Source organism: Balaenoptera musculus, chromosome 11 (assembly GCF_009873245.2).
Source record: "Balaenoptera musculus isolate JJ_BM4_2016_0621 chromosome 11, mBalMus1.pri.v3, whole genome shotgun sequence".
NCBI lineage: Eukaryota > Metazoa > Chordata > Mammalia > Artiodactyla > Balaenopteridae > Balaenoptera > Balaenoptera musculus.
In genome coordinates, this window is record NC_045795.1 from 22,857,611 (window position 1) to 23,135,406 (window position 277,796).

A 277,796-nucleotide genomic window follows, 5' to 3' on the forward strand; every position below is an offset into this window, starting at 1 on the left:
AGGTTCAATCCCTCGGCTCGGGGAAGTTCCGCAGGCCATGGGGTGTTGCCAAAACTTAATTAATTAATTTAAAAAAGAAAAAACAAACCTGGGGACTTCCCTGGTGGCGCAGTGGTCAAGAATCCGCCTGCCAATGCAGGGGATATGGGTTCCATCCCTGGTGGAGGAAGTAAGATCCCACATGCTGCAAGGCCACAGGGAAAAACAAAATTACATATTTAGGGGGGAAATCGGCAATAAATACACAAAAATAATGTTCTGATTCGGGGTGATTTTTTTCCCTCCAGTTCCAAGTTTTATGGAATGCACTGCCTTTGACTTATAACAGCTAATTAATCAGTCACATTGGCAACCATTTCACAGTACATACATATATCAAATCATTATATCCTACACCTTAAACTAATATAATGTTATATGTCAATTTTACCTGAAAAACTGGGGATAAAAATAAAATGTCCAATTCAAATAAGTTCAGCAGGAGCATTGTTTGTATAAGACAGAAACTGTTATGAGGAACCTGGGAGGGGCAGTTACCCTGCCTACTCTGGGCAAAGTGAGAGGACTGCTGGGTCACAGAGTTGCCTCAGAGGGTGAGGGAAGCTCTCCTCCCTGGTTTGGCGGTTCAAGTGGACCAGGTTCAGACCCCCACAGTGGGTTGCTGGGGGTGAGGGAGGTTGGTAAAGCTTGGGACAAGGACGTAGAGCCAAGAGAAAGATTAAAAAACAAAAACAAAGGACATCCCCTTTCCCTTTCCACCCGGCTTCTCTTTTGCTCACATCTGGATGGTTGAAAGCATACCCTGATAGGAGCCAGTAGGGACCAGAAGTCAGGACTTCTCCTACCTTCTGTTTCTCTAATCTCCCTAATCCTGCCTCCCATAAATCACCACACCCCCACCCTACCCTATCCCAACGGCCATACTCACTGGCAAGAATGGCCTTCGGCATTCCCTGGAACAGCAGCAGTAGGAGGTGAGCCCTCATCACTCCAATTCTTATTATCAAGCGCAAGGTCATTCAGGGGGACCCAGTACAACACAACCTGCAACTTGTAGCTAAAGCCAGGGGAGCAGAAGGAACAAAGATGTGGGCTAGTCCTCAGAAGAAAGCAAAGGGTTTAGCAGCCAATAGATCCTGTGATATATAGTTCCTGTGACTATCTTGATAGCTTCAGCTTTGTAGTAAATTTTGAAACCAGGAAGTATGAGCCTTCTGATTTTGTTCTTCATTTCAAGATTATTTTGGCTTTTCTGGTTCTCTTTCATTTCCATATGAATTTTAGAATTAGCTTGTCAATTTCTGCAAAGAAGTTAACTGGGATTTTATAGGGATTGCATTGAATCTGTAGCTCAGTGTGGAGAATATTGCCATCTCAACAATATTAAGTCAGGACTTCCCTAGTGGTCCAGTGGTTAAGACTCCGTGCTTCCACTGCAGGAGGCATGGGTTTGATCCCTGGTCGGGGAATTAAGATCCCGAACGCCACACCGCCAAAAAAAAAAATATTAAGTCTTCTGATCCTTGAAAGTGATAAGTCTCTCCATTTATTTAGATCTCCTTTATTTTCTTTCAGCAATATTTCTTTTCATTTCAGAGTATAAATTATACACTTAATTGTTATATTTATTCCTAAATATTTTATTCTTTTTGATGCTATCACTCATGGAACTGTGTTCTTACGTTTATTTTGAATTGCTCATTGCTACTGTACAGAAATACAACTGAGGGGACTTCCCTGGTGGTCCAGTGGTAAAGAATACGCCTTCCAATGCAGGTGACTTGGGTTTGATCCCTGGTTGGGGAACTAAGATCCAACATGCCCCGGGGCAACTAAGCCCGAGCACCACAACTACTGAGCCCGCATGCCGCAAACTACAGGGCCCACGCGCCACAACTAGAGAGAATCCCGCACGCTGTAAGGAAAGATCCTGCCTGCTGCAACTAAGACCTGTCACAGCCAAAAAAAAGAAAATAAAATGTCAAATAAACTTTTTTTAAAAATACAATTGATTCTTGTATATTAACCTTTGTATTTGTTTTCTGTTGCTCTGTAACAATATTATCACCAACTTGGCTGCTTAACACAACAGTATCTTATCTCACACAACTTATCTCACAGTTTCTGTGGGCCAGGAGTGGAGTATGATTTAGCTATGTCCACTCAATTTTGGACCATCCCATCCAAAATGGTGTCAGCAGGGCTGGGGTCTTATCTCAACACTTTACTGGGGAAAGACTGGTTTCCATCTTATGTGGATGATGGCAGAATTCAGTCTCTTGTGGTTTTGGGGCTCAAGGTTTCAGTTATTTGCTGGCTGTCTGCTGGAGGCTGCCCTTGGCTCCTAGAAGCTGGCCTCAGATCCTTGCCACATGAACCTCCCAACATGACCACTTGTTTCATTAAAGCCAACAAGGGAGGAAGTGTCTTTGCAAATTTGGGATCACAGTCCTATGTAACAAGGTGTAACAAGTGACATCACATCACACATGCTGTATTCTATTGATCAGAAGCAAGTCACAGGTCCTGTCCAAACTCAAGGAATATAACGCAAGAGTGCAAATGCCAGGATGTGGGGCTCATGGGGGCCATCTTAAAGTCTGTCCACCAGTCTGTCATCTGACCCCTTATAATTCATGTCCATCCCATATGCGTAATAAATTCACCCCTTCCATGAACACCAAAGCTCGCATCCCATTACAGTATCAGCTCAACATCCAGAACCTCTTCATATAAATAAATCAGGTCCAGGCATGGATAAAGTTCCATGAATATAGTTCTTTTCAATTTGTCAATCTGTTAAACTAAAAACAAATTATCTGCCTCACACACTCCAACATATGGTAGGACAGGCGTCGGATAACAGCTGTAAACATTCCCATTCAATATGGGGAGGGGGGATAATGGAGATACTATTGCATAGCAATTCTGGTATTCAGCTGGGCAAATGTTGGATGGGATGGTCCTGATTAAGTTTCGAGACCTGAGAATAATTCTCAGGGTTTTTGGCTCTGCCCTGTGGACGCTTGATTCCACCCTCTTAGTCATCCTTCCTTTTTCATGAAAGGCAGCACTTGTTTGTACCTGAGTCATTTTATCAGCTTGTTTCCTACCAATAGAATCTGGGGGGGTCTGACAGCAACCTTTCCTTCCCGTTCTGCATTCTCTTCATCCTTTTCAGTACGAACTGCCAGTGATTTTATTGACTAACCTTCTTATAAAACACTGTGGGCCTTCCATGGATTTCACTGGTGTTGACAATTAGACAAAGGCCACAAACACAGATCTTTTCAAGATCTTGGGCTCTTGCTGAGATGGCTGAGGGACAAGATATTTAAGCTTCCTAGAATTGCTATCGTTTAACTGAGAGGTTCTATGAGGCATACACTTAGTATTTTTAAAGGGCCTGTTGTGTGACTGAATTTTACTTGATGCTTAGGTCTTTCTGAGGTTTTAACTAAAATTGTAGAGTCATACCCTCAGCTTTTTCTCTATGCCATGCTTTCCTGATAGTGCTGAAAATTCATTTCTAATTTTAATGCTTTTTGTCATCTGGAGAGGCTGAGAATTTTCAAAATAATCAAACCCTGGTTCCTTTTTTCTTTAGCTCTTCTTCCCTCAATTTATCTTTCTCCTCTTACATGTTACTATAAACAGTAAGAAGAAAGCAAGCAGCACCTGCAACACGTTGCTCGGAAAGCTCCTTAGCTATATAACCAGGTTCATTGCTTACAAGTTCTGCTTCCCACATAACTGTAGGAGATAATTTAGCTAAGCTTTCCACTACTACTTAACAAAGACTTCCTCTTCTTCTAGTTTCCAATAAGATGTTCCTCATTTCCTTCTGAGCCCTCATTGGCAGATTAAAGCCCAGGTTTCTACTAAGTGTGTTCACAGAAATGTAGGCTTTCTCCAGCATGCTTCTTTCTTTCTTTCTTTTTAAATTTAATTTTATTTATTTATTTTTCATACAGCAGGTTCTTATTAGTTATCTATTTTATACACATCAGTGTATACATGTCAATCCCAATCTCCCAATTCGTCCCCCCAACCATCACCACCCCTACTTTCACCCCTTTGTGTTCATACTTTTGTTCTCTACATCTGTGTCTCTATTTCTGCCCTGCAAACCGGTTCATCTGTACCGTTTTTCTAGATTCCACATATATGCATTAATATACGGTATTTGTTTTTCTCTTTCTGACTTACTTTACTCTGTATGACAGTCTCTACATCCATCCACTTCTCTACAAATGCCCCAATTTTCTTCCTTTTTATGGCTGAGTAATATTCCATTGTATATATGTACCACACCTTCTTTATCCACGCGACTGTAGATGGGAATTTAGGTTGCTTCCATGACCTGGCTATTGTAAACAGTGCTGCAATGAACATTGGGGTGCATGTGTCTTTTTGAGTTATGGTTTTCTCTGAGTATATGCCCAGTAGTGGGATTGCTGGGTCATATGGTAGCTCTAGTTTTAGTTTTTTAAGGAACCTCCATACTGTTCCCCATAGTGGCTGTATCAATTTACATTCCCACCAACAGTGCAAGAGGGTTCCCTTTTCTCTACACCCTCACCAGCATTTGTTGTTTGTAGATTTTCTGATGATGCCCATTCTAACTGGTGTGAGGTGATACCTCATTGTAGCTTTGATTTGCATTTCTCTAATAATTAGTGATGTTCAGCATCTTTTCATCTGCCTCTTGGCCATCTGTATGTCTTTTTTTTTAATATTTATTCATTATTCTACCTGTGTGATTTGTATCATTGTATTTTTTTTTATTTTATTTATTTATTTATTTATTTTTAGCTGTGTTGGGTCTTAATTTCTGTGCGCGGCCTTTCTCTAGTTGTGACAAGCGGGGGCTACTCTTCATCGCGGTGCATGGACCTCTCACTATCATGGCCTCTCTTGTTGCGGAGCACAGGCTTCAGACACGCAGGCTCAGTAGTTGTGGCTCACGGGCCCAGTTGCTCCGCGGCATGTGGGATCCTCCCATACCAGGGCTCAAACCCGTGTCCCCTGCATTGGCAGGCAGATTCTCAACCACTGCGCCACCAGGGAAGCCCCCATCTGTATGTCTTCTCTGGAGAAAAGTCTATTTAGGTCTTCTGCCCATTTTTTGATTGCGTTGTTTGTTTTTTTACTATTGAGCTGCATGAGCTGTTTATATATTTTGGAGACTAATCCTTTGTCCGTTGATTCGTTTGCAAATATTTTCTCCCATTCTGAGGGTTGTCTTTTCGTCTTGTTTATGGTTTCCTTTGCTGTGCAAAAGCTTTGAAGTTTCATTAGGTCCCATTTGTTTATTTTTGTTTTTATTTCCATTACTCTAGGAGGTGAGTCAAAAAAGATCTTGCTGTGATTTATGTCAAAGAGTCTTCTTCCTATGTTTTCCTCTAAGACTTTTATAGTGTCCGGTCTTACATTTAGGTCTCTAATCCATTTTGAGTTTATTTTTGTGTATGGTGTTCGGGAGTGTTCTAATTTCATTCTTTTACATGTAGCTGTCCAGTTTTCCCAGCACCACTTATTGAAGAGACTGTCTTTTCTCCATTGTATATCCTTGCCGTCTTTGTCATAGATTGGTTGACCATAGGTGCGTGGGTTTACCTCTGGGCTTTCTATCTTGTTTCACTGATCTACGTTTCTGTTTTTGTGTCAGTACCATATTGTCTTGATTACTGTAGCTTTGTAGTATAGTCTGAAGTCAGGGAGGCTGATTCCTCCAGCTCCGTTTTTTCCCCTCAAGACTGCTTTGGCTATTCAGAGGCTTTTCTGTCTCCATACAAATTTTAAGATTTTTTGTTCTAGTTCTGTAAAAAATGCTATCGGTAATTTGATAGGGATTGCGTTGAATCTGTAGGTTCCTTTGGGTAGTATAGTCATTTTCACAATATTGATTGTTCCAATCCAAGAACATGATATATCTCTCCATCTGTTTCTGTCATTTTTTTTTTTTGAGAAAGAAATTTTTTTTTCACACACACACTGTATTTTATTTTTACAAGAGATAAATAGACTGACATCAAGCATTGTACATGGATGACCACAACAAAAGCAACAATGATTGCAATTACCAAACATGAAACACACTCATACTATGTCATAATATTGACATTCAGTCCAGTAATCCTCCACTGTAGCAGCTCCTTTACTTTGCAGTGAAAACTGATTTGTATATTCTTTGCCTCTGAGTCCTTGTGGGATTTTTTTTTTTTAATTCAAACAGAAAGTCACAAAAATTATACTCATCCTCATGAGTTCACTCAGTCCCATGTAATTAATTTTTTTTCATCTTGATCTTTTGTTAGCACTTTTATGAGTTCATCAGTTTTTCATTAGAGTTCTGAAAATGCTTATTTATTCAGTTCAGCAGTACAGTCAATTACCAGAAACCTGTACTTGTCAGAGTCTTTTCCATGAATTTCTTGAAGATGAAACCCTTTTATAGGAACATATTTGCAAAAGCATCAGAGTACACCCAGAACTGTCTGTAAATGACAAAAGAGTTAAAAATGACCATGGTTAAAGATTTGATGAAAGTTCATAATAATGCAGTTGACAAGAAAATTAGTTATTTCTGAGATATATATTTTAAAGTAATAACTAGGATTATGACTTATAACATTATACAAGAACATATAAGATTTTTAGAAATTTCATGTAATGTCTGAAACATTTATATTAACATATTTCCATACAAATAACCCAATGAAAGTTTAGTATTAGTTGTTTTGTTTGTTTTTTTATACTGCAAGCTCTTATTAGTCATCAATTTTATACACATCAGTGTATACATATCAATCCCAATCGCCCAATTCAGCACACAACCATCCCCACCCCACCACAGTTTTCCCCGCTTGCTGTCCATGTCTGTCCTCTACATCTGTGTCTCAACTTCTGCCCTGCAAACTGGCTCATCTGTACCATTTTTCTAGGTTCCACATACACGGGTTAATATACGATATTTGTTTTTCTCTTTCTGACTTACTTCACTCTGTATGACAGACTCTAGATCCATCCACGTCTCAAAAAATGACTCAATTTCGTTCCTTTTTATGGCTGAGTAATATTCCATTGTATATATATACCACGCCTTCTTTATCCATTCGTCTGTTGATGGGCATTTAGGTTGCTTCCATGACCTGGCTATTGTAAATAGTGCTGCAATGAACATTCGAGTGCATGTGTCTTTTTGAATTACGGTTTTCTCTGGGTATATGCCCAGTAGTGGGATTGCTGGATCATATGGTAATTCTATTTTTAGTTTTTTAACGAACCTCCATATTGTTCTCCATAGTGGCTGTATCAATTTACATTCCCACCAACAGTGCAAGAGGGTTCCCTTTTCTCCACACTCTCTCCAGCATTTGTTGTTTGTAGATTTTCTGATGATGCCCATTCTAACTGGTGTGAGGTGATACCTCATTGTAGTTTTGATTTGCATTTCTCTAATAATTAGTGATGTTGAGCATCTTTTCATGTGCTTCGTGGCCGTCTGTATGTCTTCTTTGGAGAAATGTCTATTTAGGTCTTCTGCCCATTTTTGGATTGGGGTGTTTGTTTCTTTACTATTGAGCTGAATGAGCTGTTTATATATTTTGGAGATTAATCCTTTGTCCGTTGATTCGTTTACAAATATTTTCTCCCATTCTGAGAGTTGTCTTTTCGCCTTGTTTATGGTTTCCTTTGCTGTGCAAAAGCTTTGAAGTTTCATTAGGTCCCAATTGTTTATTTTTGTTTTTATTTCCATTACTCTAGGAGGTGGATCAAAAAAGATCTTGCTGTGATTTATGTCAAAGAGTCTTCTTCCTATGTTTTCCTCTAAGACTTTTATAGTGTCCAGTCTTACATTTAGGTCTCTAATCCATTTTGAGTTTATTTTTGTGTATGGTGTTAGGGAGTATTCTAATTTCATTCTTTTACATGTAGCTGTCCAGTTTTCCCAGCACCACTTACTGAAAAGACTGTCTTTTCTCCATTGTATATCTTTGCCTCCTTTGTCATAGATTAGTTGACCATAGGTGCGTGGGTTAATCTCTGGGCTTTCTATCTTGTTCCATTGATCTATGTTTCTGTTTTTGTGCCAGTACCATATTGTCTTGATTACTGTAGCTTTGTAGTATAGTCTGAAGTCAGGGAGTCTGATTCCTCCAGCTCCGTTTTTTTCCCTCAAGACTGCTTTGGCTATTCGAGGTCTTTTGTGTCTCCAAACAAATTTTAAGATGATTTGTTCTAGCTCCGTAAAAAATGCCATTGGTAATTTGATAGGGATTGCATTGAATCTGTAGATTGCTTTGGGTAGTATACTCATTTTCACAATGTTGATTCGTCCAATCCAAGAACATGGTATATCTCTCCATCTGTTGGTATCATCTTTAATTTCTTTCATCAGTGTCTTATAGTTTTCTGCATACAGGTCTTTTGTCTCCCTAGGTAGGTTTATTCCTAGGTATTTTATTCTTTTTGTTGCAATGGTAAATGGGAGTGTTTCCATAATTTCTCTTTCAGATTTTTCATCATTAGTGTATAGGAATGCAAGAGATTTCTGTGCATTAATTTTGTATCCTGCAACTTTACCAAATTCATGGATTAGCTCTAGTAGTTTTCTGGTGGCATCTTTAAGATTATCCATGTATAGTACCATGTCATCTGCAAACAGTGACAGTTTTACTTCTTCTTTTCCAATGTGTATTCCTTTTATTTCTTTTTCTTCTCTGATTGCCGTAGCTAGGACTTCCAAAACTATGTTGAATAATAGTGGTGAGAGTGGACATCCTCATCTTGTTCCTGATCTTAGAGGAAATGCTTTCAGTTTTTCACCATTGAGAATGATGTTTGCTGTGGGTTTATCATGTATGGCCTTTATTACGTTGAGGTAGGTTCCCTGTATGCCCACTTTCTGGAGAGTTTTTATCATAAACGGGTGTTGTGTTGAATTTTGTCAAAAGCTTTTTCTGCATCTATTGAGATGGTCATATGGTTTTTATTCTTCAATTTGTTAATATGGTATATCACATTGATTGATTTGCATATATTGAAGAATCCTTGCATCCCTGAAATAAATCCCACTAGACCATGGTGTATGATCCTTTTAATGTGCTGTTGGATTCTGTTTGCTAGTATTTTTTTTAATTAATTAATTAACTTATTTATTTATTTTTGGCTGTGTTGGGTCTTTGTTGCCGCGCACGGGCTTTCTTTAGTTGCAGTGAGCGGGGGCTACTCTTCGTTGTGGTGCGCAGGCTTCTCATCATCGTGGCTTCTCTTGTTGTGGAGCACGGGCTCTAGGCATGCAGGCTTCAGTAGTTGTGGCACGTGGGCTCAGTAGTTGTGACTTGCAGGCTCTAGAGCTCAGGCTCAGTAGTTGTGGTGCATGGGCTTAGTTGCTCCACGGCGTGTGGGATCTTCCCAGGCCAGGGCTCGAACCCCTGTCCCTTGCATTGGCAGGCGGATTCTTAACCACTGTGCCACCAAGGAAGCCCTGTTTGCTAGTATTTTGTTGAGGATTTTTGCATCTATATTCATCAGTGATATTGGTCTGTAATTTTCTTTTTTTGTAGTATCTTTGTCTGGTTTTGGTATCAGGGTGATGGTGGCCTCATAGAATGAGTTTGGGAGTGTTCCTTGCTCTGAAATTTTTTGGAAGAGTTTGAGAAGGATGGGTGTTAGCTCTTCTCTAAATGTTTGATAGAATTCACCTGTGAAGCCATCTGGTCCTGGACTTTTGTTTGTTGGAAGATTTTTAATCACAGTTTCAATTTCATTACTTGTGATTGGTCTGTTCATATTTTCTGTTTCTTCCTGGTTCAGTCTTGGAAGTTTATACCTTTCTAAGAATTTGTCCATTTCTTCCAGGTTGTCCATTTTATTGGCATAGAGTTGCTTGTAGTAGTCTCTTAGGATGCTTTGTATTTCTGCGGTGTCTGTTGTAACTTCTCCTTTTTCATTTCTGATTTTATTGATTTGAGTCCTCTCCCTCTTTTTCTTGATCAGCCTGCTTTTAGTTTTATTGATCTTTGCTATCGTTTTCTTTGTTTCTATTTCATTCATTTCTGCTTTAATTTTCATGATTTCTTTCCTTCTACTAATTTTGGGTTGTCTTTGTTCTTCTTTCTCTAGTTCCTTTAGATGTAGGAACCTAAGATTGTTTATTTGAGATTTTTTTCTTGTTTCTTGAGGTAGGACTGTATTGCTATAAACTTCTCTCTTAGAACAGTTTTTCCTACAACCCATAGGTTTTGGATCATGTTTTCATTGTCATTTGTCTGTAGGTATTTTTTGATTTCCTCTTTGATTTCTCCAGTGATATCTTGATTATTTAGTAACATATTGTTTAGCCTCCATGTGTTTGTGTTTTTTCCTTTTTTTTCCCTGTAATTGATTTCTAATCTCATAGCGTTGTGGTCAGAAAAGATGCTTGATATATGATTTCAGTTTTCTTAAATTTACTGAGGCTTGATTTGTGACCCAAGATGTGATCTGTCCTGGAGAAGGTTCCATGTGCACTTGAGAAGAAAGTGTAATCTGCCGTTTTTGGATGGAATGTCCCATAAATACCAATTAAATCTATCTGATCTACTGTGTCATTTAAAGCTTGTGTTTCCTTATTAATTTTCTGTCTGGATGATCCGTCCATTGGTGTAAGTGAGGTGTTAAAATCCCCCACTATTATTGTGTTACTGTTGATTTCCTCTTTTAGAGCTGTTAGCAGTTGCCTTATGTATTGAGGTGCTCCTATGTTGGGTGCATATATATTTATAATTGTTACCTCTTCTTCTTGGGTTGATCCCTTGATCATTATGTAGTGTCCTTCCTTGTCTCTTGTAACATTCTTTATTTGAAAGTCTATTTTATCTGATATGAGTATTGCTACTCCAGCTTTCTTTTGATTTCCATTTGCATGGAATATCTTTTTCCATCCTCGCACTTTCAGTCTGTATGTGTCCCTAGGTCTGAAGTGGGTCTCTTTAGACAGCATATATATGGGTCTTATTTTTATATCCATTCAGCGAGCCTGTGTCTTTTGGTTGGAGCATTTAATCCGTTCACATTTAAGGTAAATATCGATATGTATGTTCCTATTAACCATTTTCTTAATTGTTTTGGGTTTGTTTTTGTAGGTCCTTTTCTTCTCTTGTGTTTCCCACTTAGAGAAGTTGCTTTAACATTTGTTGTGGAGCTGGTTTGGAGGTGCTGAATTCTCTTAGCTTTTGCTTGTTTGTAAAGCTTTTGATTTCTCCGTCAACTCTGAATGAGATCCTTGCCAGGTAGAGTAATCTTCCCTTTCATCACTTTAAATATATCGTGCCACTCCCTTCTGGCTTGTACAGTTTCTGCTGAGAAATCAGCTGTTAACCTTATGGGAGTTCCCTTGTAAGTTATTTGTTGTTTTTCCCTTGTTGCCTTCAATAATTTTTCTTTGTCTTTAATTTTGGTCAGTTTGATTACTATGTGTCTTGCCGTATTTCTCCTTGGGTTTATCCAGTCTGGGACTCTCTGCACTTCCTGGACTTGGATGGTTATTTCCTTTCCCAGGTTAGGGAAGTTTTCGACTATAATCTCTTCAAATATTTTCTTGGGTCCTTCTCTCTCTCTTCTCCTTCTGGGACCCCTATAATGCGAATGTTGTTGCATTTAATGTTGTCCCAGAGGTCTCTTAGACTGTCTTCATTTCTTTTCATTCTTTTTTCTTTATTCTGTTCTGCAGCAGTGAATTCCACCATTCTGTCTTCCAGGTCACTTATCCATTCTTCTGCCTCAGTTATTCTGTGATTGATTCCTTCTAGTGTATTTTTCATTTCAGTTATTGTATTGCTCATCTCTGTTTGTTTGTTCTTTAATTCTTCTAGGTCTTTGTGAAACATTTCTTGCATCTTCTCGATCTTTGCCTCCATTCTTTTTCTGAGGTCCTGTATCATCTTCACTATCATTATTGTGAATTCTTTTTCTGGAAGGTTGCCTATCTCCACTTCATTTAGATGTTTTTCTGGGGTTTATCTTGGTCCTTCATCTGGTACATAGTCCTCTGCCTTTTCATTTTGTCTTTCTGTGAATGTGGTTTTTGTTCCACAGGCTGCAGGATTGTAGTTCTTCTTCCTTCTGCTGTCTGCCCTCTGGTGGATGAGGCTATCTAAGAGGCTTGTGCAAGCTTCCTGATGGGAGGGACTGGTGGTGGGTAGAGCTGGGTGTTGCTCTGGCGGGCAGAGCTCAGTAAAACTTTAGTTCGCTTGTCTGCTGATGGGTGGAGCCGAGTTCCCTCCCTGTTGGTTGTTTGGCCTGACCCAGCACTGGCGCCTGCAGGCTTTTTGGTGGGGCTAATGGTGGACTCCGGGAGGGCTCACGCCAAGGAGCACTTCCCAGAACCTCTGCTGCCAGTGTCCTTGTTCCCACGGTGAGCACAGCTACCCTCCGCCTCTGCAGGAGACCCTCCAACACTTGCAGGTAGGTCTGCTTCAGTCTCCTATGGGGTCATTGCTCCTTCCCCCAGGTCCTGATGCACACATCACTTTGTGTGTGCCCTCCAAGAGTGGAGTCTGTTTCCCCCAGTCCTGTCGAAGTCCTGCAATCAAATCCCACTAGCCTTCAAAATCTGATTCTCTAGGAATTCCTCCTCCCGTTGCCAGATTCCCACCTTGGGAAGCCTGACATGGGGCTCAGAACCTTCACTCCAGTGGGTGGACTTCTTTGTTATAAGTGTTCTCCATTTTGTGAGTCATCCACCCAGCAGTTACGGGATTTGATTTTATTGTGATTGCCCCCCTCCTACCGTCTCATTGTGGCTTCTCCTTTATCTTTGGATGTGGGGTATCTTTTTTGATGAGTTCCAGTGTCTTCCTGTCAATGGTTGTTCAGCAGTTAGTTGTGATTCCAGTGCTCTCACAAGAGGGAGTCTTCCCTTCCTTCCTTCCTTCTTCCTTCCTTCCTTTTTCTTTTCTTCCCTTTCTTTCTCTTCCTTCCTTTTCTTTCTTTCCTTCCTTCCTTTTCTTTTTCTTTCTTCCTTTCCTTTCCTTTCCTTTCCCTTCCTGTGAAAGCACTCAGTCCTAACCACTGGACCACCAGGGACTTCCCTACACCATGCTTTTTTTTTTTTAATATTTATTCATATTTGGTTGCACCAGGTCTCAGTTGCAGCAGGCGGGCTCTTTAGTTACAACTCACAGGCTCCTTAGTTGAGGCATATGAACTCTTAGTTGCAGCATGCATGTGGGATCTAGTTCCCTGACCAGGGATCAAACCCGGGCCCCCTGCATTGGGAGCACAGAGTCTTAACCACTGCACCACCAGGGAAGTCCCCCACCATGCTTAAAATTCTCCTAGCCTCTACCAACTGCCTGGTTCCAAACCTGCTATTCCATTTGTAGGTCTTTGTTATAGCAATATCCCACTTTCAGGTACTAAAATACATATTACATTTCTACTAATGCCTAACAATATTACCATCAATTCAACAGCTAAAACCATAAACATTTATTATCTTGCAGGCTTTGTGGGGCAGGAATCTGGGCACAGATTAGTGGGTCCTCTGCTTAGGGCCTCACAAGCCTGCAATCAAGGTATTGGCCATCTCAAGACTTGACAAGAGAAGGATCTGCTTTCAAGCTCCCAAACTGTTGGCAGAATTCAATTCCATGTGGCTATAGGAAGAAGGGCTTCAGCTTGTTGCTGATTGCTGACCAGAGGCCACCCAAGCTCCAAGAAGCAGCCCTCAATTACTTTCCATGTTCCTCCCAACATGGCTGCCTGCTTCATCAAAGCCACTAGAGAAGAAAGCCTCTTTCTTAGACGTGACAATCCTATGTAATGTAATCACATAAGTGATATCCCATAACCCTGGCCATAGTCTATTGGTCAAGAGCCTCAAGTGTAAGTTATCACACGAATGAACACCAGGAGGCAGGGACTATAGGGGCTACCTTAGAATCTATCTGCCACAATCTTGTACTGTATTACCTGGCTGAATTAATTTATTCATTCCAGTAATCTGTGTGTTTGGGAGGGTACCTTAGGGTTTTCAAAATGCAGGATCACATTATTTTCAAATAAAGATAGCGTTATTTCTTCCTTTCCAATGTAGATGTCTTTTTTTTTTTTTTTCTAATTGCACTAGCTATAACCTCTAGTACAATGCTTATAGAAATGGTGGCAGCAGACATACCTTGTTCTCAATCTTGGGGGAAAGCATTCATTCTTTCACCATTAAGATGTCAGGTTTTTCATAAATGCTCTTTATCAGGTTAAATAAGTTCTCTCTGTGGCAAACTCTAAGATGACCCCTAATGATCCTCATTTTCTAATATTTATGCCCTTTTATTGTAACCCTCCCCTTGACTGTCTCTGGGACCTTTGACTTGTTTCTAACGGAGAGAATATGGCAAAAGTGATGGGATGTCATGCCTATGATCACATTGCTACAGAGTCTGTTTTGCTAGTAGACTTTCTTGAGACACTCTCCTGTGCTGGCTTTGAAGCAGCAGCCATGTTGAGAGTCCCATGTGACAAGGAGCTGAGGGCAACCTCCAGCCAACAACCAGCAAGAAGTCAAGTCCCTCAGTCTTATAACCACAGGGAACTGAATTCTACTGACGTCCTTAGTGAGTGTGGAAGTGGATCTTACAGTCAATCCTCCAGCTAAGAACACAACTGACACCTTAATACAGCCTTGCAGAGAACCCAGCTGAGGTATACTTGGAGTCCTGACCCACAGAAATTGTGAGATAATAAATGTGTGTTGATTTGGGGGCTAGGTTTGTGATCACTTATTATGTAGCACAGAAAACTATGTATGTTTAATCCATTCACATTTAATGTTATTTTTTATCTGAGTGGATTTGTTTACCATGTTTTTTTCTTTTTTTTATGTATCTCATGTCTTTTTGTTCCTCTGTTCCTTCTTTATTGTCTTTTATTAGGTAGATATTTTGCTATGAGCCATATAAATTATTTTGTTCATTTCTAAGTGTAATTCTGAATTATTTTATAGTGGTTTCTTTAGGAATTACAATCTCTACCTTAACATATCACAGTATACTTTGGATAAATACTAATTTAATTCCAGTAAGCAGAGAAACCTTGCTCTGATATAGTTTTGTTATGACTCCTCTCCTTCGTGTTATTGTCATATATATTACATAGCTATATTTGTAACATAGTGTCATAAATATTGATTTATATAATTTTCTTTTAGAGAAGTTGAGAAAAGAGAAAAAACATACTTGAGCCTTTCATTTTAAACTCTGTATTTAGCATTTCCAGTACTCTTCCTCTTGTGGATTCAAATTACCATTTTTGTCATTTCCTTACTCCAAAAGAGTTCCATTCCTTCCTCCATCCTTTGTCCAATTATTCACATGAATATATATTACATCTGAAGATGTTATAAGCCCAACGCAATAAATTTATTATTGCTTTATATAATTTAACTCAGATAAGAAAAGATAAAAATACATTTATAATGTTTTTCATAATTATGTTCATATTACCTTTCCTGGTGCTCTTTGTTTTTTTCATGCGGACTGGGGTTATTGTCTGGTGTCATTTCTTCTCAGCCTAAAGAACTTAACTATAGTATTTCTTGTAAAACAGATCTGCTAGCAATAAATCCTCTCAGTGTCTTTGGGAATGTCTTTGTCTTCAGTTTCAAATCATAGTTTTGCTAGATATAGGATTCTTTGTTAATAGGTTATTTGGTGGTTTCTGTGTTTTTGTTTAGCTTTATTTTGCTTTTCATTTTGAATGTATCAATGCTTTCTGGCCTCTATTGTTTCTGATGAGAAGTTAGCTGTTATTCTTATTGTGTGTGGGTGTGTGTTTAATATGTAATGAGCTTTTTCTCCTACTGCTTGCAAATTTTTCTCCTTTCTTTTGTTCACGATCTTTTGACCATAATGTGTCTTGGTGTGGATCATCTTACTTGGAGTTTGATACATCTCTTGAGTGTATAGATTCAAGTTTCTCATCAAATTTGGGAAGTTTCAAGCCTTTATTTCTTTATTTTTTCTGCTTTTTCTCTTTCCTCCTTTTCTGAGACTCCTATTATGCATATGTTGGTACTGATGTTGTCCCACAGTATCTGAGGCTCTGTTCATATTTTTTTATTCTTATTTCTTCCAGTTCTTCATACCAGATAAACTCTATTGAACTATCCTCAAATTCTTTCTTCTGCCTGCTCAATTCTGCTATTGAGTCCTTCTACTGAACAGGTTTTATTTTGTTTTTTGGGGTTTTTTTGCTTTGTATGTGTATTTTTTTTTAATTTTTTAGAAGATTTTATTGTTTTAGAAAAGTTTTAGATTTTCAACAAAATTGAGAGGAAGGTACAGAGATTTTTCCATACACCCTCTGCCCCCACACTTACACAGTCTCCCCCATTATCAACACCACTCACCAGAATGGTACATTTTTTACCAAGGATGAACCTACATTGACACATCATAATCATGAAGTCCATAGTTTTCCTTAGTGTTCACTCTTGGAGTTGTACATACTATGGTTTGAACAAATGTATGACATATATTCATTATTATTATAGCATACAAAGAATTTTCATTGCCCTAAAAATCCTCTGTGTTCTGCCTATTTATCTCCCTACCTCACCCCACCCCACCCCACCAGTTACCACTAGGTTTTCTTGTCTCTGTAGTTTTGCCTTTTCCATATGTCATATAGTTGGAATCAACCTTGCATCATTTATATTCCCACCTAGTTCTCCCCACAGTACATGCTGGATATTTTAAACAAAATTATAGATATATCATTTCATCTGTAATATTTTTAATGTATCCCTAAAATTAATTTTATAAATTTCATAATTACAGTATTTCTAAAAATAACAATTCTTAACATCATCAAACATTCAGTGCATGTTCACACTTCCCTAATTATATTTTTTTCTTAACAACTGAGGTGTTTAAACCAGGATCCAAAGAGATGTACTCATTGATTTCGGTTGCTATGTCTCCTAACTTACTGATTCCCTCTCTTCTTTTTGTTTTTTTCTCTTGAAATTTATTTGGTTAGAAATCAGCCTTCACTTCTAGCACAGCTTACCTACAGCTTCCTGTTTCCTGCCCTTTGAGGTCACAAAATTACTTCTTAGTTAAGATACTGACATTTTCTTCGAAACTCCTTTCTCTTAAGTTTATTTAGTACCTTCAACAACTCTTTCTCCTCATAGTGAGATTTCAAGTGTCTAGAAAAACACATCCCTACATAAGGGGGTCTATAACCCACTGTCCTAACCTCATTAACTCACTCTAGTGTTGTTCTATTATCTTTATGATGCAAGAAGCAGAACTGTCTGAGAATAACACTGCGAACTCATGCTGGGTAGCCTGAATAATAAGCTAATTAGAACCTGGGGTTCCTTCTTCTCCCAGCGAGTGGGGCTGCAAGAAATCACCATCCAGTTGGATCAGTGGTGTTTTTAACACTTGGCAAAGGAGTCTATAATTTGCCATGGGCCCCCAGGCCTCCAGTTATTGGGCAGTTGGCATTTCCGTACATCTGCAATATATTATCTATTACTGCATAACAAATTACCCCAAACAAGAGGATCTCACAGCATCTCACAGTTTCTGTGGGTCAGCAATCCAACCACAGCATAAGCTGGGTCATCTATTTCAGGGTGCCTACAAGGCTGCAATCAAGGTGTTGGCAAGAGCGGGGCTCATAAAAAGAAACGAAATTGAGTTATTTGTAGTGAGGTGGATGTACCTAGACAGAGTGAAGTAAGTCAGAAAGAGAAAAACAAATACTGTATGCTAACACATATATATGGAATCTTAAAAAAAAAAAAATGGTTCTGAAGAACCTAGGGGCAGGACAGGAATAAAGACGCAGACGTAGAGAATGGACTTGAGGACACGGGGAGGGGGAAGGGTAAGCTGGGACGAAGTGAGAGAGTGTCATGGACATATGTACACTACCAAATGTAAAACCGATAGGTAGTGGGAAGCAGCCGCATAGCACAGGGAGATCAGCTCGGTGCTTTGTGACCACCTAGAGGGGTGGGATAGGGAGGGTGGGAGGGAGATGCAAGAGGGAGGAGATATGGGGATATATGTATATGTATAGCTGACTCACTTTGCTATAAAGCAGAAACTAACACACCATTGTAAAGCAATTATACTCCAATAAAGATGTTAAAAAAATGCAGATGATGTCCAAATAAAACTTTCTTTTCACTTCAAAGTTTGACTCAGCTTATCTTGGGAATGTGAGGAGGGTGTTGAGGAAGAGTCTGTTAGAGGTTCATGGGAGAGGCAAGTGGAGGGGGCAGGGGGAAGAGGTGGTGGGGACAAAGGGAGAGACTGAGCAGACTGGACGGTATCCAACAGTGCTCTGAGACTAAGGAGGGAGCACCATGAGCGGTGTTAGGTGCCATAGAGAAGACTAAGGAAAGGCCTCTGAGGACCACTGGAAGACAGTGTAAATTAAGTGGCAAGAAGAAGTGGGACTGCAGAAGTCAAAGAAAGATGAGAATTTTTTTTTTGACAGGAAAGTAGGATTTATTGGTGGGCATGAGTAAGGAGGGGACAGCACCAAAGCTCTCAAGAGTGCAGGGCCCACCATTTGTCCAGGGGCCACAATTAGGGATGCATTTGACCACACAGCCATCCGGGATGAGCCACTTTTCTGCCACCATGTTTTCAAATTCATCCCCATTAAACAGTAAATCCCCACTTCTTGGAGATGTGGATCTTCTGGTGGCCAGGGAACTTGAACTTGGCCCTGCGGAGGGCCTCAATCACATGCTCCTTGTTCTGCAGCTTGGTGTGGATGGACATTATGATTTGGCCAATGTGGACCCTGGCCACTGTGCCCTGGGGCTTTCCAAAGACACCGCACATACCTGTCTGGAGCCTAGACTGGGGACAGCATGCCAGTCATGAATGTCCACTGGAAAGGGCTGTCTCCAAGGTCCCTTAGGGCAACCCATTCAGGCAACAGGCTGCATACACTACCGAGGAGGCTGCTGTTTGCAGCCATTGCACACTGGGCCCCCATGGGGAAAGATGAGAATTGAGGAAAGTAAAATAAATGCAGACCACTTCTCTCACTGCAGCAAAGGGAAGATTGTTGCTACATAGGTCAGCCGGGCCAATAAAAGCTTTGTTAAATTCTGATTTGAAAGCAAAAAAGAGGAAGCACTATAAAGACTGATAAAAGAAAAAAGACTATGAAAACAATAACTCTAAGGGAGTTACGAAAAAAATAAAAAATAAAGGAGTTATGATCAAGACTACAGTTAGTTTGGAACTGGCTATATCTCTGGAGAAACATTTTGGAATTAGCTGTCTCTTTTCCCAGCTATGACCTCAGATTCCTGAAGGGACTATGTCTGTCTTGTTCACTGGTATCCATGGGACCTAGCACAATGCCTAACACAGTCTCTCAATAAAAGTTTGCTACTGATGGACTCTTCCTTCAATATTTGAGGAGTACATGCTTAATAAGTGTCCTCAGTGGTCCATGGCCCACCTCTACTGCAAAGAGAGAGAGTAATTTCCATGAGCAGTTTGCAAAGATCTTGGCTTCTCTAGAAAGTGCTCAGTTTGACAAACGAGAAGGATCACTTTGCTCCTTTCACCAGCCAAAACAAAGACTGTAGAAAGCTGTTTTAAACTTTCTCTCCTTACATTTGAATGGGACCACATATGGAATCCCCCATATACCTAAGTGCACAAAGATGCAGTGTCTATTTCTCTACAAGTGGTCTGTTCTTCCTCACAAATCTCCCACCTATAAAGTTAGGACAGCCCATTGGACAAGATCATAAAGAGCCTTGTAAGCCATTCCAGAGAGATTTAGGTCTTACCCAATCAGTGAAGGATAAAAGTCATCATCAAAGATGACTGAGTAGGGGAATACTACAGAGTTCTGAGTCAGAAATATCACCGAGGAGGCAGTACAGAGGAAAGACTGGGAGTGAGGCAAGGGAGTGAGACCAAATGCTCAGATAAAAGTAGGGAGTCAGCTGCCACAGTATAGGAAGGGCCTGAAATAGGACAGTCAAAGTGGAAAAGGAAGGAGGGGACAGCTAAGATGTTTAGAAATGTCAGAAACTGGCAATTAATTAAATGGGAGGGATACAGGAGAGGAATTACAACATAATTAACAAAGCAGTGAAGCACTGGATATCAACAGCAAAGAAAATGCCCTTTAAAAACAAAAGGAAGAAAAAAAAATCTCATCCCAGTAGTTTCACATCGTAAGGGTCAGGATCTCCACCTGGAATCTTTCTGCAGTGCTCTATGGGAACAGGGAGAGGATTTTAGAGGCTATAACTTTTGGGTCACTTCCTAAGCAGTGGAATTCTTAGGATGGGAGGGAGGACATTCTAGTTCCTCAGGGATTCACTGAAGTGAATCAGGGCATGATCAGTGACAACACTGTGTTGCTCCCAGAGTGGACAAAGGTCTGAGTGTGAGAGATACAGAGCTCCTGAAGTCTCTCTGACAGATAAACCCATCAGCCTCTGGAACCTACCTAATCCTTCTCCAGTCCTAATCTCCTTAATCCTAAATCTGAGCTCAGTTCTGCCAGCACCTCTAGAGTAAATCATAAGGTCTGAGACCTCAGCAACAAGAGAAGCAGAGTTGGACTCACTGAGGCAGCCAAAAGAAAGAGGGAGAGATGGAGAAATGCAAAATAACAGAAGATCTGACTCTACCACCTGGGTAGTGCCTTTCATTCTCCTGTGTTTTCCAGTAAGTCATTAGCAGATCATCTGCCATCTTCTTTTTCTTCAAGAACCAATCAAAACTCAAATTTGCATTTGGGAAACAGAAACTTTCAGAAAACCCAGAGACATCTTTTCAGGACCATGGAGAGCAGAAGGTGGTCGCTCCTGAGGAAACGTTCCATCGCAACATGAAGATGAGGGAAAGAAAGAATAAAGGGTAGTGGAGTCATTAATGGAGAGCATTCAGGTGAGGTAGAAAGACTTGCAATATAAAATCCAAAAGGGCCTTATAGAGCACCTAGTCTGAACTCCTCATAGGAGGGATACTCTTGAGCCGGAAAAGGAAATTCTCCATACCTTCATTATAGCCAACAGTTCTCTTCAGCGATTTATCTTAAAAGGTATCTATAGGGAGTTGAGACTTTTTCAATTTCCTTGGAAGAAATGCATACAAAAAGAACCTTTGGTTGATGGTCCTAAAAAGAGCATTACAAACAAGAACCGAAATACTGATACCATAAAGGTAAAGAATCTCACCTAGGTAGGATGACACAAGAGCTGCCAACTCAAGGTTAGTCCTTGGGTCTCCTGACACCCGTGCAGTGTTTTCTTCTTTCTAGTTCTTGAGTGGTTAAGGATCTAGATTCTCCTCTGGCTCTGCCATACAGCAGCTGTGTGACCGCAGGCAAATTACTCATTCATTCCAAGCCTTGATCTCCTTCTTTGAGCTAAGGCTTCCTGTGTGTCAGACACTGTGAAGCAATGGGAAAACAAAGACAATTTCTGCTCTCAAGTAGCTCCTACTCCAGTGGAGGACAGATATAAAAAACATCAATAGTTCAAGAACACTATAAAAGTACAGAAGTTTACCAAAGAAAAATATTAACAACTTGGAGGTGGGAGCAAGATTAAGAGGAATCCAGGAAAACAAAGGCATCAAGCTGTGAAATAGGGCACTAGATTTAGGGAAGTACAAATAACAATAACTTAGTTCTGATGGATGATAATTTGGCAGTGGGGAGAGCTGGAGTAATAAAACCTTCCACATACTAATGTTGTGGAAGTCAAAGGAGACAAAGCACTAAAAGCACTATATAGATAAATATTAGCTATGTATTATGCCAACAGCTACCCCTATGAGAAAAAGATTCTTTAATTCAACAAACATTTATAGAATACCTACTACATACTCACTGTACTAGGAGAAGCCACTTCTCCTTTTGGTCCCCTCCCTAAAATAGAGCCAGCTTGAGAATCAAGAAAACCAAATTCTGCAATCTTTCCTGGAGGTAAAAGTGCCTCTTCTATTCATATCAAGCAAGGGGAGTGGAGGAGAGCTTGACAATCCCATGATTCCTCTACTGAAGTGTCACTTAGATAAGCACATCTTGCACTTGTGTGATTTGAAAAAAGGCTTTGCCTACAGACCAAAGAATACCAGGGATGACCTCTGGTATGATCCCCTTGGCACCAAGTAATCAAGCAAGGTGGTATCATGACACAGAGTCAGATGATCAAAAGTGGCAAATTTCCCAGGCTCAGCTGACAATGAGAGCATACGTAAAAGTGGTTAGAAAAATCATCTTTATGCCAGTTACTATTTTCAACTTCTCCTACTTAGTACTAATTCTCTTAGCTTCCCATAACCAAATATTTGCATATGAACAAGTAGCAGCCATGGTTCTACAATCTGACTAGTCCACTGACCAACTCAATGTCTACATCAAGGACATCTGGATATTGCAGTGTCATGTAAACTTCTCTCTGGTGAAGTGTCTACAGACACCAGTGAAATTTAAAATTTATACCCTATATTGGGTTGAATAGTGTCCCCCCAAAATTCATGTCCACTAGGAACCTCAGAATGCAATCTTATTTGGAAATAGGGTCCTTGTAAATGTAATCAAGTTAAAATGAGGGCATACTGGATTAAGATGGGCATTAATCCAATGACTGATGTTCTTTTTAGAAGAGGGAATTTTGGACACAGACACAGACACACAGACACACACACACACACACACACACACACACAGAGAACACCATGTGACAGTGGAGAGAGAGACTGCCAAGGAACACAAAGTATTGCCAGCCACCACAAGAAGCTAGGAGAGAGGCATGGAACAGATTCTCCCTCAGAGCCTCCAGAAGCAATCAACCTGACCAACACCTTGATTTCAGTCTTCCTCCAGACCTGTGAGAGAATAAATTTTGTTCTTTTAAGCCACCAGTTTGTGATACCTTGTTATAGCAACCCTAGGAAACTAATACATACCCCCCTCCCAGTACATGTTTTCCTTCTATGTGCCCTAGGATTTAGGATTTTTTTATCTTCTCAGACAGAAAAGGATAGATATCAACGCTAGTAACTGTATTAGCACATGGAAAGGGGTACTCGTGAGAGCAACAGAATGACTGAGCAATTCAAACCAAAAGAGCACCTTCACAGGTGATGTAAAGGGCAGGGAAATTTACTTCTGAAGGCTCTATAAATTGAGACCCTTTAATCTCTGCAGTAGTTTTTTAAATACCTACAAATTCTTTGATACTCTAGGGAGGGAGAGAAGGGCAGCAGTTAAGAAGAATTCCAGGAACTCAGTAACACATTAGCTGTGAGTGAGAGGGAAAAATCTCAGTTCATACATGTTGAGCTCCAGATGTGTGAGTTTCAGGAGAGACATATAAGCCAGAAACAAATTTTGAGAATCTTTAGCATACAGATTAGCAGATCTCAAATGAGCTTCTCTGGCCAAATGCACAAGAATTGTCTGGGGAAACCTATGAAAACACGGAGTGCCAGTTAATACTTAAATGAACTCTATAATTCAAAATTTACTACTATTAGTAAGAGATTGTGACGGGGGTCTAGATATAAGAAATAGTCAAATATCAATTATTTCTTACTTCTTTATCCAAGCAATGAAGCACCTGGTATGCTTATCAGAAACTGGGGGAAAATCTCCACTCATAACAGCCAAAAAAATGCTAAATGAATCTGTTTTTTAAAAATGAAGATTTTGGGACTTCCCTGGTGGCACAGTGGTCGAGAATCCACCTGCCAATGCAGGGGACACGGGTTGGAGCCCTGGTCTGGGAAGATCTCACATGCCATGGAGCAACTAAGCCCATACGCCACAACTACTGAGCCTGCACTCTAGAGCCCACGAGCCACAACTACTGAGCCCATGTGCCACAACTACTGAAACCCGCTCGCCTAGAGCCTGAGCTCCACAACAAGAGAAGCCACCACAGTGAGAAACTCGCGCACCACAATGAAGAGTAGCCCCCACTCGTAGGAACTAGAGAAAGCCCGTGCACAGCAACAAAGACCCAGCACAGCCAAAATTAAATAAATTTTTTTTAAAAAATGAAGATCTTACTGAAGAAATAAAACAAGACCTAAATAAATGGAAAACAAACCACATTCTTGGCTGGGAAGACACATAAAAAATACCAACAATACCCAAGTTAAATTATACATTTAATGTTTTTCCGTTTAGAATCACAATAGGTTTTTCTCTTTTTCTTTCATGGGAGAGAACAGTAAAAAATGATTTCAGAGTGTATAGGGAATACATGTCCAAAAACATCTAAGAAAAAGTATAAAAATAACAGGAAAGAGAGACTTGCCTGTCTAGATTTCAGAAAATACTATAAAATCAATGAAATAAAATCTATGGTGTTGGTGTAAGAAGAGATAAATAGAAGATTAGAATATAGAATCAAAAATCCAGAAACAGATCTCACTATGAAAGAATTTCAGATATGACAAGTGTGATAGTTTAATTCAATGAAAAGAGGATGATTATTTAATAAATGTAGCTAGTACAACTAGCCATCCATCTAAGCCATCTAATGCATGCTATTCAACAGTAACAACTAGCCTCATGTGGCCACTAAGCACCTAAAATGCGCCTAGTCTAGAATTGAGATTTGATATGAGTGTAAAATACACATTGGATTTCAAAGACTTAGTCTGAGAAAACATAAAATATCCCACTAATAATTGTTTAAAATGCATCACATGTAAAAATATTTTTGATATAATGGGTTAAGTTGGTGAAATAAAATATATTATTACAATTAATTTCACTTCTTTTTACTTTTTTTTAATGCAGCTTTGACTAGAAAACTTAAAATTACGTAAGTATCTTGCATTTTATTTCTACTGGACAGCACTGCTCTAGAGAAAAATAAAGATCTTCCCTTTACATCATATTTTTAAAAACAAAGATAAAGGGCTTCCCTAGTGGCGCAGTGGTTGAGAATCTGCCTGCCAATGCAGGGGACACGGGTTTGAGCCCTGGTCTGGGAAGATCCCACATGCCGTGGAGCGACTAGGCCCGTGAGCCACAACTACTGAGCCTGCGCGTCTGGAGCCTGTGCTCCGCAACAAGAGAGGCCGCGACAGTGAGAGGCCCGCGCACCGCGATGAAGAGTGGCCCCCACTCGCCGCAACTAGAGAAAGCCCTCGCACAGAAACGAAGACCCAACACAGACATTAATTAATTAATTAATTAACTAATTAATTTTTTAAAAAACACAAAAAAACAAAGATAAAGACTTAAATGCAAAAAATAAAAAACACTGTAAGAAAACCTAGGAAAGTAAATTAGAATCTGAGGGTCAGGCTAGATTTCTTAATGAGGACAGTATGTCAAGTGTGTGTATGTATGTATGTATAAATTGATAAGCAAAAGACAGACAACCCAACAGGAAAAACAGGCAAAAGACAGGATTGGAAATGCACAGAAAACAAATCCCAATAACAAACAAACAAACAATAACAACAAAAAGATATTCAAAATTACTAAGTAAGAAAAAGTGTAATTCAAATAACCAAGACATTTTTTACTGGCCAGAAAAAAAATAAAAACAGATAATAACTCTCTCTCCTGGGGATGCAGGAAAGGGGAAAGCTCATACACTGCTGCCAAGGTAAATGTAAAGAATAACAGCCTTCCTAAAAAGCAGTAAGGGGGGGCTTCCCTCGTGGCACAGTGGTTAAGAATCCGCCTGCCAACACAGGGGACATGGGTTCGAGCCCTGGTCCAGGAAGATCCCACATGCTGCGGAGTAACTAAGCCCGTGCACCACAGCTACTGAGCCTGCACTCTAGAGACCACGAGCCACAACTACTGAACCCAAGTGCCACAACTACTGTAGCCCGCACACCTAGAGCCCATGCTCTGCAACAAGAGAAGCCACCGCAGTGAGAAGCCCACACACCACAACGAAGAGAAGCCCCCGCTCATCGCAACTAAAGAAAGCTCACGTGTAGCAACAAAGACCCAACACAACCAAAAGAAAAGAAAAAAGAAAAAAATGCAGCAATGAAATATCCATAAAAATTAGTACTACAGTTGTTCCACAGATACCAAAATCCACTGATGCTCAAGTCCCTTCTAAAAAATGGCAGCCCTCTGTATCCACAGATGCAGAACCTACAGATACAGAACCCACGGATACAGAGAGCTGATTGTAAATAATACCCTTCAACCCCGGAACCGTCTTCACAGTAATGAATCCACTAGCACATAAGGACAAAAGTTCAGAGAATCTTTAGTCTAACACTATTTATGCAGCAGCAAAATAAAATAAAGAGGAAACTAAGGCAAAAGAAAGGAAACTAAGTAACAACAGGAAACTAAGTAAATGCCCATCTGCTAATAAAAGACTGGAAAATGTATGTCACCTGCAGAACAAGACCTGTTATGCAATCATTACAATTTTAATTTAAAAAAAAAGCAAAAATTTTTAAATATGAAAATGTCAACAGTGGCTCCACTGTAAGCAAACAGACTATCTCATAATATGCTGGTGTGGGCAGGAATCGGTACAACCTTACGGGAAGGAAACTAGAAGACAATTAGAATTTTAAATTTCCATGCCTTTTGACTCAGTAGTTCAGTTTCCAGAAATCTGTCCTACTAATACAGATGGTATGACAATTTAAAGACATACGTGCAGAGCAGAAGCAAGAAGAACTACAATTCTGAAGCTTGTGGAAGGAAAACCACATTCACAGAAAGATAGACAAAATGAAAAGGCAGAGGACTTTGTACCAGATGAAGGAACAAGATAAAACCCCAGAAAAACAACTAAATGAAGTGGAGATAGGCAACCTTCCAGAAAAAGAATTCAGAATAATGATAGTGAAGATTATCCAGGACCTCGGAAAAAGAATGGAGGCAAAGATCAAGAATATGCAAGAAATGTTTAACAAAGACCTAGAAGAAAGAACAAACAGAGATGAGCAATACAATAACTGAAATGAAAAATACACTAGAAGGAATCAATAGCAGAATAACTGAGGCAGAAGAACGGATAAGTGACCTGGAAGACAGAATGGTGGAATTCACGGCTGTGGAACAGAATAAAGAAAAAAGAATGAAAAGAAATGAAGACAGTCTAAGAGACCTCTGGGACAACATTAACTGCAACAACATTCACATTATAGGGGTCCCAGAAGGAGAAGAGAGAGAGAAAGGACCTGAGAAAATATTTGAAGAGATTATAGTCAAAAACTTCCTTAACATGGGAAAGGAAATAGCCACCCAAGTCCAGGAAGTGCAGAGAGTCCCAGGCAGGATAAACCCAAGGAGAAACACGCTGAGACACACAGTAATCAAATCGACAAAAATCAAAGACAAAGAAAAATTATTGAAGGCAACAAGGGAAAAACAACAAATAACTTACAAGGGAACTCCCATAAGGTTAACAGCTGATTTCTCAGCAGAAACTCTACAAGCCAGAAAGGAGTGGCATGATATATTTAAAGGGAGTGGCATGATATATTTAAAGTGATAAAAGGGAAGAACCTACAACCAAGATTACTCTACCTGGCAAGGATCTCATTCAGATTCAATGGAGAAATCAAAAGCTTTACAGACAAGCAAAAGCTAAGAGAATTCAGCACCACCAAACCAGCTCTACAACAAACGCTAAAGGAACTTCTCTAAGTGGGAAACACAAGAGAAGAAAAGGACCTACAAAAACAAACCCATAACAATTAAGAAAATGGTCATAGGAACATACATATTGATAATTACCTTAAACGTGAATGGATTAAATGTTCCAACCAAAAGACGCAGGCTCACTGAATGGATACAAAAACAAGACCCATCTATATGCTTGTCTACAAGAGACCCACTTCAGACCCAGGGACACATACAGACTGAAAGTGAGGGAATGGAAAAAGATATTCCATGCAAATGGAAATCAAAAGAAAGCTGGAGTAGCAATATTCATATCAGATAAAATAGACTTTAAAATAAAGAATGTTGCAAGAGACAAGGAAGGACACTACATAATGATCAAGGGATAAATCCAAAAAGAAAATATAACAATTTGATATATATATATATATATATGTACATATATATACATACACACACACACATATACATATATATGTGTATGTGTATATATATATATATATAAATATACATATATACATATATATATATATATATATATATATATATATATATATATATATGTACCCAACATAGAAGCACCTCAATACATAAGGCAACTGCTAACAGCTATAAAAGAGGAAATCAACAGTAACACAATAATAGTGAGGGACTTTAACACCTCATTTACACCAATGGACAGATCATCCAAACAGAAAATTATAAGGAATCACAAGCTTTAAATGACACAATAGACCAGATAGATTTAATTGGTATTTATGGGACATTCCATCCAAAAACGGCAGATTACACTTTCTTCTCAAGTGCACACGGAACCTTCTCCAGGACAGATCACATCTTGGTCACAAATCAAGCCTCAGTAAATTTAAGAAAACTGAAATCATATCAAGCATCTTTTCTGACCACAATGCTATGAGATTAGAAATCAATTACAGTGAAAAAAACATAAAAAACACAAGCACATGGAGGCTAAACAATATGTTACTAAATAACCAAGAGATCACTGAAGAAATCAAAGAGGAAATCAAAAAATACCGAGAGACAAATGACAACGAAAACATGATGATCCAAAACCTATGGGATGCAGCAAAAGCAGTTCTAAGAGGGAAGTTTATAGCAATACAATCCTACCTCAAGAAACAAGAAAAATCTCAAATAAACAATCTTAGGTTCCTACACCTGAAAGAACTAGAGAAAGAAGAACAAACAAAACCCAAAGTTAGCAGAAGGAAAGAAATCATAAAGATCAGAGCAGAAATAAATGAAATAGAAACATAGAAAACAACAGCAAAGATCAATAAAACTGGTTCTTTGAGAACATAAACAAAATTGATAAACCATTAGCCAGACTCATCAAGAAAAGGAGGGAGAGGACTCAAATCAATAAAATTAGACATGAAAAAGAAGAAGTTACAACAGACATGGCAGAAATACAAAGCATCCTAAGAGACTACTACAAGCAACTCTATGCCAATAAAATGGACAACCTGGAAGAAATGGACAAATTCTTAGAAACGTATAACCTTCCAAGACTGAACCAGGAAGAAATAGAAAATATGAACAGACCAATCAGAAGTAAGGAAATTGAAACTGTGATTAAAAATCTACCAACAAACAAAAGTCCAGGACCAGATGGTTTCATATGTGAATTCTATCAAACATTTAGAGAAGAGCTAACACCCATCCTTCTCAAACTCTTCCAAAAAATTGCAGAGGAAGGAAGACTCCCAAACTCATTCTATGAGGCCACCATCACCCTGATACCAAAACCAGACAAAGATACTACAAAAAAAGAAAATTACAGACCAATATCACTGATGAATATAGATGCAAAAATCCTCAACAAAATACTAGCAAACAGAATCCAACAGCACATTAAAAGGATCATACACCATGATCAAGTGGGATTTATCCCAGGGATGCAAGGATTCTTCAATATACGCAAATCAACCAATGTGATACACCATATTAACAAATTGAAGAATAAAAACCATATGATCATCTCAATAGATGCAGAAAAAGCTTCTGACAAAATTCAACACAACACCCATTTATGATAAAAACTCTCCAAAAAGTGGGCATACAGGGACCCTACCTCAATGTAATAAAGGCCATATACAATAAACCCATAGCAAACATCATTATCAATAGTGAAAAACTGAAGGCATTTCCTCTAAGATCAGGAACAAGATGAGGATGTCCACTCTCGCCACTATTATTCAACATATTTTGGAAGTCCTAGCCACAGCAATCAGAGAAGAAATAGAAATAAAAGGAATACAAATTGGAAAAGAAAAAGTAAAACTGTCACTGTTTGCAGATGACATGATACTATACATAGAGAATCCTAATGCCACCAGAAAACTACTAGAGCTAATCCATGAATTTGGTAAAGTTGCAGGATACAAAATTAATGCACAGAAATCTACTGTATTCCTATACACAAATGATCAAAATTCTGAAAGAGAAATTAAGGAAACACTCCCATTTACCATTGCAACAAAAAGAATAAAATACCTAGGAATAAACCTACCTAGGGAGACAAAAGACCTGTATGAAGAAAACTATAAGACACTGATGAAAGACATTAAAGATGATACAAACAGATGGAGAGATATACCATGTTCTTGGATTGGAAGAATCAATATCGTGAAAATGACTATACTACCCAAAGCAATCTACAGATTCAATGCAATCCCTATCAAATTACCAATGGCTTTTTTTTTTTTTTTAAATAGTTGTTTCATTTCCCCAACTCAATCGTTTGGGTTATTTTACGTTTTTTTTTTTTTTTTTTTAATTTTATTTACTTATTTATGGCTGTGTTGGATCTTCGTTTCTGTGCGAGGGCTTTCTCCAGTTGCGGCAAGCGGGGGCCACTCTTCATCGCGGTGCGTGGGCCTCTCACTATTGCAGCCTCTCTTGTTGCGGCGCACAGGCTCCAGACGCGCAGGCTCAGCAATTGTGGCTCACAGGCCCAGTTGCTCCGCGGCATGTGGGATCTTCCCAGACCAGGGCTCGAACCTGTGTCCCCTGCATTGGCAGGCAGATTCTCAACCACTGCGCCACCAGGGAAGCCCCCCAATGGCATTTTTTACAGAACTAAAATTAAAAAATCTTAAAATTTGTATGGAGACACAAAAGACCCCGAATAGCCAAAGCAGTCTTGAGGGAAAAAAACGGAGCTGGACGAATCAGACTCCCTGACTTCAGAGTATACTACAAAGCTACAGTAATCAAGACAATATGACAGGGCTTCCCTGGTGGTGCAGTGGTTAAGAATCCGCCTGCCGAAGCAAGGGACACGGGTTCGAGGTCTCGTCCGGGAAGATCCCACATACCGTGGAGCAACTAAGCCCGTGCGCCACAACTACTGAGCCTGTGCTCTAGAGCCCGTGAGCCACAACTACTGAAGCCCGCACACCTAGAGCCCGTGCTCCACAACAAGAGAAGCCACTGCAATGAGAATCCCATGCACCACAACGAAGAGTAGCCTCCGCTCGCCACAACTAGAGAAAGCCTGCGTGCAGCAATGAAGACCCAACGAAGCCAAAAATAATAAATAAATAAAAATAAAATGAAAAAGAAAAAGAAGACAATATGGTACTGGCACAAAAACAGAAATATAGATCAATGGAACAGGATAGAAAGCCCAGAGATAAACCCACACACCTGTAGTCAACTAATCTACGACAAAGGAGGCAAGGATATATAATGGAGAAAAGACAGTCTCTTCAATCAGTGGTGCTGGGAAAACTGGACAGCTACATGTAAAAGAATGAAATTAGAATACTCCCTAACACCATACACAAAAATAAACTCAAAATGGATTCGAGACCTAAATGTAAGACCGAACACTATAAAACTCTTAGAGGAAAACATAGGAAGAAGACTCTTTGACATAAATCACAGCAAGATCTTTTTGATCCACCTCCTAGAGTAATGGAAATAAAAACAAAAATAAACAAATGGGACCTAATGAAACTTAAAAGCTTTTGCAAAGCAAAGGAAAGCACAAACAAGACGAAAAGACAACCCTCAGAATGGGAGAAAATATTTGTAAACGAATCAACGGACAAAGTATTAATCTCCAAAATATATAAACAGCTCATGTAGCTCAATGTAAAAAAAGCCCAAACAACCCAATCAAAAAATGGGCATAAGACCTAAATAGACATTTCTCCAAAGAAGACATACAGATGGCCAAGAAGCACATGAAAAGCTGCTCAACATCACTAATTATTAGAGAAATGCAAGTCAAAACTACAGTGAGGTATCACCTCACACCAGTTAGAATGGGCATCTTCAGAAAATCTACAAACAACAAATGCTGGAGAGGGTGTGGAGAAAAGGGAATCCCCTTGCACTGTTGGTGGGAATGTAAATTGATACAGCCACTATGGAGAACAGTATGGAGGTTCCTTAAAAAACTAAAAATAGAACTACCATATGACCCAGCAATCCCACTACTGGGCATATACTCAGAGAAAACCATAACTCAAAAAGACACATGCACCCCAATGTTCATTGCAGCACTATTTACAATAGTCATGTCATGGAAGCAACCTAAATGCCCATCTACAGTTGCATGGATAAAGAAGATGTGGTACATATATACAACGGAATATTACTCAGCCATTAAAAGGAATGAAATTGGGTCATTTGTAGAGAAGTAGATGGATGTAGAGACTGTCATACAGAGTGAAGTAAGTCAGAAAGAGAAAAACAAATACCGTATATTAACGCATATATGTGGAACCTAGAAAAATGGTACAGATGAACCAGTTTGCAGGGCAGAAACAGAGACACAGATGTAGAGAACAAAGGTATGGACACCAAGGAGGGAGAGTGGCGGGGTGCGGGGTGGTGGTGGTGGGATGAACTGGGAGATTGGGATTGACATGTATACACTAATATGTATAAAATGGATAACTAATAAGAACCTGCTGTTTAAAAAAATAAAATAAATTTCAAAAATTCAAAAAAAAATAAAAGACACATTCCTTATTGAGAAGTTAAAAAAAAAAAAAGACATCGGGGCAAATATATCAAATCATTACATTGTACACCCTAAACTAACACAGTGTTATACGTCAGTTATATCACAATAAAACTGAGGGAAAAAGATATATGTACAAGAATGTTCACTACAGCCTTTATTTAATAAGACTTGGAAAAACCCTAAATGTCTTCTCTAAACAAAATGGCTGAATAAATTATACGTCTACACAATGAAAGCAGTGATATAGACTTGAAAAAGAACAAGGTAGTTCCAATGTTACTGATTGGGAAGATAAAAGACAGCCAGTATAAAGTATAAAAAGCACAGTGTGTAAAGCATAAAAAGCACAGGATAAAGTATAAAAAGACTGACGACTGTCTTTCTGCAGTTTAAATTTTTTATAATTTAAAAAAATGGTGGGGGAAAATTAGATGCTTTGCCTTTTTCTGAGGAAGCATTTCAGAAGTCTGGACAGTGAACCCTCTCCCTCCCCAACCCTACCATATCTCATATCTGACTCAACCAGTTTTCTACCTGCACTGCTAATACATCCTTTTCCTCTATATGACTCAGTGGTTCCAAGATATCTTCTGAATAAAAGATATATCAGATATATCTTTTACTGATATAAAAACAATATTAAAGTGTATATTTAATTTTTTTTAAATTATCATTCATATTACTATTATTCATTTTTGCATATTCCTATGTTGGAATCCCTTGTTGATATAAATCAACATCACAATTCAGTGTTATTCCACCTCTCCTGAACTGCAATCCCTTTTAATTTGAGACACACGAATACCTTCCTTGTTTAAAGAATTGTACTTGTATCTTAGTATATTCATAAATCTCAGCGACCAAGGTTTCACAGGTCATAACAAATTTGTGTTAAGATTTCAAATTTCCTTTATTATTATTTTGTGTGTTATCATATAGACAGATGGAAATAAGAGATCACAGCATTGTGTTCACCCACTTTCCCAGGCATTCTCTCTTGAAAAATATTGGGTACTTCATTACTGTTCTATGTCAGGGGTCAGCGAACTATGGTCTGCTACCTGTGTTTGTACAGCCCACAAGCTAAGAAATGTGTTTACATTTTTAAATGATTGGGGGTAAAATCAAAAGGAGAATAAAATTTCAAGGCAAGTGAAGAATTTATATGAAATTCAAATTTCAGCAACGCTCACTCATTTAGTATAGTCTAACGCTATTTTCATACTACAAAGACAGAACTGAGTATGGGCAACAAAGCCAAAAATATGTCCTATTTGGCTCCTTACAGGAAAGGTTTGCCAAACCCTGTTCTATGACATAGTACATGCCCTTCATAATTTTATAGTTTTACCTAGACATTCTCCCCCTTTCCTTCCATACTGAGCATAAAGTCATCTTAATAATCTATTAGTCTCCAGGCCAACACATTCTTTATATTCCTCAGAAATGCACTTCCTCCTGGAAATTTGCTTAATATTACCACCCCTGGCCACCTACAAACAGAAAGCCAGAATGAAGTGCTAGCCAACACCTTAAAAGTTACAAATCATAACCAGAACCAAACCTCACCACGCTCCCTATAAAGTAAGGATAAAGAGGCTGACCCCTCAGTTTGTGGCTTTCAAACTACCCTACCTTAGAACTGAGGCAGTCCGTGAACTAGAAAAAGTACTGCTGCTAAAATTCCCAATGGTCAAATAACAATGAGGGGAAAAGAAGTTAATAAATGTAATTTTATCAAGTTTAATCCTCTTCAAATCACTGCTACTGAAAAAAAGTGAACAAAAAGCAAAGAACAGTGAAGAAAAAGCAGACCAGCTGTATTTAGCATGCCTGACCCTAAATCTTTATACCTCCCACATGAGATATTTTCTCCAAATAAATAGTTCCTGGCTCCCAGGATGAGAGGTTAAATACTGCACAGTGTTTGTAAACAGCATCACAACTTACACAGGAACAAGTAGGGCCATTGGGCCATTTCACCTGGAAGGGTACACCAAAATGTGCTCATTTCTTTCGGTTAGCATTCTGTATGCCAAGTGTTGGCAGAGAGAAGGCGGGGCGAGCTGCGTTTCCTACCAGCAGTGTCCACTCTTAGCACTAACTCCTGCCCAGCCGCAGCACACCTTTCCCCAGCCCCAACTTCTCCCCAGTCCCATCACCCTTTTACCCAGCATCGACTCCTCCCCAGCTCCATCAACTCAACTCAGCACCTCCTCCCAGTCTCATCACACCTCTGTCCGCCGACTTTTCCCCAGCCTCATCATCTCGCTCTCGTCCTCCAAAGTCACAGGGCTGCGAAGCTTCCAGCAACAGGAGAGGAAAGTAAGGAGGCTATAACGCAGGAGTCCGGAGTCCCCGCACAACCACCATCTGCTCTTGAGGAGAAACTCAAGCCAAAGCCACAAAACTGGAAAAAGACGGAATTGGCTCGCACCCAGAATGGGTGCTCACGGCGCGCTCGCTGCGGTCGGGCACCGAGCGAGGAGCTGAGGACACAAAGGGGAGCAGCAGAGTCACAGTACCAGCTCTTTCGGGGCTTCCACTCCATCGGAGGAGGTAGATTATTTCCGTAAAGCTCGCCTAGCAAGGACAAGGTGACCAGCATCCGAAGTCCACGGCAGGGAAAACTGAGCTAATCCTTGAATGTTAAAAGGCTTAAACTCAATTTGTCGGAAGTGACGTGCCAGCTGAGACCCGCAGGTCCACCACGTAATTGGCCGCCGACTCGGCGAGCCACCTTCTCCCGGGACTGGCCTGGAGAGAGGAGCAGTGTAGCTCAAAGTTCGCAACCCGCCCTTGTCCCGCCCCCGGCGGCTCCCAGCCCCAACCGGGACCAGCCCGAGCCGGGCCAGAGCCCGGGCCCACACCCTGGGCGGGACGGTCCCGCCTGCCCCGGCGCCCGTAGACGCCCTGTGGGCAATGGGCTTCAGCGCTCCGCCACGCGCATGCGCGGCCCTCTTTCTCCAGAGTATTCCTCGGGGCACCTGGACGACCGCATTTCAGCCACCTGCCCCTCCGGGTCTCTTCTCGCCCTTAACTCCTGCTGCTGGTTTTCCCCTCCGGCCCCCCGCCTTCTCCTTGTTCCCCAGGCGCCGCTAGGCCTTCTCGCGGCCGCCCGCCGATACCCGGGCTTCCACTGACACGAACCTCTCAGCGCGGCTTCCGCTTCCGGCGAGTATTGTGTGTCGCGCTGCGGGGCGGGGGCGGGGGGAGGAGGAAGGAGGGAGGCAGCGCTCCGGCGGCTCTGCGCCCCGCACTCCCGGACCCGAAGCCGGGAAGGTAGGTGCTGTCCCGCCGCCGCGCCGGGGCCTTGGGGCCTGTCCCCGCTGACCGGCTCCGCACGCCGCGTCCTAGCGCCCCGCGACTGCGTCACCGGCCCCCCGCACGTAACCACAGCTGCCTCCGCCCGCCTCGGGCCCGGGCGGACGTTTTGCCGCCCCGGCGACGTCAGCGCGTCCGGCGTTGCTTGGCTACCCCGCCGTTCCCCCGTCCCGCTGCCGCTCGCCTCCCCGGGTGAAACTCTTACGCCGTCACTGCGGCTCTCGGCTGCGTCATAGCGGCGGGCATCCCACCTTCACGTCACACCTCCTCCTCACCTGGACACACATCCCTCCCTCCCTGCCAACAACGACGTTTCCTCTACCCCCACTCCAGTCCCCCTGCGCCAGATCTGGCGGGAGAAGATGGAGACGGGGGTGGGACCGAGTTGTGGACCACGCTCAGGAAAGGGTCGCAAGGTGGGACCCCCGACAGTGGTAGAAATAAAATGAGGACGGCTTTGAAGTTTGCCCTTCTACTGAGACACGAGGAATAGAAGGGAAAAAATGACCAACCCAGAGACACCGAAGGCCTCACTAGTGCTGTAGCTCCAAGTCCTCTCCCCATACCTCCCTAACCTTTCCCCATCTCTCTTTCACACTACTTCTTTGCTAGTCTAGATCCATCCTGCTCCCTAACTCTGCAAACAGTTCAACTCACCCCAGGTGAGGAAACCACCTAATTTCTAGAAGATTAGGGAAAGGGAAGGGTTACTCGTCAAAGTTGGATTCCCGTAGGTAGAGAAAAATCGTCTGACTGCACTTCTCTCCTGGTTGAGGGAGGAAATTCAGATCCAAATAGGTTATCAGTTCCTACTCCAAATTAAATACTTTTCACGTGTGCCGTCAACATATACAGGAATAATCATTGTTAACCCAACTCATTACATGGCCACTTCTCTCTCAATACACAGACTTACTAAATTTCCTTCTGTTGGGTCCCTTAGGGAGGGGGTTAAGGGGATAGAGAAGTCAGCTATTTCATGGATAAAAGTGGTGATGTATTAAGGATGGAATAGAGGACCAGCCTTCTGCTTTATAAATGTCTTAGATGCATTTCCAATTCTTTTGAGGCTTCATTAGAAGTTTTTGATTGCCTCTTTACTTTTCTCTCTCTTAATTCCCAACCACTCCAGAACCTATTAGTTGGAGGTACAGTACATCCAAGGAATTAGTTATCGATAACTATTTCAAAAGACTCCAGTCACTGCTGAATACTTAAAATAGACTCGTCAGCTCTCTCTTCAAAAAATTATTGCCCTGGGCTCAGTAATAGACTTTAGTTGCCCTGAATTTATCACTTTTCAGCAGTTCCAGATGTCCAAATGCACACAAATAGAAATGAGTTGTTGTATGAATCATTTCATTCCAAGAAAAGGGCACACTTCCTCTAGGCTAGCCTGATAAAAGGAAGAATAATTTCAAACTTTCTGAAAAGAAGAGGTTGTCACCCTTGCCTAACTCATTCTATTTATCACCCTTTGAAAGACTGAGAGAACAGTGGCAGAGAATCAAGCTTAGGCTCCAATGGGCTATTGTAGTAAAACTCTTCTGTAATATTAAACTTTAAAATATACTTAATTTAAGAAATCTTAATTAATGTTTTGACTTTTGTGGCACTCTTCGCTTTCCCATACTCTTTTCTCATCTATTAGAAGAAGATGTCACACTAGGAATACATTGGTCTGAAACTCTTGGTTCTAAGATACAAGTGGAATGAACCTGGATCAGGAGAAGTACTCAGCTAGAGTTGAAGGAAGCCTCTGTTTCTAGCAAGAGAAAGCAGTGGTAAAAGACAAGATTGAGGGTTGTGTGTCATTTTGCTGAAGAGAAAAAAAAAAATTGATGGCTGGGAGTCAAAAGTTTTGGAAATGGAGAAACAAAAGAGGTTGATGTAGTGGAAGAGAAGATGTAAAATACCATGATGGGGCTAAATCTGGACTTAGGATTTAACATGGGGGTAACTGTCAGGCCAGGGATGCAAAAAAAACTAAACCTCCAACTAACATTTTTTTTTTTCTCTTCTCCCATCCTAACCTCAAGTTAAATAATGGCAGAGACAAGCCTGTTAGAGGCCGGGGCCTCTGCAGCCTCCACAGCTGCAGCTCTGGAGAACTTACAGGTGGAGGCAAGTTGCTCTGTGTGCCTGGAGTATCTGAAGGAGCCTGTCATCATTGAGTGTGGGCACAACTTCTGCAAAGCTTGCATCACTCGCTGGTGGGAGGACCTAGAGAGGGACTTCCCTTGTCCTGTATGTCGAAAGACGTCCCGCTACCGCAGTCTCCGGCCTAATCGACAGCTGGGCAGCATGGTGGAAATTGCCAAGCAGCTCCAGGCCGTCAAGCGGAAGATCCGAGATGAGAGCCTCTGCCCCCCAGCACCATGAAGCCCTCAGCCTCTTCTGCTATGAGGACCAGGAGGCTGTGTGTTTGATATGTGCAATTTCCCACACCCACCGGGCCCACACCGTCGTGCCACTGGACGATGCCACACAGGAGTACAAGGTAGGGAACCAGACACATGATGCCAATGCAGGGCAAGAGGGAGGAGCACAGAGGATGGGAGACTCCCTGGGTAGAGGATTGTAAGTTCCTGAGGGCAAGACGGTATCTGATCCTCACTCTATAGTCCCTTCAGAGCTATGTACACCGGGGCACACAGTATGTCTGATCAATTATCCTCAGGCATGAAGAAAAGCAGTAAGGAGTACCCCCAAAACTTCTGTCTGACTTTTATAACACATTTGAGTATGTGTGGTCTTGGAATGTATCATATTTTTCATAAATGAATGAAACCATGTGGAGAAGATCAAACTTAAGAACTGAAAAATGACCTAGTTTCTTCATTCTGTCCCCCTGCTCAGCACACCCCTTGTTTACCCACTGGTATTGGGAACAGGTAACCTCACTTTAGAATGATCCCCACCAGGCTAAGCTGAACCAGTCTGTTTGCATCTTCCCCCAATAAAGGATAATACGGCTACTGGTTTAACTTACTACTGGGACACAGGGTAAATGTTTGAGTAATAGGAACTAGAGATTTTAATGTCTTAGCACTTTATCAGGTACTTTGCCTAATTAATAAATGTTAATAATGTTAATAAAATCTTGGAAATAAGACTTTATGGTAGTTTGAAGAATAAGTAATCAAGATTTTATTATATTTGCAAGTGGTTAGAATTGGATAGGAAAACAAGTTTAAAGAAAGATATCAGGGTACAGGAGGTCACTTTGACAGTAACAAGCAGTTCCTTGAGTTAGAAAATTAATAGGGCTGGGGAAGGACAGAGAGTTGGTGACAGTGGAACAGTGAGATTCAGTGAAAGGAAGGTTTCAGAGCAAGGAAGGTGATGGAGACAGGCTGGTGGCAGGAGGAGGGACCTGTAGGAAGCTGACACCTCAAATGACAGGCCAGGAAGGGAGTTGGATCAAGAGGCAGTGAGATGGATAGGAAGCAAACAAATGGTTTAAAACAAATAGGTTAGGGCTTGCCTGGTGGCGCAGTGGTTGAGAGTCTGCCTGCCAATGCAGGGGACGTGGGTTCGAGCCCTGGTCTGGGAAGATCCCACATGCCGCGGAGCAACTAGGCCCGTGAGCCACAACTACTGAGCCTGCGTGTCTGGAGCCTGTGCTCCGCAACAAGAGAGGCCGCGATAGTGAGAGGCCCGCGCACCGCGATGCAGAGTGGCCCCTGCTCGCCGCAACTAGAGAGAGCCCTTGCACAGAAACGAAGACCCAACACAGCCAAAAATAAAAATTAATTAATTAATTAAAAAAAAAAATAGGTTAGCCTCTGAACGTAGGATGTACTAGCCAACTCCAAATGCCATTCTCCCACTTCTCACCCCTCAGGAAAAACTGCAGAAGTGCCTGGAGCCCCTGGAGCGGAAGCTGCAGGAGATCACCCGCTGCAAGTCCTCTGAGGAGAAGAAGCCTGGGGAGCTCAAGGTAAAGGCAGGCAATCCCATTTGGGCTGCTCTGCAGGCAATTAACTGAACATTAACCACACGTTATTTAATCCACCAGTTCTGGTTTATTAGAAAAATGCTGTTCTCTCAAAAACAATGATATTTTATTAAGCTTGACTGTGATTAAACATTGTACTTAAATTGTCATGGATTAAGAATTGAGGAGAAGGATGTAAGAGGTGAAGGACAGAGCATCTTATATCTGGCGAGTTGAGGGAGTTCATGCCCCTTGGCCTCCTTTTCTTTGTAAAGCAGGGAAGGAGGCTCTCTGCTGAGAGATCCTTAGAGGGATTGAGGAAAGGAGAATGTGGAAGGTGCACTGGGGAGGAAGAATGAAGGAGCTGCCCAACAGCGCCCAGAAGAACCCCCCAGCGACATTAGGACCACATTCTCTTAATTCAAGTAAGCTCAAGTATGCTAGATGATAATGGTTCCTAGAATGTTCTTACCCTCCTCATCCTCTACCTATAGGATCCTGTCCATCCTAAGATGAAAACCACTTCCTATGTAGCCTTTCCTGACCCTTTAGAAATTAGCTTTCTTAATTTTCATACAGTTTCACATCTCTTCCATAGCATTGCCATATTTGTAGCATGGTATTTTGGTATCTGCCTTATTTCTTCTGTTGGACAGTGAAACATGTATTAATTATAGTGGTAATAATACCTAGTATTTATTGAATCCTGTGCATTAATTCATTAGGTGTCCATGACATTCCAAACTTAGAAGATTGTATTAGGTCTTAGGGTTCTGCCCAGTTTTAAGTTCTAAGAGTTCAGGCTATACTTGGCCCAAGTGGGACATAGAGGAGGTACAAGACAAGGAGAAGGGAGTCCAGGAAGTCATATTTGACAAGAGTGAACTTAGATACCCTGTAAGGTAAGTATTGTTATCCCCAGTTTACACACTAGGAAACAGAACTTGGATAAGTGTCTAGTCCAAGATCATATAGCCAGTATGTGCAAAAATCAGAGATACTAATTCTGCAGAAATCAGTTAATATTTACTAAGCTTCCAGTATAGGCCAAACCCTGTCTTTGACACTGGGGAACAATGATGAGCAAAAGCACAGTCCCTGCCCTCCTTGAGCTTACAGTCAAGTAGAGAAAATATAAATGACATGGCACAAAAAGCACAGTTGCAAATTCCTAAGAAGACAGCAGAGAAACTTGATGTCATTAAAGGCTTCCAAAAGAAATAATGAGTTTTTGGAGTTGAGATTTAGGGATCACCAGAAATTAAACACAGGTTTGAAATCCGTAGAAACACTAGTTTTTTTTTTTTCACAATGACATTTCAACAGGAAGCAAGTATTATTACCTTAGTCCTTTATACATTTTAACAAACAAACATTTGAATTTTTTTTTAAATTTGAACTAATTTTGATTGCAAAGGTGAACGTTAAAAAAAAAAGTTATTTGTCCTTTTGGAGGGCTCCTGAAGAACTTAAAATATGTGAAAATGAAGCTTATTCCCAGTCATTAGCTTTCCTCTTCCTGTTGATCACCTTCTTAAAGGTAAAGGATGGAGAGGGGAATAAAAATTTTAAAAACCTGCTAAATGCTTGAACAGAACTGTGGTGTGTTTTTTTTTTAAATGTAAATTATCATTTCAGTGGTCCTCGGAAACTCACCAACCACCAGCATTCCTTCAAGTGACCTTTTGAATTCTCTCCCTCATCCCCACCTCCAGACCCAATGCCCCCTTTTAGAAATAAATAATTTGTAATTAATCATGCTGAAATGAAAATTATGGATAAAATGATCTATCCACATAATTTTTAAAAGAGGCTATCATGCCCAAATATAGTATAATATAATATAACATAGAAGTAATTTATAATAAAATCTGGTATGTAAACATTTAGGCATGACTACCCTGAAAGACACTACAGTGTAGTTTTATCCTTGCACCTATATCAACAATGCAACAAATACAAATTCAGACTGACGGAATTGTGTAGTACTGTTGACTCAAATGCCACTAGCAGTTTAGCTGTTGGTGCCATAATTTTTCAAAATGATAAATAACTTACAGTAAAGTTCTAAGAAAAAACAAAATACAGTCTTAATGAGTTTTCAGCCATTCCTGAAAATTCAGGTATATTAAAACCATATAAGGATTACTCTGTGTTTGTATATAAAGTGGCATTCAAGTCCAAGGACTCCCATTTTTTAATATCCAGCAGAACATTAGAAAATGGTGCAGTTCATCTTACTGGGTTGTCTTCACACATTGGAGGAGTGTTAGCATCCTTCCCAGGAGCTCCCCGAATCATGGCAAACAGAAATGCTCCCTGTTTCCAAAACATCCCTAGAGGGAGGTAACACCCTGATTAAGAACCACTGCCCTACAAAATAGAAGGAAAAAAAGAGAAGGGATTATGAGATTATAAGAGAGCCCTTTGCTTTCTTTTTACCACAGTTATGAACCTAAATTCTACCCATACATCACCCCTAAACACACAGACACACAGGAAAAAAGGTTGTGTTTTACTTAATGGTAAATGTTGTGAGAATAGATTTTGTTCCAATATGCTCCTGAGGAGGCAGCAGTGAAATGGGAAGCAGCAAGCAGCTCTAGAACTGGAGCTAGTCAGCCTCTGCTGGAAACTAGCTTGAAATCCAGAAACATAAGGCTTGTAAGGCCCACCTGGCTTTGCAGCCCCACTCTCTATTCACCCTCAACCCTGCCTTCCAGGCCCTATCCACTTCCTCCTTCCAGAGTCCCAGTCTCTGCTTCTAACTTTGCTTTCCTCTTGGGCTGATTCCTCCCCATCAGACACGTGATGCTTAGGGAATCCTTTGGGGAGATCACTTCTTGTTGCAGTTGAGGTGCAAAAGGGAGGATATGTCTGCTGATAACTCTCAGAATGGGTTATGGCTGGAGTTTGAGTCATATGTTATCCAATTTCAGAAATGTTAGAGGTTTAACTGAAAGAAAGCATGTTTCAAATTTCAAGCAAATAATTTACTCACAAACTTCTATAACCTGTTCCTGGGGTGTGAACTGTCAGTCTGTGAAGTGACTTGAAGCTGTTTAACAGGTTCAGCCCTGAAATCTACATTTATATTTTGTAACAACCCATTTCTAAAATCTTGTTGATTCTGATATTTTTCCAGTTGCTTCTCTGATTTGTATCAAGTAAATGTCTTGCAATGTACAAATGATAACAATCTCTGACTTTCCAATATTTGTACTTTCCTTTTCTTGACAGATTGCATTAACTAGAACTTTAGAGTAGGCCACAGCAGAGGTATCTCTGATATCTGTAATAGTACATGTCATATTATTGGGTTCTTATGTCTTGAATATTTTTACTAAAATATAAAAGTGTAGCTTTTTTAGAAGCTAATTTAATAAAGAAGATAAATTTTTTTAACATTGGTTTATTTTCTTATCTCCCCAATGGTCTTCATCCCATCATCAGTAGGGGTGACAATGAGGATGGAGCCATTCTTTTCTTTTCTTTTTTTAAAATTTTTATTGGAGTATAGTGTAGACTATTTTGTTCATTTCTACTGTACAGCAAAGTGAATCAGCTATACGTATATATATATATTCCCCTCTTTTTTGGATTTCCTTCCCATTTAGGTCACTACAGAGCACTGAGTAGAATTCCCTGTGCTATACAGTAGGTTCTTATTAGTTAGGGATGGAGCCATTCTTTACAAAAGGAAATTCCAATGGAGAGAAACATGCGTGTCCTGTTAAGCTCTTTCCAATGACGCTGGAAGTCTGTGTGAATTCATACACATGGTGGGTGGGGAAAGGCACTTTATGCCCCACTGGCCCTGTTAAACATAATACCCACCCTCTGTTCTCAGAGACTAGTGGAGAGTCGTCGACAGCAGATCCTAAAGGAATTTGAAGAGCTTCATCGGCGGCTGGATGAAGAGCAGCAGGTGTTACTTTCACGACTAGAGGAGGAGGAACAGGACATTCTACAGCGCCTCCGAGAAAATGCTGCTCACCTTGGAGACAAGCGCCGGGACCTGGCCCACTTGGCTGCTGAGGTGGAGGGCAAGTGCTTACAGTCGGGCTTCGAGATGCTTAAGGTTCGACCTTTGCCCCTGCATAGCCCCTCAGGCCAAGCGCAGTCTAGCTTTGCACAGGCCATTCTGTTAGCCTGCAATGCTCACTCCTCCGCTCTGCCTCTCTAAATCCAATTCATTCTTCCAGACATGCTCAAAGGATCTTTCTCTACAGAAAGCCTTCTCTGATTTCTCCCATCCCCTTCTGATCATTTCTGTGTTCTTATGTCTTGTCAACAATTATGTGCTTAACTTGTACCAAAGAAAAAATTCACTCTTTTGAGAGGAGGGCAGTCTAGTCTGAATTAGTGAAAAAACTATGCATTAAAAATTGTGTAAATGCAGTAACCGTTACTTTTAAGTCCTGGAACTTGATTTACCTAGTGCACAGAAAGAATAGAATCATAGTTTGAAGGACACTTGAAATAATGTATAAGTAATATATTGCTTTTGATATGTAAATGGTGCCTCTTAAATGTTTGAAATAATCTGTTTTCTTAAGCAAATGAATGGTGTTAGCAAGGCTGTAGGAAACATATTTCTTACCTTAGAGATCACATTACCAGCATTTGAATCAGTGAGGCTTCGTTGTACATTTATCTGCATGTTATATATTGCTTGGTATTTACTCTCGTGTCCTTTCATGTATGTGTGTTCTGCCTTCCACATTAAACTGGGAAATCCTTGGGGGGCAGAGATTTGTCTTCTTTGTCTTCTGGACCCCAAGTATTCACAAATCAGGATTGGCACACAGTTACTAATATTTATTAACCAATACTAGGCAAGGGATACCAAACCACAACGGGAGAGTGTGATTCGTTCCTATGCCAGCAGTCTGGAACTATCTGTACTGATCCTCAAGGAGACAGGTGTGTGGTTGGTACTTGGGGGACAGAGTAAAGAGCAGACACAATCCCTGTCCCTGGCATTGAGTCCCAGTGTTCTTGAGGAACAAAGACAAGTACCCAAGAAACTATTTGGAAGTGATATCAATTACCAAGCTTCATGATGACTGAGAGTTGAAAGTGGGGGTTAGGTTGGGAGAGATGTACTCAGATCCCTCTGGAGCTCGTCCCCTTGCACTGTGACCCATAGTTTGCCTTATGCCTATTTAATAGATCTAGAACTTTTGGGAGGAGGGGAACCTTTTGCCTTTAGGACCCTTGACTACCAGGACCAATATTGCTTTCTTTTCTCCTTCCTCTAGGATGTCAAAAGTACCCTGGAAAAGTAAGTGATTCTTGTATCTCTTTGAGTGAGTTAGGTCTTGGCTTAAAGAGTAGGGCTACAATAAGGAGTTGGGGGAATAAGGATGGGAAAGTCATGCAGTGTCTGGGTAGAAAAAGGGAGAAGGTTTATTGCATCCATGAAGCCAGTTAGAGAGCAAATCACTGGGAGTACTAGTCCCTTACCTTTTCCCCTTTGAGCATCAGGACTTCCTAGATACAAAGATAATGAAATAGAACCAGATTCTACCTGGGCCTGTGCGTGGAATTGTGTCCAAACAAGATGGAAGGAGGAACTGGTTGGGGGCAGCGGGGGGAGGTGGTTATCTATTTGCATGAAATATAACAGTACCTCCAAAAAGTTCTAAGACTGATTATTAAGATAAGGGTTTGTCTAGGGGACCATATGGCTTTCCATAGATAGGCAAAAGAAAGCAATAAGCAAGTACTTGTCTTGAGGGAGGAGAAAGTGTGAGGATGGAGAATTTTAGTTTCTCCCTAGAGATGACAACATCTGAATACTCACTAAGCTGGAGCTTCCCCTGACCCTGCCCTTTCTTCCCCTATCTTCCCATCCCTCCTAGATGTGAGAAGGTGAAGACCATGGAGGTGACTTCAGTATCCATAGAGCTGGAAAAGAACTTCAGCAATTTCCCCCGACAGTACTTTGCACTAAGGAAAATCCTTAAACAGCTAATTGGTGAGTTGTTCCCAAAAGGAAACTAGCAGAGGGAATTGACAGAGAGAAGAGAGTCTTTAGGTCCTACTTTATCTGGACTTCAATTATCCCCTCTGTCACTTTTCATGTCCATATCCACACCCACTCCTTTACCTGGTTTTCAATCTCACTCTGAGTCACAGAACTCAAAGTGAGAAGCTTCAGGTGTCATCTACTCTTAGTCCCATACTTTTCTAAATAGGGACCCAGAGAGGTTAAATAATTTGCTGAAACTGGTCCCCTCTTGAGAGTGAAAGGGAGTCTTACTAATACTTACTTGGAAAATAGTCATAAGCCAGACTGTTCCAGGAAAACAGACACATGGTCACCCTATCGCTAGACTATAATGCTATCTTGCTCTGTACCCTTCTTAACATTTTTATTTTTTCTGACCGTTGGACTGTGCCTTGTGCTTCTCCACACAGTGAGATGGATGATGATGTCAGGGGGGATGGAGGGAGGACTAGTCAGGAGCCTAAACCACCAGCCCTTGCAGAGTCAAGAGATCATTACCTGTTTATTTTAGGGCCAGGATGAGAAGTGAAGCCATTGTTCCCTCCCCTCCTCTCCCTTAGGTGACACCGAGGATTGAGAAAGTTAAGCAAACCACGGGGTTCTGGGGGCTTTCAGGGAGCAGGCTCTGCAAAGGCAGGCTGGAAGAGTGAGGCAGGGGCGTTTAGCTATTCCCGTCCTCATCTAGCTCCCCACTCTGGCTTCTCCCGCCAGCGGATGTGACCCTGGACCCTGAGACTGCTCATCCTAACCTAGTCCTGTCGGAAGATCGTAAGAGCGTCAAGTTCGTGGAGACAAGACTCCGGGATCTCCCTGATACACCACAGCGTTTCACCTTCTACCCTTGTGTCCTGGCTACTGAGGGTTTCACCTCAGGTCGACACTACTGGGAGGTGGAGGTGGGCGACAAGACCCACTGGGCAGTGGGTGTGTGCCGGGACTCTGTGAGCCGAAAGGGCGAACTGACCCCACTCCCTGAGACTGGCTACTGGCGGGTGCGGCTGTGGAACGGGGACAAGTATGCAGCCACCACCACACCTTTTACCCCTTTGCACATCAAGGTGAAACCCAAGCGGGTAGGCATATTCCTAGACTATGAGGCCGGTACACTGTCATTTTACAACGTCACAGACCGCTCTCATATCTACACCTTCACTGATACTTTTACTGAGAAACTTTGGCCCCTCTTCTACCCAGGCATCCGGGCTGGTCGGAAGAATGCTGCACCACTTACCATCAGGCCCCCAACAGATTGGGAGTGACAGGTAGGGACATGGGAATAATCAGGGTGAGGCAGGGTCAAGAGCTACGGGCCTTCCTTCCTGTGACCTGCTGGAACGTCTTCGTGTCTGCCTGGTTCCAGTCCTGAACCATCTGGGAGAACACCTTGGTTTCTAGAATGGTTTATGGGGAGGAGTAGTTAGGACTGGGCTGGGACGAGAGCACTGCAGTGTCTCCCTCCTCACTGTTAGGGTGGAGAGCTGGTTCCCAGGGGGTAGTCTCCTCTGAAGTCCATCAGGTTTTCTATTGCACAAGGATGGGTTGGAAGGAAGGAGAGGCTTTTCCAGAAACAACGAGTCTGTCGGAGGGTCTGACTTGCTCAAACCAGAGGAGGAAACAGAAACCCCTGTACATCCTTTTAGGGGGTTTTTTGACCCAAAATAGTCTTGTTTTTTTAGGAAGATCACAGGGGTCTTTGTACCTCTAAATTGAAATAAAGATGAATGACAGTTGCTCTCGTGGGTGTAGAAGTTGAGGAGTTATTTTCAGGGCAGAGATTGGGCATCAAGAAGGTTAGAAAGAAGGTCAGGAAAGGGGGCTAAATGAACAGATTCCTAAAGACTAATGAAGGGGAGAAGGGTTTCTTTGGTTGCCATTATGAGTAGGATTGGCCAGAGGTACGAATGTGGGGAGGAGGGGGTTGGAAGAAAGAGAACCCAGGTCCCTGCCTTAGCCTTCAGCAGAGATGGCTCATCGCCCACCTCCTTGTAGTTGCTCATCTCCAAGAGCTGTTACCTTGCTCATCTGGAGAGGCAAGATGCAAGAGATCCTGCAAGACACATCTACCCTTTCACTGCTTTCCCAAGGGAACTTGGAAAGGAGAGAGTCAGGTATTAGAGGAAAGAGAAAAGTATTCCTATCCAAAGCCCTGGCCTTAAAGAATGCTACTAAGTAGCTACTCCCAAGTTGTCAGCCTTGTTACCTGGCTAAGGTGTCCAAGCCAGACAGGGAAAAAGAAAACGGAGTCTTCCTCACCCTGGGGACAGGGTAGAAGAGGGTGGTATGTATAGGGAAGGGCCAGATAGGCAACTTCCTTTGGCCTGTGTGCATCTGGCCTGGAACTAGTGTTCACAAGAGCCGGATTTTGTTTGTTGCCATCCTTCACCTTTTGCCATTTCTCATATCAGAGAATGTAAATCATTTTAATGTTAGGCCAAAATAAATAACCTGTAGGGTACATATGTTGTCAAAAAAGGTAAAGCAATGCATGCCAAACCAAACTAAAATGACTGGATTATCTGCTACTTGGGTAATCAGGGGTTCACAGAAGATTAGGACAAGAAACTGCAGTTCATTGAGGGCATTTCAGCTCCTCCTACCACCTCAACAGGACTTTGTCCAGACTCTCCTCTTACCTTTGTGCCTTGACTGTGGTTCTTTGTGGCAAGATGCTTTGGTTGGTAAAACATAATATGGAACAAAGGATCCACTGAAGTGATCTATGTGTCCTGTGTTAATTTGATGATAATCTCTGTTGATGTGTAAGAAACGGTTAAAAATGCATGTTCCTTGGAATTCCCTGGCGGTCCAGTGGTCAGGACTCCACGCTCTCACTGTCAGGGGCCCAGGTTTGTTCCCTGGTCAGGGAACTAATATCCCACAAGCTGCACGGCGTGGCTAAAAAAAAAAAGTTGTGTGTTCCTGGGGCTCACCTTCAGTGATTGATCGAGGTCTGGAGTGGGCCTGGGCATCTACCTTTTAAACACTCCTCATTTGAGCCTGAAGACCCTTGTGAAACTAATCTGAGAGGAAATTTCAGCCATTTCCTTCGAACTGGAGGCCTGGTTGGTTCCCTGTCCAGCCTGATGGGGGGCGGGGAGGAGGGGGTCTGGGAGAGGAGAGAACCCTCATTCTCCCCTGACTTAGTCTGCCCTCTCCCCATCTCAGGATTTATTCATCCTCTACTTAACCTCAGGAACGAGTGGTTATTAACTATGAAGCAGAAGTGAACACAGGATGTCAAACAGAGCAAAGGAGAGACAGAGGTCTAAGGGAGGGATGTGAGGAAAGCATGTGAAACACTACAGGGGATATTTTTTCGGGGGCTGGGGATGCTGTTGACAGGTTTCCTCCAGTACCTAAGACCAGGAGTTAGTGAGGATCACCTACTTACTGTGTGTCCAGCACTGCATTTTGGTAAGTGGAAACGATTGGGAGTAAGCTGTGCTTTCTGAGGGGCAGGAGCCCTCTTCCCTCCCTCCACTGCCCTCAAGATCCTTTCCAATTTCACTGGCACTGGCACTAGTGGTTTTTTTGAATGTATAAACTGCTCCTTCGGTCTGTAGGTCTTCCAGGCATCTGCCTTTGGCTTCAGGAGCATAGGGCAGGAAGTCTAGCTGGGTATATATTGCACATAACCATCTCCCCAACCTATCTGCATAAAGAGACCAGTCTTCTGTCATGAAGATGTTTAGCAGTTTAAGATTCTCTCCTGCTCCACTAACCTCTCCAGTCTCTACCTAATATAATCCTGGGCTTGAGGAAGACTAAAAGGAAGCCAAAACTCATAAAGGAACCCCTGGCTTGGATTGCAGGGGATGGTGTGGGTTTGCAAATAGATGGGTCTGTGAGGCCGCAGGGTGTCGCCAGAGTAAGGACGGCACGGGAGCGCGCACGCCCCCAGGAACTACAGTTCCCAGGAGGCCTTGCGCGGACGCCCGGGAGCGGGGCTACCCCGGGGTGGGGCCTGTGGACTGCGGCGTGTGGGGAGCTAACGCGGCTCGGATGGCCGGGCAGGTGAAGGACCGCGAGGCCTTCCAGAGGCTCAGCTTCCTGTACCAGGTGAGTCCGCGTTGCGGCGCACGCACGGGGAGGCGGCCCAGTGCGGAGGGACCCCAGTGACGGCTCCTTCCCTCAGGCTGCTCACTGCGTCCTCGCGCAGGACCCCGAGAACCAGGCACTGGCGAGGTTTTACTGCCACACGGAGAGGACCATAGCGAAGCGGCTCGTATTGCGGCGGTGAGAGGGGTGCGGAGCCCGGCGGCGGGCTGGACGGGGGAAAGAGGGGAGAGGGAGAGCGGGCGCCCAGACCACCACCTACCTCCGCCCCCAGGGACCCTTCGGTGAAGAGGACCCTCTGTCGTGGCTGCTCTTCCCTCCTCATCCCGGGCCTGACCTGCACCCAGCGCCAGAGACGTGAGTGCTCCCTCCTTCCGAGGTGGGAAGTTTGAGGAACACCTGTGGGCTGGGGGAGGGCACGGGCAATGATCCCTTCCTCGATGTAGATGGGTGCCAGGTGTGGGATTTGGAGGCGTCGGCTTTCTCCAGCTCTGAGTTAACAACTTAACTCCACTTGGACAAACTAGGTCGGGGCAGTAGAGAAGTGAAGTTGCCATGAGAAGCAACCTCGCCCGTGCATGATAATAGATGTTATTTGACATCTTGGAGGACATGATTCCCATGTTCATTCATTCATTCAACAGTTATTTTTCTGAGATGTGTCAAGTATTGCTTTAGAGTCATTATTCTCATTGAAATTATAGTCTGATGGGACAGACTAAGACAGAAACAATTAGAATAGCATAGAAAAATGCTTTAATTAGGGAAGTAGAATACTAAGTTACTTAAACCAGTGATGGTGAGGTTCATTATAAGGGAAGGGAGTGGGAGATGGAAATCCTAGGCATTTGTGAGGCTGCAGACAAGAGAGCTTGTGGTGTTGTCAAGGAACTGAGAGCCCAGGAGGCTGGCTTTGATGTGGGCAAGGGCAAGTCAGGAGGCCGGAGAGGGAAACAGGGCAGATCTTGAAGAGTCTTGTTAAGGAGTTTGGACTTTATCTTAAAGGGTACCAAGAGGGACTTCCCTGGTGGTCTAGTGGTTAAGACTCCGCACTCCCAATGCAGGGGGCCCAGGTTCAATCCCTAGTCAGGGAGCTAGATCCTGCATGCAGCAATGAAGATCCCGCAGGACCGACCCGCACGCGGCAACAAAGATCTCACGTGCTGCCACTAAGACCCGGCACAACCAAATAAATAAATAAAGGGTACCAAGAAAATGACAGACTTTATGCAGAGACCTGACACCATCAAATCAAAGTGGGGAGGGAGTAGAATCCCTACTGGAAAACGGTGGAGGCAAAACTGGGTGCAGGAGACCTTTTCTTCTCCTAAACCTGGGCACTCTCTTTTCCCCACATGCACCCCAGGCTGCAAGGCTCAGCGCTGGACTGTACAGACCTGCCTGACATGCCAGCGCAGCCAACGGTTCCTCAACGATCCCAGGCATCTGCTCTGGGGAGACCGACCTGAGGCCCAGCTGGGGAGCCAGGCAGGTGAGAGGTGGTTGAGGAAATGGGGGGTACCCCAGGGGGGTAGGGACAGTGGGTAACATAGAGCTGCAGAGGACACATGGGTGGGTTCTGGGTTGGTGTGAAAGGTGCCACAGTCTTAAAAAACTAATTCTGCTCATCTACTCAGATCCCAAACCACCACAACCCCTGCCAAACACAGCCCACCGCATTCCAGCCCACCTTCCTGAGGAGAAAATGCAGCCTCAGAGTTCCAATCGCCAGTGATGGATTCATCCTGTCTTCCAAATAAATGTTAATTCTCTTTAACTTTGCATGATTCTGTTCTGTATTTCAGCTCTTAACTCCATTTTCCTCTGGTTCTGTCTGTATTTCTCTGTCAGCAGCTAACCTCTTCTTTGTCCTTTTAGTCCTTTGTCGTTATCATCCTCATACTCCCACCATTCAGGGAGCTCCCAATTACCACTTGGCCCCATGAAGCAGCTCCCATTTCCAGGACCCTGCCTCCAGTGCCCCTCCACCCCTGCTTCCTCAGTGCAGTGCCACGATTGGAACTCAGGCTCCGGGCTTGTCTGCGAGGCCCTGATCCTTCTTAAGGCAGTCCATTTTTAGGTAGCCCTGACTGTTGACTAAAGGGCTGGACAGACAGACTGCTGATGCTGTTTTTAAAGGAGGGAAAAAAAGTTTGGGTGGGGTTGGTGGAGGGAAGGTTTAGATTCTCCAGGCCCACTTCCTTTTGGGTCTTTTCCCAATCTCTGTGTTTTCTTCTATAAAATTCTAATAAGAGAAGTTGTACAACCTGAACTAATAAAGTCAAAGGTACTAACAAACGGACACTGGCAGATATTACACAAGTAAGTTCTGTAGGTAAACCTTCAAGGTTTTCTTGAGAATCAGTAAACAACAAAAATTGTTTTATTTGATATCCCTGGACAATTTACTTGAAGTCAGAATTTCAGACTGACCTCTTTGCTAGGTGCCAGCTAATCAGTTTACCCCAAAAGTAGACAAACAAAATTCACTATTCCCAGAATGCAGTTTCCTCTCTTCTCTTTCTCTTGTAAATCCTGGTTGCACTTATTCATTGCTGCATAAAAATCACTGCATAATGTTGTAGCTTAAAACAACAATGATGTGTTATTTCCCCTGATTCTGTGGGCTAGACTGATTGAGGGCCTGTCTGGGTGGTTCTTCTGTTCCGTATGGCATTAGCTGGAGTCACTCAGCTGCATTTAGCTGGAGGCTGGTACCTGGTCTGGAAGACTCAAGAAGCTTCATTTGCATGTTTGCACCTCATTGCTTCTCCATGTGGCCTTGCTCTGTAACTGGCCTTGACATCCTCACAGCATGGCTGTCTCTGGGTGGTTGGACTTCCTTAGAAAGCTTCTGGCTTCCACAGAGAGTATTCCAAGAAGACAAGCTCCACGGTGCAAGTGCTTATCAAGCCTCTGTCCTCTTCGCGCTTGCTAATGTCACCTTGACCAGAGTAAGTCATGTGGCCAAGCCCACGTTCAGTGTGGAAGGGACTACACTGGGGCGTGGATACTGGGAGGTTCATTGGTTCCTTGAGGACCACCAGTGTAGCAGTCTACCACATCCTTGTTTTGCCTTTGTCCCTGACTCATTCTCTTCACTGATTCCTTCACATGCCAGTACGCTGTTTGCATGGAAAATACTTATCAGTGTGCAAGTAACTAAATGTTTCTGAGTTATTCTTTGACGTTTATTTCTGGAGATAGTATTCAACGGGTCAACTGTAGCAGCCAACACAAACATGTAGCCTGAAGATGCGCCCCATGCAGACCTCGACCCTTTGTGTCCTCAGCTCACCTTCCTTGGTTCCCTCCTTGAGTGTCATTTCTGAGCTGGTTGGTTCTTACGCACTAAATCTGATTCTTGGCCAAGTTGTTTTGACTGTGATTATGATTGCACATGACTGAACATGTCCACAGTGGGATAGCACTGGGGTTCCTCTAACTAGAGATCATAGCCCTCTTCCTCCTCCCAAAACTCTGTCCTTTTTCATGTTTACTTATTATGATACAATAGTTGTCAGTATGTGCAAAAATGGATTTCCTATAACAAAGAGGAAATCAAAGCCCTATTATTCAATAGTCAGTTTTCTTTAATGTTTCTAAACAATTCAGTAATTCAAAATCTGTGCTCTTTTAGGACCTGTTAGATAAAATTAAATAGAGGAGAGAGAAGAAACTTATGTCATCCCAACTGAATCAAAAAAACAAGGTCTGGGAATCCCCTGGCAGTCCAGTGGTTAGGACTCTGCACTTCCACTGCAGAGGGCTTGGGTTCCATCTCTGGTTGGGGAACTAAGATCTGGCAGTCCGCATGGTGTCGCCAAAAAAAAAAGAAGAAAAAAAGATTTGGGGAAGGTAAGGGATCTAGTCATTGTTGGTTCAAAACCTCAGGAGCTTCCTAGGTAAAATCTGAAACCAGCCCCTGTACATGGAGAGCAAGGAGAGATCAAAGAAAGAGGCGGACCACTCCAGATTGGTAGGTGGCAGGTTTAAAATAAGCAAGGAAACTTACATACGAGGCTTTGTCTTGGGCAGCAGCAAGACGAGTAGACCTCCACACTCACCCACCAGAATCTTAAAAAGTTTATATGGAGGCCTTAATAGGGTTCAGTCATGCCTTCAGTCCAGATGGTCTCAACAACACCTTGCTCTCTCAAAGTTGTGCCCTTGGAACAGCTCCCACTGTGGGAACAGTGGGCAAAACTCACACTCCAAGGACAGGGGAGTGGGTGAGGAGCCCCTGATTGCCCGGGTCCAGTTCGAGGGTCAACCAGCAGTCATGTCCTCATGATTACCTCCTTCAACAGTCATGCTGATATCTGGGAGAAACTTCCAGGCAGAGGGAACAGCTCGGGCAAGTGTCCTGAAGAGGGAGCCTGCGCAAGAGCCTGCGTATTCATAGTTCGCAAGAGGCCAGTGTGAGTGAACAGAGTGAGCCAGGTGGAGAGTAGTAAATGTGGCCAGGAGATAATGGGAGACCAAGGATCTCTAGGCCATCATAAGGAAATTGACTGGTTCATTGGGAGGCCATTGGAGGTTTTTAGCAAGAAATGACATGATCTGGCTTAACATTTTAAAAGGATCACTCTGATCTAACAGTAGACTAGGAGAGCAAGATTGGAAGAAAGGAAAACAGGGAGCTGTTGTGGTCACCCATGTGAGAGATGATAGTGGCTTGGACAAGGGTCTTCACAGAGGGAGAGCAGTGTTCAGATTTTAGATCTAGTTTGAAGGTAGAACCCATAGATTTCCTGATGGACTAGCAGAGGGATGTAAGAAAAAGGACAAACAATTCCACAAAACTAAAGTTTAAACGGTCTCGTGATATGTGCTATAATATATTCAGAACAAGATATTGGTCTGTACTTTGAAAATATTCTCTGTAAAGGATATTTTATGAATTCCTATTTGATCCAAATGTACAGAGTCCAATATATCTCCAGCCCTGATGTGTGTATTAGTTTCCTAGGGCTGCCATAACGAAGTGCCACAAAATGGGTGGGTTACAACAACAGAAGTTTATTCTCTCACAGTGCTGGAGGCTAGAAGTCAAGCCATCCACAGGACAACGCTTTCTCCAAAGGCTCTGTAGAAGGAGTCTTCCTTGCTTGTTCCTAACTTCTGATGTTTATCAGCAATCCTTGGTGATCCTTGTCTTGTAGATACGTCACTCCAGTCTCTGCCTCCAACATTGTATGGCATTCTCCCTGTTTGTCTCCAGACAAACAAGGACATCAGTCATTGGAGTAGGGCCCACCCTAATCCAATATGATGTCCTCTTAACTTGATTATATCTGCAAAGACCCTATTTCCAAATAAGGTCACATTCACATGTTCTAGGTGGACAAAAATTTGGTGGGGGACATTATTCATCTCAGTGCAGGGTGGAAGTTGGGTTTGGAATTCAATCTAATCATTCCCAGGGCTTCTGGAAAGTACACTGTATGTAGAATGGAGAGACATGCCATCACTTCTGTAACTCTCTATGAACTTTTCTCTCTGTAATGTTAATGCTATAAGGTTCTTAGCATATATCCTCTCATTATAAAGATAAAATACCTGATGCTGTCCATTGAGCCTTTTGAGGATCTGTTGTATAAATCAGGGGGAATATTTTCTGATTTCAAAGAAGAATGAGACAGAACAATAATTCACTGTGTTAATGAACTAAAAGAGAAAAAGAATCATATAATTTCAGTAAATGTAGAAAAAGCATTTGACAGAATCTAACATTTATTCCTAATAAGATCTCTCAGCAAATGAGGAATAGATGAAAAGTTCCTCAACCTTAAAAGGACATCTATGAAAAAGCTACAACTAGCATCACATTTAATGGTGAAAAAATGAATGCTTTCCCCCTGAAGTCAGGAAAAAGACAAGGTTGGCTACTGTCACCTCTTCTACTCATCATTGAACTAGTGGCTCTAGCCAGTGCAACAAGGCAAGAAAAAGAAACAAAAGGCATCCAGATTGGAAAGGAAGGAGTAAAATTGTTTTAGCTTGCAGAAGACATGATCATCTATGCAGGAAGTCTTAAGACATCACTTGAAAAGCTCGTACAGGGACTTCCCTGGTGATCCGGTGGTTAAGACTCTGCACTTCCACTGCAGGGGGTGTGGGTTTGATTCCTGGTCCACGTGGGTTTGATCCCTGAATGCTGTGCAATGCAGCCAAAAAATAAATAAATAAAAATAAAAAATAAAAAGCTCCTACACCTAATAAGTGAGTTTAGCAAGAGTGCAGGATATAAAAAAAAAAAATTGTATTTCTACATACTAGAAATTGTATTTCTATACACAATTAGAAATTAATATTAAAAACCAATACCATTTACAATAGCATCCAGATATTAAATACTTAGGGATAAATACGACAAAAATTATGAAAGGCCTATATACTGAAAACTACAAAATATTGTTCCAAGACCCAAATAAATGGAGAGATATAACGTGTTCATGAATTGGAAGACTCAATATTATTGAGATGTCAATTCTCCCAAAACATGTCTCCCTAGATTTAAAGCAATCTCAAGCCCTTTTTTTTTTTTTTTACTCTGAAAGTCATAATAGCCAAAACAACTCTGAAAAAGAATAACAAATTGGAGGAATTAAAGACTTGAGTTCAAGACTTTTAAAGCAATAGTAGACAATATAGTCTTGGTGTAAAGATAGACAAATAGATCAATGGAGCAGAATAAAGTCCAGAAATAGATCAATACATGTATGGATAACTTATTTTGGGCAAAGGCAAAAAGACAATTCGGTAAAGAAATGACATTTCTTTACAACAAATGATGCTGAAACAATTGCTTATCCATATGCATAAAAAGGTAACTTCAATCCACTGGTCTCCTCAGCCCTCCGCTCACCCATCTCCTAGTCACTGCCTTTCTCTATCTTGCTGCCCCTTTTCTGTCTCAGGAACCCCTTCACCCCCTACCCCTTCCCTGCCCCATCAACCTTGGACCCCAGGAAGGAGGGTCAGACAAGGTATCAGCTCCTCCCTACCCCCAGGAGGTATTTCTACAGAGTCTGAGGATGGAGCCTTGAGCGCAGGGTGGAGCAGGGAGGGCTGGAGTATTGAAACCCAAAGACCACAGATCTTCAAGGGTTAAACCTGTAGCTCAGCACCTTTCACCTTCCCTTCTAAGAGCTGCTTTCCTGGCCTGTCATATCCAAGACCATCATATTCCCTGTGCGAGTCATTATCCTCCCACCTATGGGACTTGCCTTTATCTTACTGTTACCTTGATGCTTGTTATAGGGAAGAGAAAGAGTCCAGGTAGGAAAGAGAGCCCCCATTTCCTTATGGCTTCCCCACCCTAAGTGGCGGAATTGCCCCATTTTCTGCCCCTGTTACCGCTGGGCTAGAAATGACTACACCTAGATATGCAGCAGGCTGTGGGAAGGAGACTGGCTCTCTGGTGGGCAAGGCCTTAGCCTAGTTGAGCAACCACTGCCTGGGGGGCCGAAATCTGCAGGGAGCCAGGCTCGCTGGGACTGGGTACTTGGGGTAGGAGTTTTCTGCATTAGAAGCTTGATTGTCAGGTGGGCTGACTGAGAAAGTTTAGGCTAGAAGCAGAGCAGGGAGGCTCCTGCCTGTTGAACCATAGTCCCTGCATCCCAGGACTTTCTGGGGTCAGACTGCTGCTTCAGCAGAGCGGGCCACTTCGTGATGTTTACAGGCCACAGAGATCTGTTTGAAGCCAGATTTCCCCTGCTATCCCCTTGAGGTCTCTGCTCAGTAGGTCTGGGGTGTACCTGAGAGGTACCCAGGATGCCTGGAAATCAGATTTCCATAATACAGTTCACCCTCCTATAAATTCCGTCCTTGGTTTTTATAAATTTTTTATATGAAGTTAAATGTTAGCATAACAGATATGTGAATAAGTGAGAAAATTTGGTGAACGTGTGTACATAGATGCCTCGCAAGCTTAAGCATTAAGTGAGGACGGCAGGTTAACTGTAGCCAGCACAGGTGAGGACAGAGGAACAGAGCTCAGGCCACCAGAACTGGGTGTCCTCCCTGTTTTAAAAGGTACCTGGGATTTTGCTTCTACTCTGGTATGTATGGTGACGCCAACAGATCAGGAGATGATTACCATTGAAAAGATAGTTTTACTCTGGTTCCCAAGAAGTGAGGAGGGGGCGTTGCACACCACACTGAGCAGGGCCACAGGCAGAACACTGAGGTCGAGGTCAGTTGCAGATAGAGAGCAAGCGGAACAGCAGGAATGCCTGTATTGTGGTTTTTGTGGGAAGGAACTGGTGAGGCAGGGCAACAACGGGCCGACTAGGTTTGGCATTGCTAGTTTGAATAATCTTAGCGAGCTCCAAGGTGTAGCCCTAGTTGTCTGATGCCTGGTGCTGGGGCGGTTAGGGCCTAGGGTTAATGTCTCACAAGCTTAAGAGGGAATAAAGCAGGCGGCTGAGAGGGTGCAGGTTCCAGATTGGTTAGTTTGCATGTCAAAGGGCGAGCTCCTGGGAGGGCTGATTGCTATCTCCAAGAGTAGGCTAACCCCAGGAGGGGCAGTCCCTCCCTAATCTGCAGGGCCCAACAGGTCAAAAACTTCCGAAACTAGAAAATATGGTTAACATACTCACACCCAGAAGTTACAGGTCAGAGGCCTAGGGTCTCTGCCGCAGGATAGGCTTCGGGAGAGCAGCTGACTAGTCCCAATGAAACAGGAGGGAAGGGGGCAGGGCACAATCTTTAAAAGAATGATAGAGCCCGAGGACGTGACATAAACTGATTAGAACCAAATAGGTCCAAGATGGCAGACAAGTTGACTTCCACTAGACCTTGAGCCGCAGTATATGCTCACTGTAACACATCAGCAAGCTAAATGACACACTCACAGGTGCCATGGCAGTTCCAACGCCGACCATCAAAGGCCAAAAAAGTGGGTGGTGGCCCGATTTCTGGAAATCCCCACAACAGCTGGAATACTCCTCCCACTCATTAGCCTATGAAATTACCCACTCCTATAAAAACTGACAACCCCATACCCTGGTGCCACTCTCACCTTCTGAGATGGGCCACACTCTGTCTGTGGAGTGTGTTTCTCTCTAAATAAATCCACTTCTTACCTATCACTTTATCTCCCACTGAATTCTTTCTGCCATGAGACATCAAAACCTGAGCTTCATTAAGTCCTGAAACCAGGTGTTAACCTGAGATCAGGCCTTTTACCTAATCTCAGATAAAAAACCGTGGGGGCTTCCCTGGTGGCGCAGTGGTTAAGAATCCACCTGCCAATGCAGGGGACGTGGGTTCGAGCCCTGGTCCGGGAAGATCCCACATGCCGTGGAGCAACTAAGCCTATGCACCACAACTACTGAGCCCTCATGTGGCAACTACTGAAGACCGCGCACCTGGAGCCCGTGCTCCGCAACAAGAGAAGCCACCACAACGAGAAGCCGGCGCACCGCAACGAAGAGCAGCCCCCGCTCGCCGCAACTAGAGAAAATCCATGCACAGCAACAAAGACCCAACACAGCCAAAAATTTAAAAAAACAAATAAACTTATTTTTAAAAAAGACTGTGGGTTTTGGTCAGGTTCAAGTCCCAATCTGGGTTTAGGCTGGGTTCGTGTCCCAGCACGTGGGTTCAAGTCCCAATCTGAGGTGCACGGTTTCACCAACACTTCCCTTTCCCGTATTGCTTCCTGGTCCTGCCCTAGTCTGGACTGAGATAGTTCTGGAAACTTCACTGGGGCCCAAGACTAGCAGCTCCTTAAGAGTGTTCACCCTGGCATCTCACAGGATGTTTTCTCCTCATAAGGGGTAAAGACTGGGACTTTTTTTCCCTGAAACTGAGTAAGTAGGTAGGAGGGTCAGAGAAGGAGCCTTAGGATGAGGGAGACAGGAGTCCAGAGGAGGATTCTGTCCTCAGAATCTGTAGGCTGTGACCAGATTATTTATTTACAAGTTTCTGTTTGAACACCTGTTTTCAGTTCTTTGGGGTATATACTTAGGAGTGGAATTGTGGGATCATATGGTAGTTCCGTTTTTTGGGGAACCACCAAACTCTCTTCCACAGCTGCTGCACCATTTTACATTCCCACTAGCAATATACAAGCATTCTAATTTCTCTCCATTCTTGCACTTGTTATTTTGTTTGTTTATTATAGCCATCCTAGTGGGCGGGCATGAAGTGCTATCTCCTTATGGTTTTGATTTGCATTTCCCTAAGACTAATGATGTTGAGCATCTTTTCCTATACTTGTTGACCATTTGTATATCTTTGGAAAAATATCTATTCAAGACCTTTGCCCCCCCCCCTTTTTTTTGTCACTCTGCACGGCTTGCAGGATCTGTCATAGCGCTGGTGGGTGTGTCATTTAGTCTGCTAATGTATTACAATGAGCGTATACTGAGGCTCAAGGTCTACTGGAAGTCAACTTGTCTGCCATCTTGGACCTAGTTGGTTCTAACCAGTTTTTGTCATGTTCTATGTCTATGTCATTCTTTTAAAGATTGTGCCCTGCCCCCTTCCCTCCTGTTTCATTTCCACTTGTTTCTCCCAAGGCCTCTCGCCTTCTGAGACGGCCCACACTCTGTCTGTGGAGTGTGTTTCTCTCTAAATAAATCCACTTCTTATCTATCACTTTGTCTCTCACTGAATTCTTTCTGCAATGAGACATCAAGAACCTGAGCTTCATTAAGTCCTGAGACCAGGTGTGTGATCTCAGTTAAAAGACCATGGGTTCAAGCCCCAATCTGAGTTGCACGGTTTCAGTTCCTCACAGTCCATCAGTGTTCTGGCCTCTTAAAACAATTGCTCATGTAATAAGCACTCAAGATTTTCTTGAAATTCTGCCTTGGTTTTTGTTTGTCATTTCTTGCATCATTGCTGTTTTCCTGATGTGTTTCAGCACTTATCTCATTACATCTAGATTATTAAGCATGTGACTGATCCTTGAATTTCTGTCTCAGCTGCTGCATTTGGGTTCTGCCCTTTCTCTCTGTCTTATTACACAAGGATTAGGAAGCATTCCCTGAACAAAAGAATTTTCCACCATCTCAGGGTTGAATATGAATTGCTATTAACATCTGAATTTATATTTAGAGAAGGTGGGTGTTGTACAACCAAGCCTCTTAAACTTGCAAGCTCTCCAAGGTCATCTAAACCACACTGTTGATCTTCCTCCAGTGTACAGTTACCCTGGGGAGCCAATGATGTCATAACATCCATTCCAGAGATGTGTTTTTGCTGAAGTGAATGATCCTGAAGTGTTTTGGGTTCTGATAAGTATATAGCCAAAGTGGATACTGACTCCAGGAATCCTGATCTTGTAACATTCTCCCATTAAAAATCACCGGGAGCTATCTATGATTTAGGCATTTAGAGGTTTTTTTCATCAATTTCTGTCCTCTTCGGGGCTTCACAGCGTTGTTGAGTCTTCCGCTTGGCAGAGCCTTGCCAAAGCAGGGCAGAGCTGCGGGCTGGGAGAGGCGGCTGGGACGGGCCCCAGGCGAGCAGGGACGGAGGCCTCGGGGTGCGCGGATCCGCCTGCGGCTGGCCGCGGTGCCAACTCCGCGACACCAGATCGGTGTCTCTGCACGAGTTCCTGGAGTTTTGTACCCGCACAGTCCAGCATCGCGGCTGGCGGATAGAGGACGTTAAATAACTGTTGGTTGATTTAAGGAATGAGTGACGCAGCGATGCGTCTGAGCTGCACAGCCGGCAAGCCGCAAACACTCCCGGGCCACTTCTGGGTCTGGCTCTCTTTTCCAGCTGCTGAGATTCTTCCTTTCCCTTTCACTTCCACTTCTCGACTTCGCTGGGAGGTCCTGCTCTGACTCCCACCTAAGAGCTTCCGCTGGTCTCCCCCTATTGTCACGCTTCTCAGACACCGCTCCATCCCCGCCACACACACAGAGATATGGGACTTGTCTTGCGAGGTTCACGGTTCTCCCAGCTCAGATGTGTTCCCCAAGCTTGGACATGCCTTTTGCTTCCCAGAGGTGTAAGGAAGAAGCAATTCGACTTTGTCCTTTGAGCTTCTTGTTGTGTCTGGGAAGCGTGGGACGCTGTGGGTTAGTGAGAAACCAGAGGAGACTCAAGGGACAGAGTTCACGGTCCTTATTGTCCCTTATTGGAAATTTGCAATATCTCAATAGGAGGATTTTTCCTCAATATGAGGGAAAAAGTCAAATTGGAGAAAGAGCCGAGAGGAAGAAGAGAAGATGATGGGCTCCGGTGCTAGAAAATAGTTCACGAGAAACCTAACGCAGTCTAAAACCCGGAAGAAAAGTGGCTTTGCAGAAGTTCCTCTGCAGTTGCATTGGTCACAGATTGTCAGTTTCCCTCGCCCAGAGTCCGCTCCTTTGGCGCCACCTTGTGGCAGCTCCACCCTGCCTGAATTGCGGCCCTTGTTCTCCGCTGATTGCGCGGCCCTTCCCTCACACAGGGCCCCTCAGCTACCCCAGCTCATTCCAAGTACACAAATAGCACTCAAACCTGATTTACGCAAGTGCCCCAACCCAGGAGATCCATGTCCCTTTCGCCTCGGGACCTCTGACAGCGCGGGCTTCTACTCTAGCAGAACCAGAGATCGCTGCCCTGGTCTGTTCTGCCTTCCCTTCTACCCTTTGTGGCTGCTTCATCTCAGGCATTTGCCCTTGGCTGGGATGCCAGTCTCAGTGCGTGGCCACTGGCCTAGCTGAGATCGTCATTATCTATCCCTGAGATTTCTGCCAAGTTTTCCTAACACATTTCTTTTCTTCCAGTCTTACTCTCCTCCAAAGACTCTGCCAGCCACCAGAGAGATATTTGTAGAGCAAGATGTCATTTGATCCTTTCCCTACTTAAAAATCTTCAGTGGCCCACACAATCATTTCGAGAAAACGTAGCCCTAAATTGCATATAGTCTTGAATACATATAAAGCAAAAGCTATCAATATGTAGTATACATCTGTAAAGCACTTTAATTGCAGAAAATGTATGCCAAAGTCACAATAAATAACATTGCACTACAAACTATAGGATGTCAATAATTTGCTTCCCTTTAATCATTCTACTTACAAATTACTACTGGCCGTAGGCTGACTAATGGCCCCTAATCACATCCTAATGCCTGAAAACTGTGAATATTGCCTTAGATGGCAAAAGGGACTTTGCAGATATGATGAAACTGAAGATCTTGAAAAAGGGGGGTTATCCTGAATTTGCAGGGTGGGCCCAGATGTAATCATAACAGTCCTTATCAGAGAAGGAAGGAGGAGTCAGAGTCAGAAGAGAAGGTGATGTGATGATGGAAGCAGAGATTGAAGTGATGTACTTTAACGGTGGAGGAAGGAGCTACAAACCAAGCAACATAGGCAGACTCTAGAAGCTGGAAAGTGTAAGAGAATGAGTTTTTCCTTAGAGCCTCCAGCAGGAACCAGCCCAGCTGACACCCTGACTTCAGTCCACTGAAACTAATTTTGGACTTCTGACCTCAAGACCTGTAAGAGAATAAATTTTTTTGCCCCTCAGGTGAGCCCCTAAGACTTGGAGGATCCAACACAACTTTTCCAATTCAAATATATGGTTCTGACCTGGCTAGAACAATGGTCTTTCAGGTTCATTCTTGAGTCATACTGGGGAAAATCAAGAAAACCATGAGTTACCTTGACACATCATAGCTACCAAAAATGTTTACCGAATTTATGGGGACTTCCCTGGCGGTCCAGTGGTTAAGACTCTTCGCTTCCACCACAGGGGTTGCGGGCTGGATCCCTGGTCAGGGAACTAAGATCCCACATGCCACACAGTGCGGCCAAAAAGAAAAAAAAAAAGAAAAAAAGTGTTTGCTGAATTTAAATGGATCTCTTAAATACATCACTGGTTTACATCAGCTTACAGAACCTTTGCTTGTCCACCAGGGGCCAGCCCACCCTCCTGCACTTGCCATTATTAATCAACGTGCAGAATTGTATCCTACCAAATCAGCAGCCCCACTTCTAGCACGTCTGCAGAAGAGAACCCAGGGAATGTATGTCCCAGAATCCCCATAGCTCAAGTTCAAGTTTTCCAGTGGGAGAGACTTGCATGAGATATGGGGCCCAGAAGAGGGAGATCTCGCTATCCATCAGGCACATGAGTGAGCAGGCACATGTGAAATTCTCAGCAGCTACTGTACCAGGTTTGACACCCACCTGCTTTGCCTTGCAGACTGAGACACAGGATGGGAGTTTTCTCACAGGTTCTAGAGAATTACAGCAATCTCCCAGAAAGCTTGTGAGAACCACCCATCAGTGCTTTGAGCTGAGATCTCCAGCATTTGCTTCCCTAACCTTCCAACTTCAGCTCCTCAGAATTTTGGTGGTGACTGGTATTATTTTCCTATATCTGCCATAGCAAATTACCACAAACTTAGTGGCTTAAAGCAACATGAATTTGTTATCTTACAGTTCTGGATGTCAAAGTCTGAAATAGGTTTCACGAGGCTAAAATCAAGATGTCGGAGAGGCTGTGTTCCTTCTGCAGCCTCTAGGAGAGAATCTGTTTCCTTGCCTTCTCCAGTCTCCAGAGGCTGCCTGCATTTCTCAGCTTGTGGCCCCTTCCTCCGTCTTCTGAGTCAACAATCAAATCACTGTGACCTCTGACTCTGTCGTCGAATCTCATTCTCTAACTCTAACTCTCCTGCCTTCCTTTTTTACTTGTAAAGAACCCTGTGTTACATTGGACCTGCCTGTATAATCCAGGATAATACTCCCATCTCAAGAAGCAAAAAGTCCCTTTTGTCATATCAGGTGACATTTTCACATGTTCCAGGGATTAAGACATGGGCTTCTTTAGGAGACCATTGTCACGCCTACCACATGACTTCACTGATGTTTGCTCCCCAGATTTTCAACTGTGGTGGAAACTGTTATTCCTGTGTTAATTTTTTTATTCCTGGAATACCAGAGTAGGGCTGTTTTTCTGAAAAAGCCTACACTGATACAAGAAGAGCTGAAAAATTGTGCTCCTATTATCCGGACGTCTCCAAATGGTGCTGATGTCTTAATATGCAATAGGTATAAATTAGGCAATGATCTTGCCGGGGCAATGGAAGGAGGAAAAAAAGGAATCATCAGAAAGCCCCTGTCCCTTGTCCATGGTGTCTGGTCCTCTTGGGCTCTGGGCTGCAATTTTCCTCTCACATTGACCCCAGCCAATTCCTGACTGAAAGGGCTTTTCACATGATTTGTGTTCAGTTCTTGGATTTGTCATCTTCTCTCTGTCCTCTCGTGTATCTTCATGTTTGTGTTTTTCTTCTCTTCCAACACTGTAGTCCTGCCTCGATTCTTATCATTGTACTCTTCCTGGCTTGCACACAAGTAAGCCAATTCTCCAAGAAGAAGAAATTCCAGACACCTCTTCATTATTTGTTAGTTACTGTTTTTAGTTGGCTGCAGAGTTTACGGGGCAAGCTCTCAAGTTTCTTAACTTTCTATTTTACAAAATTGACTATAGGGCTTCCCTGGTGGCAGAGTGGTTAAGAATCTGCCTGCCAGTGCAGGGGAGATGGGTTCAAGCCTTAGTCTGGGAAGATCCCACATGCCGCGGAGCAACTGAGCCCGAGCGCCACAACTACTGAGCCTGCGCTCTAGAGCCCATGCTCTGCAACAAGAAAAGCCTGTGCACTGTAATGAAGAGTAGCCCCTGGCTCGCCACAACTAGAGAAAGCCTGCGCGCAGCAACAAAGACCCAATGCAGCCAAAAGTAAATAAATAAAATTAATTAATTTTTAAAAATTGACTATAAAAATAATGCATTCACAGGAAATGAAACAATCAAATTTGTATAAATATATTTTTAAATCTCTGCCATCACTAAACCCACACCCACTTTATTGAGGTAATTAATATTATCAGTCTACTCCCTATATTTTCGATTTCTCCATTTTCATAAACACTTGTATTGAGGGACTTCCCTGGCGGTCCAGTGGTTAAGATTCTGTGCTTCCACTGCAGGGGTCACAGGTTCAATCCCTGGCCTGGGAACTAAGATCCCGCATGCCACATGGCGTGGCCAAAAAAACAAAAAACAGAAAGCAACAACAACAAAAAAAACTATATTGGGTGTTTTTCTCTCATAGCTTCTTTTTTTAAGCAAAGAAACACACTAATTTTACTTGACACAATCATTTTTAACAACTTGAGATATAAATCACATACCATACAATTCATGCAAAGTGTACAATTCGGTGGTTTTAATATATTCACAGAGTTGTGCCACCGTTAGCACAATCAATTCTAGAACACTTATCACCCACGAAAGAAACACCATACTCATTAGCTGTCACTCTCCATTTCCCCCAAGACCCCAGTCTTAGGCAATTACCAACGTATGTTTTATTTCTACAGATTTCCTATTCTGAATATTTCATATAAATTAAATCATACAACATGTGGCCTTTTGGGTCTGGCTTCTTTCACTTAGGATAATGTTTTCGAGGTTCATCCTTTTTGTAGCATTATTAGTACTTCCTTTCTTCCCTTTCTTCTTCCTCTTCTTCTTTTTCTCCTCTTCCTCCCCTCCCCCTTCTTCTTCCTCTTCTTCTCCTCTCCTCCTCCTTCTTCTTCTTCTTCGCTGAATAATATTCCATTGTATAGACATACTACAATTTGTTTATTCATTTATTATTTGACAAACGTTTGGATTGTTTCCATTTTTTGCTATTATAAATAATGTTGTTATAAACACTTGTGTACAATGTTTTTGTGTGGACATGTGTTTTTATTTCTCTTGAAGTGCTTACTTTAGTCTAAATGCTGTTACACTGTAGGTTCACTGTAGATGGGCTGTCTGGCAGAACAGAGGCTCAGGTGACTTATTGCCTCTGTGAGTCACTTCCTCTTCTGCCCAAACTGGCTCTTCTATTATAGTGACATCACAGTTAATGATGTATTGGAAGCGGGGTAGATTCGGAATTTGAGACTGTGATTAATGACTGTGTTTAAAATCACAATTTCATGACCATTAGGGTTTACCTTAAACTTTCCTCTCTGGTATCCCATTGTATCCAGTTTAGAGGGAACTACAGCTTCCTGTACACTAGGACATGTAGATCTGTCCACAGTGCTGAAAGTCTTAAATTGGCAGATTCCACCAACTCCATGAATGGCCTTCTTATTGTGGAAAATTGCTCTACGGTTGAATTTGTACATTTGTTATTTATAAGTTTAGAGCATCTGGGTTACTGAAAAATCCAGCAATAAGTTGGGAAGATAACATACAGAAAGATCCACAAAATATTATCTTATGCTCTATACTGAAATGTACAGAACAAAACAAAAATAGACCACATAATGAGTGAGAAGTTTATCTTTAAGTTTTTTATCAGGATATAAATAAGTTCAGTATTATTGTGGAGGAAAGAGAAAGAATTCAGATTTCAATTAACTTTGATTATCCCCTCCCAATTTATATCCTTTTTAACCTCACAAGACATTTCAATTTTTTCCATAGTTTATCTTCATTCAATGTTATGCACACACTTACCCTTATTTCTTGTTTATTTTTTATTTAAACTCACACCCTCCTCCTGAGACCTCTCCTTTTGCCTGAAGTACATTCTTCAGAGTTCCTTTAGTAATGGTCTGTTTGTGTCAAATTGTCTGCCTTTGGAAAATCCCATTGAAATTTTAGTTTTAATTATTGTGGTTTTTTAAATTAATTAATTAATTTTGGCCGCGTTGGGTCTTCGTTGCTGCTTGCAGGCTTTCTCTAGTTGCAGAGAGCAGGGGCTGCCCTTCGTTGAGGAGCACAGGCTCTAGGCACGCGGGCTTCAGTAGTTGTGGCTCGCGGGCTTAGTTGCTCTGTGGCATGTGGGATCTTCCTGGACCAGGGCTCAAACCCGTGTCCCCTGCATTGGCAGGCGGATTCTTAACCACTGCGCCACCAGGGAAGTCCCTGTATTTTCATTTATAAAATGTTGTACATAATTCTTTTCAAATTTTCTTGGATATTCTTTACAATTTCTTATTAACTGAAAATATTTAAAATTTTGTCTTTTATTCACAGTAAGAATATGCTATTTTATAACCTATTTTTATTACTCTAATTTCAAAGTTACAGAATTCTGTTGTTTGTTTTTTTTCTGTTTCTTCTTTCAAGGTATCTTGTTTCTTGTGAACATAATATTTTCTTTTTTTAGTGTTAAGTATTCATTTTGCTTATGAAATGATTTTTGGAATTTTCAAAGCATGGATGATAGTAGATTCCTCCAGACCTCTCTTGTGTTTGCTTTCACCAGATTCCTTGGAGTATGGCCTTCTTAATGTTGAATTCATGGCATGCTAATATTCAGAACATCCATGTAATGTGAACTTGGGTTGTCAATCCATAAGAGAGAACACCTGTGGTTTAAACTTAGGCTGTGGTATTATTCTGCTGCCTGCTTGGGAAATCAGTATAGGAAAAATTCAGACTCTTTATGCATCAGGAGAGGGGCCACCTGTACTCCTTGATGGGGATCTTCCTGTGACCCATTTGTTCCTGCTGGGGGTGACCATGACTCCCAATTCCATCCCTGTAAAACAGTAAAAAAAAAGAAAATCAGACATGAGAGCATCTAAAATTTTCCTGTGACCCCCTTTTTGGGAAGTAGAGGGATGTGCTCCAGGAAGAGGAGGGCATATACCAAAAAAGAGGAAGATGTGGGATCTGGGAAAACAGGGCATCAACCTATGAGAAGGGAAAGGGAGTCAACAGGAAGGCAGAGGGGAGCCTTAACCAAGAAAATTACCTAGGCAGCAACCATCATGGTTTTGAAGGGATTGAGAAGGGATTCACTTAACTGGGGGGAGTGTTGGGGGGATACATTTATAAAATTAAAACATCATGGAAAGTAAGAAAATGAAAACATCAGGCAATTATTAAATCCCTGACAAACACCAGTATGTATGGAAAGGACAATTAAGAGAGTTTTACATGTGGCTCAGGCATGAGTAGCATTCCCATAAGTAAATAATTGTAACTCTGACTCTCAGTCCAGTCAGCTGGACTACCTACCCTAAGAGGATGAAATTACATTTATTGGGGGGTGGGGGAGTTGAAAGTGTGGGAGGAAGGGATGTTGGCATGTCAAAGATAATTTCTATCAATAAAACTGAAAAATCAAACAAAGCACGAATGTATGCTATCAAGAGACATGGAGATAACAAACAAAACGTAAGCTAAAAGGCTTGAAAATAGTTGTTTTCCAGAAAAGGGGTAGAAGGGAATGGTTGGGAGAAAGTAGAGGAGAGATGGTATTTTGCTACTGGCAAGGCACTGTGTAACTTTTTCTGTTTTTTCTTTTTTGCCGAGCCACTTGTGGGGTCTCCCTGACCAGGGATGGAACCGGGCACTTGGCAGTGAAAGCATGGAGTCCTAACCACTGGACCACCAGGGAATTCCTGAGGCATTGTGTAACTTAATGAAGGGGGAAGTGGACAGGGCAGGCAGCCAGTCTCACTCAGAGAATAGGGTTCCAAGGAGTGGTGACGGGTCTGTGGGTTCCTGAAACCTCTTCTTCTGAGCCCGAGCACGAGCAGGACTGCCCTTGGGGCTGAGGCCACCAGCACCCAGGGCTAGCAAGGGCACTGAAGCTGCTGTAATATGGAGAGAGGCAAGAGGAGACTCCAACCTTTTGACCTGAGTGGGTCGGCATACTCTAGTCTCCCTGGTGTCTCCATTCCTGGAGTTAATATGACAAATTGCCTCTAAATTCATCCACTTGGATGGAACTCCTCCCCGCACTTCCTATACCCCTCACCACCACCATTTCCTAGAAGGGTTGTTCTGCACGTTGTTCATCGATTTGTTTTTGCCTGCTGGAGAAAGGATAGAAGGGAAGTCCACCCAGCACAACCAGAGGGAGGCAGCTCCGAGGACCCCTGCTTGAGGTGCACAGTGAGATTTTTCATCTCCAGAGGAGAAATCTCTTGTAGGGCCCCAGGAGAGTCAGTGCTGTGACGGGGGCGGGGGGGGGGCGGCGCGGGGCGGGTGGCCTCCGGCCGCGCATCCCGGCCACTCTTTCTGGTCTCCCGGCGTTTCAAAATAGTGAAATTGAAAGGACTGGGATTCTGCCGCTTCTGTCCAGGCCCCTTTCCCCTTTACCTGAGCGTGAGGGCATCACTTGGGGCGAGGCAGGGCGGGGGTTTCAGGGTGTGGGCGGAAGCTCGGAGCTGGGGATTGTCCCCAGAGACAGAAAATAAGTACCCTCGACCATTGTAGTCAATTTGGACTGCATAAGCTAAATTTAGATTCCTCAAAGCTTGGTTCGGAAAAAAAAAAAGGTTTAGTTCACCAGCAAGAGCCCCCTTTCCACCCTTTCTCCACCTCCTGGCTGGCTTTCAAATAGGGGTCTGGCTGGCCGGGGGGACCTGGAATGAGTCCTTTGAACGGAAGTCCAAAAAAGTCGTGAGGGCGAGTGAGATTACACGTGAAGAATGGGGAGACTTGGGGCCGCAGGTTTGGGCTCCTGGAAGGGATGGGAAGCCTCCCCCGACTCCACCGAGAGTGACTAGGCTACGGGCGTCACCAGCACAGAAACGCCGGCGCCCAGTTGGAGTCTTAGCGGTGAAGTTTTATTCCGTAACTGACCGCCCGAGGGTCAGCAGTTCTGTCCGCTGCGAGTTCTGGCTCCTTCGGGGGAGAACCGAGTCCGAGATACTTTATTTCTCCGGAAGAACAACGCTCGAGGCAGACCGCTCTGTGTCCAGGCAAGGAAGCCTTTGAAAATAGTTACACGAAGAAAAAAATCAAATTCATTTTTGCTTTGCCTTACTGAGTACAGCTTACCTCTTAACTGGTCCCAAGGGAGACGGTGCCCGGACTAAAATTGATCTTGTGGGTTTCCATCTAGCGCCTCCCCATAAAGCCGGGTCTCCCCTCTTCCTCTGGGAAAAAAGTGACCGCACCCCCTAACCCCCCTCCCCCGCCCCACGGGAATATCAGTGGCGTGGCCCGCACGCCCCGCACCGCCCATGAATGGAGAATCACACCGGGCGGAGATTGTAGTTTAAAAATCCCTGAACTGCGTTGCGGGACGCGGTGAGTGCAGAAGGGTACAGGCAACTGTTTGGCACCCGGGACGCAATTGTCTGACGCAGACTGCCCTGCAGCTCCTCATGGGGCCTATTCCAGAGCAGAAAGGACCGCCCTAGGAGGACAGGAGAGGGCAAAGGCGAGTTTGAGGTCGCCTGGACTTTGCTGTATAACAGGGCAGGGAGGTGAGAGGTGAGAAACAGTGACCCTGGCAAGGAAACCTAGACCACGGTGGGGTAAGGGAACGGGTGCGTTTGCAACTCAAGGCTTTGGCAGTCTAGACAAGCAACGCAAGGGAGTGAAGAAAAAAAAAAAAGCTGGAGAGGGGATTCGAGCCGTAGGCACCCCCAGTGAAGCCAGCCAGTTGTCAGTTGTGGGCTCTTCCGGAGGCGTCCCAGGCCCAGATGCCTCCGAGGCAAGTGACTAAGGGTCCTCCTAGGCATTGTATCTAGGCGCTCTAGAGAATCAGACCTTTATATTCTGGGGAGCACTGATCGCGCCCTCTGCTAGTGGTTGGGACTCCAGACCCTGCTTGCCCTCTCAGAGTCCAGGCTTGGAGCAGTGCCCCTGCAAAAACCCCTGGACATTCCGCAGAGGGGGACGTCCGGCCTCTAGATTTTCCCATAGACGAAAGAGTATTCTGTTCACGCAGAAACATACTCTCCTAATAAATAACTTTGAGGCTGGCGGGAATGACAGTCTGGGAGGGGGGGAATTTGCACAGCGATTTTTTTTTTTTTTGAGGTTGTGCTACTCTTTTCTTTGCTGCTGATTTTTTTTATATATACAAATTTATTTATTTTTGGCTGCATTGGGTCTTCATTGCTGTGCAGGCTTTCTCTAGTTGCGCGCGGGCTTTCTCTAGTTGCGGCGAGTGGGGGCTACTCTTCGATGCGGTGCGCGGGCTTCTCGTTGCGGTGGCTTCTCTGGTTGCTGAGCGCGGGCTCTAGGCGTGCGGGCTTCAGTAGTTGTGGCTTGCAGGCTCTAGAGCGCAGGCTCAGTAGTTGTGGCGCACGGGCTTAGTTGCTCCGCGGCATGTGGGATCTTCCCCGACCAGGGCTTGAACCCGTGTACCCTGCATTGGCAGGCGGATTCTTAACCACTGCAGGCACCAGGGAAGTCCCTGTTGCTGATTTTTAGTTTTGTTTGTTTACAGAGCTGTGGCAAAAACTAATTCAGTTGTCTTCCTCTCTTAACGTATTGCTGTTGACAACACACTGTGCCTTAGTATCATTAGTGAGGACCAGTAAGAGTAGTACCCACCACAGAGGGGGGCTATGAAGAGAAGATGAATTAATATTTATTTGGCTCTTACACTGTTAGCCTTACAAATGATTTTAAATATCATGAAACACAGTTGATTCTAAGTTTTGATTCTGTGGGGAGGGGGAGGGGGGCAATGAATAGATGGGGAATCAGTTGTGCAAACTGGGTAAGGTTCCTGTTTGGTAAATATGCTAGGAGACTGTAAAGTACATTTCTAGTTGATGTGATATGCTAAGCCAGCTGCAGTTCACATCGAACACTTTAGAGCCGTATTTGACACTCTAAAAAAAATTTTTTTAAGAAACTATACTTTTGTTCCATTAGCATTATGCCATGCATGTCCAAAGAAACTTGAACTATATGTACCATAAAGGACAATTTAGGTATCTTCTTTTTTATATTTTAATAAGAAATGGAATGATACTGTGTTACTCCAAAGAGTGCCCAGAAAATATTTTAGAAATAGAACTTCCAGTGGATGAAGGGGGTCAAAAAGTACAAACTTCCAGTTATAAAATAAATAAGTCATGGGGATGTGATGTACAGCATGTTGACTATAGTTGATAATACTGTATTACATATTTGAAAGTTGCTAAGAGAGTAGATCTTAAAAGTTCTCATCAATAGAAAGAAAATTTTATAACTACGTAAGGTCACAGATGTTACTAGACTAGTGGCGATCATTTTCCAATGTATACAAATATCAAATCATTATGTTGTATACCTGAAACTAATATAATGCCGTATGTTAATTATACACCCATTTTTGAAAAAGAAATAGAACTTCCATTTAAAATAGTCAGGTAGTTGGGGTTACACAGAAATGCTCCCACAAATAAGAATGCCTTTCAAAGGGGGCAAATCTGCTTTAAATCGTGTTGTTTGTATCTTTTCTTAATGCTATGTCAAAATGACTGCAGATGTTTTCATATATTTAATAATCATTGTCTGTAAAAATCATATGATCATTTCAATAGATGCAGAAAAATCATTTGACAAAATTCAACATCCATTTGAAGAAACCTCTCAACAAAGTGGGTATAGGGGGAATGTACCTCAACATCATAAGGGCCATATATGACAAGCCCACAGCTAACATCATACTCAACAGTGAAAAGCTAAAAGCTTTTTCTCTAAGATCAGGAAGGAAACAAGGATGCCCACTCTCACCACTTTTATTCAACACAGTATTGGAAATAATTGCCAGACCAATTAGACAAGAAAAGGAAATAAAAGGAATCCAGATCATAAAGGAAGAAGTAAAACTGTCACTATTAGCAGATGACACCATATTATATATGGAAAATCCTAAAGTCTCCACAAAAAACAAAACAAAACAAAACAAAACAAAAAACCTGTTAAAACTAATCAATAAATCAGTAAAGTTGTAGCATAAAAAAATCAATATACAATCTAATCTCACTTACAATTGCATCAAAAGAATAAAATACCTGGGAATAAATTTAACCAAGGAGGTGAAAGATCTTTACACTGAAAACTATAAAACATTAATGAAAGAAATTGAAGTCACAAATAAATGGAAAGATATTCCATGCTCATGAATTGGAAGAATTAATATTGTTAAAATGTCCATACTACCCAAATGCAATCTATAGATTCAATGGAATCCCAATTAAAATTCCAGTGGCATTTTTTACAGAACTAGAATAAACAATCCTAAAATTTGTGTGGAACCACAAAAGACCTCAAATAGCCAAAGCAATCTTGAGAAAGAAGAACAAAGCTGGAGGTATCACACTCCCTGATTTCAAACTATATTACAAAGCTATAGTAATAAAACATTGTGGTACTGGCATAAAAATAGACATGTAGATCAATGGAAGAGATAGAGAGCCCAGAAATAAACCCACACATATATGGTCAATTAATTTCTGACAAAGGAGCGAAGAATATACAATGTGGGAAGGACAGTCTCTTCAACAAATGGTGTTGGGAAAACTGGACAACCACATGCAAAAGACTGAAACTGGACCACTATCTTACACCATACACAAAAATTAACTAAAAAATGGATTAAAGACTTAAACATAAGGCCTGAAACCATAAAACTTCTAGAAAAAAAACATAGGTGGTAAACTCCTTGACATCAGTCTTGGAGATGGTATTTTGGATTTGACACCAAAAGCAAAGGCAACAAAAGCAAAAATAAATAAGTGGGACTATATCAAACTGAAAAGCTTCTGCTCAGCAAAGGAAACCATCAACAAAATGAAAAAGCCCAGAAATAAACCCTCATATATATGGCCAAATCACTTTTTTTTTTTTTTTTTTTTTTTTTTAATTAATTTATTTATTTATTTTAGCTGTGTTGGGTCTTCATTTCTGTGCGAGGGCTTTCTCCAGTTGTGGCAAGCGGGGGCCACTCTTCATCACGGTGCGCGGGCCTCCCACTATCACGGCCTCTCTTGTTGCAGAGCACAGGCTCCAGACGCGCAGGCTCAGCAGCTGTGGCTCACGGGCCCAGTTGCTCCGCGGCACGTGGGATCCTCCCAGACCAGGGCTCGAACCCGTGTCCCCTGCATTGGCAGGCAGACTCTCAACCACTGCGCCACCAGGGAAGCCCACCAAATCACTTTTGACAAGGGTGCCAAGACCAGCCAATGGGGAAAGGACAGTCCTTTCAATGAGTGGTGCTGGGAAAACTGGATAGCTTCATGAAAGAAAAAAAAAATGAAGTTGGACCCTTATCTAACATGATATACAAAAATAAACTCAAAATGGATCAAAGACCTAAACATAACAGCTAAAACTATAAAATTCTTAGAAGGAAACATAGGGGGGAGACTTTACAACATTGATTTGGCAATGATTTCTTGGATATGACATCAAAGGCAGAGGCAACAAAAGGAAAAACAGATAAATTGAGCTTCATAAAAATTAAAAACTTTTTGTGCATCAAAGGACACTATCAATGGAGCAAAAGTGCAACCCATAAAATAGGAGAAAATATTTGCGAATATCAAGTATCATACATATGATAAGGGATTAATAACCCGAACATGTAGAGGACTCCAAAAACTCAACAACATAAAAGCAGACAACCGTATTCAAAAATGGGCAAATGACTTGAATAGACATTTCTTCAAAGAAGATATACACGTGGCCAATAAGCACATAAAAAGATGATTAACATCACTAATGATTAGGGAAATGCAAGTCAAAACCACAATGAGATACCACTTCACACTCATTAGGATGGCTACTAAAAAAAAAAATAGAGGACTTCCCTGGTGGCGCAGTGGTTGAGAGTCTGCCTGCCAATGCAGGGGACACAGGTTCGAGCCCTGGTCTGGGACGATCCCACATGCCACGGAGCAACTGGGCCCGTGAGCCACAATTACTGAGCCTGCGCGTCTGGAGCCTGTGCTCCGCAACAAGAGAGGCCGCGATGGTGAGAGGCCCGCGCACCGCGATGAAGAGTGGTCCTCACTTGCTGCAACTGGAGAAAGCCCTCGCACAGAAACGAAGACTCAACACAGTCATAAATAAATAAATAAAAGAACGTGAATTTCTTTAAAAAAAATAAATAAATAAATAAAATAGAGGACTTCCCTGGTGGCGCAGTGGTTGAGAGTCTGCCTGCCAATGCAGGGGACACGGGTTCGATCCCTGGTCCGGGAAGATCCCACATGCCGCGGAGCAACTAAGCCCGTGCGCCACAGCTACTGAGCCTGCGCTCTAGAGCCCGCAAGCCACAACTACTGAGCCCACATGCCACAACTATTGAAGCCCGAGAGCTCTGCAACAAGAGAAGCCATCGCAGTGAGAAGCCTGCGCACCTCGAGGAAGAGTAGCCCCCGCTCTCGGCAACTAGAGAAAGACGGCGTACAGCAACGAAGACCCAACGCAACCAAAAATAAATAAATGAAATTTTTTTTAAAAAATAGAAAGAAAGAGGGGGGGAAGCGGGGGGCGGTGGTGGTGGTGGGATGAATTGGGAGATAAGGATTGACATATATACACTATGTATAAAATAGATAACTAAAAAGAATCTGCTGTATAAAAAAAATAAAATTTAAAATTTTTTTAAAAAAGAAAATAACAAGTATTGGCAAACCTGTAGAGAAAGCAGAACCCTTGCAAACTGCTGATGGGGATATAAAATGGCGCAGGATAATAGAGTACAATTTAATGAGGGGATTATTTTAATAGATGTGTGTGTGAAAAGGGTGTGAGCAGTTACCAGTTCTCTTAGAAAGAGCGAGGACTCCGAGCTTTCACGGAGGGGCCACGGGTTTGGTCCCTGGTCGGGGAAATAGGATAGCCGCGTGGCATGGCCGAAAAGATAAATAAATAAATAAATTTTTAAAATAATAAATAAATAAATGGGTATGTGTGGTTTTATAAAACACTGGCAGAGAGGCTATACCTTTTTGCATTCCCACCAGCAACAAATGAAACTTCCTGTTGTTCCATGTCCTCACCATCATTTGGTGTTATCAGCGTTTTGGATTTTAGCCATTCTAATAGATGTGTAGTGGTATTTCATTGTTGTTTCAATTTGCAATTACCTAATGATATATCATGTGGAACATATTTTCATATACTTATTTTCCATCTGTATATCTTCTTTGGTAAGGTGTAAAGTGTCTGTTCAGATTTTTTGCCCATATTTTATTGGGTTGTTTGTTTTCTTATGGTTGAGTTTTAAGAGTTCTTTGTATATTTTGAGCACCAGTATTTTATCAGATATGTGCTTTGCAAATGTTTTCTCCCAGTCTATGGCTTGGCTTTCATTCTTTTTAACAATGTCTTTCACACAGCGGAAGTTTTTCACAAGTTCAAGTGCTTAGCATACTCCAAGCAGGATAAATACTGTATGATATGGCTTATGTGTGGAATCGAAAAAATACAAGAGACTAGTGAATATAACATAAAAGAAGCAGACTCATAGATATAGAGAACACGCTAGTGGTTACCAGTGGCGGGGGGGCAACTTAGGGCTGGGGGATTGGGAAGTACAAACTATTGGGTGTAAGATAGGCTAAAGGATGTATTGTACAATGTGAGGAATATAGTAATAGTTGTAAATAGAAAGTAACCTTTAAAATTTTTATAAAGTAAAAAAAATTTAAGAAAATAAAAACTTTTTTTTTAATTAATTTATTTATTTTGGCTGCATTGGGTCTTCGTTGCTGTGCGCGGGGCTTTCTCTAGTTGCGGTGAGCGGGGGCTACTCTTCGTTGCGTTGCGCGGGCTTCTCATTGCAGTGGCTTCTCTTGTTGCGTGCAGAGCACAGGCTCTAGGCGTGCGGGCTTCAGTAGTTGTGGCATGCAGGCTCAGTAGTTGTGGCTCTAGAGCGCAGTCTCAGTAGTTGTGGCGCACGGGCTTAGTTGCTCCGCGGCATGTGGGATCTTCCCGGACTAGGGCTCAAACCCGTGTTCCCTGCATTGGCAGGCAGATTCTTAACCACTGCGCCACCAGGGAAGCCCAATAAAAACTTTTAAGTCTGTATAATGCTACTCTTTGTATAAGAAAGACTAAAAAATATTTATAACATGTGTGTTTATTCTTGTAAAAAGAAACTCTGTAAGAATAAAACAGAAACCAATAAAAATGGTTACTTGAAGGGAGAAGGAAGAAACTGATGGGGAGTATACGATAAACATACTTCTCTGAGTACTTTTTTTTTTAATTAATTAATTAATTTTTTGGTTGTGTTGGGTCTTCGCTGCTGCGCCCGCGGGCTTTCTCTAGTTGTGGCGAGCAGGGGGCTACTCTTCATTGCCATGTCTGGGCTTCTCATTGCAGTGGCCTCCCTTGCTGCAGAGCATGGGGTCTAGGTGTGCAAGCTTCAGTAGTTGTGGCTCATGGGCTCAGTAGTTGTGGCGCACGGGCTTAGTTGCTCCATGGCATGTGGGATCTTCCCCGACCAGGGATCGAACCCATGTCCCCTGAACTGTCTTTTTTTTTTTTTTAGTAATTAATTTATTTTATTTATTTTTGGCTGTGTTGGGTCTTTGTTGCTGTTCGCGGGCTTTCTCTAGCTGCGGCAAGCGGGGGCTACTCTTCGTTGCGGTGCGCGGGCTTCTCATTGCGGTGGCTTCTCTTGTTGTGGAGCACGGGCTCTAGGTGTGCGGGTTTCAGTAGTTGTGGCTCATGAGCTTAGCTGCTCCGCGGCATGTGGGATCTTCCTGGACCAGGGCTCGAACCCGTGTTCCCTGCGTTGGCAGGTGGATTCTTAACCACTGCGCCACCAGGGAAGTCCCATGAGTACATCTTTAAAATCTTATTTCTTCTTTTGAACTTTGAAAGTATTTTACATATTTTAAATGAACTTAATATAAAAAATCAGTCTAAAATTGAAAACTAAAACATATGAACCTATTTATTTGCATATTTTGAGGTAACCATTAAGAGAAAATAATTATTTCAGGTGACTTTTGAATAGAGTACTCTGTACATCCTTCATGGTAAATATTCTAAAGACTAAAAGAACAGCTAGTAAATATTAAATTTCACTTAGTAATTTTGTTAGTAGTATTAAATATTGCAATTTTGAAATTATTTTATGTATATTTAGGATAAAGCGAATAGATAAATACATCAAAGTTATTAAGATTTTCAATTATCCTGATAAAAGATATAAAATACAAAATTAAAGAAGTTGAGAGAAAACTACAATGTAAAATTTGAATTGGAAATATCAGTATGAATTCATGATTTCTCTAAACACTAAAAGTGTCTTAAAGCAGTGATACCTCTGTAGCAATGAGCTCTCCCAGAATCTAAACAGTGGTTTCCATATACCATTCTTCGTTAAAAGAACCAGTGCTCCTTGGAGAAATGGCCAATTCCATGTCTGAAGCTTGGGAAAGTAAAAACTGAGCCTGGGACATCATCATGCCAGAAGCAAGAAAGTGGTCTAGACAACTTTGGGGCATGTCAAAAGGACACAGGAGTCAGCTTAAAAGGGATCTTACTGGACACATTTGATACAGTTTGAGCACAAAAGGAATAATGACTGTAACTGATTATAAAATACTAAATGGATTAAAAACCCTGGATCTATAGTTTAAAAAAAAAGACTATAACTTTCTACCCTTGTAGATTAATATACCACCACCTTACTCTGAAAATTGGTAATTAAATGGAAATAATTAAGCATTTGTCGTGGCTTTTTAGAAGGAACCCTACTTTTCCAGTTGATGAGGGAAAGCTCCTCTCTAGATTAACATCCCCTTATAAATGGGGGAGTGGGAGAAGTCGAAAAGCACCATTTTGTAATTCCTGATGAAATAACTCATTCAGGCAAGGATCACTATGGATGCCAATTATTGGGTGAAAGCTTTTTTAGAATATTCAGTGTCAGGAATTCCCTGGTGGTCCAGTGGTTAGGACTCCATGCTCTCACTGCCAGGGGCCTGGGTTTGATCCTTGGTTGGGGAACTAAGATCCTGCAACGTATGTAGTGCAGCCAAAAAAAAAAAAAAAAAAAATCACAGTGTCAAAGAACCATGCAGATGACTTGCTAATTGCAAAGGGGAACACTTTACCTTCATAGGACAGATCGGACAGTATCCACCTTAACCAAGTGATTACACTTAGCATCATTAGCTGTGGCATGACCTCGTATTACATGCATTCCAATGTGAGGCAATGTGAAGAACGCAGCACTTTTGAAGAATTAGTCCCAAAATTGGGTAACTAGAATCTTATTTTTTTAATTAAAAAAATATGAGCTAGAGGAACAAGTTAAATGACAACATAGAAACAATAAGACAAATCCAGAATGTAAGACATTCTATAGAAGAGACTGGCCTAGTCTCTTCAAAGAGTCAATTCTATGAAGAAAAAGACTGGATTCTTCTGGATTAAAAAGAAAAGGGGAGGGACTTCCCTGGTGGTCCAGCAGCTAAGACTCCGCGCTCCCAATGCAGGGGACCCGGGTTCGATCCCTAGTCAGGGAACTAGATCCCACATGCCACAACTAAGATCCTGCATGCCACAACAAAGATCCCACACGCGGCAACTAAGACCCAGCACAGCCAAATAAATAAATAAATATTTTTTTTAAAAAAAGAAAAGGGCAAAGAGGAGGACATAATCACAACAAAAGGCAATCTGTGGAACTTGATTCCTGGTTTGTTTCTTTAATGCTGTAAAAGACATTTAAATTGGGAAAGCTTGAATATGCTATTAGATTATATTAGGAATTATTAACTCATTAGACATGATAATTCTATTGTGGTTGTGTAAGATATACACTGATGACTTAGGGATGAATGAGCATGATGTCTGCAACTTGCCTCCAACTGGTTCAGGAAAAAAAAAGGATAAGTAGACAAATAGATGGATAACAAGATAGAGACTAGTAAAGCAAACGTGGCAAAATTATAGGATTTGTTGAAACCTTGTATGAATGTTTGGGTGTTTACTGTCCTTTTTTTCAGTTTGTGTGTTAGACAATTTTCAAAACAAAACGTTGGAAAGAATTTCCATATTATTCTTTTTTTTTTTTTAACATAGTAACAGAAGACATTCCAGGCAGCAGCTCATTAAATTATTTCTTCTTTTTTCTCCCATGGAACCAAAAGATTCTCATTTATGATATTTCTGAAGGCACATTAAGAAACATGTTCAAACTTTGTTATCTCTTTATTCAAGTTTGGCTTTAATATTTTATTAAAAATTCTTGAATTTGTAAATATTAAAACACTGCAGTTTACTACGGACACAAGAGTGACAATGAACTAGCAATAAAATCAAAGTAGAAGCTAAACTACTTAGAAGCAATAGCAACTCCATAATTCAAAGATAATTTAGACAGGTAATTTTATAGAGTTTATTTAATAAGGCTCAAAGCAGCCGCTCAGCCTGCAGTGATGCTGCTCTACCGGCAGATGGCGCTGCAAAGCGTCTCAGGTGCAGCGGGAAGCCCGTTTACCAATGGCTGTCGCAATCTCTTAATTACTTGAACTGATGAGTTCATATTATAATTTGTTTTATTAATTATTTTTACTGCTTATTGCAGTTACTCTTATACTACTTACTAACTGGTACAGAAGTGTTTTAACAACTGGTTGAGCAGTACCAGTGCAAACCGGCTGAATGTCAGCGCTGTTTCCTCCTATTACGACAGAAGCCACCAGGCTCCTGCGGGAGGGTAATCCCTGCACCGGGACTGTCAGTGCCACCCCCGCCTGCTCTCCAGGGCTTGTTCCATCACTAATCCCCACTTTCCTGCATTTTCAGCCTTTCCTCCTCCACTTGACCCTTGTAAACAGCCCGTGAAAATGTTCAAAACTTTAAAAAACTGTTTTCCTCGATTTTATATACTCTGCTCTCTCCGTTTTTCTCTCATTGCAAACACAACCAAACTTCTTGAAACTTATATCCTTTTCTCCACTGCTTCCACTTCCTTCCTCCAAATTATTCCTCAATCCCCTGACATCTGGGAATTCTGACCTCACCTGTCCAGTGGAACTGCTGCCACCAAGATCAGCAAGGCTTTTTACTAAATCCAGTGGACACTCTTCATTCTTGTCATCAATCCTCAGCAGCATTCTACACTGCGCCTTTCCTTCCTCCTTCCCTTAGCTTTCAATGCACCACACTTCCTAGGTTTTATCCTGTCTGCTGGTTCCTCTTTCCCTGCCCTCCCTTTTATATTCTCCATGTCCTTCCTCAGCCCTCTTCTCTTCTCATGCTACACACTTTCTGTGGATGATCTCAGTTACCCTCCTCCCACCTATATGTTACTGACGCCCAAATCTCTGTGTGCAGCCGCACCTCTCTTCCCCCAAACCCCTTAATTCCGGTTTCCGTTCTGTCTCTGGGATCTCTGCAAAAGCCTCTGATCTCTCTCCCCTTTCCAAACCAGTCTCCACACTCCAATCAAAGTGACCTAAGGCACAAATCTCTCCTTCTTGGTCTCAGTGCTCCTCTGGATAAAGCCTTAATCTTTAGCATGGTTGACAAGGCCCAGTGAGAGCTGACCCAAGCCTACCTCTCCAGCTTCACCTTTCGCCACTTCTCCCTTGAACCCTCTGCCCCAGCCATGCTGAACGTGTTAGTCTTCCAAAATTGTTACGTGCTGTTCCTTGTCCTTTGCTGTCCCCTCAGGAATGCTCTTTCCCTCTCAATGCCTGGCTTACTCCTGCTCAGTTTTCAGGCCTCAGCTTGGACCTCTGTTCCTCTAGGAGGCTTCCTCTGACTCACCAAGACTGGCCCCTGCTGGGTGTTCCCATAGCAATTCTTTACCACAGACCACTGATTTTTTCTCAGTCTTATATAACTTGCTATACAATCACAGCTCCCAGCCCTGCCCCCACTCCTTTCTGACCAGCATCACAAGACCCTTCTATATGGAGCCACCACTATCCCACAGGACCCTGTTCCACCCTTCTGACAGCACTTATCACACTTTTTTGGTAATTATCTATTTAATTGTTTCCATAGTCCAATAAATTGTGAGCTCCACAAAGGACCATTTCTGTCACTTACCACTTAGCAGTGACTGGCAAATAGTAATTGCTTGACAAATGGACAAATGTTCGATTGGTGAATGAATCCTTGGGGTGATTATAGTTCTACCCACCTTACTTAGTTACAACTCAATAGGCTCATTTACAGCAATTCTTTTATAATTTACGTATGCTATGGAATTACTGTATTAGTGTCTGGCTGTTCTATTCTTGGAGGGTAAGGTCTATGCCTTACTCAATTTTTTTGTCCCAGAACTCAGCATGCCTGACACACATTGTTTTCAACCAATTTCGTTGATTGTATCAATGATAATGAGAAATAAAGAAACAGAGGCCCAGATAATTGAACTACTCTGGACCACACACAGCTACCTTGTCCCAGAACCAGGACTGGAACTCAGTCTAGAAAAATGGAAGCTCGGAAGAAGTTGTGCAGCATCTAAATAGAATTCCAGCATGAATGAGAAGCACTAGTTTCTCACCATCAAGAGACTGGCCAGAAGCTGTGGGAACTCCCACAGCCCGAGACCTCCATGGTCAAGTATCTCCATAGTGGATGCGACCCAGGAAGGGCGTGAGGACAGGGGTCCTGGGTATTTCATCATGGAGGGGAGACTGGACCCCTGGTTTCCTTTGTCCTTTTTAGTCAGTTTCAAGCTCAGCCTCAGACAGTGGTCTTTGGTTATTATTTACCCTTCTCCTCCCAAATCTATTTGTTGCTAAGATAGTTCTTCTCCCAGTGTTACTTTCCTACAGAGTGAGTATTGACAGGGGCCTGGGAAGAATCATTTACAGTCTGGCCCCTTGGGGATGTTAGAGTTGCCTCCTTCCAGGTCTTCAGCATGAAAATCCCCCTTCTCAGCTTCCCCTCCAGCACCAGGTCTCAACTTTCACCCCCACCCCCAGATCTCCCAAATGCCCCTGGTGAAACTCATGAGAGCAAAAGATAAAGACAGTGAAGAGAAGCAGCACAGAGGCAGGTGTACAAACAGAATCTGATTTTTCTTTTCTCCACTTTTTGAGATGATTCCAACGTCCCCAACCCACCTCTAGCAGCAAAGAAGTCCCCTGTGCTTCCCTGATCATCATGAACCTTCAGAGGATGCTGAGTCGGGGTCCTCTTTCTTCCATCAAAAGACCCAGCCCTGAGGGTAAAAAGCCCAAGATGGGAGACAGGTGGGTTTTTCTCTCCACTGAAACTTTTTCTCTTTTACGGCACATTTTGGGCAACCTTCAGGCATATTCACATGCTGGTAGTACTTAAACTTTGCATTGGAGTGCAAATTCCAGGATTTATGCCCTCACTGGGACCAGTGGAGGGGGGAACTGGAGGAAATGTGTGGCCCAAACACCTCAGCCTCTTTTGCTCCTGGGGTGACAGGGTCTCTGCTGGAATTACAGAAACTGGCCCAAGACCCAGAACCTAAATAGAATGCTTTAGAGTGAAGAGAGGAATCTGGCACGCCCTCTTCTCCTCACCCCTACACCTAACGGCTAACCTATCAAACAACACTTTTTGCTACCACCTGACCCAGACAACATTGTGGCAGCCAATAAACCAAAGCCCATTCTTCCTTTTCTCCAAGAATTAAATCTAGGAGTCCAGCTGCTTGCTTGACAAAGGAGAAGTACAGCAAGGCCTAAAGTGCCCTGACTCACAAGAGACCTGACCCCTGCTGAAATGTGCCTGACACTGTAAGCCAGCTAAGAACCTGCACTGGGTTTCCTTGGCTCCATCTCTAACCAGGGTAAGTGGGATTCAGGAAGCTGGCTCTATGCCCTCCCCTATGAATCTAGTACCCCCTAGTGTTACAGGCTTTTAACTAGTTAAACTTGACACTGCACTCAAAGGGCTCTTCTGCTCAAATCATAAATGTGCATGCTACTTTTTTGCCAGTAATTAAGACTACTCATACACGTTTAAGTAACATTTTCACAAGCATCGAGTCTTAACTAAATACCTCCATCAACAGGAAGTTCTAGAGTTATACTATATGAGCCCTAAGGATTTGGAGGACATTATACACCCATCTTAATCCAAAAAGCTAGATGCCTGATTAATGGGGTCTTGATCACGGCCAGGCAGTATATTTAGGTCAGGCCTGTTTGTGCAGCTTTATATGTTCAGTGCTTAGCATAAGTCCAGACACACAGTCAGACCTCAATAAATATTTGTTGAATTTGAATAAATCCTGTAAATATCTCACTTGGAGACATCAGCTGTGACATCTTCTCTTACTGCTTCTTCTCCCAGAAGCTCCTCGTATAACCCAGGTCTGACAGCAGGGGGGGCACAGGGGGCTGCTCCAATCCCAGAGGGACTGACACAAATTCCCAAAGGGGGCTGAATTTAGACCAGGCCTCAAAAGCCTGAAGTGACCTCCCCTCCCCATGTTGATGACGGGGTTCGTAAGGTGCAATTGGGAGAGTGAGCAGAGGAAGCGGGTTTCAGGCCTTAGAACCCACTGAATTAACTCCTAAGAGAACTCTTCCTTTGCAGAGAGAATGCACGAAAAAAGAAGGGAGAAAAGCAGCGGAGCCTCCCACAGCTGTCAGCCTGAGACAGCTGCTCTCACCTCAGTCCATCTGGGGAAGGGGCTACAAAGCAGACAATCTTTATTCACAATTGGGGTGGCAGACGGGAGAGACCCCCAGGTCAGTCCAAAAGCAAAGATATGGGCGGGGAGGTGGGGAGATGGAGCAGGGCAGGGACTCAGCACTCGTCCTCGCCCAGCAGGGCGTAAGGGTTTCGGGCGGCCAGGCTGGACCCTGGAGCTGAGGTTGGGGTGTCCTCATCCCCTTCCCCCTCCTCATCCGCATCCCGGTCCTCCTCTCCCTCCTCCTCACAGGAGCTGCTCAGCTCTTCCTCCTCCTCCTCCTCCTCGTCACCTGCTGGCCCCACCCTGCCCTGCAAAACCACCAGCTCCATGGTCTCTGGGTGGGACTCCCAGGTGCCTGGGGAACCAAAACAAGAAAAAGAATGGAGAGTTTTGAGCAAGAAACTAATGCCAGGCAAAGATGGGGAAGAGGCAAAGACTAAGAATAACAATAACTTTTATAGCTGCTGGCATTCATTTGTTCACGCATTCATTCAACCTCTCGTGTACTGGGCACAGAACAGAAGCTCTGCACACATTAACTCCAATCGTGACCACCACCTTGCCAGGAGGCAACTAACCACCCTGGTTCTGTAGAGCAGGAAGTCATCTCAGAGCTGCTAAGTAACACAGAGCTGGCCTATGGGTACAGAATCTGAATCCTCACACCTACAAAGCCCACACCTTTTTGCCTCCATCACCGCAGGGGCTAGGGAAGAACACTGGCTGACTGACCTTTCTGCTCGCTGTAGCCTGGGGGCTGGAAACACAGGCTGAGGCGGCCGTCCAGTGCCAGCCGCAGGAGGCTATTGGCCGCTCTGTACACATCATTTCGGGCCGCCTTGGCTGTCTTGTAACCACGTTTCTCTGCCCAGGCTGGAAGGAGAACAGAATGGGGAGGGAAGACCATCAACCAGGTCCAGTCACAATCATCCCACTCTCCTAACACAGTCCTTCCAGTTTCCCCCAGAATATTCCAGGCCCGAGATCTTGCTGGCCCTGAGACAGAAGCCTAGGGGTGACTGGCTAGCTGCCCCATCGATGGCAGGACCTCTGAGGAAGGAGAGGAAAGGAGATAGGGCAAGGGGAGGAAAGCCAGGCGTGTGGAGCCCACCTTCACAGATGTCCCAGGCACACCACGGGTGTTCTGCGGAGGGGTCCTCGGCCTCTGGGTGGCGCAGGTGGAGCAGGGCCTGCACAGGGACCCGGGAGGCCAGGTAGCCCACAGCGGTGTATGGCTCCTGGATTTGGGCGATGGGGTAGACCCCTGCCAGGACCTGAGGGGAAACAAGAGCACTCAGCACCTTCCTCCATCTCCTGCCTTCTCCCCGCCTCTGGCCCCTCTGCCCTCATACCTGCAACTGCCTGGGCAGAAGCGAGGGGAATATGAGGCCTGGACAGTCACAGAGCTTCACGGAGGGGGTCAGAAAGTAGGTCTGAAAGTATCGGGTGTGGCCCGGGGTTCTGGAGACACTCACGACCTTCCGCCCCACCAGCCCGTTGATCAGCGAGGACTTGCCCACATTGGGGAAACCTGAGGAGGACAAGGAAAATTAACACCTGACAGATCCTTACTCTGTGACAGGCAGGACGCCGTGCTATAGCTATAGATGAACGGAGAACTAAGGTGCAGAAAGAAAGAAAGGAAGTGGTATAACATCACAAGTTACGAATCAGGCTCTGGGCTGCCAGGGCTGAATCCTGGCCTCCCCATTTACCTAAGCTTTGTGACCTCGTGGCAATTTACTTAATTTTCTGAGTCTCTGTTTCCACATTTTACAGAGCAGATACCTCCAACCTCAGAGTGGTCAGGATGAAATGAGAAACAAATACAATCGCGTGGCACTGTGTCTGCAGAAGTCTAAGTGAGACATGCATCTCGTGATTATCAAACTTCTCCAAGGAGAAGACTGAGAGCCCAGGGGCTCACTGCCACTCTCTTCATGACCACCACCTTCCACCACACATCTCCGCTACAGCACTCTGGCCTCCCAGTGCCAGAATCTCCCTCCCAAAGGTTTCTTCCATCCCACCTCTGTGGTCTTACCCTGGACCTGTCACTTCACGCCTTGCAAATCTCACCTGCAAGCACCCCTCTCTCTGCCCTGACATCTCGTCTTTCCAGCTCACTTATTCTGGTTCCTCCATTCCAATAAGTCTCTGACACTGACTAGCTTGGGAACACTATTCAATACCCGACTCATGTCCTCACTTCCCTTCTTATGCAACTTAGATTCCGTGATCCAGCTCTACAGCCAGTCCCCCTCACAGACCTTCCACTCCCTGGTCCCGCCTCTCCCCTTCTTCTTAGTCACCTGGCAAAACTCCAACCCTGTAAAATGCAACTCTGGCCATTCAGCAGCTGACTGAGGCTGGGCAAAGATGCACCATGGTGCTGACTGCACTCTGTTTACAACCCACTCAAGTACAGTTGGCCCTTGGTATCCACAGAGGATAGGTTCCAGGAGCCCCTGTAGATACCAAAATCCCTGGAGGCTCAAGTCCCTTATATAAAATGGCGTAGGGCTTCCCTGGTGGCGCAGTGGTTAAGAATCTACCTGCCAACGCAGGGGACATGGGTTCAAGCCCTGGTCCAGGAAGATCCCACATGCCGCGGAGCAACTAAGCCCGTGCGCCACAACTACTGAGCCTGCGCTCTAGAGCCTGCGAGCCACAACTATTGAGCCTGTGCGCCACAACTACTGAAGCCCGCGCACCTAGAACCTGTGCCCCGCAACAAGAGAAGCCACCACAACGAGAAGCCCGCGCCCCGCAACAAAGAGTAGCCCCCGCTCACCTTGACTAGAGAAAGCCCACGCGCAGCAACGAAGACCCAACGCAGCCAAAAATAAATAAATAGATAAGTAAAAATTTAAAATATAAATAAATAAATAAATAAAATGGCATAGTACAGTCGGCCCTCCGTATCCACAGGTTCCTCGATTGTATCTCCTCTCAAAAGGGGGTGGGGGGATAAGACTCTCCTTTGACAACCCCCGCCAGCCTCATTCCTCTCTCCTCTTTAAAAGAGTTTTACTGTAAAGTGCCACAACTAGAGAGAGAAAACCCGCACGCCACAACTAGAGAGAAGCTCACGCACCACAATGAGAGATCCCGCATGCCGCACCTAAGACCCAACGCAATGAAAAATTAAAAAAAATTTTTTAAATAATAAATAATAAAATATTTTTAAAAATAGGGAATATTCTCCTTAAAGAGTTAAGACCCAGAAAGAAACTGACACTTCTAAGCTACTACTATAATTTAATGATCATTCTATGATGGACTAATTACTACAACTAAAAAAGTTAATATGTAAATCATATAACCGTGCCTGGTTCACAGCAAGCATCACATAGATGTTAATTTTTAACAATTATTATTATTACTATTATCACTATCTGTCAGGCTTTGTTAGGCTCTCTCTACACTATTCCCTCCATTCCTCTCATCCATTCTTTTTTTTTTTAATATAAATTTATTTATTTATTTATTTTTATTTTGGCTGCATTGGGTCTTCGTTGCTGTGTGCGGGCTCTCTCTAGTTGTGGCGAGCGGGGGCTACTCTTCGTTGCGGTGCGCGGGCTTTTCATTGCGGTGGCTTCTCTTGTTGCGGAGCACGGGCTCTAGGCGCCGCGGGCTTCAGTAGTTGTGGCACGTGGGCTCAGGAGTTGTGGCTTGCGGGCTCTAGAGCACAGGTTCAGTAGTTGTGGCGCACTGGCTTAGTTGCTCCGCGGCATGTGGGATCTTTCTGGATCAGAGCTCGAACCTGTGTCCCCTGCATTGGCAGGCGGATTCTCAACCACTGCGCCACCAGGGAAGTCCTCATCCATTCTTTATATTGAGCATCATTGTCCTCATTTTTCAAATCAAAGTCACTAAGACTGACAGTGGGTAAATAACTTGCTTGAGATCAATACGCTGAGAAGCAGAATTTAACTCAGGCGTGCCGTGATCCTTCCACGACAGCAGACAGCCTCCTCTGCCCTCAGAGACCCTGGAGCCTAATGGGACCTCACCACCTTCCCTCAATTCCAAATATTGAAACCCTGTGCCTCCTAGGAGGCCGCCATGCGTGGGCCGCCGCTTCCTTACCCACACAGCCGATGGTCACCACCCCATCCTTGTAGTGCTCCCGTGTGGGGCCTGCTGGCTCCATCGCTGAGTCAGTCTGCTGCTCCACCAGGACGGCTGGCCCATCCTCCTCTTCCTCCTCCTCCCCGGAGCCATTACCCCAGGTGGCTCCAGCCACATCCCGGGCAATCTTCTCCCGCCAGCTGCTCAGGTCCACTGCGCAGGGAAGGAAAGAAGAAGAAGGTTCTCCCCAGGGCCACTGTATACGATGGCGCAGACCATGCACTGCACAGCTGGTGTAAGTGGCGCCCTCTGGATTGGGTAGGGCCAAGCTGCGCAACAGCGACTCGCCCCAGCCTTCACTTGACTCCACCCCGGAATCAGGTGCATTTCTGAGTTTCTGAAAAGCACTGGCAACACTGAAGGCAGCAAAGCACTCAGGCTCCTGCCTCCCTGCTGCCTCTCTTGTCCCACCAAGTCAGGCTGCTCCCTCTCCCACCCCACCCCATGGCCTCTCACCTGAGTCCATAATAGAGGGACTGACTTTGGGAAAGGTGAGCAAAATGACTTGGGGCTTTGGGTCCCCCCACGGCCTCCCACAGCTCCCCTCTAAGGGGCACATACCTTTCCCCGCAGTGATAGCTTCACAGGCTCTCAGCAGCTGCTCCGGCCCCAGAGCCCGAGTCCATCCTCTCCCCCGCCTCCGACTCTTCTTCAAGACTGAGATCAGAGGGCACAAAAGCGTGAGCACACCCCATGGGGCCTATGTACCCCCTCTCTCCCACCACCCTCAGGCCCTAGATCAGGTCCCCCTTTGTCCCTTGCCACCCCACCTCTCCCACGCTGCCCTCCTCATTGCCCACTCACCACTGCTAGGGTCCTGTGGGGTGCGGGGATCCCGAGGAAAAGAGGTGAAAAGAACAATGTGGAGCTGGGGATAGTGTTGATGGAAATAATGCTTCCAGGCAACCACGAGAGCTGGCGGGGCCAGATCCACCTTGTTCAGGACCAGCACCAGGGCCAGCCCTAGCTCTCCAGTCACGTACTCATAAAGTGCTGGTGGGAAATTCACAACCTGGAACAGGGATGGTAAGAGGAGGGAGTGATGCGAGGTCAACCCAGAGTTCTCTGCCTCCAGCTCCCCACACAGCAGGCACAGCTTGGAGACAAGACCCTGGTGGAAGCAGATTCTGGGACAACAAGGATAAATCAGCCAAACTGAACTAGGAAGACAAAGCAGGCGTAAGTAACACCTATGTGTTTGTCTCTGGGGGGCTTCCTGTAAGGCCTGATTAGGAATGGAAATGAGCTAAAAAGAAGACAAGGAAACAGAGACCCCCAACACAACTGGGCTAAAGGCTGGGATCACTCACAGGGCTGGGAGTTGGGATAGAAATTAATATCTATTTTCACATGTATGCAACTGTCTACATGTGTACACAAACGTGTGTGTGCACGCACACGTGTGCATGTTTGTGTTGAGCACGTGTAGCCGCATAAGTAAGCATGTGAATGCACATGTATGTCTGTGAGTACGTAGGAGTGCGTGTGTACATGTTAAGGACCTCCAACCTAAAGGTCCGCACAGACTCCAGACCTCCCTTTCTCCCACTGGAGGACAACAGTGAAGTGGCACAGCCAGGTCACACAAGGGGCTGCCTAGCAGCAGAATCTAGAGCCTTAACCACTACCCTAGCATCCCAGGTGAGAACGAGTTCTGTAGTAACCGATATGGCAGGGAAGCCCCCTTCACAGAATCCCCTGGAGCTCCACACTGGGACTTTCTATTTAGCCCTAGTGGGCTAGGAAACAGGATGTGTATGCAGTTTTCCATCAAAGAAATAAAGGAGAGGAGAGGCAGTTGGCCAGGGGAGGAGTGACAGGCTCTGACGCTGGTGAATAAAGACTGAGTTCCTGACTGCAGACATCAGGATGGGGTAGAGGAGACTGGAAAAGAAGAGGTTACCTCTCTGACTCCCAACTCCTGCCTCTGCCCTTTACCCGGCAAGAATCTTCCCCCCTCCTGCCCCTTACCCACCCTCATCCCCAGGACTCACTGGATGTCGGATATCAGTAATTAGCAGAACAATGTCAGACATCTCTAATACTCGCCACAGCTGCCTCCACGTCTGAAAAGACAAGGTCAGTGGAAGAGAACCTGAGCCCAGAGTCGTTCTCCTGCATGACCCCAGACCAATTTGACCACGGGTGACTATGCCCCACTCCTGTCCCCACTCTAGTCTCACCTCCAGATTGTGCTCAAAGTAGCTGAGTTTCTCAGAGGTGTAAGCCCCATAAATCTTCCCAAGATACTCCTGGAAGCTCCGTTCCTCCTGGCTCATCAGTTGCTCTTTGGACATCTCATAGCTCCAAGGAGGACGTCGGGGAAAGTCCAGGACTGAGAAATCAAGAAAAAATCCAAATAAGTCTGAGGATAGTTTCAGGACTCAAGGGTGCATCCATCCCAGACCCCTTCTTCCTCCCGGTCAGCTCTTACTCTTCCAAACTCCTTTCCCCAGCCCACTGCCTGCCCCAAGCAACCAGGCGTTGAGCTCTCACTCACCGGAGCCGGGCTGATAGACCTCCCAGATGTCCAACACCAGCAGCTCAGCACTGATGGGCTGTAGCACTTGCTCCCGGGCTGCTCTCTTTCTCCTCTCCACCTCCTCGCGGCTGTCTCGTTCAAAATGCAGCCGGTATCTACAGGACAGGGACCACGCCATCCATCACAATCCTTGGCCACGAATTCCCCTCTTGGGCAGGCAACTTCGCAAAGCTTTCACTCCAGAGTTCAAGTTTCCCCTCTGAGTCGGCCCTCTCCCAAATCTCTTTCACGCAACAGCAGGCCTTCCCCTAAGTTTCGCCCTTCTGAAAGCCAAACTCTCTCCAGCCCCTCCAGAAGGGAAGATTGTGGACCGCTCCGGTGACCCAGCGGCCCGCGGAGAACCGTGGCAACCCAGCCCCACCAGTTTCAAGCCTCCCCCAGCCGCAGCAGGTTTCCCCCAACGCTCTGACTTCCGGGTAGGCGGGGAAGCCCGGGCCAGAGCCCCCTGTCCACTCTCACCGATTTGGGTCATAGCCTCGTGAGCCCAGCGCCTGGGAAGGCTGCTGGTTGAGCCTGCGGATGTGATGGGTCACAGACTCCCCGTCCGAGGTGTCGGTCTGCTCCTCCCGCCGCTCCCGGCTCCCGCTGCGGCTGTTGGAACTGGATCGCAGCCCATCTTGAAGCCCTGCGGGGAGGAGCCGGTGACGCCAGGGCTGGCCAGCTCTCCCGGGCCAGAAGACCCCAACCCGGTCGGCCTGGCTCCTCCCCACACCACCCCAGTCTTTTGAGGCCGGGCCCTCCCACCTACTCTGCTCAGGACCCTCCCGGATGTGCGTGGGGGGAGGCACTCCTCCTCCAGGGATCTACTGGGATGACGCCCCGTTGGAGCTGGAGGGATTCCCCTCCCCCAACTCTCCATCCTTCCCCACCCCTTCCAGATGTAGGGGGCTGGGGTGAGGGAATCCCCTCCGCGGTCGCCCACGCGCGTCGGCGCGCGGCCGCCACCCCCTCTCACGCCTCCCAGAGGTGAGGCGGGCACACCCCTCCTCCCAGATGTGCGGGAGTCCGAGCCCCGCCCCCTCCTCTGGCTCCCGCACTGACCTCGCTTCCGCTCCCGCTTGTCCTGCAACTGCTTCTTCTTCTGCTTCACGCTGAAAGGCTTCTTCCTCGGCATGGCCCGGACCAGTCACCTGGCCCGCCCTTCGCCGAGCTCCCGCCGCCTCAACTGACTCCCCCCGGGCCAGCCCCCGCCGCAAGGGCCCGGGACACTGGAGGGGGCGGGACTGGAAGGTGACGTCAGCGGGCGGGCCAGGCCGATGCTCCCAGGCGGCCCGGGTGGAAGGCAACCAGGGGGAAATACAGTCACTTCCCACTGGGAGCGAGGCGAGAGGATGATGCGGGGTGGGCTACCCGCACGTGAGAGCCAGTGGAGCTGAGAAGGCGCAGCGGCGGCGAGGAAGGAGGCGCGCGTGGGAGGGTCGGGCTAACTTCGTCACGGACGCTACCAAATCGCGTTTGGAGGAGGGGGGACGCGTGTCATCACTACCTTGCGAGCCGGGGAGAAGCTACCACTCACCTGGAGGGGGCGGTGGAGCGGAGGGCGGGTCCTACCACCTGTGGGATAAAGGGGCGTGGACGAGCAGAAGCTACCAATCCTCCGGCTGGACCTTAGAGGAAAGTCGCGACTGTGCGTCCCGGGAAGGAAGCCAAGTTGATGGGCTACACTGGGGACAGGGTGAGAGGTCTTGAGGGGCGAGTGGTGGTCTGGAGAGCCCTGGGCACCGCCCTGCTGGGACCCAAATTCCTCGTGGGAACGATGGTAAGCAGCAGGTTTACAGATCCTAAGTGCAAGCGCGCGGCCGAGGAGGGAAACCCAGGTGGAACAAGGATTTTTGGAGGGAGGTCATAGGGCACGAAGTTGTGCCTGCAGCTGTTACCATAGAAACCGGGGACCGGATGTGGCGATCTTAGGGTGCGACAGCCGTCTTTTCTCAGGCCTTCTGGCCAGAGCCTGTCGACTCTATGGCACACTATGAGGAGCCGGCTGTAGGGTTTTCTAAGCGAGGGGAGGAGCGAGCAACTTTTTCCAAAGCTTTTATAGAAACGCAGCAAAGGAAAGGTTTGAGATTGCTGCCATGCCTGGCAGAGACTGAGGGAGGCGGCTGATCTGAGAACAGCCACCCAAAGTTTCCCCGCAGCCTTCCGGAAGTGAAATGGCGGGAGCCTCAGCCTCACTGTCCACTGCCCCCCCGGAAGCGGAAACAGAATCTCAGCGTGCCCCTTCCTCACTGCCCTCCAAATCCAGCTGCAGCCATTGCCGCAACCACGATGCCGAAACGAAAGAAGCAGAATCAGCAGCAGCAGCAGCCGCAGCAGCAGCCCCCACTGCCAGAGCGGGAAGAGACTGGAGATGAGGAGGATGGGAGTCCCATCGGTGAGGAGCCCGGGAGTTGTGTGCACATGCCTGTCAGCCGGCCGAGGCGAGGGGTTGGGGGCTGAAAAGGTGCGGGGGAGGGGGCTCCAACGGAAGGAGGAAGGGCGCACGCGCTGGGGCTGGGGCTGGGGCTGGGGCTGGGGGAGGCCTGGCTGGGATGGAACACTAAATGAGTTCTCTTACTTGAACCCTCAACTTCAAACCAGCCACTAAACCTTTCTAAAGAAGGCAGGGGAGAAGATAAAGAGCTTGTGTGCGCAGCCGCAAAACGACAGGGGAGAGGGGCCCTAGAGAGGTTGTAGGTTGCGATGACTGGGATGACAATTTGTGACCAGACGTTCACGGGGAAGGTGGAAGTGCAGACTTCTGTAAACTACTCGGAGGTGGGGTGTGGGGGAGAGCTATCTGACTGGCCAGCAGTGAAAGAGAGGAGTTGGATTACCTCTGGAATCACTTGGGATCTTTTGGGTAGCAACAATGTAAGGGAAAGAGAAAGTTTGTAGGTATCCTTCCCTCATTATCCCCCTTGACTTGGCTGAGTCTCCACTTTGCAAATCCTGAAAACGCTTTGGAAATAGATGGGGTGAGAACTCATAACACTGCTGAGAACATACCTGGCTTTGCTGGTTAGATTAAGAAATGAATAATAGAAGAAAAACATATAAGAACAGGATCATCAGTTTTTTAGTTCATTCTGATGACCGTGTTTTCATGTCTGCTCTTAGGACCACCCAGCCTTCTGGGCCCTCCCCCCATGGCCAATGGAAAGCCTGGTGACCCCAAGTCAGGTGAGGAGGAAGGGGCCCTGATCCTTTGATTAGGTCCTGAGAAGGCAGCAAGGGAGGGACTAAAACCCAGAAAGGACTTAAAATTAAAAGATCAGGAATTTTGTACTTAAATGAATGGAGAGATGTGTATTGACAGCCTGGAAAAACTCAATGTTGTAAAAATGTCATTTCTTCCCAAACTGACCTATAGATTCAGTGCACTCCCAATTACAATCCCTACAGTGTTTTTGTAGAAATAAACATTCTACATTATTGTATGGAAATGCAGAGGATCAGGGTGAGAGACTGCAAAGATAATCTTGAAGTGGAAGGGCTTACTCTGAATATCAGGACTTATTGTAAACCTGTAGTAGTTGTAACAGTGTGGTATTGGCCCAACAATAGACATATAAATCAACAGAACAGCATAAAGAGTCCAATAACAGGCCCACACATATGTGGCCATTTCATTGTTGATGAAGATGGAACTGAAATAGTGGTCTTTTCAGTAAATGATGCTGAATTAATTGGATATTCATGGGTAAAGAAATAATTCTAGAAAACAAATGTATTTCATGGGCTTAAAGTAGATGAGAGCTTTTAAACAGACAAGAAACACACACACTAACCATAAAGGAAAGATAAACTGAACTATGTTAGAAAATATGAACTTCTGTTAATCAAATCACACCATTAAGAAGTTAATAGGAAGCCACAGAGTAGAAGATACTTGCAACAAATATAACCAATAAAGAGCTCATATCTTGAATATATAAAAACTCTCTGACAACCTGTTAGAAAAATGGGCAAAAGACCAGAACAGCCACCTGATAAAAACCGATCTCTAAATAGCCAAAAACATGAATAAGAACTCAACATCAGTAGTCATCAAATAAATGCAAGATAAAAACACATAAGTTTGAAACTGAGCCCTTTGTGTACTGTTGGTGGGATTGTAAAGTGGTGCAACCACTATGGAAAACATTATGGAGATTCCTCAAAAAATTAAAAATAGAACTACTGTATGATCCAGCAATTCCACTTCTGGGTATTTACCCAAAAGAATGGAAAGCAGGATCTTGAAGAGGGATTTGCACACCCATGTTCATAGCAGCACTGTCCACAGTAGACAAGAGATGGAGCCACCCAAATGTCTGTTGATGGATGAATGGATAAACAAAATGTGGTATAATCATATAATGAAATATGATCCAGCCCCCAAAAGGAAGAAAATCCTGTAACATGCTACAGCACGGATGAACCTTGAGACCATGCTAAATGAAATGAGCCAGTCACAAAAAAAACTGCTCTATGTTTCCACTGATCTGAGGTATCTAAAGTAGTTAAATTCATAGAAACAGAAATTAGAATGGTTGTTGCCAGGAGCTGGGTGGAGGAGGGGGAAAAGAGAGTTGTTGAGTAGCTATAAACTTTCAGTTTTGCAAGATGAAAAATTTCTGGAGATCTGTTTCCAACAAGATGAATTTACTTAACACTACAGAGATGTACACTTAGAGGTAGTTAAGATGGCAAATTTTTTGTTAAATGTTTTAACCACAATTTCAAAACAAAACACTGCTTTTCACACTCACCAGAATGGCAAAAATGAAAAAGATCTATATTACCAAGTGTTGTCAAGGAACAACAGGTTGTCTATGGAACAGCTGCTGGTGGGAGTGTGAGTTGGTACAACCACTTTGGAAAAAAAAAAGTTTGACTTCCTTAAACTTGAGTATACATACACTTGAGGACCCAGTAATACGTCTGCTACGTATACACTCAACAGAAATGAATCCATGTGTGTACCGAAGACATGTATAAAAATGTTCATAGCAGCATTTTTCGTTATAGCCCCACACTGGAATCCACCACAGTAGAATGGCTAAATAAGTTGTTGTATGTGCATGCAATGGGATACTACACTGCAATGAAAATGAAGGAACTCCTGCTACAGGCAACCTGGATGAATCTCATAAACATGATGTTGAGCGAAAGGATCCAGACACAAAAGAATGCAGACTGTATGATTTCATTTATGCAAAGTTCAAAAACAGGCTAAAACTAACCTATGATGCTAGAAGTCAGGATAGTTGTTACTTTTGGGGAGTAGGGTGGGATAGTGGGGGAGGAGGGGCACAAGGGGGCGGGGCTTCTGAAGTGCTAAAAAGGCTCTATCCTTTCTCTAGCCTGTGTTAGTGGAAACACAGGTGTGTTTACTTTGGTGATGATTGAGTTGTGCACTTAAAATTGTGTATTTTTTGGTATGTATATTGTACTTCAATAAAAAAGTTTTTAAAAAATCAGGGCTTCATTATCTGGATTAAGCTGGCCATTGATCACCTTTCCATGTTTCTCTCTCTCTTGCTCTCTCTCTCCCTCTCTCCCTCTCCCTCTCTCTCTCTCTCTTCAGCTCTTCACAGAGGTCCTCCGGGATCAAGGGGACCAATGATCCCACCACTGCTGAGTCTCCCACCTCCTCCCCGGGGCAGAGGCCCAATTCGGGGAGGCCTAGGCCCCAGGTCTGGCCCATATGGTCGTGGTTGGTGGGGGGTCAATGCTGAGCCTCCTTTTCCTGGACCAGGCCATGGGGGTCCCTCCAGGGGAGGCTTTCACAAAGAGCAGAGAAATCCTCGAAGGCTCAAAAGCTGGTCTCTTATCAAGAATACCTGCCCACCCAAGGATGGACCCCAGGTTATGGAAGGTGAGGTCCATTTTTTTATGCCTGCACACATTGAACACCCATCACTCCCAAAGTGACCTCATGTCCAGAATGCCCATGGCTCTTCTTCTTTGGGCTGTCCTTTGTCCTTTTGAAGTAGGAGTAGCCCTGAATGTTTTTTCTCCCAGGAGAAGGACTACCATTCCATCATATCTGGAAATGGTAGTGAGTAGGAAATCTGACTGCCTTCTCTATCTCTGCTTTTTGTTACATTTGTTTTCTTTCTTACTCACATTTTAAACTGCCCGGTTTTCGCTTGTTCACAGACAAATCTGACCGCCCCGTCTGCCGACACTTTGCCAAAAAGGGCCACTGTCGATATGAGGACCTCTGTGCCTTCTACCACCCTGGCGTAAATGGACCTCCTCTGTGAGACTGTGCCTTCCCATCCAGACTGGAAGGAGCCCTCTGACTTGGCTGCCATATACTTCCCTGTGGCCCTGTGATGGCTACCGAGAGGCCGTTCACCTGCCGCCCTCAGTCAGTGATGCCCAGCTCCATCGCCACCTCCCCCACTCGGGGTCCAGAGCTGTGTTCCGTGACTGGTGCACGGTGTGCACTCTTCCTTCTGATGCAGCCTCCAGAGACTCGTCTCCGGGACCCCATCTTTGCTCCATTCAACTGCCTCCTGGATCCTCTTCCCCCTCGCCAGCTGACTGCAGAACAGGAAACCTCTTTGGTGCTGTTTCTTGTGCATCTGTCCACCCAGCCCCGGGTAGCGCCCTGGATTCCTGAGAGCCCTGGAGCAGTTTCCTACCATTCCTTTCTCGCTGCTTGTTTTAAGTCCTTTTTATGTGACACCCCCTTCCCCCAGTGTTGTCAGCTGCTCTGTGACACTCACCAGCTTGTCTGACCCGGGGTCAAGTTGGGATGACTGGTGCAGAGTCACTCCTGAGAGGCCACGTTCCCTGCTTTTGGATTTTGTAGTTTCTGCGTCAGTAGCATGATCTCCACCGCTATGGTCTGTGATCACTGTGCTTTGTGAGACTGTGCATCCCCTCATAGCCTTTCTCAGTGTCCATGGCATTTTTGTGACTTCCCAACGCTAGAGTGAGTTTTTCTGCCAAAATGTGTGGGGCCGTTGGTGCCCTCTAGACTTTCCCCACCTCCCGACGTGGGAGAACTGTGAAACTTCCACAAGGCTGCCTGCCTGGTCCTCCCCATTCTCCCGGTATCGGTTTCTCTGGGTTTGACACAGGCCCGAGAGACGTCCTCTACCCTATCTCCTCTCCAGCCCGTTTTAGTTAGACTATGTCATTGTGAGGCCACCAGCCCTTTCGTTTGAATTCTGTGAATCTCCACCTGGTCTACCTGTGGGTGGAACTTGGACAGTACTGTCGCCCTCTTCCAACCTTCTTCCCCTGCATCCCTGGCACTGGTTGTTTTCTGTGAAAACGGCAGTGAACAGGTTCAGTTTTGAACTGGCCCTGGGGAAATGGGTCAGGAGTTGTGTGGGCAAGAGGAAGGGATGAGAGCCGTTGGAGAACTGAGAATGAATTTTTTTTTCTTTCTAACATGTTTTTATATTAGTAATAAATGCAGCGGAAACAAGCATTTTCTTTAATCCCTGTGTTCCAGTCATCTCCGGAGGTGCAGGTGAGGCTGTTCTTGTTGGAGTCAGTTTATTCTTCATTTAGTTCATACGCAGTGTTGCTAGAAGTTTCTTCCAGTCTGAGGAAACCGGTGGCGTCCCATTAACCTATGGGAATCAACCCGACCAGGTTGCATTTTGTTCAAGGGTAAAGTTTTGTTGAGAGAAAGGAAAGGCCGGGTATCCATGGAGTAATTTTTAAACATTTTACCTGCATTTATGGTTTGAGGTTTATGGAGTGGTAATGACAAAGCAGTCTTTCAACAAATATCTGTAGCGTGCGTGTGGGCCAGGCAATGTACTAGACGCTAGAGAAAATGGAGAGCCGAAATCAATGAATTTACAAGAGGAGACACGTTAGTGAAAAAGTCACCAGTATGCGTGAAGTACCTGTCGGAAGTGCTATGAAAAAGCGAGACGGGGACTTCCCTGGTGGCACAGTGGTTAAGAATCCGCCTGCCAATGCAGGGGACACGGGTTCGAGCTCTGGTCCGTGAAGATCCCATACGCTGCAGAGCAACTAAGCCTGTGCGCCACAAATACTGAGCCTGCACTCTAGAGCCCGCGAGCCACAACTACTGAGCCCGCGTGCCACAACTAGTGAGCCTGCGCGCCTAGAGCCTGTGCTCTGAAACGAGGAGCCACCACAGTGAGAAGCCCCAGCTCGCGGCAACTAGAGAAAGCCCGCGCGCAGCAACAAAGACCCAATGCAGCGAAAGATAAATAAATAAAAAATAAATACATTTATATTAAAAAAAAAAAAAGCGAGGCATGGTGGGGAAGCATGTAATAAACGGAGTCTGGGGAGATGGCAGGTGAGACAAGCTCTGAGCACAAGCAGGAGGTGAGGTGGGAGAGCAGAGTCCAGGCAAAGGTGTTGCTAAGAGGAGATGGGGAGAATGAGAGGCGAGGAGAAGGAGAAGGAGCTAGACCACTCGGTGGTGGTATAGACTTGGGTAGCAGAGTGGAAGAAACGTGAACATTTGGAAATAAAGAGACCAAAATGAAAGTATTTTAGGCTTCCCAGGGTCGGGTCATTCTGGCTCGCATAACCAAATGCTGTTTGAAAAGGTATTAGAAGAAAACAGGCAGAATGCCACTAATTTGCTTTTGGAATGGTTGCATCTGAGCTGCCTTTTAAGACATCCAATGAGAGATATAAAGTAAGTAGTTGGATATACAGATTTGGTACTCAGATTAAAACTAGAGACATAAATCTGAGTTACCTGCATATAGGTAGTGGTTGAAGCTATGAGCGTGGATACATTCATTCACTCTAAATATTAAGCACCTATTATGGCCCAGTTATGAGTTTTAAGTTCAGTTGTAACAAACCAAAATTAGTCTTAAAGCAAGATAGAAGTTTATTTCTCTCACAAGTCAAGAAGTAGTACAAGGCATGTGTGACAATCATGCCACCACAAGGTCCTCAGGCATTCAGAACCCCTGCTCCCCCCAGCTCTCAGCTCCATGATTCTTGGGGCCAGACCCTCCTATTCACAGTCTGCAGTGAAACTCTAGCTCACTTATCCATGCTCCAAGCCTCAGGACAGAGGAAGGGCAGAGGAAATTACCTCCAAGCTAACACACCCTCTTTAACTTACACATCACTGGCCATAACTTGGCCAATCCTTGGCCCCAGTAAGGCTTGAAAAGTACTCTTTATTCAGGCAGCCATGTACTAAGCAAACTCTTGGCCCTTCAGCAGGTAAAAACATTAGAGGAGGATGAACATCCTCTACCAGTGCCTCCCTGCTAGAATTTGGACATGAAATAGAGAATAAGACAGTAAAAGTGTCAGTGCCCTCCAACCAAAGACCACACAGGAACCACCTCTAGTTAAACAAAGTTGGGTTTATCACCTGCAGAGATCTCACTAAGAGACGGTTAGGAGTGACAGGATTAGGGTTTGTGTTAGGTGATTTGGGGGAAGATTCAAGGAAGTGGGGAATCTAGATTGAGTGCTCCCAGGAAGTGGGAGCAATTCTATGATTTCACATTTTAATAGTCATCCCTCGGTATCTATGGGGAATTGGTTCCAGGACCCCCTCATGTGCCAAAATCCAAGGATGCTCAAGTCCCTTGTATAAGATGGCATAATATCTGCGTATAACCTGCACACATCCCCTCCTATACTTTGTCATCTCTAGATGACTTATAATACTGAATACAATGTAAATGCCATGTAAATAGTTATAAATACAATGTAAATGCTATGTAAGTAGTAGCTGGTATGCAGCAAACTTAGATTTGCTTTTTGGAATTTCCTGGAATTTCTTTTTTCCCCTAATATTTTGATCCTAGGTTGGTTGAATCCGAATATGTGGAACCCACAGATAACGGAGTCTCCTCTGGGGGGGAGAAATGAAACATGGCTGAAGCTGTAATTGGCAAAAAAGCAGCCACTACTCATTTTAGCTGAGAGGGACCTGTTTAGAATTTATGGTTTGCATAGTAACCTTGTTTTTGTCTGCACTTACACAAGATTATAGACTCTGTCTTACTTCCTCACAGTCACAGATTGGCCTTGTCTGGCATGGGTGTTCTGAGGTTATGTTCAATGTGAGAGCACTATGGCCTAGATGTGAGGGCCAGCCCAGCTCTTAAAAACACCAAGGCCGGACTTCCCTGGTGGCGCAGCAGTTAAGAATCCACCTGCCAATGCAGGGGACACAGGTTCGATCCCTGATCCGGTAAGATCCCACATGCCGCGGAGCAACTAAGCCCGTGCGCCACAACTACTGAGCCCGTGCGCCTAGAGCCCACATGCTCTGCAACAAGAGAAGCCACTGCAATGAGACGCCCGCACACCGAAACGACGACCCAACACAGCCAAAAGTAAAAACAAACAAATAAATACATTTACTAAAAAAAAAGTCAGGAAGTTCCAATGAATCCAAGAGTCACACACACACAAAAAAGAAGTGACCCAAATATTGATTGTGGTGGTGATTTAACAGGTGTGTACATGTCAAAACTTATCAAAGTGTACACTTTGCAGTTTATTGGCTGTCTACTGTATATGCAGTTTATGGTAACTCAATTACACCTCAGAAAAGCTGTTACCAAAAAAAAAAAGGTGAACTGAAGCTCCACCGCACCGTGATTTCTGTTTGTTAGGCTAGAGTTCCTCCTCGTTTACACCTCTACACCTCGGGATTTTGTGACACATCTCAACACTTGACCGACAAGGCCTCTTCCTGAGTCGGTGGACTGCGCCTTTCTGCTCCTAACCAGACATAAGGGGCTGGTACAAGGTAGCATTCAGTTTCTTAAAAAAAGAAAAGACAAAAGATGACTTCACTCTTTCATACTAGTCGGAAATTATTATGTTCAGTCGTTAGTCACGCGGCGTCGCGGAGTCACTGGGTTGGGGTTCCCCAACCGTCATAAACTTGCTGTCGCGACCCGAGCGGGCGGACCCGCGCCGCAAGCGGTCCCGAGAGATGAAGGCGCGGCGCGCTTGTGGGCCGTCCGGGGGCGGGGTCGACAGCGCAGGCGTAGAGAGCCCGCCTGGTTCCGGGCCCCAAGCTGCCGGAACCGGAAATAGCACCCGGCGTCGCCAAGATTGCCGTAACTGCCACCGCGATGCCGAAGGGGCCCAAGCAGCAGCCGCCGGAGCCCGAGTGGATCGGGGACGGAGAGACCACGAGCCCCACAGGTGAGGCTGGTAGGCAGGGAGGGAAGGAGATAGGAAAGAGAAGAAGAGAGAGAAGTCTGTGCGTGTCTTAGGAGAGGGTCACGGGGCGCGAAATTGATCGGGCCGTGCGAGGGCTACTGCGCATGCGTTCAGTGGGGCCGGGAAGAGTTTGCCCTGGCAGGAGGGCTTTTGGGGTGCCGGCGAAAGAAGAGGTGCCGGGGTGTCACGCAGGAACTTCAGTAAGACTGGGAAAGAGACGAGGAAGAGCGTATGGTACCGAGGGAGAGATGGGGAAAACTGAGAAAGTCCTGTTTTCTTCTCTTTTGGACATCTTCCCCACCACACGGTATTCCACATCCAGCACTTACATATTGATACAAGCTGTGCCTCGACCTCCTCCCTCTCTCTCTGTCTCTCTCTGTCTCTCTCTCTCTTACTTTCTCTCTCTCTCTCTCTCTCTCTCTCTCTCGCGCGCGCACGCGCGCGCACACACACACACACACACACATACACATTCTCACACTCACACTCCTACCCGTGGAACCCATTATCCCACCTGCTTCTTAAGAGAGGATGACTCCTTGCGCTCTTTCGTAAGACATCTTTCTGACTCAACTGGAGCAAGAGCATAGATACTGGGTGTTGGAATGGAGGATTAAGGTTTACTTAAAAGCAGCGGATGTTTATTGAGTACCTGTTTTTAATTATGCAGTGTAAATGCTGTGCTTTGGGGAGGGGAGAAAAAAATACGAAGACATCCTACCAGGCTTGAAGGTACTTCAAGAGGGAGATAAAATGGACACAAATAATTATAGTAGGTATACAGTGACTAACTTTACAGGCATTTATTGGATGCCTACTTTGTATCTGGTGCTGTGCAGAAGAACTGGAGGTGTAGGAATGAAAGATAAGCCTTGCCTATCGAGAAGGGGCAAGTGTAGTGGAGGGGACAGAGCATTAATCAGGCAGAGGCTGACAGAGTGTGATGAATGTCTTGAGAATGCTATGGGACTAGCATAGAGAGGGGCAACATCTATCAGATAGGGCGGGAGTGTCAGCAAAGCCTCCCAGGAATATGTGATAGCCGAGTTCGTTCTTGAAGGATCAGTGTGAGTTAGCAAGGGGAAGAACATCCTAAGTAAGCAGAGGGTGCAGTTAGTGCAGAGGTAGAGATGTAGTTGAGCCTGGCTGGTTCCCAGTATTGTGTGACTAGTGTGATGGGGTTGGAAAGATGTGCGGGAGACAGATAATGAAAGGCTTTATACACTACTCCAAGGAACTTAGTCCTAAAAACATTAAGAAGGAGGACCCATTGAAGTGCATAAGGAATGGTTGGAGAGAGGGAGACCATTTAGGAGGCTCTGGTAATGATCCCGGTGAGAAGTGGTAAGAGAGTAAGCCAGGGCATTGACTAGAACTGGGAACCAGCTAAATCAAGGGAGAAGAATTAAGGCTGACACTCACTTGAATAATGCAGTGGTTAGTAGGCTATTCATTGAAAGCAGTAGTGGGCTGTGGAGTGGGGAGTGGGAAGAGGTAAGGTCAGCTTTTGAATGCTGAGTTGGAGATTTCTGGGGAATTTTAAGAGGAGATGGCAAGGAGAGAGTTTGTTCGGTGGCTGTGGAGAGAGCTCTAGACTACGAGTAAGGACACAGGTGAGTGTAGTTGTACGGGGCATCCCCTAGAGAGTGTATGCAGATTGAAACGAAAAGACGTAGAAGGTGGGAACCCAAAAGAACCTCAACAATTAAGGGAAGTAAGGTAGAGAAGGAGGCTGAGGAGATGAGACCGAGAAAGGTGAGCAGCCGGAGAAACTAGAGGCAGACCAGCAGCAGCAGCAGGACCCCTGACGCTAAGTAGCAACAGGAAAGGAGAATTAAAAGGATGAGGAGGTCGGTAGCATGGAATGTTGCCAAGTAATCAAGCAAAATAAGGACTACAAAGAAACCTTTTCGGGTTGAACAACTAAGGGGACAGTGACAACTTTGAGAAAAGTAGTATTCATTAGAAGATGACAGCTGAATCAGGTTGCAGTATGTTCAAAAAGGAACGGGAGATGAGCAGGTGGAGCTAGTGTGGACTGCACTTTTGAGACTCAGTGAAGACAAGGATAGAAACAGTAATTGGGGGAGGAGATTGTAAGGTTACGGAAAGTGCTTTACTTGGCTTTGAAATTAGGAGCCACTTCAGTGATGTACTTACTAAGGGGAGGAGCCGTTAGAGGGGGAGACGTGGAGGATATAGCATAGCTTTAGCCACACTTAGCCTTTTCCTGTTCCTTGCTGATAATACTTTCTCACGCTTGAACCTGTGCACAGGCTTCTCTCCCGACGGTCGGGAGGTGTGGTTGTGTTAGTCCTTGGAGATACATTAGTGTCTGAGTCACTTCTCAGTGTTGTCAGGGTGCGCTGATCATGTCATTCCTTCTCGTGTACTGCAGTGAGTCCTCCTTCTTAATGGCTTTAGGATTAGACTCCTTGGAATAGCTTATAAAACCTTTCATTACTTTCTCCTGCACATCTTTTCAGTTCCATCACGCTAGTCACCCAACATGGGGATCAGATTTTGAAATGTGTTCAGGATGGAGGTCACAGATTAAGCAAAGACAGGCACAAGCATGCCTGGGAGTTAACCAAGGAGCGAGGAGAAGCCAGTGTCCAGAACACGGGTATGGATAGGGGAACAGAGATAGACAAGATAGGATGCGCCCTTTTAGTCTGTGAGGCCCTAAGTTATAGGGATTGTCCTTTATTATCTCCAGTTTTTGACACTGTAGATGCTCAGTATCTGAATAAATGATTACTATGGACTAGGTGGAAATCTGGTCTGAGAATACTCAATGTGGTAGATAGCAGAAAGCCTTTGTTTTGGGGTTTTTTGGGGAAGAAAAACCTAAGTGATTGCAGGAGTGCTTTTGGATAGAATTGGGTAGCAGTGGGTGGATGGGATGGTTGGGAGACGAATGTGATAGTGGATAGGCCTGGGCGTGGAGAGAAATCACGAGGCTGCTGGCTGCCTCCCAGTCTGATGTGGGAGGGAGTTAGACCTAGTCCCCTGCCTTCAGGGAAATGGGGATGGACAGAAAGGAGAAGTCGGAATTTGTTCAGTCAGTAAACTTTTATCGACTTCCCACTTTGCTCCCTGGGAACACAAGTTAAGCAGTCTCTCAGGTTGCTCTCTAGGATGAAGGACCGATGCCCAATTAAGTACAACAAGCGTGATTTGTGCTAGAAATGCGAGTGGAGCAGGTGCGGCATAGACCCAGGTGTCTGTTGACTTACCAGATGGCTCTGTTTCCATGGCCTGCAGGTTCCAAAAATGACATATCCCTAACTGAATTCATATTTTTGTCCTACCTTTCTCCCCCATGGGTGGTAGGGGTGGGGAGAGGGGTCCTTCTCTTCCAGTATATCCTGCGTTAATCAATGGTACCAATAGCCCAGCTAATTTTGCCAGCTAAAAACATTGGAGTCATCTCTGAATACTCTTACTTCTCACCTCTGCCATCACTCTGTGAATTCTCCTTCTCTGCCTCCCACTGCTAGCCTAGACCAGCCACCATTGTCTGTCTTGTGGGACAGTGCCAATGTCTAGGGAGTGGTAGTAGAGCTAGAAAAACAGTAAATAGGGTGGGGACCACTGAGAGCTTGGCAGGAGACATCAGGGTGCTTTGGAATTTGCAAATCATCATTCACAATGTCTGCTTAACCTTCTAGACAAAGTGGTGAAGAAAGGGAAGAAGGACAGGAAGACCAAAAAGACGGTGAGGAGAGAGGACTGTGGGTGTTTCCGAGCAGAAGGTGGCCCTTTGAAGGCGGTGGGGGCCCAAGGGAGGGGACGAGGTCTTGTCAGGAGAGGGAGCAAGGTGGGATGGAGTGGAAGGTCTCTGGGCTCGTGTGTGGTGAAGGGCTTGGTTGGTTTCTGAGCCATGTTTACCTAGATCTTAACTCCCGTTATAGTTCTTCGAAGAGCTGGCAGTAGAAGACAGACAGGCTGGGGAAGAAAAGAAAGTGCTCAAGGAGAAGGAGCAGCAACAGCAGCAGCAGCAGCAGCAGCAGGTACAGGTGTCCGGGCCCCACCGCTACATGGAGGCCTCCATGGGTCCGCCAGCCCCTCTGCAGCCCGCACTGGGTCACTCAGCTGACGGGGAGCTCTCTCTGGAGCAGAGATACAGCAGCGGCCTGGGCTTCATTCTCTCACTGTTTGGCTTTCAGCAGCAAAAAAAGAAGCGAGACACTCGAAAAAGCCGTCGGAAAAAGGATGTGGATGATGACGGAGAGGAGAAGGAGCTCATGGAGCGTCTTAAGAAGCTCTCAGTGCCGGCCAGTGATGAGGAGGAGGAGGGTAAATGTCCCGAGGGGAAATGGGTACCTGGAACCCTTTAGTCATGAAGAGTCAGGAGCCTCATTCCTTGCTTTTGGAGCTGGATTAGATTAAGGAGCAGGACATTGTAATTCTCCTTTCCTGTCTCACCTTCTCCCCCTTGTCATTTCAGTACCTGCCCCAGTACCCCGAGGAGGGAAGAAAACCAAGGTAAGCCATCTGTGTGGTAGACAGAGACCCCAGGGGTGCAGCCTTGACCATCCCGCTGACTTCTCTGGCCCTTTCATTCTCCAGGGTGGTAATGTTTTTGCAGCCCTGATTCAGGATCAGAGTGAGGAAGAAGAGGAGGAGGAAGAAAAACATCCTCCTAAGCCAGCCAAGCCAGAGAAAAATCGGATCAATAAGGTGATAGTGGTGGCTCTGCCAGTCACTCCCACCCCGTGTAGCACCTCTGGCCACAGTGTGGTAATTTCCTGGCTTCTTTTCCTGCTTTTTAGCTAGCTCTTCTAGGCCAGTCTTGCTTACACTGTCAAAGTCAGCTTTTTAAAATATTCTTCATCACTCGGAAATTTACAGTGATCCTGTTGCTTTCAAACTCAAAATATAAAACAAAGGCCTTCAGGTCTTTGCCCTTCCACTTGGACCCCTCTGCAGGGTTACTTGGGACTTCTCCATGTATACCTTTCAGATTAGCCTGATCACATCTTGGCATCCAGCTTGACTGTGTGTTGAAACCTTTGTTCTTTATGCCTTCTCTTCCCTCTTCCTAGAACACCTTCACTAAGCCCACATCCATTACCTCTTCTCGAGATTTGTCCTCTTGAGGAAGCCCTCCATTGCTAGGGCCATCTCACCCACGTGGCTCACTTGCCTGACTCACAGTCCCTTAGCTTTGCTGATATTCTCTAGTCGCCTCTTCACTATCTTTATCCAGCCGGAGACTAGGGTTTTTCTGGGTCTCATTTTCTCCCTGGCAGACTCAGTATAGTTAACTGCTACTCCTAGACTCCCTAGAAACTCTTGTTAAGCTACAATATAGCAAATTAATTTGTGTGTGTCTGTGTGTGTCTTCTCCAGGCTGTATCTCAGGAACAACAGCCAGGGCTCAAGGGCAAAAAGGGAAAGGAGGAGAAATCAAAGGGGAAAGCCAAGGTGAGGGAGTATAGGCAGGAGGAGGGGCTGGGTCTCAGGAATTAGAGCATTTCATCAAACTTGCTGTCTTTTCCCTGGTAGCCTCAAAATAAATTTGCTGCTCTGGACAATGAAGAGGAGGAGGATGAAGAGGAAATAACAAAAGAAGAGGAACCACCCAAGCAAGGGAAGGAGAAGGCCAAGAAGGCAGAGCAGGTTTGTATTTTGGTGTTGGGGAAGGTGGGCTGAGGGACTAGGACTCTGTGGCCCTTGGGCAGGGGGCAGGATCTGGGAGTGCTCTTACTCTCCAGAGCAGGAGTTGGCAAACTTTTTTTTTTTGTCCCTGCCATACGGCTTGCGGGATCTTAGTTCCCCAACCAGGGATTGAACCCGGGCCCATGGCACTGAAACCGTGGAGTCCTAACCACTGGACCACCAGGCAAGTCCCAGGCAAACTTCTATAAAGGGACACATAATAAATATTTTCGGCTTTGCAGGCCATATGCAATCTCTGATGCATATTCTTCTTCTTTTCTATTTTTGGAAAAATTCCTTGAAAATGTAAAAACCATTCTTAGCTCAAGGGGCATCATTGGCAACTCCTGATCCAGAGAGGAAATGATGTGGGCCTTAGGCTCAGTCAGTCTGAGTTCTGGCTCTTGCCACTCACTGTGTGACCTTGAGTACATTTTTCCATCTCCTTGGGTCTCGGTTTTCTTATCTGTGTGATCTAGTGATCTCTGAGCTCCCTCGTACCGTTAGCACTTGCTAGTTCTGATTTTGCTGGATTTCTCAGTGACTGTATGCTAGGGCTTCCAGACCTTTTCCCTGCATGTTAATGTGTAGGCCACTGATACATGAGAAAAAGAACCTCATATAACTCTCAATTACACTGTATTGGCAGTTACATAGTTACAGTACATAGTTACAGGTACACATACATTATTACATTTCATACATAAATACTCATACCATTTCTGGTGGCAAAAATGGATACAGGGCTGCAAGGAGAGCAGGGCGGGTATGAGAATGGGAGCAGATCCACCAGTGTATTTCAGGACCCTGGTGGAGAGAGACAGAGCTGACTGTGGAACTGGGGGTACGTGATGTGAAGTCTGAGTTCTAGAAGGGGTCCCTTGTTTTTACCATCCCCTGGTTCTCACAGGGCTCAGAGGAAGGAGAGGAGGAGGAGGAAGAAGGGGAGTCCAAGGCTGATGATCCCTACGCTCACCTTAGCAAGAAGGAAAAGAAGAAACTGAAGAAACAGGTAAAACCTTGGGTTCTTGGTGGTCAAAGGTGGGAGAATCTGATTTTTTTTTTTTTTTTTTTTCCTTAACGCTTCAAGTGGGGACATGTGAATTAGGGGACAAGAAGGAGCGCTTTGGGTGCTATGTCAAGTAGAACAGTTGGAGTAAGGAAATAATTGCGCTCTGTGAGCCTTGTCTCGGTGTCTGGTGACGTGGGGCTGTATTGTGGTGATGGGAAAGTGGCAGGCAATAGCCTCAAATGTGATTTTTCCTTCCTTCTCAGATGGAGTATGAGCGCCAGGTGGCTTCATTAAAAGCAGCCAATGCTGCTGAAAATGACTTTTCCGTGTCACAAGCAGAGGTGTCTTCCCGCCAGGCCATGTTAGAAAATGCATCTGACATCAAGGTAAGATCTGAGGGGGCCCCTCTACCAGCTCACCCAGGGACCTGCCACTTCTCACCTTCCCCTGAGTGGCCACGGCAACCGAGGAAGTGGGTATGAATGGGAAGTCCATTGGGAAGAAAGCTTGGAGCCATTCTCTACACCTTGAGTTCTGCCAACTTGAGTGAGAAGATAGAAGAACCAGCATAAGGGTCCACCCTTGGAGGGAAGCAAGGCGGGACAGGCTGGCCGCGCTTAGGATTTGGAGACTGATTAGAGGCAGTGGTTGGGGAAGGGGCCGGTGTGGTGAGAAGAGGGGACTTCCCTGCAGAGAGAAAGCTGCAGCTGCTGTCTGGAAGGGAGAGTTCTCATGTGCGCGCTCCTTCCCTGACAACTGCAGCTGGAGAAGTTCAGCATCTCCGCCCACGGCAAGGAGCTGTTTGTCAACGCAGACCTGTACATTGTCGCCAGCCGCCGCTATGGGCTGGTGGGACCCAATGGGTGAGGAGAGGAGGGGCTGGAGCTATGAGAGGGGCGGGGCTGGAAGGAGAAGAGACTTCTCTGAGGCGGCCTGGTCCTAAAAGCTCTCATCCCCCAGCAAGGGCAAGACCACTCTCCTCAAGCACATCGCCAACCGAGCCCTGAGCATCCCTCCCAACATTGACGTGCTGCTCTGTGAGCAGGGTGAGGCCGCTGGTGGGAGAGGGGCTTGCTGGGGAGGTGAAACTGAGGGGCCTGAGGGGGGCCGCCACTGGGGTACAGGAGCCAACGAAGAATAGAAGAAACCGTGGTTGTAGAGTTGGAAGGGTTATGTGGGGAGACTGGGCACTGGGAAATGGTGCTAAAGAAGGGGGAGAAGAGATGAGAGACTGGAGAATATTTTATTTGGAACAAGTACAAAGAGCTGGGCAGGGTCAGGCAAACCAGAAACAGAGCTGCAGGGAAGAGGGAATAGGAGGCTTGGCCCTTGGGACACCCTGACTTCTCCCCTGCCCCCAGAGGTGGTAGCCGATGAGACGCCGGCCGTGCAGGCTGTTCTCCGAGCCGACACCAAGCGCTTGAAGCTGTTGGAAGAGGAGCGGCAGCTTCAGGGACAGCTGGAGCAGGGCGATGACGCGGCTGCCGAGAGGCTCGAGAAGGTAGAGGAGATGGCGCAGGGGACACGGGCTAAGACTGGGGGCTCCTGGGACCTCGCAGCATGTGTCCTCTTCTCCCTCCTCCCAGGTGTATGAGGAATTGCGGGCTACCGGGGCGGCAGCTGCAGAGGCCAAAGCCCGCCGGATCCTGGCCGGTCTGGGCTTTGACCCTGAGATGCAGAATCGACCCACACAGAAGTTCTCGGGGGGCTGGCGCATGCGCGTCTCCCTGGCCAGGTGGGAGCCCCCTCACCACCCTCCCCTCCAGCCTCCGTCCACCAGGGCTCTTTCCCTTCTTCCCGTTCTTCTGAGGCCATCTTCTCCCTCCCTTACTGTCTGCCTTGTCAGACTCGGGATCTTTTCTCCCTACCTGGGGGTGTATTCTGTCTCTGTGTCTCCTGCCTGGGAACTGTCTAAGGAGAGATTGGGAAGGAGTGTTCATGGTCTCAGGCTCCACTTACCAGAGGCTTCTCTGGGTTCTCTGAGCAAGGGTCGTCTTCCCCCTGACTCTGCATTCTGCTGCCCTGCCCTCTAGGGCGCTATTCATGGAGCCCACACTGCTGATGTTGGATGAGCCCACCAACCACCTGGACCTCAACGCTGTCATCTGGCTCAATAAGTGAGTAGCCCTTGATTACAGCCTTTGCATCGTTGGTTCGCATTCTGCCCTCATTTCCTCTAGCTGGTCTCCACTCTGCCCTTGACAGCTCGCACTCCAGCCCCCGCTCTTTCACTCCCTGCCCCCCATGCTCTGTCTGCTTCCCCTGACTCCACCCTAACCTGGCCATTGTGACATTTCCACACTTCTCTAAAACCCAGCTACCTCCAAGGTTGGCGGAAGACGCTGCTCATCGTCTCCCATGACCAGGGCTTCCTGGATGACGTCTGTACCGATATCATCCATCTTGATGCCCAGCGGCTCCATTACTACAGGGGCAATTACAGTAAGGAGGATCGTTTTGGGGCAAGGAAAGGGGTGGTTCCTGGAGAAAGGCCTGGGAGGGAGGGCCTGTAGGGTTGTGGTGATAGAATTCTGAGTCTTTCAGAATTCTAGACAACGACGCCTGCCCCCATCCTCCCCCGTCCTGCTGGGGAGAGGGACAACCATCGATGCCCATTCCCCTCTCTTGCCCCAGTGACCTTCAAGAAGATGTACCAGCAGAAGCAGAAGGAACTGCTGAAGCAGTATGAGAAGCAGGAGAAAAAGCTGAAGGAGTTAAAGGCGGGCGGCAAGTCGACCAAGCAGGCGGTGAGCACCTGGGTCTTCCTGGGATGGGGTCTTCTCAAGAGAAGGAGCAAGACTCGGGCCCTGCCTGCCTTTCGAGGCCTTCTGTGAAGGGTGCGGATGTCTCCCTTTCCCCTTCTTCCCCAGGAAAAGCAAACAAAGGAAGCCCTGACTCGAAAGCAGCAGAAGTGCCGGAGGAAGAACCAGGATGAGGAGTCACAGGAGGCCCCCGAGCTCCTGAAGCGCCCCAGGGAGTACACCGTGCGCTTCACGTTCCCTGACCCGCCGCCACTCAGCCCTCCGGTGCTGGGCCTGCACGGTGAGCGGCTGCGGCCCTGCCTTCCCTCCACACCAGGACATTCGGGGCACCCTCGGGGGACTCTGAAGAGAAAATAAAGTGCTTCTTTTCCTGGCCTCTCAGGTGTGACGTTTGGCTATGAGGGGCAGAAACCACTCTTTAAGAATCTGGATTTTGGCATTGACATGGACTCAAGGAGTGAGTTGGCAGGGGAGGCTCAGGAGCCCCAGGGAGAGTTTCTGGGGACCTCGCCTCTTTGACCTCTGTCTTCCTTCTGGCAGTCTGCATCGTGGGCCCTAACGGTGTGGGGAAGAGCACCCTGCTGCTGCTGCTGACAGGCAAGCTGACGCCGGTGAGTCCGGGAGCCAGGAAGGGGGGACGGCTGTGCCCCAGAGGCTGCAGTCGGGGGCCCCTCTGTGCCGTGGAGAGTTAAATACAGAACTTGTCATGGATGGTGTGTTTCCTTGAGAGGTGCTGTAGAGGAGGACAGTTTAGATCAGGCGGGGAGAAGAGCCAGGAGAAGTGGGGCCAGGCTAGGGGCACGCGCCTCCCCCTCTGCCCCCTGCCATGTGTTTAAGTTATGCAAGAAATACATGCCCGTTGTAGAGAGGTTAGAAATTGCACAAGCCAGGGAATTCCCTGGCGGTCCAGTGGTAAGGACTCGGAGCTTTCACTGCCATGGGCCCGGGTTCAATCTCTGGTCGGTGAACTAAGATCCCTCAAGCTGCGCGGCACCGCTGAAAAAAAAAAAGAAAAAGAAATTGCGTAAGCCAGAGAAAAATCTAGAGGTCACCTGTATTAATTTTGATGGATTGCTTTCCCCTTTTTTCCTTTACAAGCGTGCATATAATTTTTTTTTAACGAAAGTGGCCTATCGTGTGAATTGTTCTGTAACCAGCTTTTTCCAGATAATGTACATCAAGCGTTTTTCCGTGCCAGTAATCCTATGTGTGCATTCATTTCGTATGGATCTGCCATAGTTTATTTGATGTCAGTCGTTTAGATTATTTCTGATTTTTCACTAAAGGACAAAATTATAGTAAGTAGTCTTATTATACCTGTTCATGAATTTAGTTTTCCTTAGGATAAATTCCCTAGAATTGCTTTGGGGACTTTTGTGGCGTTATGTAGTGCTTAGGTGGGTTGTAGCCATCTGTCCGCCCTCCAAGAAAGTGTTGAGAGGGCCCATTGCCTCACACCCACAGAGAGTAGATCTTCAGAAAGGTGTTCTAGATCCTCCCACAAACTGTCTCTTAATCCCCATCTGAGGTGGAACCCTGACAACATCTTGCTGGAAGGCGGGGTTGGGGATGGGGGTCCTTTACTTGTGGTCAGTCTGCTCCTGGTTCTGAATCTCTGCTTTTTGTCTCCCCCTCCTTGATTCTCTTCTTGCTTCTGATTTCCTGGGCCTGCCTTGGTCACGTTCAGGAGCACGCCCATGTCCCCTTTCTCACACTGGCTTGTTCCCAGCCCGGTTCTGGTGTTTAGCTCCCCTTCAGAAAAGTTGGGGTGTGGAGCTGCAGCTCCTTTCCCCTTCCCCTTAGCTCCCCCCTTGCTTTTTCCTTGCAGACTCGTGGGGAAATGAGGAAGAACCACCGGCTGGTAAGTGGCTTTGGGAATCAGGGAGTAAGAGGCCGACAGAGGAAGTATGACTTTGACCGACCACCTCCCTCTCCTCTCGGGCAGAAAATTGGCTTCTTCAACCAGCAGTACGCAGAGCAGCTGCACATGGAGGAGACGCCCACCGAGTACTTGCAGCAGGGCTTCAACCTGCCCTACCAGGATGCCCGCAAGTGCCTGGGCCGCTTCGGCCTGGAGAGTCACGCCCACACCATACAGATCTGCAAACTCTCTGGTACCAGGGGCCAGGGCAGGTGTCCCCGTCCTTAGCCTTCATACCTGCAGACTGTCCCTAGAGGCAGGAGGAAAGAGGAACTGGGACTTGGGGGACCTCACGGCGTGCGCGCGCGCGCACGCGCGCACACACACACACACACACACACACACACACACACACATTCAGGGTTTACCTGGAGAAATGTCAGGTGGTGAAAGGTGCGGTGGATCTCCTTTCCCTTTGCTACAGGTGGGCAGAAAGCCCGAGTTGTGTTTGCAGAGCTGGCCTGTCGGGAGCCTGATGTCCTCATCTTGGTGAGTGAGCTGGACTTCAGGGCTGGGGTAAGGCTGACAGAAAGGAAAGGTAGGAGTCGTAACTCTCAGTCACGGGATGCCTCCTCCCCCATAGGACGAGCCCACCAATAACCTGGACATTGAGTCTATCGACGCTCTTGGGGAGGCCATCAACGAATACAAGGGTGGTGAGTCAGCTCAGGGCGCGCCCTCCTCCTCCCCGCCTTGGGGACGGGGCTGTGGTGTCTTTCGGCTGGGCGCCCTCCTCTCAGGTTCTGATTCCCCTCTTCCTCCTTCCTCCCTGCCCTCCGTTCTCGCCATCTTTCTTCAAAGCTGTGATCGTCGTCAGCCATGATGCCCGACTTATCACAGAAACCAACTGCCAGCTGTGGGTGGTGGAGGAGCGGAGCGTTAGCCAGATCGATGGTGACTTCGAAGACTACAAGCGGGAGGTGTTGGAGGCCCTGGGTGAAGTCGTGGTCAACCGGCCCCGAGAGTGAGCTTTCCTTCCTGGACATCCCCTCGTCTCCTCTCCACTCGGAAGCCTGCTCTGGTCTGCAGCTGGCGCAGCAGCTACTCGGGTACATGAAGGCGGAGCGTGGTCTTGATGTGACCAGGATACCGCTTTGATTGCTTCCTCTTCTCTGAAAGACTTGTCTGATTGCTCTCTTCAGATAACTGAGCTGGCCTTGTCCTTGAAATCCCTCTGTACAAGCAGAGGTGAGCTTTGTTATGGGGTTCCATCCAGCCAAGCTCGTGTGGCCAGTTGTCTGAGACTCTGTCCTCACTCAGAAGCCTGCGTCTGGTCCGCCTCAAAGCTTCAGGCCCAGCTGCTGCCCTGTTCTGTGAGTGGTGCTGCTTTTTTCTGGTGGATTTAATGCTGGCCTAACTGATACAAACAGCTGGTGCAGCTCAGAGCTGGAGGAGAGTTCTGAGGCCTGTGCTGTCACCCAGGATTTGGTGCCTGCAGTCTCTAGTCTGGTTGGGGACTTGGGGGCAGGAAAGGAATGCTGCTGAACTTGAATCACCCTTTACAAGGGGAAGAAATAAAGGAAAGGAGTTGCACCGCCCTGTCACTGTTTGGAGATTTCGTGGGAGCTGGAACTGTTCTTACTCTTGATTTGCTTTGTTCGGTTTACTAGCAGCGGTTAGTATCCTCTCTTCCCCACCAGTACACGTGGGTCTGACTTGCAGCCTTACTGCACTTTAGATGGTGCTCACTGTTTGAGGAGCCTCCCTCCCTTCCCACAGCCCTTCCGACAAGGACAAGGGAAAGTGAGTCATCCCTTCCAACTAGGACACTCGGGTTTCTCACTATCCAAGCTCCGCCCTGGTATCAGGGACCAGAGAGCTGATCCTCCCAGACGTTACTAAATCAGCCAACATGTACAGCACCTTGCGGTATGCAAAAAGGGAAGAGACAAGGTCTGCCTTCATGAATAGTCTAGATAGAGAAGACTTAGAAAATAAGACATGAGTGTATAGCGTGATACGATTAATTGCCAAATGTGTGGTGCTCTAGATTCTAAGTTGCCTTGAGCTCATAGAAGAGAAAGATTATCCAGAACTTGGTTATTTGGCGGGATGACTTGAGGGTGGACCTTGAAATAGTAAGGATTCTTCTTTAAAAATTTATTTATTAATTTATTGTTGGCTGCATTGGGTCTTTGTTGCTGCGCACAGGCTTTCACTAGTTGCGGCGAGTGGGGGCTACTCTTCGTTGTGATGCGCGGGCTTCTCATTGCGGTGGCTTCTCTTGTTGTGGAGCACAGGCTCTAGGTGCGTGGGCCTCAGTAGTTGTGGCACATGGGCTCAGTAGTTGTGGCTCGTGGGCTCTAGAGCACAGGCTCAGTAGTTGTAGTGCACGGGCTTAGGTGCTCCGCAGCACGTGGGATCTTCCCGGACCAGGGCTTGAACCGGTGTGCCCTGCATTGGCAGGTAGATTCTTAACAACTGCACCACTAGGGAAGTCCCAGGATTTTAGTAATGAGGAACAGGGAGCCATTTTTGGAATGTAGGAAAAGAGCAGGTCTAAGGCAGATCTAAAGAAGAAGAAACTTTTTGAGAGTTAATGAGAGAACATGGCTGGTGTGGCCACTTTTCTTATTAGAGTTATATTGGAGAGATGGGTTTGGAAAGTAAAACCCAAGTGGCAAGTGGTTGGTTGGTAGTGATTTCAGGTAGTGATGGGCGAGGTGGACTTTAGAGACTTACGGGACGGACCCCAGAATTTTCGTTATGGGGATGAGGTAATAAATCCTGAATTAGGATACGAGAGAGAGGGATAGAAGGCAAGGACAGATGGAAAGAGCCAGGTGTGGGAGTTGGAGAGAGGATGGTCAGATGTGTGCAGTTCCGGGGGAAATATGAAGAACCATTTAAGATTTACTAACTTGGGATGTCTAATTTTGGGAAGTTATTTTCTGGCCAAATAATACTGGACCTCAATTATGAGTCTTACGCTAAAAGTGAAGGTTTGGTGTGAAGACGATTGCAGAGGTGCCGTTGGGTACATCTCCAAGTTAGATATAAAGGAACACCCCTCATGGAATTTGAGGGAAAAGCATCAGGGTCTTGTGCCAAGTAAGATGTTACATGTGAAAGTATTCTCCACAATTCCACGAAGTTGGTCTGTCGTAGAACAGTGGGAGCAGGCTTCAAGTCCGCTACTAACGGGGTGACCTTGGACTTCGCCTCTTGGTGGTACCTGTTTCCTCATTTGTAACATGAAGGTGATAAAAAGCACCTACCTCACAAGGTTATTAAGGGATTAGATAAGTATTTGTGAAGTGCTTTAATTTTTTTTTTTTTTTTTACTTTTGTTACATGTATTTCATGTACACTCTACACTTTGCACTTAAATTTTTCAGTTCCCTAGTCTAGATGAGATGTTACACAAAATAGCTGGGAATGTTGTTTATAAAATGAACACCAACATTTTGCATTTTAAGTGTTTGACCGCTGATTTCACTACAAATACTTCAGATGCTCCAAAATAACTTCCATCCATGGGCACAAGTTTTATTTCTTTCCTCAATATATATACTATAATAATGCACTTTAAATATGGGCAAAAGAATGCCACTTCTTCAAAAAGAGCAGCATAGAAATGGAACTCGAAAGGAAAAAATTACACATTTACACAGTAGTACAGTATGTGGGTAACCCAAAGCCTGAAAAATGGAATTTAGTTAACAATTAAATATTTTTATTCACGACAATCTTTGTCACCTACAAATCATGCACTAAATGTGGTTCATAATGAGCACCGTAGAAGTGTTTAAAAAAATTAGTTACTCTTCTCCACACCTTCCTAATGAGGAAACAGACTCAGAGACGCTGACGTGCCCATGGTCACCCAGCCTGGAAAGGAGAGTTCCTGGGCTGGGGGCCCTAGTTTTCTGATGCCAGTGCCCTGGGCGTTCTCACTCATCTGTAGAATGTGGACAGGATGACCAAAGGATGAGTCCTTGAGGGGCATGAGAGCCAAGGCAGGACTGTGTTTTAGGAACATGTGAGAGACGTTTTAGGGAAGACTGTCAGCACTACAGTGGGAAAGATGAAAGTCGGGAAGGAGCCCTGTGGCCGTACACAACTCAGAGGAGGCCTGGGAATGTGAGAAGTTGCCCTTGTGCTGCCGGTGCTGGTGCAGCAGCTGAAACGCTTGAACGGGTGGCTGCTCTAGGGCAGTGGTTCTCAGCGTGTCCTAGACCAGCGGCAGCATCACCTGGAGTTTGTTAGAAGTGCAAAGGTAGGACTCAGTGGTGCCTTTGGAGCATGTCACAGGAAACATGGTGTTAGGAAAGAAAGGGTAGGGGTCACCTTCAGCTTGAGTGATTAGGGAAGACTTCTCAGAGGAAGTGACATTAATTAAAACCAAAGCCTAGGTGGAGAAGGAACCAACTAGATGGGTGAGAAAGAGCCTTTAGGAAGGCACCAGAATGTGCAGAGGCTCAGAAGCTGAAAGGAGCTTGACTTGGTCAGGAACATGGCTTGAGCTTAGAGCTTGAGCAGCGGCCAGGACACGTGGGGTCTTATAAACGTTGATAGGGAGTTAGGATATGGTTCTAGGAGTACTAGAAGGCAGTGTGTACGCAGGAGTGTGAATTGACCTGGTTTTCATTTTCACAAAATTGCTCTGGCTGCTGAGTGAAGAGTGGTGGGTGGGAGGGAGACAGGGAGAGGAGATGCCAGGAGAGGCGAGCAGGAGGAGATATCCTCCTTCCTCTAAGAAAGGAAAGTAGATAATGTAGACCCAGATATTTTCAGGTGAAGAGAAGGGGAAATGGTGCTCACATAGGATGGGTCTCACTTTCTCAGGAGATTTGGTGCCAGAGAAGGGAGAGGAGTTAGGAGTTGCCAGGCAGCAGTGAATGTTGAGTCAGTGCTAGTAATTTGTACTGGGCCAAGATGGTAGGATTTCGTGGTTTTTCAACATTATGTTTACTGCCTGGGAGCAGGAATGGGAGAAATAGAATGATGGTGATTCAGAATTGGAGATTGCACTGGTGTGCTTGGGGAAGGGTTGACAGAGAAGTCAGAAGTTAATAGGGGCTTCCCTGGTGGCGCAGTGGTTGAGAATCTGCCTGCTAATGCAGGGGACACGGGTTCGAGCCCTGGTCTGGGAGGATCCCACATGCCGTGGAGCAACTAGGCCCGTGAGCCACAACTACTGAGCCTGCGCGTCTGGAGCCTGTGCTCCGCAACAAGAGAGGCCGCGATAGTGAGAGGCCTGCGCACCGCGATGAAGAGTGGCCCCCGCTTGCTGCAACTAGAGAAAGCCCTCGCACAGAAACGAAGACCCAACACAGCCATAAATAAATAAATAGTAAGTAAGTTAATAGGTTATTTAGGGGTGGGGGTGGAAATGGAATAAGAGAGGAAGAACAGGGCTTCCCCTGGTGGCGCAGTGGTTGAGAATCTGCCTGCTGATGCAGGGGACACGGGTTCGAGCCCTGGTCTGGAAAGATCCCACATGCCGCGGAGCAACTAGGCCCGTGAGCCACAACTACTGAGCCTGCACGTCTGGAGCCTGTGCTCCGCAACAAGAGAGGCCGCGATAGTGAGTGGCCCACGCACCGAGATGAAGAGTGGCCCCCGCTTGCCACAACTAGAGAAAGACCTCGCACAGAAACGAAGACCCAACACAGCCAAAAAAAAAAAAAAAAAAAAAAAGAACAACAGACCAACTGAAGCAGTTGAGAGAGGTGTGCCTGCAAGGCTTGGTGAAGAAACAGAAATGGGTCAGTGGGTACAGTGAAATGGATGAGATGCTCCAACTGTCTCCCTGCCTTAAAAAAAAAAAAAAAGGAAAATCTAAGTAACAGGTAATTTGGATTTTCATGGAGAATTTGAAAGAAAATGGCTGAACTCATTTTTAAATTAAAATAGAAAAAAGCTCTCTGTAAAGGTTCTTGTGGCCTGTTGCAGGAGGTGGAGGGAAGAAGGTGAGAAGCAGGCAGTAGATGGAACCAGAAAGAAAGAAACACAAGTTAAAGAATTTTTTTTTTTAATTATTTTTGGCTGTGTTGGGTCTTCGTTGTTGCGCACGGGCTTTCTCTAGTTGCGGCGAGTGGGGGCTACTCTTCGTTGCAGTGCGCGGGCTTCTCATTGTGGTGGCTTCTCACTGCCGAGCCTGGGCTCTAGGCGCACAGGCTCAGTAGTTCTGGCTCACAGGCTTAGTTGCTCCGCGGCATGTGGGATCTTCCCAGACCAGGGCTCGAACCCGTGTCCCCTGCATTGGCAGGCGGATTCTTAACCACTGCGCCACCAGGAAGACCAAGTTAAAGAATTTTAAACTTTTTTTCCCTTGAGTTGTCTACTTCGTTGGTATTTCACCTCTTAGCTTGGCCCTTAGATTACATCTTTTCAGGACCTCTCCGAGTGTGAAGAGCAACAGTAGGCTGACTGAACACCCTCTTTCCAGAGAGAAGGGGCAAAAGGGAAGATAAAATTAGCACCACTGGCCTAAGTGTAGGTGGGGCCTGTGAGGTTTAGGAAGTTGCTCCCCTCTTGTGGCCAATCCTGGAAACAACAGCCAAGAAACGTGTTCTAGGGCCGTGTCTTTTCAGTGTTTTCCAGATCAGCAGTCAGCAACTGGGAACTTGTTAGATATGCAAAATCTCGGAATTCATCCCAGACCTGATGAATCAGAAAGTTTGCTGAACCCCCACCCCCAATCTCTTTTAAAAGCCCTTCAGATGATTCTGATGAATGCTGCAAGTTTGGAAACCACTATTCTCAACCTATACCCCAATATCCCTACCCTCCCTTTCCCTCTCCCCCCAAAATGTAATCTCCTAATTTCTAATTACAAGAATAGCAGAGGACTTCCCTGGTGGCGCAGTGGTTAAGAATCTGCCTGCCAATGCAGAAGACACGGGTTCAAGCCCTGGTCCAGGAAGATTCCACATACCGCAGAGCAACTAAGCCTGTGCACCACAACTACTGAGTCTGCGCTCTAGAGCCCGTGAGCCACAACTACTGAGCCTGCGCTCTAGAGCCGGTGCTCCACAACAAAAGAAGCCACCGCGATGTGAAGCCCGCGCACCACAACAAAGAGTAGCCCCTGCTCGCTGCAACTAGAGAAAAGCCCGCGCGCAGTGACAAAACCCAATGCAGCCAAAAATAATAAATAAGTAAATAAATAAATTAAAAAAAAAAAAAAAAAAAAAGAATAGCAGAGCTTCCTATTTAAAGTTAATCCTCTCCCTCCATATTCTGGACTCCAAAACCTCCTGTCTCCCCAGGAATCTTTTTTTTTTTTAAATATATCTTGATCCTACATCTTCTAGCAGCAGGCCTATTTCTCTGTACCCTGCAGAGCCCCTTTTCTGGGGGACAAGCAGGATCCACCTGTTTTTCCTTCCTTCCCCAGAAACTGCTCTTAGATTTTTCCTTTTTCAGCCACTCTTCCCTACTCCTCCCTTCTGCCCACCCTCACCTCACGTAAATCCCTTCCCTAAGCTACTCCACGGGGCTGGTAGGATCAGCTAGAATGGATGTGCCTGCACCTTCTGCAGCTCAGGTGATCTGTGAGCTCTGCCTTCCCCAGCTGCGGCATTTTATGTTCAAAGTACTCCTTCACCAGTATTTCACTTAACGCCAACAAAGGATTGAAAACCACATTCCACAAAGGTTTGTATTAATGAACTTTCAAGAACAGCTGATAATGGCTTTTTTCTTTTTAAACAGTCCAAGCACACCAGGGGTTAAATACTTCTCTTTCCACTGTTTATTATTAATGTACAAAATATACAAAACCAAAAGAAAAAAGAAAATACTTATCCTCAAATCCATTGTGGCTCTAACCCAAGACCCTGCACAAAACCCAACCAATCCAGTTTTCATAGAAAACAACTGATGCTGAGACAGGTGAAGGAGAGGGCTGGGAGAGGGCAGGTCATCTTATTGAATCCACCCAGGAAGGCACCTGGTGGGGATTCAGAGGTGGCTGACAGGGCAAGGGAGCTGGAGGCTTCACACCCACAAGGTTCCAGGTGGGGGCCAGGAGCGTGCTAACTCCCAGAGGCAGTGCGTGTAGTGTGACTGGCATGCCCAGCACGCCGGGCTTCAGTTGATGAAAAGCTGGTCTCACTGAAGTGTTTTAATTTCCAGAATGAGCTGCAGGCAAGGGTGGACCACCACCAATGGCCTCACCTATGCCAGCTAAAACTTTTCACCGGATGCCGATGTGAATTTGCCATCATTGAACCTAGCAGACCCATGATGCAAACTTGGGTGTTCACGGAAGATTGCAACGTCTTACTTGAGAAAGGACTCAATGTAAAGCCTGTGTCAGGGGAGGAGTGGGGATGATGTGTTCCAGAACTCAAATCCAGCCTGATTGAGTCCTCTCAGTGCAGTGGGATACACAATACCCCTTTTACCATCTCCCCACCCCATGAGGAAGCATGAACTTGGCTGGGATGATTTCATAAGTGCAGTTGATCCCGTGTCAGAGTTCTGTGTGCATGTGGAGGACCCACAAGAGGAGAGTAGAGGTGTTCTCCAGGATAACCAGCTTTAGGTTCTCAGGCATAAAGGGTAATACCGGAGAGGTGCTTGGCATAAAGGGCAAATCTCCTCAAAAAGTGAAGCCAACAGGGTCTCCTCTTCGGCAGTCCAGGGTACAGAATGTGTCCAGTCTCTCTCCTCCCCAGACTGGAGGAAAATATGTACATCAATGCGCACCAGTGATCAGAAAACCCCCAGGAACCCAGGCAGGTGGGCACTGAGGGGGCCGGCTCCTCATCAGCTGGGGAAAGGGGAAAATGGGCCTCACAGAAGCCATAAAAGGGCGGAAGGAGCAAGGCTGCAGTCCACAGGGGTGTGGGCGGGGCGGGCAGGTGGTCCCTAGGGCAGGGGGGGCCCATTGACACCCGGGTGGTAGAAGGCACAGTTGTTCTCATAGCGGCAGTTACCCTTCATCATGAAATGTCGACAAACAGGGCGATTTGACATGTCTGTGGGAATGATGGTGGAATAGTTAGATAGGAAATGGCCAAGAGGTCAATGCCACCCTCATCCCACCCGTCCAAGGCATCCTGAGAACTGTCTTTGAGAGAGACCTAGTCTTGGGGACCTGGGAGAAGGGCTAAAGGAAGGAACTGCCATGCATGCTGGGAACTGGGAACGAGGTGACCTCATGTTCTGCCTGGCAGACCCGGGGTAGTGACGTTCCCCAGAAAGTTGTGTGGGACACCAAGAGCCAAGTGGGGGACAGGGAGCATCCTCACCTCCTCCATGGCTGTGGCCTCCATCGTGCCCTCGGTGGCCCCCTCCGCCATGGCCAGGGCCATCATGGCCACGGTGCTCATGAGGGGGTGGCCCTCGATGGTCGTGGCCTCGGTGACCAGGGCCATCATGAGGCCGGTGGCCATGGGGCCCCCCATGTCCAGGGCCTTCATGGGGCCGATGTCCACCACCAGCACCCATTCCTCCGCCAGGGCCTTCATGAGGACGATGGCCACTGCCACCGCCCATGCTGCCGCCAGGGCCTTCGTGGGGGCGATGTCCCCCACCCATGCTACCACCAGGGCCTTCGTGGGGGCGATGCCCACCGCCCATGCCACTGCCAGGGCCTTCATGGGGACGATGTCCGCTGCCACTGCTCATGCCCCCACCAGGGCCTTCATGGGGACGATGCCCACCACCTCCAACCATGCCCCCACCAGGGCCCCCTCGTCCATTTGGAGGTCCTCCTCCAGAGCGCCCTCCTCTGGCCCCTCGGAATGGAGGAGGAGGAGGAGGTGGTTCATTTCCTCCTCGGCCACCACGGCCTCTATGGTATGGCCCAGGACCCGGTCCTGGGCCCCCACGCATCGGGCCACCCCGCATGGGGTCACCTGGGCCATCCCAGAAGGGATCTCCCCCCCGGGGAGGGGGTGGGGGACCCAGGAGACGTGGACCCACTGGCCCACCAGGGCCCCCAGGGCCTCCATGGGGACCTGTTGGGGGAAAAAAAAAGGGAGAGAGACAGTATCAGCTACCTGTTGCACCCAGGGACCGCCATCTCCCAACCCAAACCAACCCCCGGCTTTGGTCAATCCTGTACTGTTACCAGACCGAAATCAAGCAGACAAGCCCATTCCGACCTCTCACTCACCACCTACCTGGCATAGGTCCGCCAGGTCCAGGGGGGAAGTGCTGCATGCCCTTGGGGCCCCCGGGGCCTCCCGGTGGGAAACCATTGGCTATGGGACCAGGGCCTAAGAGTCCATGAGGCACTGTTAATGAAAAAGGAGTGAAGCAGTCAGCAAGATGATTCTAGAAGAGCGGCATGACGTCTTCCCGCTTAGGTGTGCCCAGCTGACCCCCTCAGACCAACGTGGCAGAGTACTGCTCTCTCTGTCCAGTCTTCCCCTCCCATGTCTTGCCGTCTAGTGGCAATACCCCTGCTCCCCCAATTCCACTGCAGGCCTCCTCGCCCAGGCCCTGGGGCCGGCCCTGAGGATTACCCAGCATCTGCTTGATCTTGTCTGAATAGTCTGGTTGCTTCAGCAGTTCCTCTGAGGGATGACTGTTAGGGCTACCCTGTGAGGCAAGGTCATTAAGGGACAAGGTCAACAGAGAATAAGGGTGACACCCGGCAGAGAAGGGAGAGCCCGAGGAGAAAGCAAGCGGGAAGGTGAGCAGAACGGGAGTAAGGAGAAATGGAGACAGTGGGGAAGAAAAGGGAGGCTCATACCATGATGGAGGTGAGGATCTCCTGCACATTGATGCCTCCTCCTCCAGGACCCTGGGGGCTCTTCCCGGCACCCATGCTTCCCATAAGATTGGCCAGAACAGGAGGTAACTTGGAACCGCCTGCCCCATCGGGTGAGCCACCGGTCCCCCCAGGCTCCAGGGTCTCAACATACGGGGTCTCATCCATGGAACATTCCTGAAAGGACAGGAGAGAACAATCAGGACCAACAAAGAGTAAAGAGACAGTCTCACATGAAAGATGCATTAATGTCAATCACAACCTCCATCACCACATAACTCACCTCATCTAGGGGGATGAGTTTTGGGGGGATAGGCTCATAGGGCTCAGGATCAGGCTCGTGAGGACTGTCAGGAATGCAGGCGGCGATAGAAAAAAAAAGAGTGACAGTCAAATTATTTATTCAAGCCCTTGATTTTCTTCCTAACCCCCACCCCACTTCTAATTACCCCAGGGCACGTTCCCCTCAAGGGCTCAATACCTCAGGAAGTGAACCCCATTCTGCTCACCTTTCCTTGTTGAGGAAGAGCTCCTGAAGGATCCCCTTCTCCCGCTCAGCCTGGATGTACCGCTCCTGGCTGTTGCTTCCAGGGGTGACGAGAGGCGAGGGCAGCACAAGGGGCCGGGGGCACACCCAGGGCACCTTCTCCTCCATGTTGTCGTGGCTCAGACGCCGGGCCGTCTCAAACGCGTGTCTGTCTGACAGTATCTCTCGCTTAGCTGCCTCGCCGAAGTCCTTGATCTTATTCACATTCACTATTGCCAAGGAGAAAAAAAGCAAGAGGGAAAGTAAGCCCAACCAAGTCCTTTTTAAACTCTCTATACCCCACCTACTATAAAGGAAACTGGATCTCTAACCTCGTTCAGTTTCATCCAGTTCAAAATAGAAATACTCTCTCAGTTTGCCCTCCTCAGGCCAGGTCACAGTTTTCCTCTTCCTGCCTTTCCGGGTCAGCTGGCTAGGATCTCCAGGACTCTCCACTGGCTTTGCATCCAGAGCTCCTGGCTCCAAAGAGGCTGTAAACAGAAGTAGTTTCAGACCAGATTCTTCCTTTCAGAAAACCCTGAAACCTGAACCAGTTTCTAGACTTACCAGTATCCATGAGCTCTGGGACTTCAACAGGGGGAACTGGGGTCCCTGGACGTTCTGTGTCCATAGCCTCAGAAGGAGGTGCTGGCTCTGGGGAAGAAGGTTTGGCTGTGCTCGGTTCTGTGCTCGTTTTCCCTTCAAATGGGCTTGGCTATTGTGAACGAAAAAGAAGTTTAATGAGCTGACAGGAAAGGCAAGGTCAAGGCAAGGCAATTAGTCCAGGGTCCTTGGCAGGATCTCCTAACAGTTCCTATAAAGGAAGACTCTGTCTCTAACAGTGCTCTGCCGCCACCAGTCTACGTCTGAGACACAGCTCCTCTTGTCCTCCCCAAGCATCCTAGCTGCTGGGCCCTTCCTTCACCTGTACCTTTTCTACCTGGTCACCGGCACCTACTGCACAGCACCCATACCTTGGCAGCTGTGGGTGACAGCACCTTCTTCTTCTTCTTAATTTTGATGCCTGGAACAGGGGCTGAATTGAGCGCATCCAGAAAGCCCAGGCCCTCCATAGCTACAAAAGAAAAGAGCATAAAATGGAATCATCAGACCTCCTTAATAATCCTATTCCTATAGACAAAATCTGGGCAGAAAATTGGCCAGTAGAGACCCTGCCTCAACTCTGGACACAATAAGCTCAAGGTGACCAGGAAGCATATGTTGGAGGATTCACACAAGAAATTCTTGTCATTATTCTATCTTTCTTTCAAAGGCAGGCAAGCATGGCTTTGGATAGGAATCAGAGCTCAGGTAATTGACAAAGCCAGCCCCCATGAACATGACGGCTGGGAGCGTACTATGAACAGCACACCTCCCTACTTCATCTCTAAAATCACTCCTAAGCAATCCTACGAAGGACTCCTATGAAGGGAGTTCCAGGGGCGTAAACATTAAAGGACACCAAGAAACCTGATGAAAATGGAGGAAAACACTTCATTTCCATGAAAAGAGTTTGCTCTCAATGCAAAGCACATCCCCCCAGTTTAGACTCACGCTGTGGCGGGATGATCTTCACTTTGATCTCTTTGGTGGCATTGGGTGTTGTGTTGAGTGGCTTGTATTTCTTCTCTGCAGGGGGCGCAGCATCTCCTGGGGCAGCTGCGGAACTGTTAGAAAGGGACCGGTCAACAACACCTGACTCGCCCACTCTTTTCCCCTCACGTCCACAGACCCAGCCCATTCAAAAACCAAGAACGTGGTCCATACCTCTGACGCTTGAGGGGGATGGGTTTAAGGTTGTACTTGTCAGAAACCACCACTGCACTGGCATTCTTCTTCACAGGCACCAAAGATGGGGTCTCCAGCTCTAGTCCTGGGGCAGAAGACATGGTGTTGGGGCTGGACTCACTCCACACTCTCCTGACTCTTCCTCCCTTAACGTTCATCAAGCCCTATAAACTCCCACAACGCTCCATCCACTAGTCTTCCCTCTCTCCAGATTTACCGTACCATTAAGTCCAACTCTTCCACCATAAGGCCCGGGCTGTGCACCTACCCACAGACCCTCCAGAGGCCAGACGGCAGCCTTACCGGTAGAGCGGAACTTGGCGTGACTGGGCGCCGTGGTTCGGAGGGACTTGGGCTTCTCCCTCTTCTTCTCTGGGGCCTCCTCAGCCCGAGTCTCAGCCTTCACCTCAGTCAACGGTCGCTCAGGAGGGGTGGTTCGATTCTTTCCCTCTTCTTTCCGTTTCTTCTTATCTTTCTCTGTTGTGGAAAAACAGAGCAGAAAAGGATTTTATTTAGATAAAGAAAAAGACTGTCAGTCAGAGGTAGAAAGCAGGTTAGAGGCACGGAAGGCCACATCCCAGTGGGAAAGAAAGAAATACAAGGGATAAAGGGCCAAGGAACTTACCAGCAGGCTGGGTACTGCTCTGGGAGCGGATGACAGCCATCCAGTCGCTGACAAGGACTGAGGCCAATTTCCGGAGCTCTGCAGGTGAGAGAAAGGGGAAATGCCTAAATAATGTAAGATACACTGAATCATGGAATTTTCCTCTATTCAGATAACTTTCAACCCTGATGCCATTGTAACACTGGGGGCGGGGGTGGCAAAAAGAAGGAACATTTATTAAAGTATGTTGTAAAAACTACACTAGTTGCTTTGCATACATCTCATGTAATTGTTATTACAACCTGAAAATTTTTAATCTCCCTTTATAGACACAGAAGCATGGAGATTAAAGTCACAAAACTAGAAGATGGCAGAATGAACCTAGTGCCTATGCTCTTCCCCTAACCACTTATTACAATAAAATAAGGAGAAAGGCAGAGGGGTTCAAGTATCCAAAGGGCTACCAGATTTTAAAAATTTCAAGGAGGCAGATTTAGATCCTCGTAAAAAAAGATCTTCTAGGGAAACTTTTTTCCTAGAATGTCACTAGTGATGACAGCTCTTAAAAAAAATCAAATAAGTGTTGCAAGAGTGAAAAAAGAACTTAAAAACAAACCGATTTAGGATGAAGGAAGCAGAGTTTATCTAGAGAAAAAAGATGGTCAGAGAATTTAAAGATAAAAAACAGAATTTATTTCTAAATATATGGAAAAATGCATTTGTAGCTCTTTCCTTCTGTACTTGGCAAATAATATCTCCTATCTACGGGACCTCTCTTCTTGCCAACATTTCCACTATGGGCTGATTTAATAATGAAATTGTTGTAGAATATTAAAACTTAACTTTTTAAAACAGTCACACAACTGCCAACTCCTATACCTAATGCAATATGAACCCCAATGCCCAGTGGGGGAATATCCTGAAACCTCTTTGGCGCAATCGATACTACGGTCCAGTAACACTTAACTACAGTCAATAAGGAATGTACAAATTTCAGTATCTAAAGGAAGCACAGAATAATAATTAAACCTATACTCAAAGACAGCAACACAATTAAGCCAGCTGGAACAAGGACCAATATACCTCAGTGAAGAAACAAAAGATAGGCAATGATTTAATGGGATCTTCTGTGTTACAGTTGATCCTACAAAGCTACTCTGAGATGTCAGAAAAATAGTGAAGTGCTCATTATATAAAAGGACCTAAAAACAGAATTAATACGACTAAAAGAACGGAAAGCTAGGGAATGTTTTTCACTTAAACAATACTGTGAGTTAAAACAAAATCGTGATCCTTTATCCTGGAAAATGTTCCCAGTGTTTTCTCCTCTAGCTAAACTTTCCAAAGGGACCTAGCATACCATTCCCCATAGACAAAGAGCGGGGATCAGCTCTGCTACAATACTGCTCACTTGCGGGAAACCAGTGTCTTGTGCTCCCTGGTTTATGCCTTGGGTATAAAATTTTTGGGTTAACTCTTGGATATAAACCCTTTTCTTCTCTAAAGAAAAGCCTGTGACTTTCTGGAGCCAGGCTTTGTCTTCAAGCCAGAACTGTATGGCCCTTGCCAGGAGCTCCAAAACCCTTTGTCTTAGCAAAGGAAAGAATCTGTTGCTATCAAAGCTATGATATACTCCAGCAGTCAGGATTCTGCCCATGCCCTACAGCAGGGTGTTTATTGGTAGAACAAGCATACCTGTTGTTAGGAAAATAGACATTGAGGGTCCCAGAATATGCTCTATTTATTGATATTTAGAGAAACAGAAGTAAATGATGACGAGACATTCTAGGATGACACTATTTCCCCCAAAGAATTTTAAGTGTATGCCTTTTACACCAAGAGAGCTTAAGAAATGAAGGTAACTGAGTGGAAGTAACGGAAGAAGGCCCAGGACACAGAAGAAGGGACTGGCCCCTACCTTCATCCTCACTTGACTTGCTCAGCTGCTTCACCAGTTTGGCTGTGTTGTTCTACGAGAGGAAGGGAGCAGCAGGATGGTAAGTGCCAGAAGGAAAAGCAGCCCACTCAGAGCTAACCACTCCCACAAACGCACAATCTCTTAACAGCCACTAACACTGAGATAGACCTTCTCTCTTACAAAGCCCTTGGAGACATTCTTACTCCTTAAAACAACCCAGTTAGGTAGGTTCAATCATTCCCATTTTACAAATGAAGAAACTGAGGCTCAGATATATAAAGTGCCCCACGTCACACACCTATTAAAGGACATAAATTTGAACCAAATCTTGATTCCAAACTCCTATTGTTTTCTACCATTCTACCTCACAGGCCCAAGACTGTAGCCACATCAGAGTCGATATGAGTTTTTCATCTGTTAGCCTAAACCAAAAAGGAAGAACCAGGATTATAAAGACTGAAGGTACCTGCTTGAGATGGTCAACAGTGAGTGGTAGGTGCTGCAGGGTCAGTAGAATTTGCTGCAAGAGGGGAATGTTGTTGGTTGTCTTTGAATATGTCAGCCAATTGTTAAGAAGCTTGTAACCACCAACGTCAATAAACCTGCAGGCAGGGAGGAGGCTCTGTGATGCCCTTCCTGGGTCTTGGGAGTATACCCCACCTTCCTAGTCCCCCATCAACAACCCAGGAACCCCGTGCCTCACCTCCCTCCGCCTTCGAAGTACCCAGCCACCCAGGTCCCCACTTACTTGACCAATATTTCTGGTGAACGGGTCTGCAGGAGAATGTTCAAGTAAGTGCACCGACTCACCATCTTTCGTGCTTCCTTCATCAGACTGTAAGAGATGAGTCAAGGTTAGAAATGTAGCAGCCCGAAAGCACCTCTTCTTTGAGCAGAAGTCTCTAATCTGCGGGAGTACCTCGAGATCCCTGATGACTTGGGACTTTGCTACTGGGTGGGGGGATCACACAGGCCCCTAGGAGGATGGGGTGGATAAGGATTGATGTGGAAACACCCAGAGGGATGGAACACAACGGAGGAGATGCACTGAAGTCTCCGATCTGAGGAGGTAAGTGTCACTGCTTCTCTAACCCACAGGACACATTTGATTCTGCTTCCAGGTGAAGAGCCCTAGCCTTCAACTACCATCTCTTCGGACTGGCTTAGTTACTCGCTTTCTCCTGGAAAACTTGAGGATCCCTGAAGGAAAATGACATTTGGGGCATGCAGAATGCAACCCAAAACAGAACTAAGAATCCTGTCACCTGACTCCCCTGCTTGCTTCCTTCCTTCCCTTGGGACTGTGGGTCTCCAAATATCCAGATGCCATAATGACCAGGGATCAAGGGGTCATCTTTTCCTATCACTAGTTCTAACATAATTGGATTTGAATCCTATTCCACTGACTCCCATTCCTCTTAGGGAACATTTTTTGCTATCTGCCTTAATTATAGTCATATTACAACACAAAATATTCTCCACTCACAACGAATTCAAAGGGTACAGACTCACCTGAAGATCTTCGAAATCCCATCCACACTCTTGACTTCCCCATCTCGGTTAAGGAAGCTATCCAGGCCCTTGAGAAGCTCTTTGGGGTCTATGGGACCCGAACCCATGGTTGAGGTTTTCTAAGATAAGAGGATAAAACAAACCCACAGAATAAATGGGTGGCAAGGACAGCCCCAGTTGCCCTCTAATAAATTCCATCTCTGTGTTTGACAAATTATTAGTGATTATTTAATCTACATTCAACTGCACTCACCATTATCTAGATAAGAAAAATCAACACAGACCATTGTCCCTACTGAGAAAACAGCCCTGGCAAGTGAAGCACTGTGTTAATACATGACTGAAGGGGACGACAATCAGACTGGAGGACTAAGGCAGCATCTCTCCTCTCGCTCCCAGTTACATCCTTCCTAGGACAGCTGAACTTCACCAGATTGTATCAGAGCTAAGATTCACATTCCCAAAACAAACACTCAACTCTCCAAGTCATTTTTGCTTATTAGGTCCCGTTTCTCCTTAGCTGCTAATGAATCTAGCTTAAAAAAAAAACACCAAACCTATAGCTTGATAAGAACTGGGCCAATCATGGATGTTGGGCTGTCTTCCAAGAGTCAACTCCTTTCTATCTTAGCCCATGAAGAGTCAACCGCTTGGGAGACTGGGATTGACATATATACACCAATATGTATAAAATGGATAACTAGTAAGAACCTGCTGTATTAAAAAAAAAAAAAAAAAGAGTCAACCGCCACAGGTAGCAGGATATGTTCTGCTTGCACCAGTAGACAATCGTCTAAAGTTGTACGTGAAAGAGAAGGAAACAAAACTTGAAAACAGAACCTCTCCCCTACGGGAGTTAGCGGTGGCTCCCAGAAATAGAGACAAATGGAGCAAAGAAAATCAAGCAGGTCCTCCTAAGCCTTGAAAAAATGTCACTCATTAACCAAACACTGCATGAGTTTTTATTGTTTCAAAGTTAAGGGCAAGATTGGTTTGTGGTTTCAAAAGCAAAGATGTGAATCTGACTCCTACTCCCCACCTAAATCATAACACCACCCAAGATCCCCAAGGAGGGTCTGAAATTAGAAACCATGGAGCCAAAAAGAATGGAACAAATAAAACAAGAAGCTGGCAAAATGCCATTAAATTTTAAGTAGCTGCTTTAGACTAGGTTAGAAAATGAGTTAATTAAAAGCTGAACACAGCTGTTACGGGACAGAGACATGTGAAACAATTTCTAGGCCAGAACTGAAGTTCGAGAGAGGTAATTTAGAATCAGTATGGTTCTGATTAGGATTTTTATCCACAATGCCTCTAAACATTGGCTTCTGAGAAGCAGAAAAGAAAGCCACCTTAGTAATATCGACATTTGGGAAATAAGACGAACACTGGGTAGGAAGGAGGCAAGAAGCAAGCCTCCTGAATCCCACATCTAGTACAGAGATGAAACACATGAGCCAGGCAGAAGGGTGGGAAAAATCAGTGTTTTACAAAGATGATTATATTTTCTGCAGAAAACAGGTTCCTTATAAGATCATGTTAATTAGTTCTATTTGTTCTCAAGCCAAAAGAGAAAAACAAGCATAACACTTTCAACCTTTTAATTCTCACAATTATAAAGTCAATAAATTTCTACATTTACAGGTCCTAACAACCTAGGCCAAGAAGAGGCAGAGGCACGGGGGGAACTTGGTTCCTGAGATCATAACCTGTGGGCTGAATACAAGGAGAGGAGGTAAGGTAAGAAATACTGAGAGGTGAGCAAGTCTGGGTTAACTGTGCTTTGCTGCTGCCCTGGAATCTCCACGAGGACACGTAGAACCTAAGGTCAGAGGAAAAAACATTCAAGTCCAATACGAGATAAATTAGAAGTCCACAGGCCAAATCCACTTAAGTGTGGTGATTCTTATACACAGAGACAGACATGGGGATAAAGGAATTTTCCCCATGTAGTAAGACACTATAAAGTGAAATATAGACACTATAAGGACAGAAATACAATACAGGGATACATAAAATAGATTCCCCATTTGCTGGAGACTGGAAAAGCAATGAGCGAATCCAAAGTAATAAAATATATCATCAGTAAAAAAAAATATATGCAATTTGACAAAAAGCTTTCAATTAAACTAACTTCACTTCCAACCAATGCCCCCTAAATACACCTGGCCCCTCAGATTCAAACCCAGTTGAATACACAGCACCTTGGAAAAGTCCCTTTTGCACACCCACCCACCAGTTAAGTCAACAGGCCTGCTCCCCCTACTTCCTTCAGAAACAAAAACTGTCACCTGAGCTCAAATGTTCCTTTGCTTAAGAGGGTAGCAGACAAGAGAGAATAACCATCTTTAGAGAGAAAAGAAACCAGTGAGTACACAGCTAAACTCTGTCCAGTGCCTTCTGCTGGGAATGGGACCCAGGGACAACTTTTTAATTCCCATTCACAACAAGCAAGAATAAAAGACATTAACAGTCAAGGAAAACTAGAAGACAAAGCAGAAGAAATGTTAAATATTCATTTTCCACTGCAGTTTTCCTATTATTTACATTCTGGAAATATAATTAACAAAACTATAAATTTTGTCTCACAAGCACCAATCACGTGGTTTTAAAATGTAAGGGGGTTTTCTCATGACGGCTTCCTCCAGGCAGATTAGTTTTCACTCATTTAAAATTAAGGACCCCAAGTGTTTTACAACCTATTTCCTTATTTTGAAGTCATTACGTTTAGAAAGAAGTTCCAAGGCACTCAAGTGGAAAGGAATGAAGAGCCTAAATTCTCGGCACAGCCCTACAGGAGAAAAGGCAAACGACTTTACCAGGGAAAGAGGGGCAGTGACCAATTGTCATTAACATATCTGGAGCCTGGAACGAAAGCTTAAGGAAGCTTTCTGAAACCAAAAATAATCCAGGGCATGATATGTTTTAATTTCCTTGAAGGCAGAACATACGGGGTGGCCGGTGGGGAAGCAACCCCTGGCATCATCTCCACCTTGTCCTAAAGCTGGGCTCTCCTTATGGAGGATGTTGCCGGCAGACACAAGGCCTTGGGGAATTTTCTTTCTTACCAGAGATAAAATTAAGTCCAGAAGTGACACCAACTCCTGCCTCCAAAATAAATAAGATGAAAAATATCTAGCTTGGCTAAAGTTACTCCATACCCATCACCAATGAAACAGAACTGAACTGGTTCAGGACAAAAATTCTAGGCGAGTTTAAAAACAATCACAACAATCTTCTAACAAAGGAGGAAGGTGTCCAAGTTTACCTTCACTTGGAGGTCTTAGCACTTCTGGAAATGAAGTGCTTTGTAGCTTACATTCCCCCCTTCCTTTCCAGGGTAATTGAGGCATTTCCTAGTCTGACTCCAGAGTGGACTGAATTATGTCTCTCAGGTGATTCACAAGGTCGCACCTCTCTTCAAGTAATAAGCCCCTCCCCCTCAAAATCATTCCAAAACCTGGTAGCACATGCCCTTCCCAAACGCTTATTTGCCTTTCAATAAGGGTGTAAAGTCACCCCCCACCCCTGCCCTCACAGGACAGGATCCCAGATAGAACTGTGGCCACAAACTACAAGGATCAGGTTCTCCGAAGTTCTCTGGATGGATGTGGTTTCCCTAGAAGACTTTTTTTCCCATCTCCCATGTTAATGCAGATCTTCTTTATTATAATCCCCTGCTCACTAGAGCTCAGGAACCCCAGTGGGTAGAATGTTCAGCTCCCAAGGAAGGTATGCTGCAGAGGCACATGGCAAACTGCTTAAAAGATAAAAAACTTGTGGTCAGTAGGACATGTGGAAGAGTCCCTCCCATCCAATCCAGAAGTAATAGTTTGAGAATCCATACCCAGTAGAAAATTAGCCCTAAAGTCTCACCAAGTCACCACAGAACAGTTGTACAAAATGGCTTTCCAATTCTGCCTAGAACCTTCACGCTTCAGGGCAGGACTTTAAAAAATGACAAGTATATGGAGAGTCTGATAAAGATTTGACTTTGAAAAAGTTGGAAGAAGAAAGGTAAGAAAGGGACAGGACACCCAATACCACCCTCAGGTAGGGCACGGCTTTCGAACATGCACCAACTGCTACACCGCTGCACAAGTTGAAAAACGCAGAGGACATTATTTCCCCATTGTTTTTAAGGAATTTCTTTCAGAAGGGAAGGAAAAAGAAATTCAAAAAGGGTGGCTCTTTGGAAAAAAGAAATGAAGGTTGTGAAATGTAATACCAGAAAGGTTTTGCTTACCAGAAACCGTAGCTTGAATCCCCCTGCCTTGAGTTTACAACTGCCGCCTCCTTTCCTAACGATTCACTTCTCATCCTAGTACCAATGTACAGGAGCTAAGCAACTGGAGAACGTGATACAGCACTGAACACAAAGAGCTTACCCCCAAACCCAGAGGCGGGAATAAGGGCGATTTAGAAGAAAGTCCTAAAGTACCCACTCTCCCCCAGATTCTCATCATACAAAGCCACCAAATGCAAGAGGCCCAAGGACTGATTCCTGAGCAGAAACGGCACATTTCAGTGTCATTAGGCCCCAGTTGTCTATTCCAGTTACTCATTCACAAGCCCTTGTGTCTTCCTCCAGTATCCCCCAACACACAGAGAAGACAAACACACGCTCACACACACTCCCCTCAAAAGCTTCCAGTCCTAGTATAGCTGTTTTGACTGGTTTCCACCCCTGGCAACTGAAGCGGGGAAAAATTCCAAGCAGTAGTGATGAAAGAGGGTGAAAATAAAAGCAACAGACTCGGGATCGTTAAATACAAAAACTAAAGCTGCCCAAGGAGACGGACAGCTTCAAGACCTAATTCCTATAAGCTTTTTTCCTTTTAAGATAATGGCTATAAAAGGTTATAAAGAAAATAAGGAAAATGGCTTTTCCTGTCTAGCAGCAGCGTGCACAAGAGTCCAGAAGGCATCTGCTCGGGGTGGAGTTTAAAGAGGGTGGAGAAAGGAGGAAGAAAGCTGATTACATCACCTTTCAATGCTGCTCCTCCCCCTTGACCAAGTTTCTAGGGCGGCCCTAAGCTCTGGATGGCAAAAGGGGGAGAAAAACAACAAAGCAGGGACGCCATCTTGTTACGGAGAAGAGGACTCAAACTTAAAAAGCTATCCCGGCTCTGCCGGTAGCTTTTTACATTAAAAAACCTTTTAGTAAAAAAAACCAAAAGACAAAAAGCAGCCCCCATCCTGAATAGTCTTTGACCTACTTTGAATAAGAGCAGTGTGAAAATAAAAGCAATTAAAATATTAAAAAGAACAATTTTCTGCGGGGAAGAACTGAATTTCCAATTGAGGTTCAACTTGCTACTGTCGACCACCCCCCATCCTCCCTATAAAGGGAAAGGGGGGAGGACTTGGACCCCTCTCAACAAATAGGGTTGAGGTGGGAGGACAGGAGAAAAATGGGTCAAGACACAACCTGCAACGCCGCTTGGAAGACAAAAGGACAAAGAAAGTCGCCATATTGAAGCAGGGAAGAAAAAAATTCCTTTTAACGACACAAATCTTTTAGAAAGCTAGCATTCAATTGCACTAAATGGCTTTTAAAATTATACTCCTGAATTCCACATTTCCCCAACCTTTCCACCCTCTACTTAACTGTATTCCCACCAAAAAGTATCAAATTAAAATGTTAATCACTTTTTTTTGCTTTTAAATAACCTACGCAATCTGCAACAATTACAAGACATTCTTTACCTCCCCAGTATCTTGTATGTATTGGCACTAAGATTATATTTTGCCCTGAATTAAGTGTCTTGCAATCTTTATTCCTAGATTGCCACCTATATTAACCACACAAATATACCCCAAACAAATTACATTAAAATTGAGAGTTAACAATCATTTAAAAAGTCATAGCCACCTATTTCTCTCTGCCCATCTCCTTACCCTGCAATCTTTATGTACAGATTGCTTATTAATCTGGCAAATTGAAAGGCGCCCTGCTTGTCTCACACACAAAGAAGTGGGACTTCTGGGCCACAAAATCCACCATCTTTTGTATGTGAGCTCATTAACCCTTTTGAAGACTGCTGCTAACGAGAGGAAGGTAACCATACCTCCTTATAAAAAGCAAACACTTATGGCTTTGGCAGTCTGGAAATTGGCTGGATTACCAAGGGTTAACCATCAAAATCTTAACTTGCGGGCCCTCCCTCCACCCTCTCCTAGCCTGCAGCAGAGCAGGGAAGAGGCAGGTGGTAGGGGAGAGAGAACACTGTTTAGACCCAAAGGCCCTTTTTAATGGAGATTAAGTGACCGGATCGGTCCTTCTCCAGTTCTCTATTTGTTCTACGGTCTCATTTCTTCCTCTCATTATTTTTGGTTTCACAAAGGGAAACGTTGATTTCTTGTTGCAAGGCTGGTTTTTGAAAATTCGACACTTACTATCCAATTTTTTTGCGACGTCAGCACCTCGGGCTCAGGGGGGAGGGGGTTAAAATTTTGGAGAAAAAAAATAAAACCACCAACCAGGACCCAAAACTCAATTATTTGCGGGGCCTCATTGGATCAAAAAGTCTCCTTAAAAAAAATAAAGGCCAACTCAGTATTCATTTCCCCCCCACCCAACTCCATGTAGGGAGGGGGGTCGTAGAAAAAAAGTTCTGAGTGGATTAAAAAAAGTAAACGCTGGATGAGTGAATTTGGGTGGGTTTGGGAAGGGAGGGTGGTTGATTATTTTTGAAGTTATGTGGTGACGGTCCTTCGGCCACAGATTTCAAGTCCCAGGCAGCGTGGGCTGGTGGGGTGGGCAAGATAGGTGGGAAGGGGCAGAAGACACAAGTGGTTGGGCTGGTGGCTGCTGTTTTCCCTTTCCCCCCTCTCTCAGGATCCTTTCAAGGGCTTAGATGTTGCTGCGGCTTGTTTCTTTTCTCCTCGTGGCCGGCCCGTCTTTCTCCGAGAAAATTCAAACCTGGGATAAAAGGAACACAAGGGAGAAAGATATAATCAGTATGGGTTGCTCTTAAACACCCAAAAGTACAATCTCTGTTGTCCCCAAACTCCTCCATGTCCCATCCCGAACACAGCCGCTTAAAGAGAGTCACGGCTCTCAACCGAGTCCTCGCCTAACCCATTTCCTAGGCCAACTGTCCCAGCAAAATTTTACCCTCCAACCGACAAAATGCCGAGACTTACCTCTAAACGAACCCCAGAATGGCGGCTGCCCGCTCGGGCTGAGTCTTTTATATCCGGACACCGCCCAACGCGCCCAAACGTGCTAGTGAAACGCCCTTGCGGCGAGAGACTGTGCGCGGGGCGTGAATTCATTGGTCAACCGGTAAGACAACTCGCCAGCTGATTGGCTATCCTGCCTTAACCTTCGCTCAGCCCCTTCCCCCGGGTACCCTCTTCCGCCTCCTTCCTGGCCCCCGAACGCGTGCGCTTGACCTAGCGGCCTAGCACCTCCCTTTCCTCTGCTTCCACCACTTCCGCCCTCGAGATCGTTTCTCACCAAAGGTTGGTAGAATCGGACCGGCGCATGCGCAGTGAGAGGATCTCGGTCAAAATCGACTTAAAAATTGCTTAAAATACAAACTGTAAGAATGGGATCTAAGAGTCGTAGTGGCTGGTTCAGCAAAAACGCAATTTTGAGGCCGAATTCGACAGTGACGCAGTTGAAATTGGCCTCTCCCTACTGCTCCCCTTTCACGCTTCCGTCCTGACGCAGATGCGCTGCCGCCTTCCGCACTGCGGGGTCGTCCTTGGCCCTACCCTAATCTATTTCCTGGAGCATGCGCAGTCGCTTTTCCTGCTTTGTGCGTATGTCAAGATGGCTGCCTCCATATTGAACGTGTTGCTGAGGCGCCTTCCTAGCATTTCGCCCTTCAGAGGTGCCTACGGAGTTCAGGTAACTCCTTGGGGCACATTTTGTACAACCCCAAATTTGGTTGTACCTTTTCAAGGTCGTCGCTCCACTGCTGGGAATCCAGGAGCGGAGGCCTTCCCAAGTGCTTCTGCCTTGGCTGTCGAGGCAACGCTTTGCTTCCACCACCCTCCTCCTTCCCTTCTCATTCCTCAATACAGCGCACGTTTTCTAATCTCGAGTCGAGGGTAAAGAGCAAGGGTTGGATGTCCTCCTCTTCCCAAGTTTCCATCTCGGCTGAATAATTAGGCGGTGGAATGGATTTCTTGGCCATACACAAACCAACTGTCAACTGTACAGGTGGTGTCTAAATCTTCGATGCCAGGGAGTGTTTTTGGGTTGAGGGACACTAACTTCTACCAGCCCTGCTATCTTCCAGTAAAGCGAGGATACATTCTCATGACCTGGGACCAGTTACTTGGCTCTTTATCTCACTAAATCAGTTTCCTATCAAAGCATACATGAGAGCTTAACTTTGGATTGAGTTTTCCCTCCAGCCTCACATACTCACCACCCTGGAGGTTATGGGCAGGGCAGATTCTTGGTGGGGCAGGGTGAGATGGGAAGGCTTGCCCAACTGCCAGTCCCTAAAGTGGGACTGAAAAGTGGTGACAGGGGTCACCACAGAGTTAACTACAGGCCTGGTAGCTTTAGAGGTAGTGTTAGGACTCAAGTTTGTTCTGCTATATGGAATGTTGACCTTCAACTTCTTAGAAGGCTGGGCAACTGAGTGATTGGATTGGATCGAGTTGGAGACTCGCATGTCCTTTGCATCCCCTTCCTGCCACACATCTTAATTCCAAGAAGATGGACATTCTCCCTTTTCCTCCAGTAGACTGAGTTCATCCCAGAAAACATGAATGCCTTATACATGCCAGGTTTTTGAGTTGTCTTTTCAAATAAATTTGCTTCCCAGTCACCTGTGCTAGTTTATCTTCTAATGTTACCTTTTCTTTCAAGATCCAGTTGGAGGTAGGGATAGTCGTTGTTGATGTAAACTTAATCTCCCACAAAATACTACCTCCCATATACAGCATATTCCTGCTGTATTTCATTTACACAGTGGGCGTGCCTTCCCCTTTCTCCCTGAAGTGTGGGCAGCAAACCAATCAGGTCTTGTCCTTGAACTCATTGTCTCATTTCGCTTCTGCTCCTCCTTTTATAGGTTCCCCTCCAGACTCTTTGCACCAAAGCCCCCCCTGAGGACGATTCTTTGCCCCCAGTTCCCGTTTCCCCTTATAAGGATGAACCCTGGAAATATCTGGACTCAGAAGGTACTTCTAAATGGGGAAGGGGAGGGTCAAGTGAGGTCTGAAATAACTGGACAGAGACCCGCCCATCACCACCACCCAGGAATAACTTGTATGGTCTTTCATTTCAGAATACCAGAACCGCTATGGTTCTCGCCCTGTCTGGGCTGACTACCGTCGCAACCACAAAGGTGGAATACCCCCACAGCGGACTCGAAAGACATGTATTGTGAGTTTCTGAGTGTGGCACGTGGATGTGGAGTGGGGCTGGAGGCCATAGTGATAGCGGCAGCAGCACTCTTTTTTTTTTTAATTTATTATTTGTTTTATTTATTTTTATTTTTGGCTGCGTTGGGTCTTCGTTGCTGCATGCGGGCTTTCCCTAGTTGCACGGAGCAGGGGCTACTCTTTGTTGCAGTGCATGGACTTCTCATTGCAGTGGCTTCTCTTGTTGTGGAGCACGGGCTCTAGAGCGCAGGCTCAGTAGTTGTGGTGCACGAGCTTAGTTCCTTGGCATCATGTGGGATCTTCCCAGACCAGGGCTCGAACCCGTGTCCCCCTGCATTGGCAGGCGGATTCTTAAGCACTGTGCCACCAGGGAAGTCCCCAGCAGCACTCTTTCTGACAGGGCTTTGAACAGCTTCACCTGCCAGTTTCTTCTCTCTACAGCGTGGAAATAAAGTTGCTGGGAATCCCTGCCCCATCTGCCGGGATCAGAAGTTGCACGTTGACTTTAGGGTAAGGAGAATCTTTTCTCCAGGATAAAGACTTGGAGACTTTTTTGCAATGCTAAAGAGATTACCTTAGGTGCCCCGCTCTTCATATCCTGGTGCCCCTAAAGTCCATTTTGTATTGACTGTCTGGTAATATAAAAACATTCTTCCTTCTAGCCTTTTGCGCTCTACTATGGGTTTTACCAAAAAGTTTCATCTCTTGTCTATGAAATTTACAGTCTAAATTGGCAAGAGAAATGCTTGTTTCTAATGTGAGGGCAATGCCCAAAGGTTCATTTATATCAATCACAGTTGTTAGCAAGTAGATTGGACTAGTTTTTTCCTGAGATTTTCTTTATTTCGTTGTCATGTTGATGTTTGGTGGCATGCTGAGACTTGGGGCTGGAGGGCAGATACATGAAGCAAGGTATAATCTAGTTATTTTTTCAAAAAACCTTCATTGTGAGAAGGACAGAACTTGTTCCTTAAAGGATTCAAAAACCTTATAAAGATGATAATGGAAAAGTGCCCTTCCGAGCTTGCAGTATTACAAGGTATTAGGGCAGAAGCTGAATGGCTGGTCATCAGGGAAGTCAGAGGGCATTCACGTGTCAATCAATCAGCAGATGGGGGTGTCTGACTGCTCTCAGGCTCCTTCTGATACAGGTTGTAGAGGAGTCCAGAAGATACTTCTCAGTTTCAGCTGTGCATAATTGGTTACCAAAAAAAGGCTGTAATCATTTGTATACAGTTTATAACAAATTACATGACTAAGGGAGAGAGAAAGATTACAGATTGAAGAGTGAAGATGATTCTGCCTGCCATTCCACTCCACAGATATACCTGCTTTTTCTTTGGGAGTCTTACCACCTGTGATTAATTACTGGCTGGGAGTCATTCTAATAATTAAATCTCTAAAATTGATTTTAGTAAACATATACATTACATATACCATGCTTTTATATAAGTTAATCATTTGTAAATGTACATTATAACACGTACTACATTTTCTGGGTGATTTCAGGGATTTTCCAACAGACTGTCCCTAATTTGTTGCATGAAGGGCTGACTTTAGAACCTAACCCCTGCAGAAGAGAATTCTATGTGAGTCTCAGTGACAAAACGCAGGATGTGTATGTGAAATGGTTGGAAGGCCAGGAAAGGGAAAAAGTTTGCAAGAATGTGTTCAGTAAAGGGATGGGGCTAAAACCAGGACCTGAAGGAAAGTAGCACCTGGAGAGATGTAGAAGGGTCAAGGTCATTTGTGTGGGTGTGCAGGGATTGTGCACTTTTAGTCTCTAATCGTCTTGCTACCTTCCCTTCCCTCTCTCTTGTTTCTCCACCACTTTTTCCTACAGAACGTGAAGCTCTTGGAACAGTTTGTCTGCGCCCACACGGGTATCATCTTCCATGCTCCATATACAGGTCAGCCCATCATCCCTGTCACCACTGGAATAGCTTTTCCTTACAGCACTTCTTATATTTATTAAGACAGACAACAGGTATTTATTTGGTGGTTCCTACTAATGGCCTAAAAAATGTGATGGAACCTTTTGGAAATCTTGGCCTAATGGGGATACTCACACGCTAAAACAGTTACATGTGGACAAAAGATACAGGCGAGTACCAGTATAAGCAAACTATCTAAATGGAACTGTTAAAAGGTAAATGGTGCTGATTGTTTCCTTTCTATAGGGTCTGTTCACTTTTACGGAAGGCTTTCTCATAAATTGACCTTACTTTTATTCCATTGACAATTCAGTTGGATTCCCCAAATTTGGTGTAAGCTCACTAATTCAAGATTACATCTGTTCCCTAACTACAGTCACAGGCCAAATCTGGCTCACTGTCATGTTCATTTATTTTCATATTGTCTACAACTCCTTCCAGGCTACAATGGCAGAGTTGAGGAGCTGAGACAGACTGTAACATATGCCTAAAACATATGCCACATTGCCTCCAGTATATGGCCCTGTACAGAGAACATTTTGCCAACCCCTGCTCCAAAGCAAGATAAATTTGCAAAGAATAATCGGAGTCCACCCTTTTGTGGCGTGGTAGCATGATCCGTGGAGTTTGGTTTGTCAAGGAGTTTGTTTTTGTTTTGGCTTAGTTTGGTTTTTTGTGGGTTTTTTTGGCCACACCGCACGGCTTGTGGGATCTTAGTTTCCCAACCAGGGATTGAACCCCGGGCTCGCGGCAGTGAGAGCACAGAGCCCCTAACCACTGGACCGCCAGGGAATTCCCAAGGAGTTTTAAGAACAATTCTATAGTCAAGCTGTAAAAGGCTGAAGGGACTATTTTGCTACTTTCTCAGATCGTCTTGCCCAGACCTGAAATCCATTCTTCCTTTATTGAATCTTTCTCTGTGGATTGTCCAACTCAGCCCTTTAACTAACCACACTTGCCCTTTGAATTGTGTTCTGCTCCCTGTCTTGAAACCTTTACCGTTAAGTGGCTTCTCTATAGTGGCTAGACCCTCCTAAGTCTTCATCCTGGTTCTCAGAGAGAGAGAGAGAAGGTTCTTCCCACTGGGCAGAAGGGGAAACCGAGCCTTGCGGAGGGGTCAGGGGAATGGGGTCATTAGGTAGAGCTAGGTCTTCCAAATCTAAGCCTCTATCACCATGTAGAAGCAGTTGTGTTCTTTATTTACTGTGACTTATAAAATGATCTCTGAGTTACCTTTTTTCACAGGGGTCTGTATGAAGCAACACAAGAAGTTGACCCAGGCCATCCAGAAAGCCAGGGATCATGGTAAGCATGAGAAGGGGCACAGGGCAGTTTTGTCAGGCATAAGGAAGGTGACTTAGGGCTGGAGGGTGGATATAAATGCTTCCACTTATCTGAGAAGGTAGCACCCATGTTCTTCCAAAGAATCTCTTCTTTCATCACTCCACTGTCCCTTGTTTCCTCTCCTGAGTCTCTTATCTTGTCATTGCCCTGTCCCCTTTTTCTTCCTCTTTCTCTGCCTTCTTATTTTATAAATGTTGTCCCAATGCCATGTCTAAATCATAGGAGGAGCTTTGTATAAATTTCTGACCCTGGGCTCCATGACACTTTTGCACAAATTAGGAAAAGGTACCCCTCTGTTAAGGGCAGATGCAGCTTCAGAGCCCTGGCACAGGCCTGCACAGCTTGCCAGGCAAGAGCCTGGGCAGCATGTCAGCCCACACTTGCCCCCTTGGCCAGTTGCTTCTGTGCAGCATACCACATGCATAAATGTACCCAGTGGCTCTGACTGGTCCCTCCCTCCCTTTATAGGTCGTTTTTCTTATTATCTGTCTTAATCTGAAGTACCTTTCCTCCCTTCCCTGGCATTCTCTTTTTTTTAATCCCCCAGGTCTCCTCAGTTACCACATTCCCCAGGTTGAACCCCGGGACCCTGACTTCAGTACCTCTCATGGAGCTGTGAGTGCCACTCCGCCAGCTCCCACTCTGGTTTCAGGTGACCCCTGGTACCCATGGTACAGCTGGAAACAGCCACCAGAGAGAGAGCTGTCCCGCCTTCGTCGGCTGTACCAGGGCCATCTCCGAGAAGAAAGTGGCCCTCCGCCTGAGTCAATGCCCAAGGCGCCCCTCACAGCCCCAGTTGAAGCCTCCTCCACTGAGCAGGCGGGCCCCCAAACTGCTCTGTAGGAGCTGTAGACTCGGAAGGGAGCCGGAGGGTCCCTTACACAGTATTTCACCCTGAAGAGCTGTCTACATTGTGGCCAGTGGCAGGCCCAGGGCCAGAGAAAGGAAATGATTGTTGGTGAAAGGGATAAATACATCCGAGGCTGAGGGAGGGCAGTACAGATGTGTATCAGAAGCCCCAGCCCCTATATGTTGTCAATAGATGGGCTATACATTCTGCTACTGTTTCAGACCTGTGCCAACTGGGTTTTTCCACAATAAAGCTGTATCCTGTCTCTGGGCTGCATTTCAGATGAATGCTATGGAGGATTGGGGGGCAGTGGGTGCTGCTGTGGGGAGAGGAGTGGTCAGGCTTGAGCCAGTCCGACCAGTGCACTCGGGACCAGAAGCCACCTGGGATGAGCAGTTGTGCCATTATGTGATGATCGCTTGTGCCCCCCTGTGCCCGATGCACAGTGTTCCCACCATACCCAGCTGTTCACTGAGGGGCTAAAGGGTTGGAGAATGAGACACTAGGCCTAAGAAAAATGCGTTGCTATGGCACCCACTGCCGTGGGAGGCGCGGATGGGATGAGTGGCGTTGCTAAGTGACAGCTGGTCTGGCAGAAAGAACGGGGTCTCCGGGCCGGCTGCCGGGATGCTGGCAGGTGGTGGGTGGGGGGCGGTGGTGGTGGAGTGGGGTGGGGCGACCCCCCTAGGGACCCGGGGGCGCGGCAGGGGAAGTAAAGATTGCGGTGGGCGGGGCGGTGGCGGAGGGGCGGAAGTGACGTCGCGTGGGGCGGGTCCGGCCGCGCACAATGGGCCATGGAGTTCCCGTTCGATGTGGACGCGCTGCTCCCGGAGCGGATCACGGTGCTAGACCAGCACCTACGGCCACCGGCCCGCCGACCCGGAACCACAACGCCGGCCCGGTGACATCTCAAACCTGCCCCCACGGCCCTTCTCTCCCGGTTCCTCTCGAAACCTGGTCCAGGCACCACGCCCCCTTCTCACTGACTAGTGTCTGCTCCTTTTGATGTCCTGGCTCGCCTTTTTGGTGACCTTTGATCCTAGAACTAGTGGGGTTGATTGGGGCTTGAATCTGTCACCTTTCATCCCTTGGCCCCATGGTGGTCCCAACCAAAGGATGTGGTTGACCTGCCCTTCCTGCTTCCCCACAATAACTTAAAGGGAGGAGGGAGTGTACCACACTGAAAGGAAGTGTGGCAAAAGTTTGGGTTCCAGAAGAGTGGGGCGGGAAATCAGGTTGGAAGATTCCAAGGTAAAGGCAGAGGGCCTGAAGTACTGAACTGGGGTTGCGGTTATCGCCCAGATTCCCAGGGAGTGAGTGCCCAGCACCCTCTAATTCAGTGAGTATCTGACTCTTGATCTCCTCTCTTTCTGTAGTGTTGATCTGCAGCAGCAAATTATGACCATTGTAGATGAACTGGGCAAGGCTTCTGCTAAGGTAATGGGGAGTCTACATGGAATAAAGGGAGGCCTCTCTGGGGACAGTTGGTAAGGGAGGCCTGGGTCCTGTGGAAGGGACTTGTAGAAAGTCTGTCTTCAAATTCCTGGCAGGCCCAGCATCTTCCTGCTCCCATCACCAGTGCATCAAGGATGCAGAGTAACCGCCATGTTATGTATATACTCAAAGATACTTCAGCTCGACTGTGAGTGCCAAATACCGTTCTACCCTATACTTAATTCCTCCCTCTCCCAGCCCCTCTCTCTATTTTGACTCTACCTCTTCCAGATAGCTGCTCATTATTGTTATTTTCCCCATCCTACAGGGCTGGAAAAGGAGCCATTGTTGGCTTCCTTAAAGTTGGATATAAGAAACTCTTTGTACTGGTGAGTGTCATTGGAAACTGAAAGTTCATATGCCTTGGCTCCTGAGAACAGAAGTGCTGGAGATTGGAAGGTGGCAATGATGTCTGGGTCCTAGAAGGTCTTTGTTGTTCTTTTACCTCTTAGGATGACCGTGAGGCTCACAATGAGGTAGAACCACTTTGCATCTTGGACTTTTACATCCATGAGTCACTTCAACGCCATGGCCATGGACGAGAACTCTTCCAGTATATGTTGCAGGTATTATTTATCTCTTCACCAGTTCATCCAAAATGGAGATCAAAGGCCCCTTGTCCTGAGTCCTTCCAGAGGCCCTGCCTCCCCACCCTCCCACCCCCCATGTTCCCATATCCTTCCCAGGTGACTGGGTTCCTGTTGGCCTGCTTTGCCCATGCCTGCTCCTACCCTGAGTCTCCTGTTCCCTGCAGAAGGAGCGAGTTGAACCACACCAACTGGCTATTGACCGACCCTCACAGAAGCTGCTGAAGTTCCTGAATAAACACTACAACCTGGAGACCACAGTCCCACAGGTTAGAGGTTTCAGAGAGTAGACCCCACTGAGCATTCCCACTGAATTTATTTATTTTTTGCAGGCAAACAAATGGCACCTTCCAAGCACTCCTTATTCCCCATTATATAGGACTTATTTTATACAGCTAAGTTCTGGGGGGCAGGGTACCATCTCTCATCCTGCAGCTGTTTCACTCTCATCTATTTTTTTTCTTCATCATGGGCTGTTGTGTACACCCAAAAGTCTGTTTATGCCCCAAACATAGTCAGCTCATTTCCATCTCCTTGTTTTCACATAGACCATTACCTAGTCTATCAAGATTTAGTAAGGGCTCAGAATAATATACATTCCCTGTCCTCAGGGAGATTTGGTCTATTTTGGGCAAGGTGGTTTGTTTATAAGTAGATGCAATATAATGGTGCTAATGTTGTCCATTCATTCAACATATATTTATTAGAGTAGCTGGCACTGTTCTGGGCTCTAGAAAGACTTTATTCAATGAAACAGATAAAAGTCTCTGTTCTCACGGAGCTTATATTCTACTTGGGGAGACAGACAAACATAATAAACAAGTATATACTATGATTGATGATAAGTGCTCTAGGAAAATGAGAGCAAGTAAGAAGGCTTGGGAGTGCCATGGTGAGGATGGGAGTGTGTGGGATTGCAGGTTTAAATGGGATAAGCAGGAAAGGCCTCACTGAGAAAGTGTCACTTGAGCAATAACTTAAAGAGGTGAGACTATGAGCTAAGTAATATCTGGAGGGGGAGCATCCCAGGCAAAGGGAACGGCTAGTGCAAAGGCCACAGGTGGGAGTGCGCCTGGAAAATTGGCTGGTGTGCCTAGAGCAGCATGAGTGAGGGGGGAGTCTGGTAGATGAGGTCAGAGCAGTAATGGGGGAGGAAAGACATTTAGGATTCTATAGGCTATTGCAAAGACTTTGGCCTTTACTCTAAGTGAGAAAAGGAGAGCCATCAGAGGGGTTTGAGCAGGGGGAGAATATGATGTGACTTACTTTAAACCAGAGCACTTTGCCTGTTAAGAATAGGTAGTAGAGGGGTGAGGGTACAAGCAAGTTAGGAAGCAACAATCCTGCTGAAAAATGGTGGTGGCTCAGTCTAAAATGGTAGCAGTAGAGATGGTAAGGAGTGGTCAGATTGCAGGTATTTTGAAGTTAAAGCAAATAATTTTTCTTGATAGATTGTTTGTGTAGAAAAAAGAGGGAGTTAAGGGTGATCCCAAAGTTGTTGGCCCGAGCACTTGGAAGGATGGCATTGCATTAACTGATGGAAGGTGGAGCAGCTTTGGGGGAACATAGTAGGAGTCCATCTTGAATATGTTAATTGGAGATGTCCGTGATGAGTCCAGGTTGGTTACTTCCCTGGAGTTCAGAGAAGAGGTTTGGGGTGGAGAGTTTTCACCACACGTAGGGTACTGAAAGCAGTGAGACAGGATGAAACCGCCATGGAGTGAGTATCTATAAAGAAGTGGTCCAAGGACTTGAGCCCTTGGGCACTCTTGGAAAGTCAGGAAGGAGAAACAAATGCAGCTGAGGAGTGACTAGTGAAGTAGATGCAAACTTAGAAGTAAAGTGACCTGCAAGGCCAGTGAAGAAAGTGTTTGCAAAAGGAAGGAATGGCTTACTGAGTCAAGTGCTACTGATCACTGAGGTAAGAAGAGGTCTGAGAAGTGACCATTGGATTTAGCTGCCTGAAGCCACTGGTGTTCCTGACAAGCGGTTTCAGCACACTGGTGGGTGGAAGCCTGGATGGAGTGGCTTTAGGAGACTGAGAAGCTCAGAATTGGAGGCAGCAAGAATAGGCCACTCTTTTAAATGCTGCTTTAATGTGAACAGAAATAGAGCAAGAGCTAGAGGGGGTTATGGATCAAGAGAGGGTTGATTCTTTTCAGTTGCATAAAAATGAACAGCATAAGAATGACTCAGTAGAGAGAAAATCTGATGATGTCAGAGAAAGTGGGAAGAATTGCTGAAGCAATGTCGTTGAGTGGGCTTGGGATTGGGTTGACAAGCGAGCCTTGGGTAGGAGCACGGACAGTTAATCCCTTGTAACATGATGAATTGGTGTGCTTACAGGGGGGGCATAAAGTGAGTTAGGCTTATCTTAATCTTGAAAGGTGTTCGTCAGGTGGACAGAAGTGGGCAGGCTAAGGTGCTTTTCATGTAGGAACCAGCACGAGCAAAGTCAGAGAGGTATTAATCTACCTTTCAGGGCACTGCAAGCAGCTTTGTTTGGCTGGAGTGCTGGGCATATGCTTGTTGGGGGAGGATGAGGGTGGGTGGGTTGGTAGACACTACAGCAGGGTGAAGGCAGGAGATAGACAGGGTCTCCTTAGAATGTGCTCCCAGAGTAGGACATCATTTTTCCATTAAGAGGCAGCAGAGAGCAACGGAAGGAACACAGTATCCAGCATCAAATGCATTACCCTGGTAACATGTAAGAGCAGGGCAGTATAGAGTGTAAATAATATTGGGTTGGCCAAAAAGTTCGTTCCAGGTTTTCTGTAACATCTGTCTGGGAAACCCGAACGAACTTTTTGGCCAACCCAATAACAACTGATGTTTCATGAGCTCTGTGTGGTATCTACATGCATCCTCTCTGTTGATCCTTGTACATGTCTTTGAGGTAGTTGCCATTATTGACCCCATTTTGGGTTTATACAGATTAGTGACTTGACCAAGTTTGCACAGCTAATAAATGGTAGAGCTTGAATTTGAACCTATAGCCCCCTCTAATGACTACACTGTATTCCTGGCTGAAATGCCTCAACTAGAATCAGGAGTCTGGGATTTGAGACTCAGTTCTGCCACTTGTAGCTACTAGACTTTGGGCAAGCCATGTCTCCAAGCACATATATTTCCAGTTTTCCTGGGTATATACCTAAGAGTAGAATTGCTGGGTCATATGATAATCCCGTGTTTAACTTTTTGAGGAACTAAGAAACGGTTTTTCCACAATGACTGCAACATTTTACATCTCCATCAGCAATGTGTGGTAGCTCTGGTATCTTGACATCCTCACCAAAATTTCTTTTTCTTTTTTCTTTTTATAATAGCCATAATAATCGTTGTGAAGTTGTATCTCTTTGTGTTTTGATTTGCATTTCCCTAATGACTAATGACGTTGAGCATCTTTTCAAGTGCTTATTGGCCATTTGTATATCTTCTTTGGAGAAATGTTTATTCAAGTCTTTGCCCTTTTTTAAAAAAATTAATTATTATTTTATTTTTGGCTGCACTGGGTCTTTGTTGCTGCATGTGGCTTTCTCTAGTTGCGGTGAGCGGGGGCTACTCTTCATTGCGGTGCACAGGCTTCTCATTGCGGTGGCTCCTCTTGTTGTGGAGCACAGGCTCTAGGCGCACGAGCTTCAGTAGTTGTGGCACACGGGCTCAGTAGTTGTGGCTTGCGGGCTCTGGAGCGCAGGCCCAGTAGTTGTGGCGCACGGGCTTAGTTGCTCCGTGGCATGTGGGATCTTCCTGGACCAGGACTCGAACCCATGTCTGCTGCATTGGCAGGTGGATTCTTAACCACTGTGCCACCAGGGAAGCCCTATGCCCATTTTTAAAATTATGTTTTTTGTCTGTTTGTTCTGGAAGAGTTCTTTATGTTCTGGATACAATACCCTTATTAGATATACGATTTGCAAATACTTCCTCCTATTCTTGGGTTTTCTTTTCATTTTCTTTTTTTTTTTTTTTAATTTATTTATTTTTATTTTTGGCTGTGTTGGGTCTTCGTTTCTGTGCGAGGGCTTTCTCTGGTTGTGGCGAGTGGGGGCCACTCTTCATCACGGTGTGCTGGCCTCTCGCTGTCGCGGCCTCTCTTGTTGCGAAGCACAGGCTCCAGACACGCAGGCTCAGTAGTTGTGGCTCATGGGCCCAGTTGCTCCGCAGCATGTGGGATCTTCCCAGACCAGGGCTCGAACCCATGTCCCCTGCATTGGCAGGCAGATTCTCAACCACTGCACCACCAGGGAAGCCCCTCATTTTCTTGATAGTGTCTTTTGACGCACAAAAGTTTTTACTTTTGATGAAGTGTAATTTATTTTTTCCTTTCGTTGCTTATGCTTTTGGTGTCATATTTAAGAAACCATGTCCAAAGTCATCAAGATTTTCCTCAATGTTTCCTTCCAAGAGTTTCATAGTGTTAGCTCTTACATTTAGTTTTGATCCATTTTTAGCTATTTTTTGGTCCAAATTAATTATCTTGCGTGTAGATACTCAGTTATCCAAACACCAGTTGTTGAAGAAGTTATACTTTCCCTATTGAATGGCCTTAGCACCCTTATTGAAAATCAGTTGACCATAGACATGGGTTTATTTCTGAACTCTATTCATTCCATTGGTCTATATGTCTATCCTGTGCCTCTACCACACTATTTTGATTACTGTAGCTTTGTAGTAAGTTTTGAAATCAGGAAGTGTGAATCCTCCCCAAATTTGTTATTCCTTTGTTAATCTTGAAGATTATTTTGGCTATTCGAGGTCCTCTGCAATTCAACTTTAGGATCAGCTTGTCAGGGTCTGAGATTTTGACTGAGTCTGTCAACAATGACAGGAAGGCTGGCTTTTGTTCCTCCCACTGTGGTTTTTCTAGCACAGGGTTCTGTACGCAAGTATGTGCTGAGTGGCTGAATGGACAAATATATTTCACTTGTTTCATCTTACAGGTGAACAACTTCGTGATCTTCGAAGGATTCTTTGCCCATCAGCATCGTAAGTTTTCTCACCTTGTGTGTGTTGGCCAAGCAGTTGCGGTGAGGGGAAGGAAGGAGGTGGATTCTTGGTCCCATTGGACCCCTCACTGAGGGGCACCACCGCTTCCTTCCTCACAGGGCCCCCTGCTACCTCTCTGAGGGCAACTCGACACTCTTGTGCTGCTGCGGTTGATCCTATGCCTGCTGGTAAAGCTGCACTGAATGGGTGGATCTGTAGTGCTGTGATGGCTAGTCACTCTGGAGGCCACTGGGAACTCAGTGCAATCTGTGGGCAGTTTGGGAGAATTCTAAAGCAACCCAAGTCCCCAGCAGACATTACCCATGTCCTCTGCCCTCATGGGAGCTCAGTGTATTTATACTTGGCAAGACTTTCAACTAAGCAAGCTCACTGGGAGCCTGTTTGACAGTTGACATTGATGGAGCCTCTTGCTGCTTCAGGCCCATCAAAATAGGCCAGAGTCATGTTCCTTCATAAACTCCTCAGGCTTCTGTCAGCCAGTGAGCGACAGGCAAGTGCAGTCAGCCCTTCCATTTCCAGTCATAGAATAGTGACATGAATGGTCCAAAGCTTAAATACTAGTTTTAGAAGATAACACTCAGAATTTATAACATTTCCAACCAAATAATGAAATTGATCTGGAGAAACCATACCTAGGAGGTACTGAAATGCTGCCCAGGTTCCGCATTCCATCCTCATCCACACACATGCTCCCTGCCGGGCTGAGCCCCACCCCTTTCTCCTTCTCAAGGCCGAGGGGCACAGCCTTCTGCTGGCCGAGCTGTGCGCACTTGCACAGGAGGGCCCTTTCCTGAAGGAGCTGGCTCTCTGGCTAGCTCTCTCACCTCCTCCGTGGCCAGGAAACAGAGCAACCACCACCCAGACAGCAATCTGTCACCAGTGATTAGCATCTACCAGTGTCAGGCACAGAGAGGCAGTTCATATCCATGACCGGCTCTGATTTCCAAGGCTTCCCCCATCTAGCTCCTGCTGACCAAAGCTGTGAGAGGGAGAGAGAGCCAACAAGGACGGTGAGGACCAGGTCCACACGGGAGGGGACCCTAAAGTTTAAGTGGATCCGCTGGGCAGTCTCTCGTTTGCCACGCATGATGGAGAAAGAACCTCTTGAGAGGGAAAGGAAGGGGCAAGTGGAGAAGTGAGGAGGCGGGAGGCAGGGCTGGGACAGTCCGTGAGCCTCCCATTTACTCTGTCTGGTAACTCCTTTCCAGGTGTCTGTGTTTTTTCCTCATCCTTTTTTTCCCCTTATAAAACGTAAATCTCTTTCTATCTTTGCTCCGGAAGGGGAGGTTCTGCCCCACCCCAGCCTCCCTGACCTCTCCAAAGCAATTCCTGATTAACCAAGGGCTTTGTCCATCTTGTCTAGAGGGACCTGGGGTCCTCGATGGCCCAGCTGGGACCATTCCACTGCCCCAGAACCCCAGGGGGGCCTGACAGCGCCCACTGACAGTAAGAGCTCGCCTCCCTTGGCTGCCCTTCTCTTGCGTCTCCCAGGCCCCACAGTCTCCCCCAGATCTTTCCCCCCAACTCTGCATTCAGCCTACTCCTTCTGGCTCTCCTCAAAATGCTCCAGCCTTCCCCCCGAATTCCCTTTCGGTGTGATGGCAGTGCCACAGAGCTGCTTCTGCGGTGGAGCTGAAGTCTCCTTTCCCCGGAGGAACTGTGGTGTCAGGGATCAGAGGTTTGGGGTTGTGGGGGTAGTGAAGGGGTGCACAGTATGCCTCCTAATGCTTACCTTGCCTGTGTCCTCTCCACTGCCAGCTCCAGCAAGGAAGCTGCCACCCAAGAGAGCAGAGGGAGACATAAAGCCATACTCCTCTAGTGACCGAGAATGTAAGACTGGGGTAGGGGGTCTGGGCCTGGGGGGGCCTTAACCCAGGGGAAAGATTTGTTTTCTCTAAAGGCTCTGATTTCTCTTTTTTCTACTCTAATCTTTGCTGTCATGACTCTCTTCCCTTTCCTTTTTCTTCTCTGTCTTGCTCTTTTTTCTCCCTCTCCCCAGTTCTGAAGGTAGCTGTGGAGCCTCCCTGGCCCTTGAACAGGACCCCTCGCCGTGCTACACCTCCAGCCCACCCACCCCCGCGCTCCAGCAGCCTGGGAAACTCACCAGAACGGGGTCCCCTCCGCCCCTTCGTGCCAGAGCAGGAGCTGCTGCGTTCCCTGCGCCTCTGCCCCCCGCACCCCACCGCCCGCCTTCTGCTTGCTACTGACCCAGGGGGCAGCCCAGCCCAGCGTCGCCGCACCAGGTAATAGGAGCTGGAGGGTTAGGGAATGTCACGACTGTCAGACAGGGTGTTAGAAATGGCAGAGGGCAGTGTAAATCCATCAGAGACATGAAGCAATAGGACAGGAGGACTGGAGAGTCCTGAAACCTTTCAAGAAGAATATATTGGAAAATATTTATGGGAGTGGTCTGGAAATAAATTACAGTGAAGGAGCAGAATAGGACTTTATGTAGAGTCTAGGGACTCTGGTTTAAGTGAGAGCTGGGAGGAAGCGCAGGAAGAACACAGATCTGTTGGGTGGGTGACTGAGCCTCTAAGATTGGGGAAATCATGGTTCAGCATTTGCTGGGAAGGGGCAGGATCTCTGACACAGTTTGGGGAGCCACCAGCCCTGGGTCAGTGCCTTGTGTGGCAGGAGCCCATCCCAGCAGGCAGAGAATGGGCCTCTCCTTTTTTTCTCTCCCCAGCTTTCTCTTCACCTCTGACTTCTCTTTCTGTTTTTCTCTCCCCCCCATTTCCCCTCTCCCCTCCTCCTGTCCATAACATCCTTCCACAGCTCCCTTCCCCGCTCTGATGAGAGTCGATACTGACAGACAGCTAAGCCCCTCCCCTCCCTGGGAGACCTGGCGAGGGCAGAGACCCCCTCCCTGAGAACCCCAGACCGGATCTTCCATTGTATCCCCCAACATCCAGGGGAACCTGACAGAGCCCATAGGATTCCCTCTTCCCCTTTCTTGGACAACTGGGTTGTCAGGGTCCCAGATGGCCTAATGCTTTGTAGCTTTTCTTACCATAGAAAGCACCCCTCTCTCCTAATCGGGCTCTGAACACTCTCCCACAGACAGCCCATTTGCTGCCAGACTTCTTGGTTGGGCGGTTCCTACTAATTATCCAGAGAAGCATAGTCTTGCTTGCAGTCAGATTCTAGAACACCATGGAAGGTCCAAGGGCCTCCTCTACCAGGGAAACCTTTGAAAGAGTCTTGTCCATGGAATGAATCCTATAGTCCCACTACACTGTCTCCTGGTAGCTCTAATACTGCTTCGTGCTACTGACCACAGCTACCCTATCAGCCTGCTGACGCCAGCCAGTGAGTGAGCTCTGCTTCAGAGCAGTCCAGTCAGGTAGGACAGGGACTTACCAGCTCCCCAGGGGATCCACTCAACATTGCCAAACTCTTAATTTCCACATGCTATGTGTATGTGTATCTGTCAGGGGACCCCCAAGCTGATGTCTGCTTTGAGGCTCTAGACTCGCCCCACTTCTACAGACACCACCACTTCCCCTGGGTCCAGGTTCTGTGAGGGAGTTTGTTTCTTGGCAGTAGATCCCAGCAACCACCCTAGGATCACTCTTAGCCAAGTTTCAGAAGCTAAGCCTGAGTCTCAAGGCTCTATTAGCTCCTGGAATACCCTCTCGCAGCCATCCCTCCCTGGTCGCTAGATACTGATAGATTCCTGTCTTGTGAGATTGTCTTGAGATGATGGGGGAACTCCTCCTCTGGCCTTCCTTTCTTCTTTCCTCCATAGCAAGAACCTTCTTCCCTGCTCCATACCCAGGGTATAGAACATCCTTCCCCCTCCCTACCCTCTGGATGTGTGCTAGTTCAGATACCCCTACTGTATTCCCCCAAACCCTTGGGAGCAGGATCTCCCTCTCTTCTGACTCACTCCTTTTTCTTCTCCCTCTCAATGTTGTCTGAATAAAGTGTGAATTCTTTTGTGTTTTTTAAATGGACATTTTCAATGATAAAAACTACAAAAGAAAAAAAAAAAACACCAAACAAACCTTAAGGTCTCAGCCTCATTTGTGCATCACCCCTTATTTTCCTGGGATCTCAGGACCTCTGTCCCTCTCTCTCCCTCACCTCTGAGATCTGCAGATCTTCCAGCAAGGAGTCTTAGAGCTCCCCTTGCAGGATCTGGTGTCTGCCTGTCCCCATCTTCATTGTGGGATCTTCTGCGGATTGTCTCCTCTCATGTAGTCACTGGATCCCTCTGTGTAGCCTTCTATATCTACTCCTCCATTCTCTCCAGAAACCTCTAGCTCTCCCTAGTCACTTCTACCCTTTACCCCAGGCCAGCCCTTGCTGAGATGTTAAGATTTACTAACATCTCTGGGATCCACTAATTGCCTCCTGATAACAGTCCCCTAATTGTTTCCTGAATTCCTCTTCCCGCTGATTTCCTGGCCTCTCCCTCACTAAACCCTTGGATCTCTTTCTCAAGACAGTCCTTTTCCTAAATTCAGCCTTACCACTCCCTATATCCCTCTGGCTGAGGTATCCTAAAATTAAGGTAATCATGTTTTCCAAACCAAACATCAGGGCACCTGGTCCGACAAAAAAAATTTTTTTTGCATATATGTGAATCTGGTTGTGTGTGTGTGTTTGTTTTTGGCCGAACCACACGGCTTGTGGGATCTTAGTTCCCCAACCAGGCCCCAACCAGGGATCGAACCTGTGCCCCCTGCAGTGGAAGCATGGAGTCCTAACCACTGGACCGCCAGGGAATTCCCCTGAATTTGTTTTTATGACATGATTTGGAGCACATTTGGCCTTACTTTTAACACATTACCTCAACTAGGAGTAATAAAGCAGCAAGTCAGGACTGCTTCAGAAAATCTTGGGGTATAAAATGAGCTCCCTTCTCTTTTCTGGGGCACAACTTAGATTAAAATCCCATAGGAATGATAACTACCCCTCTCTCTGTTCCTATGCTGTTCCTTTTATTATTCTCCTCTGATTCCTTCATACCCACTCATCTTTCATCCTGTAGCCTTTTCCCCATCATCTCACATTTCTTCTACAGCAGGACTCCCCCAGGGCTGGTAGCCCAAAGCTGCAGCTATAGCCGCCATGGGCGGTTGAATTCCTCATCCCCCAATACAGGTAAGTTATTCATCTCCTTATCCTCAAATCAAGTAGGCCATATTCACTACCTACTCCAGCCTTCCCATGCACATGCCTGGTATTTCCACAGGCAACCAAGAACTGAAGCAGGGGGAGCAGGAAACAGAGAATAGGTGAGGTCTGACCCCTCCCCTACCAGCCTCGCACCACCTCTGACTCCTTTCCTAACATCACTCTCAGCTACTTCCTCCTCCTAAATCTCACTCTCTGAACTGGACACCAGCTCCTCCCGCAAAGCCTTCCACCTAACACCCTACAAGCCTCTTTCCTCATAGGTTCGACTCGAGTGCTTCCCTTTGGCAGTCTCTGAGGGGTTTCAGGTTTGGACATAGCACTGATTGTTCCAGCCTCATACCCCATCATACGTCCTCTACACAAGAGCCAGTCAGCCCTTTAAGAAGCTGTGATCTTAATTCTCCCTTTAGTACCCGTGTAACCCACTCTCCATCTCCCTCCCACCTACTAGGTCTGCCAGTGAGGAGCAGGTCTTGTCACAGCATGGGTCTGGGGAGGAACCCATGCACACAGTTCCTCCACAGGCCCAGGCTCCACCAGCCCAGTCCTGGACAATGGGCGGGGACATGTTCAACGCCAGGTTCATTCGAAACTTGCAGGAACGTCGCAGCACCAGGCCTTGGTGACCGCAGCCCCCTGTCACACTTTCAAAGTCAGTATTATTTCTCTCTCACACAGGACCTAGCCAAAGCCCGCCCTCACAATGGATGTATTCATTCATTCATTCATTCGACAGGCTTTCTTATCAGTGCCAAGTCATTTGTATCTTATTTTTAAGCACAGCAATAAAGTATTTATTTTTATCACGAGAGTTACTAAAAACCGCGATTGTCATTATTTCAATCCCACCCGTCACTCTTCGCGCGCCCCGTTCAGCCCCATCATCGCCCACTTTTGCGCAAGCGCCACAGGTGAGAGCAGTGCTCGAGGCCGCTAATTTACTGCGCAAGCGCTCTAAGGCAGCCTCCGATCCGGCGAGCGCAGGCGCACTTACTGCAGACCCAGCGCCTCACCGCCTCCCTGGAACTCGCCACAGTGCGCAAGCGCGCAACATCTCCGTTTCCCTCCCCTCAGCCCTTCACCCCCCCCTTCCTTTCCCCTTCAAGAAGCCGGCTCCGGGGCACGCTCACCCCTGTGAGGAGGCCAGACACGGGAGGCGCTCTCTCCATTCCCGGAAGATCATGTACCAGCCCAGCCGGGGGGCGGCCCGGCGCCTCGGCCCCTGCCTCCGTGCCTACCAGGCTCGTCCCCAGGTGAGAGCAGAGGGGAAGCGGGAGGGAAGGAGAGGGGGCGGGGAGAGACCCTCCCCAGAGTCGGCGTGTGGGGCGGAGCGCGCGCCCCGTTTCGCGCAGGCGCAGTGACGTCCCACCGCTCCTTCCCACCTGTGCGGGGCGGCGCGTTTAGGGGTTAGGGGTCGTGGGGATCGGAGGGCGGCGCCGCCTGCCCTGTAGAGCACGGGACGTCGGTCTCCCGGGCCTGCGGGGGCAGGGGGGCTGGAAGCTGGGGCGGTGGGGCGCGTCCGCATTTCGCCCGCGTTTCCGCGGTTACCTGTGCCTGGAGGTGATTTGAAGGGCAGGGGGCGGAGAAGTTCGCGGCGCCTCCCGGGAGCCGACCAGACAGACCTGCGGGCCGCGCTCTGCAGCCCGCGCATCTTGCACCCCGGATAGCGGTCCCGGCGGGAAGGCCGGCCCGGGTGGACCCTGTTCGGGCCCCTGTGCCCGGGCGGGCAAGATGGCCACGCCCCCGGCGGAGACGGCGCCTCCGGGACACCGTTGGGGACAGAGGTACCCGCGCGGCCCGCCCGCTCTCCCGTTAATGAGTCCCCTCGGGGGGGTTCGTTGGAAACGGAGGGACTCGGGTCAGGCCTGGCTTTGGGTGACCTCTCCCTCATCGCAGTTTCGACATCAGTAAACCAGGGGCATGAGGTCCAGCCTTTAACAGTCTCCTGGGCCTTTTCGTGTCATTAGAGGAGCCCGAGTGATGAGCTTACTGCTTAACAGGTCGCCAAGTTTTATTTACAATTATTATCTCATATAGTCCTCATAACAACTCAGTGTGGTTTCATCGTCCTCGTTTATAGGAGGACATTTATGGGAAACTCAGGCTGAGGGAATGAGAGTGCCTAAGGTTACATGATAGAATTGGAACTCAAAAGTCTCCTAGTTTTAGTTGGATGTTCTTTTCTCTATATAACCTCTGCTTCACACACTCGTGGAGTTGTGTTAGAGGCCACAGTACAAGACCTGTAACTTATTCATTCATTTGTTCATTCTTCAAATATGCACTCTTATGATTCTTGCTGTAAGAGAGGCAGACCTGCCCCCAAACAGGTTTGGAATCTTAAACAAATCTAAAAGTATTTGTTAATGTTTGGGGGAGGTATTTGTACTTTTGTCACAGGAAAGTGTTTCCTTCTGTTTTAAGTAGAGATGGAGATGAATTTTCCCTCTAGTAGTTCCATCTCTCCTGTCAGAAGGACCAGGTGGGACTGGAAGCGTGTTAATGGGCAGTTTGGATGGCAGGGCATTAGGCAGCTGGATTCTTATCTTTTTCCCTTTTGTTCTTCCTCCTTAGGACCAGCTTTCTCCACGGGCCCTACCATTCCCACCTCTTTGGCCTCACTCCATGACAACCACTTCTCCATCTCTGCCTCTTTTCTGGTCTCCCCCACCCCCAAGCCCTGCCACCCGGCTGCTTCCCCGAGCTCCCCCACTACCTCTCCCTCAGGTCCAAGCCCTCACCTCACCATGGGTGGTTCTCCCCCCAGGAAAGGGGGAGGAGGGACCAGGACCTGAGTTACACAGCGGCTGCCTGGATGGGCTTAGGAGCCTATTTGAGGGACCTCCCTGCCCCTGTCCTGGGGCTTTGATACCTTTCCAAGCCTCTGGGACTGCCCACTCTTCCCCTGCCACTCCATCAGGAGATCCGAGTATGGAGGAGCACCTGGCTGTCATGTATGAGAGACTGAGACAAGAGGTAAGTCAGTTCAGAAGTGGCCTTTGTCCGAAATGGGAAGGGATGTAGGTAATTCTTAAAAATAGGGAGTCAGTCAACTGGATTCTTTCTGGGAACCATGAGACGGGCATAGCAATATGTTATAAACATTTCCCAAGGAAAAGATGCCCCTCAGTTTGGATTAGAGAAGTTAAACATGGGATGAGATGACCTTTCACTCATGAATAAGGAGACACTAAATATAGAAAACTGAGAAATAGGATCATCTTTTCTTTCCTCCTGGTCTGATGCCTTCTTCCACCTAGCTTCCCAGTCTCTTCCTTCACTCCCACGACTACACTCTCTACTCATCGGATGTGGAATTCATCAATGAGATCCTGAACATGCGTACCAAGTGAGAATCCACGAATGGGTAGGGCCTTGGGGAGGAAAAGGACCCAATGCTATTTTCACTTATTAGAGAATGTCCTAGGCTGCTTCTCACTGCTGCTCCCCATCCCATTGTCAGATACCAGTTTGGTTTTCTCATTCTGCCATTATGAGATTTCTTTCCCATTCCTTCCTCCCAGAGGCCGGACATGGTACATCCTGTCACTGACCCTCTGCCGCTTCCTGGCCTGGAATTATTTTGCACAGCTTCGGCTGGAGGTTCTACAGCTGACCCGCCACCCTGAGAATTGGACCCTGCAAGCCCGCTGGCGGCTTGTGGGGCTGCCCATCCACCTACTCTTTCTGCGTTTCTATAAGCGTGACAAGGAAGAGCTTTACCGGTAAGAGAAGTGAGAAAAGAAACACTACAATTTCCTAATCTTACCCTTTTGGGAATCTATGGTCTAGTCTTCTAGACAATCCTGGATCTACCCTGACTTGACCGCAGGCTCCTTGAGGGCAGGATCTTTTTTTTTGTCTACTTTAATCTAACAAAAAATAGGGACTCTGAATATATTAGGAAGCTTCTGAACTCAGTTTCTTCATGTACATTACCTGGCACATAGTAGGTACTCAAATACTTATTGAACAGGTGAAAATTCCTGTCTCATAAGTGGTGCCTCACAACCTTAGGTAAAGTACCTGGTAAATTTCTGGCACAGAGTAGAATCCCAAGAAATTCTTAGGCTCAGCCCAAACCAGTGGTTCCCAAACTTTGCTGCACAGTGGAATCATCCAGGAATCTTTTTAAAATATCGGTGCCAGACATTCTGATTTAATTGGGCCAGGGAACAACCTCAGGATTTTTAAAAGATCCCCAGGTGATATAATATGTAGTAAAGTTTAGGAACTACTAAACAAATGCTTGAATTAAACTTTGGGACCAGTCCCCTTCTCCCTCAGTGAGCCTCTCTCCCTTCACCAGGACCTATGATGCCTATTCCACCTTCTACCTGAATTCCGAAGGCCTCATTTGTCGCCATCGCCTAGACAAAGTGAGTCCTAGGGCTGGGTAGGGGTGGGGTGACGGGGTAGAACATCCCACCAGCTGGCATTAACCTTTCTCCCTGCAGCTGATGCCTTCACACTCACCCCCAACGCCCGTGAAGAAGCTGCTAGTGGGAGCCCTGGTGACTCTGGGGCTGTCGGAGCCAGAACCCAACTTACACCTGTGTTCCAAGGGCTGATCAGGAACTGGGGCAGAGGCAGCACGGAAGACTTGCTACGCACAAGAGGAGGAGGTGGAGGTGGCCAAAGACCTCAGGAGCCAGCTTCCTCCCCTCTTCTCTCTTCTTCTTTACTTTCCATCTCCTGCTGTGTAAAGCTGCTGTGTAATTTAACTTGTAAATAATAAAATCTAAGTGAATATATGAGATCGAATTTCCATGTCACTTTCTCTGAATCTCTAAAGTTCCCCATAGCTTTACTCTAAAAATATTTTTATTAATAGATATTAAATAATGTACAGAAGGAAAAGGAGCTGGTGTTAACGTTCTGTTTGTTCTGTTATGTTCTCTGCTCTTTACCCTAGCTCTTCTCGTGTCTTGCCTACTTTTTTGGGCATTTTCTTAGCATGGGGATCTTCTAGCTCCTTGGCCTTGTAATAGTGCGGAGCCACCTCCAGAAGCCAGCTGCTCTCAATCTCCAATACCTGGAAGGGAAGAGAACAAAATCAGCAGGGTTCCCTTCCGTCCAACCTAGTTTCTGCTGTGTGTGTGTGATTTAAATTTTATTTATTTATTTATTTATTTATGGCTGTGTTGGGTCTTCGTTTCTGTGTGAGGGCTTTCTCTAGTTGCGGCAAGTGGGGGCCACTCTTCATCGCGGTGCGCAGGCCTCTCACTATCGTGGCCTCTCCCGTTGTGGAGCACAGGCTCCAGACGCGCAGGCTCAGCAATTGTGGCTCACGGGCTTAGTCGCTCTGTGGCATGTGGGATCTTCCCAGACCAGGGCTGGAACCCGTGTCCCCTGCATTGGCAGGCAGATTCTCAACCACTGCGCCACTAGGGAAGCCCTGTGTGTGTGATTTAAAAGAAGGTTCTCTTTCCCCTTTGACTGCAGGGCTAGGGGAAAGGGTACCTGGCTCTAATACTCTGGATCCCAGGGGCAGACACACATCTCTACATGCTATTCAAGAGCACAAGTAAGCTAACCCTAAACAAAAGCCTGAACGTAAAGACTGAAATACACTCAGGATGGAGCTCATATCTGCTTTGTTCATTATCACCCCAGCACCTGAAACACTGAGACAATGGGCATTCAAATACTTAGTGAATGAATAAACAGTTCTCAGATCTTAGTAGATGGTGAGACAGCTGTTAGAAAGGATGCATTTCTATCTTATCCTACCTTAAACCAAGGTGCTTTCCTGTTTCTCTGCCAGTCCCAGCAACTTGAACCTGGGTTTTTAGCTTGCCAGGATACCATCTCCCACACAATCCACCTGCCTGGGCAGGGCAAGGTCCCCTCACCTGTCTCATGAACTCTTTGGTGGTCAAGACAAGTTCGTGGTAGAGCAGCCAGCGTGGCTGTTCCTCAAAGAGGGAAGAGTTGGGATGAATGAACACCGTCTGCTGCTGTTTCACTGTGCGGTAGCCACTGCGAGTCAACCGTGCTGTGTGGTAGAAGTAACCAGCAGTGATGGCCTACGGAGCAGGCGGGAAAGGAAGTCAGTGGGAAAGGCAGGCGTCCAGGGACCCTCAGCACTCACTGCCTTTTTAGTTCAGGCTTTGGGAGAACTAGAAAGGTAAGGGCCTTTCAGGGGTCCGGGAAGAAAGCACAGGGAGAGCACACCTTCCACAGGGGAAGGGGCACGTTCTCAGGCTGCTGGCCCCAGGGAGAAGCTTGCTCCTCGGGAGATACTGGGTGGACAGCAGCAGACTAAAGAAACGCTGACCTTTCGGACACGGATATAGTCCCCCTGGCAGGAACTGAGACCGACTTCCACGCGTTCCAGGAGCCCCTCCAGCTGTTCCCGCACATCCCGGGCTCGGCGCATCGATCTGAACTGTACAAAGTTCTCATAGCACCACTGGGAAGAGTAACCACTCTCAGCCCACTGTGAAAAGGGTTGAAAAAGAGGGGGGAAGAGGGGGTGTTAAGTATACAGCAGGACCAGAGTCCCCCACGTCCCCCTCACTCCCACTCACCCAAGCCCAGTGACCTGCGTATAAACGTTCAGCAGAACCAGGTGGTCCCCACCAGGGAGGAAGAAGTTGACACGAGCATTGTCGGCATGGACGACCTTGTCCTTGGGTCGGTAGAAGATGGAGTTGTTGACAGAGAGCATGGCAGCCACTGTCAGGATCTCCTCTGAACAGCTGTACCTGGGGCAGGAAGGGAAAGGCATGGGAGTTCAAAGCGAGACACAGCAACAGGAACAGGCGCAGTGAGGAGGGAAGGGATCGCTGTGCGGTGGATGTCCTCACGTGGGGACAGCAAGTTGGGCTAACGGCTACAAATCAGAGAGTAGATTGATTTTGGTGGCAGAGGCAGCGGTATGGGGGTCAAGGAGGTGAGGGTCGGGTTATAGATAAAATGGTAACAGGAGAGATAACCAGGGAGGCAGGGGCAGGAAGGCACCAGGGCCCTCTGAGGGTTCTGCAGTAAGAAGGTGCACATTATAGCAATCCCTTTAAGTTCACGTAATGACCTTTAACCTCAACCATAGCAGAGGAATGGCATTTAAAGGTGGTCCCTCCACAGCTGTATCTAAATGCTCTAGTCTGAAACCTTAGGAATGAGTAAGTCCCCAAACCAGCCCTCACTCAGCACTCCTCACAATGGAAAATCTTCCACTTTCATTCATGCCCCCAAATTTTCTACATGCTTGTCAATCTCACCCATTTGATAATCATAACCAAAGACAGGACAGTGTCTTACTGATCCCTCTGGGCCTCAAAAGGGGCAATAAAAGGTATCTAATAACTTGTTATTTGTTAAAGAATAATGTGGTGGAGAGAAAAAACAAGATCACAAAGATGGCCCCAGAGATAGAAAGAGGCAGGGCCAGTGTGTGTGCTGGGGGCCCGGCCGAGTCAGGGGCTTACTTCTCAGAGGCCAGGATCATTTTAGACAGCATGGGGTCCACCGGCAGCTCTGCCATCTTTCGACCAGACTAAGGAGAGGAAAGAGAGAGTTGAGGCCACTCCTCCCTCAGGTGTCCCTCCAACTCTCGAGGGGTCACCCCAGCCTTCCTCCTGCCCCAGCCTGCCGCCCTCCCACCTCACCGTGGTGAGCTCCCCAAGGTGGTTGAGGGCCCCCAGCGCATACAGCTGCTCCAAAGCCAGCAGCAGGGTCTCATATGGCGGAGGGTCCAGGAAATCAAAGTGCATTAGGTCGTGGATCCCTGGAGAAAGATGTGAGGGGGTAGAACAGAGTCCCTTCACAAGGACCAGCTAGCCCCACCCCTTCTGTCTCAGGAGGACTGGGGGACCCCAGTCACCTAAACTCTTGAGCAGCAACACGACGTTGCCCAGGCTGGTCCTCTGAATCTCGGGCACTGTGGTTTCTTCCAGCTCGTGCTGATAGGCCCAGGCGGTATACAGGCGGAAGCACTTCCCTGCAGCCACCCGACCCGCCCGACCAGCTCGCTGACTGGCTGAGGCCTGGAAAGAAAGGACAATTTGTCAGGCCCACGGACAATCTGGTGATGGAAAAGAGAAAGGGCAGTATTTCTGCAAGAAATCTGGGAGGGTGTGGACCGCTAATCCCCCTTGCTCTAAGCAGCCTCCACCGCTTCTGAGCTGGCCTGTTCTCCCCCTCGCCCCATGGAGACCCTGCTCAAGCCCAGGCCAACCTTGCTGCAGGGTGTGACGGTGAGCGATTCCATGCCCGTGCGCGGGTTGTAGCTCTTCTGCTTACAGAACCCCGGGTCCAGCACGTAAATGATGCCCTCGATGGTGAGCGAGGTCTCGGCGATGTTCGTTGCCACAACTACCTGAATGAGGGGATGTGGGATCGCCCGTAAATCCCACCCACCTAGTTACCCAGAGAAAGTAATTCTGGAAGACGTGGAGTAGACAAACAGGTGCAAAGGAGCAGGAGCTGAGGGCATTTGCGGCCAAGGTCGGGAGAGGGGGACAGGCCAGTAGAAGGGCGGGGGAGATGTGGGGATTAGCAGGGCACAAGGCAGAAAGGAAAAGGAAAGGAAATGAAGGGGGTTCAGGGTTTTTTTCAGAGGTGGGAGCTGGGGGTGTCAGGTTCTGGCCCCATCTTCCCCACTGTCAATTTTTTTTTTTTTTAATTTGTTTTTTAGTTTTTGGCCGCACCGCACAGCATGTGGGATCTTAGTTCCCCCAACCAGGGATCAAACCCGCGCCCCCTGCAGTGGAAGCGTGGAGTCCTAACCACTGGACCTCGAGGGAAGCCCCACTGTCACTTTCATATTCACCTTTACACGTTACTTCCTAAAATAGCCCCCTGATGAGTCTCCCTGCTCTACTCCTAGCCCTGGTTACACGGCATCCAGAATGGTCCTTTTAAAATGTGAGCCTGTCACATCACTCCCCGCATCCATCAGTGGCTTCCCACCTTACCTGAGAATCACATCCAAGCCCCTTCAGGCCCCGAGTCCTCCAGGCCCTGGCTACTTTTCTGATCTCATCTCCTAGCACCAGGGCTCCTCGCTCCACCCCTGCCCACTGCTGAGCACGCCTCACACCCATCCTCACGCCCGCCCTCCGCGTACGCTATTCCCTCTACTTGGCGCGCTCTTCTCCCAGATGTCAGCCTGGCTCCTTCCCTCGCCTGGTTGAGGCCCCAGCTTCACTCTCACCTTATCAGAGAGGGAGAGGCCTTCCCTACACCCTAAGGAAAATCCCTTCCTGCCATTCCTCTCCCAACATCCCCGGAGTCAGCCTCCGTCCTCCTATGCCACACTGTACCTCTTCAGAGCATTTGCCACAAATTGATGTTAGGTATTTATGTGTTCATTGTCTCCTAACTTATATTAGACTAAACTCCATGAGGCTAGCGACTTGTTTGACTTGTTTTGTTCATTGCTGTGTCCTCATCCCCTAGAACAGTACCTGGAACGTGGGGGGAACTCTTTAAATATTTGTTGAATGAAAAGTTACCTCTTTGCTCAAAATCCTTTGATGGCCACTCACTGGTCTAAAGTCCACACTCTTCCACCTGCCATCAAAGGCCCTCTCTAATCTCCATTCAAAGTTGTTTTTAACCTGTCTCCCACTACTTCACCATGTGAGCCTTCCACTAAGCCTGCTGGAGTACTCTGACCTCAGACACCCCTTAAGCCTTCCTCTGATATTCCCCCATCATCTTCCCTAAAGGTCCAGACCAAATCCCACCTCCTGGCACACCAAGGGCCTCCCTTCTCCTCTGCACCTCTACCATGCTCACTTTCTGGATCACGCATTTGGCTATCTCGCCATTCCCACTGTCGTCACCCTCTCTCTCCAGCTCCAGAGGCGAGGAACTGCCACCCAGCCTCGCAGCTGCAGCAGTGCCCAGGACACACCTTGCACAGGGCAGGCACACACTTTCCTTTTCACTACTAGTTGCGTGAACCACAGGGGTGAAGAATGTGGGTTTCTCCAACTGACCTTCCGTGCCCCAGGGGGCGTGGGCTGGAAGATCCGCGCCTGCATGTCGGAAGGCAGGTTGGCATAAATGGGCAGCACCAGGAGCTCCCGGATTTTGGAGCCCAGGCGGCGGCAGCGATCCTGGAGCATCTCACAGGCAGCCTCAATCTCATCCTGGATTTGGGTGGGGAGAGCTGCGTGGGACCCAGAGTCACGCGAGGCTGACCTGCCAGCCCTGTCTTCCCCTGGGATACACATATCACACCCCCTCCCCCACGTCACGCACCTGTCCTGTCAGGAACACCAGGATATCCCCAGGGGGCTGGGTCACATGAATCTGCAGCACAGACACGACACAGGCCTCCAGGTAGTCCGCCTCTGGAGCCTGGCGGGGGAGGAGGCAGGGTCACAGGAAGGCCACCTGCTCAGGCAAATCTCTTCCTCTCCTCCCAGCTCGACGTACACTTTATCCCAGTTTCCCTTTGGACTCTCCATCCCGTCCTTCCCTCCTTGGGACAATTTCCTTCAAAGGCTCCACTGCCTTTACACTTAAGCCCATCCTCCCTGAGGGGGCACCTTGGTATAGAAGATGTCAACTGGAAACCTGCGTCCTGGGATCCGGAAGACGGGGGCGTCATCAAAGAAGGTGGAAAAGCGGGCAGTGTCCAGTGTGGCTGAAGCCACCAGGACCTTGAGCTCAGGTCGGAAGCGAGCAACATCCTTGATCAACCCAAAGAGAATGTCTGTGTGCAGGGTCCGTTCGTGGGCCTCATCCACCATCACCACGCTGAGGAAGGAACGGGGGCACCAGTGAGCGAGGGGAGGTGGGTAATGCAGGAGGGGACACTGGGGTCATCAGATGAGAGGATAGGCCCACAGCCTGGCTAGGAAGGAACAGACAGACCTGAACCACCATGATGTGAACAGCCCCGAAGCTCCCGGGGTCCTCTGGGGCAGCTGCCACGCATCCCTGATTGGCCCTGATGCCTCTTTCTGGAGAGAGGGGCCAGGTGAGCCCTCCCACCCCAACCTGAGAGGACTCTGCAGGCTTCTTGGTCTCCTCGTAGCTTAGCTATATGTGTGCCACCTTCTTTCTCCTTGCTCTAGTCATTGGATTTCCTGCCAAGCCCGCAGGAGCTCATCCCCCACTTCAACCCTTTGTGCCTAACTGTGACCATGATGGTGAAGTCCTCAGCCATTTCACAAAGCAGGCTGGCGTGATGGGAAAACCCCACACCCTGAACACTCTTGCATTAGCTGGCCTTCCATGGGTTCTCAGAGGTTTTTCCAAGGGATGTGAAGGACCAAATCATATCTATCCCATTGCTCCACTGTAATCTTCTAGGACCGGAAATCCACAGTCTCCTAGGAGCTGAAAAGGCAAGTACTGCTCAGCTGGCCTGGCTCCACCCTCATCCCATCCATGAATCACTTCTCCCCCACAAGACATGCGCATCCAACCCCTGCTTGGCCAATGCCGGCACTGAGAACTCATTATTCACAGATCAAGCCACTCCAAGACGTGGGCCAGAGGCTTAAGAGTCAGGGCGCAAGCACTCTGACAGCCCCTGCAATCTCTGCCACTCTATGGCTTCTCGGTATTGATCTGAAATCCGCCTCCCTGTAACCTCCCCCATGGCTCCTAGCTGTGCTCTCTGGGGTCACATAAAACAAGTCTGGTCCCTTTCTCATGTAATAATAGCCCTTCACATATTTAGAGGGAACCAGGATGTCTGAGTTTTCCCCTCTAAGCTGAACATTCTAAGTTTTTGCAAGTGGTCTTCACGTGGCTCCTCAAGTCCCCACAGCACCATTCTACCATCCTGATTGTTTTCTGAACTCTGGGAACAATTGGGGAGAGACAGAAAGGCTTTCTCTGTAGCCTCTTCTACCCTCCGGGCCCATCTCAGTTCTAAGACTGTTCGAACCATAAAGATTCAAAAACTGGTAGACAGGACTTCCCTGGTGGCGCAGTGGTTAAGAATCCGCCTGCCAAGGCAGGGGACACGGGTTCAGGCCCTGGTCTGGGGAGATCCCACATGCCGCGGAGCAACTAAGCCCGTGCGCCACAACTACTGAGCCCATGTGCTACAACTACTAAAGCCCATGCACCTAGAGCCCATGCTCCACAACAAGAGAAGCCACCGCAATGAGAAGCCCGCGCACCGCAACGAAGAGTAGCCCCTGCTCGCCAGAGCTAGAGAAAACCTGCGTGCAGCAATGAAGATCCAACGCAGCCAAAAATAGATAAATAAATAATTTAAGAAAAAAGAACTGGTGGATAAATCAAAAGAGAAGACAATGGCCAAACTGGCCAGGTGGGAAGAAAGGAGGGAAAAGCCAGAGATTAAAGGAGATAAAGGAAGGTACTGAAGAACAGGAGGGCAGCAGACCGGAGGGAGGCGAAGGCGGGCAGCGCCCCCTCTCGTGGGAGCTGGGGGGCCTGTGCGTACCTGTAACTCGCAAGGTCAGGCTCAGAGAGGAACTCCCGGAGAAGCATCCCGTCCGTCATGTAGCGCAGGACAGTTCGCTCTGATGTGCAGTCCTCAAAGCGGATGCTGTAGCCGACCTGTCATGTGGGCCATTAGTGATCGACAGTTGGGCTGGTGCCCCCAGAAGGGAGGGCAAAGGGACAAGGGTGAGCACCTGGACTGATGGGGGTTGAGGGGACCTGCAGGCAGCGGGGGCTGAGTCCCAGACCCTAGGGGCTCTCCTCGTCCCTCAGTCCCCACAGATCTCACCTCATTCCCAAGCTTCACACCCATCTCCCGGGCCACACGGGCAGCCACGCTCATGGCTGCCACTCTCCGGGGCTGGGTGCAGGCAATCTTCACGCCTTTCTTTGTGTAACCCTGCATGACAAGAAGAAAGAGGAGGTTTTCCCTTTGACAAATATGCAGCTGGGGCCCAGCAATTCAGAGAAGTTGGAAATGCAGGGCAGGGGGAACAGAGAAACAGACAGAAGCAGAAAACCAGACAAGAAGGGCAAACGGATAGGATGGCAGACCCAGGGCCCACAAAGGGTCCTCACCCAGCCCTAGGCAGTCCCAGCCCTTTGGGTCATCAAGTTCGGGGCTCTGCGAGATTCAAGCTGGAAAAGGACTGACCGGCTGGGCAGACCCAAAAGCAAGGGGAACAAGGGAAGGTAAAAAAGTAGGAAAAGTCTTTTCACTCCTCATCCCTCGGCCCTGCAGAGGAGCAGAGGCCGGGCTGGTGGAGCGGGGTCCATCTCACACCCGTACGCCACCATCTAACCGTCTATACCTCCTTCCAACGCTAACCTACAGAACACCTATCAGGCATGGACACCGTGGCAGGAAGTGAAAACAGAAGCATGAAAAGGGCGTGGCCTTTATTCTCAAGAACCTCACCACTTAGCAGAAAAGACTAAAGGACTGAAGTAGAGAAGGAAAGTGACTACTCAAAATCGCACGTAAAGGAGCTGACAGGACTGTGCCGGTCAGTGCCAGCTGAGGCTGAGGCTGACATACCTCCTCAAAGAGGTACTGTGGGATTTGGGTGGTCTTGCCCGAGCCTGTCTCGCCTTCGATGATGAGGACCTGATGATTAGCAATGGCGGCCAGGAGCTCCTCGCGGAACGGGAACACCGGGAGGCTGCGGCGGACGACCTGGATGGACTCCTTCTGCTTGGCCTGGGTTGGAACGGGTGGGGCTGACGGCTCCTGAGAAGGAGGAGAAGGGCAGTGAGTTTCAGGGCCGGCTCCCCACGCTCCTCGGGACATCCCGCGCCCTCCCTCTCACCTCGTCACCCTGGAGCTGAGTGGCCCGGACGAACTCGATGGTCTCCTCTTCCTCCAGCACCAGCGATACTTGGGCTCTGAGAGGCAGCATCTCGGGCCCCAAACTTCAGGGACGCTGCCCCGAGCCGGGCCTCCTCCCAGCGCGTGCTCCTCCCCAGGGGCACCGGACTCCTCCTCCACTAGATCCACCGCTCGTGCTGGCTAAAGAGAGAGGGGTACGTGGAGACAGAGCTGCCCCTCTCTGCCCAGCCGCCCCCTCCCCAGCCGCTACCCCCGCCCATGGAGAAAGGCAAGACAAGGAAGGGGCCAGCCAAGCCACCGCCCCCAAACCCCGGGAAGCCCTTCCCTCCCCTCCGCTTGGGGACCGGGGCTGAAGCGGTGGACCCCCTCGCCTCACCTGTCCTCGCGTCTCCTCGGGCATGTGGTAGCGATTGGTGGCCTCCAGCTTCTCCTGCTCCCCAGCCGCCCGGGTACTCCCGGGGCCAGATCCCGCACTCGCCGCTTGTATCTGAGCTCACGCCGCTCGTGTTGGCTCAGCTCACATCCCCAAAGAGGAACTCCTCGTCCACCAGCTCGGCCTCCAGGTCCTCAAGCTTCTCGCCGCCCCGCTTGGCCAGGTATTCTCGGCGGGATTCTTCCGCAGCTCAGGGACCTGGGTCAGCCCAGGGCAGTCAGAGCCTCCTCTCGCTGGAAGAGTGACCCTTTTCCTCACCTACCCCTAAGAGTGACAACCTCCGACAGGCCAGCAAGAGAACCTAAAGATGTGTCCTCTACCTTCCTTCCCTCTGCACTGGACAACGCGACTGACGACATGCCCAACGCTGGGCCCACACGCTGCCTTCCAGCAGGAAGACCCAGCTGGACGTCCTTCCAGGCAGCCTGACCATCTTCGCCAATATAAATTCACTAGAGCTAAGGTGATTATGTGCATATTTTATACTGTACTCTTGCTATTTTATTTGACTTAGTGGAAAGGGGAAAAACATAACAGCTGGTACCAGCATTTGGAAGCACAGGTCTCAAACTGAAAACAAGTGAGACAACTGGAAACCACTGGGTGAGCCAAAAATAGGTATTCTTCCTCCCCAATGATATGCTCCCTGGTCTTGAACCAAATGACTGCAGTTTGAGGAAAAGGGAAAAATAAATTACACACAAAAAGGCTGGAAGCATCAGAGAGTGGTTCTGTGAGGCAAAATGTAATGAGGGATGTTTAGCTCGGGGACTAACTTCTCCCCCTCAGACAATGGGTCATTTGGCTTCTACATGTTTCCTTTCGATACAGGCTTTTCAGGACACATTGTGGATGACAGAAGACTGGCCACATGCTGAAGGCCTTTCTGGACCCTAACCCTAAGCCCTCCCACTGTGGCAACACGATCTTCCCTGTGTTCCCAACAAGCTCCTCTACTGCAGTGACAAAACCCCACTGCTGCCCTCCCCTTGGGGGCCCTGATTCGATTTAACTGCTTGGTTTTTCTTGTTTGTTCTATCACGTCTTAAAATGGAGTTTATGCTCATGACCTGATCTGAGTACCACAATCAAATACTCCTTTGGCCTGATGGGTGGGGCAGATGGATGTCTTTTTAAAATATGGGCAAGAAATCAGGGCAATCTGAGCATCAAAAAGAAAAGTGATATGCAATTATAAAACATTGAGAAATAAAAATTCACGAGTCCAACGTGACACGCGTACAAACAACGGGAAAAAAACTTCTGTCACCGGTGAGGTGACTATTACAGCAGACTCTTTACTCCGAAAATTAGTAATTAAAAGGGAACAGTTAAGCATTTGCCCTCACTTTGAGGAAGGCACTGTAGCCCATTCCTTGTTATTGAGGAAAAGTTCTTCTCTATATAAAAAGGTTAGCCGATAAATGTAGAAGGAATGTCAGAATCCAAAAATCACCACTTTGCAATCCCCCATGACATAAGTGATTCAGGAAAGGATTAGCAGTGGTTGCTAAACCATTAGCTGAGAGGCTGTTGGTAGGAAGGATACCAGCACTAACACGCACACAGCTGGACAGTGTGTCCCCCTGATATGACGTGCACATCACCACCCAAGAGGTGTTGCTGCCACAGTTGTTTAATCTGAGTCTAAGCAAGCTGTGGACCCAATTTCCACTTTAAAGTAAGCACTGGGACAGAACTTAATACCACAAGATAAGGATCAGATAAATCCAGAATGTAGGACATGGTACAAGATGAGACAGAAAGAAAAGAGAGAGAAGGGGGAAATAAAACAAACTGAAGAAACCTAACAACCAAATGCAATGCGTGAACCTTGACTGGATTCCAGTTTGGAAAAAGCAGTTATTAAAGACATTTTGGGGTAACTGGGGAAATTTTATTATAGGCAGGTTCTTAGTTGATATATGAGAATCATCTGCCTGGGTGTGACAATGGCACTGTGGTTTTAGAGAAATGTCTTACCAGGTACGTGCTGATGGGACAAAATGCCATGATGTCTAAAACTTTTAAATGGTTCAAAAAGAGAGGAAAAGAAAAAAGCCGCCATTTACATAGGCATTGCAGGGACTTCCCTGGTGGCGCAGTGGTAAGAATCTGCCGGCCAACGCAGGGGACACAGGTTCGAGCCCTGGTCCAGGAAGCTCCCACATACCACAGAGCAACTAAGCCCGTGTGCCACAACTACTGAGCCTGCACTCTAGAGCCCACACGCCATAACTACTGAAGCCCGTGTGCCTAGAGCCCATGCTCCACAACAAGAGAAGCCACCACAATGAAAAGCCCGCGCGCCACAACGAAGAGTAGCTCCCGCTCGCTGCAACTAGAGAAAGCCCGCGCACAGCAACAAAGACCCAACACAGCCAAAAATAAATAAATAAAACTTTAAATAAATAAATAAATAAAAATACATAGACACTGCAAATATTGCACACAGTATTAGCGATTTTTTAATCCAAATAGTCTGGATGAACGTTCATTATACTATTCTTTAGGGCTTCCCTGGTGGCTCAGTGGTTAAGAATCCGCCTGCCAATGCAGGGGACATGGGTTCGAGCCCTGGTCTGGGAAGATCCCACATGCCGCGGGGCAACTAAGCCCGTGCACCTAGAGCCCGTGCTCCGCAACAAGAGAAGCCACCACAATGAGAAGGCCGCGCACCGCAACGAAGAATAGCCCCCCATCGCTGCAACTAGAGGAAGCCCACGCGCAGCAACAAAGACCCAACTCAGCCAAAAATAAATAAATAAATAAATAAATAAATTTTTTAAAAAATTGCCTTATACTATTCTTTCAATTTTCCTATTTGTTTGAAAATTTTCATAATTGAAAAAGAAAAGAAAAATTCAGGAAAGTAAAAACACTACACCAGCATCGAGAGATGTGTCAGAAGTCTCTGGCCACAGTCACTTTGTGGGGTGCGAGCTGAGATGGATATGTCAGGAGAGACCTGATGGCCACTAGGCCATTTTCAGGACACCAAGAGTCTCAGAATTCTTTGGGGAAATCTAAGTGTGACTTACATGGGAAGACCAGGCCTTGGGAAAACTGCAACCCTACCTAGGCTAACCCCGTAACAAGTCCAGTTCATGAATTACAAGGGCTCTGTCCCTGTGCAGTGAGAAGACCAAATCAGGAAACCAGTGGGAGATCACAAGGCCCCGTGGGGCATGGAGGGATCAGGTGGTAAGAAGGTATGTGGAGATGCTGTACCCAAGCTCAGTGGTCAGCACATCCGTGGGCAGTAGGACTCTGCTCTGCTCCTGTCCTCCAGCCACCCCCTTGACCACCCAGCTGCCTTTGGAGTACATCTCTTTAAGTCTCAGGAACAGGGAAAGCTCACACTCCCCTCACTAACACACAGTGTGATCTGATCCTAAGGAGTCAAAGAGGGTTTCTGGGCCGTTTTCTTCCCTCTACAACTTAAGTCCACTCTCAGCAGGCTCCTGTCAACCAAGCCCCCTCCTCCAGAGACCCAACACTCCACCAGCAGCCCCACTGCACTTCCTGTGCACTCTTTCTCCCTATCCTTAACCACAGTCCTTCAGTAAGTCTTTCTTTTTGTCTTCCTGGGCACTGGGACTCACCATGGCTTTCCGGTCTTCCTCAGCCATCTTGAGGCGCTTCTGAGCCTCTTCATAAGCCTAGGAGAAGAAGGCAAGAGTGGCCAAAAGTCCCCACGCCCACAGCCATTGCCCTTCTAGAATCACAGGTATCATTCTGATGTTCCCTAGCAAAAAAAATGTTCCCCAGCACAAAGAAATATTCCCCCTTCACTGAGGAATCTCTGGGGCTGCAGGTTCAGCAGAGAGCCACCTTAGCCCGAAGACCCAAAGACATTACCAGATCACTGGAGGCAGCCCCTTGTCTTCCCAGAGATCACTATCCGCAATCACACCCAACCTCAGACTGGACCCAGGGATCTTCTGGGGACTGACGGAACGTACTGCTCCTACGCACCTTCTTGTCTGACCGCTCCAGGACGTTGCGAGTCCGGTCCTTGTCCCGCTGCCGAACCCGCTTGGCGAACGCATCGCGCTCCTCCAGGTCCTGAAGGCGCTCTCGCTCTGTCCGCTCCCACTCATCCTCTGACTCTGGCTTCTCAGTCTGCTGTTTACGCCCCCTGCAGCCCAACCCAGAGCATTAACTAAGGGCATCCAGAGGCTTACTGTCCCATCATCCACCTGCCCCATCCTCTCTCACCCTACTTCTGACTTACTGTGTCTTCCTCTTTCCTTTCTCCGAAAACTCTTCCTCCTCTTCTTCTTCCTCTTCCTCTTGACGTTTCTTCCTGAGGTGTTTCCGTTTTTTCCGCTTCTTCCGGAGACTGCTCCCGGCCCTGCCTACAGTCTCCTCGCTGCTCTCTTCGCTGTCCTCCAGCAACCTGTATGATCGGTTCTTTTCCAGCAGGGCTCTGGCCTCTCGCTCAGCTGCCCGAGCTGGCTTTTCCACCACTGCCTTCCGTGGGACCTGTCAGAAGAGGAGAGGATAAGGGGATGTGAGCAACTCCTGATCCCTGCCCACCTACTCTGCCCTGTTCCTAATTTAAGGAGTAACTTGATCTTAAACCGGCCTTCATTCTCTCTCTTCCCCAAGGCTTCACACCATGTCCGTCAGCCTGAATGGGGCCTCTCAGCTTCTAAACTTCTTTTCAGTCGTTCATTTAACAAACATTTATCGAAGCCTGTCCCGTGCATCCACTGGTAGATACTAGGGATACAGGGATAAATAAAGAGACAAAAACCTGCCCTCATGGAGTTTACATTCTCATATCCAATTCTCAACTGCTCAACCTCTCTTCTTCCCAATGACTAAGTCATTCCTACCCAAGGACTGGCCAGGATTGTTGTGCAGAGGCCTGTCACAGGCCTGGCACTGTACCAGGCTCCAGGGATACACTGGTGAACAGATTAACATAAAGTTCCTACCCTCCCATCCCTTACGTTCTAACCTCATTTCTCACCAAGCATCTTATGGGATATCCACACCAGGTTATCCACCATTCTCTGAACAAGCTCAACACTTTTAGTATTACTGGATACTTTCTAAGCTCTTATTCTGCAAGGTGCAGTTAGGTGGTAGGAATACAAAGACAAGAAATACAGTCTTGTCAGACTTCCCTGGTGGTGCTGTGGTTAAGAATCCGCCTGCCAATGCAGGGGACATGGGTTTGAGCCCTGGTCTGGGAAGATCCCACATGCCGCGGAGCAACTAAGCCCCTGCACCACGACTACTGAGCCGGCGCTCTAGAGCCCACAAGCCACAACTACTGAGCCCACGTGCCACAACTACTGAAGCCTGCGTGCCTAGAGCCCATGCTCTGCAACGAGAAGCCACTGCAATGAGAATCCCGCACACCGCAACGCAGAGTAACCCCTGCTCTCCGCAACTAGAGAAAGCCCGCGTGCAGCAACGAAAACCCAACACAGCCAAAAATAAAATAAATAAATTTATTTAAAAAAATATTTCATTAAAAAAAGAAATACAGTCTTGTCTTCCAGGAGCTAACCTTTACACCTTTACTCTTCTCCCTTCTCTACCTGACAAATTCCAGAGAATCTTTGGGCCTGCTTTTCCCGATCCCAACTCCCACCCCTTCTGCCCTCCCACAGCACGGGCCTACACATCTATTCTATAGCCTCACTATTCAAAGGGTGGTCTGTGGACCACCAGCATCACCTGTAAACTTGTTAGATTTGTTAGAAATGAACAAACGAAGAATCCATCCCAGACCTACCAAATCGGAACCCGCATTTTAACAAAAGCCCTGGATGAATCCTGTACCTGTTAAAGTTTGAGAAACATTGCTCTATAGCGCTTAATCCAAAACACTTAAACCATCCTCAATCTTCTCCACGGAAGTAGACGTCTAGCCCGTAGGCGATCACGGAGAAAGAATAAATGCTGGTGAACTGAGCTTACTTAATTTTCGGTTGGACAGTTAGCCCGACCTCACCAGGACAAATAACCTGGGGGCGCCGCCCCTGCTCCACCCCCTCTCCTGCCGCTCCCACGCCCGGCCCCCCCCTGTCCCGCACCTTGTTCCAGAGTCTCAAGGCGAAGTCCCGGGCCGGCCCACTGAGGTCCAGGGTATCGGTGTCTCGCAAGCGCTGCACGAACTCCTCTGCCGAGGCGCAGCGCTGCGCGGTACCGATGAGGAACTGGGCCACATGCCGCTCGCTCAGTCCCAGCACCGAGTGCAGCTCGTCTTGCACCCAGCGCTCCAGCCCCGCCGGCGTCGCCATGGCGACTCACGCTCCCTATTCCCGGCCCCGAAAGTGTCTCGAGCAGCCTCGCTGGCGGCCGGGCGGGCCACCCGGAGGCCTGAAGCCCCGGGCCGGAGCCTCTGTCCCACAAAGAAGCTGCCTTAGGACCTAGGGGTTCGGTTTCCGACAGCCCAAAGCAATCTTCCCGGACCTCGGAGGCCGGAAGTGGCTACACTTTTCCGGCCTAAGCACTACGGTGGCCGAGCGAAGTCAAATCTTGCGGAATTGTACTCAAAGCTTGGGAAAAAACATTTTCATTTCCTCCCCCACCGAATCTCTCTGTCGCCCTCTGTTGGTCATTCCTGGGTGTTACACTCACTCATTTCATTCAACAAATGCTGAGAGCCTAATGTGTGCTAGGCACAGTTTTAGTCCCCGGGGATATACCAAAGAACAAATCAGAAACAAATCCCTCACAGAATTTACAGTGGCTTGAGGGGGGCGGAGACAAGATACATAAAAAATAAAACATGTAAGTTCTATGGAGCCAAAAATAATGCAAGGTGTGTGTGTGTGTGTGTGCGCGCGCGCGCGGCTGGTGGGGCAGTCTTTCAAATTAGAGGATCAGGTCCATGCTTATTACAGATTCGGCCGTGCTGATTAGAAGTGATCTTTGCTAGGACTGGTACTTTCCGCAGAAGTGAATACAGGTTAGGCTTAAAAGAGGACTCCAGGCAGGAGCAAACTTGGGATGTGGAGAAAAAATAAAGGTGCCCTCTTTTCTTGGCGCTGTCTCTGAAAGTTATTTTAAAAGATCTCCAAACTAAGGAATGTGCAAACTGTATTCAGCATTTTTTTTTTTTTTTTTTTTTTTTTTGCTAACTGCTTGAGAAACTTACTGGTGGCTGCTTAATTTTAAATAAGCAGAGTTTGTTGCTTGACTGTGCCGTCCTGTGTTTGATCCTGCTTCATACTTTTACAATTAATTGGGTTTATCAGACACTACGCTGGGAAAAGAAACATTTGTTATTCCAGTTAACAGCCACAGGTAGCTCCACATCATTGACTTCTTTCTTTCTTTTTAAAAAATTTATTTGTTTATTTATTTTTATCTTTGGCTGCGTTCGGTCTTCGTTGCTGCGCGCGGGCTTTCTCTGGTTGTGGCGAGCAGGGGCGCAGGCTTGTCATTGCGGTGGCTTCTCTTATTGCGGAGCACCGGCTCTAGGCGTGCAGACTCAGTAGTTGTGGCACGTGGGCTCTAGACCGCAGGCTCAGTAGTGTGGTGCATGCCCTTAGTTGCTCGGCACATGTGGGATCTTCCTGGTCCAGGCCTCGAACCCGTGTCCCATGCATTGGCAGGTGAATTCTTAACCACTGCACCACCAAGGAAGCCCTCATTGACTTCTTGAATGCACTGCTTTCTATTTCTGAAATGTACTGTGGACACCCCTGGCACCTCAGAGCCTCTTGCTTCTGCTTTCCTGGGTCACAACTGATTAGGATCTTTACCTAATTAGCTACTAATGTAAGTATCCTGTTTCCCTCCTACCCACATCCTCTCTGAAGTGGCTCATTCTTTTGACACCTTGCTTGTTCCCTTGCTGGTAAATTAAAGACCTTTGGCATATGTTTAAGATCAATTTGTCTAATACACTTTGTTTTTAATAAAGGAGGAATCTCCTCTGACTAGTCTGAGAGGAGCATCCTCTAGTGATAGGAGGACTACAACTACTTAACCATGTCTTTATTAGCCTGGAGAACTTAAAAAAAAAAAAAAAAACCTGATAAGTAAAATACAGGTATTCTACATTTGTAGAAAATAAAAATTCATTGAAATGGGGAAACCTCCCAGAACCAACTACACTTGGGCCACAAAGCCATGAATTATCCCATTGTCTATCAGAGGAGACTCTTTTGAGGAATCTGCACTTCTGTATATACACTATACTTGCAGCAATTTCAGGAGACTTATTATTTATGGTCCTGAGTCTTGGAGTAAAATCCCCTGGATTAGCCACTACTGATCACATACTATCTGGCTGCTTGCATTGCACTAGGCTTCTGAATACCAGAATCCTTCAATTCAGAGTGTCCTTTGCTTCCAAATTTTTAGCTCTTTTCATCTTTTCATTCATTTGTTCAGTCATTCATTCTAAAAATAAATTTTTGTATCTACTAGGTGCCAGGCGTGGGGATGCTGCAGTAAACCCAACCAACACAGTTCGTCCTCATGGTACTTCCAGTCTACTGGATGCTTCAACTGCCCTTTCTCAAACCAGCCCTAGACTAAAAAAAAAATTTAAGTTAATTAAAAAAAAAAAAGAATTAAAAAAAAACAGGGAGTTCCCTGGTGGTCCAGTGGTTTGGATTTGGCGATTTCACCGCGGAGGCCCAGGTTCAATCCCTGGTCGAGGAACTGAGATGCTGCAAACCGTGAGGCGCAGCCAAAAACAAACAAACAAACAAACAACAACAACAACAAAAATCCAGTCCTTCACTTGCTAGTCCTTTGAGAAACCAGTGCCAGCCTCTCCCAGAGCCCTTTCTACATGTCATTGCTGAGTTCCTGGTTCACCTTCGTCATTCTCCCCTCCCACAGCCGTGGCTGCTTCCTCTTCACGGCTAAGAAGAAGATGGGAGGGAGAGGCCTGGAAGGAGGAGCCCAGAGCCCACCCCACCCCCAACATGCACTTTTTCTAAAGAAGAAGCAGCAGGAGAGTCGGAGAGAGCTCCACTTTATTATGGAAAGTTAAAAAAGACAAACAAAACCAAAAAACCAGGCAATTGAGAGGGAAGGAGAATTGGGGGAAGAAAGTTGAGGCGCCTCATTACTCACCCCACACCCTCGCAATTCAGTTCAATTGTGAACCACTAGGAGGAACAGAATTAAATAACTAGAGGGGGATACAGAGTTAAGGTTCCCAGCCTTCCCTCTTGGGGAAAACTGAGACAGTAATACTGAGCAAAGGTGGAGGAAGCCATACCCCCAGGTCACCCCAATGAGGTGACTTCAGGGGACAGGGGAGAGGATTCTATGTGGACACACAAGTAGATGTGGCTTGTAAACCCGGGACTTTGGCAGGTGGGGCTGGGAACTGGGGGGTTTTGTAAACCAGGCTGTGGTCAAGAGAGGAGGCAGGCGCTGTAAACAAAGGGGCAGTGACCTAAGGAACAGGAGGGAGAGGTGCCTGTAAATGCAGTGTGGGCCAGGTCTCCCAGGGACATGGGTACTTAAATCCCGAGAGCCCCAGGGGGTGGTGGGGAGTCAAGGAAGGCTGTGGGGAGAGTTACCCTGCCCACGGAGATGGAGAGGGTGCTCCATCCGTACCCCCACACCGCGCCCCGTGAGCTCTGTGCTCCTCCCCAGGACTTGATGGGGATCTTGGGTCACCTAGGATGCACCAGCATGTCTGATAAGGGTGGAAACTGTGCGGTTGCCTCCGCCCCCAGAAACAGGATGAGGAAAGCAAGTTGGAAGATGTTGGTTGCCCTTCTCTGCCAGGCTCATATTCAGGGTCTGTCTGCTCTGAATCTTCTGGGCTCCAGGATCTTCAGTTCTGGGAAGGAGGGAGGTATATCCCAGTGTTGGAAGAGGGTCACCTCCGACAAGACTCATCTGTGGGAGAGGAGGCAATAAGGATAGAGAATGAGTGACGGTCTCTGCTTCCCGCCTTCCCTACCCACTGCCCACACTGAAGGCCAGTTGGCATGTAGGAAATCTTATAATATCTTCCACATCCTGAGTGCCTGTTACTACTAGTAACAGCAGCCATCACTCATTTAGCCTGGATTCTGTGCCAGCCATTCTCATAACTTGCTTAATCTCACAATAACCCCAGGAGACGTTAAGTAATTTGATGTCCAGCCGTAGTTCCTAGGTGTTCTACAAAAATTACTTAACCCTCTCAACAATTCCAAGAGGTAGTTATTATTAACCCCATTTCACAATAATAAACTGAGGCCAGAGGTCAGGTGATTTCCCTGAGGTCACACCACAATTAAGAGACAAGATGGAATTCAAACTCAGGCCTGTCTGATCCAAACCCTGTGTTTTTAACCACACTAGAGCGCTCAGAAAGAGGCCTGGTTTTGAAATATGGAGACCTCACGTGCACTTCGCTTCCCAGGACCTCCGTTTTCCCATCTGTTAAAGGAGCAGTTGGGCTAGAGGCCCTGCCAAGACCCTTCCAAGCGCCAACATTAAATCCTCCCCCTCCCTCCTGGACCGCAGTGTCCATTCCGAACACCAGGGGGCGCCGTCGGGCCGGCGGAGGCCGCACTCACCCACTATCAGGGCCTTGGTGCGCAGCCCGCCCTGGAGCTCTGGCTGCAGCAGTAGCAGTTCCTCCTCATCCTCTTCGTCGTCGGGTTGGGCCGCTGGCGGACTGGAGGCACTGGGGGCCTCAGGCTCCGGGCCCAGCTCCTCCAGCACCGAACTCTCGGAGGGGTATTGGTACGTGGTCTCCAGGGCTGTCTCGCTGAAGGAGATCTTGAGCTGAGGATGGGAGAGAAAGGGGGGAGGAGGCGAGGTCAGCAGGGGGAAGACTGCAGGGTAACAGGTGCAGGATGGAGAGTGGGGACTGGATTTGGGCACTCGCTGATTTTGTCCTCCCCAGCCACTCTGGAAGCCAGTTTTCCTTTCGGTACTCTCTCTCCAATCCCAGATTTTCCCTCTTCAATCATATCATTTCAAAAACATTGACTTTGACCTGAGCTTTGGCAGGGGACTAGGTGGCAGAAGTGAGTAACACAGGACCAAGGTTCTGCTTTTAGAGTGTGGGAGGCAGAAGGGTAAAAACAAATTAAAAACATGGAGGTAAGTCCTGTGATCAGAACTGAGTCTTTGGGCACCCTGGGAGCAATCAGGACGGCTACCCAGAGGAGGTGAGATTTGAAAAGAGCTGGAAAGAGCTGGCTGGGAGGGATCCCCACCAAAAGCAAAGACAGGCACAATGGTTTCCATAGCCTCGGCCCCTTGCTGTTCGGGGGAAACCCAGGACCCTGGTCACCAGCCCCTCCCACCCCCCTCACTCCCCTCCTCCAGCTGGAGTGGACCCACAGGAAAGGGTCTTGGGTCTGAGAGGGGAGCGGAGACCAACAGAAAAGCCCAGAGGAAATGAGACTCTCCCCAAAACACAGGGAGAAGATGAGCCCGAGTGCCTGAAAGGTGCAGCTGGGGGAGGTGACAGGGGCAGAGAGGAAAGTCCGGGCAAACATGGGATGGGGGTGGAGAATGCACCAGAAGGGACGTGCAGAGACAGAGGCAAATGACCAGAAGGGATCTGGACGGGGCAGAAAATCCTTCCTAAACATACTGTCTCAAGAGCAGGCAAGCCCCAGCTGCTCTCACTACCTTTTTACCCTTCCCCTTTGCCCTCCTAAGAAGCTCAGGGGGAAGGGGCAGGGTGGGATTAACTCTGGGAGCCAAAGCGATTAAGGAGACATACAGGAGGATTCCATGTGAACTGCTCAGAAAGGTCCAGATGATCTCCCCAGGCCTCCTCTGGCGTCTGTTTGGGAAACTCGGGGCTGGAGCCCTGCACCCCTGAGTCTCTGCAGGGACTGGGGTATGAGGAGAGAAACCAGGACGGTGGCTGGACAGGTGGTTGCTAACACCTGGGTCCCTGAGGGAAGCTAGAACTCAGAGACTGTGTGTGTCACTCCCTGGGTCCAAACCTGGCATTGGCCCCCACCTCACTGTGAGCAAAAGCCAGAGACTGGCCAAGGCCTACAAGGGGCTCCCAGTGTGCCTCTCCCGACTCCTCTCCAGCATCCTCCTCCACTCCAGCCACATTGGCTGTGATTTCCTCCAGCCCCACCAGGGGCACTCTTACCTCAGGGCCTTTGCACTGGCTGTTCCCTCCGCCTGGAACACTCTTCCCCCAAATATCGCTGTGGCTCCCTCTCTCTGCATCATGCTATTATAAAGTTGTCATATTTGCTCCTCCTACCTCCTGGCCCTCTAGGTTCCACTTGTCCCTGTTCTAATGTTTTCCCATAATCACTTACCACCTTCTAACCTAACCTACCAGAGAATTTACTTATTTGTTTACTTATTTGTGTCTGCTGTCAATAGAAACGTGGAAGTTGCCACAATGGGCAAGGAAGGCTTCATCCAGACCTCAGATGTGGTCCCAACAGAGGACCAACACTGGGGGAATACTGGGGGCGGGGGCAGTCCAGTCTGTACACAGTCAACCCCCAGTCTGTGTCTGTGGAACAGCTGGCTGGTAGAATCAAGTGACAGGAACCAGACCCCTTATATCCCAGTTTCTCAAAAGGAACTACTTCTATTGCTGACAGATTTACCCAAACTTCTGGGAACCCATTTCGGTTTTCTTTTCATATCACCTTTTGAGATAACAAGCTGCGTAGTTTATTATCTGCTCTGGAAAAGGATCCATTTTATTTGCTCTCCCTCCATGTTTGTCTCTCTCCCCCCACCCTGCTTCCCTCCTCACCACCAGCCCCAGCTTCTGACTGGGCTTCTCAGGAATGCACAGCCTGCATGGGGCGTGTGGGGTGGGGGGTACGGAGGGGGTGACTCACTCCTCTCATCAGCTATATAAGGTCACAAGGGGGCTGGAGAGGGGAGGGGCTGGTCTCCCTGCCAGAGGGGCCTCTGGGGAAGGGCACCAGCCACAGCCCAACCCCTGGGCTCCAGTGGCAGGGCTGGGATTTCTCTCCCAGTGGCAGGGATACATTTGATGGAATTAGCCTGCAAAACAGGAGTTATTTAGGGAAGGGGGGGGAGTGTTGGGTGGCAGGGTCCTCATATTCCTGATCTGGAAGCTGGGGACAGGACATGCCTGTCCCTGATGAGCAGGGTGCTGGGCGAGTGGAGAAGGCCTGAGGGAGGGCTGAGGGGAAGGTGTCTGGGCCTAGAGAACTCTGTGTTGCTTCTTCCCCACCCCCACCCCGAGCGGCTGCTTCCTTATTCTCTCACCACATCCTGAGCACAGTTCTGGCAGGCCCATGGCCCTGCATTTGCCACTCAGCCCCACCAGCCTTCCGGTCCCCCCCACAGGCTTCCTGTTTGGGCGATCTGCTTCCGGCTCCCCTGCTCCCTGACCTAGGTATGGTCACCCTCACAGGTCCTGCCCTGCGCTCAGACAGTCCCCGGGCTTTGGGCCCCCAAATTCATGCTTTCTCCTCTTTGCTTCTCCCCAGAGGCACAAGCCAACCTCTACAGTAGGAAGTGACTTCTCTGAACACCTCGCCCTGGTCGTTCCTCACCTACTTCCTTGCATCTGCCCAGCCTGAAGGGGAAGGGGCTGGTAGCAGTCAGAGAGCTCAGGACAGACTCAGGGACCATGGCTCGGGGATGGGAGCTTAAGCTTCATGTGAAGATGAACTGGGGTCTCAAGTGACCCCGAGCTTTGGTCCCTGTGCTTTCCCACCGATACTGAGGACACAAAAAACAAGTCTGAGGATGTCACACATGAGATGAGGACTGGAGACTAGGAAGGTCTTCCCAGCCTCTGGAGAGATGAGTTAGATGCAGAGCCCTCTCTTTCCTTAGAGTTTTTCAAGCTGGAGACTGGTGTATGGGGAAGGAGTTGGGCCAGGGCCAGGGGAAGAAGTCAGCTTGGCTGTTCCCAGCTTCCCTGCGCTGCCTTCTTCTGCTGGCCTCGGCCCCCACCCCACCCCGTCCTTAACTCCCATTGTACTCCCTGCTCTCAGCTCAGTGCCTCCAAATTCACTTCTCTTTCTTTCTACCCCAAGAGGAGGGAGAGGCCGGGATGGCAGGAAGAGAGGGGAAAACCAACTGCTGAGCCAGTTCTGGGGAGGGAGGGGAAGCCCAGGGAGGAAGGACAGGGAGGGAGTGGCGAGGGGGTATTTTGGAAGAGGAGAAGGCTTTTCTTGTCCCAAGAGAGAAGGGAGTACTGTCTGAAGCAGCGGCCCAGCTGGGGGTGTGCAACCTCGAGGTCACCCACTTCAAATGGCCTCTGTGTGCGTCTCTCCCATGGGGCAGACTCGGGGTTCAAAAGCCTTCTCTCTGCTCCTCGGCCAGCCCTGTTCCACTCCCCTCCCCCTGCTATCCTAAGGTGTCCCTACTCCGCTCTGCACCCCTCTTCCTCGGGTCTGTGAGACCCTCCTCCACTCACTTCTCCCTACAAGCCCAAAGCTACCCCCTCCACCTCCCCAGGCTTCCCACCCCGACATTCTCCCCGCTGGAAGGCTAGAAGTGCTTTTGCCCTGCGGACCCTGCCCTCATAAGCTCCAGGCTGTGGCCTTAGCTCAAGTCTCCCACCAGATGGCCTGGGTTGGGTCACAGACTCAGCAGTGGAAAGAATTGGGGGGCTGGGGGCTCAGAGCCTGAGGGAAAGGAGGGTGAGCAGCCTGGGCACAGCCTGAGAGGGACACACCCAGGACAGCGCTTGGTTGCGGGGCAGGCTCCTTGGGCTGGGAAGTGAATGGATAAGAAGGGCTACGAGAAGGAAGGGTGTGCGTTCAGGGGAGGAAGAGTGGCGGCAGGAATTAACAAGAATGCATAGACCAAGACAAGAATACAGGCATATGAGACAGAGACAGGAGCCCACAGAGAGCTGACAAGGGGGCTTCTAAGGAGTCTGACTTGGCTGCTCCCTACCTGTTTGTGGTGCCTTTCAGGGGACCCCTTGACAAGGCAGCTGCGGCCGAGGCGGAGGTAGCCCCCCAGAACCAAGATCTCCTCGGCAGTTGGGTACCGCTTCTTCCCAGCCCCAGGGATTGCAGCGTCAGCTGTGGCTGGGTTGGCCGGAGTGGCAGGGGCTGCAGGGGGCACGGACCGCCGGGGGTTGACTGTGAAGGTGTGTCCGCTGCGGCGGGGGGCCCCCACCCCTGGCCCTGCCTTCACCCCATAGAACAGACGGCTCATGAGGGGATCCCCAGGGGACTGGGGGGCAGGTGGGGCTGGGGGTGGGGGAGACAGTGGGGCTGCTGGTGGGGGCCGGAGTTCCCCTGCTTCCTCTTCCTGCTGTCTAGAGCCTCTAGTCCCAGCGTCCTCTGGTGGGAGGGGGGAGGGCACAGAGCAGCGGTTCTGCAGGGCGCTCAGAGGCCTGCCCTGAGCCCCTGCCTCCTCCTTCTCAGCTTCCCCTTCTCCAGCCTCTACAGCGAGAGGACTCAGGTGCTTCTCGGCAGACTCTGGAGGGTCTGGTTTCTGAGTTTGAGTCTCTGTGTCCCTGGGTGTCCAATCTCGAACCTTCCCAGAGTTCAGGGTCCATTTCCACCCTTCTGTCAGCCTCAAGCCCCTCTCGCCATCCTCCGCAGGGGTGGGCCTCTGTTCTGCTGCCTCCACTCCTCCAGAACTGCTGTCTGGAGCCTCCCTTGTCAGGGTCTCTGAGGACGCTGTAATCTCTTCTGGGACCATCCTTGGACTTGGCCTCTCTTCTTGTCTCCCACATTCCTCTGAGCAGTCTTTTCTTTCTTCTCCTGAGCTCAGCCTCCACTCTGATGCCTCCGGTTGTACCCAAATCTGTTCCTGAGACTCTCTGGAATCAGGCCGCCATTTATGGGCCTCTGTCAGGCCCAACTTCTGGTTGTCAGACTCTACTGGGCTCAGTCTATTTTCCACCACCTCTTTTCTCCTGGGGCTTTGTTCTTGAGGCTCTGCCAGTCTCAGACTCCGCTCTGGAGTTTCTCCAGGGCTCAGCCTCCATTTCCTCACCTCTGACAGTCTAGAGCTCCTGTCTCCAGCCTCTCCTGGGCTCTGCCTCCAGTCTCGAGCCTCCAAAGGCCTGGGGCTCGACTCTCGGCTCCCCTATCCACAGCCCTCCTCTCTCTGGCTTCCTGGGACTGAGCCGCTCTTCCTTGACTCTCTTCCCTTGGGCTCTGATCCCGCATCTCCCCAGGGCTGGGTCTCCGCTCCCAGGCCTCTAAAGACCCAGGGCCGTCTCCTCTGCAAGTAGCTCTTCACTCCGCTGCTGTTGCTGCTGCTGGCGCTCTTGCCGAATAAATCGGTTCTGGTGCACTGGCCCAATGGCCTCCAGGAGGACAGCAGACTCGTCTGGGTCTGGAGGTCCAGCCTCCGTAGTCCCAGGCGCAGGGCTAGGCTCCCCGGGAGACAGACCAAGCTTGGCCCGGCGGCGCTCCAGAAGCCCCCGCTTCCAGGCTGGCATCTGGGACAGCCGCTCCTGCTCTGCCTTCTCCCGGCCGCGAACGGCTGCCTCCTCCTGCCGGCGCCGGGCTAGCAGCTGTAGCTTCCAGTCCGGGATGGTGGCCATGGTCCCCTTGGGGAGGGTGGGGAACGCTGGGGGCAGAGAACAGGAAGGAGAGGCTCCAGAGAGGCCCAGGGGGTGAGAATGGGGGTGGGAGGGGAGGAAGTGGAGCGGAGAGGTGGGACACAGAGGAGGGCAGAGGAGCTGAGGGTGAGGACAGAGGGAAAGAGGGGGGAGCAGGGAAGGGGAAAACTGAGAAAGTGAAGGGGAACTAAGAGCCAAGTTGATGGCGGTCGGGGGATGGGTTGAGAGGAAGAGTGGAGATTCAGGGCAAAGAGGCAGGAGTCAGATTTGTCAGTACAGGTTATTGGGTATCAGAGACAGTCCCCAGGATGTGAGAAGAGAGAAAAACGAGAGAAGTTGGCGCGAGGGCGAAGAGAGAAAAGAGAGGCTGGGCGTGAGAGGGACAGGGTCCAGGCGAGGTTGCCTCACCGCTACCCCAGGAGCCGTGAGAGTGGGAAGAGAGGTCAGGGAATCCCGCCGGAGAGGGGGCAGTGGGACCTGAGGGGGTGTCGGGGAGTGGGAGGGCGGAGAGTGGAGAGGTCTAAGGGAGAAGGGGAAGTCAGGGGGCAGAGGGGCGAGGGGGTTCCGCGGCTGCAGCCCGGCGTGTCTCAGCGTGGGCCCCGGAGGTCCGGGCTCCCCTTCCAGCTCTACTCGGGCCACGCCTCTCCGGCCCCCCGCCCCCACCCCTCCGCCCCGCACTCCGCCCCGAGGCGGGTCAGGGGAAATACCCTCCCCCGGGGACTTTCGGAACCCGGGTGTCGGAGCTGCCAGCACGTTCCCAGAACCCTGGCGTCCACCCCCACCCTAACGCGGTCCCGGCACCACCGCCTGCCTCCCCCACCGGCGGTGCCCCGAGACCCAGACGTGCGGAGCACCGGCCCTACACCTCTTTTTTCCGGAGCCTGCCAGTCCCGTGCCCGGGTCTTGGCTCTCACGGAACCCCGACATAGCCGGCCATCCCCACCCGGCTCTGACCGCACAGACAGGCAATCTCGGCACAAAGAGGAGACAGCCCAAGGTCCGGGCCGGGAACGGGAGCGGGGACGGGAGAGGAGACACCCCCTCCCCAAGTCTGAAGCCCCTCAGTCAACTCACACGCCGCGGGGCTCCCAGGGGAGGGGGTGCGAAAGAGCCTGACGTCCGGAGAGAGGAGGAGAGAGGAAGAGGAGGAGAGAGGGATCGAGGGAGATCCGGAGACAGGAGGGAGGGGAGGAGGGAGGGAGAGGAGGAGGGAAAGAGGGAGCCAAGGAGGAGGGACGGAGACAGAGACCAGGGGGCCGGGCGGGGGGAGACGGCCGCTTGTCTGAGGACAATGGGGCGAGGGAGGGGGCGCGGGGCGGAGCCGGGCGAGGGGGCGGAGCCTCGCTCCCTCCGACCCCGCGTGGGACTCGGCTCCGGGTCTCCTCTCTTCCGCCGCCAGCCCTGGCGCTCCGCCGTCTGTCCCCAGGGCCTCTCACCCGGCTCCGGATAACCCAGGTGTCCAGACCTCCGCCCCCAGCTCGCCAACCCAGGGCGGCGGCCCATGACTCAGGCCCCTCGAGGGACTTGGGGAGGAAGCGGCAGCTGCTCCGAGCCGGGCCCGCCCTTCCATCTCCTGCCACTCCTCCCCACGCGTTTGCCTTCCAGGCCAGCCTTTGTTACCGTGGGGGCCGGGGCGGCCGCCGGGCTGCGGGGGACCCGTAGGGAGGGGGCGTCAGCAGGGAGCGGCGCTCGGAAGCCAACGGTTTTGGAAGCTAGCTCCCTTACCGAGCCGCTGCCCCGCTCTTCCGCTTCAACCTGTCTGCCGTGGGTCCCCAGGTCTGCAGCGAGGAAACTGGGGGGACTTAGAGGAAGGGGGACCGGGTGCTCCGGGAAGGGGGGGGGCGGTCCGCGGGGAGTGGCCGCCACCCAGCGGTCACCAGAGGGCGCGGCCGATGCCCAGACTCGAGTCTGGCTCGCCTGTCCTTCCCAGAGTCAGCCCTGCAGCTTGAGAGACAACTGACAGACTCATGCTACAACGGAGAAAAACCATGCTGAATTTTATTTTCCTGTAGCGCGAGTTACTCGGGAGAGCAGGGAGCCTTAGTCCCCCGAATTAAGAGCAGGAGAATCCGTTCAACTAGGTTCATGAATCTGGAGCCCAGGGCCAGGGCCTAGGGAGCTGGAAAGGCCAGACAGTGGGGCTGGGCTGCAGCTTCAAGGTGTGGAGCCTGATGGGCAGCCACTATCATCAAACTTGGCAGACCTTGGGTCCAGCTCCTAGGAGGGGAGCTAGACGTGGAGAAGAGGATCCTTGAGGCGCAGAGGCCAGAAATATGACCAGGGGAGTGGTCAGGCCAGACCCTTCTCCTTGTGAGGAGGTTGTTAATGGAGGGTCAAGCCTAAACTCTGAGGAGACAGATAAGTTCCCCACTCCCTCTTCCTGGCTGGTGAGAAGCGGCCCTTGGAGTGCAATGGCTGAAAACTCAGAATTTAAGATATGGAGCTGGACCAAGGAGTGGAGGCTCAAGCAAGGGAAGGGACAGCTCCTTCAGTCCATGGATTTTGGGCCTCTGGTCTGAGGCAGCCAAGGCCTGGATGTTAAGGGGATTTGGAATTGGAGGGGAAAAGGAAGTACAGGGCTTGGAACCAGGGCTAGCCCCTCACTCGGCCTCCCCGTCCTGGGGCCGGGAGAGCAGGTGGAGTTTTCTTTGCAGCTGGGCCCGGAGGTAGCGGAGATCTTGCTGGTCAAGTCCGTGAGCCAGGCCCAGGTAGAGGGTAAGGAGGAGAGCAAGGAGGAGGCGGTCAGTGCCCAGGGTGGGCACCACCCATAGCACAGTCAGCAGCTCCACACACACTGGGTGGCGCAGGTGGGAGAAGAGTCTCAGAGCCCGGGGAGATTTCAGGGCCAGAGGCTCACCCAGCCCCAGCACATGGTAGTACACCTAGGAGAGGGAGAATGGCTTAGAAATGGAGTCAAGCCCTTGTCGCAACTTAGCTGCCTCTTTCCTCCCCTTCCAGGTACCCTCCTTCTATAACGCAGGCCAGGAACCACCGTCTGAGACGGGGTCCCTGACCCTCATCTCTGGTCCATGAAACTTCCCCGGGCCCAGGAAGCCCATGGTTTCTGGCCTTTGAGGGAGGGCTGAGGGGAGACTATCTTACAAGAAAGGGAGGTGAGGGAGTCAAAAGCAAGAGGCAGGTGGAAGAGTAGGGGAGGAGGAGGGACATCCTTGGAGGGGAAAGAGGTATTCTAGAAAGGATCAGAGGTCTTGGGTAGGGATCTGGGAGCCTCACCTGTTTGAGGCCCATGAGCTCTGCGTAGTCAAAGACGAGAAGGATGCTGAAGATAAGGAGCCAGGAAATGACGTGGAGCACAAAGCAGAGGAGGGGCACCCAAGTGGCCCATGGCTCGGCCCGAGCCTCCCACAACACGGGGCCCCTGGGCACGGGCTCCCAGTACCGCATCACCAGCTGAAGGAGGATGAGGGACTGGGTATCCCAGCAGCCCACCCTTGAAAGACCTAGACCCAGAGGCTGCCCCCACCCCAGGCTGGCCTGCTGCTCTCCCCACCTCTACCATGAGCATGTTCAACATGTGGAGGGTACTGGATGGGGTCCCAAGTATGTAAGAATGACTTGTCTCTACTCTGAGGACTTAAAAGAATGGATGAGAGTCACCAGATAGGTACACAAAGTAGCCTAGGCCAAGCACCCACTGAGAAATAGATGAGTACTAACTGGGAAGCTTTCTCTTGCGCCCTAGGGAAGTGCTTTTGAAGAAAGGATAGGACTGAAGAGGAGTTAACAAGGGAATCTCAAGCAGGACAACATGAACAAAGTTGCAACGGTGAGAATGCATATATCATGCTCGGGGAATGACAAGCAGTACACCATTCTTGATAAAAAGTAGGATATGTGCTGTGGAGGAATGGGAGCTGAGATTACAGTCCTGAACACCCTTAGTTCTCCTCCTAAACCCATGTTTTATCAGAAGCCTAAGGTCCTTGCCTCTCCAATCGATGGAATCCTTCCCACAGACTGTTTCCCTTGAGGACTCGGCTGCCAGGGCTTCATACCTGCAAGGCCAGGGCAGTGCATGCCACGTACAGTGACCTCTGAAGGACCCCAAAGTACCGGGACATCCATGACTTCACTGTCTCAGTTGCCATGAGGCTGTGCTGCCCCACAAATAGTAGCAGGAGCCCCAGATCCCAAGCCAGGGGGACAAGAATGCTTTGGTCCTGCAGGGCAGCCAGCCATCCCTGGCGGGCATCTAGCGGGAGTTGGAGAAAGGGACAAAAGATCAAGAAGACTGTGGGAAAAACTCCCTACCTTATCTCCTCTTGGGACCCAGGCCATGTCCCTTAATGATTTCAAGAGCCTTAATGCTTCCTCTCTAGGCTTTGCCCACCTCACTTTTCTATTCCCTGTTTCTTCCCTCTTCCCCAGGCCTCCTTCAGAGCTGGGGAAGAGGATTCATGCTGGTCAGTCACGAAAGGCATGGCTGGAGTGCCCTTCTTGTTTCGGTTCTCCAAATGCTCCCTCTTTATAACACTCTCCATAGTCCTCTTTACGAAGCCTTTCCTTAGAATACTCTGCTCATCGCCCTTTCTCTCCCCCTCAGTCCTCACTCTCCCGCCTCTCCAAACCGCTAATCCCTGAGTACCTAATTTAGCCCTCTGGTCTCGCCTGCAGCGTCTTGGCGGCTTTCACGGTTCTAGTTCCCTCTCCTGGACTTCCCCTGTCATTTGTCTCCAAGCCCCGCCCCCGCTCCCTCTGCTCCGGCTCCACCTCCCTACCCCAGAGCTCATCCTCGCTCCCTCCCGCTCACCCGGACCACCAGACTCCGAGATTCCTCCAAGAAGTGGCCGAAGGGAGGTAAAGCGCACGAACTCCACTCCAGTGCCAAAGGCCAGGATGAAAGAGGCGAGGGCAGCAGGGACGAGTAGCAGTGCAGGGGCCATGGCGAGAAATGGAGGGGTGGGGAAAGGGGCGGGTTTGGGATTCCCGCGGCCGTAGGCTCCGCCCCGACCCCGCCTCCCGCCTGGGACCCTGCCCAGGAGGGCGGGGCTCCCGCGCGCCGACGCTTCCGGCTGGCGCGCGCGGCTCTTTCACACCGAGCTGCAGGGCCGATCCCTGAGTGCCTTTCCCCGGTCTGCGATCTCCGCGTCACAGAAGGGAATGTTAGAATCCCAAGTGAGAGGTGAGAAGGGCAGCGGCTGTTCAGTCAGTCACGTGGTTTGAATCGCAGCTGGGCTAGTTTTCGCATCTAAAATGAAGACAGTTCCTCTCTTGCAGGGTTCTTGCAGAAACAGCATTATGATCCCACTTTCCTTTAACAGTTTTGACTAGAAAACAGCCAGAGTCAGAGGTTACAAAGCCTCAGTTAACACTTTAATAATGAACGGTGAGAGAACGGAAGACTGTTGACCCAGGCTGAGAACCCAAAGCTCTGAATCACCCATTACAGCTTGTTAGATGAAAAAGAGTGACTATTTTACCACAAATTAACGCTTAGTCTGTAATTTATTATAAAGTTGAGTTGTTGCCTCTCCACTTGCTAAGGGGAGAGAACTTGTCTGTAACACTGAAAGATTTGTTCTGTTAATGCCAAAGGCTGTTACTTTGTAACCATGAGAGTAACAATATGTTAAAATATTTGTGATAGAAAACTTTATGACAGTTGTAAACTTTGTAGTATGTTCATTTTATCCAAGCTTGTGATAATTAACTACCTATACAACCTCATTAGTTTGACTCCACTTACTAGTCAGAAAGCACTAAGATCTTTTGTCCAAAATTTTTCCTACAGACCTGTTTGTAATACCTACAGACTAACATTCACATCTAAAAATCAAAGTAAAGTAAGGTTTTTCTCCATTAGAGTTAAAGATCATGTAGCTAAGGTCCTGGTCACAGTAGCTATGACCATAGTAAGGAACTTAGAGATCATGAAGCTAATTCCCTCAGCTAATAGATAGAAGAAACATAGGCCTAAAGAGATCAAGAAAATTTCCCAAGATAAGAATTAAGGAGCTGCCAGTCCTGTGGGCTCAGGGATGACAAAATTGCCAAACAGCATCCTACAGGCTCTACATTCCTTCTCCCTCCTGGAGGCTTAGTATTCCCATTCTCCCTCTGAATCAATGCTATTTTATACTGTACCAGACATCCATTATGTTTTCCCTCCTGATTAACTCTCAATCCTGCTTTTCTGCCTCAGGAAGTTGTCCCGAATGGACTACATCAAAGAAAATCACACGCATTTGAGGGAAGCCTTTCTATGTAACTGTTCCCTCCTCTCAACCTTTTGGGTTTTACAGGTGGCCACAACAGAGCTGTGGGTAACTGGCAATATTCTTTGTGATTTTCTCTACCACTCTGCCTACTTCTAATTTTCACTTCATTGAACTCTCTCCAAATTATTCTAATTTGACTGTGCCATAGTTTCCTCTTAGGATCCTGACTGACAGAGACATTTATTACACAATGTGCTATGAGCTGTAGGATTCATTGGAAGTGTAAGAAAAAGATCTCTCTTCTCTAGAAATTTTAAATTGGGGCACTTAAATTGTACCAGTCATGGAGTGGGTGTGCACATGAGTGCTAAGTGGGGCTATAGAGACAGCAGGTGCTGTAAGGAATCCGTGGACCTCAAGTGACACAGACAGCTTCACACAGTACACAGGGCTTTGCGCAGTGGCAAGGGGACTAATATTTATCTGGGTCCTACTGTGTGCCACACCCACTATGGCTATGCTTAATACATATTGTGAGGATTAGGTATGTTTAAAAGCCAGCACGTGGTTGGCAAAGCTCATGCTGTTTCTACTACAACACAACCAAAGTTTCCAAACTTAAGTATAACTTACCTGCAGAAAACTGCCCAAAACTAATCAGTATTTTTAAAATTAAAGTGAAATTCACATAACATGAAATTAGCCACTTTAAAGAGAACAGTCCAGTGGCATTTTAGTACATTCATAATGTGTGAAACCACCCCTCTCTCTAGTTCCAAGCTTTTCTCTCACCCCAAAATAAAACCCTGTACCCATTAAGCGGTCATTCCCCATTTTCTCTCCCTGCCAGCCCTGGCAACCACCATCTACTGTCTCTATGGATTTACCTATCCTGTGTATTTCCTACAGGTGGAGTCATACAGTGTGACCTTTTGTGTCTGGCTTCTTTTATTTAGCACAATGCCTTTTGAGATTCATCCTCAAAACACTGTAGCACAATTAGTACCCTCATCCCCTTTTAGGCTGAATATATTCCATTGTATGGATTATGCCACAATTTGTTTATCCATTCATCTGCTGATGAACATTTTGTGGTGTTTCATCTTCGGCTCTTGTGAAAGTGTTGATATGAACATTTGTATACAAGTATTTGTTTGAACATCTGTTTTAATTCTTTTGGGTATATACCTATGAGTAGAATTGCTGGGTCATATGGTAATTCTATAATTAACTTTTTGAGAAACTGTCAAACTGCTTATCACAGTGGATGAATCATTTTACATTCCCATGAGCAATGTAGATGGGTTCCAATTTCTCTACATCCTTGTAATCAACCAACTTCTAAAATTTACAAAATAAAACTGTACTACACCATAAGGCACATAGTGAATATTTATTTATCACAGAGGTTAAGCCTAAGCTAACTTTATAAATACTGGAAAAGCAGGCCAGAAAAAAAAAAAAGGGCAGAGATTTGCTCAACGTCAAAGCTGAAGGATGCTTCTAACGAGATAGGGCAAGGAGAGAGGAAAATATTTTAGTAGCATTCCATAACTCCACCTTCAAATTTACTCACTCCAAGCATTCTTTCAAGTTCAGGACACTAAAATTGTTTCCACTATCTTTTGCAGGATGAGTAAGAATTCCAGTAAGAAAAGAAGAAGAGAAACAAATGGTTTCCAAACAGGAGGCAGGACACTGTGCGCGCCATAGAGCAATAAGCACATCAGTCCAGCTAAATATGAGCAGCAACTTAAGATATCTGAGCATGGGATTGGCCAACTTTAAATGGCCATTTAAGAAAATCTGTGGCTCCCAATCTCCGTCTTTGTTTACCAACAAGCCTTTTCGGCCCCACCCGTGTTCCAAGACAAATCAGATCAGTACACCCCAATCCTTTCTAAAGCCCTAAGTTCTTTCTTCCAAATATTTCTAACACTTTATATATTGGTCTGGGAGGAAAAAGCATACTGGGGTGGGGTTTCAGGTGGATGACATTTCCAAAGTGGAGAGGACAAAGGCCTCTGGCTTGGCTTCCCTGCTTAGTACTCCTGTGAGCAAGAACTCAGGTGAGAGGATGGGCAGCCCAACCCGAAATGGAATGGCACATCGAGGGAAGTCCTGGGAACATGTGATCACAACTCTCTGAGGCTGGAAGAAAGAGAAAACAGAAAATCAGGGGTGAAAAAGAATCCTAGAAATAGGTTCGGGACCCACTAATCAGTCTTAGCAGCACAAAAACAGTACCTCCTGATGGGAAGCCATATGACACACACTGTGTATGAAGAACTCTTGCCACAAAAGTTGAACCTGAATTTGTTCAACCTTTTAAAGTTAACTACGATTTACAGGAAATATAAAAGATAGAAAAACAAGATAAATGACACAACAAGGGAGCAAACAGAAAAATCCAGACTGTGGAACATTCTAAAGGACAAGTGACCTAGTTTCTGCAGGAAGTCAATGGCAGGAAAAAGGCTAGGTGGGTTGGGGGGTATGCCCTAGAGTAAAAGCAAATTAAGAGATACAGCGCCATTGTGGGGATACATGGACCTTGTTTGAGTCCTGATTTGAACTGTAAAAAGACATTTTCAGATGACTCGAGAAATTTGATTAATGGAGTAAGACAAAGTTACCAGGAAACAATTGTTAATTTTGTTATTGACCAATAACGGCATGTGATTATGTAAGAAATGTACATATTTCTTAGAGATGTATATTTTAAGTATGTAGGAAAAAATAATAATGACCTTTGCAGTTTCCCTTAAAAATTTCAGCAAAGAAAATGAAAGAAAAAGGAAAAAAAAAAGGGATAGAGCAAATGCAGCAAAATCTAAATTAACCTGTTGAATCTGAGTGATTGGTATATGGTGGTTCGCTGCATTATTCCCTCTCCCTTTGTGTATATTTCAAAAAATTGTAAATACAAAAATAAAAATAAGTCCATTTGGTATCAGCAGACCTCTTCCTTCTCTATCCCTCTCTATACCAGAGGTCTTCCCCCAGCCTCTCACTACTCCGTGTTCCCATCTGTACCTCCATTTTTCCTCTAACCTGTTCCCATTCCAGCCACCTCTCTAACTGCCACCTCACCAGATCCTGAACACACCACCCCTACCTTATAGGACCGGGGCATGCTGGGTAGGACGGTGCCTCCACAGCAGCTGATGATCTCTCCCATCTGAGGTGGTGGTGGCTGGACTCCTGGGGTCACGTGAATCTCATAGCCCTAGGAGGAAGAGAATGGCGGAGACAGTAGATGATGCACTGAGAGGCCGTGGACCGCTGGGAAACAGCTGAAGTGTGGGGCAGAAGATGGCCTCTCACCTCCAGCAGCCTTCGCTCCCGAGCCCGGCTCAGGGCCTCCCGAAGGCTGAAGCCAAAGTTCTTCTCCTGCTCAGGATCAGTCACCACATATTCAGCCGGGGGCAAGAAGCAACCTGCCTTGCGGGACTAAGGACGGTAACAGTATCAAAGCTCAGCCCAGCCCTTCACCCAGCTCTTCTGTCTAGCGTTTACAGGGAGCTCACGAGGTGTTTTCAGAATTAAGCCTTCTGCTTCACTAACCTCGTCTTCCTGTACCCACATTCCTCCCACCGCTTTCTAGGGCCCCATGTGAGCAGCCTTCTCCCGTCACTATCTCTACGGGTCTGTCATCATCTCCTGGCCTCCCACCTGGTGCAGCCAGTCCAGGGAGAGGATGGGGATGCCCCGCCCCAGGGCACACAGGAACTTGACTGTCCGGCGGATCCGATCCGTCACCAGGTGGGAAGCCTCAGCCACTGAGCTGGCCATACTGCCCCCCAGGGCCAGCACTGCCCGCTCTCCATGAGCATCTACCACGCCTGTGAAGAGCACCTGTGAAGGGGGTTAGCCTGAGCTGGTCACGGCAACCAGCGCCATCGTCTCCCAAATCCCCTAGGTCTCCTCCCGTCCTACCACATCTCCACCTCCCACAAAGCCCCAGGGCCCTTCTCTCCTACTTTGGGGGCCGTGGACTCTTGGATAGGTTTGGTCCGTCGCAGGCTGCGGCTCGGTATTTCCCGGGGCTCCTCCTCTGTCTGCTCTCTCTTTCTCTTGCCTGGTCCTGGAATCACTACATCCTGGGATTGAGAAAGAACTTGGTGGGAGTTTCCAAGCCCCCAAGCTCTTTCCAAACTAGGTGACTCCAGCCCCCTCCTCACCTCTATCTTCCTCAGCTTCGCTGCAGGATTTTCTTCTTCCTTAAGGAATGCTGTCTTCTGGGGAACTTCTCCTCTTTGGAGCCGTTTTTGAAGTGGAGGTGAGTCCACAGTAGCTAAAGGCCTCTTGTGATTTTGAGAGGCCTCAGGCTGGGGCTCTGGGGTGAAGCCAGATCTATCTGCTGCCTCCCCCTTTGGGATCTGGGGAGCATGAGTGGGTGCCTCGGGAAGCTGGGCAAAGGCAGGCTCAGGAATGGTGCTAAGGGACTCGGCTGCTCTCACCGCCCCTCGTCTCTGGTTCCTTGAGGACCGGGAGTTAGGTTCGGAGGGCGCAGAGTAGGGTTCATGAACGTGAGCTGTGAGAGACCCAGGTTTCCTAGTGGCCCTTGGCCTCCTGCTGCAATTGGCTTCAGGGATGGGCTCAGGGGGAATAGGCTGTTCTGTGGGGACTGGAGAGTGGAATTCAGGGGTGGTAGGAACTGGCACAGCACTTACTGTAGAAGACCTTAGTGTCCTGCTCTGACCACCCTGAGCTATGACTTTGGGGGTGACAGGCTGGTCTGTGGGGGACGAAGGTTCAAGGTCAGGAGCTGTGGGTTCAGTTGGCTGGGATGTCTTGACAGAGGACCTATGTGTCCTGCCCCGAGTGGCCTGAGATGTGGGCTCAGGGGTGAGAGACTGGTCTTTAGAGGTGGAAGGCTGGGGCTCAGGAGTTATGGGGACAACTGGTTCAGGGGTCTTAGCAGAAGACCTAAGTGTCCTGCCCCGAGGGGCCTGAGATGTGGGTTTGGGGGTGACAGGCTGGTCTGTGTGGGCAGAAGGCTGGAGCTCAGGAGCTGTGGAGACATTTCGTTCAGGGGTTTTGACAGAGGCCCTAAGTGTCCTGCCCCGAGTGGCCCGAGATGTGGGTTTGGGGGTGACAGGCTGGTCTGTGGAAGTGGAAGGCTGGGGCTCAGGGGCTGTGGAGATAACTGGTTCGGGAGTCTTGACAGAAGCCCTCTGTGTCCTGCCCCGAGATGTGGGTTTGGGGGTGACAGGCTGGTCTGTGTGGGCCGAAGGCTGGAGCTCAGGGGCCGTGGGGACATTTTGTTCAGGGGTTTTGACAGAGGACCTAAGTGCCCTGCCCCGAGTGGCCCGAGATGTGGGTTTGGGGGTGACAGGCTGGTCTGTGTGGGCAGAATTCTGGAGCTCAGGGGCTGTGGAGACATTTCGTTCAGGGGTTTTGACTGAGGACCTGAGTGCCCTGCCCTGAGTGGCCCGAGATGTGGGTTTGGGGGTGACAGGCTGGTCTATGTGGGCAGAATTCTGGAGCTCAGGGGCTGTGGGGACATTTCGTTCAGGGGTTTTGACTGAGGACCTGAGTGCCCTGCCCCGAGTGGCCCGAGATGTGGGTTTGGGGGTGACAGGCTGGTCTGTGGAAGTGCAAGGCTGGGGCTCAGGGGCTGTGGAGATAACTGGTTCGGGAGTCTTGACAGAAGCCCTCTGTGTCCTGCCCCGAGTGGCCCGAGATGTGGGTTTGGGGGTGACAGGCTGGTCTGTGTGGGCAGAAGGCTGGAGCTCAGGGGCTGTGGAGACATTTCGTTCAGGGGTTTTGACAGAGGACCTAAGTGTCCTGCCCCGAGTGGCCCGAGATGTGGGCTTGGGGGTGACAGGCTGGTCTGTGGAGGTGGTAGGGTGGGGCTCAAGGGGTACAGAAGAAACTGGAGAGGACCCTTGGGGCTTGACTTTGGGTTTTGGGTGGAGAGCGTCCAGCTCTGAGGAAAAGGGAGTCTCCAGAGCTTCCTGACTCTCATTTTGTCTGGTCCTGGGAATGGGCGGTTCTGAAGGAGGTGAAGAGGACGAAAGGAGGGACTGAGGGGCAGGACGTTTGGGGCTCTGAGAGATGAGGGGGTTCTGGAGTGGCGCAGAAGCTTCCTGCACTGCCGGAGGCCGACAAGCAGCTGGGGATTCCTGATCACCCTGGGGAGAAATGGAAGCCAGTGAGGGAGGAGGAGACAGAGAGAAGAGAGACAGGACTTGGATACTGTTCTTGATCCTTGTTTATAGAGTGTACTCGTGGCATTTCTCTTTCTGTCTGTTCCATTAGACTGGGAATTTCCTCTTTCCCAAAGACCTCTCCCCAAAATGCCAGTATAGTATTCTCCATATATGGATCATGCTAATAAAGAGGACGGTTACGAGAAAGAGGGAAGGGACTTGAAAAAAGGAGCTTTCTGAGTCAGGGAGAGGGAGACAGAACTTGGGGAACAGATACGGAAAACAACAGGTGTCAAAGTAAACGGATAGAAGCCAACTAAGGAGCCAACTAAGAAGCCAACTAAGGAGCAGTGAAAATGGAAGAAAAGTTAAAAACATGGGGAAAGGAGTAGATGAAAGCAAGGTCAGGGGAAGGGGCAGTGGAGGAGATGCAGAAATGACCTGTGGAGTGGGGAGGTGGGTACAGAAAGCAGCTCTCACCCTGGAAGCCTTCTCAGCAGGTGGCATCTTACAATTCAAGTAGCCTAGACAGAAGGGAAAGACAAGTAGCTGAGGTCTAAGCAGTCAGTCACTTAGGGGTTGATTATCATGAGGGCTGTGTACCACCTTAGGCTCCCCTCTGCCTTCACTTACCTCTCTGCTGCCTCCTGGGTCTCACTGGGGCACCCCTTCCTCCACCTGACTGGCTCCCAGAAGCTATGGGGTCTGAAGCAAGTCCCTGAAGGTCTCCCGCCCCCGCTCCAGGCTCTGGTGTCGAACCTGAGGCCTGGCCTTTCTGGTCCTGGCCCCCCGCCTCTGTCTCCCCTGTCTGTGGGCCTCTGTCCAGCATCACTTTGGGTACCTTCCCTTCTAACCCACCTGCCTCACACTCTCTCTCTGCTACTGGTTTCTCTGCTTCTCTGTCAAATATTTCTCTTGTAAGAGTCTGCTTTTCTCTCTCTTTCTCTTGTATTTCCTTAGGTGTCTCAATTTCTACCTTCAAACTCTCCATATCCCTTTCAGTACTTGCACTTTTTACTCTTTTGTCAGACTCTTGTTTCTGAGTATCCCTAGCTAACACCTGTTTTTGTTCTCTGTCCTGTATCCCCCTGGTTGATTCTTCCTCTCCCATCACATCTTCCCTCTCTCCTTCCGAGGGCAGTTTCTCAGTTTCCCTCTCCAATGGCCCTCTCTCAGGGGTCACCCTCTCTGCTGTTTCTCTTGGTGTACCCATGTCTTCCTCCACAGTCTGCATCCCTCTGCCTTGAATCCCCAGTGACTGTGCATGAACTGGACTTTCTGGATGTTGCTCTTGTGGTGCTGCCGTAGGTGGAGAGGGGCAAGGTCCATGGGCTTCAATGTGGGTGGCAATGGGCTGGGTCTCAGAGGCTTCAGACTCTCTCGGACAGAATGGCTGTGTAGCCAAGACCTCCCATGGCTCATCCAGGGAACCTGAAAGCAGAGTGAGTGAGTGAGAGAGAGAGAGAGAGAGAGAGAGAGAGAGAGAGAGAGAGAGAGAGAGAGAGGAATGTAGGTTGAAAAGGTAATAGCTTGAGAAAAGCTGAAGACAAATTCATGCATAATAAATTTAAATGGGTTATTAAAGGAAAGCTGGGAATAAGGAAGATAGTCATAACATTTAACATTTGTCTCAAAAAGTAAGCCCAAACCTTCATATAAAAGCTCTCTCAGTAGCCTCTTAAAAACTTATGCTAGACTAGTTGCTCTATGGGTCTGACTTAATATGGCATTTTTTTCTGATGAGATGGAGGAACATCAGCAAAATGTCAAGGAATATAAAAGAAACGTGTAGAGGGGGAAAATAAGGATGCCAAGTTAGGGACACAGAGGAGGGGAGAGTTTCTTATACCTGTGGCCTGGAAGCTGCAACGGGAAGGGCCAGGCTCTTGGGGCAGAGTAAACAGGAAGGCCTGCGTGGGTTCATCCTCCATGCTGGGGACTGTTGCACAAGAAAGCATGGCCTGAGCACTGCTCCACAGAACTCCGGGGTCCCATTCTTAGTTTCCCACCCTGCCTGTCCCAGCTTTCACACCCTTCAAGGACTACCAGTCTGATCTCCAAGCTCCTGTTTGTACCAGTATCCACATGACACAGATGTCCTCACCTTCCAGGCTCTGATTCTCTCTCTCCACAAAGCACTGGGTAGCTTGTAGGTCCAGATCTTCAGAATCTGGTGGGGGAGGAATATAGGATAATTAAAAAATCACAGCTGACCCTTAACTCCTTCCTTTTTCTCTACTATTCTCTCCTCAGCCCCAACCCCATGCAATAGACTGAATCTCTGTGTCTCCCCCAAAATTCTTACATTGAAACCTAATTTCCAATGTGAGGGTATTAGGAGGTGGGGCTTCTGGGAGGTGATTAGGTCATGAGGTTGGAGCCCGTGTGAATGGGATCAGTGCCCTTACAAAAGAGACTCCAGAGAGCTTCCTTGGGCCCTTTTGCCATGTGAGGACATAGTGAGAAGATGGCTGCCTATGAAGAAGGAAGCGGGGCCTCACCAGACACTGAATCTGCTGGTATCTTGGACCTCTCAGGCTTTAGAACTGTGAAAAATAAACTTCTGTTGTTTATAAGCTACCCAGTCTATGGTATTTTGTTATAGCAGCTCAAATGAACTAAGATACCCTAGAAGCATTTTTTATTGCAGGGGTTAAGGGAAGAAGGAAGGCCAGCACTAACCATCGTGGTTGTCTCCAGAGTTCATGGTCCTATCCACATGTGGTTCTCTCTCCCTTTCTGTGGGGGTCTGGGCCCCCTCTCTCTGTGGCTGGGTGGGTTCCCCTGGAGTGCCTGTGTCCACCACCAGATGTGCTATGTTATTCCTTGAGACAGGGAGAAGGTCCTGCTCCACTTGGGCCGCGGGTGACCCACCCTGGGCCCCAGCCATAAAAGCTCTGCCCTGTTCAAGAACGGCTGCAGCCCACTCTGTCCCAGTATCTTCTTCTGCATGAAGCTGGCTCTTTCTTACATCTGCCACTGCTGAGGCTGCTAAGGATGTGTTCTCCTCCGCATCTGGGCCACAGTCCCCAGCTAGAGGAGGCTGGGCTTCTTCTAGATACACCACAGGCAGCTTTGCTGGGCCTCCTTCAGCTTCCACATCTGTTTGATGTGTCCATGCTACAGGTACTTGATGCTTCTCCAGAAGTATAACAGCTGGCCCTGGTGGGACTTCCTCCACCACTTGTGTGTTGACATGCACTGTGGCAGAGGCTTGGCTTCTCTGCAGGTGGAACCCCAGTGAGCTCTTCTCTTCCATCACCTCTGTATCACTGTCCCTGAGAGGAGGTTGACTCTTTTCCGAATATGCCTTGCCCGTGTGACCCCTGGGAACAGTTCCTGTCTTCTCCACTGGGAGCCCCTTTTCCTTCACGTCTGTGTCACTGTCTCTCCCAGCAGAGGCTTGGCTTTGCTCCAGAAGGGCCACCGGTTGGGCCCTATCCTCTTCTGCATCTGCATCTCTGTTCCACGCAACGGCCCGGCTCTCTCTTAGATGTGCCAGTGTGAGCGCTGCTGAGACTTCTTCCTTGTCATCTGTATTGCTATCGATCACGACAGAGGCTCGGCTTCTGTCCAGAGGGACGGTCAGGGGGGCCTCCCTCTCCTCTATATCTGTATCACTACCAGCCGGGCTCTCCTGCCGATGTGCCATGCCAGGTGCCCGAGGACTCTCTGTACCAACTTCATGCAAGATGTGCCTCTTCCTCACAGGAACTACTGCTGGGGTCGCAGGGATCCCCTCTTCTTCCACATCAGTATCACTGTCTATGAAGCCACAAGGCTGGGCCCTTTCCAGATGGACCCCAGTGAGCCTTCTCAGAGGCCCGCTTTCATCATCCACGTCTGTGTCACTGTCCTCCCCAGCAGGCTGGCTCCTCTCCAGAATCACTCCAACTGGAACCACCCCACTCCTCGCATTCCTCTCAACTTTCGTGTCATTGTTCTTCTCCTTCACTGAACACTGATCCTTTTCAAGCTGGATTTCAGTTGTGACAGGTTTAGGCTGTTCTGTCTCTGCAGCAGTGACTCTTCTGGCAGCTGAGGAGGCCTCCCCTGCTCCTGGTTGCTGACTTTCTTCCTCATCTGTGTCACTGTTCAAGTTGAAGGCAAAAGGTGGCCCAGGGCCATCCAGGGCAGACGAAGGTCCCTCCTCATCGCTGTGACGGGAAGAGAAGAGAGAGTCTATAGAATCTATTTCCCCAGAAGGGATACCCCACTCAACTAGGAGCTCCTTGAGGGCAGACATGAGGTAGTATTTTCTTTTCTATCTCCAGCAATTAGTTTTCTACTTGGCACATCAGAGGTGCTCAATAAAAATTCAGTTGATTGAACAAGTATGTGTAGTTCCCCAGCCCGGACTTTCATGGTAATAAGTTCTCATAGAGATGGATCCTCCAGCCCCTGATTCCTCCTTCTTTTGAAGACTCAGGTGTCTGGCCCTTTGGCACTCACCTCTCTGGAACTACTGTTGCCAAAAAGGAGGTCCTTGGTCCTTTCACCACACACTTTTCAGAAAGAGAATCTGTCAGTTGTAGAAAGGAGTAAGTTGACAGTTTTAAACTCACAATCCCCATCTCCTCACCCGCCCTCCCAATACACAAACTTACCTACTTCTTCCTCTGAGTCCTCAGCCAACAGAAGCCTGTGGGGTTGAGTTCCTCCCTGTACCCTGGGTGTCTCCTCTACAGTTAGAGGGCCCCGGGAGACAAAGGACAGGGGGACATCCAAGCGATGGTACTGGCAGGGCAAGTCAGCAAAGAGAATCAACTCCCGGTCCCTCAAACGATGACTCACCCCAGGGCCCAGGACCTTAGGAGGCCTCAGGATTTGAGTACCATTGAGGCTCCCACAATCCCGGAGGACAGGTGCCTTGTCCCAGGCCAAGATTTCAATCACCGCGTGTTGTTTGGAGATAGATGAATAGGGCAGGGCCACAGAGCAATCAGGCATTCGGCCTACCACATTCTTCCCAAGGTATAATGGGAAATCTAAGAATTAGAGAGGTAGATGGTTTCCAAGGCCAGAGTCCTGACCTGCTATTAGGAAAACATTCCTGTTAAGTACCTCACTACTCACTCAAGGTCCCCCCATGCATTAGAAAAATAAAAGGCCCCAGGATAACTAGCTAATAAAGAATATATGCAATGCATTATTCATAATCAATACCCCATCCATCCACACTGGATTATTTTCTATTGTGGTAAAATATACATAAAATTTACCATTCAGCCAACTTTTCAGTGTACAGTTCAGTGACGTTAAGTACATTCACATTGTTGTGCAACACATCACCACCACCCATTTCCAGACCTCACTGGATTTTTATCTGAATCCCTTCATCTTCTCCTACCAAAGTAAAATCACCCCCATTGAGTCCAGGGCACTTGCCTGGAGCAATCAGATCAATCAGCCCCCTCTTCTCCATTCCCAGTAAAACCTTTTTTCAGATCTCCCAGATGCGTATCTAAGCTTACAACCCTCCAACTACCTCCCCACAGAAATAAGAGGCCTATACCAGTACTTCAGCACCCAATAACCCCTGACCTTTTTCTGGTCCATAGGAACTACTGAAGATACGCAGTCGCCCAAGGGGCTCCGAGCTACACCCCAAAGATTCACTGGGTCTCTCTTCAACCTCCTCCTCTTCTTCAACTTCCCAGTTAATAACCTGGGTGTCTTCCATGATCTGAGAAAAAAACACATTATTATCACCTCTTTCAGTGGGTCACACACACAGCCTCAGAGAGGAGACTGCTAACTGCTGTAAACCTGGATAGCTATGGAGGCTGATGTTTCCCTTTCTGTCGATCATTCTGTTGTTATTCTTCTGAAGCACTTAAGAAATATCTTTGACCATGATACGGAATAAGAAATAAATATTATAGAGTCCCCAGTACAGAAATATATATAAAAACACATGCTTGGGACTTCCCTGGTGGTCCAGTGGTAAAGAATCTGCCTCCCAATGCAGGGGACTCAGGTTCGATCCCTGATCAGGGAACTAAGATCCCACATGTCGCAGGGCAACTAAACCCGTGTGCCACAACTACTAAGCTCGGGCGCCTCAACTAGAGAGCCTGCGTGCCACAAACTACAGAGCCCACGTGCCCTGGAGCCTGCGCGCCACAACTAGAGAAGAGAAAACCTGCACACTACAACTAGAGAGAAGCCCCCGCACCGCAATGAAAGATCCCGCATGCCTCAACGAAGATCCCACGTGCTGCAACTAAGACCCGACACAGCCAAAATTAAATAAATAATAAAAAATAAATAAATCTTTAAAAAAACAAAAAACAAAAAAACTCCACATGCTTATTTATAGATAAATGTTTTGAGAAACAATGTTAAGCCTTTATACAACACACTGATAGTCGTCATTCTGTTTTTTTTCTCTTCTCAATTTTTTAAACGCCGATTTGCAATCCACTAAATTGATTTCACTATCCACTATTGGGATAACTTTCGCCAAACATCAACTATGTATCAGGCATAGTAGCCATGAGGCAGGCGTTTAGAACACTAAGGCTAAAAATATTCAATCAGGATAACACAGCAGGTAAATGAAAAGGGTAGAAATAATTGTGCTTCTGGCTGCAAAGCCCATGCTTTTTACACTTTATCAGATCATCTCAGTGTGATCAGACTAAACTGCAAAAAATCGTTAACAGCCAAAAGAGAGGCTTGGTAGGTGTCAAGCACTGCTCTAATTACTTTATATTCACTGACTTATTTAATTATCACAAGAATCCTGTAAACTATTATTATTACTTTTTGTTTTTGGTTGTTTTCCTTTTGGACACGCAGCATGGCATGTGGGATCTTAGTTCCCTGACCAGGGATCGAACCCCTGGCCCCTGCAGTGGAAGCACGGAGTCCTAACCACTCGACCGCCAGGGAATTCCTTATTATTACTTTCTATTTCTCAGATAAAGAAACTGCAATACAGATGGATTAAGGAATTTGTCCAGGACCACCCAGATAATGTCTCTCCTCTGTTTAATATTCTTTGATGGATTTCCATGCCCATAGGATAAAATAAAATCTAAACTCCTTAGCAAGACCCTCCACAATCAGAACCTCATATCCTCAAATGTATGTCCCACCTGCACCTCACTCAAGCCTATGATTCAGCCACATGGACCTTCTCCCCAGTCTCTGAACACACTGCTCCTGCTGTCCCTCTCATCTGCAGGCCTTAGCCAGCTCCTTAGCCCTTTGTTCATAGTTTTTTGGTCCAAATCCTACCCATCCTTTACAATTCAGTTCAAATGTCACTTCCTCAGCAAAGCCTTGCCTGGAGTCTTCTCTGCTTTCTGGTGTTCCCCATATTCCTAAGTGTTTCACGGTGGTTGGTGGACTTGTACTTATCCTGATAGTTCTCACCATAGTGTAACTATAACATTCCATTTCTGCCTCACACCCCACCTCGAGAACTGGACCAGGCAGAAGAACTGTGTCTTTTCCCCAAGGGTCCATCATATTCATTCAACAGTTATTGCGCACCTGGTACCGCTGTAAGTATTCGGGATACATTCCTGAACCAAAAGTAAAACTAACTCTGCCCTCCTAATTAAAGAACAAATAAGATGAAAACTCAAAACGGTATGAAAGAGGCTACTCTAAAGGGAAACTGTTGACAGGTTGGGAAAGTAGGACACCTCCATGGAGATAGTGTTAACTCCGTTCTTATGACTGGCGAACTCAGCTGGTGCCCATGACCCTCGGCTCCAATCCATGGGCCACCACCTTTGATCTCCCTCCATCCCATGGGTTCCCTCCTAGCCCAACGTCTCCCTGTGTCTTCATACCTAAGGTCAGGAAGGGGCGTCAAGTAAGGATGAGTATTATAATTCGAGAAGCAAATTTCCAAGTATCCTCCGCCCAGTCGTACCAAAGGCACGCCCCTCCCGCCCACCGGGGAAAACCAAGATGGCACCCGGGGAACCGTGGGCGAGGCCCCCTCAGAACTCACCTACTTTGAGTCCCCGCGCGCGCCACCAGTAACGGCCGCGACCGGGATGGCGCGAGTGCCTGAGCGGGGCGAGGGCCGATTCGCTGATTGGCTCCTGCCGCTGTCTTTCACAGCCCGGCTGCACGCCGACAGAGCAAGCCGCCAACTCTGAGGCACAGCCAGAGCCCCGCCCCGTCCCCGCCCCCTTACAGCTCAAAGGGGCGGCTTCTCCGGGGAGGCTGAGATCAGTTGGCTGAGGCTGTAATCAGAGGCCGCCGAAGGCGCACAGAATAGTGCACCTCGATTGGGCAGCTCCAAAGGACAACCCACCGCCGCTTCACCGCACCGCCCACTTCCCGCGCAGATTTCCAAATCGCGACCACAGAGTCTGGCCGCCAGCGACGGATAGAGGGGCTTATCATAGTCGTCGCCCCAAGCATCTAGTGCGGCCAGAGCGTCCTTCCCCGGTCCTCCCAGACATGGTGTCCGCTGACTCATGAGAAATGAAAATGGGTTGCGGGTTGTAGTCGTGGCTGAAGGCTGCAGTTTGGAAAATAGCCCGTAGGCGTGGCGCTTGAGGACTCATTGCAATGGAAGTTCATTTTCTTATGAGTTAGCTCGTCTTGAAGTCATGTCATTTCCTCTCTGAGAATACATTCCTGATGAACATTTTGAGGTCATTCTCCAAGAGTAAAGATCCCTAGGCAAACAGAACTGTTTCGTTAACCATCCGAGGTCTTTGAAGGGTTCAAGGATGATAAATATCATTTATTTCATTAAATGTCATACTAAGACAAGAATAATAATTTGACATGAATAATTTAGGAAGAACTTTTGCATTCTTATCTCACTTCATTCTGACTACAATAGGCAGAAATAGGTTTTATAGAAAGAACCGGAGCTCTGCCGATAACTTGCCTACAACTAATGTAAGGTAGAGACAAATTGAAACCAGTTCCCTAATTGTAAACCCTGAACTCTCTTCACTACCACAAAATACGTAATTACTTTCATTGTGATCATGCCCTAAAACATGAACATTCTATTTTAAGTGGGTAGACGGGTCTTACACAACTTGATGTTCTCTTATTTATAAAATGACTGAGAAATGTGTGTTGAATCCAATGTGAATTAACAATGATGACCTTGATATCCCATGTCCTTTATCACAGTGCTTACCACACTCAATTATTGTTTATACACTTCTCACGAAATTGCAAGATCCTGGAGAACAGTGAGCTACTTCTTAATCATTTTTGTATCCCTAGCTCCTGGTTTGGTGGACACTTAGTGTCTCTCAAGTTGAATTAATCCCTGAGATGAAACATGCCACTCAGACTTCAGCTCATCCAGTTTTTTCCCCATCACCTTCCTACCCCTTTTATTTCAATCCTGAGGCTCCTGGAAGGTTGCCATGGTCAGCCACCTAGTCAGTGAAATCAGTGAACTGAAAAAACACTGACTTCATCAAAGTGTCTAGAGAGGCAGGCTGGAAGACACTGAAATTCTATCAGGTATCTCACCCCATAGTTCTCCGCTGGACAATACAGTGTGTTAAACGCTGCTCTAAGGCCCAGACCCCCCACATGGACAGACACTTCTGGCATATCAACTTCTCTAAACCATTCAACTTATTCTTGAACATACCCTTCACACAATTACTTCTCTATCTTGAAAAGCCCTTGCTGCAATTTTGTTTCTAAACATTATCATTAGAAAACTCCCAAGAAAATAGCAGGAGGGCAATCCCCTCCTTCTTCCTGAGGTATCTGGGGGAGCAGCAGCTTACTGAAGTCCATGCCTTGGGTCACCAAAGGACCAGCTGTTAGATAGCAGATCAGGGTGCCGCATTTCTCCCCAGTTTTCGCTGAGCTAAGCAGTCCTGTCTTCTCAAGAGCTACCGCAGCGGGGAGCTTTCAGGGCGTGCCCCCACTCCACCTTCCAACGCCTGGCACCCCCGGGTTCCCAATTTCTGTATCCGTAAACTACTCTCTTTTTATACCAGAAAAGTCCGGCATAGAGGAAGGAACCCTTGCGCAAGGTCATTTTTCATTAAAAACTCCCAAACCAAAACCCCCATACCCAGTACCCACCCATTTGTTCTTTCATCTTGCAGCGTGGACAACAATAGAGGACTACAACTCCCAGGGAGGACTGCGCTCGTCCTGCAGAGCAGGGACCAATGGACGTCTGATACATGACCAGCACGGACTAATCAGGGCCAGCCTCGGTGAGGCTTTGTCTCCCCACCACCTCGCGGGGCTTGTTCTCCCGCCTCCCGGCCCCAGCGCACGCGCGCCCCGCCCTGCCCGCCTTTCCTCCCGCGCCCTCCCCTCTCCTTTCTCCCTCTCAGAACCTTCCTGCCGCCGAGTTCGGACCTCGCTGCTCCAGCCTCCGGGCCCCGTCCCATCCTTCCAGCCTGCGACCAGCAGCAGAGAAAAACTAATTACATATCATTTTCTTGCCCCGTACACACTTGTGAGGCGAGCAAAAAGATTACAATAAATTTTAAAAATGAGGGAAATCGTGCACATCCAGGCCGGTCAGTGTGGCAATCAGATCGGTGCCAAGGTAAGGATTTTTAACCTCTTTTGACTATATTTATTTTTGAGAAGAAAAAAATCCAGGTAAATTATGACGAATGGCTCTGGGACATTCGCATCCTCCATTCTTAGTCAGGCTTTGCCCCTTAAAAGTTGTATGTATATATAATACACCTTTGTATTATGCAAAGCTGGGATTTGCTTTTGAAAAATGAGGAATTTTTCTTGGCAGGCTCATTTTGGGGAAGCTGTTAAAAGCACCCTTCAGGTTTAGGGGGCGGGAAAACCGAGTTTCTGTAAAATTTTACTTAAAAAGGGCATCTGCTAACGGTCCGAGGACCCGGGAGCGAGGGAGATGCGGAAACGGCCCGAGACAAAGCGAGATGAGGTTTTCCCCATGTGCATCCCCCTTGGCGGGGCTTCGGAGGGCTAAGCCGGAGGGGGAAGGGGCGAGGCTGGCGGGCAGCTGCAGAGAGGTCAGATCCAAATGTGGGGGACACGATGCGCCAGGGTGGGCTGCACTACGCGATATCCTTTACAAAAGATCAGGTGTCTCCGGGCACCCGCGATCCCCAAGGGGCGGTCCCCCAGTTTTTCGTGCATGGAAGGCTAATATGTGCTGGACTAATTTCAGTTTCTTTCATTTGCCCTTAACCGAGACCCTTTTAGGGCGTGAACAGATATGGAGAAAGAGCGAGGGGAAAGGGGGAGTGCTTTCTTTAAAAGGGCTCCTCAGGGCCAAAGAGTAGGACAAAGGAAGAAAAACCTCATTTAAAGCAAGGGGGTTAAAATTAAAAGCTAAAGAAGAAATAAAATTCCGAGGCCAAGGGGGAGGTTTTTTTTTTTCCTTTGCGCGCGGTTACAGTGTAGCGGGGGAGGGGCGGGGAGGAAGCGCGGCTGCTACGTTAGAGCAGAAGGGCGGGACCCTGGCGCGCTGGGACAATGCGGCCGGGCCAGCCGGCTGGGGGCGCGCGAGCCCGAGCCAAGTCCCGCCCTTACCGCGCGGAATTCGCGCTTCGGCCCCGCCCACGCGCGGCGCCTCCCTTTGTCGGCGGCTCGGCGCGCGCCTGCGCCGCGGTCACGTGCCGGGCGGGGTGGGCGCCTGCGGCAGTGGCTCCTTTCTCCGGCCCCCAGCTCTTTGTGCCCTGCGAAGGGGGGGCGGGGAGGTGCGCTTCTCCGAGCAAGTCGGCCGCCTCCATGTACCAACCTCGGTGCCTGCGATCGCCGGGACATTCCACAGCATCTCACATCCCAAGCAGTGAAAGCTGCAGTTTTCCCGCGTGTGCAGGTGTTTAGGCGAAGGGTGTGGTAGGCAGAAGGAATGCCAGGCCCTAGGGGAGGGCCCGCCACAGGCGTATCTGGAATTAAAATGGCGGTAGAGGGCGTATAATTGGCTGGAACCTGAGCTGTTGAGGACCCATTGCTCTCCCCTGGCAGTTCTGGGAGGTGATCAGTGATGAACATGGCATCGACCCCACCGGCACCTATCATGGGGATAGCGACCTGCAGCTGGACCGCATCTCCGTGTACTACAATGAAGCCACAGGTGAGGGCAGGAGGCCGTGAATCACGGGTCCCATCACTCCCACTTTTCTGGGGTCTCTGCCTCCCTGGGAAACCCTTTATCCCCTTTGAATGAATCCATTCTCTCCCTTTGGAGGCCTTTCATTTCCCCCATCGGGGCTCAAAAGTGGCTCTGCTGCCACCTGGTGGCAGTGCCTGGAATCACTAGTTTGGGTCCCCGGCTGCCTCCCAGCCCCCAAATATTTACCTTTATGTCTGTCAGTTTTTACAATGCTACTTTATTCTCTGTAGGTGGCAAATATGTTCCTCGTGCTATCTTGGTGGATCTAGAGCCTGGGACCATGGACTCTGTTCGCTCAGGGCCTTTTGGTCAGATCTTCAGACCAGATAACTTTGTTTTTGGTGAGTTACACAGACAATAGTAGATACTTATTCAAGTTATTTGGGTGCAGCAAGAGTTAGGAAATGATTGTACTGAAGAACTTATACAGGGCTGTGTTTTGAAATCTAACGGAGGATGGAGGTAGTGACTGCTTTAAATAGTAAATTGTGGGGGGGCGACAGGTGTATCACAGGAGAGGGAGAGAAGATACATCCACTGGCATTACTCCAAAAGTTGAAAGGTAGAAATGTGGCCATGTATCTTCCACATTTTACTAACCAAGCTTGCCTTCTGACCCCATTGCAGGTCAGTCTGGGGCAGGCAACAACTGGGCCAAGGGCCACTATACAGAGGGGGCCGAGCTGGTTGACTCGGTCCTGGATGTGGTTCGGAAGGAGGCTGAGAGCTGTGACTGCCTGCAGGGCTTCCAGCTGACCCACTCACTGGGCGGGGGCACCGGCTCTGGAATGGGCACCTTGCTCATCAGCAAGATCCGTGAAGAGTATCCTGACCGCATCATGAACACCTTCAGTGTGGTGCCCTCACCCAAAGTGTCCGACACCGTGGTTGAGCCCTACAATGCCACCCTCTCCGTCCATCAGCTGGTGGAGAACACTGATGAGACCTACTGCATTGACAACGAGGCCCTTTACGACATCTGCTTCCGCACCCTCAAGCTGACCACGCCAACCTACGGGGACCTGAACCACCTCGTCTCGGCCACCATGAGTGGTGTCACCACCTGCCTCCGCTTCCCTGGCCAGCTCAATGCTGACCTCCGCAAGCTGGCAGTCAACATGGTGCCCTTCCCACGTCTCCACTTTTTCATGCCTGGCTTTGCCCCTCTAACCAGCCGTGGAAGCCAGCAGTATCGGGCCCTCACTGTGCCGGAGCTCACCCAGCAGGTCTTCGATGCCAAGAACATGATGGCTGCCTGTGACCCCCGCCATGGCCGGTACCTCACCGTGGCTGCTGTCTTCCGTGGGCGGATGTCCATGAAGGAGGTGGATGAGCAGATGCTCAACGTGCAGAACAAGAACAGCAGCTACTTCGTGGAATGGATCCCCAACAATGTCAAGACGGCTGTCTGCGACATCCCACCCCGTGGCCTCAAGATGGCGGTCACCTTCATTGGAAACAGCACAGCCATCCAGGAGCTGTTCAAGCGCATCTCAGAGCAGTTCACTGCCATGTTCCGCCGGAAGGCCTTTCTCCACTGGTACACAGGTGAGGGCATGGACGAGATGGAGTTCACCGAGGCTGAGAGCAACATGAATGACCTCGTCTCCGAGTACCAGCAGTACCAGGATGCCACCGCAGAAGAGGAGGAGGATTTCGGTGAGGAGGCCGAAGAGGAGGCCTAAGGCCGAGTCCCCATCACCTCAGGCTTCTCAGTCCCCTCCGCCTTCTTCCTCAACCGCCCCTTTCCTCTCCCTCAGAATTTGCGTTTTCTGCCTCTGTCTTTTTTTTTCTTTTTTGGGGGGGGGTTCTAGAACAGTGCCTGGCACATAATAGGCGCTCAATAAATATCTGTTGTTTGTTGAATGTCTCCTCTCTCTTTCCACTCTGGGGAACCTAGATTTCTGCCATTCTGGGTAACCCTGTATTTCCTTCTGGTGCCCACTCCTCCCATCTGTCCAGTTAACATTTCCCTCTCTGTTTTCAAGATAAACTCTCAAGAAGCTGGGTCTCATCAAATCCCATTCAGAACCATGTGCTGATAACCCGGATAGATGACCACCATCCTAGGCCCATGTGGTAGCCCAGGGGAAAGGAAACCAAGCAGCAGGTAGAAGTCCCTACCGGGGAGGGGTGGGGTTTTGGAGAGGGGCATCCAGGCTATTGAAGTCCTAGTTTCCAGGTATCTCTCTGCTCCTCTCAGCTTCTGGGGAGGTGTTAACAGTATTATCTCCATTTTCAGTCTCCCTCCAAGCTCTGTCCTGGGCTCCTTCCCTCTTCCACTTTACCTCCTTCATAATGTTGGATTCCTTCCTTTCCCCTGGTCAGAAAAGGGGATCAAGAGGAGCAAGAGAGACTAGTCTCTAAGCCTCCAGAAAGCCCCTCCCCAGCCCTGCCTTTCTTACAGAAAAAAATGACTATCAGCCCTTCTGTACCTATATGGAAAGCTATGTGCTACCACCTAAATGTCATTCCCCAGAGAGGGGACAGGACACCCTCCATCTTTTGGCAACACCTCATCTCTTACTTTTGCTACTGCCTTCCCCCCTACCCTTGGTTTTGTCCTATTCTACACTTCAGATTTCTATTGTGTTGAACTTGCTGCTTTTTTTCATATTGAAAAGACATTGCCCCAAGAGCCAAAAATAAACGGGAATTGAAAAAAAAAGTTGCGAGATGTGTGCTCATTCAGGGAAAGATCGCTGGTGGAGGCATGGGGCTCAAGTTCAGTTATATAATATATTCTACTTCCCATAAACTGATGAGAAGAATATCCTTACACCTTAATCCCTGGTACCCACCACCTGTACCTGTCTTAGTAACTGGGGTAGGTATAGGCCCAGATGCAAGATCTAGGGACAGAAAAGGGAACTGAGATGAATGTCACATGGTTGCAAGATCAGCATCCCCTTGAACAATCCTGCCCAGATGCACTGAACCAGAATGGGTTGGACCCCAGCAGTCTGTTTTTAACAGTGCTCCAGAAGAATCCCGAATGCAGACTGCATCCAGGGTTCCTTTCTGTTATGGGTAACGCTGATGTCCGTAATCCTGTGGATTTTCTCAGCCTAAGGCAAAAAATCACTAGTGAGGGATGTCACACCATGGTCCCATTCTAAACTATGTTCCATCTAATACCTCATGCTTCAAGGAGCACAATGTAATAGTCTCAAAGCTGCCCTGGAAATTTAACAAATGTAACAATTTCCCTTGGCCGTATTTTCAGTAATTCTAGGGACTAATGCAATTATTGATATTGCTTCCACTTCAGCATGCTTTGCTGACTATAAGGAACTTCAGGGTTGGGAGGGGGATTAATTCTATAACAACATACAAGTAACTACTGCCTCTCTCCCATTGTAAAAAGCCTATTGAATGCAAAGGCGAAAGCTACATTCTAGCATTCATTTTGAATTAGTTCTGCTGTATTAACTGTTCATAAGTATCAGTACTTACTAATAGCAATTTATTTGACAAAGTTGAGAACCTGCAGACCACCCCTCAAGGCTTGGTCAAGGAAGAATTCTGGACAACAGGCTCAGACAGTAGACTAAGTTAAATAAGTTGGGGGTGGGATCATCAGAAGGCTGGCATGGGACCCCTGCGGGACTGGCAGTCTGCAGTACGGGACTGGAAAAGGGAGCAACCCTTTCCTTCCAAGGCAAGGGACAGGCTATTTGGCAAGGAGAGACAAGCGGTGGAACTCCGCTGTCAAACGATGTGCTTGGGGAGCCAGCTGAAGTGCATGCAATATTGGGACCATTCAGGCAACTTGAGTTTTGAGGCTGGGCATCGCGAAGGTCGAGGGCTCAGGCTGTTCTCAGAGGCTTGTGGTTCACCTGGCAAAAGACAACAGTGATGACTATGGGAACCAGGTGCCCTGCTCTCCCAGGCTCCCATCTGGATGAACAGGCTGCAGGGAGGATGCATACTTCCGTGAGTATTCTAGTTTTTTCTGGTACCCGACCTCACCCCCTTTGCCAAGCGGTCATTTGGATTCTTGTATAATAATGAATTACTTACTGCAAAGGGGTGAAGGGAGCCAGATCCCTGCTTGCACAGGCCCTCCTTAGCTCCCAATTATCCACTACAGACCTCAAGGAGACTCCAAGGAACCCAGCTTGAAGGTAACTGATTCAGTCTGGTGCTTTTATTTATATATGCATTTTTTATTTAACACACTCTTTGTTTTGTTTTTGTTGTTGTTTTGGCTGTGCAGAATGCGGGATCTTAGTTCCCCGACCAGGGATCGAACCCACACCCCCTGCATTGGGAACGTGGAGTATTAACTACCGGACTGCCAGCGAAGTCCTTTAACACACTTATATAGTACTTAATACATGCTAGGCACTGTTCTAAACACTGCAAATATCTACTCATTTAATCCCCTTAACAATTCAACAGGGTAGTTACTTTTATTAACCCAGTTTTAAGGTGAAGAAACAGGTGCAGAGAAGATTAACTTTTCCAAGGTCACAGCATGCATTGGGGCCACGATTCACACCAAAACAGTCTGGCTCTAGGTCCTACTCTCTGATCTCTACCATAATCTACAGGTGAATAAACAGGCACCAAGAAAAGCAGTGATATGCCTTGGAATTAATTGTCAACAGGCTGCAGCTAGTTCCTTCTACTAGTGGGGTGACCAAGAGCACAGGCTCCAGAGATAGCTGGCCTGGGTTTGAAGCCCAGCTTCACCAGCTGTATGACATGGGCTAAACTGGAAGTTCAGTTTCTTTACTTTGTAAAACCCTACATACCCCAAAGGAAGTTTGATTTAAAAAAAATTTTAAACCATTTGTGTAGAAGCTTAGCACTGTGTCTGGCACACAGAAAGCAATTAATAAACGTCAGCGGCCCCCAGGCCTCCTGGGTGCTGGCCCCATGCTAGGCCCGCTGCATCACATGCCATAAGAACCTGGCGATTCGGCTCCACAGTCCCCGCCCTAGAAACCCTCACCTGGGAGATGCTGATGCCTGTGAGTCTCTCCACGCTCTCCGGCAGGCGGCTCAGGATGTCCAGCACTTCCCCGGTCACTTTGGCCGCCCCCATGGCCCCACTTCCACTGGACACCAGTGTGATCTTATTGGCCGAGGTCAAGGGACCACTGATCTCCTCTGCCACCTGGTAGGTAAGATGCCCACTCAGCACGTGCAGTCTGACCACACCCATCCTAAGACTCCTTACTCTGGGTTTTAAGATCCCTGTCCTTCACTTTTGTGAGGATCACCCTCTCTCACTCTGGTCACTGGCTTGTAATTCTCACCCCGAATTTATGGCCCCTAGCCTGGTTCTCTCCCAGCCCCTCACTTCCCCCACCCCTCATTCCCTCTTCCTGTCCCTCCGCTGCTTTTGTCCACATGACCCCCAGACCTGGGGCAGCTTCTCCAGCAGCATGTCCAACTGAGCAGCCTCCTGGTACAGCTGGAATGCCTCTGCCTTCTTGGCCATCTGCTCAGCCTCGGCCCGGGCTCGGGCCCCTACGGCAAAGGCCTCGGCTTCCCCACGCATCTGAGGAGGGTACAGGACGCCTGGGGTACTGATGGCAGTAGTTAAGGACAAGAAATCCCAGCACAATCCCACTCCCTCCACAAGCCGGCAAGAGCCACCTGCTGACTCACCCGCACAGACTCGGCTTCTGCCTCTGCCTGCATGATCAGCTGGGACCTGGGCAGAGAAGGGAGTGGAGGGAGGAGCTGAGGAAGAGCCCTCGCTCTGGAAGAAAGACTCCACAGGAGGAGTACAGGTAAAGAAGGCCTCAGCAATTCGCCTGGGGGCGCCCAGGTGGTGAAGGAGCCGCAGGGGGCCAGGAAGGGGTGTTTACTTCTCTGCCGCTGCTAGGCGCTCCAGCTTGTAGCGCTCGGCTTCCGCCGGCTTCCGCACGCGGGCCTCCAGCTCCTTCTCCCGGCGGGCGATCTCCTGCTCCTGCACTGCCACCTGCTGGGCCCGCTCCACCACCTGCACCTGGACCCGCTGCTCCTCGATCTGCTGCTTCGTCTTGGCCACCTGGGAAGGAGGGATGCTCAGAGTCAGAGCTGAAGAGCAAGCGGCCAGGAAGCAGGCAGGGAAGCTAGGGCCGGGGCTCCAGGGCGGGATATAAAAATAGAGCAGGGGGACTTCCCTGGTGGCGCAGTGGTTAAGAATCCGCCTGCCAATGCAGGGGACACGGGTTTGAGCCCTGGTCTGGGAAGATCCTACGTGCCTTGGCCACAACTACTGTAGCCCACGCACCTAGAGCCCGTGCTCCGCAACAAGAGAAGCCACCGCAATGAGAAGCCCGTGCACCGCAATGAAGAGTAGCCCCCACTCGCCGCAACTAAAGAAAGCCTGCACGCAGCAACGAAGACCCAGTGCAGCCAAAAATAAATAAATTACTTACTTAAAAAAAAAAGACTTGGGCTTCCCTGGTGGCGCAGTGGTTGAGAATCTGCCTGCCAATGCAGGGGACACGGGTTCGAGCCCTGGTCTGGGAAGATCCCACATGCCGCGGAGCAGCTAGGCCCGTGCGCCACAACTACTGAGCCTGCGCGTCTGGAGCCTGTGCTCCGCAACAAGAGAGGCCACGACAGTGAGAGGCCCGCGCACCGCGATGAAGAGTGGCCCCCACTCGCCGCAACGAGAGAAAGCCCGCGCACAGAAACGAAGACCCAACACAGCCAAAAATAAATAAATTAAAAAAAAAAAAAAGACTTGATATTGTGTCAATTCAAAAAAATTAAAAAAAAAAATAGAGCGGGCACATGAAGGTGGTCCCAGTGGGTTCAGCCTGCCCAAGGGAGTCCATTTCCCGTACAGATCCAAGGCATGGCCTGGGGGGCGAGGGGGGGTGGCCTGATCTTCCCTATCAGAGCCAATAGCAACGGTTAGGGCTGTTCCCCACGTAGTCTCAGCTTCAGGGCTGGACAGGGCTGGAACCCAGCCGCTGTTCTCCCTCAGGCCAGGTGAAGTATCCCTCCACTGAACTCCTATCACCTTGTTTCTCCACCAAGTCTCCCTCTAGAGTATGAACACGTGGTGGGCACTGAGTGCATGGTGGCCATCCTCCACCTCCAGTCACGCTCAAATCCATGCACTTCTCTCCATCTGTGTGGCGGTTACCTTAGTGCAAGCCACTGTCAACTAACTCCTGAAAAGTTCTCTCACCAACTTTTTTTTTTTTTTTTCTCTCACCAACTATCTTTTTGGGGGCCGTGTGTGTGTCATTTTTATCTTTTGTATGTGGTTCAAATTTTTAAAAAAAGTAAACAGTGATAAGCAAGGCTTCCTCCCACCTATTTCTCAAGCCACCTGGTTGGTTCACTTCCCCTGAAACAACCACCATGACCAGCTTGTCGTGTATCCTTCCCGGTATACTGTAAACAACTACAGGAACATGTATACATAGACTTCCTCTTACTTAGGCAGATTTCATTTTCTTATCCCTTGCAGAGTAGAGGGATCAGAAGGCTCTTGCCAAGATGTCAGTGAGGAGAGGTTCGGGGGAGGAACACACTTCTTGCTTCATTGCTCTGGCTCAGATGTGCACCATCTTCCCTGTGGGGCTCATCAACACAAGAGATGCTGCCCCTGCCTTTACAGTGAACACCCATCTGTTCACCCCAGAGGAAGGGTGCTTCTGGATGTGGCACCTTGTACTGTCTTTGACCCTAAAAGTTCAAACCTGTTCCAAACTGGACTAGTTGCTCTTGGCCCCCATGTGAAGCATCACGGTGTTCCTGTGTTGGAGCCTACCCACCCCTCCTTCTCTCTCTTCTTCAGACTCAACCTCCGGCAGCTCCCTCAGAAAGAGTATGTGGAGGACTTCCCTGGTGGCGCAGTGGTTAAGAATCCGCCTGCCAATGCAGGGGACACAGGTTCGATCCCTGGTCTGGGAAGATCCCACATGCTGCGGAGCAACTAAGCCCGTGCGCCACAACTACTGAGCCTGTGCTCTAGAGCCCGCGAGCCACAACTACTGAAGCCTGCGCGCCTAGGGCTCGTGCTCCACAACAAGAGAAGCCACCACAATGAGAAGCCCGTGCACCACAACGAAGAGTGGTCCCTGCTCACCGCAACTAGAGAAAGCCGGCGTGCAGCAACGAAGACCCAATGCAGCCAAAAATTAATTAGTTAATTAATTAAAAAAAAAAAAGTTTGTGGGCAATAAGTTTTTTCAGATCTTGCTTCTCTGAGATTTTCACCCCACTCTTTTTTTTTTTTTTAACTATATTCTCAATTTCTTTTTTAAAATAAATTTATTTATTTATTTATTTATTTATTTTTGGCTGTGTTGGGTCTTCGTTTCTGTGCAAGGGCTTTCTCCAGTTGCGGCGAGCGGGGGCCACTCTTCATCGCGGTGCGTGGGCCTCTCACTGTCGTGGCCTCTCCCGTTGCGGAGCACAGGCTCCAGATGCGCAGGCTCAGTAGTTGTGGCTCACGGGCCTAGCCGCTCCGCAGCATGTGGGATCTTCCCAGACCAGGGCACGAACCTGTGTCCCCTGCATTGGCAGGCGGATTCCTAACCACTGCGCCACCAGGGAAGCCCCACTCCACTCTTCCATTTGAATGACGATTAGGTTGAGTACAGGTTACTAGGTTGTTATTAATCTTCCACCAGAATTTTTAAGGCATTGTTCCAGGGTCTTCTAGCTTCTTGAGAAATCTGAAGTCATTCTGATGCCTGACCCTTTGCTTGAGATCTGTTCATTCTCTCTGGAAGCTTTTAGTTCTTTTATTTATTCTCAGTGTTCTGAAATTTCACAGTGATGTTCTTCAAGGTAGATGTTTTTCATTCACTGTTTTGGGCACTTGGTGGACCATTTCAATCCAGAAAGTCAGATAAACATGTTTGAATCTTTTCACTGATGATTTCCTTCTGATGTTTCCTTCTGTCTTGTTCTATTTTCTGGGAAATTTATTAGAATTTCTCTTCCACTGTGATTTTTTTTTTCAGTTCTTCCATCTTATTAATTTCTAAAAGCTTTTTGTTTTCTATGTCCTGATTTCCTAGATGTGAATTACTCTCTTATCACTGAGGATATTAATTTTTTTTTTAAGCTTTCTTCTCCCTGCGTAGTATGTATCCTTCAAATTGCTTTGCTCTGCTTGTGGTTTTGGCCTGTCTTCCATGTTGCAGGATCCCTCATATGTCAGGGATTCCTTGCTTGTCTGCTCACAGGGAGGAAGGTCTGAAACACTGAAGGGAAACTCTGGGTATGTGGGTGAGGCTCATTGGCTTTGAGCTTCAATCTAGGCTTACCTAGGCAGTTCATCTGCTGAGGAACCTCAGATTCAGGATCTTCAAGTCATTCATCTTGGATTGGTCATGTTCCCCAGAGCAGTCTTCTGATCTCTTCTTTGGAAGATGGGGGTTCTGAGAGCCATGTGGGGTGAGTGGTTAGGGGAAGTGGTCAGTATTCAGCATTCAATAGGCAGACAGTCTCTTCATGCCTGTTACTGGTTAAGTACTTAGGCCCTCACCTGTGCCTGGCTGGCCCCAGGTCATGTCCTCTGGTCTACTCTCATCAGATAATAAACCTCCAGAAGTCTACTGGGGCAGAGAAGGGAGCATTACCCAGAGGCAGGGAGCCAGGGCACTCTGAGAAGTCACTTTTCACCTGTTTCTCCTTATTTCAACAGTCTTCATCACAGCTCCAGAGGCCCCTGGTGCTGCCAGCTCCTGAGCCTCAGATCATTTCATTGTTTTCTCCCCTGCAGCTTTGGGCTCAGCTGTCTCAGACCTCCTTGGTCAATTACCACGGCTTTCCAGCGTCCAAAATGATGCTATGGTTTCTGTTGCTTCTGTTCCTATTCTTTCCATCTATTTTTTTTTAATCACCTTATGTGGATTTAGTGAGGTTTTAAGAGGGAGTGCAATTAGCTGCATTTATGCAATCCATCATCTTTGAAAAACCTTCTAACTCATCTCCCTGCTTCCTCTTTTTTTTTTTAATTTATTTATTTAATTTATTTATTTTTGGCTGCGTTGGGTCTCCGTTGCTGTTCTAGTTGCAGCGAGCGGGGGCTATTCTTCATTGCAGTGCGCGGGCTTCTCATTGCGGTGGCTTCTCTTGTTGCGGAGCACGGGCTCTAGGCGCGCGGTCTTTAGTAGTTGTGGTTCGCGGGCTCTACAGCGCAGGCTCAGTAGTTGTGGCGCACGGACTTAGTTGCTCCACGACATGTGGGATCTTCCCGGACCAGAGCTCCAACCCGTGTGCCCTGTGTTGGCAGGCGGATTCTTAACCACTGCGCCACCAGGGAAGCCCCCTTCTCTTCTCTTTTGACAATCAATTCTCCACGTAACAGCTGTACTGATCCTTGTAAAAATGTAAATTAGACCAGAGCACCTCCCTGCTTAAAGTTCTCCAATAGCTTCCCATTGTGCTTTGAATCTTCTAAGTCTCCATCACGGCCACCCGAACCCTAGGAGACCTGGTCCCGCCTGCCTCTCCCTACTCACAGCACACCAGCCATACTGGATCAGAAACCTCCTTTCTGTTCCTGGGACACGCCGAGCTCTTTGCTACATCAGGGTCTTTGCATGTGCCAGTCCCCTGCCTAGTCACTTGCCACATATAGCTATTTAAGTCAAAATAAAAAATTTAAAAACTCAGTTCCTCAGTCACACGAGCCACATTACAAGTGCTCAACATCACAGCACAGATATAGAGCATTTCCATCATTTCAGAAAGTTCTATTTGAACAGCACTGGATTAGAATGTTCTTGGCCCACAACTCTTTACATCATTGGCTCTTTCTCATCTTCAGGGTTTATCTCATGTATCACTTCCTCACCGAAGCTTTCTCTGATCACCCCCGACCTAATAGAGTATCCCCCAAGTACCACCCATGTATTTCCTTCATAACACTTCATGTAATTAGAGCCAGTGAAGGTTATTTGCTTATTAGTGGTTTCGTGTATTATAATGTAAAGCTCCATGAGGGCAGGAATCTTATTCTGTCTCATTCATACTTATATACTCACCTCCAAAACAATGCCTGGCACATAACAGGCATTTAACAGATACCTGTTGAGTAAATCCTTATTTCCCCAGCACCTAGCACAAAGCCTGGCTGGCACAAAATGAGGAACTAATAAAAGCTGAACAGAACCCAAACCAGCCCAGCCCTTTGATGTGCAGACAAGGAGAGCCATGTTGAGAAGAAGATTAAGGACCTTATCCTTGGGTGGGTTAAGTCCCACCCAAGCTGGTGGTTTCCACTATGTTAATGCTTCTCAAACTCCCATGTGTATCAATACATGAATCACCTAGGGATTTTGTTAAAATACAGATTCTGACTTGGTCAGCTGGGCTGGAGCCTCAGATTTTGTATTTCTAACAAGCTCCCCAGGGATACTGATGTTGCTGGGAGGCAGACCACACTTTGAGTAGCAAAGTACTATGCCACACTCAGGTACCTGTCAAGCCATCCAGGGATTTAACATCATAACTAAAGATGTGTTGCATTTCATAATTTCACCCTGTACCAACTCTTGGCAAAAATGAATTTCATAATATTGCTACCCTTTGGGTAAAGGTCTCAGAGTACAGTTGATTCTCATTATTTATGGTAGTTCTGTTTTATAAAGTAGCCATAAACACTGAATTAACAAAACACTTATTTTGTTCCTAAGGGAAATACAGGTTTAGGTTCCTGTGAGCCTCTGGTCATAACAGATAAACAGATCAATATATATCCTTTTTTTTGGCTGAGATGTGCAGCATGTGGGATCTTAGTTCCCCGACCAGGGATCGAACCCGCACCACCTGCACTGGAAGCACGGAGTCTTAACCACTGGACCGCCCGGGAAATCCTATATATCCTTGTTTTATGTGTTTCTGCTTAAAGACACCATATGTAACATATCTGTTGATTCATTAACAACGAACTCATGGCCAGCAGCACTGTAACTCATACCTAAAAGAAGCTTATCTAACACACGTATCTTCTCCATCAGGCACATCACAGCCTTCTTGCACTTAGGAACACTAGATGGCACTTCAGCACTACATTTGGGGACATTTTAAACTGTGAAATCACCAAAAAAAAGCACAAAAGCGCAAAAAATGTGGCAGTGAATATACTATGAAAATGACACTGTTTACAGTATGAGCCGAAACAAGAAGGCAGAACATCTTCTTGTTCAGCCTCAGCTGGGAGGCACATATCAGGCAACTCAAAGTTTTCTCCACTCTGCACATGTTTGCAAATGGTCATCAGTACAAAAAATACTGGTTCTGAGATAACCAATAAATTTTAGTGATGAGGCAAATTCTCAAATATGGGATCCACAAACGATGAGGATCGACTACACCTCCCTGCATTTTCAAGGGCCCCCATGTCTCATTTTGTGGGATTCAAAGCCCAAGTCCACGTTTTCCTTCCTCACGCACTTCTGTGATCACCAGGGCTGCTGTGGGCCCACGGAGTACCCCTGTGCAAATTAGAAAAAGGCACCCCTTCCACTGGGTGGATGCAGACCCATTCACCCAGGCCCGATGTGGAGCATGGTTGGACCTTAGCTCTGGTTCACCCCCTCATCCAGGTGCCCTGGCACAGGGCACAACCTGCCCCAAGCCCATGATCAGCCCTATCGAGCGCATCCTTTCTAGGCCTTTTCTTTGCTTTTCAGCTGAAACGTTTAGGTCTTTTAAATCTTCCTCATAAGGAGGAGTGGGGTCAGAAATGGAGGGCCAGAATAAGGGGATCAGAGTTAGAATATGAGAGAGAGTGGTGGCCTGAGAAGAACGGGGAGGGAGTGAAGTCCAGCCTGGCCACCGGGCCAGCATGGGGGCTCTGACCTGAAGCTGATAGGCCAGGTCAGCCTGTGCTCGGCGGGTGTTGACCTCAATGTCATATGCAGCCTTCTTGAGCTCGTAGTCCCTCTGCGCCTTGGCCATCTCGATCTCACTCAGGTACTGAGCAGACACCTTTTCCTGCTTGGCTTTGGCCTCCTGTCCATGCAGGCAGGGAGTCAGAGTAGGGAGGGGAAGGCCCCAGGGAGAGAGCCTGCTCTCCACCAAGCTCCTCTGTCTTCACCCCAGGCCCGGCCTCATTTATATCTTCTGCCAACCCTGCTCCACCAGCCCCCATGCCATCCCCTCTTCCACCAGGGGCACAATAAGCCCACGGTGACCAAGCAACCCCCAGATCTCTCACCCGGATCCCAGCGTCTCTCTTGGCCTCCGCTTCCCCAATCCGAGCATCTTTTTGGACTTGAGCTGTTCGAGCCTTCCCCAAGGAGTGCAAATAGTCCTGTGGGAGAGTTGCAGATATCACAGTCCTCGGGAAGGTTTAACAGATGGGAGCAGGAAAGCGGGGAGAAGCAACTGCCTAGGTTTACCTGATCGTCGTGAATGTCCTTCAGGGTGTAGCTGACCACGCTGATGCCCATGTTGACCAGGTCTGAGGAGGCCACTTTGAAAACCTGCTCTGAGAATTTCTGCCTGTCCTTATAGATTTCCTAGGATAACACGATGGAGGGAAGAAGGAACGTAAGCTCTCAGATCCTCTGACCACTGTCTCCTACAGACTAGCTCGGTCCTTAGGCCCCTCTCACTCTGGCATCCCTTCCAGATCTTTCCCTGCCCTCAGGCCCACCTCCACAGTCATGTGGGCCATGATAGCCCTCTGGTGGCCCTCCAGCGTCTCCAGTGCGATGTGGGCAATCTCAGCCTCCGTCTTGCCCAGGAACATCTGGCAGGCAGCTGCCAACATTTCCTTGTTCTGGCCCTGAATTTTCACCTGTAGCCAGAATAGGATTAGGGAGGGTGTGGTGAAGGTCTCATGAAGACAGGGAGGAAGCAGGGAGAGTCAAGTGCCTTGGGGATCCCTGGAGAAGCTGAGACTAGCAGAGAAATTTCTCCATAGGCAGAGGTAGGGAAGGCCATGGTCAGAAGATTCTTAATGTATGGGGACAGAGAAGGTGATGGGGGAGTGGACTTTGGGGGAAAGGCTCTGAAAGCCTCACCTGGGCAATGCCAGTGACTGAGATGGGGACCCCATGGCGAGTGTAAACCTTTTCACTCTTGACATTGAGGGTCAGTGTGTTGAGAGAGATCCTAGGGGAAAAAGAAGGGGTGGACAGTGTGAAAAGGAGAAAAGAGAGAAAAGGGGGGTTCCCTTTCCCTAGTTCTCTTGTTACCTACCTTTGGATTTGCTGGATGCAGGGCAGGACAAAGACACGTCCTCCAGCCACCATGACTGGGGGGCTCCGGCAGAAACCTGCACGGTGAGGAGGCAATGAGCTGTGGTGGCCGGTGGCCACGGTGGAGCTGGAATGTGGAAGACAACTGGGGAAGGGAGGGGGGAGCAATCCCCACGAAGAAATCTGGGCGCTGGCAGGAGCGGCGGGCAGTGTAGGCCTTGGAAGCATAGCGGCAGGGAATCACCACAAGTGGGTGGCTTGCAGCCATGGGGGTGGGGTGGGCGGAAGGTCTGGTGCTGGGGAGCTGGTGGGGAGTGGGGAAGAGACCTCTGCGGGGACTTGGGGGTCACTGGCTGAGCAGAGAACAATACTTACCGGAGACCACCATGGCCTCGTTTGGGCCACAGGTGAAAAACATGGCTCAGGCTGGAGCTGGAGGAGGAGGAGAGAAAGCCTTTGCTGATAGCAAGGGGCACTGTGGAGTCCACAGGAGTGAACCCTTTCGCTTTCCTGTCAGTCCCGCCCCGCCTGCAGACAACGCGGCCCAGTCCCTTCCGCGCCCACGGATCCGCTAAGGCTTTACCCTGTGAAATTTCGCAGTCACCCAGCGACTCCCAGCCCCTTGCCGCGCCCCACCTTCAGTGACGACGGTTTCCCCCTTGTCTGATAAAGCTCTCCCGGCCCTTGGAGACCCCCAGACCCTTGCGCCACCGTCCCTGCTCCTCCACAGCCCGACTCCATCTCCCCACCCCACCCCCACCTACCTTCCCGGACGCGGGCAGCGGCCTGGCCGGGGTCCGGGGCAGGGTTGGGACGCGCAGGGGACCTGTGAGCCGAGCAGGGGCCGCTCGCGCACAGCCTGCCTGGGAGCTGGGCCCGCGCTGGCGCCCTTGCCCCCGACCAGGCCGCACCCTGTCGCTGCGGCAGACGCGACCCCGCCCCCGCGGCGGACCAACCGCCCCCCCCCCTCGGCCCACCCCTTTCCCAGCAGGCCGCGCTCCGGTCCGCAGCCCGCCCGAGCCCCGGCTCACCCGGGCTGCCGAGCCAGCCCGGGGTCGGATGGAGCGGCCCCCAATTCGCCGCCCTTCCGGGGTCCGGAGCCCCGCCCAGACCGCTCCACGCCCCGCCCTACGGGACGTGACCTCAGCGGGTCTGGCACCCCGGGGTAAGGGAGATTGACTCACCTCGGATTTGCCCCTCGAGAACAAACTGGGAAAATCGCAGACTGGGCAACGTACGACAGCATCCGATTACCGGATGCTGGGTTCCGTGACTCGGGAAAAAGGGGCTCAGGGGCCCGGGGAGGAGCGCCCGCTGGTGACTTGGCCGCGGCTCTTCCGGCCGGGCCCAGGCGCTTGAAGGCCATGAGGAATGGGGGACCATGCCTTGCAAAGAGACACTCACATGACTGCTGACGGTAAATCAAGTTTATTTGTGTTCACAGAACATACCTGGCGACCGCATAGCCGCCCCCTGACAGCCCACCGACCCCGCAGCCACCCCTTGGGGGCAACTTCGAGGAGATCGAAGGCCAAGGACCTTATTCTCAACGGTCCGCCGAAGCCTCACACAGTAGACCCGCGAGTTGAGATGCTGGAGGGCTGAGTATGTCACCCGCTAAACCTACTACGACCCACCACCGTCCTTGACTCCCAGCCCGGGCGCCTTCTCGGACCCGGGTTTCCTCCATCCCTCTTCCCAGCCTCGCTCAGTTCTGGGCGCCGGCCTCCACCAATCCCCCAGAGCCCAATAAATACCCAGAGATCTGCATTTGCAGCAAGGAGCACGTCTCGCACTCCTGCATAAGTTAAAATAAATATTACATACACCCCTCCATCACCTAGGGGGACATACATAAATACATATAAATATTATTAGAAGCAATGAGAAATAACGACGCTCTCCTTCCCCACCCGGCCTAGCCCCGGCATGTCGGTGCCTGTCTCTCCCAGGCTCGGGCTGGCATCTCCGCTGTAGTGTTCTGCGTGCGAATTGCCTTGGGAGTCCCAGTTTGGGATACGCTCTCTCTCGCACCAGGTACACCCAGTGTTTCTTGGTTTTTCAGATTCTTCTGGGGGTGTAGGGAGTCCGGTTAGAAGGCGGCCGGGTGTTGCTGGAGAAAAGTGCTTAAGTCCAAAGCGTAGTCCGAGGGCTCCGAGGTCAGATTAAGGGGCTCGAGGACCGGGGGCGCAACGGTGGGCGCGGGGGACTGCGCGCTGGGGGTGTCTTCCGGGACCAGGGGTGTCGACACACCCTCTTCAGCCATCAGGATCTGGCAGAAGATGATGGTGAGCAGGAGAAAGAGCAGCCTTTTGGCAGGGTTCGGATCCTCGACTGGCAGCTGACGCCGGACCTGTGGGGAGATAACAAAGGCAACAGGTCAGGTCGGGGCCCCGGCGTCCGGCGGTTCACCCTGCTCTTCCCCCGGGCTGTCCACTTCGGCGACACTCACCACTCGTGGGTAGAGGACCCTACGGCTGCGCTTTCGGTGCCCGCGGGAGGCGCTGGGGCGCGCAGCGGGGGCCACCGCAGTCTCCGGGAGAGGGTCGAAGGTGAAGATCTCGGGACCGGAGCCCCGTTGGGGTCCCGGGCTGGTGGAGGGGACCGGTGTCGGAGCCCGCAGGACGGTCATGGTGGGAAGGGAGCTTCGAGAGTGACACATTGTGCTCTGAGCTGAAGGACAAGTGGCCGCGCAGTCCTGCAGAGCTAGTTTTGTACCCCGAGAACTGGGCGGGCCCTTCTCAACTCCACCCACTGCTGGGAGCGGTTGGCCGGTCGGCTGGAAATTCCGAAGTTTAAGCAAAGGAAGGGGGTGGAGACTTGGCCAGTGCAACCGTAGGCACCCAAGTGTGTGTCGTGAGTGTGTGAGTTGTGAGTGGAGGCGGGTAAAATTCCGGACTGCGGGCACATGTCGGGACATGTGGCAGCTGGAGAGGGGCTCACAGACAGTTTGAGAAGGTTCAGCCACAAGCCCCATCTCTGGAGAGGCAGGAAGGGTTACATAAGGAAGTCTGCCCATCCTACTACAATACTGACCCAGCAAAGTCAAGGAACCACAGTTACAGGTGCACATTCACCAGTTTGTAGGAACACAGAAAACACACAGCCTAGGAGGGAAGTCACTACAGAAATAGCCAAGATGCCTAAGAGAAGTGAACACACTAGCACACACAGACGGACACAACCCTGCCTGCTTTAGCACACACACACACACACACACACACACCACATTGTAGAGGCGGAAAAATTTCTCCTTTCCTTCTAGTTTCTTTGGCTGGTCTAATAATTAGACATAAGACAGATTAACAGGAGAAAACAAATTTAATTGCGTACTTACAGGAGCCCATGAAGACTTGAGACTCAAAGGCAGTCAGGCAATTGAGGCTTACATGCCATCTTGAGCTAAGGAATGGGAAAGAGGCCTGGGGCTTGAAGGGGAGGTGGGTAATTCACAGGAAGATGATAAAAGCTGATGTTTGCTAATTAGATGTTTGCCCTGCTAAGCAGGTAAGTCTTTCAGATGAAAGCTATCTCTGGGCCAGGCCCCATGCCTAAATTATTTAGGCAGTTGTCTGCGGGGGTCTTGATTTCCTTCAGCTCCAAATAATCCACATGCCAAAGTGGCACATTTTGGGGTGGCATATTCTGCTCCCCTTCAATATGCACATCACACACACACAGAACAAAGGTGCAGAGACTGCACAGGGGCAACCCAGCAATGTGCAGAAATGTTCATACATGGCTGGAGCAGAGGACCACAAAATACAAAGGTGAGAAATTAGCAGCCATCTGGATTTAAGTTTATGTGAAGAACATTTAAACTGTGAGACATTATGCAAATGTTGTGGTAATGATAATTACACAAGAGAGAATTGACACATTTTCACAACTGCCTTAGAGAAAGCTGCTCATGGACACAGAATTTAACATCTTTTGAGCACTCAACAGGGCCAGACACCCTGTTAAAATGTACTGTTGAGTACTGAGGTAGGTTTCAGCATGTATGCTGCTAAGCGAGCCAAGTGCTTTATCTAAAGCAAGCACATCAGGTTCCAAGAAAATGGAAGACTAAGTATAAGGGGAACCCAATAGAGCTGCTGTTCCTGTCTGTCTAATCAATCACATGAGGCATCAGGGAAGAATGGCATTTGAGATGACCTTAAATGGTGGGTGGGATACCACAGAGTCAGATGTGGAAGATGACTGAGAAAGAGAATGGAATCAGCAAAGGCCTTGAGCTGGAAAAGTACAGGATGTGTTTGGGGAATCACAAGAAAAACAAATCTCAGGACAAGTTTCCCGTAATGGAGTAGTGTTGAAACCCAGCAGGACCCTGTGGGGCCCTCCTGGGTACCAAAGCCTTTCCATGTCCCCCCTAGACCTTCCCTGGGTTCCAAAGGACAGATTCAAACAGTTGCTGATTAGGGAAGGAAGGGAATGCAGAAACAGGAGGAGTAGTCAAGAAACAATAGTGCAGGACTTCCTTGGTGGTCCAGTGGTTAAGACTGAGCTTCTACTGCAGGGGGCGTGGGTTTGATCCCTAGTCCGGGCCAAAACTTTTTAAAAAAAGGAATGTTGCAGATAAAGCAGGGGCCTGGTTCCTCCTCAAGGGATATACATAACAATATATCTTTGAGTTCTTCTCCAGGAACTAAGGCCCTCACTCAATTGGAGGATGGTAACTTCAGGCTGAGTAGAAGATTCCTGGAGCACCACCCTGTTACCTCACCACCGACCAATCAGAAGAAAGTCACACACCCTGCAGCCCACACCCCAAATTTTACCTATAGAATCTTTTCCCCAAAAAACTGTCAGGGAGTTTGGGGTTTTTTGAGCACAAGCCACCCATTCTCCTTGCTTGGCCCTGCAATAAACCTTTCTCCGACGTTTCAGTTTATTTGGCCTCACTGTGCATTGGGCACATGAACTTGTTCCATAACAGTATCTTCAAAATCTCATTTCTTCCTCTCCAAACTCATTTTTACCCCTCTTCTCCTCTTGTGCTGTGCTCCAGCCACCCAGGGCCTCCTCCTTTCAGTTCCCAGGACTTGCCAAGCTCTTTCTCACCTTAGGTCCTCTGCTTAAATTGCTCTGCCCTGGCATTTGCAGTTTTTGGCAACTTCTCATCCTCATCATAAACAGGAGGGAAGGGGGCAGGGCACAACCTTTAAAAGAATGACATAGCCCTTGAGGATCCAAATTTTGCCTTTAAAAACTCTTCCCTGAAAACCATCAGGGAGTTTGGGGTTTTTGAGCAAGAGCCACCTGTTCTTTTTGCTTGGCACTTGCAATAACCCTTTCTCTGCCCCAAACCCAATGTTTCAGTTTGTTTGGCCTCACTGTGCATCAGGCACACAAATCTGGGTTCGACAACAGTGGGAAATGATGATGGCTGGAAAGGAATTAGGCAGTGAGGAGAGCTTAGCTGTCAGGCAGGGGACTGGGTTTGAGCTTGTGGGTCATGGAATGACATCAAAGGAGGGCAAGTTCAAAGCTGGGAACTGAGTGGGACAAGGAGTATGCTCTGGATGGGGAAATACTGAGGCAGAGACAGGATACTATTGGAGAGGCTTGGGTAGGAGGAAAGGGCCTGAAATGGGCTATGACATAGGGAACACAAGGAGGGGTGGCTTTAAGAGACATTCTTAGCGTAAGATTACCAGAATTTAGTGATAAGACAGGTAGCATTAGAGTCAGGGAGCATGAAGGGACCAAAGCTGTCTCCATGGATTTGAAATGCATCTGCCACAGAGATTTGTACCAGATCATATTATGCCTGGTGCAGAGGATGAGAACATGTATGAGCTCTTTCATTAAAGCCTGTGTCACACATGTCTTTGTGTCTTCCACAGAGCCTAGCAGGGTGCCTTGCATGTATTAGTTGTTCAATAATCTTGACAAATGAAAGATGAAAATGCAGAACTAAAAAATGCACATATAGTATACATACACTGGCTGGATCACCCCAAGATTTTGAGACAGGCATACACTCCTTCAAATCCCACATATGAATTTATAACCTCTTAAGAAAAGTTGGGACAAGTCTTACACAGACACCAAACAAAGAACACCTAAGGGCATTTCTCAGCCAAGGATGTGCGGGGTTGCAAATAAGGGGACAGCCCACAATTGGGCTATAAATAGAGACATTATTGCTGTATATACTATTGCTTCCTGGGCTTATATGTTGCTTTATTTTACACCCACCACTCCTGTTTAAGCACACTGGAAACTTTCAGCATTACACACTTCTTCCTGATGAGGCATAAAACACACCTCCTCTACAAACAAAGGCACATCCTTTTCCCACACCTGCCTTTCACATCTGCCATCATCGTTACATTTACACCCAAGCACAGTGAGCCTACCCACCCACCTACACCCTCATTCCAAGGCAACCTGCACACTACACAACGATCAACATAAATACATGACAATTTACATGTGTGGACAGGCTCACATGCTCACACAGACATAAACTGGGGATGGGAGAGATAGTGATGATGGAAGAAACCTGCTTGGTGGGAGAAGGGGAGAGTCACCCAAGGTTAGGAATGCATAACTTGTTTATGATGGAAAATTTCTCCAGGGCATTAGGCAGGGAGGGGAAATGAAGGGGACGTCAGGATCCTGTTTCACACTACCTCCTATATCTGGAATCCGGGCCCCAGCTGGACCTAGTTATCCTCACTGTCCTCCTGGCACAGAGAGACCTTTCTTTGTGGCAAAGTCAGAATGGGACCAAGAGAAGAACCAGAGAACCCAGACGGCTCACCATTCCTTCTCAACCAATCCGATCCCGATTCTGGGACTCTCAGAGAGCCAGGGCTCTGCCCCACCCCCTCCCTGCCGCACAGGAAGCTGGGGAAGGTTGAGAGTGAATCATTAAGTCAATGACAGGGTGCAGGAGTGACAGCTGGGGGATGAGTTAAGGCCAGAAAGGGCCAGGGGCTGAGACCAGCAGCTGCACGGGTTCTCACTGCCCTAATACTGGGGAAAGGCCTTTGCCCCTTTCCATTTCCAGCTCTCCTCATATCATCCCTATCTGCCCAAGATCACCAAGTTCCTTCATTCCCCTTCTTTGACCTGTGTTCTTGACCTCCCACTAACCTCTTTCTTAGCCCCTTGTTTGTTTTCTTGTTAATGCTCACCACGGTAGGGAATCATTTTACGTATTTGTTTACTTTTTGTTGTTGTGTCTCTCCCCCACTGGAATATCATCTCCTCGAGCATACAGGACCACATCCTCCCTTTTTCCTCATGGTATCTCTGTGGTTTCTCTAGTACTTGGCCTTTCACCCAGTAGGGGCTTAATAAATATATATATTTTTAATTGAAGTATAGTTTTTTTACAATATTATATTAGTTTCAGGTGTACAACATAGTGATTCAATATTTTATAGATTGTACTCCATTTAAAGTTATTACAAAATAATGGCTGTATTTCCCTGTGCTGTACAATACATCCTTGTCGCTTATCTTTTTTTTTTTTTTTAATTTTATTTATTTATTTATTATTTATTTTTGGCTGTGTTGGGTCTTCATTTCTGTGTGAGGGCTTTCTCTAGCTGCGGCAAGCGGGGGCCACTCTTCATCGCGGTGTGTGGGCCTCTCACTGTCGCGGCCTCTCTTGTTGCGGAGCACAGGCTCCAGACGCGCATGCTCAGCAATTGTGGCTCACGGGCCTAGTTGCTCAGCGGCATGTGGGATCCTCCCAGACCAGGGCTCGAACCCGTGTCCCCTGCATTGGCAGGCGGATTCCCAACCACTGCGCCACCAGGGAAGCCCTCTTATCTTTTTTATACCTAGTAGTTTGTATCTCTTAATCCTATACCCCTATCTTGCCCCTCCCCCTTTCCCTCTCCCTATTGGTAACCACTAGTTTGTTCTCAACATCTATGATTTGGTTTCTGTTTTGTTATATACATTAGTTTTATTTTTTAGATTCCACATATAAATGATAACAGAGTATTTGCCTTTCTCCATCTGACTTATTTCACTAAGCATGATACTCTCTAGGTCCATCCACGTTGCTGCAAATGGCAAAATTTCATTCTTTTTTATGGCCGAGTAACATTCCATTGTGTGTGTGTGTGTGTGTGTGTGTGTGTGTGTGTGTATATATATATATATATATATATACCACATCTTTATCCTTTCATCTATTGATGGACATTTAGGTTGCTTCCACGTCTTGACTATTGTAAATAATGCTGCTCTGAACATGTAGGTGCATGTATCTTTTCAAATTAGTGTTTTTGTTTTCTTCAGATATGTACCCAGAGGTGGAATTGCTGGATTATATGGTAGTTCTAGTTTCAGTTTTTTTGAGGAACCTGCATACTGTTTTCCATAGTGGCTGCACCAATTAACATTCCCACCAACAGTGTACAAGAGTTCCCTTAATAAATATTCTTAAATTCATCTCCTCTGAGGAGCTACCCCTCACCCCCAGAGGTGTCTGTTTATACAGCTGTGTCTCCTCAGAGGCCTCTACGTTTCCTCTTCAAAGGGGATACTCAACTGTGGCTCAGGGTGACCTGCCATTGAGTCAGGAATAACTGTGCAGTTGATGGATGGCAAAGCCCTGGCTCTTACCCTTTATAAGTAACATAAGAGTGAGTCATGCCTACTGCCCCACCTGGAATACTGCTGCATTGCTAACCACAGGCTAGAATGGGGGACAGAGGTAATGGGAAGGAGGCAGAATTGGCAGAGGAGAGGGAGACAGATATTTGGAAGTGGGCGCTTCTGAGAAAGGGAAGCAGGGATAGAGGGATGGAGCCAGGGCCTTGGGGTCAGGGAATGAAAATTGAAAACTCTCAGCTGCACCTGGCATTTAATAGATGCTCAATAACTATTTATTGACTTGAGGTGGGTTTGAGATAGAAGGGAAACATGGGGTAGCAAAAAGAGTATATTATCATCTAGTGGCATTAGAGGAAAGTGGGTTTAAATTCCAGCTCTGGTACTTATCAACCACAAGGTATTGGGCCAGCTACTTAACTTCTCTGAAAATGTTTCCTTAATTGAAATATGGGCCAACTGGCCTTAAGGTTGTTGTAAGGATTAAGAATATGAATAGGCACAATGTGGGTGTTTTTCCCATAGTGGCCATTATTATAATTATGGGAAGAGGGGCTGCTTTGGAGCAGATGTGGACAGTAGTGAACTAACCCAGGAGTAAGAGACCAGGATGATAAAATAGCCTCCAAGTGCTAAGATCATCAGGGGATACAATTTCTCTCTTTTCGTCCTCCCTTCTCTCCCTCTCCATTTCAGGTAGGTTTTGTGGCTTTTTCTTTTCTCCAGAGAAGCAGAGACTTCTGCATTCCTAGTTCTTGTTCAGCCAATGAGAATGACTGTAAACAACTTTCCCCTGGCCCCCATATACACACACATTCTAGCCAGAACAATTCTTGCCAGAGGCATGGGGGGGGGGTGGCGGTGGTGAGTTCTAGGCAGCAAGTTAATAAATGACCCCCAAAGACTTTCATCTGGGCCTTAGGAGGGCCAAGATCAGGCCCTGGCAGTTTTCCCTGACGCAAAAGGATGGCAAGGGTGCCTGGAGGCCCAAGGCAAGGTCACAAAAGAACATGATATCCCCTGCCCTGGATTCAGCCCAGCCTGGCCCGGCCCAGCCCAGTCCAACTCAGCCAAACTTCCCCAGAGGCTGCTGAGAGTGGGGAGCTGAGAAAAGAACCCAGCATCCCTGTTCTGGTCCAACACTGGCTTCCTAGGACCCCAGGGTTGTGGCTCCTCCCTCTGGCCTCAGTTTCCTTCTCACCAGATTATAACTCCTTGAAAGCAGGACTTTATCCATCTTGTTCATCGTTCTATTTTCAGTGTCTAGAGCATACAGACTGCCTGAAAAGGCTAGAAACATAGGGCTCTTTAACTCAATATTAGAGGTGTTCGTGTGGGAGTCTCTCTGTAGATTGCTCCAATGTCAGCATTGGAGAATATGACTGCGATTTAGTTCAAAGCGTAATGTGGGGGGTGGGCAGGAAGGGCAACAAATAAAGCATTTCCCCTTTTGTCCTGCCTTTTCAGACACCCTGTACTTACTGAATGAGTTGATCTGTAAAGTCAAGGGCTTAGATTAAAGGCTCTCGAATGGGCCTCCCTCCCCGGTAGCTCCTTGATTCAGCAGCGTCTCCCCTGTGTGTTCAAAAGTTAGCCAGTGCCTCCCTCCTACCTCCAAAGCAGCTGCCTGCATAGGCCCTTTTCTTTGAAGGTTGGGAGGGGCCCAGCCTCCGCCCAGAGAGGCCTCGGCTGGCCCGCCTCCGGCGAGAATGGGGATCGCGTGTTAGGACTGGAGCTTGATCGGCTGCCCCGGGGTGAAACCTAAGGCGGTCTTCTGGGAAGGGTAGATGCCCTGTGTGACTCAGAACCAAGTTAGGGAAAAAACAAGCTCAGTCAATCGCTGGCACCCTCCCGGTCTGGCCTGGCTTTGACCATGAGCTCATGAAAGAGGAAGCTGGGCTGGGCTGGCTAGTAGCCCTGCTTTCCCTCAAGTTCTCTCTCCATCACTCATGGATTCCCTAGAGTGTCTGGGCCCCATGCTACCGTCATCCTGGCTCGGGCGGCCCTGGCCCTTTTATGACACTCTCTCTTCCCAGACCATTGGTCAGTTGTTTCCCCAGGTTGGAAATACCACCCGACACTGAAGGGGATTGCTCACAAGGGGAGGCTGGAAATATCATGTGTCCCTTGGCTCTGATGATCTTCTCCACTGCCAACCATGACCATTTGGGTTTGCTCCTGTGACTGCTGCATCTCCCACACAGACCAACTTGTGGTAACCCTGGGAGCCCGAATGAAGAGGTTGCTTGAGAGCTAGGGTTCCCCAGTTCAGGAAAGAGACAGAGGGTCCCAAAGTACTGGGCAGCTGAGCCACCTTCGGGGCTGATGTATCCTAGTTGAGACCTACTTACCTAATACTTTTGGTATTCAGAACAATACACCACCAGAAAGGCACATTTGATTTCAATGGAAACAATGACAAGGATGGGACACAGAGAACCTTCCTAACTCTTCTCCCTCCATTCCATCTTCTATCTTCTATGCCTTCCCCAGAGCTTTCTTTTTTTTTCTTTTTTCTTTTTTTTGGCCACGCTGCGTGGCATGCAGGATCTTGTTCCCCTGAACCCGTGCCCCCTGCAGTGGAAGCGTGGAGTCCTAACCACTGGACCACCAGGGAATTCCCTCCCCAGAGCTTTCTTGTTAAAAGATGGACTTGACCAAGTCAGTGTCTGGGTTGGTAACTTCAGTGCCTCTAAACTCTCTAGTGGGGCTGACACTGGCCTCCCAACCCGAATCAGGCAACTTTACAGGCTTCTCTTTCAACTCCCTGACTGCTTTCCCTGCTCCCTGAGCTAGGGTACCATATACGATTTTGCACTTTTTCTCATTCATGCCAAACTCTTACCCGTTAGACTCTTCACATGCTGTTTTCTCTCCAGCCTCCTGGGGAAACCGTGCCCGTGACTCCTCCATGTAGAATTAGTCCATCTACTTTGTACGTAAATCTCTTGAGGCACCACAGTATTTTATAGATATTTGTCTGTTGATCTTTCTGATTGCTTAGAAGTGCACATGGCATTGTGATGCAGCCATTTTGATGCCAGGGACCTTTTGACAAGGCCCCCTAAAGTTATTAAATTGTCAGCATTTAGGGACTTCTCTGCCAGTCCAGTGGTTAATGGACTTTGTGGGCACGGGTTTGATCCCTGGTTGGGAAATGAAGATCCTGCATGCCGCACGGAGGAGCCAAAAAAACAAAAACAAAGGAAGAGAAATGTACAAACCAGATACTCTCAGCCCATCCCTGTGGGTTGTGCTCATCCTGTCTCTCTCTGACTCCCACGCTTTCACATAGAATTTGGTAGTGCTTGGTGATATTACATTTTTTTTTTAAGCCAGGTATATTGGGGAATTCCCTGGCAGTCCAGTGGTTAGGACTCCGTGCTTTCACTGCCGAGGGCCCAGGTTCGATCCCTGGTCGGGGAACTAAGATCCCACAAGCCTTGCGGCACAGCCAAAAAAAGCCAGGTATATTGAAGTATAGCTTATATACAGTAAAATCCATCCTTTTTAGGAGTACAGTTTGATGAGTTTTGACAAATTCATATAGTTGTATAAATGCCACTGTAATCATGATACAGAATATTTCCGTTGCTCCAGAAAGTTCCTTATGCCCCTTTGGAATCAATACCCTCTCTTCGCTCCTAGCCCCTAGTGACCACTGACCTGATTTCTGTTCCTGTAGTTTTGCCTATTCTAGAATGTCATATAAATAAAACTACAGTAGACACTCTTTTGTGTCTGGATTCTTTTGCTCAGTATAACATTTCTGTGATTCATCCATATTCTTGCATGAATCAGTAGTTCTTTCCTTTTGATTTCTGAATAGTATTTCATTGTATAAATATGATACAGTTGGCTTATTCATTCACCATCGAAGGACATTTGTGTTTTTTTCTTGATTTTGGCTATTATGAATAAAACTGCTGTGAAGAGTCATATACAACTTTTTTTGTGGATGTGAGTTTTTCTCTTGAGTAAATATCTAGGAGTAGTATAACTCAGAATATATTTAACTTTATAAGAAATGGCCGTGGTTTACCATTTTACACTCTGACAGGACTGTTCTAAGGAGGCTGCATCAAAATGTCCCTGTTGTAAGTTCCTGCATCAAATCTGTCAAGTCAAAATGTTTTCCTTGTCAGAGAACAGGTTGACATGCAGGTTACCTCAGGGGACAGGGATAGGCTGGAATCCAGCAATCTGCACCCTGCAGAACTGGCATGTTGTGTCTTCAGGAGGCCATAGCGGTCTCAAGCCACCCTGCTGTTCAAGCAGCTCCAGGAGCACACCTCACCTCCCGGCCCACCCAGCCCACCCTGTGGCTCAGTATCTCTCCGTCTGCTGCTCTCCCCAGCCTCAGTGTCTGCCGCGTGGCCCTGCATGGGCCCCGGTGCATAGTGTGAAGTAACACAGGCCCACGCTGCTTGGGCACACACAGTGCCCTGTAGGCACTATCCTGAGCACTACCCAGGAATCAATCCATTAAACCTTCACAAACCTCCACTGTCATCATTGTATCTTCATTTTACCAAAGAGGAAAATGAGAAGTTCCATGAGGCAGCTCACTTTCTCAAGATTACATAGCGGGAGTTAGATTCGAACCCTAGTCTACCTCATCCCAAATCCAGCAGTGTACCACATCGGTCAGAGAGTGGACGCTGGAACCAGCTCACTCTGGTTCAATTCCATGTTCTATTCATCTAATTTTCGTGGTAAGTCTCTGAGAAGAAGGCCTTTACAACACCCCTTTCACGGGTGAGGATACAGCACAGAAACTTTGCACGGCAGCAAGGGCTAGAGCTGGGATTGAATTCCAGGAAGTTTGGCTCCAGAGACAAAGCAACCAACCTCTATGCTTCGCTGCCTCTTAACAATCCTCATTATTAACATTATCATTTGGCTCACTGCCCTAGCTCGTTGCCTTTGGGGTTTTGCACTGCTCTGATATTTGCGTCCTTGCTTGTGTCTCACTTTCAAACTCTGAATGGGTTATGCACACATGCCCCAGGGTAGAATAACCTTGTTGGGCAGCCCTGTTGGGCATTCTCTCCTCTGGTCATATCGCTGGACTCTTGCCAGCCCTTGGGAGCTGCCTCTAGCTCAGGCAAGGATCCTAATCCAGCAGGGGAAGTCGGGGAGGTAAGGACATCTGCAGGGTGACCCATGCCTAAGAAATCTCCAGCTACTTTTTTCAAGAGGACATGATATAGTCAGAAGACAAATGAAGGTCTTGAGGTCATCTCAAAATATCATTTGTTTCCTCAAACAATTTTTTTTTTTTTTGGCCACGCCACATGTGGGATCTTAGTTCCCTGACCAGGGATCAAACCCATGCCCCCTGCACTGGGAGCACAGAGACTTAACCACTGGACCACCAGGGGAGTCCCTTCCTCAAAGAAATTTTGAGCTCTTTCAGATGAGAGACTAACCATTGAACCCCCTGTCAGGGCTGAGTACTGTGCCTAACTTATATTAGGTACTCAGTAGATTTTGATTGAATGATAAATGAATGAATGAACAAAAAGACCCAGATTCTCTAAAGTTAGCTCTGTGCTGTCGCATATGGTAGCATGTGGCTATTTAAATTTTAATTGATTAAAATTAAATACAATTTAAAATTCAGTTCCTTGGGACTTCCCTGGTGGCGCGGTGGTTAAGAATCCGCCTGCCAATGCAGGGGACAGGGGTTCGAGCCCTGGTCCGGGAAGATCCCACATGCCGCGGAGCAACTAAGCCTGCGTGCCACAACTACTGAGCCTGTGCTCTAGAGCCCGCGAGCCACAGCTACTGAGCCCGGGCGCCCTAGAGCCTGTGCTCTGCAACAAGAGAAGCCACCGCAATCAGAAGCCCGCGCACTGCAATGAAGAGTAGAGCCCGCTTGCCGCAACTAGAGAAAGCCCGCGCACAGCACCAAAGACCCAACGCAGCCAAAAATAAACAAATGAATAAATTTATTTTAAAAAAAAGAAATAATAATTAAAAAAAAATTCAGTTCCTCATTCGCATGAGCCATGTTTTAAGTGTACAAAAACCTCATGTAGCCGGTGGTTACTATATTGGAAAGCGCAGGTATAGTGCATTTCCGTCAGCACAGAAAGATCTATTGGACAGCACCGGGCTAGATGATGAGTGGGGTGAGAGAAGGAAAACTGCTGCATTGTGAAAACATTCACTGTGAGCTGATGGCTTTCATTTGCTTTCAACACTTTTAAAGCAGTCAAGATCAGTCTGCTCTAGTTGGATGAGGTCTCCTACCGCCCATTCAGAGGTCTAGAAACAACTTCTTCAGAAATCTATTACTGAAAAAGGGAAACGTGATTCTGATCATATCCATGACCCAAACTTCTGTGAAAAGGAAGACAAGAGGTTGAAGGGGGAACTAAGAGAGTTTTTCCTGTCACAGGCCACACGGAACCAACCAATCCAGGGTGCTCTGCACCCATTATCTCATTCAGTCCTCCTAGCAGCCCTGTAGGACACGGGAGGGCAGTGGAGATAAGTGGCTGAAAGTCATAGAAATGATGGAGGCTAGTCCCTGCACTCAAATCATCAGCAGATTGACTGTCAAGTGTGTTCCAACTATGAGCAGTGGAAGGTAGAAAGATGGATAAATGGGCCTCAAGAAGTTTATAACCTAGTTAAGGGAAAATAAGAGACATATAATAACTATATAACTGTAACTGCACATACATATACACATATATGTACAATTATATGTATATATTTTATACATGTACACACTAATATATGCACATACACAATAACATAATAACTAACATTTGTTTGGTATGTTAGAGCTTAGCAAGTACTTTTCCTCACATGAAGACCCAGCAAATCACCGTGTTGAATGTCAAATGAATGGAATGTTGAGACAGAAAGCGAGCATTTTAGGAATTCAGAGCAGGGTGAGATCACTGCAGGAAGGGGTGATGGGGAAAATTTTGGTTGAGGCATAGAACTAGCAGAAATGCTGGGCAGTCACACAAACCCGAATACAACTCCTGGCTTCCCTACTAGAAACCTGCCAGGCTCTCTACTGCTAATAGTTTTAAAGGAGATAATTGTAAATTCATCTTACTTTCTAGAAGATAAAATGCTAACTAAGAGTGCTTAGTGGTCTGTGTTTTCTCTCTGGTCCTCCATCCAAATGATCAATATAAAATACAATAAAAAAAAATACTCCCATCTGTTTCATAGTGATTCTAAAAACACAGGGTAACCTGGATACTTTAGATGTGAAATGGTTTGAGTTGCCTTTACTTAATAACCCTGTGCTTATTAACCCAGGGCACTTCCCTGGTGGTCCAGTGGTTAAGACTCTGCACTCCCAATGCAGGGGGCCCGGTTCAATCCCTGGTTGGGGAACTAAGCCCTCATGCTGCAACTACTGAGCCCACGAGCTGCAACTAGAGAAGCCCGTGCGTCACAACAAAGAGCCCAAGTGCAGGAACAAAGAGCCCAAGTGCAGGAACGAAGACCCAGTGCAGCCTAAATAAATAAATAAATAAATTAACAAAAAAAAAAAAAGCTTAAAAAAAATAATAACCCTGTGATGAGCATCTGATGGTACAGCTCAAACACCTTATTAACACCCGGAGTTATATAAGGTCAGCTCTGCCCATAATTTCTGCAGTGAAATGCATGAAAATCCAGCCCTGAATTTTGAATGGGCTTTCCTAGGTTCTCCTTACATTATTGTAGCCATTTCTCTGCCAGTAGTGATTTAGAAATGCCTTTCTAAAGCCCTCTGCATTTGCCTCAGCTTCCTTTAATTTTTCTAAAACTTTTACCTTCCTTTCTTAGCATTTGGATTTCTTTGGTTTCAAGCCACAGAAACTCATTATGGCTAACTTAGAAAAGCTGAGCATTGGGAGGATATTGGCGAGCTCACAGCCTCAAAGGAAGGCTAGAGAGCTAGGCTCAGGGAACACAGGAACCAGGGCAGCTCCGGGGACTCCATAGCAGGAATCAAGTCTTGCCCTCACTACCTGCTGAAATGAATGAATGATAGCTAGTTTTTTTCCATCCCTCACATTCATGTTCATCATTCAAAGCTCCAGCAGAGAGAGTCTGATTAGTCTGGTTTAGGTAGGGTCCTGGTGAAGAAAGGACATCTTAACTGAAAGCTCGATAGGACTGCGTACAGGTAATTCCCCAAAGAATCCAATGACTATTGTCAGAGGAGGAGGAGAGAGTCATTGCTGCATTGTCAAAACCCAGATAATATCCACTATACCCTAGTTTTCCTTCCTAACCTCCATTTCCTACTTTTTCTAATTATCCATAATAGGAATGACCAACACGTCTTCCAGGGTTGTGGAGAAGATATATAAATATAAATCCACATGTATTGGAATTTTCCCCCAAAAGATTAATGGTTGGGGAAGTTTGGCCTTACCTCTCAGTGTTGCGTGAAAGGATTAAGGAAGATAATATATGCAAAATGGCTCTCACAGTGCCTGGCACCTAGTGAGGTTCATTACATGCATTGCTATTTCAGCCCTCCTCACCGCCCCCTTTTGTGCTGGAGCCAGCTCATACCAGCTCAAACCAGCTCATGAGAGCAGATTGTGATACTTTCAGGAATTTTGTGAGCCAACTGACATAACATCGATAGCTTGAAGTTGACCTTGTAGGGAATATTTACACCACGGAAACTGGAAATGCAGCTAATTAGACTCCCCCCAACCTCCAGGGAGTTGTTAAATATTTCTCAGCTCAGCACTGCATCCACTTCTTTCTTTCCTTCACAAGATGTGAGCAGAACCAAAGTACAACTCAACCACCTTATTAACACTCAAGAGTTATATTAGATCTGCTCTGCCCATAATTTCTGCAGTATACAATGCATGAAAATCCAGCCCTGCATTTTGCCTGGGCTTGCCTAGTTTCTCCTTACATAATTGTAGTCACTTCCCTGCCAGTAATAATTTAGAAATGTCTTTCTAAAGTCCTGTGCACTTTGCCTCAGCTTCCTTTAATTTTTCTAAAGCTTTTACCTTCCTTCCTTAGCATTTGGTTTCCTTTGGTTTTGAGCCACAGAAGCTCATTATGGCTAACAAACAGAAAAGCTGAGTATGTGGGTCAGGATTAGATTCAGCTGTGAGAGACAAAAAACTAGAATAGTGGTTTACTAGATATAAATTTATTCTCTCTGATAGAAAGTCTAGATCAAGGCTGGCAGTTCAGGCTTGGCTAGAAGCTCACTTTGTTGCCTCACATCCTCAGTATGTGGTGTTTACTTCATGGTCTAAGATGACTGTCCAAGCTGCACATTCCAGCCAGTAGGACAGAGAAGGGCAAAGAAACACATCCTTTCCTCTTAATCCATTGACAGAAGTAATGCACAGCATTTCTGCTTACATGAAATAGGCTGAAGTGAAGTCATTTAACCATATCCAGCTGCAAGGGAGGCTGGGATATGTGTTATTTACTCCAGGCACCCCTGTGCCCAGCTGGAAACTGAGAAGAAGGGAAGGGTGGATACTGGGAGACAGCTGGGTGGCCCTCCCACTGATGGGCAGGGTTTAGGAAAGTGTAGGAGAGAGGGGAAAGTGGGGCTGGTGTGATGGGAATAAGTGTGCTTTGTGGAATTTTGAAGGAGCTGTCTGGAATAGAAAATTAGAAATACTGGAAAATGAGGTTAAGTAAACAAGGTGAAAGCCAGATCTCAGTGAGGGTCCAGGAAAGCAGACAAAAGAATCTTTATCTAGTGCCATTAGAAACAGGAGGCACTAAACTTTTGGGTAGGGGAGCTGTATGATCAAAGGCATTAAAGAGATTTTAATCTGGCGTTTACGTGCGAGTCATGTTGGGTGGGGGGAAGGAAAAACAGGAAAGGGCAGTGAGGTTGGAGAGGAGACCGATTTCACAATCCAGGTGTGAGGTGATTATGTGGGGGCAATGGGAACAAGGAGGAAGAAATAAATCTGAGAGGCATTTGCTAGAAAATATGTTAGGATTGATGGCTGGCCTGATAGGGAGTTTCAGGTTGGAGCGGCCAAGAAACAAGTAAACAAGTGAACCCGCCTTGATAGGTGTTTTAGGTTGGGTCACCTAGAGGCAGAGCCTGGCACAGAACTTTTGTCCAAGGGATTGATGCGGGGAGGAGAAGAAGAGCAAGGGGAACAAGATGGCAAAGCCAAGAAGCTAAGCAAGGATGTGGGCTAAGCTGTAATCCGAGTCCACAGGGAGATTCTCAGCGCAAATCACACCAGAGTCGGCTCCACCTTGAGGGAAGGGGGCTGGTGTTTTACAGCTGCGCATCAGGCAGTCAATGGCTGAGATCTATCCAAAGTGTGTGTTGTGGGGATGGCTTGTCTCCCATTCGGTCCAGGCCAATCCTCCAGAAAAGGGGACAGCTGTTTGTGGTTATCAGACAACATGCCTGGTACCTGGGGGATGAGTAGACCAGCTGGTAAAGAGGATCTGGGTGAGGCCCAGATAGCATCCATTACAGTGGGTCCATTTTGGATGTGTTGGACTTGAGGTGGCAAAGAAATAAGGTATTGGCACATGACTAGAGGGAAATTGGAAATACAAGATAGGAGTTCATGTCGATGAACAGGACTGGTTATGGAGGTATTGGAGTGGGAGACTCTGTACACAGGTGATAGTTTCATCAAGAAGGAGTGAGCCCAGGACTTCCCTGGTGGTCCAGTGGTTAAGACTCCGTGCTCCCAATGCAGGGGCCCTGGGTTCAATCCCTGGTCAGGGAGCTAGAGCCCGCATGCCACAACTAAAGAGCCTTCATGCCACAAGGAAGATCCCGCACGGCAGCAACAAAGATCCTGTGTGCCGCAACTAAGACCAGGTGCAGCCAAATAAATAAATATTAAAAGAAGAAGAAGAAGAAGAAGAAGAAGAAGAAGAAGAAGAAGAAGTGAGCTCTTTGAGGGCCATGGATAGAGAGAGGGGAGCAAGACTTTGGAAAGTAAGTTGGTTACAGTCTAGTGGGAAGGTGGGAGGGAGAAGAGGAACCAATGAGTAAAGCAAAGCAGAGACCAGTAGAGAAGCATGTCCTTGTGGTAGTTGACCTTATATTATGACTGGAAGTCAAGGAAAGAAGTTGACGGAGAATGAGTGTGGAGAAAAGGGTGAGGTGTTTTTGACTTTAGTCAGTTGGGAGGTTGTTGGTGGTCTTTGAGGGAACAATTTCACAGCAGGACAAGGTTAGAAAGCACATGGTCGAGGCTAGTAACGCTTTCCACGTTTAATGTCATTCCATCTGACTAACTCAACTCGTCTAGGGCACTTTCTCCTTCAGTTTCTATGCTGCTCATTCTTGCTCCTCCTAAGGTCACTCTATGTTCTGGTTATCTAATGTTGCCTAAAAGATTACCCCAAGACTTAGTGGGCATGACACTCTTTGTTACCTTTATGGGTTCTGTGGATCAGGAGTTTGGATGGAGTGCAGTGGGGATGGAGATGGCTTGCCTCTGCTCCATGATGTCTGGGGTCGAAGCTGGAAGACTCGAAAGCTGGAGACTGGAACCATCCGTCTGCAGGATCCTTCATTCATACGTCTGGCAGTGGATGCTGGCTATTGGCTGGGGGCCTCGGTTCCTCTCCTTTGATCTAGATTGGGCCTCTCTTGCATGGTGTCTGGGTTACTGAGAAAGAGAACCACGCATGAACTATATACTTTTTGTGACCTCACTTTTTTATGATCTACATTGCTTTCCCCCTACTCCATTGGTCACAGCAGTCACAGCCCCACCCAGATTCAAGGGGAAGGAACACGATCCCACCCTGGCGTGTCAGTCACGGGATAAGAAGAGTATCGGAGGAGGATACCCATCTTTGGAAAATATAGCCTTTCATCCTCTGTCAGAACTCTCCATTTGCTTCTTATGAGTGGCCCCATTTATTCAACAGTCATCAGTAATAACAGCAACTGGAGGAACTTCCTGAGGGCAGGGGTCTGGCCTGTTACGATTGTCTTCTTTATCTTTATATCCTGAACATTTTGAGCAGTGATAGGCTCACAATAGATTCCTGTGGAAGGAAGAACTCCTTTCAAGTCTATTTTTCTCAGACACTGCATCGTTTGATCCTAAACTAGCTATCATGACCATTTCACAGTTGGAGAAACTAAGGGGCTTAGAGGGGTAAGTGGGCTACCCTTCAGATGACTTAGCTAACAAGAGCTCAGCTGTGACATGAACCCAGGTCTTCTGGGTTGAAGTTACTTTTATTAAGAACTTGATGCCTCCAAACAGTGGGACTGTTCCTTCAGTGCCCCTGTCTCCTCCATCCTCACAGTAGCCCAGGGCCAATTCCGGGGCAATGGACAGTGATCCCTCAGCTGCTAACTGACCAATCCTGCACTTGATACACTGATTTAACATGGTTATTTAATATCATCATTTAATATGATTTTGCCTCTGTTTTCTCAAGAGAGCAGGAGAGGGCTAGGGCACAGACTCTCGTGCTGCACTCCGCTTCCGGGCTGGGTAGAAGGCCAGGACGAAGTTGGTCCTCATCTCTCTGAGTGGGCAGCACCCATGTCAGGAGTGTGGGGTGAGAGGAGATGCCAAGAAGAGTTCTCTTGGGGCAATCAGATGGTGATCTGAGGGAACCACATGGGAAGAGGGGGGGAAAGCCTAGAAGGGAAGTGGCTGAGGTAGTTCCTGTAGGTTCAGCTCAGAGGGGAGAGGGGAGCCAATTTCTGCCCCCTCCCCAACTCACATCACAGCCCTAAAAATGCTTCACAGCCTCAGGAGGAAATCCTGGCCAAGTATCCAGTGTGGGTGGCAGGGGTGCTTATCTAGATCAGGAGTGGGTGGGAGGAGATCTTAGAACTTATATCAGGCCCCAATTTTCCAAATCCTGCCTGTGCCCTGCCACCTCTGCCCCCGCAAACCAATTTTTGACTTTATCTCTTTAGAAATGTCCCCAGGCTAGCAGTTTATTTCTCAGGAAGGACCTTCAGAAACCACAATTTCCACTTCCACTGTGGGGCAGAAAGCATAGGGCAGCCTAACCCCTTGATGCCCGGGAAGTAACAAAGGACCAACTACTCCGTGTTGTAGGACTACTGGCCTTAACAGGTCCCCGCTCTCCCCCCACCTCTATAGAGGTCCCCCGAAGGGACCTCTTAGAGTCCTTCTCTCTCTGGTTTCTCCCCATCCTGCTCCCCTTTGCTAAAATGCTTACTCTCCCTGCTCAGGCCCTTTGAAAGTAGCTCACTATGACTTTTCATATCACCTCCAACTCTTCAGCTTCACCTTCATGGACCTTGGCGGCCCAGCTTCAACTGTATCATTCATGAGTCACCCCTGCTCCTTTGTTCTAGCCCCATCAACATGCTTGTTGCTCTCCCCCACGTAGGGATTACTCACCGCTTAAGTCACCAGTCCCTCTGGAATGTGCCCCCTCCTCCATGACACCCATTCTCCCCACATCCTTTATTATTTTGTTTAAACTAACAAAGTTTCCCCCCCCCCAATGATTAAAATAATGTGTGTTTGTTGTGGAAAATCTGTGAAATGCAAAATGTATACAAACAAAAGAAAATTAAAAGTACCCAAAATTCCACAATCCCAATGTAGCTAACGTTACCATTCCAGCGGATTTCCTTCCAGTATTCTCATCAGAACTCCGTCCTGCTTCAGGCCTTCATGCATGCTTATTATTCCTTTTTATTATTCCTTATTATTCCTAAAAGTCTCTCCCTCTGTCCCCCTCTCTTTCTCTCTTCCCTTCCTAGTTCTGTGAGTCAATCAACTCATCCTTATTATAATAAAGGTCACTCTCTCAGTTAGGTCTTCCTATTACACATTCACAATACCCAGTACTTTTTCTTGTAGCACTTGCCACAACTAGAAATAAACCATAATTTTTGTCCTCGTGTGTTTAACGTCTGTCTTGGCCACTTGACTTGACGTAAGGTCCATGACTGGCTTTCTTGTTTATTCAGATGATCCTAGCATCCACCACAGTGCCCTGGATGCAGAAAAAACACAATACATGGCACCAAGATGCCTTCTTGAATAACTGTGTGTCTGTCCTCTCAGCACTTTAAAATAGTCAATTTCAGAAATACAGTGAATCAATTACCATATGCCTGACCTGGTTCCATGTACAGGATACCCAGTTCTTGCCCTCAAGGAGCACTTAGCCTTCTGAAGGAGACAGACCAGTAAATGCAACATTTGAGTACATCTTTAAGTATATGATGATCAATGGTATTGAGTAACACATAGAGGAAGGGTCCCTAAACCTTGGGGGGAGGTGACACCATTGTTTTATTTTGTCCTTGGTGATGCATTTACTTTGTAGAATCAGAGGATAGTAGAATTGAGTGGTACCATAAGATCAAACAGGCTTTATCTCATCCTACAAGATGATGAAACGAAAGCAGTGAAGGGCAGTAAAGTGACTTGGCCAAAGCCATTGGGTAGTTGATTGGTGGTTGATCTGGAATTAGACCTCGATCTTGAGATTCCCAGCCCAGTGCTCTTTTCCACTGTGCCTTGGGGGCCTCTGGAGCACCCCCTTCCTTCATCAGCCCCCAAGTCCCATTAATTTTCCCTTGTAAAGATCTCTCCAGTCTGTCCATTTTCCCTCACCTCCCTGTCACCACGCTCCAAGTCTCCATCACCTCCAGTATGCGTGCCTACCCCACCTCCTACCTTATCTCACTGCCTCCAGTCTTGCCCTGCTCAGATCCCTTCTCCGAGTTGCAGCCAGAGTGAGCCTTCCCAGATCTGAGTGTGAGCATGTCTATCCCTGGCTTAAAGCCCCAGAGGCTTGCCACCAAGCTTTTAGGAATATGTTCAAAAGTCTTCTTTTTCCCTTCCATTTTATTGAAATATAATTGACACACAGCACTGTATAAGTTTAAGGTGTACAACATAATGATTTGACTTATGTACGACATGAAATGATTACAATAGGTTTAGTGAATATCCATCATCTCATATAGATACATTAAAGAAATGGAGAAAAAAAATTTTTCCTTGTGATGAGAACTCTTAGGACTTTTACTCTCTAACAACTTTCATATATAATGTACCATAGTGTTAACTGTATTTATCATGCTGTACATTACATCCCTAGAACTTATAACTGGAAGTTTATACACTTTGACTGCCTTCATCTGATTCCCCCTCCCTCCCACTCCCTGCCTCTGGTAACTGCAAATCCGATCTCTTTTTTCTATGAGTGAGTTTGTTTGGTTTTGACCTATGACTGACCTATAACACTATGTTAATTCCTGATGCAAAGCATAGTGATTTGATATTTCTATACATTTCAAAATGATCACCATGATAAGTCTAGTTGTCATCTGTCACCATACAAAGATATTACGTAATTATTAACTATAATCTTCACGCTGCACATTTATACCTGTGACTCATTTATTTTGTAACTGAAAGTTTGTACTTTTCATACCTCTTAGTCTCTGTCACCTACTCCTCTTATTCTCCCACCCATCTCTTCTCTGGCACCTGCTTGTTCTCTGCATCTATGACTCTGTTTCTGTTCAGTTCTGTTTGTTCATTTGTTTTGTTTTTTAGATTCCACATATAAGTAAAATCATACAGTATTCGTTTTTCTCTGACTTATTTCGCTTAGCATAACATACTCTAGGTCCATCCATGTTGTTGCAAATGGCAAGATTTCATTCTTTTTTATAGCTGAGTAATATTCCATTGTGTGTGTGTATATATATATATATATATATATATATATATATATATGTATATATATAACACATCTTCTTTATCCATTCATCTATTGATGGGCACTTAGGTTACTTCCATAGCTTGGCTATTGTCAATAATTTCTGCAATGAACATATGGGTACATATATCTTTTCAAATTAATGTTTTTGTTTTCTTTGGATAAATTCCCAGAAGTAGGATTGCTGGATCATATGATGGTTCTACTTTTAACTTTCTGAGGAATCCACACTGTTCTCCATAGTGGCTGCACCAATTTATATTCCCATCAACAGAGCACTAGGGTTCCCTTTTCTTTACATCTTGGCCAACACTTGCTATTTGTGGTCTTTTTGATAACAGTTATTCTGACAGGTATGAGGTGACTGTGGTTTTTTTTTTTTTTTTTTAATTATTATTTATTTATTTATTTATTTCTTGGCTGTGTTGGGTCTTCGTTTCTGTGCGAGGGCTTCCTCTGGTTGCGGCAAGCGGGGTCCACTCTTCATCGCGGTGCGCGGGCCTCTCACTGTCGCGGCCTCTCCTGTTGCGGAGCACAGGCTCCAGACGCGCAGGCTCAGTAGTTGTGGCACACGGGCTTAGTCACTCCGCGGCATGTGGGATCTTCCCAGACCAGGGCTTGAACCCGTGTCCCCTGCATTAGCAGGCAGATTCTCAACCACTGCGCCACCAGGGAAGCCCGTGACTGTGGTTTTGATATGCATTTCCCTGATCAGCAATGTTGAACATCCTTTCACGTGCCTCTTGGCCATCTGTATATCTTCTTTGGAAAAATGTCTATTGGATTCTCTGCCCATTAAAAAAAAAAAAATTTTTTTTTGATGTTGAGTTCAAAATTCTTAATATGGTATATTAATCTGCTCAGGCAACATAACAACATACCACAGACTAGGTGGCTTAAACAACAAAAATTTATTTCTCATAGTCTTGGAGGCTGGAAGCCCAAGATCAAGGTGCCAGCAAGGTAGGTCTAATTCTGAGGCATATTCTCTTGACTTGTAGGTGGCCACCATCTCCCTGTGTGCTCATATGGCCTCTTTCTTCTCTGTGCACACATGGGCAGAGAGAGCTCTCTTATGTCTTTTATAAGGACACCCATCCCATCAGATTAGGGCCCCACCCTTAGGACCTCATTTAACCTTAATTACCTCCTAGAGACCCTATCTTCAAATATAGTCACATTGGGGTTTAGGGCTTCAACATATGAATTTTGAGGAGCACAATTCAGTCCATAGCATATGGCCTACCAGGTCTTTCTTGATTAGCCCATCTCACCAGCATCCTCTAAGCCCCACTCTTCTCTCTGCCCCCATGCTTCTGTAACTTGAATTTCTCTTGGTTCCTCAAACTTGTCCAGATCTCTTGCAAATCTAACCCCTCCATCACCTTCCTTTCGTCCTCTGCCTGCCCCACTGCTATTGGGTCTTTGTAAGAAAAAATCTATCTAGCTTTAGAAGAAGCAGACATGGTTTTGCCCCCTTTTGACCCGAGTCCATCGAGGCATCACAGTACCTGTCTTGGACCTCTTTGAGAATCACCTACTCTTTTGAGAAATGAGAACTGAGAACTGAAGATGGTAGAGTGTACAACCCCCTTTGTGAGCCAGAGACCAGAACTCAATTCCTGCTTTATTGGTGAGCTTCCTCCTTTTGGATCTATATTTTGGCCTTTCAGTTTCTTCTTAGGGAGACCCACTGGACTCATTTCTTGAGGGACATGGCTCTCCCTTGCCTGTTAAGCAATAAACTCAGCTTCCCCTCCCCCAGCCCTGATGTCTTTCTATTTTGGTTTGTCACTTGCAAGTCTCAGTTTAAAGGTCTGTCTCCAAGGGAGGTCTTCCCTGATACCCCATCCTGTGTTTAGTTCTCTGGCTCTGCATTCCTATGGCAGCCTGTACTCTCCCTTTTTTAAGAGTTACCACCTCGTTTCTATATGTTTCATGTCTGTCCTTCTGAGCTCCGTAGGGCAGGAAGCATCTCCATCTGGTTGGTTGTGGTATCCCGAGGGCTAGTACGGTGCCTGGCACCTAGTAGGCTATCAGCAAATATTACCTTTTATTAGTAGATGCTCCATAAGTATCCATTGGCCTGCATTGTCCTCAAAGAGTTTCTCAGATAGTGTATGCATTTTGTTTTCTAAAGTGGACTAAAATTTCTCAGAAGAATCTTCTTTTCCTTTCTTTAAATCTCCCACACTATGACCATTATGGGTTTCTTCATCCAAGAAACATTTCATCAATGATTATTAATTGATCTCCCTACAATAACTTTCCCAACAGGCATCATATTTGAAGAAATAAGAAAATTTAAACAATATGTTATATAGCAGGACCATTTATTATGAATTTATTGTAACAATAATCTATTGAGAATTAACAAGGAATAAAGGAATTCTTCTCTTCCTCTTCTGCGTAGTCAGGACTTTGTGTCCTTGAAGTTGTGGGTTTCCTGACCCTTGAGCAGTTTGGCTTTTTTGTGTGTTTTAGAAAGAAAGGTAAGAATCAGACTGGGTGGGGGTTTATAGGAAGCCCACACCAACGTAGGCCTTGGTTTTGGAAGGTGCTGGATGTCTGGTCTGAAAGGGAAGGATGAAGAGGCAGGCAGTAACCTACCTCTTGGATGGCGCTTGGACCTCTGGGGACTCAGAGAAAAAAGAGGGTATCCAGTTTCTCCAGGACGTGTGGAGAGGTGGGCCTTTTCAAGAGCAGCCTCTCGGATGGGATTGGCTGCCAGCATCCGTGAGAACTGCGCCCAGGTGCTCTGTACTGGGTATTTTCAGAACTTCAACAACTGCCCCAGGTAAGGCCAGATCAAGACTATAGAGAAAAACAGAAAATGTTATGTTGCCTCCCCAGTGTAATTAAAAATAAAAGAACTACATAAAACCAAAAACAGCTTTAAGGATGTACTATAGATTTGTGATTTTTCCTAGATGCCTGACTACTTTGATGCCCTCCTGCTCTCTCCATCTCCTCCTCCTCTTTCTTCTTCTTCTTGAACATCAAATTTCCAAAGTTGATGTTTTTTTTTTCCTCTCTCCTAGCTTTGCTGATGCTATGCTTGGGCGATTAGGAATTGCCCACGCCAGCCTAGTGGTCTGTTTCTGTTGGACCCCCGAGGCCTGGATGAGGAGCAAGGCAATGCTGACCAGGTGGTCAGAGGAGCAGACTCTCATCTGTTTCTTCAGGACTGCAGAAGCCTCGACTTCCTTGTTTGATCCAAGGGAGGGAGTCTGAAAACTGTCAGACAATAGAATACCATCAGTGATGGGCAGGGTGGAAGCCAGATTTGATACGAGTGAGTCTGTAGAGAAACAGGACATTACATGTGCCCCAAGAGCTGTGGATCAATTTATTCATATCTATTACATATATAGGGATATACATGCTTATTTACACATAAATGTTTCTAGATAGACAGAGAAGGAACTAGTTACAATTATGGCTTCTGGGAAATAGGGTGGGGTCTACTTTTTTTTTTTGAGACAGTTTTTTTTTAAACAGTGAACAAATGTTATTTTTACAATAAAAATGTACTTCAAAAATTAAAATGACTCATCAGATTGCTAATATCTACAAATTTCAAACTACAGGACAGCTGGAGACTCTGCTTTCCAGGAGGGAGATCTTGTGACCCAGGCCTGGGTTGTGAAGGGGGACTAGTGATGCCTTCCAGCTGTGGCGTGTCCATAGGCAGCCGGAGAGGTAGCTAAATATAGACTAGCCTGCAAAGTGTGCCAAGATGAATCAGGGCTGGAGCTAGAACACTCCTTCACTGTGTCCATGAGCACGCACCTCGTACCTAAGATCCAGGCACTGAGAGTGTAGGAGTGAACAAGGCAGATGGGGCTCCTTGGCCCCCGGATTTGGAGTCTAATCACAACTACAGTCAAGATATAGAACAGGTCTACTGCCCCCAAGACTCCCCTATGCTATTCCTCTGTATTCACATCTTCCCTCCCGCCCCCCCCCCCCACCAAACCTCTTGCTATTTTGATCTATTCTCTGTCACTGTAGCCTTGTCTTTTTAAAATGTCACATAAATGGAATCATATAGCATGTAACCTTTTTGAGACCAGATTTTTTCACTCAGCATAATGCCTTTGAGATTCATCCAAGCTGTTGCATGAATAATTTGTTTCTTTTTGTTTGTGTGGATTGTGTGCCATGGCATGGATAAGCCAAGTAATGCGTTTACCCATTTTAACTAGTTTTTGGTAATTACAAATGCAGGCTGCTATGAGCATACAGTGTATAGGTTTTTGTGTGAACATGTTTTTATTTCTCTCAGGTAAATACCTAGGGGATTATTGACTTGTACGTAAATGTATTAACTTTATAAGAAATTGCCAAACTATGTTCCAGAGGATGATTTTGCATTCCACCAGTAATGAACGAGAGTTCCTGTTGCTGCCTTTTTGCCAACACTTGGTAGCACTGTCAACATTTAAAAAATTTTTTTGCTACTCTAACAGATTTGTAGTGGTAATTCATCCTGTTTTTTTTTAAAATAAATTTATTTATTTATTTACTTATGGCTGCGTTGGGTCTTCGTTGCTGCTCGCCGGGCTTTCCCTAGTTGCAGCAAGTGGGGGCTACTCTTTGTTGCGGTGCGCGGGCTTCTCATTGTGGTGGCTTCTCTTTGCTATGGAGCACGGTCTCTAGGCACTCGGGTTTCAGTAGTTGTGACTCGCGGGCTCTAGAGAGCAGTCTCAGTAGTTGTGGCGCATTGGCTTAGTTGCTCCGTGGCATCTCCCCGGACCAGGGCTCGAACCCGTGTGCCCTGCGTTGGCAGGCGGATTCTTAACCATTGCGCCACCAAGGAAGTCCCTTATCCTGTTTTTTTTTTTTTTTAATTTTATTTATTTATTTATGGCTGTGTTGGGTCTTCGTTTCTGTGCGAGGGCTTTCTCTAGTTGTGGCAAGTGGGGGCCACTCTTCATTGCGGTGCGCGGGCCTCTCACTATCGCGGCCGCTCTTGTTGCGGAGCACAGGCTCCAGATGCGCAGGCTCAGTAGTTGTGGCTCACGGGCCCAGCTGCTCCGCGGCATGTGGGATCCTCCCAGACCACGGCTCGAACCCGTGTCCCCTGCATTGGCAGGCAGACTCCCAACCACTGCGCCACCAGGGAAGCCCCCTTATCCTGGTTTTAATTTGCATTTCCCTAATGGCCAATAACGTTGAACAACTTTTTATATGCTTATTTGCTTTCCTTTTATCCTCTTTGGTGAGGTGTCCCTTCAAGTCTTTTGCCTACTGTTTAAATTGGGTTGTCTGTTTACTTGCTGTTGAGTTTTGAGAGTTCTTTATATGTTCTGGATACATATCCATTGTTGAATACATAACTTGCAAGTATTTTCTCGCACTCGGTACCTTGTCTTTTCATCCTCTTAATAGGATCTTTGGCACAGTAAATATTTTTATTTTGATGAAGAATATTTCTTTTTATTACTCATTTTTATTGAGATATAAATGACATATAGCAAAGTGTACAAATCTTAAGTGTACAGCTTGATAAATTTTTGCATTTGTATTCACCCATTTAACCACCATCCAGATCGAGATAGTATCACCCCAGAAGGTTCCTTTAGACATCTATCTAGTCAATATGCAAAAGCCCTTTCTTGCCCACCTCTGAAATAACCGCTATTCTGACTTCTATCACCACAGATAATTTTGTCTAGAAGGTTTCTAATGATTGTGCTCCAAGTTTTGTGACCTACCTGGTTTTGTCTTGGAAACTAGAAGTCTCCCAAACCCCACCTTGGGGAGAGACTCCAACGCCCCTCACCAGATGTGATGCAGAAGTTGGTGAGCAAAGCTGGGCTTCTTACCATCTTGCCTCTGGCATACCAGCAAACCAGTCTTCACAGCAGAGTCCAAAAACCTGGTAGAAAAGGGTAGACAAGGCTTAGGCATCCTAAAACTCCAGTGAAGTGGCAATGGCACTGTCCCAGGAATCAAAAGGCATGGGTTCAGCTCCCCCTACCCCTGACATTTACTGCATGTCCTTGAACAAACTACATAACCTTCTTGTGCCTCAGCCACCTCATCTGTAAAATGGGAACAGTAATATCTACCATGGCTATCAGACCTGTTCACCAATATTTGAGTCTCTCTTTCCTTCCAGATACCTAGGAAGATTGTACTTTGCCACCTCATTTAACTCCTACCAATTAACCCAGGAATGGCTATGTGACTTATTTTGACCAATTAAAATGTGTCTCTTCTACATGGAAGTGTTAAAAGCCAGTGTGTGCTGTGCTTTTTCACATTCTCTCTTTCTTCTACTATGGCAAATGGCGATGTTCTAGGTACTGACTGCTCTGTCAACCTAGGTCCTGAGGTTAGGACAATGATGGCTCAGAGCAGAGCCTCAGTCAACCCACCATTGATAAGTGGCAGGAGTAATAAATAAATCTTTGCTGCATAAAGCCCCTGAGATTTTGAGGTTGTTTGTTACAGAAGCATAACCTAGCTTGCTTGGATGATATACCATACTATAAGTTTATTACTAAGATTATATGAAATAAAATGTATGGAACTTCTGGACACATAATAAGGATTGATTTCCTGCCTTTCAAAATCTCTTTCTTTTTTTCTGAGGAGTCATGAACCCAGGGGTACTCTAACCACCTAAAACCCTTGATAAGAGGAGGCAAGAGAACAGACAACCACCACTCAAGCACAAAAGAAGGATGAAAGGAAAAGGATACAAAGCAACAAAGGGTATAGAAATATGACACAGAGCAAGGAAGAGAAACAAAGTGTTAAGGAAGGAGAGAAAAAAGCATAAGAGCAGGGAAAAGAGAGAGGTACAGAGGATGCCTGAGACACAGACAGAGGTGATTCTGAGGAAAACAATGGCTGAGGCAAATGGAAACTGTATCTGTTTTGAGATGTTCATCCCAATCCCAGGCAAACAACATCATCTGTTAAAGTAGCTGAACAAGGGAATTCCCTGGAGGTCCAGTGGTTAGGACTCCACGCTCCCACTGCCAAGGGCCCGGGTTTAATCCCTCGTCAGGGAACTAAGATCCCACAAGCCACGCGGCGTGGCCAAAACAAGCTAGGGCTCTATTAGTTCCTGGTCATCCACTCATCAGTCTTTCCACTCAACCATTACTGATCACCTACTGTGTGCCTGGCACTGTGCTCGTGCTGAGTTTACCGAGATGCACAAGACCCAGTGCTGGCCTTTCCCTTCAAGGATCCCCCAGTCTGGTGTGAAGCAGTCACTTGAACAGTTAGGATACAATTTGGCCTGTGCAATGATGGAGGTGCCCACAAGGGATATAGGAGAGGGGGAACCAGGTTCTGCTCAGGGGAGTCAGAAAGCGCTTTCTGGGAGACATGAGTCTAAGGGTCCTGAAGGGTATTAGGAGTTAGTGAAGGCAGGGTTGGTGAGGGCATGCTGGGCAGAGGAGCAGCAGGAGCCAGCTGGTGCAGGTGAGAAGCGACAGGCAGTTTGGTGTTGCTGGAGCCTTGATGAGAGGCAATGGGCATCAGGAGAGGCTGGAGAGGGACTCAAGGGCCTATCACAGGGGTTTGATGTCTTTACCTGGGGGTGGGAGTGGGACTGGGGCAGATTTGGGTGGTTAAGCAGAGAAGTGACATGGTCAGATTTTAGCTAAATAGCTCTGCCTGCTGTGTGGACTGTGGGTGGGGGCAGAATCTGTCTTTTTTTTTTTTGGGTTGTGCCGCGTGGCTTGCAGGATCTTAGTTCCCCGAACTGGGCCCTTGGCAATGAAAACATGGAGTCCTAACCACTGGACCGCCAGGGAATTCCCAGAATCTCTTTTCACGAGATCTCTTGGGATTGGGCTGAATGCCCAGCCCAGGGCCTGCAGGTGTACAAGATGGCCTTGGGAATAATCATCCCAGCCAAGTCTTAGTAAGTGCTGCCACGAGCCGGGCAGTGTTCTATGTGCTCCAAGTAGAGTAACTACTTCACCCTCCCGAGAACCCTGTGATGAGGATGGTATTCTTTTTTTTTTTAATTTTTTTAATATAAATTTATTTATTTATTTATATTTATTTTTTGGCTGTGTTGGGTCTTCGTTTCTGTGCGAGGGCTTTCTCTAGTTGCGGCGAGCAGGGGCCACTCTTCATCGCGGTGCGCGGGCCTCTCACTGTCGCGGCCTCTCGTTGCGGAGCACAGGCTCCAGACGCGCAGGCTCAGTGGTTGTGGCTCATGGGCTTAGTCGCTCCGTGGCATGTGGGATCTTCCCAGACCAGGGCTCGAACCCGTGTCCCCTGCATTGGCAGGCAGATTCCCAACCACTGTGCCACCAGGGAAGCCCAGAGGATGGTATTCTTATCATCCCCCACTATGACCACGAAGTGACTGGGCACAGAGAGGTTAAGCTATGTGTCCCAGCTGCACATTCCAGTGCAGGCTGCCTGGCTCCAGGATCAGCCTGTAATCACCCTCCTTCTTGCCTCCTCCAGGTCCACTGCCCTCTGGAAGGCTCTCACAAGGCAGAATATTGTATTGTCATCCTGCTTCAAGTTTATGAAATCTTTCACATGAATGACCTCATTCCAGCATGCAACAGTAGCTTCTGTGAGTAGGTATTATTACTCGTAGCTAAGGAAACCAACCAAAGTGATGTTAAAGGTTAGGATTTAGGTGGCAGAGACCCAGACTTGTGTCTTCTGACCCCGAGTCTAGTGTCGGGTCTCACGTTCATTTGTCAGTTGATGCCACGGCCAGACTCATGGTCAGCCTCCCGGTCAACATGCCATGTGGTTCAAAGGCCAGGGCATTTTCCACTCCTACCCAACGGCCTCCTGTCGAGGAAAATGCTTTTCTGAACTGAGTAAGAGAGTCATAGAGAAGTGCGTTGCTGGCATCAATTTCCTCTGATTGGGCAATGGCTTCCGCCATCTGCACCAGGTGACGTCAGCCGTCTGGATTCCCGCCAGTGTTCTCCCACCCAGGAAACTGACTTCCGGCCAGGCTCCCAGCAGTCTCTGGCCTCCTTGAAAGGCAGACCTTTCAGTTTGCAAGGTGAGAGACTTTAAATTAGATCTCAGGGAGGGTTTTGCTATAGGGAAGGAGGTAAAAATGGGGAAGAGGAGTTCAGAGGACACTGGCTAGGAATGAGCAGGAGCCCCTCTGCGTGGGGTCTGGGGTCTTTCTTGGGGCAAGATGGGGAGGATCCAGGGCTACAACTGGGAGGTTTAAAATTTTGTGACTAATAGACTTAAGTAAATTGAGGGGCAGTGGGGGAGAAAGGTAAGCAAAGCTGAGGAAATCTGGAAAAAGTTACACATAAAAACACAAACACAGGTCAAACATAAGCCAAGAAGAGAATGTGGTTCTCAATCCTCATGCACTTTTCTGTGGACACTAAGTCTCAATAAATCAGTAACACAGGAATAAGTAGCTCTTTACTGCTTTACTTTTTGAATTATAAAGATATACCAGTTTAAAAATCTAAACAATAGATAAATAAATTAAAGTAGAAAGTTTGTGTCCCTCCCCCATCCTGAACCCCACTCTCCAGGCCTGGTTCATAAATGATGTTGTTTACTTTAGCTATTCCATTAGCCAAAATTCATCTCATTTAACCTTCACAATGACCCTATGATGTAAGAGCTATTATGCTTTTATTTTTTTAAAATTGTGGTAAAATATACATAACAGGATTTACCATTTTAGGGAGCCCTGGTGGCCACCAGAGGTGAGTGGGCCACCATGGAGCTCCGGCCCACCTGACCCACCAGCAGGAGTGTTGCAGCTTTATAAGCAGGTGCTGTGCTACCTTGAGTTAGGGTGCATCACAGGGACAAACACCGGTCCTGTACTTGTTTGATAAAAGCCCCATTTGAAGAACATAAGAATAAAAGGATTTGGTAAAGGTCACCCAGCTGCTGAAGGAGGTAGAGGAAGAATTCTGCCACAATCAGTGTCCACGGCTGTTGATCTTCCCTGACTCTAGTGGGGACACCTCTTAGGAGAGATATGAGTGTTACAAGGATCCTGCATGGTGCTTAGATGACTGGCATCCTTTTGAGAAGGCGATGTATCCTAATTTCTTTGCTGAGAGAGAGCAGTTGGAAGAAACTGCAGAAGGAAAGCTGGGAGTGAGAGGTTAAGTGGCTACAGGGGGACACCTGCTTGGTGGTCCTTAGACTGAAGCTTTGCTCCCTGCCTGAAAGGAGGGTGACTTGCCCCCACTGTGGTGGCATATTGTGACCAGACCCTGGGAGCAGCCCATGTAGAGAAAGAGAGAGGAAGATCCCTTACCATTCGCACTTGCAAGGAAATAAGTTACAGAACATACATACACCTGGTCTCATGAAAATAACTAGATAAGGGGAAATTTTACCATTTTAACCATTTTAAGTATCCAGTTCAGTGGTATCAGGTACATTCACACTGTTGTACAGCCACCACCACCATCCATCTCCAGAGCTTTTACATCTTCCCCAACTGAAACTCTGTATGCAGTAAGCAGTATCTTCCCATTCACCCCTCCCACCACCCCCTGGCAACCACCATTCTGCTTCGTTTCTATGAATTTAACTACTCTAGGTACCTCATATAAGTAGAATCATTTAGTATTTATCATTTTGTGACTGGCTTTTATTTCACTTAGCATAATGTCTTTGAGGTTCATTCATGTTGTAGCAGGTGTCAGAATTTTCTTCCTTTTTAAGGCTGAATAATATTCCATTGTATGTATATACCACACTTTGTTTATCCATTCATCCATCGATGGACACTTGGGTTGCTTTTACCTTTTGGCTATTGTGAATAATGTTGCTATGAATGTGTATGTATACATATCTGTTCAAGTTATGCCTTTATTTTTAATAATAGCTGTATTGAGATATAATTCATATATCATACAATTCGCCATTTTAAAGTAAACAACTGAATGGTTTTTAGCATGTTCATGGAGTTGTGTAACCAACACTACAATAGATTTTAGAACATTTTCATCACCGCCAAAAGAAATCCCAAAGCCACTAATAGTCACTCCCAATTTCCCCTCAATTCCTCACCTCTTCAGTCCTAGACAACCACTAATCAACTTTTTATCTCTATAGATTGGTCTAATCTGGACACTTCATGTAAGTGAAATCATACAATATGTGGCCTTTGGTATCTGGCTTCTTTCACTTAGCATAATGTTTTCGAGGTTCATCCACCTTGTAGCAAGTATCAGCAGTCTATTTTTCTTTATTGCCTAATGTTATTCCATTGTGTGGATATATATAGAACAATTTATTTATTCATTCATCAGTTGATGGACATTCGCGTTGTTTCTGTTTTGGCTATTATGAATAATGCTGGTAGGAATATTTATGAACAAGGATGTGTGTGGATACATGTTTTCATTTCTCTTGGATATGTATCTAGGACTGGAATTTCTCATCATATGGAAACTCTGTTTAAACTTTTGAGGAACTGCCAAGGCTGTTTTTTAAAGTGACTACACCATTGACATTCCCACCAGCAGTGTATGAGGGTTCCAATTTCTCTGATCTGTTTTTTGATTCTAACCATTTTAGTGGGTATGAAGTGGTATTTCATTGTGGTTTATATATGCATTTCTCTGATGGCTAATGATGTTGAGAATCTTTTTATGTGCTTATTGGCCATTTGTATATCTTTGGAGAAATGTTTATACAGATCCTTTGCCTATTTTTAAATTGGTTTGTCTTTTTATTACTGAGTTGTAAGAATTCTTTGTATATTCTACTAGATACAAGCCCCTTAACAGGTTAATGACTTACCAGTATTTCATCCCATTCTGAGGGTCATCTTTTCACTTTTTTTTAAAGGTTATACTCCATTTATAGTTATTATAAAATATTGGCTATGTGCCCTGTGCTGTACAATATATCTTTGTAGCTTATTTTATACATAATAGTGTGTACCTGCTAATCCCCTACCCCTATATTGCCTCTCCCCGCTTCCTCTCCCAATGGGTAACCACTAGTTTGTTCTCTATATCTGTGAGTCTGCTTCTTTTTTGGTTATAGTCACTAGTTTGTTGTATTTTTTAGATTTCACATGTGATATCGTACAGTATTTGTCTTTCTCTGTCTGACTTATTTCACTTAGCATAATGCCCTCCAAGTCCATCCATGTTGCTGTAAATGGCAAAATTTCACTCTTTTTATGGCTGAGTAATATTCCATTGCATATATATACCATATCTTCTTTATCCATTCATCTGTTGATGGACACTTAGGTTGCTTCCATATCTTGGCATCTTTTCACTTTCTTTCTTTTTTTTAATATTTATTTGTTTATTTATTTATTTATTTGGCTGTGTTGCAGCATGCGGGATCTTCGCTGCCGTGTGTGGGATCTTCATTGTGGCATGCGGGATCTTTAGTTGCGGCATGCGGGATCTTTAGTTGCGGCATGCGGGATCTTTAGTTGCGGCATGCATGATCTAGTTCCCTGACCAGGGATTGAACCTGGGCCCCCTGCAATGGGACCATGGAGTCTCAACCACTGGACCACCAGGGAGGTCCCTCTTTTCACTTTCTTGATGGTGTCCTTCGAAGCACAAAAGTTTTAAATTTTGATGAAGTCCAATTTATCTATTTTTTCTTTTGTTACTTGTGCATTTGGTTTCATAGCCAAGAAACCATTACCTAATCCACAGTCACAAAGATTTGAGCCTGTTTTCTTCCAGGAACTTAACAGATTTGGTTTCACATTTAGGTCTTTCATCCATTCTGAGTTAATTTTCTTATATGGTGTGAGATAGGGATCCAACTTCATTCTTTTGCATGTGGATATCCAGTTGTCCCAGCATTAGTATGCCTTTTGTGTTTTGTTTTGTTTTGTTTGGCCGAGCTGCGTGGCTTGTGGGATCTTAATTCCCTGACCAGGGATTGAATCTGGGTCCTCGGCAGTGAGAGCACAGAGTCCTAACCACTGGACAGCCATGGAATTCCCAGTATGCCTTTTTACAGATGAATAAATTGCAAGCTCCATGAGAAAAAGAACAGTGCCTGGTTTTGGCCACCATTGTGTCCTCAGGATTCACTTAACCCCATACCTGATACATACAAGATGCTCAATAAATAATAGGCTGAGTGAATAAATATATGAGTGATTGAATCTCAGAGAGGTTAAATAACTTGTATAGGTCGGTCAGCTGGAAAGTGGCCACACACTGTTCAAACCCAAGGCTTTTCATTCATTTCAAATGAAGCGATTTCGTTTGTCTAAGTTTCTGAAACTTTCTCAGGTTACCAAAAGCTCTTTATCACAAGAAACCAGATTTTCTCAAAGTTTCCTTTGCTGCCTCTCCCTGTAGCATTCCAATAATTCCACTGTTTGTGAGCAGCCAAACTTCTCAAATCTAGCAAGCCTCATGTCCCTTCTGCCTCTGCCTCCCTTCCCCCAGCCACAGAGCCAAAGACTCCACTTCCTTCTACAGTCGTTTTTCTAGATATCTAACTACAGCCTCCTGCTGCACAGTGTTAACATAAATCCTCATGAGTGATTGGTTAATTGTATATTATGGGACCTGCTTTGACGTGGGAGGCATGTTGGGTGCGCGGGAAGCTTTGAGTGCTCTGGACTGTGTGAAGCACAGCCTTAGGGAAGCCCAGTGTCCTTGTTCTGGTCCTGACATGGCGCCCCCTTTGTGGAATGTGGTTTCTGATTCTGGGTGTACCTTGCCGTCTTAGAGGAGAATGAAGCCAGGCGGCATAAGCACCAGTTATGGAACATTTAGATGGACTCACATCTTTTGGGATGGGGACAAGGGAGAGCCCTAAAGAGAGAGAAAGAGCTGTGCCCTTCAAAGTTTCCGAAGTTTAGCTCTAAACTGGGATGAGAGTTGGGTTGAATTACCAGCGCCCACCCTGACAGTGTTGAGTTTGAGCTCCCCCTGTTGGACCCTTTGAAAAATAATTATTTGAACTAGTACAGGAAAAATTAAGACAAAGATGGGGGGGGGCAAAATAAAGAACATTTATCGAGACTTGCTATATACTAAGCATTTTATTTAGGCATTTCATTTCACCCTCAAAGCACTCCTACAGGTAGGTTTTATCAATCCTAATTTGCAGAGTTGGAAGCTGAAACTTGCCCAAAGTCACACAAGGATTCGAACCCAGACGTCTCCTGACTCCCTAAAGTCATTCTCTTTCCAGGCCTCTGAGCCAAGGGAGCCAGTGGGTAGAGATGGCACACGAGGGCCCCTCTCTCCCTTCACTTCACTTTGTCAAGACATCGTAGGGGCCCAGAGACGCTCTGGGAATCCTCCTGAATTGGTGGTATGCTGGAGCCAGCTCAGACTGGCTAGTGAGAGTAATTGGTAAATATTTAGGAATTTTCCAAGCTGGTTGTGAAACTGTTGATAGTTGGAAATCAGTCATGGTAGGAGGGAGCGTTTACACTGTGGAAACTGGTAACCCCTACAAATCAGGGATTTCCCCCCCACCCCAAGCCCGCCATACGGATTTACCAGCACACCGATGTAACCGAACTCTCCTCTCCCTAACAGAGCATTAACTTTGAGGCCCAGACTGAGCGCTGAGGACAACAGGGTCTGCCCTCAGTGGTCACAAATTTCAGGGGCAGACTGAGGAAGGATTGACGATGGGTTGGAAAATGAGGAAGTGTGGGCACATGGGAGAGAGAAATATCTGTATTTATAGAATATTGGTAGAATATTGTAGAATATTGGTTATTCACATGTGGGCAAAGTACCACTTTTTTTTTTTAACTGAAGCTGTAACTTTACTTTTATTTATTTATTTTTTATTCATTATACTTTAAAAAAATGAAGCATAATTGACTTACAACATTATATTAATTTCAGGTGAACCAACATAGGGATTCAATATTTTTATACATTACAAAATGATCACCACAAAGTACCGCTGTTTATAGTCACATGGATTGGGGGGAGGGGTTGTAGCTTGTCATTAAGAGTCATTTTCTTTCAGAGCAGTGGAAGAGGAGATCCATTTCATCCAGAAACTAGAAAAGGGCCCTGGATTGAGAGTGGGGGGGGCTCTACACAACACAGAGGAGGGGAGATCTCTTCTGTGGAAGGAAAGATGACTTTGAGCCTTCAGATGGGGCCTTGGGTAGGAGGCAATTGATGAACTATATTCCTGACCATGAGACTACAGTGGGATCATTTTGCCTGCCCAGCAGTGACCTTCCTCTGGCAGGCCCCCCAGATTACCCAGGGTTACAGAGATCTGTGATGAGCAGAATATCACTAAGCACCAGGGAACTGTATCTCCATTGCCCGCTCTGGGTGCTTTGGGCTACTATTTGAGGACTCTCTCCATGTGAGGGCTCGAGTCAGGGGACTTCCTCAGCTGGTTCAGATGCTGCAAAGAAACAGCCACCTCCCGTAATAAGATGAGGTACATCCTCTGAGGGGAGGCAGTGGAAGGGAGCATCTCCATAGGGAGAGGAAGGGACTTCCCAGCCCTGCCACATCCCAGAGGTCCCCCTGTCCCTGTCCCTTTATATGCTTATGAACAACCACAGCTGAAGTAATCAGCACTGCAGAGACCTGGAACAATTAAATAGGACTCCCCTAAAGGCTTAGAGTTAAGTAAGAGAAGGGAAAGCAAAGAATTGAGCAGAAGGTAACCCGATAATCTGGTTGACAAGACAGATGCAGCTGATTTATCTTCAGCCCACAGCCGATGGCAGGGATTGCTCCTTCCTGGCTTCTGACTTGCTGCCTCCCACTCAAAGAAATTCCCTGAGTCTTGAGAGAAACATGGAAGTTCCCACCCCTGCCTGCTCAAGTCTCCCTTTCTGAGTTCCAAGTCCCACTCTGAGGCCCCCCTCACCTATGCCTGCCTGATGCCAGAATGTCTATCTCTTTTAGAGACCACGTTACTGCCAGGTGTGTGACCTGATCCTACAGGGCACAGAAAGCCACGGTCTCAAAGAAAAACTACAATCCTGCAGCCCATGGAACAAAAGCCACATTCACAGAAAGATAGACAAGATGAAAAGGCAGAGGGCTATATACCAGATGAAGGAACAAGAAAAAACCCCAGAAAAACAACTCAATGAAGTGGAGATAGGCAACCTTCCAGAAAAAGAATTCAGAATAATGATAGTGAAGATGATCCAGGACCTTGGAATAAGAATGGAGGCAAAGATTGAGAAGATGCAAGAAATGATTAACAAAGACCTAGAAGAATTAAAGAACAAACAAACAGAGATGACCAATACAATAACTGAAATGAAAACTACACTAGAAGGAATCAATAGCAGAATAACTGAGGCAGAAGAACGGATAAGTGACCTGGAAGACAGAATGGTGGAATTCACTGCTGCAGGACAGACTAATGAAAAAAGAATGAAAAGAAATGAAGACAGCCTAAGAGACCTCTGGGACAACATTAAACGCAACAACATTCGCATTATAGGGGTCCCAGAAGGAGAAGAGAGAGAGAAAGGACCAGAGAAAATATCTGAAGAGATTATACTTGAAACCTTCCCTAACATGGGAAAGGAAATAGCCACCCAAGTCCAGGAAGCGCAGAGAGTCCCATACAGGATAAACCCAAGGAGAAACATGCCGAGACACATAGTAATCAAATTGGCAAAAATTAAAGACAGAAAAATTATTGAAAGCAGCAAGGGCAAAATGACAAAGAACATACAAGGGAACTCCCATAAGGTTAACAGCTGATTTCTCAGTAGAAACTCTACAAGCCAGAAGGGAGTGGCATGATATACTTAAAGTGATGAAAGGGAAGAACGTACAACCAAGATTACTCTACCCGGCAAGGATCTCATTTAGATTTGATGGAGAAATCAAAAGCTTTACAGACAAGCAAAACCTAAGAGAATTCAGCACCACCAAACCAGCTCTACAACAAATGCTAAAGGAACTTCTCTAAGTGGGAAACACAAGAGAAGAAAAGGACCTACAAAAACAAACCCAAAACAATTAAGAAAATGGTCATAGGAACATACATATCGATAATTACCTTAAACGTGAATGGATTAAATGCTCCAACCAAAAGACACAGGCTTGCTGAATGGATACAAAAACAAGACCCATATATATGCTGTCTACAGGAGACCCACTTTAGACCTAGGGACACATACAGACTGAAAGTGAGGGGATGGAAAAAGATATTCCATGCAAATGGAAATCAAAAGAAAGCTGGAGTAGCTATACTCTTATCAGATAAAATAGACTTTAAAATAAAGAATGTTACAAGAGACAAGGAAGGACACTACATAATGATCAAGGGATCAATCCAAGAAGAAGATATAACAATTATAAATATATATGCACCCAACATAGGAGCACCTCAATACATAAGGCAACTGCTAACAGCTATAAAAGAGGAAATCGACAGTAACACAATAATAGTGGGGGACTTTAACACCTCACTTACACCAATGGACAGATCATCCAAAATGAAAATAAATAAGGAAACAGAAGCTTTAAAGGACACAATAGACCAGATAGATTTAATTGATATATATAGGACATTCCATCCAAAAAGAGCAGATTACACTTTCTTCTCAAGTGCGTATGGAACATTCTCCAGGATAGATCACATCTTGGGTCACAAATCAAGCCTCAGTAAATTTAAGAAAATTGAAATCATATCAAGCATCTTTTCTGACCACAACGCTATGAGATTAGAAATGAATTACAGGGGAAAAAACGTAAAAAAGACAAACACATGGAGGCTAAACACTACGTTACTAAATAACCAAGAGATCACTGAAGAAATCAAAGAGGAAATCAAAAAATACCTAGAGACAAATGACAATGAAAACACGACGACCCAAAACCTATGGGATGCAGCAAAAGCAGTTCTAAGAGGGAAGTTTATAGCTATACAAGCCTACCTAAAGAAACAAGAAAAATCTCAAGTAAACAGTCTAACCTTACACCTAAAGAAACTAGAGAAAGAAGAACAAACAAAACCCAAAGTTAGCAGAAGGAAAGAAATCATAAAGATCAGAGCAGAAATAAATGAAATAGAAACAAAGAAAACAATAGCAAAGATCAATAAAACTCAAAGCTGGTTCTTTGAGAAGATAAACAAAATTGATAAGCCATTAGCCAGACTCATCAAGAAAAAGAGGGAGAGGACTCAAATCAATAAAATCAGAAATGAAAAAGGAGAAGTTACAACAGACACCGCAGAAATACAAAGCATCCTAAGAGACTACTACAAGCAACTCTATGCCAATAAAATGGACAACCTGGAAGAAATGGACAAATTCTTAAAAGGTATAACCTTCCAAGACTGAACCAAGAAGAAACAGAAAATATGAACAGACCAATCACAAGTAATGAAATTGAAACTGTGATTAAAAATCTTCCAACAAACAAAAGTCCAGGACCAGATGGCTTCACAGGTGAATTCTATCAAACATTTAGAGAAGAGCTAACACCCATCCTTCTCAAACTCTTCCAAAAAATTTCAGAGCAAGGAACACTCCCAAACTCATTCTATGAGGCCACCATCACCCTGATACCAAAACCAGACAAAGATACTACAAAAAAAGAAAATTACAGACCAATATCACTGATGAATATAGATGCAAAAATCCTCAACAAAATACTAGCAAACAGAATCCAACAACACTTTAAAAGGATCATACACCACGATCAAGTGGGATTTATCCCAGGGATGCAAGGATTCTTCAATATACACAAATCAATCAATGTGATACACCATATTAACAAACTGAAGAATAAAAACCATATGATCATCTCAATAGATGCAGAAAAAGCTTTTGACAAAATTCAACACCCATTTATGATAAAAACTCTCCAGAAAGTGGGCACGGAGGGAACCTACCTCAACATAATAAAGGCCATATATGACAAAGCCACAGCAAACATCATTCTCAATGGTGAAAAACTGAAAGCATTTCCTCTGAGATCAGGAACGAGACAAGGATGTCCACTCTCACCACTATTGTTCAACATAGTTTTGGAAGTCCTAGCCACGGCAATCAGAGAAGAAAAAGAAATAAAAGGAATACACATTGGAAAAGAAGAAGTAAAACTGTCACTGTTTGCAGATGACATGATACTATACATAGAGAATCCTAAAACTGCCATCAGAAAACTACTAGAGCTAATTAATGAATTTGGTAAAGTTGCAGGATACAAAATTAATGCACAGAAATCTCTTGCATTCCTATACATTAATGATGAAAAATCTGAAAGAGAAATTATGGAAACACTCCCATTTACCATTGCAACAAAAAGAATAAAATACCTAGGAATAAACCTACCTAGGGAGACAAAAGACCTGTATGCAGAAAACTATAAGACACTGATGAAAGAAATTAAAGATGATACCAACAGATGGAGAGATATACCATGTTCTTGGATTGGAAGAATCAATATTGTGAAAATGACTATACTACCCAAAGCAATCTACAGAGTCAATGCAATCCCTATCAAATTACCAATGGCATTTTTTACAGAACTAGAACAAAAAAATCTTAAAATTTGTATGGAGACGCCAAAGCCCCTGAATAGCCAAAGCAGTCTTGAGGGGAAAAAACGGAGCTGGAGGAATCAGACTCCCTGACTTCAGACTATACTACAAAGCTACAGTAATCAAGACAATATGGTACTGGCACAAAAACAGAAACATAGATCAATGGAACAAGATAGAAAGCCCAGAGATAAACCCACGCAGCTATGGTCAACTAATCTATGACAAAGGAGGCAAAGATATACAATGGAGAAAAGACAGTCTCTTCCATAAGTGGTGCTGGGAAAACTGGACAGCTACATGTAAAAGAATGAAATTAGAATACTCCCTAACACCCTACACAAAAATAAACTCAAAATGGATTAGAGACCTAAATGTAAGACTGGACACTATAAAACTCTTAGAGGAGGGCTTCCCTGGTGGCGCAGTGGTTGAGAGTCTGCCTGCCAATGCAGGGGACACGGGTTCGAGCCCTGGTCTGGGAAGATCCCACATGCCGCGGAGCAACTAGGCCCATGAGCCACAACTACTGAGCCTGCGCGTCTGGAGCTTGTGCTCCGCAACAAGAGAGGCTGTGACAGTGAGAAGCCCGCGCATGCGATGAAGAGTGGCCCCTGCTCACCGCAACTAGAGAAAGCCCTCGCACAGAAACGAAGACCCAACACAGCCAAAAATAAATAAATAAATAAATTAAAAAAAAAAAACAAAACTCTTAGAGGAAAACATAGGAAGAACACTCTTTGACATAAATCACAGCAAGATCTTTTTTGATCCACCTCCTAGAGTAATGGAAATAAAAACACAAATAAACAAATGGGACCTAATGAAACTTAAAAGCTTTTGCACAGCAAAGGAAACCATAAACAAGACGAAAAGACAACCCTCAGAATGGGAGAAAATATTTGCAAACGAATCAACGGACAAAGGATTAATCTCCAAAATTTATAAACAGCTCATGCAGCTCAAGAGTAAAGAAACAAACACCCCAATCCAAAAATGGGCAGAAGACCTAAATAGACATTTCTCCAAAGAAGACATACAGACGGCCACGAAGCACATGAAAAGATGCTCAACATCACTAATTATTAGAGAAATGCAAATCAAAACTACAGTGAGTTATCACCTCACACCAGCTAGAATGGGCATCAACAGAAAATCTACAAACAACAAATGCTGGAGAGGGTGTGGAGAAAAGGGAACCCTCTTGCACTGTTGGTGGGAATGTAAATTGATACAGCCACTATGGAGAACAATATGGAGGTTCCTTAAAAAACTAAAACTAGAATTACCATATGACCCAGCAATCCCACTACTGGGCATATACCCAGAGAAAACCGTAATTCAAAAAGACACATGCACCCGAATGTTCATTGCAGCACTATTTACAATAGCCAGGTCATGGAAGCAACCTAGATGCCCATCGACAGACGAATGGATAAAGAAGGTGTGGTACATATATACAATGGAATATTACTCAGCCATAAAAAGGAACGAAATTGAGTCATTTGTTGAGACGTGGATGGATCTAGAGACTGTCATACAGAGTGAAGTAAGTCAGAAAGAGAAAAACAAATATCGTATATTAACGCATGTATGTGGAACCTAGAAAAATGGTACAGATGAACCGGGTTGCAGGGCAGAAGTTGAGGCACAGATGTAGAGAACAAACGTATGGACACCAAGGGGGGAAAACTGCTGTGGGGTGGGGATGGTGGTGTTCTGAATTGGGCGATTGGGATTGACATGTATACAGTGATGTGTATAAAATTGATGACTGATTAATATTAAAAAAAAATCCAAAAAAAAAAAAAAAAAGAAAGCCACGGTCTCCAGGTAATCCCCACATAGCCAGGGGTGGAGTGAGGGTGTAGTCATTCATTCCAGGTGTTGCTGACTCTCTTGAGGTTCAACCCAGGACTAGAGATTGTGATCAGAGGGACACCCAGATTGGATGGGTGTGCACAGGGCGAGAGCTGTGAGACCGATGTGACAGTTAGGATTAATTAGTCCTTTCCGCAGGACAGGCTTCCACCTGTTGGTACAGCTCCCAGGCAAGGCGGGCCTGGGCAGACCTCACTGGCAAGGTGGACACTGGAAAGGGTGTGCGTTGGGAGGGAGACTACTAGTTTCTGTTAAGGAGAGGTTGGCACCCATGGAAACTGATAGTCAGCTAACTACTGGCTGGCGCACCACCTTCCCTAACCTCTGAGAGAGCCTGCTCCCACTGCTTGTTCACATCCATTCATTCAACAAATATTTACTAAGTTTCTCTTAGGTGCCCAGTGCTACTGGATAGAGCAGGAACAGGACAGCCATCTCGCCCCCGTGGAGGTCACAGGACAGAGGGATGAAAGACAGTGAACAAGTAATTAAAGGGAGACAGGTGTTATGAAGGAAAAGTCCAGGAAAAGTACCATGAGGTACCTAATTAAGTCTGGGGTGACAAGGGATGCCTACTGAAGAGGATATCATTTAAGATACACCTGAGGAATTAGTAGGACTGAAAATGGAAGCTCCAGAGGGCAGGGACCATGCCTGACTTGTGTACTAGTGCCCGTGTCTGGCATGGAATAGGCATGGATACCTTTGGTTGAGAGGATGAAGGAATCTAACTGAATAAAGGGAGTGTGTGTGTGTGTGTGTGTGTGTGTGTGTGTGTGTGTGTGTATGTGTAGTTAACCCTGCTTTAGCTCAGCTTAGTAAACAGCTTTTATAAAACTGCTGATGCTTTGTCTGATTAATGATAGGTCAGAGAGGGATACTAATGAGATGCACCATTAGAGGCAACTTAATAATAGAACAAGCCCTGACATAGATTCCTTGCCACTTGAGTTTGAACCCTGAATCTACCACTTACTAGCTATGACAACATGAGCTAGTTGCCTGCCACTCTGGTGCCTTGTTTTATGTAAATTCTATCTTCCAACATTGTGAGGATAAAAGACGATGTATATGAATTGGAATGTTATAGTATATTATAACATTAATACTATATAACTGTTACTATAGTATAACTATTATAGATATTATACTATAGATCATATATAGTATATATATTATAGTATAGTATATATTTTATATATAGTATGGTATAATGACAACTATTAATATAATTAATAACTATAATACTTGGTAGTCACTGTTATTATTTATATACACCAAGCTCATATCCAAAAGGACTTTGATAGTTATGAGACATAAACATGATAAATCTGGATATCGTTAAACAAGAGTAAAATAATAAATCAAGTAGGAAGGGAAGGGAGGATGGGTATGCAGTGCTAGATAATATCTGTGTAGAAACAGGATGAGCCCTTGGAAGATAAATCAGAAGCCTTTCCTACTGGGGAGGGGCTGCTACGCTAGGCACGCTGGCTGCTTCACCAACCTCCCTCCCCACAAGACAATCTTGTTTCAGGGAGTTCATAATTTTTCAACCTCCAAGGCACATTTGTAGCAAGTTTTGGGTGAGGGATACTGAAATGAAAGGGAGATTGATGTGTATTCATCCATTGGCCATGCTTACAGAAAGGAGAGCAGACCCTTTTGGACTTCACAGAGATCTTTGTGTATCTCCAAATTAGATGATCCATTAAGTATTTATCCAGATTTTCTGGGACTTTCTTAATCATATTTACGTGGAGAGGCTGCTGCTTCCTGCTATATTCTCTTACCACAAGTTAACCACTGTTCTTACTTTCACTTTGTATCTTAACTCTGTGAGAAATTTTTGAGCTTCCTGAAAACATTTCCTGAAATGGTTTCTCAAGTCTCTTTTCAAAGAGCCACATTTATTGTGGATTAAGAAAGCTGAACTGCCATCGAGATCAAAACACCCATCTTTAATTTACCACAAATTACAATTCCTAAAAACCATTACTTTTTCACAACTCTTCACATTTTCATTACGTCCATCACCAGTGTTAATGACTGGATTTTTCTTGCGGGGAGGTGGAGGCAATTTATGCAAAGAAACAAAGTTTTTTGTTTTGTTTTTGTTTTTCTATTTTGTGTGTTTGGTTTTTGGCCGCACCTCGCAGCATGTGGGATCTTAGTTCCCCAACCAGGGATTGAACCCAGGTCCCTGGCAGTGAGAGCGCCAAGTCCTAACCACTGGACTGCCAGGGAATTCCCAGAAACCGAGTTTTTAGAACAGTTTTTTTTCTGGTAGGTTTCTGCCTACTCGACCGCTTGCTGAGAAACACAAAGCTGCTTTGGGAAGCTGGGTGGTCAGCTCTCATCTCCCACCCCCAGCTGGGCAGCACCATTCTTGCCCGTGCCTCAGCAAAACTGTGTGTTCCCACACATCAGGGGTCTTCACCGACAACTGAAGCAGCCGGAATGTCAAATTTGCAGATGCCACGTGTTTACTGGGCTGAATATCCATATCGAGGAAACACAAACAAGTAATAAAGCCAAGTGCTCCATTATTGCTTCATTGATTCACTGAAATAATTCTAGATATGATTAGTTGTATTATAGCTATAGAGTTAAGCCCTATTGTTAATTATGTTTTGGTGGTTTTGGGGGGACAAATTAATAGGAACACAATTCAAATGTTGCTCCTTCACTGAGGAGAGACAGAACCCATGTAACATACTGTGCATCTTTGTCTCTTGTGTAAATTCCTCTCCCTTTTCTGTCATTATCATTATGTCATTATTGAATCTTCAGGGCATGACCCTTGTTAGGAGATGATGGAAAAAAATGCAATGGCTCTATAATCACCAATTACATTGTGACTTCTTGCCCAACTTTCAGTCTCATTTACTTATGATAAAACTGTAAGAAGTCCAACAGCCTTTGTTCAGCTGGATTTCCTGGAAAAGGATCCAAAATAGTGGATGGCCAGATGACTCGCTGTGAAGGGAGCAATGGCTTTCCATTGCTCACGTCAAAGACAAAGCCCTGACTGGAAGAGCTTGGCATTTTTTGGACAGTTTTTGCAAAGATGACAAATTTCTTTAGATAGGCCTCTGTTTAGACATTGCATGGAAGAAGCTTTGTTGATTGTGTCATAGAGGTCTTTCGCCCTCCAGTGACCTCAGACCCCCCAAGTTGAACTGAGACTGCCCCTCCAGCATCTTTGCTACACGTATGAAACTGCAGCTATTCCATATAACTGCCAGTTGTTGAAATAGGAAATAGGCAAGAGATGTATGTGTTCCTGAGAAGAGGGAGTGAGGTTGCCCTTGAGAGCAGGAGGTTGAGAGCATTACCTATTAGGTTTTTGAGCATATGAAAAGGGATGATGCATGAAAAGGACCTAGCCCAGAGTTGCCATATGATCCAGCAATCCCACTGCTGGCCATATATCCAGACAAAATTATAATTTGAAAAGATACATGCACCCTAGTGTTCATAGTGGCACTATTTACAATAGCCAAGACATGGAAACAACCTACATGTCCATCGACAGAGGAATGGATAAAGACGATGTGGTATATGTACACAATGGAATATTACTCAGCCATAAGAAAGAATGAAATAATGCCATTTGCAGCAACATGGATGAACCTAGAGATTATCATACTAAGCAAAGTAAGTCAGAAAGAGAAAGACAAATACCATATGATATCACTTATATTTGGAATCTAAAATATGACACAAATGAACATATCTACGAGACAGAAACAGACTCACAGATATAGAGAACAGACTTGTGGTTGCCAGGGGTTGGGGGAAGGGAGAGGGAAGGACTGGGAGTTTGGGATTAGCAGAAGCAAACTATTATATATAGGATGGATAAACAACAAGGTCCTACTGTATAGCACAAGGAACTATATTCAATATCCTGTGATAAACCATAATGGAAAAGAATATGAAAAAGAATATATATATATATATTCAGTTGTATATATATCACTGAATCACGTTGCTGTACAGAAGAAATTAACACAACATTACAAATCAACTATACTTCAATAAAATTTTTTAAAAAAGAGAAAAGGACCTAGTCCAGCACATGGCAGGTAGTAAGAACTCAATAAATATTAAATTATTATTATCTACTTAGCAGTTGTAGCACTGTTGGCTTCATGTGTCAGCAACACTTCCTGACTTGTTCATTTCTCGCCCTTCTTGGTGTCCTTTTGTTTACCTTAAAAGTTCTTCTCTCCCCTGAAATAATGAGTGTCCTCTCCACATCACATCTAGGGTTAAAGAGCTCGGAGCTGAAGGACCTCAAGTGTAGGTGTAGTAATAGATAGGGATAGTGGCTAATTCCCAGGTCTCTTGACTTAAGAACATTCAGGCCCTGGGGACAGGGTTTACCTTTTTCGAAATGGAATCCCATATTGCATAGTTTCCAGTTACTCCCGTCCGTGGTGTGGCTGGTGGTGGTATTTGATGGAGCATCACAACCACCTCCCTTCCCAAATCGCAGGCCCAGTCGGGATCAGGGACATCAACTCACTGCACACAAGCAGAACTCGTTCGTTTGGCACATCCTGAATGATGTCAAAAGCTGTGCTCCAGATGGGCAAGAGCCTGAATGAGAAGCACCTCAACAAAATCGCCTGCCTGGAGCCTCATTCTGAGTAGTTGAATGTTCTACCCTCTGCGGTGGGTTGGCCTGGGAGCAGGGAAGTCTGCGGGGCTGGGAGAGAATGGGAGAGGTGGCCTTGTCCGTTAGACTCTTCTGACACATAAAGAGCCAACTGGAGGAGTTGTCCCAACCCCGTGGTTCTGGGCTCTGAAGTGGTTTTTACTTATAATAGCAGCAATGCCCAGGCTCAGGCCAGTGGGAAAATAGCCTGGAATCTAGGAGCCTCAGATTTGTTTTTCAGATTCTCTCAAGTGTCTCATATCCTTTTTATGAGTTTACTTTTTCTGAATCAGGATTAAAATAAAGTCCATACATTATATTTGTCGATATTTTTTTCTTATGTTTCTTTTAACGTGTAGCTTCTCATTCCCATCCCACTTTTCTTTTCCCCTTGAAATGTATTTGTCGAGGAAACTGTGTGTGCGCATGTGTGTAGGGCGTGGTTTCCTGTAGAGTCTCTCACAGTCTGGCTTTGTTTGATTATATGCTTGAGGTGCTATGCAACATGCTCCTCTGTCCAATGAATTCCCTGTAAATTGGTAATTTCATTGGTAATTTCCTGGTTCAGTGTTTATATTTGCAGGACTCCTTCTCAGAGAATGCTGTGAACTTCCAACAGAATGTGCACAATGTCTGCTTGTCTCTCTTTTGGTGATGTTATCAGTCCTTAGTCATTATTGACTAATCCATGATTTCATTAGGGGTTGCAAAATGGTGATATTGAAATTCTATCATTCTGCTCATTTACTACTGGATTACTTCTGTAAGAGAAATTCCCTCATCAACCACATGGTCAGGTATGGTTCCTACAGGAAAGGCAGGATAAATGTTGATTTCTCTTTATTAGCAGTTTTCAAATTATTGAGTTTGCTACCTAGAACCCTCCAAAAGTGACCAATTAAAAAAAATCATTATAAAGTCACGGGTTTAAACATATTTGATGTACTTTAGTTCACTGTAGTCCATTGTAGTTATTATTCTTATGAATGCTTAAATTGTCCCATCTTTGGCAACATCACCTCCTTTTGATGTAGTCTTAAGAGCTTTTGATAGTCTCTGAATTTCTGATATGACGAGATATCCAAGCACACCTTGTACATTTCCTTTTCCAGGCTGAGAACCAAACATTTCTTCAAGGTTTCTATTGATCGGAATGCCAATTAGAGACTATAG

The 277,796-nt window shown here is 46.9% G+C and overlaps 16 protein-coding genes, 2 long non-coding RNA genes, 1 other non-coding gene and 1 pseudogene across 47 annotated transcripts; 9 read left to right on the forward strand and 11 right to left on the reverse strand.

The window, feature by feature from the left end:
* Nucleotides 1-18,472: 18,472 nt before the first annotated feature.
* Nucleotides 18,473-35,778, reverse strand: LOC118903657. The gene is made up of 3 exons (XR_005021847.1): nucleotides 34,870-35,778; nucleotides 21,233-21,447; nucleotides 18,473-21,129 (listed from the first exon to the last, which is right to left on the reverse strand). It is a non-coding gene; the product is annotated as an uncharacterized LOC118903657 (long non-coding RNA).
* Nucleotides 18,918-19,056, reverse strand: LOC118904584. Its single transcript, XR_005022037.1, has one exon. It is a non-coding gene; the product is annotated as a small nucleolar RNA SNORA70 (small nucleolar RNA).
* A 611-nt stretch (nucleotides 35,779-36,389) lies between the features above and the next one.
* LOC118903635 (E3 ubiquitin-protein ligase TRIM39-like) lies at nucleotides 36,390-48,631 on the forward strand. The gene is given in 8 exon segments (XM_036868899.1): nucleotides 36,390-36,621; nucleotides 37,999-38,326; nucleotides 38,328-38,459; nucleotides 39,807-39,902; nucleotides 43,750-43,980; nucleotides 45,164-45,186; nucleotides 45,767-45,882; nucleotides 46,627-48,631. Coding segments are annotated over 7 exon segments (1,467 nt in total). The 5' UTR covers nucleotides 36,390-36,621; nucleotides 37,999-38,005; the 3' UTR covers nucleotides 47,175-48,631.
* A 1,098-nt stretch (nucleotides 48,632-49,729) lies between these two features.
* On the forward strand, nucleotides 49,730-53,377 carry RPP21 (ribonuclease P/MRP subunit p21). Of its 3 annotated transcripts, none has more exons than XM_036868925.1 (5): nucleotides 49,730-49,974; nucleotides 50,051-50,151; nucleotides 50,246-50,328; nucleotides 51,338-51,470; nucleotides 51,609-51,669. In XM_036868925.1, exons 1-5 carry the CDS (start codon nucleotides 49,918-49,920, stop codon nucleotides 51,667-51,669), a joined length of 435 nt encoding a protein of 144 aa, XP_036724820.1. In that variant the 5' UTR covers nucleotides 49,730-49,917. The 3 variants fall into 3 exon arrangements, with proteins under 3 accessions (XP_036724820.1, XP_036724819.1, XP_036724817.1); XM_036868924.1 differs by having other exon boundaries at nucleotides 49,745-49,974; nucleotides 50,075-50,151; nucleotides 51,338-51,463; nucleotides 51,609-53,377; XM_036868922.1 differs by having other exon boundaries at nucleotides 49,757-49,974; nucleotides 51,338-51,463; nucleotides 51,609-51,748.
* A 14,732-nt stretch (nucleotides 53,378-68,109) lies between these two features.
* On the reverse strand, nucleotides 68,110-93,618 carry GNL1 (G protein nucleolar 1 (putative)). Of its 6 annotated transcripts, none has more exons than XM_036868890.1 (12): nucleotides 93,015-93,343; nucleotides 92,433-92,598; nucleotides 91,932-92,068; nucleotides 91,615-91,766; nucleotides 91,426-91,497; nucleotides 90,236-90,443; nucleotides 89,993-90,088; nucleotides 89,390-89,584; nucleotides 86,650-86,828; nucleotides 86,409-86,571; nucleotides 86,030-86,170; nucleotides 68,110-68,482 (listed from the first exon to the last, which is right to left on the reverse strand). In XM_036868890.1, the coding sequence occupies exons 1-12, from the start codon at nucleotides 93,085-93,087 to the stop codon at nucleotides 68,385-68,387; spliced, it is 1,680 nt and encodes a 559-aa protein (XP_036724785.1). In that variant the 5' UTR covers nucleotides 93,088-93,343; the 3' UTR covers nucleotides 68,110-68,384. The 6 variants fall into 6 exon arrangements, with proteins under 6 accessions (XP_036724785.1, XP_036724787.1, XP_036724786.1 ...); XM_036868892.1 differs by lacking the exon at nucleotides 68,110-68,482 and adding an exon at nucleotides 77,736-77,797; XM_036868891.1 differs by lacking the exon at nucleotides 68,110-68,482 and adding an exon at nucleotides 80,822-83,842.
* PRR3 (proline rich 3) lies at nucleotides 93,611-99,385 on the forward strand. 3 transcript variants are annotated; one of them, XM_036868917.1, is made up of 5 exons: nucleotides 93,611-93,732; nucleotides 94,219-94,347; nucleotides 95,073-95,135; nucleotides 97,525-97,815; nucleotides 98,100-99,385. In XM_036868917.1, exons 2-5 carry the CDS (start codon nucleotides 94,242-94,244, stop codon nucleotides 98,204-98,206), a joined length of 567 nt encoding a protein of 188 aa, XP_036724812.1. In that variant the 5' UTR covers nucleotides 93,611-93,732; nucleotides 94,219-94,241; the 3' UTR covers nucleotides 98,207-99,385. The 3 variants fall into 3 exon arrangements, with proteins under 3 accessions (XP_036724812.1, XP_036724810.1, XP_036724811.1); XM_036868915.1 differs by having other exon boundaries at nucleotides 93,615-93,732; nucleotides 94,101-94,347; XM_036868916.1 differs by lacking the exon at nucleotides 95,073-95,135 and having other exon boundaries at nucleotides 93,615-93,732; nucleotides 94,101-94,347.
* Nucleotides 99,386-102,957: 3,572 nt separating this feature from the next.
* ABCF1 (ATP binding cassette subfamily F member 1) lies at nucleotides 102,958-116,006 on the forward strand. 3 transcript variants are annotated; one of them, XM_036868882.1, is made up of 25 exons: nucleotides 102,958-103,085; nucleotides 106,781-106,827; nucleotides 107,024-107,122; nucleotides 107,279-107,408; nucleotides 107,560-107,597; nucleotides 107,682-107,792; nucleotides 108,465-108,539; nucleotides 108,621-108,734; nucleotides 109,684-109,785; nucleotides 110,049-110,171; nucleotides 110,548-110,648; nucleotides 110,746-110,831; nucleotides 111,147-111,286; nucleotides 111,372-111,520; nucleotides 111,819-111,902; nucleotides 112,103-112,227; nucleotides 112,420-112,532; nucleotides 112,656-112,827; nucleotides 112,930-113,004; nucleotides 113,088-113,158; nucleotides 114,376-114,408; nucleotides 114,493-114,661; nucleotides 114,893-114,957; nucleotides 115,052-115,124; nucleotides 115,270-116,006. In XM_036868882.1, the coding sequence occupies exons 1-25, from the start codon at nucleotides 103,013-103,015 to the stop codon at nucleotides 115,434-115,436; spliced, it is 2,535 nt and encodes an 844-aa protein (XP_036724777.1). In that variant the 5' UTR covers nucleotides 102,958-103,012; the 3' UTR covers nucleotides 115,437-116,006. The 3 variants fall into 3 exon arrangements, with proteins under 3 accessions (XP_036724777.1, XP_036724778.1, XP_036724779.1); XM_036868883.1 differs by having other exon boundaries at nucleotides 107,282-107,408; XM_036868884.1 differs by lacking the exon at nucleotides 108,465-108,539.
* Nucleotides 114,671-158,839, reverse strand: PPP1R10 (protein phosphatase 1 regulatory subunit 10). Of its 6 annotated transcripts, none has more exons than XM_036868870.1 (20): nucleotides 138,641-138,773; nucleotides 137,891-138,416; nucleotides 131,492-131,610; nucleotides 130,728-130,814; nucleotides 130,446-130,581; nucleotides 129,980-130,031; nucleotides 128,083-128,160; nucleotides 127,761-127,934; nucleotides 127,437-127,542; nucleotides 127,224-127,336; nucleotides 126,644-126,744; nucleotides 126,237-126,384; nucleotides 126,002-126,160; nucleotides 125,653-125,899; nucleotides 125,427-125,490; nucleotides 125,126-125,320; nucleotides 124,896-124,971; nucleotides 124,551-124,664; nucleotides 123,675-124,385; nucleotides 114,671-114,990 (listed from the first exon to the last, which is right to left on the reverse strand). In XM_036868870.1, exons 3-20 carry the CDS (start codon nucleotides 131,596-131,598, stop codon nucleotides 114,974-114,976), a joined length of 2,685 nt encoding a protein of 894 aa, XP_036724765.1. In that variant the 5' UTR covers nucleotides 131,599-131,610; nucleotides 137,891-138,416; nucleotides 138,641-138,773; the 3' UTR covers nucleotides 114,671-114,973. The 6 variants fall into 6 exon arrangements, with proteins under 6 accessions (XP_036724765.1, XP_036724763.1, XP_036724762.1 ...); XM_036868868.1 differs by lacking the exons at nucleotides 114,671-114,990; nucleotides 138,641-138,773 and adding exons at nucleotides 122,119-123,401; nucleotides 158,758-158,839; XM_036868867.1 differs by lacking the exon at nucleotides 114,671-114,990 and adding an exon at nucleotides 122,119-123,401.
* Nucleotides 138,917-145,247, forward strand: MRPS18B (mitochondrial ribosomal protein S18B). Its single transcript, XM_036868914.1, has 7 exons — nucleotides 138,917-139,352; nucleotides 140,533-140,641; nucleotides 140,749-140,846; nucleotides 141,287-141,355; nucleotides 142,689-142,755; nucleotides 144,025-144,084; nucleotides 144,671-145,247. The coding sequence occupies exons 1-7, from the start codon at nucleotides 139,173-139,175 to the stop codon at nucleotides 144,964-144,966; spliced, it is 879 nt and encodes a 292-aa protein (XP_036724809.1). The 5' UTR covers nucleotides 138,917-139,172; the 3' UTR covers nucleotides 144,967-145,247.
* Nucleotides 145,729-161,966, forward strand: ATAT1 (alpha tubulin acetyltransferase 1). 3 transcript variants are annotated; one of them, XM_036868907.1, is made up of 18 exons: nucleotides 145,729-145,874; nucleotides 146,350-146,410; nucleotides 146,524-146,615; nucleotides 146,736-146,796; nucleotides 146,920-147,033; nucleotides 147,222-147,323; nucleotides 151,995-152,040; nucleotides 152,160-152,228; nucleotides 153,820-153,891; nucleotides 154,061-154,304; nucleotides 157,094-157,173; nucleotides 157,265-157,307; nucleotides 157,661-158,462; nucleotides 159,784-160,185; nucleotides 160,470-160,558; nucleotides 160,734-160,934; nucleotides 161,519-161,588; nucleotides 161,667-161,966. In XM_036868907.1, the coding sequence occupies exons 1-13, from the start codon at nucleotides 145,768-145,770 to the stop codon at nucleotides 157,833-157,835; spliced, it is 1,266 nt and encodes a 421-aa protein (XP_036724802.1). In that variant the 5' UTR covers nucleotides 145,729-145,767; the 3' UTR covers nucleotides 157,836-158,462; nucleotides 159,784-160,185; nucleotides 160,470-160,558; nucleotides 160,734-160,934; nucleotides 161,519-161,588; nucleotides 161,667-161,966. The 3 variants fall into 3 exon arrangements, with proteins under 3 accessions (XP_036724802.1, XP_036724804.1, XP_036724803.1); XM_036868908.1 differs by lacking the exons at nucleotides 157,094-157,173; nucleotides 157,265-157,307; nucleotides 157,661-158,462; ... (3 more) ...; nucleotides 161,519-161,588; nucleotides 161,667-161,966 and adding an exon at nucleotides 154,840-156,652 and having other exon boundaries at nucleotides 145,762-145,874; XM_036868909.1 differs by lacking the exons at nucleotides 152,160-152,228; nucleotides 157,094-157,173; nucleotides 157,265-157,307; ... (4 more) ...; nucleotides 161,519-161,588; nucleotides 161,667-161,966 and adding an exon at nucleotides 154,840-156,652 and having other exon boundaries at nucleotides 145,732-145,874.
* On the forward strand, nucleotides 158,370-161,966 carry C11H6orf136 (chromosome 11 C6orf136 homolog). Its single transcript, XM_036868885.1, is given in 10 exon segments — nucleotides 158,370-158,573; nucleotides 158,575-158,700; nucleotides 158,703-158,796; nucleotides 158,799-158,866; nucleotides 158,868-158,993; nucleotides 159,784-160,185; nucleotides 160,470-160,558; nucleotides 160,734-160,934; nucleotides 161,519-161,588; nucleotides 161,667-161,966. Coding segments are annotated over 10 exon segments (1,473 nt in total). The 5' UTR covers nucleotides 158,370-158,390; the 3' UTR covers nucleotides 161,781-161,966.
* Nucleotides 161,967-162,046: 80 nt separating this feature from the next.
* Nucleotides 162,047-177,807, reverse strand: DHX16 (DEAH-box helicase 16). The gene is given in 24 exon segments (XM_036868927.1): nucleotides 162,047-162,244; nucleotides 163,065-163,238; nucleotides 163,490-163,651; nucleotides 163,757-163,919; nucleotides 164,643-164,710; nucleotides 164,823-164,941; nucleotides 165,038-165,200; nucleotides 165,392-165,532; nucleotides 167,160-167,312; nucleotides 167,425-167,523; nucleotides 167,715-167,925; nucleotides 169,592-169,707; nucleotides 169,880-169,990; nucleotides 170,630-170,821; nucleotides 170,901-170,967; nucleotides 170,969-171,043; nucleotides 171,045-171,100; nucleotides 171,297-171,377; nucleotides 171,380-171,441; nucleotides 171,444-171,542; nucleotides 174,949-175,015; nucleotides 175,332-175,494; nucleotides 175,591-175,841; nucleotides 177,410-177,807. Coding segments are annotated over 24 exon segments (3,129 nt in total). The 5' UTR covers nucleotides 177,617-177,807; the 3' UTR covers nucleotides 162,047-162,115.
* Nucleotides 177,808-180,296: 2,489 nt separating this feature from the next.
* On the reverse strand, nucleotides 180,297-188,436 carry PPP1R18 (protein phosphatase 1 regulatory subunit 18). Its single transcript, XM_036868887.1, is given in 5 exon segments — nucleotides 180,297-181,193; nucleotides 181,862-182,072; nucleotides 186,171-187,390; nucleotides 187,393-187,447; nucleotides 187,450-188,436. Coding segments are annotated over 5 exon segments (1,839 nt in total). The 5' UTR covers nucleotides 187,783-188,436; the 3' UTR covers nucleotides 180,297-181,173.
* Nucleotides 188,437-189,779: 1,343 nt separating this feature from the next.
* NRM (nurim) lies at nucleotides 189,780-194,784 on the reverse strand. Of its 2 annotated transcripts, XM_036868918.1 has the most exons (4): nucleotides 192,572-194,784; nucleotides 191,817-192,013; nucleotides 191,035-191,211; nucleotides 189,780-190,682 (listed from the first exon to the last, which is right to left on the reverse strand). In XM_036868918.1, the coding sequence occupies exons 1-4, from the start codon at nucleotides 192,702-192,704 to the stop codon at nucleotides 190,401-190,403; spliced, it is 789 nt and encodes a 262-aa protein (XP_036724813.1). In that variant the 5' UTR covers nucleotides 192,705-194,784; the 3' UTR covers nucleotides 189,780-190,400. The 2 variants fall into 2 exon arrangements, with proteins under 2 accessions (XP_036724813.1, XP_036724814.1); XM_036868919.1 differs by lacking the exon at nucleotides 191,035-191,211.
* Nucleotides 194,785-195,353: 569 nt separating this feature from the next.
* MDC1 (mediator of DNA damage checkpoint 1) lies at nucleotides 195,354-210,221 on the reverse strand. 7 transcript variants are annotated; one of them, XM_036868861.1, is made up of 17 exons: nucleotides 210,182-210,221; nucleotides 208,110-208,788; nucleotides 205,682-205,823; nucleotides 204,745-205,125; nucleotides 204,590-204,659; nucleotides 202,820-204,294; nucleotides 202,242-202,307; nucleotides 201,987-202,076; nucleotides 200,771-201,568; nucleotides 200,618-200,661; nucleotides 199,671-200,119; nucleotides 198,164-199,547; nucleotides 197,963-198,082; nucleotides 197,655-197,837; nucleotides 197,307-197,432; nucleotides 197,098-197,208; nucleotides 195,354-196,130 (listed from the first exon to the last, which is right to left on the reverse strand). In XM_036868861.1, exons 3-17 carry the CDS (start codon nucleotides 205,818-205,820, stop codon nucleotides 195,963-195,965), a joined length of 5,604 nt encoding a protein of 1,867 aa, XP_036724756.1. In that variant the 5' UTR covers nucleotides 205,821-205,823; nucleotides 208,110-208,788; nucleotides 210,182-210,221; the 3' UTR covers nucleotides 195,354-195,962. The 7 variants fall into 7 exon arrangements, with proteins under 7 accessions (XP_036724756.1, XP_036724754.1, XP_036724759.1 ...); XM_036868859.1 differs by having other exon boundaries at nucleotides 198,164-200,119; nucleotides 208,114-208,788; XM_036868864.1 differs by having other exon boundaries at nucleotides 198,164-200,119; nucleotides 201,347-201,568.
* A 197-nt stretch (nucleotides 210,222-210,418) lies between these two features.
* Nucleotides 210,419-214,534, forward strand: TUBB (tubulin beta class I). The gene is made up of 4 exons (XM_036868902.1): nucleotides 210,419-210,659; nucleotides 212,069-212,177; nucleotides 212,447-212,557; nucleotides 212,844-214,534. The coding sequence occupies exons 1-4, from the start codon at nucleotides 210,603-210,605 to the stop codon at nucleotides 213,899-213,901; spliced, it is 1,335 nt and encodes a 444-aa protein (XP_036724797.1). The 5' UTR covers nucleotides 210,419-210,602; the 3' UTR covers nucleotides 213,902-214,534.
* A 1,121-nt stretch (nucleotides 214,535-215,655) lies between these two features.
* Nucleotides 215,656-227,394, reverse strand: FLOT1 (flotillin 1). 3 transcript variants are annotated; one of them, XM_036868905.1, is made up of 13 exons: nucleotides 227,110-227,293; nucleotides 226,721-226,929; nucleotides 226,347-226,422; nucleotides 226,169-226,259; nucleotides 225,799-225,942; nucleotides 225,542-225,661; nucleotides 225,358-225,453; nucleotides 225,000-225,152; nucleotides 218,042-218,223; nucleotides 217,839-217,884; nucleotides 217,591-217,728; nucleotides 217,177-217,341; nucleotides 215,656-216,055 (listed from the first exon to the last, which is right to left on the reverse strand). In XM_036868905.1, the coding sequence occupies exons 2-13, from the start codon at nucleotides 226,761-226,763 to the stop codon at nucleotides 216,026-216,028; spliced, it is 1,284 nt and encodes a 427-aa protein (XP_036724800.1). In that variant the 5' UTR covers nucleotides 226,764-226,929; nucleotides 227,110-227,293; the 3' UTR covers nucleotides 215,656-216,025. The 3 variants fall into 3 exon arrangements, with proteins under 3 accessions (XP_036724800.1, XP_036724801.1, XP_036724799.1); XM_036868906.1 differs by lacking the exon at nucleotides 227,110-227,293 and adding an exon at nucleotides 227,377-227,394 and having other exon boundaries at nucleotides 215,666-216,055; nucleotides 226,721-226,777; XM_036868904.1 differs by having other exon boundaries at nucleotides 215,666-216,055; nucleotides 226,721-226,777.
* Nucleotides 227,395-227,757: 363 nt separating this feature from the next.
* IER3 (immediate early response 3) lies at nucleotides 227,758-229,050 on the reverse strand. Its single transcript, XM_036868913.1, has 2 exons — nucleotides 228,798-229,050; nucleotides 227,758-228,698 (listed from the first exon to the last, which is right to left on the reverse strand). Exons 1-2 carry the CDS (start codon nucleotides 229,005-229,007, stop codon nucleotides 228,438-228,440), a joined length of 471 nt encoding a protein of 156 aa, XP_036724808.1. The 5' UTR covers nucleotides 229,008-229,050; the 3' UTR covers nucleotides 227,758-228,437.
* Nucleotides 229,051-246,319: 17,269 nt separating this feature from the next.
* On the reverse strand, nucleotides 246,320-256,504 carry LOC118903660. Of its 2 annotated transcripts, XR_005021850.1 has the most exons (4): nucleotides 256,345-256,504; nucleotides 253,771-253,861; nucleotides 253,235-253,438; nucleotides 246,320-246,546 (listed from the first exon to the last, which is right to left on the reverse strand). It is a non-coding gene; the product is annotated as an uncharacterized LOC118903660 (long non-coding RNA). The 2 variants fall into 2 exon arrangements; XR_005021849.1 differs by lacking the exon at nucleotides 246,320-246,546 and having other exon boundaries at nucleotides 253,044-253,438.
* A 1,292-nt stretch (nucleotides 256,505-257,796) lies between these two features.
* LOC118903550 lies at nucleotides 257,797-260,851 on the forward strand (annotated as a pseudogene).
* Nucleotides 260,852-277,796: the final 16,945 nt, after the last annotated feature.

Excerpts from the sequence above, each read along its gene's own strand:
- RPP21 (XM_036868922.1), top strand. The coding sequence starts at position 49,918 with ATGGCCGGGCAGGTGAAGGACCGCGAGGCCTTCCAGAGGCTCAGCTTC. Across the intron at positions 49,975-50,050 it reads GGCTCAGCTTCCTGTACCAG|GCTGCTCACTGCGTCCTCGC; the intron begins GTGAGTCCGCGT and ends TCCTTCCCTCAG. Across the intron at positions 50,152-50,245 it reads AAGCGGCTCGTATTGCGGCG|GGACCCTTCGGTGAAGAGGA; the intron begins GTGAGAGGGGTG and ends CTCCGCCCCCAG.
- GNL1 (XM_036868888.1), bottom strand. The coding sequence starts at position 93,087 with ATGCCGAGGAAGAAGCCTTTCAGCGTGAAGCAGAAGAAGAAGCAGTTG. Across the intron at positions 86,572-86,649 it reads TTCTGCCCAGGCAGTTGCAG|GTCCTGGCAGGGGTCTACCC; the intron begins GTATGAGGGCAG and ends GTTTCCCCTCAG. Across the intron at positions 85,653-86,029 it reads AGGCTACAGCGAGCAGAAAG|GCACCTGGGAGTCCCACCCA; the intron begins GTCAGTCAGCCA and ends TTGGTTCCCCAG.
- PRR3 (XM_036868915.1), top strand. The coding sequence starts at position 93,628 with ATGGGCTACACTGGGGACAGGGTGAGAGGTCTTGAGGGGCGAGTGGTG. Across the intron at positions 95,136-97,524 it reads GCCTGGTGACCCCAAGTCAG|CTCTTCACAGAGGTCCTCCG; the intron begins GTGAGGAGGAAG and ends CTCTCTCTTCAG. Across the intron at positions 97,816-98,099 it reads TGGACCCCAGGTTATGGAAG|ACAAATCTGACCGCCCCGTC; the intron begins GTGAGGTCCATT and ends GCTTGTTCACAG.
- ABCF1 (XM_036868882.1), top strand. The coding sequence starts at position 103,013 with ATGCCGAAGGGGCCCAAGCAGCAGCCGCCGGAGCCCGAGTGGATCGGG. Across the intron at positions 108,540-108,620 it reads AATCAAAGGGGAAAGCCAAG|CCTCAAAATAAATTTGCTGC; the intron begins GTGAGGGAGTAT and ends TTTCCCTGGTAG. Across the intron at positions 111,903-112,102 it reads GCTGTCATCTGGCTCAATAA|CTACCTCCAAGGTTGGCGGA; the intron begins GTGAGTAGCCCT and ends TCTAAAACCCAG.
- PPP1R10 (XM_036868868.1), bottom strand. The coding sequence starts at position 131,598 with ATGGGTTCGGGTCCCATAGACCCCAAAGAGCTTCTCAAGGGCCTGGAT. Across the intron at positions 125,900-126,001 it reads ACTGGATGAAACTGAACGAG|TGAATGTGAATAAGATCAAG; the intron begins GTTAGAGATCCA and ends CCTTGGCAATAG. Across the intron at positions 125,321-125,426 it reads AACTCATCCCCCTAGATGAG|GAATGTTCCATGGATGAGAC; the intron begins GTGAGTTATGTG and ends CTGTCCTTTCAG.
- MRPS18B (XM_036868914.1), top strand. The coding sequence starts at position 139,173 with ATGCGCTGCCGCCTTCCGCACTGCGGGGTCGTCCTTGGCCCTACCCTA. Across the intron at positions 140,847-141,286 it reads GGACTCGAAAGACATGTATT|CGTGGAAATAAAGTTGCTGG; the intron begins GTGAGTTTCTGA and ends TTCTCTCTACAG. Across the intron at positions 142,756-144,024 it reads CTTCCATGCTCCATATACAG|GGGTCTGTATGAAGCAACAC; the intron begins GTCAGCCCATCA and ends CTTTTTTCACAG.
- ATAT1 (XM_036868907.1), top strand. The coding sequence starts at position 145,768 with ATGGAGTTCCCGTTCGATGTGGACGCGCTGCTCCCGGAGCGGATCACG. Across the intron at positions 152,041-152,159 it reads ATTCTTTGCCCATCAGCATC|GGCCCCCTGCTACCTCTCTG; the intron begins GTAAGTTTTCTC and ends CCTTCCTCACAG. Across the intron at positions 157,308-157,660 it reads GAGCAGGAAACAGAGAATAG|GTCTGCCAGTGAGGAGCAGG; the intron begins GTGAGGTCTGAC and ends CCCACCTACTAG.
- NRM (XM_036868918.1), bottom strand. The coding sequence starts at position 192,704 with ATGGCCCCTGCACTGCTACTCGTCCCTGCTGCCCTCGCCTCTTTCATC. Across the intron at positions 191,212-191,816 it reads GCACTGCCCTGGCCTTGCAG|CTGGTGATGCGGTACTGGGA; the intron begins GTATGAAGCCCT and ends ATCCTCCTTCAG. Across the intron at positions 190,683-191,034 it reads AGCTCATGGGCCTCAAACAG|GTGTACTACCATGTGCTGGG; the intron begins GTGAGGCTCCCA and ends TCCCTCTCCTAG.
- MDC1 (XM_036868859.1), bottom strand. The coding sequence starts at position 205,820 with ATGGAAGACACCCAGGTTATTAACTGGGAAGTTGAAGAAGAGGAGGAG. Across the intron at positions 200,662-200,770 it reads ACCCAGGAGGCAGCAGAGAG|GCTACTTGAATTGTAAGATG; the intron begins GTAAGTGAAGGC and ends CCTTCTGTCTAG. Across the intron at positions 200,120-200,617 it reads CTGCTGAGAAGGCTTCCAGG|GGTGATCAGGAATCCCCAGC; the intron begins GTGAGAGCTGCT and ends ATTTCTCCCCAG.
- TUBB (XM_036868902.1), top strand. The coding sequence starts at position 210,603 with ATGAGGGAAATCGTGCACATCCAGGCCGGTCAGTGTGGCAATCAGATC. Across the intron at positions 212,178-212,446 it reads GTACTACAATGAAGCCACAG|GTGGCAAATATGTTCCTCGT; the intron begins GTGAGGGCAGGA and ends TATTCTCTGTAG. Across the intron at positions 212,558-212,843 it reads ACCAGATAACTTTGTTTTTG|GTCAGTCTGGGGCAGGCAAC; the intron begins GTGAGTTACACA and ends ACCCCATTGCAG.
- FLOT1 (XM_036868905.1), bottom strand. The coding sequence starts at position 226,763 with ATGTTTTTCACCTGTGGCCCAAACGAGGCCATGGTGGTCTCCG. Across the intron at positions 225,662-225,798 it reads TGGCCCACATGACTGTGGAG|GAAATCTATAAGGACAGGCA; the intron begins GTGGGCCTGAGG and ends GTGTTATCCTAG. Across the intron at positions 217,729-217,838 it reads CAGAAGCCGAGTCTGTGCGG|ATGCGTGGGGAAGCCGAGGC; the intron begins GTGAGTCAGCAG and ends TACCCTCCTCAG.
- IER3 (XM_036868913.1), bottom strand. The coding sequence starts at position 229,007 with ATGTGTCACTCTCGAAGCTCCCTTCCCACCATGACCGTCCTGCGGGCT. Across the intron at positions 228,699-228,797 it reads GGGTCCTCTACCCACGAGTG|GTCCGGCGTCAGCTGCCAGT; the intron begins GTGAGTGTCGCC and ends ATCTCCCCACAG.